The 221,420-nt window shown below is 41.3% G+C and overlaps 2 protein-coding genes across 15 annotated transcripts; both read right to left on the bottom strand.

Annotated features, from left to right (window-relative positions):
* Window positions 1–8,160: 8,160 nt before the first annotated feature.
* Window positions 8,161–142,044, bottom strand: RNF38 (ring finger protein 38). Of its 10 annotated transcripts, none has more exons than XM_065656138.1 (13): window positions 141,823–142,044; window positions 67,674–67,744; window positions 47,164–47,357; window positions 40,814–41,027; window positions 38,316–38,483; window positions 34,610–34,780; window positions 32,695–32,856; window positions 29,523–29,629; window positions 27,918–28,002; window positions 23,296–23,417; window positions 22,263–22,362; window positions 11,411–11,517; window positions 8,161–10,828 (listed from the first exon to the last, which is right to left on the bottom strand). In XM_065656138.1, the coding sequence occupies exons 1-12, from the start codon at window positions 141,962–141,964 to the stop codon at window positions 11,455–11,457; spliced, it is 1,599 nt and encodes a 532-aa protein (XP_065512210.1). In that variant the 5' UTR covers window positions 141,965–142,044; the 3' UTR covers window positions 8,161–10,828; window positions 11,411–11,454. The 10 variants fall into 10 exon arrangements, with proteins under 10 accessions (XP_065512210.1, XP_065512211.1, XP_065512214.1 ...); XM_065656139.1 differs by adding an exon at window positions 106,870–106,967 and having other exon boundaries at window positions 8,161–11,517; window positions 141,823–141,906; XM_065656142.1 differs by lacking the exon at window positions 141,823–142,044 and adding exons at window positions 56,266–56,505; window positions 58,059–58,163 and having other exon boundaries at window positions 8,161–11,517; window positions 67,674–67,721.
* Window positions 142,045–148,041: 5,997 nt separating this feature from the next.
* On the bottom strand, window positions 148,042–212,498 carry SHB (SH2 domain containing adaptor protein B). Of its 5 annotated transcripts, none has more exons than XR_010607919.1 (8): window positions 211,570–212,498; window positions 209,902–209,970; window positions 194,557–194,674; window positions 180,228–180,425; window positions 173,246–173,411; window positions 168,821–168,940; window positions 153,550–154,893; window positions 148,042–148,243 (listed from the first exon to the last, which is right to left on the bottom strand). XR_010607919.1 is itself a non-coding variant. In XM_065657658.1 (8 exons), exons 1-7 carry the CDS (start codon window positions 212,146–212,148, stop codon window positions 154,710–154,712), a joined length of 1,434 nt encoding a protein of 477 aa, XP_065513730.1. In that variant the 5' UTR covers window positions 212,149–212,498; the 3' UTR covers window positions 152,043–153,668; window positions 154,670–154,709. The 5 variants fall into 5 exon arrangements, 3 of the variants coding, with proteins under 3 accessions (XP_065513730.1, XP_065513729.1, XP_065513731.1); XR_010607920.1 differs by lacking the exon at window positions 148,042–148,243 and having other exon boundaries at window positions 152,043–153,668; window positions 154,250–154,893; XM_065657658.1 differs by lacking the exon at window positions 148,042–148,243 and having other exon boundaries at window positions 152,043–153,668; window positions 154,670–154,893.
* Between the last annotated feature and the right edge of the window lie 8,922 nt (window positions 212,499–221,420).

Below are 221,420 nucleotides of genomic sequence, written 5' to 3'. Positions count from 1 at the left end.
AAAATGCTCACTCTTACAAAGATTGCATACTTACTTTCTTTGGCCAAAATTCTTAGCTAACAGTCAACCAAATTCAGAAGGGTTTTTGTAATCTGCTTGTTTCTGTGAATAAAAGCAACCCAGAATACGGACCAAAAGAAAAAAAAAAGGAAATGTGAAAAAAGAAGAAGAGATTTAAAAACGAGGATTTTGATGGTAAGTCTGAGCATCAGTCATCACTGTATGTCTTCATACATGAGGATGTGGAGCGTTGAGAAGCAAGAGCTGTTCCACTGAAAGCAGGTAGAATTTCATGCCTGCCAAAGACCTGCTGAGATAATCACGGATATAGAAAGAATTTATCCAGAAGTGCTTTTTTCTGACTCCATGCTAGAGTTATGGTATTATGAGGATTTTTACAGATATCTGGAGGTCATTTGCTGTCACCTCCACGTGCAGAAAAGCATCAGGGCCTGCTGTAAAATGAGTAAAAAATTAAGATTTCACAACCTCTTTGGGACCTTGTTCCAGTGTTTGGCCATCCTCACAGTGAAAACTTTTCCTAGTGTCAAATAAACATTTTCCTCATTACAATTCGTGCCATGTTGTTTTGCTGTGCCGTCCAAGGAGACTTGTGGCCTCATCTTCTCTATGTGCTCCCCTAAGGGAGTCGTAGACAGTACTGAGTCTTTGCTGGAGGCTGAACAAGTCCAGTGTCTTCCACATCTCTTTGGATATGCTGTGTTTCAGCTCCATTACTGTCTTAGGGAGGGTTTGCTTAATGAAATCAACGTGTGTCTTGTCCAGGGAAGTGTGTATGCCACACTGTTGGGAGATAATCAGCCCAGGACCCTGGTTCCTTTTCTGACAAAATTGTTCCCCACCCTGTTGGTGCCCAGCCTTTGTTGTTGCAGAATTACTTCATGGGCTGGATAAGCCCAGAGGCCTGTCTTTGTGCTGGTGCATTTCTGCAGCACGTCACAGTCCCTCAGAAGAGGGACCCTGCCTGCCACTTACCATTCCTCATCACCTGCTCCACCCTCTCCTGGTTTGTAATAACAGCAAAGTTGCTGAGAGCATATTCCATCCTATTGCCCTGGTTATTGATAAGAACATTAAAGCACAATGGACCAAGCATCAATCTCTGAGGAATGGCACCAGTATGCAGCTACCACCTGGACTTGTACATCTAAGGACAGCACTTAGTGCATAGAAGTCCAGGCAGTTTTCCATCCACTTTCTAGTCTACCTAGCCAAACAACATAATTGTTTTGTCTGTAAAGACATTATTGAGGCTAGTGACTTGCAGTGTTAAAATTTTCAGGTTATTGGTAGCTAGGGCATTATTTCCCATTTTACATGGGACTTTGCAAATGAATTTATTGAGCTAGACACTCTGGGCTTTTTAGTGGTTGTGTTTATTTTAGAGGAGAGAGTTACAATAAAACTTAAATGTTTGTGTAAACACTAGTGGATAGTCAGGTGTTGAAATAGTTCACTAAAATCAGATGTACTTTCACTGCAGTACGTTACTGTCTAACACTGTGGAAAAATGCTGCTGCACTGTGGTTGTCAGAGGCCAGAAGAGCAGGAGAGACCCTGCACTTTGCATCCAGCTCTCCAGCTGGCAACTAAGCCCCACACAGCTGCTCACTCACTCCCCACCTAGTGGGATGGGGGAAGAGATTCAGAAGGGTAAAAGTGAAAAAACTTGTGTGTTGAGGTAAAGGTAGTTTAATAAATAAAGCAAAAGCCACTCATGCAAGCAAAGCAAAACAAGGAATTCATTCACTACTTCCCATTGGCAGGCAGGTGTTCAGCCATCTCCAGGAAAGCATAATGCATAACAGTTACTTGAGACAACAAACACCATCACTCCAAATATTCCCCCCTAGCATCCAATTTAAACCTCCTCTGGTGCAACTTGAGGTCATTTGCTCTTGTCCTGTCACTTGCTACACAGGAGAAAAGACCAACACCCTCCATGCTACAACCTCCTTTCAGGTAGTTGCAGACGGCGATAAGGTCTCCCCTCAGCCTCCTTTTCTCCAGGCTAAACAGCCCCAGTTCTCTCAGCTGCTCCTCATAAAACTCGTGCTCCAGACTCCTCACCAGCTTTGTTGCTGTTCTCTGAACTCTCTCCAGCACCTCAATGTTGTTCCAGTAGTGAGGGCCCCAAAACTGAACACAGTATTCGAAGTGGGGCCTCACCAGCATCGAGTACAGGATGATGATCAATCCCCTAGTCCTGCTGGCCACACTATTCCTGATATAAGCCAGGATGCTCTTGGCCTTTTTGTCCACCTGGCCACACTGCTGGCTCATATTCAGCCGGCTGTCAATCAACACCCCCAGATCCCTCTCTGCCAGGCAGCTTTCCAGCCACTCTTCCCCAAGCCTGTAGTGCTGCCTGGGGTTGTTTTGACCCAAGTGCAGGACCCAGCACTTGGCCTTATTAAACCTCATACAATTGGCCTCAGCCCAACAATCCAACCAGTCCAGATCCCTCTGCGTGGCCTTCCTACCCTCCAGCAGATCAACACTCCCACACAACTTGGTGTTGTCTGCAAACAGGTGCACTTGATCCCCTCATCCAGATCATTGATAAAGAGATTAAACAGAACTGGCCCCAATACTGACCCCTGGGGAACAGCCCTCGTGACCGGCCGCCAACTGGATTTGACTCCATTCCCCACAACTCTTTGGACCTGGCCATCCAGCCAGTTTTTGACCCATCAAAGAGTGTGCTTGTGCAAGCTATGAGCTGCTGCTTTCTCCAGAAGCATGCTGTGGAAAACAGTGTGAAAGCCTTTAGTAAAGTTTAGGTACACAACATCCACAGCCTTTCCCTCATTCCTTAAGTAGGTCACCTTGTCACAGAAGGAGATTGGGTTGGTCAAGCAGGACCTGCCTTTCATAAACCCAAGCTGATTTGGCCTGATCATCTGGTTGTCCTGTATGTGCTGTGTGACGGCACTCAGGATGATCTATTCCATGACCTTCCCGGTACCAATGTCAGACTGACAGGCCTGTAATTCCCCAGATCCTCCTTCTGGCCCTTCTTGTAGATGGGCATCATGTTTGCTAACTTACAGTAATCTGGGACCTCTCTGGTTAGGCCATCAATGCTGATAAATAATTGAAAGAGCCTTGGTAAGCACCTCTGCCAGCTCCCTCAGTATCCTCAGGTGTATATCATCTGGCCCCATAGACTTGTGGGTGTCTAAGTGGTGTAGCAGGTCACCAACCATTTCCCGTTGGATTATTTGGGCTTCATTCTGCTCCCCATCCCTGTCTTCTGGCTCAGGGGGGCTGTGTACCTGGAGCACAACTGGTTTAACTGAAGCAAAGAAGGCATTTAGTACCTCAGGCTTTTCCTCATCCTTTGTGACTGTGTTTCCCCCTGCATCCACTAATGGATGGAGGTTCTCCTTAGCCTTCCTTCTATTGCTAATGTATTTACAGAAACATTTTATTGCCTTTTACAGCAGTAGCCAGGCATAGCTCTAGTTGAACTTTGGCCCTTTTAACTCTAGCCTTGCATAACTTCACAGAATTCTTGTATTCCTCTTGAGTAGCCTGACCCTTCTTCCAAAGGTTATAAACTCTCCTTTTACTCCTGAGTTCCAGCCAAAGCTCTCTGTTCAGCCAGGCCGGTCTTCTTCCCCACCAGCTTGTCTTTCAGCACCCAGGGACAGCCTGCTCCTGCACCTTTAAGATTTCCTTCTTGAAGAACAAAAAGCCTTCCTGGACTCCTTTGCCCTTCAGCACTCCCTCCCAAGGGACTCTGCCAACCAGCCTCCTAAATAGGTCGAAGCCTACCCTTTGGATCTGCTAAGTAGCAGTTCCGCTGATCCCCCTCCTTCTCCAAGAAAGAAAACTTGATCGTTTCATGATTGTTATGCCGAAGGTGATGTTCAACCATCACATAGCTCATGAGTTCTTCTCTGTTTCCAAACACAAAGTCCAGTGGGGCGCCTTCTGTAGTTGGCTCACTGACAAGCTGTGTCAGGTAGTTGTCTTCCACACACCCCAGAAGGTGTGTTTCAGGATGCTTGCATGGTGTAGCTCTAGCTCACAAATACAAACTGTGTGCTCTTGTTCCTCTAAGGTCAGCAAGATAAAAAGCAACAGCTACATTTTTTACACAAAGGAAACAAGCTGGACTTGAAGCAAATGTGAAGAAACACATTAGGTACTACACACAATGTTCAAGATGAAAACACATTCTCTCATGGCTGCTCTCTTATGACACTGAGCCACACCATGTCCCACACAGACTTAAAATTGCTCAGAGGATACTCCTTTCACAGGAAGGAGAGGATTCTCTTGTGCATTGTGTTCTAAGCTCCAGACAGGAGTCATGGAGATGCTCAGTTCAAGCAGGATTGATTTCATGTGGTTTGATTAAGACAGCTAGGAAGAGGCAGCAAATTTCAATGTAAGCACACAGTCTGGATATGCAGCTGGGAGAGGGATTGCCACTTAGGGCTAGGAAGTGTAGAATTTCTGTTTGGCATTGTTATCTATGCATCTCACATGCCCACTCTATCTTATATGACTTTGTTTTGTTTTTCTCTTCCTTTTCTGTTATTATTTGGCTTCAGCCACAGATTCTTTCTGTGACATGTTCTGTTTGCTACAGACAACCCTGTAACTAAGAAGATAATTACTTTTTTTCTGGATTATCTTTTCCCATCTACGTCTATTTATAACATGATTCGGATTTAACTTTCTGTTTTTTCTACTTTGTTTGTCCACTGGGTTGTTAACTCATCAGTTGCATCAACAACACTGCTCTAGAACAGCCCAGCAAAGGTAGCACTGAAATCCACCTGCGTTCACTAGGAACCGAGTTTTTATGAAGAACAGGTGTTCTCTGTATCCTCTGCCCTTTGCTTATCCATGATATTCTGCTGTTTTATTAGTTCTTTGCGTACTTGCTCAACACTGCCAATTGCAGAGCAATTGCCTGAGTAACAGATGATTGGTATTTCAGGGGCCGAAGTACAGCTGCTGGAGTTGCTACCCAAAAGGCACATTATACATCTCTCACTAAGTTGTGGTAGATAACAAGCCACAGAGCAGCTTTTGGGAAGCAGAGTCCAGAAATATTAGCAGGTAGGTAGATGCCATCTGAGGTGTAAGGTGTTGTCAAGTGCCTGACGGGGGTGCTTTAAGCCAAAGCAAGGAGGATACACTCAAAACTGTGTTTCCTGAAAACCTACCAGCTGCTTGCACATATGAGCAGCAGCAACAAAGGTAAAACCAACACATATACAATATAATTCCGTTTTCAGTTTGGAGCCATTCTCGCAAAACAATTCAAATAGCAGTGTTATCACATATAAAAGAATTTACCAAATTGTACAAACCAGTTGGGTAATACTGCTGACCCAATACTGCTTTCTCAGGGCCACACCAGCAGACATTATTATGATTCCAGGATGGATTGACAGCAGTGAGTGCTTCTATTTGAGGCTTATTGCTTATTTTCTGCTAAAGCATCACCACTTACGAAAGATAATTCATAGTATAAAGGCAGAATAATTACGCAAAATAGGAAATCAGTCGTTTGAGAAATCTGCTTCATAGTTACTATCGCTAGCTGAAGCACAGTTATAGTTGCCTATGATATTATCGTATGCATATAATAAAAAAGTATAAATGCAGCTGAATATACCAGTGGGGAAGTTACTGGGATGTGTGTATGCAAACTATTAATGTGTCACATATAAGTGTTAGAAGAAAAAAGGGTGAGGTGAGGGATAAATGGCTGCAAGAAACAGAGGTAATGTTGGAAACATTATTGAAAAAATCCTATACTTGTTCCTGCTCTCTCTGCCAGACCTCCCAGCAGAAGCCTTACTGGGCTTGGTGAACAGAGTAATCACAAATCTTTCATGTAATTCATGCTGCAGTTAGAAGGTTCACCATGTCTATCAAACATGGCACCTTCTTCCACCACAGTATCTGAAATACCTGGTCAAATTGCTACAGCAAAATGAGCTACCATGAGGCTTTGGCTGGTAGTAAACGTGAAAAAAACCTATGCTAACTAGAAGCTTGGAGGAAAGGTTTATATGCTAGTAAGTCAATGCGACATGCAAGCAGGTATAACAGGTTAACACTGCTTATCTGACACACAACATATAATACCATCAGTCTCTGCTGTCCCACTTGGTCATCTGCACAGCTGTTAACTTAGATTCTTCTAGTGTGCCAGGATAGTGCGTTACCTCTCCAAGTTGTCCATCAGCTGTTTGTTTCAAAATGAAAATCTGCTAATTTTGGTTCTAGGTACCAGAAGCCTGGTGGTATGTGAGTTCTTTCAGAAAGGGAAACTGCACTGTGAGACGCAGCCAGTGTAAATGGCACAGTGCAATCCACTGCAAAAGCCAGCACACAAGACTGTGTTAGGCAGAACAAACATTTTTGAACTGATGACTTACATTTTATTTGCATGTTTGAAAAAGCACAGAACTTTGTGAATGCAGTAATTGACAAGGGAATATCCATATGCTGTTAAATAAAGCAATCCAAACTTACCAAGCTTAGTGAAGGCTAGAATTGGACAAAAACTATAGCAATGCCACTGCCCCTGAAAAGCCAAGGCCATATTTAACATACATATAACACTAAATAAGGAATAAAGAATTACATTTCTTTTAAGCATCCTGTCATTCCTAAACCAGTTGATAAGCACTGTGGGCATGAAAAACATTAATCTGATGCAAGAAGATGCCACAGCTGAAGGTCACATGGTTGCGTACACCATGGCGTGAGTTGTAGGAGAAGGAGCGTTAAAGCAAACACACAAGATGGAGAAGCTAGAGTTGTGGCCAGTAGTTGAAAGTAAGACAGGAGAAAAGGACAGCCAGGGATGGGGAGCAAGATGAAGGTCACTTAGTTTGTTCAGCTTGCAGAAGGCTGAAGAGGGACCTCATTGCAGTTTACAACTTCCTCACGAGGGGCAGCAGACGGGTGAGGTGCTGATCTCCTCTCTCTGGTGACCAGCAACAGGACACAAGGAAATGGAATGAAGCTGCATCAGAGGAAGTTCAGACTGGACATCAGGAAAACGTTCTTCACTGAGAGGGTGACTAGAACAAGCTCCCCACCAAAGTGGTCATGGCACCAAGACTGTCAGAGTTCAAGGAGCACCTGGACAATGCTCTAAGTCATATGGTTTAGTTTCAGGTAGTCCTCTGAGGAGCAGGGAGTTGGACTCGATGATACTTATGGGTGCCTTCCAACTTGAGATATTCTATGATCTTTGCCAGGAAGCCCTGCTCTACTCTCAGAGGCTTGTTGGTAACAGGCTCTAAGCCAGTCACAAGAACTTCCATGTTTCCCTGTCACTGAAGCTGGGCCACTCAGTACCTTTAGCTTCGCAAGTATTACTGGCAGCATTGTCCATTTTCAAAAGTGTAATTAATAATTAAAATCTGCTGTATGAAAAAGGGCAAACTAGTTGTTATCCAGGATTATAAATCCACATGTATATGAATCTTTGCATAAGGATTCTCAAAGCACCAATGGATATTCAAATATGTTTGCTTACCAAGGACAGCTGCTATTAACGAAGCTATTAAATGCCCTGTGTAAATGAAAACCTTTTAAATAATTACCTCTGTCAACTCAGTTTACATCACCTCATTAAAAACAAAACCAAAAATAACTCCTTATTTTTCTTTCTACCACCAGCCACTTATGTGACCCTGGCTAATCAAACTCCCTTTAATTCAGTTCCATCCTTAACTCAGGATGCATTTTTACCACTGTTAGGGCACTGCAAAGTGTAACACATCTTCAGCTGACACAGAGCAAAAATTACGTCAAAGGTGCACCTCCACTCCTGCATATTTTCTTTCGACTAACATCTTTAGACTGCTGAACTTTTATGCAAGACTTTCAGTTCTATGAATTATAGCTATTTTACACTTTCAAAAATATGACAACATTTAATATGATTTTGTTATGATCTCTCAAAGTAGATTAAAACAAGCTGTCATGCACTACAATTAAGGGACCAAAACTTCCCCCTATAAAACAAGCATCTATTGCCAATAGCTAGAGTTGTATGAACATGCACAGAAATATGCAGAGTAACAAAAGGAAACAATGCACCTTTTCCTAAGAGAAAGAACAGGACAAAATTGTGTAAGTGTACATCACACATTTATTATGGAACAACTCTCTCAACTCGAAAATTTGGGCACAGGGATTAAAAATAAAAATTCATTGCACTACCTAGTATAGCATTACTAGTAACTCTCATTAAAAAAGTACAAATTTTGTTAAAAATGTATCAAGCCTTCAAATGATTTGGTTACAGATATTTATAATACAAAATCCCCTACATGTTAAATGATACAATGGAGTATGTTTTAAAGAAAACACTTGACAAAATATGATTCCAACAAAACCCATAAGCTTTCATAATCTGAAACACAAGTAGCAAAATGAGGTAACAATGTACCAAAGAAAAAAACACAGCCTTTACAAAGGCCCAAAGATAACTCAGTCAAAAATGTGTTTTCTACAATCAAAATTAAAGATGTTGCTAAATCTCATCCCAAGTATTATACAATGTGTTAACAGCTGTGAAATCACATTCAAGAGCCTGTACAAAATGGCATACAACAAAAGGATTTTTTTTTTTTTTGTAAAGAAAGCCATAAAGTGATACACTGGAATTATCTGTAGGCCTTGCTATCCACTAAAATGTCAAATTAAATTTACAATTTAATTAAAAACCCCGCAGCATTCCTTTTTTTTTTTTTTTTTAAGAAGGAGGAGCCAGGTGATGGCAGAAAGGCAATAAACATAAAAGAGGTCTTGCTGAATTCAGGTGCTGCCAGCATGGCAGGCTGTGAAATTACACACAAATGTGTGTAACACGTGGCAGTTAACAGCTGAACATGAAACCCCCTTCCTTGACAGCTACGACAGAGAGGACTTCGTTTTAGCTTGTCTGAGCTGATTCAGAATGTATGCACTTGTGCTGTTTATACACACTAACCACAGGAAACAGGTCCACATATATCTGCAAGAGTCCCATGCAAACGAAAGAACCTTTACAGAAGAAATGAGCCATAAGAGTGCAAAAATTAATTTCAGGATTTTACCAACTTAGACTCTCCATCTCCTAGAACTCCTACTGCCTCACAGAGTTTCACCAGGGAAAAAGGGACAATACACATCAAGATTTCTCCAATTCCAGAAAGAGGACTACTTTCCCTTGGCTTCAGAAGAATGTGTCTTGTTTGTTTGTGTCTCGCCTAGAAAAAGTACTCTCTTTCCATGCTTGAAACTGAATACTGAGCACAGTAGTGTTAGTTATGTTTAATTCTGTACACACAGATTTTTTTCTTTTGAAGCTCTATAAAAGAGCCTAAGTTTTATAAGACATATGTGACATATGCTTTTCAAACAACATTATTTTATTTGTTAAAAAAATAAATTTTATTACATATGATTTAACCTGCTAGGTTTAACTTCACTGGAAGAGAGGAGAAATTCAAATATTTTCATGTTGATGTAACAGCATTTTCATTTATTTAGTGTTCTTAAGTATGGATAGGTATGGAAAGGCTCACTGTTTTTGAGAACTACTTGCACAACCAAACAGAGGAAAGAGCATCTGAAATAGGGTAAAATTGTGCTTTTATTTTATCTGCACCAAGAGCTGTGTCTGGTCTGTGGAATCTTCAAAGAGGGAAATCAGCATGAAGAACATCTAACACTGTTTGAAATTATAACTGGTACTAAAGCACAGCAGCATACAAAAGCATCAGAAATGATAAAGAATAAACTTAAAGCTGAGACTGGCAGCAAGTTGCAGCAATATTGCTAACTGTGCCACTTGTGCTGCTGCAACCAAAGTAATGACACTGAACTTAAGAGAAGAATTTTGTTGCAAAAAGTGCATCTTTTGAATAACTATGGTATATGCAGACCTAAAAATGTTGCTAAACCATATTGAAGATGTTAACAGTCTGAATGTCATAAATGAAGGTTATTTTTTTCAACATTATTCAGAGCACTTGAATAAACGTTATCGCCTCCTATTTCACAGCAGTGTTCTAGAAGGTGTTCCAATTTTCTGCTATAGTAGAACACACTGGAAACTTAACTGAAAAACCAAGGGAGTTCCTTCTTCATTTACACTCGTCATGAAATAAGGGAGGGCAAGCAGCAGCATCAGGTCAACTGAATTCTGTAGTTTGTAACCAAAAGCCACCTTCTCTTGTGACACAATGAAAAAAATCAGAAGTTCTACCTCTCTGAGAAAATGCTAAAAGTTTTATTTTATTCATGAAGCTGCAGGAATAAAATTGTAATTTTACAAGTTGTTTTAGTTGTATACAAACTCCCTTGTAAATGCCAAAGAATGTACGTGATTAAAGTCAATGTTTATAAGCTAAAAGATTATGTCCTTAGCAAATTTAACGGCCAAAAGTGAAGAGCTGTTGCACAAGACCCTCAGTGTCTTTCTTCTTCCTTTTGTGGAAGAACCACATACCTGGCAAACGCGGCTAGAAAAATTTAGAAGGAGAACAGAAGAACATTGATATTCATATTAGCAATTGAAAATGATAATATTGCAAAATGATTTGGGTGATATTGCAACTTTACATTGATATAACATATGCTAAAACCCCAAAGTTACTCATGTATGAACAATCAATGCACTCTTTAGTGGTACACATTTAAAGCCTCCAATGAAGGGGAAGCATAACAGCTGTTTGAGTAACAGGTAGGAAGGTCTTCACACCTGTTAAGTACATTGGGGAGGAAATACTGAATGCCTGCAATTGATGCACCCATCCCATTCAGTGTGCAACTGCAAACACAAGGAAAGGAACCAGTGTACAGTACTAGTACTGTTTAAATAACACACAAGATTATACATTGCAGCATAATTATTACTACACACATACGTTCTCAGTACATGCTGGTATATAGGTTCTCGAACACACATGCACACTCAGTCACAAGCACACTTGATGCATCCTCTCGCAAGCAATCACACACACCATTCATTCCCACTCACAGTATCTGAAGGCTCTACATAAGGTAGATTGCTATTTTGTTTGGAGCTACCACTTTTTTTTTTTTTCTTTTATATAAAAGCACATGCTAAAAGACCATGTCCACAGTAATCTTGCAGCAACACCCAGAATGATCACACAAAACCCAGGGAATGTTAGTGCACACACAAAATTAAGCTAAAAAAAATATATATATATATATATCTTTGGAGTTCCAATCACACTGTTAGTATAACAATCCCGTAACTGTGAAGACTAGTTATAAGCTTTATAATTGATTAAGTCACACAGTGCAAACTAAGGTCCATTGACCCTTTTGGGTAAAGGGTAGGCTGGAAGCCACATGGTATGTTCAATAGATAGTTCATATATACATGTGATCAGGAACACCCAAACCAGATTTGTGCTCTTAGATTGGTCATTCCGAATCACGATGCACTTCTGAAGCATCAGCTCTACAAATCGGGCAGGTACGATTTGCCTGTAAAACCAGAAACAAAAGAGAGTTTACTGTTCCAGCGAATACACTGTTAAGGTAATGTGTGTATGACACTGACATCTGTGAATATTGAAACGTAATTCAAGAGTACTCAAAACAACAGAAGACAAAGTGTGCTTATGCCTTTTTTTAGTTTGTTTGGTTATGTTACAGTGGTGTGGTAAGTTTGCCAATTGAAAATTATGTTTCCAATAAAATAATTGTGCCTCTTATCTTTAGAGATAAAGCAAACCAGCAAACTAGGCTTTATCTAAGTGATGGTGGTTTTGTTAATGCAAATTCAGTTATAGTACATTGCAATCACATGGATACAACTAAGAAGCTGTACTGTGTGCTGCAAAGAAATCCTCCAAAACCAGACTAGAAACCAGTCATATAGACTTGGTCAAAGCTGAAAGCAGACCAGGGAAAAGGGGAAGAGGTTTCAGTAAAGAGGGGAAAAAGAGAAAAAAAAAATAGACAGACATAAGACGACCTGAGAAAAAAGGTATTAACACAGATAAGGTGGGTCTAAATTTAGTCCTTCAGTAAAGCAATCACTGAAAATATGTCCTGTGACTCTTCTACTTTTATAGCCTTCTTGAAAAGATAAGAAGTAACATTTCTTAAACTACTGGGAAAGTATTTCTGCCTTCTCATTCCCCTTTTCAAATAAAGGCTAATTTCATTTTAGCAAATGATGAGAAAAATCCCACACAAAACCCAACTATGACAAAACATTTCCTTTGCAAAGGAGAGAGTGAAAATAACTCAGGATTCCCTGTTGCAACTTCCGTATTTCATGGTTACCAAAATTGCAGGACCAAGCACTGTTAACTCAAAGTTTTTCTAAGGTAGCCAGTTTTTTCAATGAAAAGACAAGTTAGAGCATCAGGAAATGTGGCTCTGCAGGACAGAATTCAGAAATCATTGTCATGAATTTAAAATCCAAACAATAAATGCCAATGAAATTAACATGTCATTACTGGTTTATAGTTTATATCATAGTTATTATTGCTTTGCTTTTTGTAAAGCATGGATTGGAGAACCAATCTGAAATGTATTTATTACTTTTTCACTAACAGTTTTGAAATTACTTGAGGACAATGCCATTACTTGGTCTCTACTTTGTATTTGCACTATTCTAGGTATAATTCAGCTATTAAGTTGGTACAAAAGTAATCGCGGTTCTTGCATTGTTGAAATGTGCTGTTTGATATTGGAATACATTCTTAAATAAATGTGGTTATGTTATACATGATTTTAATGTGCTTTTCTCACTTTTTTTTTTTTTTGCTAATGATGTATTACTTGCTGTTTATTTTATATTTATTTTAGACTATGGAAATTATGTTAGACAAAAAGCAAATGAGAGCGATTTTCTTATTTGAATTCAAAATGGGTCATAAAGCAGTGGAGACAACTCGCGACATCAACACCACATTTGGCCTAGGAGCTGCTAACGAACGTACAGTGCAGTGGTGGTTCAAGAAGTTTTGCAAAGGAGACGAGAGCCTTGAGGATGAGGAATGCAGTGGCTGGCCAGTGGAAGTTCACAATGACCAACTGAAAGCAATCCTTGAAGCTGCCCCTCCTACAACTACACAAGAAGTTGCCAAAGAACTCAACGTGGACCATTCTACAGTCGATTGGCATTTGAAGCAAACTGGAAAGATGAAAAAGCTCAATAAGTGGGTGCCTCATGAACTGACCGAAAACCAAAGAAATTGTTGTTTTGAAGTGTCGTCGTCTTCTACAGAACCATTTCTTGTTTGGATTGTGATGTGCAATGAAAAGTGGATTTTATACAACAACTGGTGATGACCAGCTCAGTGGCTGGACTGAGAAGAACCTCCAAAGCACTTCCCAAAGCCAAACTTGCACTAAAATAAGGTCATGGTCACTGCTGGGGGTCTGCTGCTGTTCTGATCGACCATAGCTTTCTGAATCCCACCAAACCCATTCCATCTGAGAAGGATGCTCAGCAAATCAATGAGATACACCGAACACTGCAACGCCTGCAGCCGGCATTGGTCAACAGAAAGGGTCCAATTCTTCTCCAAGAGAACGCCCAACCGCACGTCACATAAACGACGCTTCAAAAGTTGAATGAATTGGGCCACGAAGTTTTGCCTCATCTGCTATATCACCTGGTCTCTTGCCAACCAACCACCACTTCTTGAAGCATCTTGACAACTTTTTGCAGGGAAAACACTTTTACAACCAGCAGAATGCAGAAAATGCTTTCCAAGAGTTCACAGAATCCCAAAGCACGCATGTTTACACTACAGGAATAAACAAACTTCTTTCTCGGTGGCAAAAATGTGTTGATTGTAATGGTTCCTATTTCGATTAATAAAGATGTGTTTGAATCCAGTTATAATGATTTAAAATTCATGGTCCAGAACTGCAATTACTTTTGCACCAATCTGATAATATGATTTTTAAAATAAAAAGGCTTGTCCTTCAAAATTCAATGGTTTAATGAAACAAAAGATATTTGCTTAGATAAATAATGAGGTATCCACCATCTGTATCATGAAACACAGCATTCAGTGGGTATAATTTTCTGACAGGAATTGCAGAAATAAATCCACTGTGCCAGGATAAAACGGATACTCATAGATACTGCAACACTGACTTTAAGCAACTCTTCAAGATCCTGTATGAACATCTGGTTTTAAATTTAGTTGCATTCTTGTGCTTTTCACTCAGTCGTCGAGATCAGCTGATGGGGACCAGCTCGGCCAGAGCCGTCAGAGCGATCTCGAGGTAAGGAGAAGTGTGGGGGTGGGTTTCGGTTTCGGGACCCGGCAGCCCCCGGCAGCCCTTGCGAGAGTGGCTGACGTGGCGTGGGCGTTACCACGGGGACGGCGATCACACCCCCGCCCCTCGCCTTGAAAAAGCTTCAAGGAGGGCAGTGACAAGTCATTGCTCACCAGGCGCTGGGAGAGGCAACCAGCTGTGACGCGGGTGAGTATCACCCACACTGTGCTGCAGCGGCAGGTGGGGTAGCTCGTGCAGTAGGGCGCAGAGACTATCATTCCTCGCCTGTTAGACCCTCTCACCTACTGCCAGTGTCCCTGACTGTTGCCGACCATGGTCTCCTCCAGGAGGAGAGCTTGCCTAAAGAAGACTGTGTCGACTCAGACGGAGCTACTGCCTCGAACCGTGGCTGTCCAGGTGTCCGGCTGCAGGGAGTGCCAGAGCCTGCTGCTGCCGGGGGAGGGAGGCAGCATTCAGCCTGCGTGAGGTGCGAGCAGGTGCAAGATCTGCTAGGCATGGTTGCAAAACTTAAGGAGGAGATTGAGACACTGAGGTCCACCAGGGAATGTGAAAGGGAGATCGACTGATGGAGTAACTCCCTGGCGTGCCAGGCAGAAAGGCCCCAAGGGGGAACCCCCCAAAAGGTGATGGACCCCCTGCCCTGTCAGGCAGAGAAGGAAGATCTGAGAGAGCCCCTGCCCTGTCACTGTCGGGCAGAAGTAGGGGGCCAAACAGCTGAGGAGGGTTGGAAGCCAGTTGCAATTAGGTGTCACGGGCAACCCCCCTCCCTACCTGCTTTGCTTCCCCGGGTGCCCCTCCGTAATAGGTTTTGGCCCTGGATATTGAAGAAGATGTAGGTGGGGACGTGGTGCAAGGGCCACCTACGAGGTCACATAGGAAGAGGCGATCAACTCCATGCCTCAAGACTGCCTCCAATAAAAAAGAAAGAAGGGTAATTGTGGTAGGCAATTCCCTTCTGAGAGGGACGGAGGGCCCGATATGCAGAGCTGACCCTCAGCATCGGGAAGTTTGTAGCCTACCTGGAGCTCGGATCAGGGACATCGCCAGGGCGCTCCCCAAACTGGTGCGCCCAACGGACTATTGCCCCCTACTGATCTTCCAGACAGGTGGGGAGGAAGCGGCATCCCGTAGTCTGAGGGGAATGAAGAAAGACTTCAAGGCCTTGGGACGGATGGTGAAAGAGTCTGGGGCTCAAGTTATCTTCTCTTCCCTCTTTCCATTTTTGGGTGATGATGTGGGATGGAATAGAAAAATTAAGTCCGTAAATGATTGGCTTCGGGACTGGTGCTACAGGCAGGGCTTTGGGTTCTTTGATAACGGCTGGTTTTATAAGACACCAGTCTGGTCAGTGATATGTGGGAAAGGTTTATCCCACAGGGGTAAAAGGATGCTGGGACAGGAATTAGCAGGGCTCATTTGGAGGGCTTTAAACTAGATTCGAAGGGGGATGGGGTTGTAGCTGGGCTTGCATCAGTGGGGCAGCATGCTGGAATCCATAAAGACCAGGAGGCCCCTCAGGCCCCTAGGGTGAAATTGGTGTACTCGGCTCGCTCCCTGAAATGCCTGTACACCAATGCACACAGCATGGGGAATAAGCAGGAGGAGTTAGAAACCTGCATTCGGTCAGGAGATTATGATCTGGTGGCATTAACAGAGACATGGTGGGACAGCTCACATGACTGGAATGTGGTCATGGATGGCTATGTCCTTTTCAGGAAAGACAGGCCAGCCAAGCGTGGTGGTGGAGTTGCTCTTTACGTGAGAGAGCAACTACAATGTATAGAGTACTGTCCAGGTGTGGTTGAGGAGCAAGATGAGAGTCTGTGGGTGAGAATTAAGGGGCAGGCTGGCAGGGGTGACACTGTTGTGGGAGTCTATTACAGGCCACCAGATCAGAGTGAGGATGTTGATGAGGCCTTCTACGGGCAGCTGAGCGTGGCCTCACAGTCACAGGCTCTGGTTGTTATGGGGGATTTTAACTACCCTGATGTTTGCTGGAAGGACTACTCAGCCAGCCAGCCTCAGTCTAGGAGGTTCCTCCAGTGCATTGACGATAACTTTCTGATGCAAATGGTGGAGGAGCTGACTAGGAGAGGTGCGCTGCTGGATCTCATCCTCGCTAACAAGGAGGGTCTGGTTGAAGCAGTAAAGGTGGGGGGCTGCCTTGGTTGCAGTGACCATGAGATGGTGGAGTTCAGAATCTCCTGTGGTGGGAGCAGAATACCGAGCAGAATTGCAACCCTGGACTTCAGCAGGGCTGACTTCGGCCTTTTCAAACAATTGCTGGAGGAAATCCCATGGGCAAGGCTGCTAGAAGGTAAAGGGGCCCAAGATAGTTGGTTAACACTCAGGGACTGCTTCTACCAAGCTCAAGATCAGTGCATCCCGACGCGCAGGAAGTCAAGGAAGGGAGCCAGGAGACCTGCGTGGTTAAACAAGGAACTGCTGGGCAAACTCAAGTGGAAGAGGAAGGTTTACAAATCATGGAAGGAGGGGCTGGCCACTTGGGAAGAATATAAGTCTGTTGTCAGAGGATGTAGGGAGGCAACTAGGAAAGCTAAGGCCTCCTTAGAGTTAAACCTGGCCAGAGGGGTCAAGGACAACAGAAAGAGCTTTTTCAAATACATGGCAGATAAAACTAACACCAGAGGCAATGTAGGCCCACTGATGAATGGGGTGGGTGCCCTGGTGACAGAAGATACAGAGAAGGCAGAATTACTGAATGCCTTCTTTGTCTCTGTCTACTCTGCCGGAGGCTGTCCTGAGGAGCCCCGTACCCCTGAGGCCCCAGAGGAAGGCAGAGCAATGCAGGAGTTTGCCTCAGTTGATGAGGACTGGGTTAGGGACCAGTTAAGCAATCTGGACATCCGTAAATCCATAGGTCCAGATGGGATGCACCCGTGCATGGGTGCTGAGGGAGCTGGCTGAAGTCATTGCTGGACCGCTCCCCATCATCTTTGCCAAGTTGTGGGAAACGGGAGAGGTGCCTGAGGACAGGAGGAAAGCAAATGTCACTCCGGTCTTCAAAAAGGGCAAGAAGGAGGACCCGGGCAACTATAGACTGGTCAGCCTCACCTCCATCCCTGGGAAAGTGATGGAACACCTTATCCTTGGTGCCATCTTAAGACATATCAAGGATAAGAGGGTCATCAGGGACAGTTAACAGGGCTTCACCAAGGGGAAGTCGTGTTTGACCAACCTCATAGCCTTTTATGAAGACGTAACAAGGTGGATTGACGATGGCAGAGCAGTGGATGTGGTCTACCTTGACTTCAGCAAAGCATTTGACACCGTCTCCCACAGCATCCTCATGCAAAACTGAGGAAGTGTGGACTGGATGATCGGGTAGTGAGGTGGACTGCAAACTGGCTGAAGGAGAGAAGCCGGAGAGTCGTGGTCAATGGGGCGGAGTCTGGTTGGAGGCCTGTATCTACTGGAGTGCCTCAAGGGTCAGTTCTGGGACCAATACTATTCAATATATTCATCAATGACTTGGATGAGGGAATTGAGTGTACTATCAGCAAGTTTGCTGATGACACCAAGCTGGGAGGAGTGGCTGACACACCGGAAGGCTGTGCTGCCATCCAGTGAGATCTGGACAGGCTAGAGAGTTGGGCGGGGAAAAATTTAATGAAATATAACAAGGGAAAATGTAGAGTCTTGCATCTGGGCAGGAACAACCACAGGTTCCAGTATAGGTTGGGGAATGACCTATTAGAGAGCAGTGTAGGGGAAAGGGACCTGGGGGTCCTGGTGGACAGCAGGATGACCATGAGCCAGCACTGTGCCCTTGTGGCCAAGAAGGCCAATGGCATCCTGGGGTGTATTAGAAGGGGGGTGGTTAGTAGGTCGAGAGAGGTTCTCCTTCCCCTCTACTCTGCCCTGGTGAGACCTCATCTGGAATACTGTGTCCAGTTCTGGGCCCCTCAGTTCAAGAAGGATAGGGAACTGCTGGAGAGAGTCCAGCGCAGGGCCACAGAGATGATTAAGGGAGTGGAGCATCTCCCTTATGAGGAAAGGCTGAGGGAGCTGGGTCTCTTTAGCTTGGAGAAGAGGAGACTAAGGGGTGACCTCATCAATGTTTATAAATATATAAAGGGTGGGTGTCACAAGGATGGAGCCAGGCTCTTCTCGGTGACAACCAACAGTAAGACAAGGGATAATGGGTTCAAGCTGGAATACAAGAGGTTCCACTTAAATGTGAGAAGAAACTTCTCAGTGAGGGTGACGGAACACTGGAACAGGCTGCCCAGGGAGGTTGTGGATTCTCCTTCTCTGGAGACATTCAAAACCCACCTGGACGCCTTCCTGTGTAACCTCACCTAGGTGTTCCTGCTCTGGAAGGGGGATTGGACTAGATGATCTTTCGAGGTCCCTTCCAATCCCTAACATTCTGTGATTCTGTGATTCTGTGATTTTCATGAAATTCTTTCTCCCTTTCTGGCATTTAGTGTGACTCTTTGGTGCAAAAAGAGGAATAAGATAGACATAATATTGTAATATTGACCTTCTAACTAGCCACTCATTCAGGAAAACTTACTTTCTGTACTGTAAGGAGAGAGAGCTGTATGTTCAATGAACTAATCTTTTTTATATTTTATAGAAATTCATAGCTCAAGTAAACTGCATTTAGAAAAATGGATCTCTTAGGATCTATTAGAATCCTTTAAAACTTTGGTATTAGTCAGAACGAAGTTAAACTACAGTTACAGTTTTTCTCATATATAAAATACATAATTTCCTCTCAGAACAGTTTTCCTTGTTATCTGGTTCCAAACCCTCAAGGTGAAGACAGGTCATGTTTTCAAGCTGTCCTTTGGAATGATGACTAATTCTTATTTTACAAAAGAAGAGATTTCTCATGTATTCATATTTGAACAAAGGACTCAGGATATTAAGAAATAACAGAATAATGTGAAATATGAGAGTTAACAATACTATGAAAAGCAAAAGAATAACCTCCCTATTAATTCTGTTGCCTCCACTGTATTACATCTTCTCTCACAAGTCTTTAACCTTGCTTAAACAGGGAAGTATAAATTGAAGTTGGCAGCCTAATGCACTATAAACTAACATTCCCTCTCACTTGCTTACAGTACCTAAAAGGGTGGTACTGTACATAGCATTATAGAGGCAGGGCAGATCAAAACTTTCATGCATAGACAAGCCACAAAACTTTCTTAGATACTTTTTTCTTCTCTATCATCACCAACAGGCAGTGGAATAAAGATTTTTTTAAAATAATCAGACTGGATCTCTAAACTCTTATTTACATCTTTCACTAACAACATGGTGAAACTTAAAAGAATCAACATGACTTCATAGTTCCAGAACTAGTTCTAGAAATATTCCTATATAGCAAACACCTTCCTCAGAAAAACAAGGGGACAAACTGGCAACTTTTTTTTCTTTTTTTTTACTTTGTGGAAAAAATTTACAAGTACTGAAAGCTACAATTTTTACCTTCCCTTGCAGAATTTATCAACATGATGTCGGCTGGATGATGTGAATTAAGTGGATGTGGACATAATTAACACTATCAACATATAAAACAAGTTGTCAAATATATAAGTGAATGGACAGATGCAAAGCTACAGCACAAACTATCTATCAATTATCTTCACTTCCAGATGTTTGCTGTTTTAACTGTTAACAAGTTTAGACAGAAGCTGTAACTAAAACAGGGTGGTATTACAGGTTATTTCTTATAGTTTGCAAAGTAAAATAATCTTTATTTCCAAACACCATCTCCATACCAGTGCAACTAAACCCACATAGTGTAAATACCTTGCCTTAGCAATCCTACACTGTGATGCTTCAACCTTGTCTAGCTTATTTTGCATCCAGCTCTGAATACACGATGTCAATACAAGCAGTTTTAGGTGGGTATAACTGCACCCCTTTAGATTTAGATTTACGTTGCATATCTTTCACTTCATTCTCCCATGTAGCCGACACTCTTATGCTCATAGGGTTTTTCTATGATAAGACAACCTTTAGAAAACACTACACCTGAAGATCCGCTAGAAAATACATAGTTTCTATTATAAGCTGGGACAGGAACACCAGAAAAAAGCTATTTCACCACTACTACAGTACATCTATGATTATGAAAATAAAGACTAAACTAAATCTGCTTTTTTCACTTTTCTGTTCTGCCAGTTCATTACCAGTTGAAAATACCAAATCTAACTGTAGAACTGCTACACTGAGTCCCCAAAAAGCTTAATTCAACATACTTGTCTGACTCTTGACACCAACGGCAGGTAAGAAAGAGCATAAAAACAGGACAAGCATGCATGATACTTCCCTGACATGTTCTTCTAACTTCCAGCAATCTGCAGATCAGGGGCTCTATGAATCAGAGGTATATTTTTTTGCATTAATAGCCTGGAAAGAACTGTCTTTTAAAAAAATCTATATAATCAGTTTAATGTATATAGACCTATGGCTTCCACTGTCTCACAGGCTGTGTCAAATGATCTTAGTTCTTTTTTCATAAAATGGAGTGAATACTACCCTTGGATGCTCTGTCCACACCACAAATGACTTAAGAAGTTTCATGCAATAAAGACTTAATAAATCTAGTGTGAACAGTCCTTGAGAGGAGTAGGGGGACAATGGAGAGTACCACTTGAATGTATATACTCCACTCTTCATTTGCAGTTAATGAACAAAGCAGCATACATCTAGCATAGACATATTGATAATATTGGGGCAGGGGGGAGTGTGTACATAGCTTTTTAATCTGACAATAAAGCAACTAGGTTCTATTGAAACTTATGATCATTGTTGTGGAAACATTTTTTATGCTGGCCTTGGATTTTGTAGAAGCCTTAGACTTCTGTAGGTACTGTAGCTCAAGAGCAATTTCCTATCCCAGTTTTTTAAAATCCTTCTCAGTATTCTTGATATCTTGCTAGCCAAAAGAATGCTACCAATATAAACTTGATTTTTTCATTCTCTGCACTATTTTAGTCTGTGCCAAAGGACTGCATTTTCTTGCTTGTATGAAGCCATAAGGGTGAGGTGTTTTCATTTGTTTTTTTGAAACAACAGACATCATCTGTAATTCTCTAGGGACTGTATCCTGTCTTAACATAGGATCATTGTAGTTTCCAATGTTCTACACAACAGACTATACACAGATTAAACTAAAGATGAACAGAACAAATACCGAAAAAAGGTAAGGCAAGATGGGGATCAACACCTTGTTGGCAGTAGATCTAGCTAGTGCAGCTTGTAGAGATGTCTATGTATCATAACCAACTTATCTGTATTTCCTGTTCTTCACACATTCTGTACTGCTGCTATTTTCTCTGTCCTCTTGCAGGGCTGCCCTGATTCTAGTTCCTTTCTTTTCTTGTCAGATTCTCTCAGAAAGGTCTATCATAATTTTGTAAAACTATAATTTCTGTTTGTATAGATGACATTTCTATATATATATGTATACATGCATACAGATATATGTACACACATAACACTTTTGCCCCAGAATCTAACATTAATAGCAAAGTGGGGGAGGAAGGTATCAGTATTCACTCTTGCTATACAGGATATGGAAAATAGTTAAAGCCACCATCATCACAGAAACTCTAATTCATACTTCCTATATCATTGTGTTACTTTTTTGTTTTCAAGTTTTCTTTAATTTCACATATTACTTGAATTCATGGTCATTGTTTTGTGCAAATGGGAAACACAGTAAAATCTGTCAGTGAAAATAATTCTCTTCATATTCATTTTTCCTTGTGCCAAAGACTATAAAGAAACATCCTTCATAAATAGTTAGAAAAATATCTTAAGTAGGAAGTGCTTTCACTCTGTTGGCGTTTCTGGCCTAAGTATTAGAAATGTGAAACAAGATGAAATGAAGTGGAACAACAAACTACTCCCACCGCTTCCCCCCAAACTACATTAATTCCATACAAGACATTTTGGGGTTTTTTTTGTTTGTTTACCTTCAGCCATTTATCGACACACTTGGCATGGAACTCATGGTTACAGGGTAAGACTCTAAGTAGCTGCCTTGACTCAAAATCACACATACACACCACACACCTAAAAACAGAAAACAAAATTCAAATGTATCTGCTGTGTAAGAACCACAAATACATATTCCATACAAAACTTTACAGATATGACTACAACATGGTAGGTCATTTACTCCTTGGGTAGCTACAATTATCTATATTTGTCGTTGAAGGTGCGGAGTGTGACAACGTAAACTGAGAATTGCTTTTGTGGTTTTGTTTGGTTTTTAGTGTTTGTTTTGTTTCAGGTTATGTTTGATATTTTTTTCTTTCTGTGCTTTAAATCACAAAGCAAGTGGTCCTGCTCACAGGAGTTCACAGACGCAACAATCAGAACCGACGTTTAATCAAAATTCAATATGTTGGAGATAATGATCTATAAGGTTTACTCCCTACTGATACTACTAAGTCACAATGAGGGTCTCTGTAAATGGAATATCAGGGAAAAATCTTTAGTCTGATGTTCAAACATTGGAAAGCATTTGGTACTACTTTAACTAACTTTCCGCTTGGTTACAAGGATCTTTCAAACACAGCAAGTTAATGGATTTTAAAAATAAGAAGATGCACTCTTAAACCACTGACAAAGCTCTATCAGGAGCACTTGAAACATCAACACGTGAAGCTATTTTGACACAGGCTAAATTCCAAGTTGACAATGTCACTTAAACGTCTAGCATGCTGAGCAAAACCTAGAACGCCTTTCTTTCATTTTAGTTTTTTTAATGCTGAGGAACTAAACTGAAACATAGCTAAATGATGTGAGCCTAGATAGGGATTTTACAGTAAGGATAAATAGTATGTGATCCGGAAAACAACCCAAGAAAAAAAAAAGAAAATTAAACTGTTTGCTGACATGACGGCTTTTAAAGCCCTTCTAGTGTAGCTAAAGCTGCAAGTTAAATGAATGAAAATATAGCCACCTAAATTATGGACCTTTGAAAAACACCAACGTACTTACAATGTCTGTTCTGACTGGTGGTTGTTTGGATTGAACCTGTAGGATGGAAGCTGTTCAATGTCCGCCTTTGTTAATCCTCGTGGTTTGGCTTCTCCCAGACGTTCTGCCAAATTCAGCAGTGCCTGCAAAACATGGAAACCAGACATTTTAAAATTCTCTGCTCAGATAGGTTCTGGTTCCGCTAGAGGTGGGGCTGCCATTATACCTCACTACCCCAGCTTGTAGCACAAAACACCCTTCTATCAAGAAATGTTTAGAATCTTAGTTCTCCTGTACAAGACGAGCCTCATAGAGAGCCTTTCAGAATTCAATCATCTTTCTAATTCTGTAAGATGTTTTCTTTGGGACTTCAAAACCTCCAGGACCCAACTTTCAATTAGTCTTGTGGTTGCCTGCACAGCCTGGTATGTATTTTACTTCTGAAGGACCTCTCGTCTCAGAAATAAGATGATGGTTCCTCTGACCTAGCACGGAAGTTATTACAGAAGTGCTCATTGTTGAACTGAAAACATGTAACTACAGAGAGCTCTTAATGGGAGCGCAGGCAAAGAGATGCAAAAGTAAGGGTTGTTGATGACTGTTTGAAGAGAAACTGAATGGAATCCAACAGTCTCAACCAGCAAGGCCACAACAGCTTGGACTTCCCACAAAGGAAAAAAGGCGAGTTGTGGTCATAGGAGACTCCCTTCTAAAGGGAACAGAAGGCCCTATATGCGGGCCAGACCCACTTCTTAGGGAAGTCTGCTGCCTCCCTGGGGCCAGGGTTAAAGATGTAAAAAGGAAACTTCCTGCCCTGGTTAGGCCATCAGACTACATCCCACTAATAATTTTTCAGGTAGGCAGAGATGAAACTGAAAAGGGAAAACAAAAGATGATCAAGAGAGACTTCAGGGCCTTGGGCCAAGGGATCAGGAGCACAAGTAGTGTTCTCGTCTGTCCTCACAGTTGCAGGGTATGATGAGGAAGACCCAGCAGATCAATACCTGGCTGCAGGACTGGTGTCACCAGCAGAATTTTGGGCTTTTTGATCATGGGTCGGCTTACATGACATCTGGTCTGCTAGTGACAAATTGGATGCACCTGTCTTAAAAGGGGAAAAGAATCCTGGGGCAGGAGTTAGGAAGACTTATTGAGAGGGCTTTAGAGTAGATTTGAAGGGGGAGGAAACCAGGTGTGGCAGAGGCAAACCCAAGGGCGGTATGCTGGCATCCGAGGGTACTGCTAACGAGGCCCTTTGGTCTGCCATCCCAAGGGAATCAATGGCTCAGCTGAAGTGCATCTAAATGGATGCAAGCAGCATGTGTAACAAACAGGAGGAGCTGGAAGCCCTTGTGAGGCAGAAGAACCACAATATAGTTGCCATCACAGAAACATGGTGGGATGACTCTCACAACTGGAGTGCTGCATTAGATGGCTATAAACTCTTCAGAAGGGACAGGCAAGGAAGGAGAGGAGGTGGGGTAGACCAGTAGGTTAGAAAGAGTTTTGATTATCTGGAGCTTGATGAGGGTGATGATAGGGTTGAATGTCTATGGGTGAGAATCAAGGGCAACAAGGCGGATATCCTGGTGGGGGTGTGTTACTGACCACCCAACCAGGATGAAGAGGCAGATGAGATATTTTGCAGGCAGCTGGGAGAAGTCTCTCGATTGCTAGCCCTTGCTCTCATGGGGGACTTCAGCCTACCAGATGTCTGCTGGAAGTACAACACAGCAGAGAGCAAGCAGTGTAGGAGGTGCCTGGAGTGCATGGAAGACAACTTCCTGACACAGCTGGTTAGTGAGCCTACTAGGGAAGGAGCCCCCCTGGATCTGTTGTTTGTGAACAGAGAAGGGCTCGTGGGCAACATGTTGGTTGGAGGTCGCCTAGGTAATAGAGACCATGAAATGATTGAGTTTAGATGTAGCTTGGAGAAGTTAGAAGGGTGATCAGCAGAAGTGCTACTTTGGACTTCCGAAGGGGAGACTTTGACCTGTTCAGATGGCTGGCTGGCAGAGTCCCTTGGGAGGCAGTGCTGATGGGCAAAGGAGTGCAGGAAGGTTGGTCTCTCTCCAAGAAGGAAATCTTAGAGGCACAGGAGCAGGCTGCCCTCATGTGCCGAAAGGTGAGCCAGCAGGGAAGAAGGCCAGCCTGGCTGAATAGAGAGCTTTGTCTGGAACTTAGGAATAAAAGGAAAATTTATAACCTTTGGAAGAAGGGGCAGGCTACTCAAGAGGAACACAAGAATTCTGTGAAGTGCATAGCAGGGAGAAAATTACAAGGGCCAAAGCCCAAGCAGAACTGAGCCTGGCCACCGCTGTTAAAGGCAAGAAGAAATGTTTCTATAAATACATCAGCAACAAGAAGAAGGGTAAGGAGAATCTCCATCCCCTGATGGATACAGAGGGAAACATAGTGACAGAAGATGAGGGAAAGGCTGAGAAAATAAATGCCTTCTTTCCCTCAGTCTTTAATAGTAAGACCAGTTGTGCTCCAGGTACCCAATCTCCTGAGCCAAAAGACAAGGATGGAGAGCAGAATGAAGCCCCAATAATCCAAGGGGAAATGGTTGGTGACCTGCTACACCACTTGGTCACCCATAAGTCTATGGGGACAGATGGGATACACCGAAGGGTGCTGAGGGAGCTGGCGGAAGTGATCACTAACCTCCTTTCCATTAATTATCAGCAGTCCTGGCTAACTGGGGAGGTCACACTTGACTGGAAGTTGGCAAATGTGATGCCCATCTAAAAGAAGGGCCAGAAGGAGGATCTGGGGAACTACAGACCCATCAGTCTAACCTCAGTGCCGAGGAAGATCATGGAGCAGATGATTTTGAGAAACATCACACAGCACATACAAGACAACTATATGATCAGGCCCAGTCAACATGGGTTTATGAAAGGCAGGTCCTGTTTGACCAACCTGATCTCCTTCTACGACAAGGTGACCCACCTAGTAGATGAGGGAAAGGCTATGGGTGTTGTATACTTAAGACTTCAGTAAAGCCTTTGACACTGTATCCCACAGCATTCTCCTGGAGAAGCTGGCAGCTCATGGCCTGGATGGGTGTACTCTGTGATGGATAAAGAACTGGCTGGATGGCCAGGTCCAAAGAGTTGTGGTGAACAGAGCCAAATCCAGTTGGTGGCCAGTCACAAGTGGTGTTCCCCTGGGCTCAGTATTGGGCCAGTTCTGTTTAATCTCTTTATCAATGATCTGGATGAGGGGATTGAGTGCACCCTTAGTAAGTTTGCAGATGACACCAAATAGGGTGGGAGCGTTGATCTGCTGGAGGGTAGGAAGGCCATGCAGAGGGATCTGGACTGGCTGGATTGATGGGCTGAAGTCAATTGTATAAGGTTTAACAAGGCCAAGTGTTGGGTCCTGCATTTGGGTCACAACAACCCCATGCAGCACTACAGGCCCGGGGAAGAGTGGCTGGAAAGCTGCCTGGAAGAAAAGGGCCTGGGGGTGTTGATTGACAGCTGGCTGAACATGAGCCAGCAGTGTGCCCAGGTGGCCAAAAAGGCCACCAGCATCCTGGCTTGTATCAGGAATAGTGTGGCCAGCAGGACTACAGAAGTGATTGTGCCACTGTATTTGGCACTGGGGAGGCCCCACCTTGAATACTGCGTTCAGTTTTGGGCCCCATATCATAAGAAGGACATTGAGGTGCTGGAGAGAGTGCAGAGGAGGGCAATGAAGCTGGCAAAGGGTCTGGAGCACAAGTCTAATGAGGAGCGGCTGAGGGAACTGAGGCTGTTTAGCCTGGAGAAAAAAAGGCTGAGGAGAGACCTTATTGCTGTCTACAACTACCTGAAAGGAGGTTGTAGCATGGAGGGTGTTGGTCTCTTCTCTCAAGTAGCAAGTGATAGGACAAGAGGAAATGGCCTCAAGTTGCGCCAGGGAAGTTTAGATTGGGTATTAGGAAAAAATTTTTCACAGAAAGGCATTTTTCAGGCATTGGAACAGGCTGCCCAGGGAAGTGGTGGAGTCGCCATCACCGGAGGTGTTTAAAAGGCATTTAGACGAGGTTCTTAGGGACACGGTTTAGTGCCAGAGTTAGGTTAGGTTATGGTTGGACTTGATGATCCTGAGGGTCTCTCCCAGCTGAAATGATTCTATAATTATCTTGGACATTAAAGAGGGTTCTACATCTATAGATGTGAATTACTGTACCCTTTGGAGGGCCAAGAGGAAAAGGCAGTAAGGCAGTTTTATAAACATTACACTTAGATTAATTAATAGGGTGACACTAATACTATTCTACAGAGTTATGCACATAAAACCAGTAACTTACCCTGTTCCTTTGAAAGTGCTTCACTTCTATTTTGTATTTAAAATCAATTAAAACTCAAAAGAAGAGTAGTATGTAGAACATAAAAGCTGAACAATTTAAATGATTACAGGCCTAGAAGGGTGAATTCTGGGAAAGAGCAATAGACAAAAAATAAAGCTAAGCACTTCTAATATCCAGTAATGCAAAAAAAATTGAAAGGATGGTTTCTGAATTCTGTCTTCACAGTCATTACATTTATTTGAAAGACAAAAGCAAGATCAAAAGCAAAATATAATAAAAGTTTATGTATTGTGTGAACTAATATGTGTTCTTTAAAGACAGTTGTTGTTTGCACACCAACCTCATAGTTTTCTACTTCTCCATCTTCCACATCCAACTCAAAGCTGAAAGCTGGTCCAACTGCAGGTGGCACTGGGAGCATTGATCTACCATGAGAGTAAACAATGATAAGGTTCAGCATCTTGCTGAAGGAAAGCACAGAAACATCTGGCAGAAGTAAAGTAACCTTACAGATTCCTCTCAAATCAACACATTCTCAGAACTGGTAAGAACAATAAGTTTAAAGTCAAGAACAGATATTGGAAGTAAAAGCATCAAAAGAAAAAGCTAATTCTGCCACTTTTTGAGAGTGAGAGTGCTGCGTTTTTAATTCCACACATGCCTCAACTGATACTTCCAACCAGGCTCAGTATTATTACAAAAACTAAGCTCTTGATTATCACAGATTATGGAGAGCCCAAACTGACAATAACTAATATTCAGGTTTAAAATACCTTTTATTGCTTTAAGTGGATAAAATATTAATGAAGAGAAGGAACCCTAAGTTCACTTAGCTCTCCAATACAAAAGCCTTGAAACGTCATAAGCCGAAAACACACAATGAAGATAAATAGCATATGCTGGACCAACTTCCATACTGAAGGCAAGCACAAACTCATTTCTCGTGTACTGTGATGCTGGTTGAAACTGAATCTTCTTCATACAGAGAGGCAAGAGAGAGATGTTTCTCTGTTTTTATATTTCACAAGCATTTTTATGCGTGTCCCCCCCCGATAGTATTATACGTCAAAATGCACAGACACAGAAATTCACAGTATTAAAATATACTAAAATCTCACTGAAGGTGTCAAGAATTACTGTGTCACGTCGTGTCCTCAATGGACAGGCAAGAAGCTATGACATTATTCTCAGGCTGTAAGATGCAAAGCTGAACAACTTCACTAGATCAGATTTCTGGTGCCATTTTCATGCCATGTCTGAAATTGCACAGAGAGAAACTATAGATCTGGTGCCAATGTCTGATTATTTCCTTGTCAATGTCACCAGTCTTTGTTTTCCAAACATTTCATAGTTATCTCTAAAACAGAACACAGAATAGTAATAAATCTCATATATCTAAACTCCACCAAAGAGAATCCACCACAACACACTAAGATAATTCCTAAATGTTAACTGTCCCACATATTTTCCAGAAACAGCTCATCAGAGGCAGAATTCAATAACTGTAACAGCTTAGCAGTTCAGCCAATAAAGAGTAACAGGTCACAAAAAGCTCCCACCCTTGTGTTTCATAATTAAGAACCAAACCAATGAATTTATTCTGTAAGTGAAGACTCTTAGGACTTCATCCTACAGTCCTCTGTAGGTGTATCCAAGAAATAAGTCTTAAAATTTGCTGAAACATTTATGAAGCATTCAGAAACTACAAGCATTCAAAACTACATTGACCAAAATTGTTCACTTGTATTTTTCCTTGCTCAAGGGTGTACGTTATTCAAAATAGGCTGAAATATTAACACAGAAATTGAAAATTTCCTCCTCTCTGGGACACCTGAACTATGCCTGTTGTCTGGCAGAGTCCAACCATAAAATGTGCTGAGACTCTTGTTCAAAGTGATGTGACTTCGTAATAGGTTACGCAGAAGCAAACGTACTTAGAACTTACAGCACATAAGGTAACAGGCTGGGATGGTAAGGATGTGGTGGTATTGGCTGCTGTGATCGGTATCTGCTGCGCCCTGTGAGTCTTCGAGGCATAAAAGGTGGATAAGGCTGCAAGAAAGAAGAAAATAAGCTGGAACTTGGGTCCAGATCTGGGCTCCCCAGCACAAGACAGACATAGACACACTGGAGAAAGTGCAACAAAGAGCCACTAAGATGAGACTGAAGGATCTCACATATGAGGAAAGGCTGAGAGTTGGGGCTGTTCGGCCTGGAAAATAGAAGGCTCAGGAGGGATTTTATCAAAGTATACAAACACCCGAAGAGAAAGGTGCAAAGAAGAAAGAGACAGGTTCTTTTCAGTGGTGCCCAGTGACAAAACCAGAGGCAACAGGCACAAACTGTAAAACAGAAGGCTTTGTCTGAACATCAGGTAACACTTTTTCACTGTGAAGGTAAGCAAGCACTGGCACAGGTTGCTCAGAGGGGTTGTGGACTCTCCCCTCCTTGGAGATACTCAAAAGCTGACTGGACATGGTCCTGGACAACTGGCTTTAGGTGGCCCTGCTTGAGCAGGGGGTAGGACCAGATGACCTCCCTCCTCAACCTCATGCAGTCTGCAAGTCTGTGATTCAACATTTTGTTCTCTTAATCATGAAAAAAAATGAAATCTGAGTATTGAAATCCACTTTCAATAAAACATCATTAAAAAAGCCAGCCTCTGCTCAAATGTAACCTCAGCCTCAATTTGAAACAACTACCATCAATAACACAATCATACCACTCCATGTTGAAAAAGCAGTAACACACAACAGAAATCCTTGCAAGCTCTTGTGTTCTTAGTCTACATGAAGGCTGATTTGGGAAACAGGACCTGAACTGCTGACTTCTCTTGTAAATACAAAAGCCCAGGCTTTTGGCTTGGTGCTATTATGCAGGTTTGCACACAAGCAGTTGAGTAAAGCAGCCTTTAAAAGAAAAAAGTATTTAAAAAAATATTTAAGATTTTTTACAAAAAATTCTTTAAAAAATCCCACAACTTTTAAGTAGTGGTGTATATTTACATTTATGTTAAAAAAGGGTTGAAGCCTTTCAAGTGCATGTGGAGAGTTTCATCAGTACAATTTCTGCAGCTGGACAATGGCTAAAGAGACAGTCAAGCCTAAAGCTTAAATGCATTATTTACATGGATAAATGAGGGCTTTTTTTGTCATAATTTTCTTCATTTGCATGCTAAACTCTTTACTTGTATATTTAAATTTTCATTATAATTGTTCAAAATTCCTTGCATTACCCACTATAATAAAAAAATTTCCAATTAAAGGCTAACTATGTTTTTCCAGAAATAGTCAAAGTACTAAAATTATTTTAGTAATTTTTAAAACTGTAATTTATGTACCACTATTGAATTAATACTTAAAAGCCTTGAGACTTTTTTTCAAAACAAAGAACACTGAAAGTCTTTACTAACATGTTTTTCTTCTTCCATGTTTGAAATTTGAGAAACCGCAAAAGCTCAATACCACCTAAGCTAACAGCCTGTAACTTTACAATGGAAACATTATTAACAGGTAGCCATGGTCATACATAAAAATTACATATGAATGCCTACACAATGAAAAAAAGCCAAGCTCTTTTTCTTCAAGGTAAGATCTCAAACTAAGACATAATAAATATCAGTTTTATTGGTTTGTGAATTCTGCAAACCAAAAATATAATTTGAAACCATTGTGTTCAGTGAATGAAAGAGAATAAAAAATGCTGCCATTCCATCATAATTAATATGAATTAAATTTTATAAAGATTTAGGATTGCTTTATAAACGACTATATGACTACTTGTAATACACCTCTGTTCTACTCCTCAGTGACATACAACCCAGAAATGAAGCAAACAACTGCTGTATAGTCTGAAAAATACGTTATTTTGTTCCTTCTCTACTTTACAGACTGAACTGGAAATCAAGAAAGCTTTACTCCAACCAAAATATTTGTGATTAGACTGTAATTCATCTAACAAACATATTGAATAAAATACAAGCAGTTTATGGAAGTTTAAGTGTCTTTGTTTCCAGAGTGACTCATAGAGACCAAAAATCTTAATTGAAAATCTGTACAGCTTTAGTATAACAATGAGCTGAAAATTTTTTTAAATGGTGAAGACTTATTTGAACCTTTATAAAAACTGCAGCAAGCATTTAACTAGGTTGCGTGATTTCAAAGAGAACAAGGAGAAGTTATCTGTATATTCTGTAGTCACAGGGTCTAAAATTTCATTCTCATTTAAAATTTTAAATAACAGTATGCCTCTAAAACCTGTCAACTTGATGCAAAGGTCAAACACTAAAAAAATTCAGAGCCTATACTGGACTCCAAGTATTACACAGGCAGGAGAGTTTCTGTTTGTTTGTTTGTTGTGGTGGTGTGGGTTTTTTTGGTGGTGGTGGTTTTTTTATTTTTTGTTTGGTTTTTTGTTGTTGTTGGTTTTTTTAAAAAAAACAACTCCCACAAAACAACAAGAAAAAACATCTCGGGACTAATATAACTGCACACTAAAGTGCACCACAAAGATCCCAGAGGTAGCACAGATACCGGACACACCACAGAAGCAGAAAATTCAGCACAGACTTTATCCTGCACCGCATTTCACTTTTTTTGTGCTGCTGCTGTTGAACTGCCTGTAGATCTCCAGAAAGCTGGCTTAAAGCAAGCTTGGCTGTCTATATAGCACGGTAACGCCTAAATTATGGAAGCACTCCATACAACTGCTTGCCTGCAAATTGCAAACACTCTGGAGAAGAAGTGTTTTAAAAGCATTCTAGTGTTCCTGACTTGTAGAAACTCAACATTCGATGAAGAACTAGCTACAAGTGACAGTGGCTTTTCTCAATGGTACTAATCAGTTTCTGCAGCACAAGTCCTGGACTGTGTGGCAACATGGAATGTCTTCTAAGTAACCTCTGCAGATAACATTATCAGAAATCATTCGCTGGTGCCATAAAGTTACCCTTAACTCAATTTTAAAAAGCTTAAAGAAAATATCACAGTATGCAGCTATAGCCAATAGTAGAATACAACTGCAAGAAGTGTCACTTTTCAACAGAATGTACTATAGAATAAAGATCATGAATGTTAATACAGCATGAATAAGAATGTAGTGCAGAAAACAATACTTACTACACCAAATGGCACCTCCTGGTGTAAAGGATCATGGGTTAAGAATTGGAGAGGAGCTGAGGGAGGCAATGTTGGTGGATGGGCTGAGGGAGGGTATGTAAAACCTCCTACAGGAAGATGTTCTCCAAGCAGTTCTACTTCATTTTCTATCCTTTGAAGTGGCTGAGAAAAAAAAAAAGACAGGCTTTGTTGCAATAACAGAGATGCGATTTTTCCCCGCTAAAGAACTGCAATCCCAGCTGTATATTCTGAGCTGCTGTAGTCAATTTTGGAGGGTTTAAAAAAAAAATTAAAGCTATAACTGTACTCAGTTTCACACAGTAACTCTGTGAACAATTCCTGTGTCATTAACACTACCAAAAAGCAAAGACAACACTACACATTTGATATAAATTCACCTTTTCCAGCTAGCCATGCTTATAGACCAGGAATTTATGCGATCTAGCAAATATAGGAGTGGCTGTAATTTCCTGTGTCTTGCATTTTTCAGGACAAATATTTGCTCTCCTTCTTGCCAGGCTGCTCTCACTGTACAACTATGCGAGAGAAAAAAATAAACAACCATAGACAAGAACTGAAATTGTGCCAGAAAATCTGAAAAGTGGAGAGGAAACACGGCAACTCCAGTGGATTAAACTGCTGATGACATACAGTAATGCTTTCCTAGGAGGATCATGCAAGCAGTCCTACCAGGAACATGCAGTCCAGAGGTTTCAGAAGCACAAGATTCCAGTTCAGTATTGTAATCTAGTCAACTGCAGTATATCAGTCAGGCCCAAAAGTGCTCAAGAAAAAAACACGACTTGTCATTGTTTCATTAATAGACCTTTCTTGTTCCTGACACCAAATTATACCTTTTCAAAAAATTCATCTAAGAAAGCCACCCTGTGGAACCAAAGGAATATTTTGTTTCCATGTTACATAGAGAAAACTTTAAACACCAGGTATTCTTAAACCACTAAGATACAAATTTTTGTCAGAGATGAAACTTGATAGGCAAGCCTAGTCAATAACCTAAGCTAAAACCCAAGCTCATATATTTTCTAAAGTCAAGTCTTATGAAGATTACCATAGAAAACTGTATTTTCCCAGCTGTTTTCCCATCATAATAATAAAGTGATTGCAACCCTATGCACACCTGAGACATGGCATGGAGAAGTCTGAGGAGTGTTAGTAAGAATGAAGCTGTTTTCTGCTTCTGCATTAGTGAAGTGTGGCATCTTCTAGTCAGAAGGGCAAACAAATGGATGTGAGTATACGGATTATCCCAGAGTAAGAGCTGTAGGCCAGAACTAAAAACCCATTTTTTCCTCAAATCTGAAACAGGGACACATTTTCCCATGTTTGCATAGTCTCTGTCACTCAGCCCCAAGTCACCTTAAGCAGAAGGCATCAATAACTTTCATAAGTGGGGAAAAAAAAAAGAAGATTGTAGGCTCTGGAATATGTCTGGATAATGTAAGGCCATTATGTTCTAGGGAAACCTCTGGTCATTTAAAAATTAACTAAGTAACATGAAAGGAGCATGTAAAGAAAATAACTTTCTATGCTTTCTTCTCTCTGCTCAGCTTTTCTCTGACACCACTATTGCACTGCACAACCTCCTCTGGATTCTCTTCTCCTTCCTGGGAAAGAAATAGCTGAAGGAATAGTTGGTGAAACAAATACTCTTTGAAGAAGTAAAGGGCTATGGAGAACCAGCACAAACAACAAGTGGTGAAATCTGAAGAGAAACACGGTGAACTTTAAAATTATTTTTCCATCTTCACACTAAGTGGTTACAGACTTGTTGAGGAAATATAAGCGCAAAAAGCTATTAAACGAAATCATTCTGTTTCCTTGGCCAGGTACCAGCACCATTTGCCCATCCAGCCCCACCAGTTCTATGGAGAGGGAGGTAAGAAGCATTACTTACCGACCGTGACTGCTGTGCTTGGAAAGGAACAAATTGTCCTGGAGGAGGCAAGTGAGGAGGGTGGTGTGGAGAGATATGAGGAGGATGCAAAAGGAATGGGTCACTAGAAATGAGGGGTGGAAATGCTGCATATGGTACAGGTAGGTGCTGGACTGAACACGCCTGAAGCATCTGAAATGAAATTAAAACAACATATTTTTGTCTCTGGCACAAACATTCCGTACAGAACATTCTATATTTACCATGGAAATATATCATTAAAACAAAGCAGTTCTCTTGCCTCCTTGGAAAAGCCTCCAAAACACACATAAATAGTAAGTCATTCAAATACAAAAGGAACAGTAATTAGCACAGAACAGGAATATGCTTTGTGAAAGAGTGCAGTTTTACTTCCAACTCCAGGTATGGAGAAGTAAGAAAATCTGCATTCTCTTCTTGCTCTTTGATCCATAATCAGAATGTCAGGCACTTCTGTTAATTTTTTGACAATTATAAGAGCAATTAATAAGATATTTCTTATTAAATCTTATGAAGAATGAAGACCTAGTTCTGATCTCCCACTTTTTTTTTCTTTTTAGTGATGTCACACAACATGTATTTTGACTATAATGGCATAAATGGTAAAGAGATCTAGTTTAAGATTAGATTACAGTAGTGGAGGTGGAACTATCACCTCGGTTTACTGTGATCATGACCAAATGTAAATCTTTACATGCACTGAAACAGTAGCAGATTAATTTGATCTGATTACCATTTTCTCTTAAATGGTGACTATTGTTCACTCTCAGCTACTACAACATTTTTCTAAGAAAGAAATACAAGAAACTAGTGTTTCTATCATTAAAATAATTTTTTTATTGTATTTTACTAAATTGAAACCTGTTCTCTGAAATAGCTGAAGATAAGTTTGCAGGTAGAACATCACAAAGTGTTCTTTAAAACAGGAGATACTTTGGGGAAAATACTAAAACAGGTTTCATGACAAGATGCTATACGGTAAAGATTACCATAGCTTCAATATTTGTTTGGAATGATCTGTGCTATGCCCATGGCACTTTCTGGGTAAGAACAAACAAGGTTGCATTATCTTTCAAATGGAAAGAAATTAAAACTATCTGTTTATTCATTCAGGCTTTTAGAAAACTTCTGCTGTTTGAACAGATGCTTCCAAGAAGTTTTAAAATTAATGAAGGTATTTCACAAATGACATTTGTTTACTTTTTAGTTACAGATGCAGCGAGAGAGACAAATACTGTGAAAGTAACAAAAGGATACTGGGAAGTTTACAAATGAAGCTGGTAAGCAAGCTGACACGCTGGAGGGCAGGGCTGCCTTTCAGATGTACTTTCATAAGCTGTAAAAATTGGCTCACAATAACCATGTTAAGTTCAACAAAGGCAAATACGAAATCTGGCACTGGGAGAGAGTAACTCCATGGAGCAGGACATTTTGAGACTGAGTGATTGGTAAAAAGATTAGCAGAAACACGTCAAATAGGAGCGCACAAGAGCCACCCTGTATTCCTGCAGTCAAAAAGGCTTACTGCACACTGTGCTGCATTACTAAGAATGTAACTAGTGGGTCCAGTGAAGTGATTCTGCCCCTCTATTTGGATCTTGTGAAACACTATCTCAATTTCTGTGTCCGGTTTAGGCTTTCACACTGCCAAAGAAAGACACTGACATACTGAAATCAGTCCACTGAAAGACAAAGACAACACAACGACCAGGAGCTTGGAACACACTGCATAAAAGAAGAGGCTGCAGAACTAGATTTGGTTTGCCTTACAAGAGAAAACTAAGCAAAGACCTTGCTGCTGTCTCAAGTTTCTTCATGAGAGTGGACAGGCAGAACCTGACTCTTCCTCAAGGGGCAAAGGGACAAGGACCAATGGGACCAAGTTGCAGCAAATAAAATTCAATCAGATTTACAGAAGAATTCTTCACCACAACAATATTCAAACACTAGAGCAGAGGCTTAGAGGGATTGTGAATCTCCATCCTTGGCAACTGGTACTGCTCTTAGCAGGTGACCCCCACAGTTCCCTCTTAAATTATTCCTCAATTCTGTGATATTCTAGAAGAAAGCATGAAGTCTGTCTGCTGATGTTAAATAAACTCAACCCTAATTATTTATATGTACTTGTACAGCATCCATTCTCTCAACACACTTGAGTAACTGTTGTACACTCAGTCCAAACAACCTGGTTACAACTTTACTCCTGTATACATTTAAAATACAGCTGTATTGTCGAATTACAGAACACTTTATGAATTGTACATATAATATACCTGTTCAAAGCAGAGGGTAAGATTATTAGTATCTGTTGTTTGGATTTCCCTAAGCCCTAGCACAGTTTTAGCTTTTTTTCTGTTGTTGTTTCATAGGACATGTTGCTTTCTTGCCTTGCTGAATTTACTATGCAAGTATTGTTCCAGTCTCTGAGTATCCAGTCTGAGATTGCTTTGCTCCACTAACACCACCACTGAACAGAAGAAAAAAGTTGTCTCTCATCCAGCCTCCGTGTTACACAGACTCCTGTAACAGATTTTCACCAATTTGAAAGGTAAGGGAAAATATAGCCCACAAATATTCCAGACTGGCCAGCAGTATGCTGCAGACCTTGTTGTCCCTCATGGGGATAAACAGCACTTGGACAAGGCGAATTCAAATTAGCCTCACTCTTCAACAAGCAGCTTAAAGAAATAGGTGGTCACATCAAGGGTTTTGTTCCAGTGTCATAGGCTTGTTCATGCCCTTGGGTCACAGAATGTGCAACAGGAAAAGTTAAGCTACATACTGCTGGCAAATGCATAGCAGGCAGAGACCAATGTTTACATCAAAACTATAAATGGTTACTGAACACTATAGTATTTACGTATGTTATTACAGATTCATACTAGAAAAAGGAGAGGGAAAAAAGCTGTGACTCTTGTAGCAGGTTCTGCAACCTTCATATATACAGCTGAAACTTTTTGGGGTACGCTTCCTCAGCTCTGGTGTCTGTTAGCACTCGATGAAATTTCCACAGAACGGTAGCATCAGAATGCTGTGACCTGGTAAGTGGTATCTCGGAGTTGATACACAAAAATTTCTGAGAAAACAGTTCAAATTCTTTCAAATTTAAAGCTGACACAATAGCCAGTCAAGGAACTTTATTCTACTGCCAGAAAAGCACAGAGAGACATCGTTATTAAGAAATATTTTGATTCGTTTTATGAGAGCATTTTGAGACAGAAGAGCCCTTCTCAGCTTTTAGCCATCTTTCACAATCTCATTCCAAAGTCAGTCTTTTTCTGAAAAGTAATATCAGACCTTTTTGTATATAACCAAACCCTGAACAAGGTCTCTACTAAGTAAGATTTTTTTTCTAGATGAGCTGCCTAATAAATGCCTTAGAAACCTTCCTTTTACGACCTGAAAGCATGCAGAATATCTGCTAAGAATTCAGTTCATTAACTAGCATTTAGTTTGAATTAAAAACCACTAGGACTCTATACAATAAACAGTCATACTCCATAAAGTCGGCAGCTAAGTACCACACGCTTACCAGTTCTAAGGCCTACACTGCTATGCTACTGCAATTTACCACAGGGAAGAAAAATTGCTATTTTCCACACAATTAAAGCCACACAGACACTGAAGCTCCAAGGTGCCATTCCTACGTCTAAGACTGAAGCTGGTATAACTACAGAGACCCACTTACTGGGGGAGGCACACTGCAAACTGGAAGGTGCTGCCCACTGAAAACCACTGAGCACCCTGGGACCTGCTGTGTGCTGCATGCTGGGATGTGCTGGCCTGTGCAAAGTGGTATCCCATGCGGAGCCACTGTTGTCACTGTGTATGAGACAGGCACTGTGCCCTGATGGATCTGCAGCAAAAGGAAAAAAAAAAATTAATGACTTACTGTAAACTCTGAACAGTGTTCTACAGCATGATAAGTAGGACGGTAACATTTTACCTACATAGCAGAAAAAAAATATTCACAATTAAGGTGTAAAAGGAGACACATGCTTGTAATTCCTATTCATTAAAATATCCTTTTCAATGGAATATGACTTACTGGTCACCAGTTTATGGGCAAGGCCAAGAGGGATCTCTCAGCTTGAAATGTTAAAACTTCAAAGGCACCTTAGAGTCACTCAGAAGCATCTCAGACCCTATTAAACCTGCCCTCCCCCCCATACTAAGGTTATTCCTTACAAAACAAGTAAGCAGTAACTCCCACATAAAAGCCAATCTACAAGTAGCTAAATAATCTTCTCAGCTCTGAAGGGACTGATTCAATAATAATTCAGAGAATTGTATCTTTAAAGAATAGGAAAATTCTGTAGATTTTCTTCCTTACAAAGAGATCAGTCCTTTGATTCACTCTCACACTAACGCTCAAGCTAAGTTTCCTAACCAAAATGTAACAGAACAGCTAGCTGAAAAGGAAAAGTGAACATGACTATGAGGAAGGAGATCCTAAGTATACACATTTATATTAGGAAACCATGTAACCCAATTTTCTAGCTACTGATATTGCCTAGAATTAAATCACCAAAATAAAATGCAATGGTATTCTGTACTGCAAACCACTTCTTAAAAAAAAAAAAAAGTGTGTGTATACATATATATATACACACACACACACATATTTGGTTTCTTTAAGAAATCTCTGATGCTCTAATGAAGCTGAAAAGGCTTAAGTGTTAGGGAGCATAGACTAATAAAAACCAATTATTTCAAAGAAGCTCCCTCTTCCTTCATGATCTGCTAAAATGGAAATGCCTGCTAAAGATGGAACAAGTAAGAACAGCCCATTAGGAAGGTGAGAATGAATAAAGACAGCTAACCTACTGAACCGGTAGTGTACAGTCAGACACCGAGGCCAAAGGAGAACACAGATCACTGAACAGAACTTAAAATTTCAACCTGTGTATCACTAACAACAGAAATCAGTCTCAGGGGAGACACTGAATTTGACCCAGTTCTGGCTCAGGTACAAAAGCTGGGCACACAGTACAACGCTGGCTGCAATTCTAAAATGTTTACTGCGCAGAGTAATAATAAAAAATGACCTCTCAAAACTGTTATGTCCCTGAAATAAAAGCCATCACCACGGAAGACCTCAGTGAGTCTGAAAACACTGACATCTGATCACAGATGGTGCCTGTAAGTTCAAGGCAGTGGGATGGAACAGTTGTCACCCAGGCTTGTCATGATGTAATCTTGCAACACAAAGCAAAAGCACAATTTGAATTTTTGAGATGCTGCAGCAGTAAAATTTTTCATCAAAAGGTAAGATTGTGAGATGGCTAGAATGGCATCAGTTTCCATCCTGCACTTGGTCCCAAATGCAAATATTTCCCCCTACTGAGAACTGCTCTTCACACATCATACAACACAGTGGTGGTATGCAGCTGCACTGAACGCAAACTGCTTTTTAAGCAGGGATGTTAGAGTTGCATTCTATGCACATGCAGGTTGAGAAATAGACATCCAGAGAACCAGTTCTATTTCCCAGTTCATGACTCCGTAGCAACTAATGTACTTGTGCAGCCTGGGGATGTAACAAACAACAAAGGTTACCTCAATAGGACAACTTCTTTTACAAGTCCTCAATTACAGAATTCTATACCAACTCCTGTCACAGAGGGGAATTATTTACTTTCTGGACCAACCACAAATCTCATTTTTTCATGTAATTTAAGGAGGAGTTGATTAGGCTTGGATGGCTAATTTGGTCATGCGACAATGCTATACTGAGTTCTGCTGTCATGTAGGCAACCAATTATAGGCATTGCGAATTCTGTTTCTAAATAATGTATTTTAACTATTTAAAGACTCCTAAGCTAAGGAGATGTATTTCATGTAAAACAGAATACATTCTTAATTATCATATCACATCTTCATCACATTAACTTCAGAAGCAAAACAACTGCTTTTCAAAGGCTTGAGCCAGAGGCCTACAGAACTATGCCAATACATGTATTGACAAATTGTAAAATATCCCACTGCCTACTGAAGTGCTCCACGCACCAAGAACATGCAACAGGAAAAATGCTCTGTAAGAGGGCAAATAGAGCTCAATGTTATATGATTTTCATTGTCAGCTAATTTGGGGAGGAAAGGGATCTTGAAGATTTACAGGGAAAAAATAAAACAAACAAAATTCACATCTTCAACATCCCTCTGTTTGTACCCTAAAACTCTTACCTGATCATGAATGTCAACCATCACTGCATTCTGCTGTGGTGGATGAGCAGCTGGGTGCAACATACGGGGAGATACATTCGGAGGGTGAAAGGCTCGGGGCTCTTCTATTGCTTGTTGCTGTCCGTAGGAGAGATGGTGATAGTTTTCATCGTGATTAATGGAATTATGTCTAGACAAACGATCCCTCCTTGTTCTCTGACGTCGAACAGGAGGACTGGAAATGCATTAAAAAAACCAGAGATTATATAAATGACAGAAATCCTTCTTAATAACTAAAACTCCAAGAGAATCAAGTATAAAGAGTTTTTTTACACTGGAAAATTTTACTAGAACAGGTTTATTAAATTGGAATAAAACTTTTTACTGACAAAACTGCTAAAAGCCTTAGAGATGACACTTTTTCAGCATGAAAGTGCTTAATAGAGCATAGCTTAATGCTGCAAGGGAAATGAGAAGACTTCTTATGTACATATTAACTTCACTTGGATTGCCAAGACAAGTGCTCAGAAGTCAAGATAGCAAGCTTCAAAAGATTTCTGTGCATTTATTTTAGGTAAAAATCCTTCATAACATGATTACAGATTTCCCCAGGGTCCTTGCTGCAACCAGGCCACAAAATTGTTGCTCAAGCAGTAGACTCCTCTGAAGAAACAAATGCAATTTTCAGCTCTCACATGTTTACTACATAACTGAGTGCCTCATAGAATTCTCTCCAGATGATTCCAGGAAATTGTGATTGTGGTAATCCTTCTTTTTCAGACTGTAGAACTGTTATGTAGAACGATTCAGACAAGAGCTTCCGCTTCTTTTGAGTACTGATCCACAGGCACAGGATTTGATTATGTGTTCTTACGTAATTGTGTGTATGTTCTGAGCAGAACTGCTACTGTCTGGAGGCAAGACTTTTGTAAATCAGAAACCAGCAGCTCAGGTTCAATGCTCAGAAAATCATGCACACGCAAGTATCAAACTCACTATGAGAAGTTTTGATCAAGTCACTTCTCATGGTGGAGTTCAGGATCCTGCGTGGAGGAAGCAGGACAATAAGTAGGACTAAAGCCATGGACTTCAGCAGGGCAAACTTTGGCCTTTTCAAGGTCCTGCTTGGAAGAATCCAACGGCTTAGGGCTCTAGAAGGTAGGGAGGTCCAAGAGAGCTGGCTAATATTCAGACATCATTTCCTCCAAGCCCAAGACCAATGCAGAGGACATTGTCTACCTTGACTTCAGCAAGCTTTTTGATACTGTCTCTCACAACATCCTCACAGGAAAGTGTGGGTTGGATGAGTGCACAGTGAGATGGATCGACAACTGGCTGCATGGCAGAGCTCAGAGGGCTGTGATCAACGGTGCAGAGTCTGGTTGGAGGCCTGCAGTTAGTGGGGTTCCTCAGGGGTCAGTATTAGGTCCAGTCCCGTTCAACCTGTTCATCGATGACATGGATGAAGAGACGGAGTGCACTCCCAGCAAGTTTGCCAACAATACCAAACTGGGAGGAAGAGCTGATACGGCAGAAGGCTGTGCTGCCATTCAGCGAGATCTGGACAGGCTGGAGGACTGGGCAGAGAAGAACCTGATGAATTTCAACACGGGCAATTGTAGGGCCCTGCACCTGGGAAGGAATAACCCCAGGCACCAGTACAGGTTAGGGGTGGACCTGCTGGAAAGCAGAGTGCAGAGAAGCACCTGGGAGTCCTGGTTGACAACAGGCTGACCATGAGTCAGCAGTGTGCCCTTGTAGCCAAGAAGGCCAAAGGTATCCTGGGGTGCATTAGGAAAAGTGTGACCAGCAGGTCGAGGGAGGTTATCCGCCCGCTCTACTCTGCCCTGGTGAGGCTGCATCCGGAGTACTGTGTCCAGTTATGGGCTCCCCAGTTTAAGAAAGACAAGGAATTACGGGAGGGAGTCCGGCGGTGGGCTACAAAGATGATTAGGGACCTGGAGCATCTGTCTTACGAGGAGAGGCTGAGAGAGCTTGGTCTGTTCAGCCTGGAGGAGGCTGAGAGGGGATCTGATCAATGTTTGCAAATATCTCTAGGGTAGGTGTCAAGAGGATGGGACCAGACTCTATTCAGTGGTGCCCAACAATAGGATGAAGGGCAACAGGCACAGACTGAAGCACAGGAGGTTCCATCTAAACAAGAGGAGAAACTTCTTTACTTTGAGGGTGCCAGAGCACTGGAACAGGCTGCCGAGAGTGGCTGTGGAGTCTCCTTCTCTGGAGACATTCAAAACCCACCTGGACATATTCCTGTGTGATCTGCTCTGGGTGAACCTGCCTTAGCAGGTGGCTTGGACTAGATGATCTCCAGAGGCCCCTTCTAACTCAAAGTATTCTGTGAATGATTAACTTGGAAGGGGAAGGAACTCAAAGCAGAAAACTATTCCCCAGTACTTTCTATACATGCCTTCCAATCTCCACAACATGTAAATTACAGGTTCCAGAGGCAACAGCAAATTAAAACTACATGGTATTTAAATGGTTTACCACTTATGGAACAGGCTGAAGGAACTAAATTGCAGAGAAGAGACAAGAAGGGCCTGTGACCATTAGATCATGTCCTCTCCAACAGTAAGCGGAAGAGAACTTCAGATTATTCACTCTCACTATTGCCATTGCTATTACCAAATAAAAAGCTCGAAACCTGTTAGCAAATCATAGAATCATTTAGGTTGGAAGACACACTCAAGATCATCAGATCCCAGACATTCCTCAAGTTGAGTCCAACTTTTGTGCTGCATGAAACAGACATACTCTGGGGAAGGGGGAGCATACTGCCAGGAATTCAGATGCTACTGTGAGTACATGATACAACTTAAGCCGCTGTATTTCTGCCCTATTTCACAGGGATGTTTTGTCACTATTGCTTTTCTCAGAAATTAAACAAACGCTAATTCACAACAGGTCAGACAGATGGCATCAAGTCAGATTGTAACACAGCATTCTTAAAACAAAAAAATCCCAAGCAAACAAAAAAATGCATAGCCCTTTTCATCTTTACCAATTGCCATGTCAGAACATACAAGCTGTGTTTTCTTCTAAGGACTTAGAATCTAAATTTACAGTCTTACTACTGGATTTGTCTTAATTCCAGTCTCCTTTTCAAGAGCTGTTGTTGCACTCACCATCTCTGTATTGCTAGTATGATACACCTGTTACATTCTCATTAGATAAAGCTGGTATATATGATTTCTAACCAGAGAGATATTAATGCCAAAGTTATTCTATTTTTTTTGAGCACTAAAGTTACTTTAAAGTTACTGTTTCCTGCTATGGAACAGAAATGCCACGAATACTTTAACGTAAAATGTCTCTGAGAGGATTTTTGTTTAGAAAAGCTGAAGGAATAGAGGAAAGTTACAAAAACCAGATCCAATGCTTTGGAAGAAGAAGAACAGAAATACTTTGACTGCCACAGCACTTAGACAAGATAGCTTCTCATAAAACTAGTCTTACCCCTGTCTTCAGTAAAAGGTCTGGCTTTTCTTTTCTGCGAACCCAGAATGATGAGAGCACAGCCAGCAAAAGCTGGCAAAACTTCTGGAGTGGTTTTTTATAAAGGAATGGAGTATCATTCTCTGGAAAAAGCAAAATTGGATTTTTTTCTATGCAGAGTTAACTCCTCTGGTTCTACATGCACAGTATAAGCATGGTAAATGCCTAGTTAAAACAAAGAGTGAAATGAAAGTAGTGAAAAAATTGCAGGAATTCCTGCCCTTGGATAGGAACAGCCATCAAAAGCTATCCATAACTGCAGTCGGTATTTGAAGATCTCAGTATTTTCTATCAAGAGTGTTTTCTTTGCACTAACATGTTCTTAAATACCGTTAGTTCAGTTACAGTCAAGACATGGAGGAAAAGAAGCACAGATGAAAGGTGAGGCGTAGCAATGGTATAGATCTCCCCACTTCACAACTCCTGGTGAAGACAAATTGGAATGGCCTTCTCTGTTTCACATAGGCATGCATTATTCTTTTACATTCACAATTTATCTGTACTATAAGTAGCTGGACAAAAAAAACATCTTTCTGCAAATTCATACCAGAAGGCTACCTCTCTAAATTCAATATTTATTTGCCTACAATGAATCTGGGCACTGTTGTGCTAGGCACAGTATAAAGTTCTTGATACAAAGCCATAAGGTCAAAATAGTAACCCAGACAATGGAAAAAATACAAATAAAAAAACCCAGCACAGCCTGTGCTGACCAACAGGAGAGAACTGCTAGGACAAAAGAGTTAATGCGGATGACATTGCATCCACACTTTGGAGATTTTACATGCAGTTGACCCAGTCTGTTCACTTGAACTGAATGACGATTTGCAACTGGAGTACAACTTTCATCTTCATCTGAAAATTTCATTAACTCTGAGACCATTCTGCGATGCGTAGACAGAAAACAAAGCAGGGAAAACAGGAAATTGGCTTCAAAAGCACACGCATAACCTCATCTAAAGCATTAACAACAGATGCACTCACGAAGATCTTAAGGAATCAGGCTTTGATCCTTGAGAGTGGTCACTAGTTCTGATACAGCTCCACAGCATTCTAAGACTAAAAAAACCCTCCTGCAAAATAAGAGACATGTATACGTTGTTCTCCCTAACAATCCTGTTCCAGGAGAGGAGATCGGGTGCGGTACTACTGTGCAACTGACCTCAAACCAGCTCAAATTAAACAGTACACCCAAGCTTAAAAATGCTCTGACTTGAGTGCAGGGAAACAAAGTACTGGCACATTCAAATGTCTCTGATTAGAGCAAAAGCAGGTGATATTACCCAAGAGCAAGCGAGCTAGCCATAGAAAGAGTAACACCTTGTGCTCACAATGCTGCAGCCAACCTAGCAACTCCTGTCAGGCTGAAGATGGCTCCGCACTGAGAAGGAGGTGTTGCAGTATGGTTTACTTGCAAGCTACAGGCCAATAACTCAGCAATACCTGACAGCATTTCAACATCAGACACTTGTTCCATGCGTCTTCTACGCATCCCATTCTTCATCTCACAGTGTATCCCGTCTGTCTAGATTCAGCTGTCTGGCATTTATCTTATTAAGCACTCTACTTACTCTGCAGAAGATGTTAGTGAACACTGCAAAGAAACCTGTATAGGTTGGCTGGACATCAAACAAAAATGGCCAAATGCAGCATATTCTAGGCATCTCAGTTCAAACTACTTTAAGGTAAAAACTGCTTTGTGGAACAAATGCCATTATAGAGCACCCCTGTACCAAATTGTACAAAAGGCCTACTCTTCTGTCTTCACAATAACCCTGCAAGTTCACAATTCAACCTCTTTCTCAAGTTTGACAAGCTGTTTCAAGAGCTGTGTATTTTGAATGTCACTGGCCAAAAGTGTTTGGATTCAAGGACTTGAAGCAAAGATAAAAAATCAGCATGTTTTAAAGTCCCTTGCTTCAAAACTATCCCTGACTGATCATGGTTTACAAATTTGATTCATGGAATTAGAAGAAAAACAGTTATATATTTCTTAAGTCTAATATTTTATATTCTTGAAAAAGCACCAACACTTCAATTTTAGTACAAACGAAGCCACAATGTTTCTCAGAAGAAAAGAGAGGGACAGTGTGTTTTAACTTGCAGTATATGACTCAGCATTTTTGAGACAGAATGTGAGGCAATTAAAGCTTGTGTTTTGGATAATTAGTTTAACTAGAATAGTAGTGGGTTTATGCTTTGCTAGTATAAATAGAATAGTCCGTAGTTTTATGCTTCCCTTTACTACCATCCATCCAGGCACCAGTTCAACTTGGCCAAATCTCTGCTCTTCAGTGATCATTGGAACTTCTTCTAAATTCTCTGCTTTGAGAGGTTAATAAGCCACAAGCTAAAACCAACACGAAAATCTAACTCCTATTACATGTGAATCACCACCTCAGCATTTGGCAGTATGCTAACCTCCTTACTCTACCCAGACAGTATCCCTCATCTTTATTTCAATTGTTTTCATGTACAAAAATGATTGTGACTGCAGTGAAAATTATCGTACTACATCAGTAACTCTTAATACCTTTAAAAGTACCCTAGTGAGAAAGATATTTCCTCACATTTTTCTAAACACTTAACGCTCCACATCAGAGCTAAAGAGCATAATTTAAAACGTTACTGAGCACTCCCTTCCCAGAGTTGACCGCTCACACAAATTACGGGATGACGCACCGACCTGAATTATTTCCAGTAACTTTTCAGTTACAACTGAAACTTATAGCTCGAAGGAAATGTTAACATGTTTACCATGTGTGATCTAGTCAGTGCTGCCTGAAATACACCTCCCTTGGAGCTGAAATCAGGAAGAATAAGAAATTGTTTCCCAATCTACACAGCTTGCTTACCTCCTCCTGTTTCGTGCAGGTGTGTTGCATCGTTCCCCTGAGAAGTGGTGTTGACTGGGCCGAGCCAAAGGAGGCTGCCTATTTGATGTCATCTCCCATGGTCGCATTGGTGGTGATGGGGCTGGTGATGCTGCTGTATAGTCAAAGACTGAATGGGAAAGGCGTTGTCGCTTGGGACTAGGACTGTCTTCGCTCTATGCCAGTGCAAAAAAGCAAACAAAAAAAAAAAAGAAAAAAACAAACCAAAACCAAACAAAACCAACAAAACAAACAAACAAACAAAAACACAAAACCCACCTCCAGATGAGTGAATTACAATCCATACTTCAGTATCGCTTTGCAGGTAGCATTAGAAGCAACTTAATGATGACTGCACTAAAACATCATGAAATTAAATACTTGCAAGTAGTTGCCTACTTATTATCTTTATAACATAGATTTGTGATGGCTCCCTGACCCCTAAAAGAATTATTATTAACTTACATTCTAGCAGGATTAAAAGACAAAAATTCTAAAATCCATGCAAACCCAAAACTATATCAGAAAAGAGAATAACATGAAGAATATAAGACATAAACTATGTTACAGCCCTCCTGCCCTAGCATCTAAAGGCTACAGATGCATGAAAAAATGTGTAAACACAGTCTTCATAACAATAGAATCTGTACTTGTCAGTAAGCAGACACCATACAGACCTTCTACTCTGCATTGCATCCCTTTCCTATCAGGTCTGTACTTACGCAGCTGATCAGATATTTGCTCTGCAGTGCAGCCTGTTTAATTCTGCTAGCTCAGCACAGAGGTGCTTCATCCTTTTACTTACTAATATAATAAAGGTCATTGAAAAGTACTTTCACATAACCTGTAAAAAACCTAATCAGCAATCTCTGGCTAAGTCTGTGTACTTCAGTAAAATTCTGCAGAGACTACAGTGTGTAAAGTGTTCATTGTTAATGATAAAATATGAAGGCCATTCACCTTCAAGTAATACTCCTCCAGTTAGTTCCAAACCCAAGTAATTATCTGTCCTCTTTGTTGTGTATCCATGTCATTTATTTGCAAAAGTTCCCACGGATGTCTCTGAACCCAGCAGCAAATGCAATAAATGCCCCTCCCCTTCACCCACTCTTCTTTCAAAATAATAACTTTTCATGCTGTTAACAAGCACAACAACCAACAATATAAGAAAATACAAGTTCTGCTCCAGAGCTCATCAACTGAACACAGAAAAGCTAAAAGCAACACATGAACCACCACACTGGTCCACCCTTGAATCCAAACATCACACAGACTTCCCTTGACAGAACACTCCTGGTGCAATCCAAATCACAGCATTATTTCAACTAATCGAAATTACCCCAAATTTGCATTTAATTGCAGATGGCTGGTGCACAGAAAATAGAACTTGTCTGTAATAGCTTTGTATTCCTAAATTGTCCCTCTCAGAGGCTGGTAATCCACAGATTGTTAGAGGTCTTATTTCAGGTTTATTTGTAGACTAGCCTATGGACCTCTTCTGGTTCTTATGCTTACAGGGGCCTATAATTTTCCAAACACTATCAGTTGCTTCTTGGTAGGTTACTGTTGACATACAGCTTGTCCTCCAGTGCGCTTTCCAGTGCAAGCATGGTCTTTTTTGACATTGAAGTTTTGTCCAGGTAAAAAAGGATAAAAAAGGTATTCTTCTTCTCTTTTGACTTGTGGCCATTTTTACTAAATTTCACTCCTCTTCAGTCCCACTCTTTCAAGTACTTTAACATAAATTGCAGTTTTTTCCTACTATACTTCAGCTCAGTCACTAGTAATGATTAAGGAACAGGAAAAGGTCAGAGAGAAAGAGAGAATCAGAACCACAAAGTAAACAGGGGGTGTCCATTTTTAATTCTATGTCTGTTAGATGTATAACTATTAGCATGGAATCCTTAGGGAAACAGGCTGACGATGCATGTATCTGCTTGTTGCTCAGTCTCCTTTGAACTCCTTAACCAACTGCACCTGTATTTTATAGAGAAAAATGGGTCAAAAGACAGGTATGCACCTGAAGGTTCATGAAAACAGATGTCCAGGCAAAGGGTGACTCTTCCAGAAGGCTGCCCGCCCTCAGGAGTTCAACCCCAAAGAACTGGAACAGATACCTGAGAAGTGCCTTGAGAGCCAAGCTTCTGTGAAAATACGTTTTGTTAGAATTCAGAGAACCGTTGCCAAAGGACAAATTGTGAAGAAACTATGTTACATTTGTTATGCCATTCAGAGTTGCTTATTTAATCTGTTTTATTGTTGTGATAGAATGAGACAGAGAGAAGGACGACTTGTGGCCCAAGCTGGAGGTTTCAGGATGGGAGAAGGTTTTACATCATGATGACTGATGGCTACTTAAAGAGAAACACAGGTAATAAAAATTCAGGTAAGTAAGATATGCCAGGGTCTTGGGAGTGCAAAAGGAAAAGTCAAACAGAAGAAGGAAACACCAGGTTTAGTGAAGCTGCCAGAAAACAAAACACTGAAATAGCAAAATAAACACACTGTCCTGCTATATTCTGTAGGTGCCTTTGGCTGGGGATCTCCCACTGCTACTGCCTTAATTTAATTCTGTACCTCTAGTGAGACTTCAGTTGCAGGCCTAGTCTCCACTCAAGTTGGTCTCACTTAGTCCCTGCAGCCCTCACACATGTTGGACAGAAAGTAATATTACACAGCGACATAGTTAAGAAAAGATCTAATAAAACAGGACAGACTGCTGTGATCAGGCACAGCCAGACAAATGTAAAGACTGGCCACAGCTTACATGATTGGCCCCTTTTGTGTCTAGCCACATTTTGTCTCTCCCCAACTCCATTCCCCTGCACATTGCCTCCTCCCCTGGCATAGTCCCACTGAACCCCTCCAGCATCCTGGACCCTCGGGTTTGCATCTTCATCAGTCACAAAGTCCTTGTTTGCACGTGGTTTCTCGATAGCCCATCAGTTAGTGTGACTGATCAGGTCTGTTCATTGTCTTTGTCTCCCTTGTTTGTCTGGCAGGTTTGTCTGTATATTTTGCTTATGGCTTCCCCATTTTCCTTATAATCCCATTTGACAAGGTGTCAGATCAAATAATCACAGTGAAATAAACATTCCCACATTCCACACACCTTCATCAATTTCTTATTATCCCCTTTTGGCATGGAAAAGGTCCTTGACCAGATACACTCACATAAGCAGATGCTCTCTCCTTCCACATACCCTTACACAAATCACACAACTCTTCCACTAATGATACAAACAAAAACTGTAAAGATACTGTCAGATACTACAGTCCAGGAAGACTAAGACAAAGACTACTTCTGAAAATGGTAAAAACTAAGGAGGACAAGGAAAAAACCCAACAGCCCCTCACCTCTTGTACTAAACAAGAATATTTAAGAAAAAATTAAAAAGGCGGGCATAGGGTGCGAGAAGGCTTTGTTACAGTAAACCAGGATAGTTTACCTCCCCCATCTGAGTATGTACAGTCCTAAACATATCTTATCTTGATGTCATGGTAACCAATGGTAACCAATCCCAACCAGGGCTCCACTGCGCTGGGCCCCCATTTGATTATCACTGGTGTCCCAGCGCTCCCCTTGTGGTAAGGCCAGGCTTTCATCAAAGCCAAAGCTTTCTCTTGCTGAGGGTTGTGCCTCACTCCTGAGGGATCTGCCCCTCCGTTTTGTGTTAACAGTGGGAAAAAAAGAAAACAGCAGGAAAAAAGTGTGATCATATTAGCTTTTAAGCTGACAGACAAAAGGCTCCTGGGGTTTATACATAAGGCTTGACATGTCTTCTAAATATACTCTTTAAATTCTAGCCCTAACTAAATCTAGGAAGGAGCTACCAAAAGGAAACAGGTATGTGCAACAAATTAAGAGTCCTGTGCCACAAGTGGCAAAAAAGTTACAGATTTTATGGAAACACAGACTGCTTCCAAGCCTGACAGATGTGTTTTTTCCAAGACAAAATAAACAAAGGTTATCCAGTTGGACACGGGGCTGCATAACAAAGGACTTGTCTATGTATAAAGATTTGCCAGCAGAATCATACTGCAAAGACACACAGCTTTTACTGGCAAAAAGCTATTTAGAGGAATTTGAGCTTTAGAGGAACTTTAGCTGACAGAATAAACACCAGGAGTCAGAATCTTTGGCCAGTATAATTGGGTTTGCCCCAAGAGTTTTGCTGGCTTAGTCACACCGGTTAATACAGTCATCTTTTTCATCTTGCCAACTATGTGCCATTCAGCTAGAGCACAAAATACTGCTTGCTCAGCTTCTGCAGTGTTAAGCAGGATTAACAATTCTGCTTCAACCCACCATCATTCAAATCACCATTTTACCTGTTGTCGTGAATAAAAGAATGTCTGGAATAGACACCATGACTCCTCTGGTAAGAACTGGAAAATTGTATGGCTGTTGATAATGAGCACAATCTGCTACATCAGACTGGTAAAGTGGAAGTATGATGAGAAAAAAATTCTAATATTGCTGTCCACACCATGCATCCTCCAGGCACCAAATACAAACCCTAGAATGTAAACATTCAAGACAACTGCTTTAAACAATGCATCAGATGTTTTCAAAGTCTCATTCAGATTTTACTGTAAAACATCACTACCATTAACATTCTGAGAAAATTTTTTCTAGCCAAGCTTTGATTTCAGAGCTGTGACCAAGAGCCAACTTCGAAACGCAGCTCCTGGGCACATACAAGACAACTTCCTGATGAAAGAGCACTAAGGTAATCTGAGTTTGGTCTAATGAAAATTGGTAAAGAAATACAGTTCTTCCCAAATGTGAAAGCTGGCTCAAACAAATCAGGTGTCTGAAAGGAAGGCCAAAATGAGCCAATTCTTGAAGTAGGCCCAAAAGTCTTAAGAGGTAGCACCTGGAGTACTGTGTCCAGTTCTGGGCTTCCCAGAACAAGAGAGACATGGACATACTCAAGAGAGTACAACAAAGGGCCCCAAAGATGATTATGCAACTAGAGCATCTCTCCTATGAGGAAAGGATGAGAGAGCTGGGATTGTTCAGCCTGGAGAAGAGATGGCTCAGAAGGGATCTCATCAATGTGTGAAAATACCTGAAGAGGAGGCTGAAAAGAAGAGAGAGCCAGACTCTTTTCAATGGTGCCCAGTGACAGGACAAGAGGCAATGGGCACAGACTCAAACACAGGAGGCTCCATTTGAACATGAGGAAATGCTTATTCTGTGAGGGTGACTAGACTGAGCACTGGCACAGGTTGCCCACAGAGGTTGTGGAGTCTCCCTCCTTGGAGATCTTCAAAAGCTGTCTGGACATAGTCCTGGGCACCTGGCTCTAGGTGGCCCTGCTTGAGCAGAGGTCGAACCAAATGACCCCTGTAAGTCTCTCCAAAACTCAAGACATTCTGTGATTCTAAAACAGCACAAAGGAAAGCAGCAATTGATTTTCACTCTGTGTTAAACACTAGGCTTTTAGAAGTGTTATACTGTGGAAGAAGTAAAGCACAACTCAAACAGTACTTTGGGGTAGAGCTCCAAGCTCTGCTCTTGAGACACAAAGTATCCCTGTGAGTACATGTTCTCAATCGAACACCACATCCAAGTATTTAAAAGGAGCAGAAAAAACAAGTAGTTCAGAAGAAAACCCCTGTAGGTGCCCTCTCCGTGGGTTTGCGGAGAAAACATTCTGTATTTCAACTCCTAGACACAGAGACTCCACTCTGAAAGAAAACCTACAATATTTCCTCTAACTTGCTTTTGAAATATCACCATGTGGTAAGAAAAAAACAGTAGCTCCATCTTAAAATGGAAACCCATCTACAATAACGTCAGGTTGCCATAAAACTGCTGTAGCAGGTTAAAATATATCAGATTTCTTAACAATTTTTGAGAATTAAAAAGCCATTCTGATAGTGAAACAGTGAAAATGCACACACTATTTAGTAACAGAACACAACTTGTAAAATAGGAGCAACACTACCAAACATGGTATAAAGAGGATGTAAAGTCCATCTAATTCTTTTGTGTTTCAAAGCTATGATGGTATGTATCTCTCAGGTTGTTTCTGTATCTAACAACTGTACCAAGAACAATCACCAGTAATCATTCTGGGCCATCCATAATTCACTCATGATAATAGCATTAATCATTATTTACTGACCGCAAGCACAATGGCCAATATTGTTCCTCAGCAACCAGAACTGACAATGAAACCTCCATGTGAAGTGTTTCTGCAAAAGATCTGAGGCATGCAATAGTAAATGCATACCAAAGCATAGAATATATACCACCAAATGCATCTCTTCATTTTACTTATTATCAGAACATAATAATAATCTGAATATCTAATTTGTTGTTTATTCAACATCAAGCTGACAGTCATTTCTAGGGTTTTCTCTGTATTACTTCCTTCTCTGAAATGCAATTCGCATTTAACTGGGTGTTTAGGAGACTCAAGAAGCAACACTAAGAGACCGCTAAGCCTAAAGTGCTGAAGTTTCACACAATAAATATTTTAAACAGTGTTAAGATTTTGATTCTTAGGTGTCAATTTCTCATACCAAATGCTGGAATCTGTCCTCACTGCATGTGAATTTAAAATGCACGAGAACATTAAAAAAATGTAAAAATCTTAGGATCCTATCTGGCACACAGCACCACTCTCAACAAGAATAAAAAAGCAAACTGTGTTTAGTAGGACTATACATTTCTTGTGTTCATGTTCTACTGTTCACACAAAAACGACAGTGCAAGCCGTGTATCACAACTGAAGCAACTCCTTTTCTAATACCAAAATAGGTTTAAGAATCAAAGAAACAGACACAGCCATCTCAAAGTTCTGCAAACTGAATTTTATTAGTATTTGCTATTTCTTGCACTAGTTGCTGCATGCAAATAAGAATCCTTTGAATATAAAAAGATTTTGCTATAATTTTTCAGAAAAATAAATCAAAGCAATTTAAATTGTGCTAAACTCACAAAAAAAGGATAGTATGTATTTTCATATCACATTATGGTGTTTTTTACAGATAGAGATCTATACCTCTCAAAATCCAAAACACCAGCCACACTTCAATACGGGAAAAAAAAACCCTCAGCTATATCTTGCTCTCTATTAAAGAACAAACTTATTTGAAATATACTGATTTTACTTTAAAATATCAATCTATGGTCTCAGTTTTGAACTCAACTTTGTCAATGGTGTAGGTGACCAGAAATGGAAAATAATTTGTGCTGTTTCTGCACGTTTCCTGCAGTTAACATGTACTATGGTAGTAAGCAAAACCTGTTACATACATTTAGCATCTCACTAAGTATTTGCAAGCCTGCTTTCTTAAAATCAGAAAGTTTAAAAATTTTGCAACAAATAGTCCTAATAACCAATAAGATTTTTAAATATTTTTCAGTTCACCATTTCCTACCAGTTCATCTCCAAATTACCTATCAAGATCTGAGTTAAAGCGTCCATGTTTTGACATCAGTACCACTTAACAGAATACGGAAAGTGCCATTTTAGGAGACAGTGTTAACAACAACTTCTTAGCATACATAGTCCTGAATTCCTATTTTGGTATATAAATAAAACAGAAGATGAGTCTTTAAGTAAAATCACAAATTTGCAGCTACAAAAAGAGGACTAATTTCCCTATATACAAGACTGAAACACATTAAACTTTGCATGTGTACCACTAAAATATGTTCATTACTGTAAAGAAATTATTTTAAATGTCACAAAATACACTGAAACAGACATAACCACATTTGAAAAAGATCAAGTTTTCAATTCGAAAAATAATTCTGCTCTTTTAGCTGGATGGGACAAAGAGTCTGAAGAGAAGTCTGGCTCAAAGCTGTCTTCATACTTAAGTCTTCTCTACATATAGTTTGAACATGCAGTAGGTATTCAGTAATGATTTTTCATTTAGGCATGTGAAACTAACATACAGGTACATCAACAGAGACCGGGGTAATTAAGACAATTCTAAAGCAAACCACATTCTTTCAACTTAGTATTTTTCCCCACATTAAACTGTAGATATATATACACACAAGCATGCACACACATATGAAACACAATATACATACATAGACAAACTAGCATTTGAGCACGGCGACTTCTTATTCAGGTAAATTAACGTTAAGCTGACCATATTTTTTGACAAAGCGTCAAAGAATATCCAAACATTGAACTGAGGCATACTGCTACCCAAGCATCTGAACTAGTGAACAAAGGAATAAACCAATTTTTTGGCAAAAGAATACATTTTAAGCAGCAATTATCATCAATGATTTAAATCAATCCTCCCCAACCTTCAGTCTCCAGAGATTACATTTACACCAATATTAATGTTACACTGCTGTAACTGATGTCCTTACTGCAATGGGCACAAAGGCAAGTCAGCACTAGAAATTTGTTCCTAGGAAAAGGACTACTGGCATAATACCCCAACACCTATTGTGGTAAAGCATATTCACATTTGGCTGCCTTCACTGGCCTTGTTATCACAACACTGAGCTGTGTTAGCAAAAGATGTATGTCTCTGCTTAGCATACCATACTGCTAAAAATTTCTGTGTATAATGCAGTTATTATGTGTTCTCAGAAATTGAGCATCTAATTTCTTCAGGAATGTACCACAGTTAACTCACTACATGCTTCCAGTCTCTCCACATTGCTAGAAATTTGAAGCTTTAACAAATACTCTTGATTTGGAACGCCAAGGGACCGCACAGCCTGAAACATGCCTGTGACACGAGTGACCCAATCTGTGTGTAAGAGCCCGGCACTTGTCAGCTCTTATTGTTTTGTGTCTCATGGGGTCTTTTGAGTGTGATTCTTTTGGGGGTGTCTGCTTTTCTTGGTGAAGGGTCTATGTCCTGCTGCATTCTATTGCCAATTAATTTTACTTTTTTACACGTACAGCTGCCTGGACACTATTTAAATTGACTTTTTTATTATGAACTGTAACTAGGGCTTATTTTTGGAGTAGGGCTTATATTTTGAGCATCCTCAAAAATCCTGAAAAATCATGCTAGGGCTTATTTCAGGGTAGGTATTATTTTTTGGGAAACAGGGTAATTCTAAGAATAAGGCACTCTAAGTTCTACCTTTTTCAATGTCCTTCTTCTCTGGGGACATCCCACAAAAGGAAGGAGAAAACACATTCCAAAGGGCACATAATACAGCTGCAACAATTGTAGTATGTAACTGTCACACCAGTCTCCAACAGCCAAGTAACAGGGCTCCTCTCACCCTGCAGTTCAGTTCTCTGCTTCTCTCATTTCTGACACTTAATTTATCCTTTCCTTCTTCCAGGCCATCTCCCACATAAAAGAAAATTTTCACAGCTGAAACAAATACAAAGGCTTTACTTTATCATTCATACGGTTTAGGACAAGTAATCTCTCTGTATCACCAACAAATGACTGAACACAATGGTATGTCCACTGAGCATAATGTCATGGTTACCATCTTGTTAACCAATTTCGCAAAAAAAGGGATTTATTTATACGGCAAAACACTACATGTTTATACACTGCAGAACCATCCTTAACAAGCTCAAATCTAGGATTCTGTTTAAGCAATTGTTTACTTGGACTTTAGTAAAGCCTTTGACACTGTTTCCCACAACATTCTCCTGGAGAAAGCAGCAGCTCAGAGCTTGGATGGCCATATGCTTCGCTGTGTAAAAAACTGGCTGGGTAGCCCAGCCCAAAGAGTTGTGGTGAATGGACCTAGATCCACTTGGTGGACACTCATAAGACATGTTCCCCAGGACTCAGTAGTGGGGCCAGTTCTCTTTAGTACCTTTATCAATGATCTGGATGAGGGGAGTCAGTGCACCCTCAGTAAGTCTGCAGACAACACCAAGTTGGGCAGGAGCATTGATCTGCTGGAGGGTAGGAAGGCTCTACAGAAGGATCTTGACAGACTGGATTGATGGGCTGAGGCAAACTGCATGAGATGCAACAAGGCCAAGTACTGGGTCATGCACTTGGGTCACAACAACCCCAGGCAGTACTACAGGCTCAGGGAAGAGTGTCTGGAAAGATGCCCATGAGAAAAGGACCAGGGAGTGTTGGTCAACAGCTGGCTGAATATGAGCCAGCAGTGTGGCCAGGTGGCCAAAAAGGCCACCAGCATCCTGGCTTGTATCAGAAATAGTGTAGCCAGCAGGACTAGGGAAGAGATAGTGCCCCTGTACTTGTCACTGGTGAGGTCACACCTCAAATAGTTGTTCAGTTTTGGGCCCCTCACTACAAGAAAGACATTGAAGTTCTGTAGTGAGTTCATTGAAGAGCAATGAAGGTGGTGAAGCATGTAGACAACAAGTCTCATGAGAGTTGTTTGAGGGATCTGCGGCTGTTTAGCCTGGAGAAAAGCTCAGGGGAGACCATATCACCCTCTACAACTACCTGAAAGGAGGTTGTAGCATGGAGGGTGCTGGTTTCTTTTCCCAAGTAACAAGTGATGAGACAAGAGGAAATGTCCCCAAGTTTCACCAGAGGAGGTTTAGATCAGATATTAGAAAAAAATTCTTCACCGGACGGGTTATCAGGCACTGGAACAGGCTGCCCAGGGAAGTGGTTGAGTCACCATCCCTGAAGAATTCAAAAGATGTGTAGACATGGTGCTTAGGGATGTGGTTTAATGGTGAGTTTGGCAGTGGTAGGTTAGTGGATGGACTCTGTGATCTTAAGGGTCTTTTCCAATGTAAGTGATTCTGTGATTCTTTTTAAAGCTCAACATATTTAGACTACACACTACATATTACAGAATACTTGTTTTAAACACACACGGGCCATTTTATTTTTACTAACAGCTTCTATAAGTCAATAGAGTTGTTTAATAAAGTTTTAGAAAAAATTGTTCTTCTCCATTAGTTGAGATTTGAACACACCTTTTGCCCTCAGTAGCTTGTAGAACTTCATTTTTGTATGCGTCAGACTTGCCACAGGCCCTGTGAACAGATTAACTGCTGCGACAGCGGCTGGTTCTTCTGCCCCTACAAAATACACATATTGGGAGGCTGTCATCTAACAGAGGTCATGAAACACGTATATAATCCTCACAAGGGGATGTAATGAGTAGAGTACTCAATCCTCTTAATCCAAGTGCCAAATTATGTGAAACAGCAAAACCAAGAAAGAAATGATATTTTCTGCTAAATTAACCTAAAAGAGGAACATGAGAAAACACTGCAGGTCCTCAGCTTCAAAAAATAGCTTATACTTGTGTAAATCTTCTAATTTACTTTAGAAAATAGGATTATTATCACACAAAGTCAGAGTAAGTTTTATATTAAAAAAACCCCACACTACATTATATGCATCAGATGATATATGAAGGAAAAACCCACACTCCCCCACTCAAATAAGCATGGTTTCCTGATTTCTCAGATCTCATCCTACCTCTTTACTAAGGAGAAAAATGACATGAGAATTTAAAACATGCAAAAAAATCAGTGAGATGTGTACTTTTTTATACAATCTCAAGCTCTGCCCTATGCTGAACAAAGTTATCATCACAGCCATGAACTGTTAAGTCATACTTCCACTACAGATACAGGTAAACATTCACATATTGAAAGCAGAGCTGAAGAATACAAACACTGTACTAGGTCTCTGTATTTGAATTTGAGGAAGAGTGCTCTGACTGTTCTCTGATACAATAAAGAAACTGAGAATAAAAAGGAAGAAAGCTTCACACATGGTCTCTAACCTATACTCACATACAAAATTACCAAATGCTAACTAGTCTTGTCAGACTCTTTGTGTTCACATCTGAACACTTTTCTCAAATTCATATTCACCCACTTCGAACTTTGCTATTAATCCTCAGAAGTTCCTCCCAGGACCTTATTTAAAATGAATATCTGTTTCTACTCTTTTGTGTCTCCAACCTTTTCATTTCCCCTCTTGTTTTATAATCGGTACCCATGTTTTCCCAAAAGACTTACACACAGAGGACACAAAACCAAAAATGCCCTCTCCCAGTACGTACCAACAAAATAGTTTTAAATGTCTTTGCAGGAGACTGATTTCTAAGAATCAGATTTTGAAAATGCAGCTTATAAAAAACATACAGCACATCACAGCTTTTTAAAAGAAGAATCCCAACACAGATCATCTAGAGATATAACCTGAACAAGGAAGAAAAGTTCTCAATTTTTGTCTAGAGAGAAGGCCATCTCCTAAAGCTTTCATGAAGACTGACAGACAAAGCATCTGCTCAGCAGCACAATAAGTTGTGCCATGAATGTTCTCAACCCTGCTCAGTAGATTATTTCCTCTCACTGCAATGCGAAAGAAAAATTTGGCCAGTTCTGTCAGAAACAAACAGAGCTGACAAAGACAGACCACAAATCTAAGGTAAGAGGCTCTGGAAAAAGGGTAGGGTTGAGGTTCATGCAATTGCTGAGTTTGCCTAGGACAAAGGTGTTCACAGATTTTGGGGACAGGAACAAACCTGCAAGTCTGACAAGGTGAAAGGGCAAGCAAAATAAAGCATGTATAGTGGCTCTCACATGAACTCACTTTTTATAGTATCTGAGGTTGTAGTGAGAAACACAAAAACCACTGTTATTGAAAGTGAATCAGGAAGTAGAAAGTTCTAGGGCAGTAAGTCTAACACACATTCACTAAGAACCAGGAATCGTGGACATTAAAGAGAGAAAATCTCTATTTTTGTGAGAGGGGAAGAGTAAAGGCACCAGGCTTTTTACAGCTGGAATGCCTACAGAAGACACAAGGTGAGAAAGATTTATGCTGCTTAACTACTTTTCTACCCTGTGAGGAATAGTTCCACTGCAATCCAGACAAATCGGCTAGACAGCAATCAGCAAAATACATACAGTACAAAACGGCCTCCTTTTTTTTCTTTTTTTCTTTAAAAACAATCAGAAGGGAAAAGAAAGAGCTGCTGCTGTTAAAGACAAAAAAGCCACCCTTGCTTTCGATGTTCTGGCAAACAGGAACCAGTAGAGGGCACCAAAACGCAAAGGAAGTTTTCCTTGAACCTCCGAGAGCTTAGTAGAAGAGGAATCTACCCACTTGCAAGTGAAGCTTAAGAGTAAAAGCCATGAAAAATCATCCTGTTAAATCAGAGACCTAGACAAGCTTTGACTGCAATAGTATTTAAATACACCTATTAGATTATTTAATTCAATACAGATGCTTACATAGAGAAGGAAACCACAAGCTGCATTTCTGCATAAACAACTTAACCCAAACGTGTGTCTTTCCAGAAGTTTCAAGAATTAGTACTCCACAGTCAAAACAATTCTCTGACTAAAAATAGGAAAACAGAAGTTTCACATCCTACCTGTACCCTTATTCCTACTTTTCAAATCCCTCTGGGGAGAGTGGGGCTGGGGGTGTAGGGTTACATACATGGATTAAGTGAGAAAACCTTTAGAAGTCTAAGACTCACTCTGTACAAATTCTCATTAGATTCATTAGCAATTTAGCCCATGTAGTTTTCATGGACAAACATGTACAACAGCTCTGAAATGCAACAAGACTACAATTTAAGTTTCAAGTTAACAGTAGCCCTGAAGAAGGAACTTGTCTTCCTGACTGCATCATTTTTCATACTCTAATAAAGAGCTTGCATAGAAACCATTTCATTCTTAAAGACTTTCTCAGGAAAGAGTTGAAAAACTAACTTGGCTTCATCAACAACATGATTTTAAATAATATATCTCCTATTATAGTGTCAATAAACTTTACTGAAAAAATGTATTTAGATAAGCTGACGCATAAACTATACAAATCACCATAGCGCCAATGCTACCGACTCCAGCTTCTGAGCCAAAAGCATATATTTCAGAAAAAGAAAAGACAATTATATACTGTGTCTATTACACCACTGCAGGTGCAAAGCAAGGACTAATAAAATTGCAACTTCAATTTAGTATTTATTATATTTTTATTTAAAAAAAAATCAAAGTGAACCAGATGCAAATAATGCTTAACATGCTTTATAAGACAGGGAGATGACAAAATAAGTTTCACACAAGAGAATCTTGAGATAACTAATTCATAAGCCCCTTTTGTTCATATACCGCTTCTCGCAATTCCCATTCTTAACATGTACCATTTCCTGGTAACAACTCCCTGGAAACCTTCACATTGTTATCCTATGTATGCATAGGGTTTTTTCCTAGAGATATGGTGATTAAGGAAGATCAACAACATTATCAAACTTTCACCACCCATTAAATCTGCCATGGTACCTGTTTGCTCTCACTTGATGCTCAACAACTGCACTCTCTTTTTTCTTACTGCAAACATAAGTATCCAAATGTAGTTTTTTCCTCTTTCTTAGAACAGCGAGTCTCTAATACCACAGCTGCAATACCTCCTTGGAGGGAAAATGGGTTTCTATTTTCAATTTCTGCAGTGCTGCCAAGCAGTTAAGGAGTCTGTCGGGCCAGCAAACAGCAAAATGGCCAGGATATGGATAAATTCTATAAATTGGGCAACTGAAACCCAAAGTAGCTACCTCAGTGAATAGCATTTAAGAAGCAGCATGTCAGCAGTAACACCTAATCAAGTAGTGAGCAACACTTGGATAAGGCAGACTATTAGTAATCATGTTCATCTTACCATTCCAGTTGCTTTACTATATGTTTGAAAAACTTACCAGAACATATGCACTTGCTCCAAATGTTACTCCTCAAAACCTGTTTCAAAAGGGAAATGCTATATATTCATAAACACTCTCCTGACTTACTGTTCAATGAACTTCTGTGTAAGTAATAACTAAATTCCTTGCTATAAACAGTTACAACTTAAAATTGATGTCTCTGGAAAACATCTCAATGCATCTTCAGTTTTAAAATACACTTCTTGAAGAAAAAGAAGCATATTTCTGGTCTAAGTATAAAAAAATCCCCCTCATATTATACAGGAATTAACTCATACGTACTAAAAAATACTAACAGAATGCCCTAGAAAATATGCTTGCTAGCATCAATGTTTGCTTGCACAGTTGTTTTTTCTCAACTAACTTGAGAGACACCGAGGAACTTCAGTTTACTATAAAAATGGGAAGATAATCAGGTGTTCAGTGCTTCAGAAATACTCGCTACCTCCTTGCACACAGCACATTGAACCTGCTCGTCTTCTTGAGAACAGTGCACAGTTCCAGTTCTACCTTTTTCCAAGGCAGATAAAGCAATTTTAAGAGGATCGAATGCTTATGTCCTCCTAACTGACTCCGCCGAGCCCTGGTCCAGGTGCAGGACACATCCCCTGGGAGCGCAGCTTCCACGCTGGCCCACGGGGCCGCTTGGGCTTCCCGGCGGCGCCCCCGTGCCCGGGCCGCGCGGACTCGTTTCCTCGCTACGCTTACGCACGGCGGAGCAACAGAACCGGGCCCGGTGCTCTTCCTCTCCTCGGCCGAACGAGTGAGGGGCACCGGGCGGTGATACTGAGGCCCCGCCCCCACAGGGCCCGCCGCCCTCCTCCACCGCTACTTCCCATCCCTCCCGTTCCCCGGTACCTGGGGCCGCGCCCCCGCCGTCACCGTCAAGGCTGCCGCACCGCCTCCTGTCGTGTCGGCCGGGTTCCCTGCTGCTGCCGCCCGGGCCGGGCCTACCGCACCTTCCCGCGCGATCGCTTAGGGAGCGCCGGCCCAGCGTCCTCCGCCCATCAGAGGACGAGTCCCCCGCGCGCCCCGCGCCCATTCTGCGCCCGCGCCCCCGTCCCTTGCTCCCGCGGCCCGGGACCGCGGCCACGCGCCATGCTCCGCTCCCGCGCACCCCGCCGGCTCCGCGGGGGCGTGACGTCACTCTTCGGCCGGCCCCGCCCCACAGGCCGCGACGCGCCGCGTTCTTTGTTTGCAGCCTGGGGGCGGCGGGGGGGCCGGCCTCCCAACGTCACGGGCCGAACGGGAGGCGAGACAGCCAACCCATGCCCTCCCGGCGGCGGGGAGACGCGGAAACCTGGGGCGCCTGCGCGCTGCGACTGAAGTCGCTCTTCCCCTTGTCAGCGGCCGGGGGCGGAGCGCCGTGTACAGGGGCACGAGGGCGCAGCCCCTTTCCCGATTCAGTTTCGGTTTGTCGCTCCGCGCCACCTGCGCGAGCGGCGGCGGGGAACAGGCCGCGGCGCAGCTCGGCGTTCCGCCGCCGCCACAGCAGCGCGGACAGCGCTAGGCGGACTCCCGCTCCGACGGCGCGTCCCCGCCGCCACAGCTTAAACCGAAACACAACCGCCGCCGTGCAGGCCTGTGTGCGCGGGACTGAAGCACCCGGACAGCAGGGAGCGTGGGAACCACCCCTGCGGGACGGCTGTGCCGCGGGAGTACGGGCCGCGACCACCGGCGGGGTGCTCACAGGAGCGAAGTACTCTGTATTCAAAAGCGAAACTCCACAAAAGCCATCGAGCCTCTCAACGACGGCCGCCTGCAATTCGCCCGGCTCGTACTTACGGCCTCTGGATTTTTATCTGCTTTCCTGATGTGCAGGAGCGGGTGAGACTGACTAGAAAAAGTAAACAAAACCCACAGGGGCAACGTCACCTGCTGATGAATCGTTAGAGAAACACGATCAGCCTTTTGCTACCAGTGCCACACGGAGACTCTCTCAATGCAGAACTGCTCAGCAAAAGCAACAAATGAGGTATCATTTATTTACTCAAGCTATTCCCCTTAAATAAGATATCATCACTCTAACTATTTTCACCTCTCAAACCTGCCTACATTCTCTGTACTTCAGTCTAATTAAAGTTTCCCCAAATGTGATCCTGGAAAAGAAAATAAACCCTCTGCTCTAGATATATAAAATTAATGCTCTAAAAGAGATAATTCACCAGGCATGAAAGTGGTTTAAAATCAGTAAGTCATATCCTTGCAGCTGCCAGATGTGAAATGAAAATGGCATTAAGCTACTCAGCAAGAACTGGCAGAATTAACTGAAACTAAGGGCAAGGGGCAGATGCCACATACCAAGAGGAATCAATTAGTGCTGTCCTAAATGGGCAGGAAGATTTTTTTGCAGTTTTGAAATCAGAGGGGGCAAAAGAAATTCCTTATAGTATTCCCATTTTTCTGTGTATTGTCTGCCACCTGTTCCCCACGAGAGGTGCACATAGCCTTATTTTATAGATCACACATAAATAAATGTGGTGGACCTTAAAATACCTGAATTCCTGAATTGTTTGAGTTCAGCTGTAGATGAGTCTGTTAGGCTTATCCTACCTGACTCTGCAGCATCCAAAGAGGAAAACAAAGAAGTGGATAATTTTCTTAGGATTAGAACTCGTAAAATACTTCTCCTCTTGTGAATAACATCTTTTTAAAGATGTGACAGCCCTCTGGATTGCAGACTGAGAACTGGGTGCCCATCAAGACAGACAAACAAAATTAAGTTCAGGAACAAGAAATTACTAAAGAAATGGAAGATGTACTAACTATACCTGGGAAATTTAAAGGTTAGAAATAGTGAATCCAATTATGTAGCTATAGGTCGTTAAGTACCGAACAAAAAAGAATTCCTTACATACTATAAGAAAGCAAATATAATACGAATAATACTATGAAAGTAAAACAAATGAAAATAAGTTATAAAGGAGTAAACATGAAAAAGGGTCCCCTCATTAATACACTGAGGCTTAAAAGCTCCCTCCTCCAAAGCAAAAATTATTTCAAGATGTATCTCAATTATAATCACTTTGCAATACCAAGTAAAATGGGAAATGTACTCTCTATCTATGCTATACTAGATCTTTTTACAAGACAGGAGGCAAAGTACTGATTTTGGTGCTACAAAATTAAATAGGTTCTTAGTACTACAAACAATGCCCTCAACAATGATGCATCCTTCTTAATGCAGTGAGGCCACATATGAAAAATCTTAGACTTTGGTTTCCTGGGGATGTCACTGAACAGGAATTCAAGATCTTCATGTGCCAAGTCAACAAAATTAAGTAATTGGGGTGGAAGCCTGGGAACTGTTTTCATTAAGACTGCAACATTCCTTTATCATGTGTGGTGCAGAACTTTTCTCATGTTGTTTTGCAGAAATGGAAGACTAGCCTTGTGGAGAACCTACTGTAAAAAATATTGCAGATTGCCAGTCAATTACTATCCTTTACATTTCTCCTGTAATGCAAAAACTGGTTACACACAGTCAAGCATAGAGCAGTGAATTATTTAATGGAAAAACACATATTGCCTAATCAAACATACGTCAAACTATTCTGAATGCATGCTTTTCATGAAGTTTCTAGAATGAATACCAAAAGTCCAACAATTAATAAAAATTATTAGATAAATAAAAAATGAAACCCTCCATTTTATCTTTAAATTATATTCCTACCAAAATGAACAGGTGCTGTCTCTTAGTAAAGGCAGAATAAATCGGGACTCTTATTTTCAAATCAATTTACACTGGAAACTAATAACCAGTTCAGAAACTGACACAAAAATATAGGCATGTGTGAAATACAAGCAAAGAGTGGTAGAGAATCAAAATTGTATTGTAACATTGTAGCATTGTAACCGGCTTTTTAGGAAACACTGCTTATGATTTTTTTAAAAAGAGGTATACACGTATACACAACCTTTCAAAAAATGGAAAACCAACAGACATCCAGTCAGCTTACACGCCCCAGTGACAGTAACTGAGCATTAGTGCTCTAGCTTCTCTTTTAAAACAACAGCACAGAGTTCAGTGTCACATCTGAAAAGAGCACAGGTGTCTGTTTTGAAAATTGTTCCCAGTTTTCCAAACAAGTGATAATTTTAATCAAGGGATCAACTAGAATTTCCTATAAAAGGTAAGGCAAACAGCTTCATGTATTCTCACAGAAAAATCAAAGCTCTTATCCAATAAAACTGAGGTTTGAAGGAAAATATATATTTGAAATACACCCAAACCACATTCTTTCTGCTTTTTATACCAGTTCAACCTTAGTCAGCTTTTACAGTTGGGAGTTTTCATTTGGTGCAGAATCAACACCAGTGAGAAAGACGGTTTTCTCCCACCATCGCTAAGCATGCAAAAAAGTAAAGTTGTGGCCCAGTTCTTCTGTTAATATAGCAGCAGGTGGTATGCTAAACAAGTCAAAAGGCTTTGCACTCTTCTGAAATTTAAACCAGGTAAGCTGCCACAGCTCTTCCTACTCCCTCTCCCCAGATCTGTGAAGCACCTAACAAATAGAATTTCCAACAAGACCTAAAACCATTTTAATTACCCTGATACATAATAAAACTAAGGGAAGACAATCTAACACAGAGGTAATCTTCCATATAATGACAGAAAAGAATGTTAAAAGGGAAAAGTTGGTGCACTGGGATGGCCCTGAAAGGAAATTTCCCCCACTTGTTCCTCCCCCAAGAATCTTCTTGGAACAGAGAAAAAAAAAAGGCAGTAAATTATATTGAAAATAGTTAACCCCTTAATCAACTGGAAACTTAAAATATGAATAATTTCGCCATGTTCTAGATAGCATGTTTCACCAGTATCTGTAGGTTAAACCAGGCCCCAAATCTAAGATGGTACCTAAAAATAAAATTTAATTTTTTTTAAAAAGGAGGAAAAAAAGAGAGGGAAAAACACACATGGCACTATAGCTGTACAAGAAACTTGCACTGAAAACAAATCTAGCTCTAGGATAAGCTGGAACAACTATAAAATTACTTACTCCAGAATTTCAAAACACAAGGATTTGTGAGCTTATCAAGGCACTGCCATGCAGGTTGCATTCCACTTCTATCATTTAAAATTTTGACTAATACATGCCATTTTATAGACATGTCAAGCCAGAAAGTTAGTTTACTATGAAGTGTAATACATACGTTACATGTTGAACTAATGTTAATCAATTCACATTATTTACGGACAGTACAGCTTATGCTAAAACCATCAACAAGCAGTTCAATGTCAAAACTTTTCCCTTCTGTATGTCACACTTACGCTACTGATCCAAATATAATTGAATATTTAACATTCAGCACTCTACTGACTCAAAGCCAGCTAATCTGGTAATATGGGAAAACAAGTTTAGGAAAACACTTGCACACTACTAGACAGGTTGGTTGGTGTTTTAAGGCTGCAGCAGCAGACAGAAACTTCCTCTCTGTCAAACCTTAAGCTCCCAACTCCGAAACAGGAAAATACAGCTACTGCAAAAAAGTTTTGAACAATTTGCTAGGCTCTAACCTCTGAAGTCAGAAGCAGCAAGATAACCTGCCTTACCTAAAATTTAGCAAAAACATTTCCGGTCTTTATTAACTGAGGATGTCAATGTGGCAAATCACAATTGTTTAGAACAGCAAAGGAACACAAGCAAAAAGGAAAATACTACAGTAATAAAGACCAATTTCTCCTTAACTGGCTAAAAGATTGTCTTGAGTAAAATATATTTCTTGATATTCCAGAGAGTGTTATAAGAGTAACTCTGAAAACTGACTGCTACACCCACAAAACAATCTTTGTATAGTACAAGCAATACAGAGAAAAACCCAGTGCATATGCATCTTGTGAAAGAAACATTTATGTAAGCCTCACCTTGTCACTGTCATCATTACAAATGTGATCTTGATGGATTGAGTGGCATTGAAAGGGTGTACCAATGCTACCTACAAAAGAAGGTGGAGGGGAGGGAAGAGAAAAATATCATTAAAATGATAACCCAATTTCTTTGAATGCTAAAGACATATTTAGCAAACATTCATTTTTCCCCCCACAAAAGAGAGATTTAGTTACCAAATAGCTATGTCTGACAAGTCACACATTTAATTCTGATAACGGAATCAGCATCAGAGAGACATTTTGCACAGTGTGTGCCAATGTCTTCATTTTTAAAAAAAAAAAAACATTTTAACAGAATGAAATTAAAACTAGTTCATCAAAACAAACATATGCAGTGAAGTACATATGAAGTACATATGCAATATATATATATCTAAGGAGAAGCTACACACTTCATGTTTAGGCAGTGTAGTCCTGTCCCACATCCTCTACTACAGAAAATTTTCAGCGCCATGGGTAGCCATGAAATAGAAAAGTTTTAATTCCATCCGTTCTGTTTATAGTGGAATTTCTGCCTGCTTGAGGTCTTTTTTTCATAGCTTTCTTTATGCCTAGGTAAAAAAAGGACAGCATACCTCTACAAAGGCTTACCCCACTCCTGAGACTCCTGTGCAAGGAAAGAGGCAAACTAAAGTTTAATTGTATCCTTATAGATTCTCGAACAGATTTACAGAACTCTTACTTATGCTGTAGTTTTATTTAATTTACCATTTCCTTGCTCAAAAGGTACAGGAGTAGAGTAACCGCTATCATGGAATTTATGCTTCCCTAAGATTACTTCCTCCCGCATATACTGAACGAAACCATTTTTAAAAAGCATGGAGAAAAAAAGACTTTCATTTATAAGGCTACACCATTTCATGATTTTTCGTTACAGAAGATCTACCTAGAACTTTTCTCCACGAGTTTACTGTGGTCCTTCTGTTATGATTTTGAAATGTCAGTAATCCTGTCCTGTAACATTTACAACAAATTCCACACCAAGTTTGTCATAAAGCTTTGCAGTCCGTGCGTTTTTTTGGACCTGGACAGACTGATCAAAGAAGATAATCGTTCAGGCTGGCAGCCAGCCAGCCATAAGCAGAAATCATGGCCAATTAGTGCAGAACTGCCCTAAATTCCTTTGTATTGTGGAAGGAAGGAGAGTTTGTCACTGCTTATTGTCATCGCTACCTCAAGTAAGAAACAATGTATTTAGCATTAAAATCACGTTTCCTCCCCATGAATTCTAAAACTGAAAGTAAAGAATTGGAGAGAGGGAAAATCAATTTCCTTCTCTTTCACTCCTTTTTGCATGTGCTCACGTGCACACACACAGAGTCTTTAATCAGACTGGACATTCTTGAAGAATATGCTGCCGAACTCCAAGGAATACACTGTCTTGTATTTCAATGGCTATTGCTACTGGTATCATTATGCCATGTGAATCCTATTGAAGTTGGTTGTGGCAGTTTTCCCATCTTATATTTGGTTATAGCACCAAGTACGGAAAAAGCAGTACTGTACTGCACAGGCACTGCCCCAGCAGTCAGCAAAGAACATGTTGAGCCCTATTCAGCACTCAGCATCTGGATGTTGTTCGTTCATGAGCTTGAGCCAATTTACATCCCTTTAGGCTTGAATCACACCACTTTCAGAGTAGCTGGTGCTACCACAGCTACTGGGAAACAATTCATGTCATGGCTGCATGGAGATACTGTCCTGGGGTTTCCAAGTTCTATTGAACAGCTAACAGTGTCCAGTTTTTCTGTCCAAAACTTGGAAGTTGTGCATGCTATCTGAACACAATTCAATCAGACAAACTTCTAAATGTTTCTTCATCCACTTCAACACCTTTTTCCAAAGCAAAAAGTCTCAATCAAATCAAATTTAATCTACAAGAAAATTCCACCATACTCTGACCTTATTAAAAGGAATAGAGCATTTGACTTCTTTTTTCCTGAAAAGTACTATTAAAACTTTCATCTCAAAATGTGATACTCTAATGATTTCCTTCTTTTCCATACCTCAGTTGTTTTTAAACCAGATAATTCTTAAATCAGTTTTTAATGTGGAGGAGCACACAGTGGTACCTTACAAACGGTACCTTAGAGAAGTTCTCCAGTAGCATATTTCACTACATACACTACCTAAATCTCTTAAAAGGGGTGGTCTCAAAAGATCCCATAGACTTACAGCTCTGTATTTGGCTCACATACTGATGAGGTAGTTTATACTGACATACAAAGCTTCTAAGACCTGATGTGGGGGAGTGCTAGTGAAAGTGATAGACATCACAATGCTTATAGAATTGTAATAGTCATATTCAATAGTCATAGATGTGATTAATTAGACTTTAGATCTATAGTTAGCAGCTTTATAGATGAGCATCATAATATGCATTGTAATCTAATGGCAAATTGATTTGATGGCCTACAATTAACTATTTTACAGCTCTATGAATTTCCTAATAATGTGTTCCTTAATTAATAAACTTAATTGCTTTGTATCAATTATGCCTTAAGTATCCAGTCACAGGGGTGAATGCGAATCCTGTCAGTAAGGCAGGCACACTAGACATCAATGCCATGTATCCCCATGTATCCCTTCCTTTGAATGTGCTTGTAATTCTGCAGTATCTTGAGGCTCCAGTTCACAGTAACTCAAAATTGTGAGCTGACAAATGTTATTTCAGATTTCATGATATTTGGGGTTTCCCTTAAATATCTGTCTTCTTCAGTAATGCTGTAAAGTTCTCATAACATTTTGGTTTTAAATTTACAGAAAATATACTTGTGAAGAAAAGCATAAAAGGAATCGAATGCAATATTTTTTGGGGGGCGGGGGGGGGGAACACAAAAAAGAAAAAAAGATTCTACCCTCACACACTCACACATTTATTTAAGTTTCCCTTTTACAGGAAACTCCTGGCTTCTTAGTGGCCAACCTCATTTTGCAAAAAATTTGAGCTGGCTGTAGAGTCGATTCAATGCAAAAAGTATTAAAAAAAGAGAGGTTTTTAGATACTTTAGTAGAGATTTCTATTAGATGGATAATGGGTGATGCAAATTCATAATAATATATGTGTATGTGTAAAACATTTTTATATATGTGTACATATACACACATATTTGTGTATACCTATGCATATAAACAGATATATACGTAAGTGTATATGTATATATACACATACCTTCAGAATACAGTTTAGTATTCTGGTTTTTATATCAATATTCTATTATTTATAGATAATATTATATTGTTTACAAATACCCATTCTTTAGAATTGTTCACTCTTACAGTCAGAATATTCAAAATACTGTGGGGTTAAATGATAGTGGGATATGAAAGAACAGTACCCTTTATCATTCAGACATTAGATGACAACATTTCTGGAAGAAGTTTGGTATAAAAGTTTGGCACATAAAATGAAGACGGGCAACACAGCAGTAGAAAGGTCTTACTTTGCTTTATTTGTCTGTGCATGGAACACACTAGCATGTTTATCTCCAACTGCAGGTCTTTACAGCAGAGCTACATTATGCACAGCCAACAGGAGAAAATTACAATGAACTTCCTTTTTGCCACATGTTCTGAAAAGGTTTGGCAGCATTGTGTGTAGCACAGCAGCACATTCCCCCAGGATCCCTAACATCACTATGCAGTCACGGCGAAGAGAGATTCTCACAGCTTGCCTGTCACTACTATTGATTTCTACCCTTCTTCCCTTAGAAAGACTGACTTTGAGAGTCTGTTATTTGATATTCTGAATGGGAAACCTGACATTTAGCAGTGACACTTCTGCTTACTAAAAAAAGTTTAAAATGCACTATGAGGAAAACTATTAATAAATCCCTTCTTGCTTGGTCTGCAAAGGATTCTTTGCAGTTTTGTTTACAGATGCATGTTTGCTAGCAAACAGACCAGCCATAACGTCCTGAGTTACTGAAACGTAACAGAACTAATACATTTTTTTTCTTAAATGAGAAGTTTGAAAAGATGTCGGACAATGTTTATAACAAAGTAAAATCTTATGTTCAGGAATTCACTTGCACCTACTATTTACTACTGTGTTGTCTGTCTATCTACACACACTCCCAACTATATCCTGCATGTGTGCATATACATACATATATACTTAACATGCATGCACATATAAATAGGTGTGTAAAAGTATGTGTACATGCACACAAACATATATATATAAATGTTTTACATATGCATGTACACATACATTGTATTTTTATTAAGGATTTCTGCAATCCATTGTTTAGTTACAACATCACAGTTACTAGGAAGGTAATTATGGACTTCATTAAGGATCAGACAGCAGGAGCAGATGAATAACTGAGAATGTCTGGTTTTAGATAACGGTCCATAGTTACATAAGAAACTTAAGAAGTACAATAAATGTGATTCCTGAGCAAAACTTTCTTCAAAGCTTTGTTAGTTATTACTTGGAGAACTGCAGAGATAAACCACGTTCTTTGACAGAATGGAATCTCTAGGCAAAATACAGCCCATGTTAACTATGAAAAAGTCTTTGTTGCAGGCAATAGGAAGAGGACAAGACAGTAACACATTACCGCAATACTGAAATTATTTAACTAGGTAAGCATAAATAATTAGGAACATGAATAGGCAGGTTTTGTAAAAGAAGGCTCAGGAACACTGGAAAACAGGTCGGCTTGCAGATTAAAATTATTACATATATAGTTTATATAGAATGCCAGCTCACACTCCCAGGCTTTAATACTAGAAATACAAACTTCGATTGCCTTGTTTTCTCTGTCTCTACAAATCACTGCAGAACTTGCAAGCTGACAGAGATTCTATAAGCAAAATATCCCCAAGATGGAAATAAATTTTTATTTGGAGTTGTTAGGTTTAAAAAACAAACAAACCAATAAAAAGCCAGACACAAACGAACCCATAAAAACCCAAAACAAAATGCTCCACAACATTCTTTACCATTGTTGTTAAAGAAACAATTATCAGAAAGACACTTGAGGGAAAAGAGAGAGTGTACTGTAACAGCCAGAGCTTCTCCACATAATTTACCACAGCGGCTTAGACAACACACATCTCAATTCACTCTTCTTGCATGTCCTTGTAAGACTACAAGTAACCACACCCAACATCTATACTACCATTAAACCTACACATTGTTGATTATGCCTTTTGTTTAAATTTTTGCTGGAGATCATGATGAAGCAAAAGCCCACTTTTTTTGTTGTTTAAACTTTTTTTGTCTGTTTAAATTTTTGCTGGAGACCACGATACAGCAGAACTTTGGCTTCTGAGAATTCACCTGCACTTCTGCTGTGTTCTGCACTTCTGAAAAGCCAGAGTTACCTTAAAGCCACCAAGAAAGTTTAAGAAACAATATACTGAAAAGAGAAAAGAAGGCATAAACGGAATCCTGGAGAATAAAAGTCAACAACAATCAGCCTGAGGGCCTTTTCTGATTATAACACAGCCAACAACAAGACACACAAAAACATGAAAATGACTTAGTTATTTTCATAGTTCTTAGGCAAAAATTAAAATTGATTTAGTTCTTTGCAGGGCATGGGGTGAAGGGGTGGGGAATTAAAAAAACCACTTAACTTTAAACTGATAATTTTGGACTAAACACTACTTCCACTCTGCACATTTATCAGTATATAGCCCAAGACCTAATCAAGACTTTTGTCATCAAATTACATAACGAATGCCAGTTAGGTTCCTTGGTGGAACGTACATAAATGCAGATGTAAAGATTGACTAAGATGTGGTAAGGACATAAGTTCATGAGTTCCAAGGGAGGGAAGGAAGGGAGGGAGGGAGGAAGGAGCTGAGTTTTGAACAATTAATTATTCTTTTTAAAAAAATTTATTTGCAACCAAACACAGAGCTTCATAAAATTAGCTTCTTTCTGACTTAGCGCTTCAGGAAAAAAAAAGTTATTTTGCTACAGGAGTCATTGACTCTGGCTGTACTGGCTTGAACAGTACCAGGGCATGCTCATACTGTTTATTTTTGCAGAAAGGGAAAGCAAACAAGAAATCACTATACGGTTGAATTTTCAAAGTGGACAAGATAAAAAAGACCAGTTTTAAACAAGCGAAGTTCCTTTCCCGTTTGAGTTAGACTTACGCAAAACACAAGTGTTTTCACTAGGAACACTCTATATGCTTACTTGAAATTTGGAATTGATTCAAGCGCAAAGGCAAGTAAAAAAACCCAAAGAGAACACAGTGTTAACAATAAGGCTTGACAGATTTCTCCCATTAGCCCAGAGGCAGAACTAAAGTATGACTTGTTGGATTAGTCCAAGATAAAAAAGATAGGCAGGAAATAATGAAAATAGTTCAGTTCTGCCAAATTACAAATAATACATTTAAACTTGTTTTGGGCATCTATGCATTTGGATAATGAAATAAACATGCAGAGGTGGTGCACAGCCTACATCTAACCTCAACATCATTTAAAACTTGTTCTCTACCAAATTAAACTCATAAATGTGGACCTTGCATTACAGGCTACATTACAGGCTTTACAAATAGGCTTTTCAAGAATAGCGATCACATACACAATCACAATGATAAGCTGGGTTTGTTCTAGCTGTAATGGATACCAGCAGCAGCAATGCAGCTGCAATAATACAGCTTTCAATTAGTAAAAACAACGTAGAACACTTGGGCAGCCCATTAGTTTTCATCTTGCCATCACTTCAATTCTAACAATATCCACATCACCAATAAAAGAAGCTAGCTTGGGTTTTATCTACATGTTTCAAACATACTCAACTGTTCTATTAACAGACCCATGGAAAATCAAATGCAGTTAGCAAGGATATGGCAAGGCTAAAAAAAAAAGACAAACCAAAAAAACCCCAACCAACCAAAAAACCACAAAAAACCCCAAACAAACAAAACCAAACAAAACCAAAACAAACAAACAAAAAACCACCCACGCCACCATCTTTCATGGTCTTCACACCATAGTTGCTTCATTTCTGGTCAACAGCTTACTAATACTCTACAGTACGATAGCAATATATAAGGCACAATCCTTCAACTGTCAAAAGTAAAGATTTTACAGACATCCTGGCTGCTTTGCACCAATTACCTGGCTGATCTCACCAGCCTCATCAAAAGCAGCCTTGGAAAAGGTTTTCTTTCAAAGACAGCACTGATAACGAACTCCCTGAATGGGCATGCTGGTTTCACTGAAAGTAAGTTAATTTTCTTCATGCAGTTAAAAACTGTTACAAATGGCTGTTGTTTGGATTTAGTTTGAGAATAAGAAGATAACACGCCAGAACAGAGCTAATGTTTTTCTTCACATAACTTTCCAGTGTCTTTGAGTTGGAACAAAGAGAATTTAAGAGTTTACTGTTACCATAGTTGTCATCTGGGAACCAAGGTCTTTCCCAGCTCTCTCCCCGCTGTGTGAGGCATCGAGGAAGGGGGGCATAGATGGGGCAGACCTTGACTGACATCCAGACTGATCAGTAAGGCTATTCCATGCCATTAGCATCATGCCTCATATTTAAGGAGAGTAGGATTTTCCAGCTAGAGAGACAGAGATGGAGACCCGTTCTAGTTCTGCTCCATTTCAGTTGAGTTCCGTTCAGGCGTTCTTTTAATCTGGCCATTTGCCATCCTGCCATTTTGCAGTTGGCCTCTAGGACTTTTCTCCCTTTTTGGCTTTTTTCTTCTCTCTCTCTGGGATTGACTGTTCAGGGCCAGGGTACTCTTCTCCTGGAACTGGCTGCTGGGGGTGGATGGAGTTCATGAGGAATTGCATTGAGTATCTTTCATTTTATATTCTGTTTTCCATTTTATATTTATTAGTAGGAATAGTGGTATATTATCCACAAGTTTCTCCCTTCCCTTTTGATTCTCTCCCCTATTTGGGTGTAGGGCGATTGAGAAGTGACTATCATGGTTTAGATTGCTAGCTTGGGTTAAACCATGACAATCTTTTTTGGTGCCCAATATGGGGCTGGAGGAGCTAAAATTTGGCACTGGAGAGGGGCTAAAATTTGGAGATTTTAGCATTTTTACTGCCATGAATTTAGTTCAATTTTCTTGGCAAGGTGCCAACATATGGTTGAGATAACCACAGGTCCATGTGCTTTGGGCGTCATGTGGCAGTGTTAAAACAGATTGCATTTATTATATTGGTTTTAAAATGCTGTGGCAAACGTTGTATCATCTGCTCTCTAAACAGTGTTCTGTAGTACCTTACTTGTGCTGGGCATTTTTTACCAATACTTTTGTGCCATCTGTCACCTCTGGAATTTGGTCGACAGTGAAGGTTTTGCTGTGTGGTTTAGCACTGGTCTACTTCATCACCCTTCAGCTGACAGTGAATTTGTATTCAGTATTGTTGTACCTTGAGATCCCTCTGGTAGAAATTAAAGAGAACTGTACCTATGTTTTTTTCAATTGGACAACCCCATCTAGAGATAAGCTATCTAACATTGCCTTTCCTTTTTATTTAGGACAGACTACAGATTTTTTGAGAATTTTGAATATCTCGGGGAGTTGATCATAGCCTCGTGGTATTTTCAGGCCTGCTGCATGCAACAATGGGCTAGCAGAGGTAACAGATCCAGGGACACTGACACAGGATTACTAGCTAAAGGCTCTGTTCCACAACAGTGCAATCTATAATATTGAGTTACACAGCCAGGAAATCCTTTAGTATGTGTCTGATTTTTTTTTTAACAAAACCAGGCAGGTTTTAAAAATTACCATGGTTTTAAAGCATTTTCTTTCTGATAAACAGATTAGACTAAGATAAACCTGAAGAAAGGTTAATCATCTTTCATACAACTTCAAGGAAGATCAAGAGAATCAGAATCCCAAAGACGACTTCAGCAGCTTTCTAGTTTGCACCACCAGTTTTCAGCTGTGGTTTAATAACAATGCTGGAGGACTGAAAGGAACTAAAAGCTAATTTAGATTGCCCTGACTGAAGAGAGTAGATAGAAACTCGGTTAAACTACCTTCACAGCCTCAAATTTACACCAAATTTCAGACCAACTCAAGACACATTGCACCTTAGAGCTATCAGATCCTAGGACTACTACGAGCAAGGCTTTAATTCTGACTGAAGCATTATCTCTGCTGAAAGCTGACAGTGTGGGCAAAAATGCCCATAAGACTCCTATGTAAGTGACAAAACGTGGCACCTGGGCTACTGCCCATAGCACCTTCCCAAATGCATTTCCTTGCTGCCGTGTTCAGGGGATGCAACTGTGAAGTCTAATGCCCATCATCTTCTCAAGCAACACAGGAAATGGACTGTTGTCTTTCTAAACCCACACATTAAACTGAACAGCAAAAATAATCTTCAGAATGTCATGGTTTCTGCCTATCGCGTGCATTGTAATAAAAAGAGAATCAACATCAGGTTTGAATGGCTTGCTTCATGCCTGCCAATATTAAACCAGTCCAAACTCACACAATACTAGTCCAAGGGAAAAAGAGGTGGGAGTTCAGTCCTTTTAATTCAGTAATTTCAGAGCTACTGAAAGTATCTTGTTGCTTAAATGAATGATACTGATTAGTACACTAATTGCTTCCCCTCCCCAACACCAGCCTGATTAGGAAAACATTCATATATGTCACCTTTACTATTAAACTTACTTTATCTAGAGTGATGCTGTTGAGCCTCACTAACTTGCATGAATCAGTAGGGTTCTGGAGTAAGCATTAGGGTAGAGTTTGCAAAGTAGCAAATGCATAGAAAGAAATTCTGAATTGGAGTTTAGACTCTTAAATCAACTGATCCCTTTTAAAAGCCTGTGAGATGAGTGGAGTATCTATATTCTGGTGAGATACAGCCATGAATAGCCAGCCTATTTGAAAAGATGCAAGGAAGAGAAGCAAGAGGTAAATTACCTGTGATCTATGAGCCTCAACTTGCAAAAAAAAAAATTAAAAAAAGAAAAAAAAAAGAAGTAATGTAGACCACTCCTGCAGATGTCTGTCATCTACTAGTCAACAACACTCCTCTGTTTGCGACACACTATTTAGATTTCAGATGTTCATCCTAATTCAAGAGCCTTTCAAACTGCAGTGAAGAAGTTACTTAACAAGTAAACAGAATATTTTGCTATTACAAAGAAAAAGTTACAGGCAAGTTCAAGAAATGATACAGTTACTTAGGCTGGTCATGCAAGAGATGGCTGCAAATTAACTGTATTATAGCACTTCACTATTTTTTTCCCTATGCATTCAAATCTCACCATGAAGAAGAAACACATTGCATCTTGCCTGGGGATTGCAGCTAAATAACCCCATCTACATACTCTATTCCTGTGCTTGCAAACAACCTTATAGTAATTGCCCTCTTACCTCAGAGGAAACCACTGTGGCCTAGCTGTTGCCTTCCTCCTTCTGCATTAACTTCAGCAGCTCCATCTTTTCTGGTGAAGAGTGAGAAGAACTACACTTCAGATGGACTGGTAACCCACAGGCTCAACCACACTGTTTCATCCCCTTCGTAACAAGTCTCACACAGGGAGATGCCATTGCTTGGGTAGCCATCCAGCCTCACTCTACAAGGTCCAAATTCTGAATGGATTTGCATATTTTTAAGTTAAGCGCAAATCTGTGTGGAAATCTGGGTCACTTTTCACACTAAAGTGTGTGAGGGATCCAACCCATCAGCAACATGATTCCCCATATATCCTAGATTTGCAGCTAAAGTCAGATAACGAGTACGACATCAGAAGATTTTTTCCTCAACTAACAATGCAGTATTACTGGATAAGCAAAGGCTTTCAATAAGCATATAAAGTTTTATTTTCAAATTTTAAAAATAATTTCCATACAAGATTCATATGCATAAAGTATACTAACCAGCATGGCTAGGGCAAATAATGCGATTCAGTCAGGCTTCAAAGCAACCCTTCCAAAATTTAAAGAATTCTTGAAATCAAAGGTGTTATGGAATTCATGTTTACTTTTATAAATTCTATCTGTTTATACTGTAAAATCCCTACAAAAGTGAAAATATTGTACATGAGAAAGACTTTTGGAACATTCTTCAACATTCAGTTTTGTTCCTTGAAAAAAATATCAAAATACATCAGAAGTAAGTCCTTATTGTTAGCTTTTTTCATCTCAAACATTACTCAAATTATATTTTGGATTTCATTCAAGTGCAAAATTAGTATTTTAAAGTTTGTATTTTCATATCTTTACAGTGCACATCCAAAAGCAAGGAACATTTACCATAAGCTTATTGACAGCTGTGTGCTTTGCCCTGGGGATCAGTTTTTCCTGCTTATGCAAGGAGCAGTTCAGCAGGAAGTTACTAGGGAAAAATTTTACAGCAGCAATAAACATTTAGGAAATTAGGTTAATGCAGAAATACCACTACACTCATAAACACACTGCCACTATTTTATTGGTACGCTTAATACTCAAAATGTCACAGCAAAGCATCAACAAAATCTGTTAGCAGGTTGTTAAGTCTGGTTCGTAATAGGAAAATACAAGCAGAGAAAAACCAACTACATAAAGCAGTAAGGTAAAAGCACTGTTTGTCTCAAATAAGCTATTTAATCATAGGGCCAATGTAGAAAGTCACTTTCTATTCTTAGGACAACCTCTATGATATGAGACTAAGAGTTGATGTTCCTGAAGTGATACCATATAGGAAGTTCTAATCTGTAATTCAAGGCTGTTCTAAAAAAACACTGCCACAATTACGCGTGTCTTAACAGGCATATACTATCCCCTCCCAAAAGCATTTTAGATTTCAATCGAGGCCTACTTTAAAATTGAAATTTAAAAGCCATTTATTCAATTTGGACACAATATGACACTCTTTATAACATCATTCCTACTTCCTTTGCCACTCCAGAGTAAACCTGATAAAACTTATAAATAGAAGCTGTTCAAAGATAGGTTTGATTAGAGGATAGAGTTAGACCATTCCCTCTTTGTTGTCTTTGTATCGTCCTGTCTCTGATGAACCGAGTTCATAACAAACCACACTGTTTCACAGCTCCTACACTGGAATTGCCTCTGGCCTGTATCAAAGGGAACACATAATGTATTCACAAACTAAAAGGAACCTCATTTCTGCATTAAAACTCTGTGAGAGCCTGACACTATTGCCAACACACTCTGAAAAGCATCTCCAGTTTATGGTGTCTGGCTCCTGTGGCAGCCTTGTTTGCAGGTTAGTTACACAGCCCTCCCTGCTGTTGCCTGGTGGTTGCTTCATCAGGTGTTCTGATGCACAAGTACAGTCTAGTAGAGGATGCTCTCACTCTGCATATGCACATTTGATGCCATTCCAGAGTGGGGCATAACATTCATTTATACAGGTGGCGTGAGACCCACCACATAAAATACTAGCTAGAAGCCAAAACATAGTAGTGCCTTTTCAGATAAAACCTCTCTTCCAGGAAGTTCAGTATCTATTAGAAAGGAGGAAACTTTCTTCCTGTTCTTGTCATCTTACAAAAGAAAGCTAACAGCAATACCATAAGCCCAAAAGATATGCAAACATTGTTACTTAAAAGCATATACAAATAGGGAAGGGAAAAGGAAAGGAAGAGAGAAAGGGAGGAAGGGAAGAAAGAAAAAAGGGGAAGGAGGGAAAAGAGGGAAGGAAGGGAGGGAGATTTCAATAACTCAAGGCTGACTTTTGCTGAAAGTAAATCCTAGAATAAAAAATAAAACTGGCAAGCCACAAAGCATTTAAAAACAAAAACAACTTTTAATCTTGTAATGGAATTCAATTTTTATCATCAGTTGTGTGGGAGTTGAAGCCAGAGATGTAAATAGCCCACGCAACATTAAAAGCCAGGTATGAGCAGATAAGAGCACATGGATACCCTTAATGATGCTCTATTCCCATCCTCATAAGGACTTTACATCAATGGTTTTGAAGTTTCAGCTGTCTTGAGTTTCTGAGCCTTCTGAATGTAAGTTATTTTTCAAAAGCGACCTGAAAGTTCAAGCCATGTGTTTATCTCTATTTGTAACTAGACTTTTAAACTGATTTTCTTGAAATCCATCTTCTCTCAAGAATCTCATTAAGACTCTGAAAAATCAAAGACTGCATATGCAAACTGTCTTGCAACTCCTTTTTGGATGCAATGAATAAAGTGCTTTCTTTGGCTTAAATTTGTTGTCACCACTACCACATAAACTTGTCAACACTACAATAAACAAGCACAGAAGCACAACTTTAAAACATGAAGCTCTAAAACTTAACTTGTTGCCTCCCTTGTGTTTCTTTATGGCAACACCCACCAAACCAGCAAACCCTGCTTTAATTTGCAGAAAGACTTTTTTTTTTTTTAAATTAAAGCCTTAAAGCTCCCACATAGCCTAGCCTGGAGAAGATAATATGTCAGTGGTAAAAATCCTGACTTATGCAACACAGAGAGGAAACAGCAATCCAGAGTATGCATTTATTATCAAATGTCAGTGAAATCCTGAAACCCAAATTTTAAATATACCTCTATTTTGATTTTTAATTTTTTTAAATTTTCACTGGATGTTCAATCTAGCCAGAATGCAAAACGTAATCATTGAGCACTGCCTACTTAAGGAACTGGCCTTGCAAATACCTGTTTGAAATTGGATCAATTCTGAAATCATGGTTAAAGGTGTATGATAAAGTCATCTCTAGGAAATTATTTCAAAGGAAAGCCCAAGCTCTCTCTTAAGGCAGCTTATCTACTGAAATGGGAAAACCTGAACACAATTAAAATTAGTCTCAGTGAGAAGACAGAATAAAGTAATACTTTGTTACTATGTATGAGCTTTTGACAATGCCAATCTCCCTGCAGCTGATAAAGTACTTACTATTCTAACTTACATTAATAATCAGTAGGAGTGACTTGCCCAGACAAAATGAAAAAGTTAATTTATATTTGATGGGCCATGAAATAACTTACTCTTCCTGTCTTTCTCAGTCTCACTCCAATTAGTAAGCATTTTGTCTAAGTGTTGTATCCAAGAAGGAACCATGTTACTGTTCGGCATATTATTTATGTCTTTTTCTTCTTATACCTGCAGAGTAAGGCCATTTGGAACCTGAGACACCACACTAATGTCTTTAAAAATTAAATAAAATATTTAGTAATATTTTGGTTCCTGAACAAATCAGGTTATGATGATAATATCCAGATTATTTGGAAGGAAGATAAGAAAAGGTTGACAGCACACCTCTTTCATCCCAGTGCTGCATGTACATTGTAATAGATATTTCAATTGTACAATATCACAGTTTTCCTCCCTTTCTGGATATACCATCTCTCAACCATAAGGTTTCCACAAAGAGAGAAACTTTCTGAGGAACCTCAGCTTGCTTTATCACAAGCAGCAGTATCATTGTAATGAATGAGGCAAATATTGTGAGAAAATAAGAAGCAAATTTGATATCTAGACAGCTGAATGTCTCTCTAGAAAACCAGTTTCTGCTTTTTTTGGAGTGCTATTCAGTAGGCAAATTACATCAAGCTTACAGCACAGCAATTCTGTGCTAGTTTGTTGTGCCTCTCATGGAGAATGCTGCAATTCCTTATGACTCTGGTTTTCTTCTCTCGCTTTTGAAACCAAGATGCACCACCACATACTTCGTCCCATCTTGGTATTTATTCCTTTCCCAGCTGCTCCCTCCAACTACATTTGTCCAGGTATCTTCACAGCTCCCAGCCTCTGTCACCATCTAGACCCCACTTGCTCTTGTCCACCCTATGGTCATTTGCAAAACCTTTTTCTCCCACACTGTCTACTCTGAGAACAAGGGACATGAACAGGTATACAAAGTCCCTAATTTTAACTCTGGTTCAAATACGCGACACAGTTATTACACTGGTAACCTGTAGTTAAAACTATAAGCACATCAGCCAGCAAGGAGATATGCAGAAAGCACCATGTTTGTTGCTTTCACTTTCCAGCATTTCTAAATTTTAATATTTTTTAAAATAATTTTGATATTTGAAGGCTCTTCCTTGCTCTAATTGAGATAGATTTCCATGGGGATGGTAGGTCAGAACACCGGCACAAGAGTCCAGGCCCCTGCCAGGTTTCAAATACCAAGACTACAGTACATAACTAGAAGACTTCTCATGAAGAAATACTCCAAGAAACTCACCTAAGCACCCAAAAATGCATTTCTGTCTGTCCTGGACCTTGGAGATAGCACAACATTTCTTCTGAAATCTTCCCAAATGTTGCACTGGAAAAATTCTAACATGTCACAACTTGGGGAAAAAGCTATGAAAAACTGAACACTATCTTCAGTTTTTCAGGCAACTAGTGCACTCTTACTAGCTCAGCTATCAGCAAATGAGACACATACTTCATCTATGCAAAGAACTCCCTTTTCAAGTAACACAACACTTTTATTGCTAGGACCTTGAACTTCTAAATTCAATTTCAAAGTTAAAAAAAAATCTAACAAATTACATTAAATTGTTTTCCCATCATACCTCACTGTACCTGCTTGAAAAGGCAGCCAGGCAACATTTAATGCACATGCCACCAAACACTATGTCCTGCTCCTCCAGACTGTTCATCGCATACCATTTCTTTATTTGAGAGCAGATAATTCACTTTACATTCCCCAGCCATACTAACAGACAGAAGACAGCCTCTGGATACATGCTATAAACAGAACCATATGCCCTGGGATGGATCTAAGAAGCTTCCAGGGTTAAATAGCCTGCTTTTTCAGTGTCAGAAAAAACCCCACACTGCCCTATTGAATAGCAATAAGGCAACTTTTCAGTATGGTTACATCAGTCACTATTTTTGCAAGCTGTTGTCTTTTCTCTTTTAAAAAATACAGAAATTCTTTGGCCTATCTTTCCTGCTTCCATAGGCTACCCAGTCTTGGCAGGTTTATTAAACATTAACAGAGGAATTCTTTTGATACATATCTAACACTCAGATTAGAAACCTGTCAGCCATAGAATAGGTTAATTTTGTAAACTGGAGCAAATGGAAAAACTGAACAAAAATTTGATGTTTACATTTATTTTGTCTTAGTTAGACATTAGTAACTCTAGTAAGTGCACTCTGGAAGCTTGCTACCTAACAACAAATACTCAAGCTTAGATGGATGGCTTGTCTAAATGCAGATCTTGTCCCAGTGCTGGTCAATAACAAATCTGTCTGGTTTGAGCACAGACGAAAGCACTTGATTTCTCCTTTTGGCACAGCCTATCAGCTCACAACAACCAGTAGTTCCGGAATCCCTGATCTGCAGGTTGCATGTGGATGGTGTTGATGAATGAGCAGTGATGGATCCATCTGCCATTAGTTTGTCTAACCATTCTGAGACCACTGCTTTTTGTAACAAATCTGAACTTCATTCAGATCTTCCCTTCTGTCACCTAAGGTTCTTACGGTTCTCAGCAGAAAATCATCTTTGCTTTGGGGAAAGCACATTAAAAAATAGCTCTGACTAACATGCTTTTCTCTATTCTTAAATATGCTATCAATTTAAGCAGCTACAGACATGCAGAACTCAAAACGTGACCTGTGATAAAGGAACACAGTTACACAGAAGTCTGAGTTTTCATTTGTTTCTTAGTTATTCTAAATTAACTGGTTTAGGTGATTCTGAAATCACTGCAGTTAATATCCATCAGCAAGTTAACTGACCTTTCTGCCAAGTATCTATTCAAGCCACACAAGCTGTGTTGCACCCATCTATCTATATTAAAAATTTGGAATCAAATGGCCTAACATTACCAAGATTAAAATCACTATGGTGGATAATACCAAGGTTAAAGGTAAGGTTCCTTTTGCTTCTGTAAAATATGCAGCATACAGACAGGTTCTCTTTAGGTCACAGCATGCAGAAAGATTCTTCCATCTGAAGGTCTCCTGAGACTCAAATAGCCACAGAGCCTCACTTTTTGGACTGGACATTCCGCTTCCCAGTATTTTAAAAGATAAAAGTATGCATGAGTTCTCAAGAGAGCATCTCCATTCCAAACCCTTTCGTAGTAAAGGAAGAAAAATGCAGAATAATGAAATTCCATAGTAATAGACTGCCCAAGAAGAATCAAGTAGGACCAAAATAAAGATTTTATGCAAAACCTTGATTCCGATTGCAAGGAACAGTCTTTGAACAAACTAGCAGGTAAAAAGACATACATTTCAATTAAGACACTGAATTTAAACATAATCAAAGCTATTTTAAAATTTACTTGAAATTGAAGCCTAAGTTGTCTAGAATTAAAAAAAAAAAGTAATATTTCAAAGGGTTAGTCCTGAAGTTTTAGGATCAGTAAAACCTCTGGAGGAAGTTCTTGGCTAACCAAATGCAGTCAGAATTGTTCAGGGTGTTCTTTCAAAAGCTGAAGCCTTTTTTTCTTCTTTCACTTGATAAGAGAGTAACTCCTCTCAGTTTAACAGCTTACTTATTTGAAGTTAGGAAATTCAATTTTATAGCTTGGAAAAAGAAGGCAAAGTGTAAGTGAATGCTAAATCACTAGTTCTACAAATACCACATATCAAGAAAAAGGTCTTAAATTTGCAACTCCCCCAAATATTTTTTTCAGCACACTGACATGTAAACATATGTGTACCTTTTAAGACTGTTTTAACAAGCTTGTCTAAATTTAATGTCATTACATTCCTATTCAACAGGAGCCCAGCATCAATTAAGAAATAAAAACTAATCTTATCAAGGAAAAAAAGAAAGCCCATGCAATTTTTCAACGCACTAAAACACAGAACATAAGATACCAATAAAACTATAGCTACATAAATTACTTAAGTGTGTCTGTAGTTACCTCCTTTCCTCAAAAGATTTAGCAAATGTGGTACAAAAGCTACGTTCAAGGGGAAATACCATAATTACAACAACCTCAGTGTTCTGAGCATCCTCTTTTCGCATGGCATGCATTTGTCTCCCTGTAGCCGAGCTATGCCCTCTACCTCAGTTTGCCTAAGTTTGACCGAATTCATCATAACCTCACTAAAAATCTTTCTGAATTAAAAAAAGTAGAATGCAAGGCACAGTGGCATAAAAATATGCCAAGTAAAGACAACAACGAAGTAAAGGACAATATATTTTGTCTTATGACAGCATTTATTTATAAGGTATGAAGCCTCAAACCCCAACTGGACTCTTTCTCTGGAATGTAGAGCAAACTGCTAATTTATTACTGGGGTAGGGTGGGTGCTGGAAGCACAAACAGATAACAAAAGGCTTTTGAATGGAGGAATTATGAGACCACAATACAACTATTTTTATGTGGTTACAGGCTGATTATTAAAAATGGCCCCATTAAAATATTTAAATGATTAAATGGGTCAGATGTTTAATCTGTAGATGCCCAATATTTGAGAAGTCTTCCAGTTTTCAGCCTCTTTCAGATAAACTCATGCCTATGCACCAGTGCTTATCTACCAGTCCAGCCACCAGACATTTACTGAGCTTTTCTTTGCCACCTGATTCCTCCTCCTACAGACAACAGCACAAGCAACCTGGGATGACAAAAATAATCTGTGATCAAGAATTTGCACAGGGAGTCCTGGACCTTGCTGCTACCTTCCATGATCAGCCTCCAACAGACCTGCTTGGTGACTCCTCATGCTAGAGCACTAACATCCCTCTCTGAGCATCCACGGTCTTCCCAGACATCATTTAACTCTGTGCTCAGCCAACTGACTAAAAGGGACATCACCTGAAAAGCTGGTTTAACATTACCAAACTCAAATGTAACTGAGATTGTCTCATCTGGAGCAATTTTGACCACAGTTGCCATAGTCCAACTCTGGTATGGCAAAAGAGCATTCCCAACCCCCCTTTACCAACCTACTATACAGGGGGTTATCATGATAAGAATAAACTATTGTTTATGTTTTTAAGCATCAAAAGTACGTTTAGATTAAGGAAGATTTTTATCTCTGTCTTAAAGACTACATCCCCTTTGATTTTAAGTCTATAAGACGAAATTACATACATTTCCCAATGCAGAACTGTCCCTTGATATAATTAAAACAGTTTTGTCACTTCATTGTTCTCAGAAAAAATAAGGTGACATAAAATCAAGCATTCCTTCATTCACAAAACATGCGTAAAAAAGAGTTTGCCTGTGAAGGTTTCCCAGTGCTGTTCCACTTGGTGCTACAAAGAAACTAAAGAGCACAGTAAAACTAGGAGTATTATGGTTTATACTGGACTGGTCTATCAGACATTAGGCAGAAGGCAAAGTGCCTTCTGCTACTAAACAAGTGAATTAAAATCCTAAATGGACTACAGTGAGCTCACTTTTTTTTCTTTCTTTAAATGTGTGTGCGTGACTGCACCCGCCTGCTTGATAATCTGTAAACTTGGGGAGCTACCTAAACACAGCGCACAATGTGACACAAATTATAACTGTACTACTTCACCATCGGCTTTAAGAGGACAAGGCAATATGTATAAATATGAACGATTTAAAAAAAATACTTTGTTTCAAAAGCAAACCTAGGTTAAAGATAGTTTTAATATATGAGACAGTTTTTACTGGCCGGATATGCTTTTGTCAATATAAACTGCCTTAGTGCTGTGGACTTGGTTTCCTAATCATACCAATAAACTCATACTAGGTAAACTCTGTCATACAACACCCCTACCACTCCCTACAAAACACAGTCTTGTTGATAGACCTACTACAGCTATTTCCCCACAACCTTGACTCTAAACCCCACTTTAGAAAAGGTTCACCTGCACTTTTCCAGAACTGTAGAAGCTAGCAAGCAAAACTGGAACTAGATGCAGATCTATCTACAACATTATAGTAAATATCAGCTAAATAGGCTTCTCTCAAAAACACCCTCTTACAAAGTAATTTACAGAGACTTCCTTTTAATCAGCTGCCTGAATCACTGGGATCATTGCACCATGTCCACAGCAAGAGCTGAACAGAATGAAAAATTATCAGAAACGCACACAGACTCACGTGGCAGGAGACCCAGCCCAGGAAGGCTGAGCTGTGCTATAAGCCTCCCTGAAATCAGCTGAGAGCACGCAAAAGGAAACTGTCACAGCTGCATTTTTTTTCCAGCTACGACAAGCCGTGTGTGCATGTGCAGTCTGTTTCTATGTTTATGTGTTTATAGGAAAGCATTAAAATGTACTGAAATTAGTATAAAATAAATCCCCGAGATATTATTTTCATCTAAGTTCTACTGTCAGTTAACACTAAACATGCGAGTAAAATTTTAACACTGTGTACATTCCATAATGGAAACAAATTAGATCACATTATTGAATTAATAACCCAGCAATTATTATACAAACAAAACATAGCTGTATGAACCACAAACACCAGCCAAATCCACAAAACCTCTGCTACTTGCGCTATTCCAAATCAAAATGAAATCATCTTTCTAAACTAAAAAAGAAACAAAGAAACCAAACAGTAGTATTTCCTTTGGCTCTGGCCAGGAATGCCAAGTTCTATTGCCTGCAGAATGTTTTCATCACAAAGTAAAAAATGATGAGGTTATAGTGTCAACAGCAATTTTTAACTGCGATACTAGTAATGGGAACAGCTTTTACCAAGTTTAATGAAACTATTAATTCTGTTTTAAGATTTGAGTTCAGTAACCAGGTGTTTTTCCTCGCCTCCTTTCTTGAACAGTCTTTAAAAACCCCAAACACCAAAACTAACAAACAAACCCCAAAAACCAAAGTAAAATGGCAAGATTTTGACACGGGAGGTTGTAACGTACTGATGAACTTTATCTCTCAAGCATTAAGTTGATAGACATTTGACTCAGTGGAAACCACAACTTCCTGATATATTGCAACAAGGATAAGAATGCACCTGGGGGGGGCGGGATGGGGCGCTCCCCACCACTGGGACCCCCACCAGCTGCCCAGTGGATGCCTGAAAGAGCCACACGTGTCAGGCGGTCATGGAGCGAACAGCGTATGTGTGCTGCAGGCTGCTTGGTGCATGCACAGTGTAACAGCGTATCACGGACAGTACAGACATAGCAACAGCTGGAGATGCTCAGGGAGGTGGAGACTATAAAAACCCATGACAGGCACTTCACAAGTGGGACTGCACCCCCCACCCCAATCTCGGAGGAGAAGGAGGAGACAATGGTCCTGCAAGACATTAATGGATCCAGAGTGGTGATCATCTCTCATTCTCTCTCCACTCTCCTTCTCTCTCCTTCTCATTAAATGAGTTAAACGTTATTATAAAGTTTTGGTGCTTTCCTGACATTTGGCCTCTGTTGTGCCATAATTCCCACTTTAGCGATCACTTTTAATTGCGGTCCTCTGGGTTGTGACATTTTAATGGGTGTCATGGACAGGATCACTTAGAGTCGGAAGTGCCTGGAAGATCTAAAACCCTTAAATATTACTTTTGAGCACAGTCAGATTGGGCATCACTTAGAAGGTAAACTCAGCTGCTCCCAGCCCCCAGTAATATACTGAGGACAAGCTGGAACACAATGGGGTTTAGTTTCTGCCAAATGAATCCTTTTAATGCAGCAGTGCTCATTAAGATCCTGTCCCCTGGGAACAAACTTATCTTGCCTGACAGGAGGACCACACCTCTCTCAGAGATATGGAAAAGTCCAGTGTTTCACCTAACAACCCACAAGTCATTCTGAAGGTTTTGGAAAAATTCAACTCACAGCCCTCCCCCCCTGGGCTGCAATGGGCACAGGAGAACTGGCACAGCCCCCAGAGCATGGTAGCTTGTATGCTGGCTCTGAAGTTACACCCTGGTAAAGGAAAATTGGTAATCTGCACAATTTCAGGAGCAGCACTGGTCACTGCGTTTGAACAAAAAGAACAACAAAACCAGGCAGAAACACAGATTATCATTTCTCTGCAGGAGTGAGTTTAAGACCCTACAGACAATTAGAAGAAGAAAGGACTCGATCTAGCCAACTGAGAGAGGCCTTGTTTGATCATTTACATGCAGGCAACATAGCGAAAGTCCAGACTCTAATGGTGGACCAAGGTACAGACCCTGATCCCATCTACCCCAAAAAGGAATTAAGCAGACGAAGACGTGGCTAGAAAATCTGCATGCCGTGCTGCTATACAACCGCTGATCAAAACCAAATATGTTTTTGACAGGGCCGATGATGACAGGCCTGCTGTTGTTACAAAAGAAGTACCGTATTCTCCTGCCTAATTGGCTAAATTACAAAAGGAGTATAGTCATATCCAAAAAGAATCAGAAATGGAATATGTTTGAGGATTTCCCTTTCCTGGGCAGGGGGGCAGGGGGAGAGGGGAATACTCCTTAGAGAATCAGAAGTGGAAAGATATTGGGGACTTGGGAGTGTTTCTAACCACCAGGAACCATAGAGCCCCTTGGTCCTTGACACAACAGGCAGCCTACTGGACAGGGGGACTCAGCCCCCTTGAGAGGGGCAATATGATTGCCATCTTAGGTGGAATGGAGCAATTAATGGAAAGTATCCAGAGAGGTGCTTGTCTGCAGATGATGCATGATAGGGAACTGAAACCAAACCAAGGGTCCCCCATGACAATGCCAGTAGACCCAACAGGATGACTCCCTTGATACATGGGCTCCCAGATACCTTAAACCAGTACCCATCCAATTACAAGACCAAATTCGAAATGCTTCCAACTCCCAAAGGATTGTATTGGCCCTCAAGGGAGCTCTCACTCACAACAGGAGAAGAGAAGGTGAAGTTTGGACCTGGGGAGAAGTGGCCAGGAATTGAATAATTACAGTCACAGGTTTGAGCCTCCAACATCCAGTTGCCCCAAGTCTGAGCCTAAAATGGTTCAGCGAGTGGAGTGGCACCCCCCTCTTAAGCTCCTAGAAGATAACAATAGTGGGGGATGCCCAAAATGTGAGGATCCCAAGGCTCCAAGGGGGAAATGTTATGCCCTCTGGGCGATGGGTATTTTAAAGGGGATCCCTTGGGAGGTGATGGATGGGTTACCCACTCCCAACCTGGAGAGTTTGGTGAAAGGCTGGGCAAAATACTGACGGGGTGGAAAAAAACACAGTTCAAGGTAGACCTTAGGAGGGTGGAAGGAAATGAGGGGATAAAAGCTACGTCCTTGCATAATTCTCAATCCTCCCTGGCAAGGCCAATGCGATCTCCTGATCATAAAACGTCTACATGATGGACTGGGCTATTTAAAACCCATCCACCTTTTTTGTACAGTGACAGGCTCTATTTGCAGGCCCAGATTGTTACCTTTTGTGCTGTTTGAGGATGCCAATGTTGCCTGTATTTATGATATTGTCACCATGTTTTCTGAAACTTCATACCTTCCATGTTTACAAATATTTCTTTGCTGTACATAGACTTTTTACAGTAATGTGCTTTGGACAATGAGTGTGGCTGCTGTCTGTAATATTAATGGTTTGTATCAAAAATGGCATTTCAGATAGCCCTGGACATGCTATTGTTAGAGGAACAAAGGGTCTGTGAGATGTTAAATCTGACAGAGGGAGAATGCTGTATAGTGATACATAATGCGACAACTTCCATTGAGGAAGCCAGAGCGAAAATGAAAGAAATTGTAGACCAAACTGCAGAACTGTTCTAGTCCTTGCAACCCTGTGACTGGTTCAGAGGAATCTCACCCAGTTTGTGGTTGTCATCTCTGTTACAGTCATTGGGGCTTGAGGGCTGGGGAAGGTAACTGATGCAACTTTTGTCCTACAGTTAAGTGAAAAATTGAGGGACAGCAGTAGAAAGTAAAGGACTCAGAGTGACAGGAAAAAAGGCACTTCAGGACCAACATTACAGGTTGAAGAGGGACCTGTCTGAAGTATACATGCACAAACACATGCAGCCTGAGAACAGACAGAAGGAACAAGAGCTCTGCATCCAGTCACAATGACAGAGTTGTGATGGACAGATACTCTTCAGGAAATGCAGACAGGGAAGATGAAGGTGAAGGAGTGCCTTCATGCCAAAGATCAGTTTGGGTATATGGAGCTTTTTCATTGCGGGTGAGAGGTTCATGGGCCCACATCAGAAAAGTGGCCAGTAAGTATGGCATTGCAGCAAAAATGTCTTTCTTACAGACCTTCCAAGTAGATGAACCACCTCAAACAACTTGAGGATTGCTTTTGATTACAGCCCTGGTTCTTATGAATGATTTTGATCTTGACATCTGTTGGAAAGGCAATAGAGCAGGTGGGGACACACACTGGGAAATTTCTAGACAGGATACCTCCTTGATATAGGTACTGGATAGGGTAACCTGGTATGATTATGATGCACAGATAAGCACATCCGCTCTTCACTAGCAGAGAAGTACCGATTAAGGATATAAAATTCACTGCAGCCTCGCTGGTAGTGACCATGACATAGGGGAGTTCAAGATCCTGAGGGGGAGAGAGGAGGGAGAGTACTAGAGTAAAGACCATGGCCTTTAGGAAAGCAGACTTAGGGAGTGGTAGGTGTGATCGCATTGAAAGCTGCAATGAAGGGTAAAGGATCACAAGGAAGCTGACAGGTCTCCAAATACAGCAACAGTCCAGCGCAATACTGAGGAAATCAAGCAGATGTACCAGGACACCACACCAGCCAAGGAAAAAACTCATGGTAGAACTCCACTGCAAAAAGGCAGCATATGGGAGGTAAAAGCAAGGTCAGGCTACAAAGGAGGAATTTAGAAACATTGCCTGAGCATGCAGGAATGGTATCAGGAAAGGCAAAGCTCAGCTTCAGGTAAGACCTGCAAGCATCATAAGGATAACAAGAAGAGCTTCTACTGCTACCTTAACAGTGAGAGACTGAATGAGGAAAACATGGGACAGTTACTGAATAGAGTAGGTGATTTAGTGACAACAGAAACAGGTAAGACAGAGGTACTCAACGTCCTCTTTGCCTTTTCCACGAGCAAGGTCTTCTAGTGTCTGTTCTTACAGACAGGGTTCAAGGAAGGAAAAATGGCCATCAGTTGATGATGACTTAGGAATTGCATAACAGAACTTGATCCATACAAGTCCATGGGATCAGATCTGTTGCATCCAAGGGTACTGCGAGACATGGATAATGCCATGGCAAAGCTGCTCTCTCTAAGATGTGAAGTATCATGGAGATTGGGGAGGTCCCTGATGACTAGGAAAAAGCAAATATTTTACCAATCTTGACAACAACAAAAAGGCCAAAAGGACAATTTGAGAAACTGCAAGACAGTCAGCCTCACTTTGATCCTCAGTGAAATCATGGAGGAAGTGAGTTCTCTTTAAGCATGTTTCTGAACACAGAAATTGAAAGGTCACTGTGAACAGTCAACATTTCTTCCTGCCGTTCTCACTCTTATTACTCTGTTTCCAAGCAGAAAGTTAATATGGGATTTCATGTACCTGTGGCTGAAAGAAATTAAGAAACTAACATATGGAAGGATGAGAAAGGAGGATGAACAGGAGTCAAAAGCACACACCTCTCATGGGAAAGCTCCACTTAAGAGCTGGCTATGGAAGTATCAATCCAGATCCTAAAGCTTACATCCACTTTGAACATTTTTTAAAGCAAACCTGTAAAATGGCGATTAAATAAGTGAGATAAATATCCAGGAAAGAGTATTTTTAGAGATAATAGTTTTATCACAAGCCTAAAAGCAAGAAAAATGGAAAAATTTCCACTGGAAGCTCAGACAAATCTCAAGTATTTAGGAAACAAAATGCTCTTTTAATTGTCAAAAAATACAAGGTGAATCAATAATATGCTATCTGACAGTCCACTGTAATATGCAAAAAAAATTCTACACAGCTTTTGTCTGCCTTCTCACTTCTATTGCAAGACAATGAATTTGCCACTGAAATCTGCCAGCTACAAACATCCAAACTGCAACACAGCTTCTAAGTAGAAAGAAAAGGCTTGTCCTTTTTAAACAGTGGAGCATTTACAGATGTTCCTGAAAGTTACTGTTGAGGCTCCGTCTGGCAGCTGTAAGTAGCTCCAAAGCACTCAGCTGGAACTGAGAGGCCCTCAGCACCAGCATCCTCTCCAGTCTCAAAGCATGACATGACTCCTTGGGTTCTGACACAGACCACCCCTCAGACAGAAGAGGCTTTCATTCTCCAAATGTCAGCTTCTCCCTCACTACAATATTATTCTCCAGAAACATTCACTAAAAGCTTCTGAGCAATCTGCAGTTTCAAAGAGGTCCTCTCTCATTCCATCTCTACATTGCCCTGTTTTATTATCATACTGGCTTAAAATCACTCATTGAAAATCTATGCTCAGATCACTGAGAATCTGTGGTGTAATATCCCTTCTAAAGTCTCTCCTCTCCACCCACGCGAAGGTGTGTTATATCCAAGCACCTCCCTAGAAGCAAAGCAGTTTGCCAGAACTATGAAGCATCCGTTCACTGCAGTTTCAGAAGACTGATTCCAGGGGTGCTATGTGCATTCATTTGAGTTGTTTATGAAAGCTTAACTTAGCCCCTGAATACTGCTGTACTCAAGGCTTCACAAGAGTTCACAACTGCATCCCATGGTGGCTGCCATCTTGGCATACACTGGAGACTGCTCTATGGACCTGTTAGAGCCAAGTTTATGACAAGCACCTCAGAGTCAGGCTTCAACAGATTTATATTCTCAGTGGGTTGGCCACAAAACATGCCAATGTACGTTTCACAACAGACATCAAGACAAGCCAGGTTAGGAGCCACAAAACATAAGGCAGCTTAGATCCATCACAAGTTTTTCTCTTACGGGAATATGAGGATACTGCATGAATCCGGCATACACATTTCAAGCCACAAGAGGATTGAGAGGCCTACAGAACTGATGCTACAATCAAAATCTGCTGCCAAACACATTCTGCCTGGGTGAAAGCTGAGGGTCTGGAGATCAGGTCTTCACAATACCTTTTCACCAGCATGGCTACATAGATGAGTTTGAAGGAGAGATGACCCTTAACTGAAGTAACTGTGCCAAAAACTACAGATAAAATGTATGCAGCAATACTAGCAAAACTATTTTACCAGTATCTGACTTTTTTTTTTCCATAGACATGCTTTGTTGTTACTGCAGTATTCATCCAGGAAGCACTTCGCCATCTCAGCATACTAGTCACTTTTGCCAAACACTCCAATGGAGTTAGACATGGCACCAAGTAACTTGGCAGATGCACAAATCAGCTGGACAAGGGTGGCATAAGCAGCAGGCCAGGAAAAGCAGTGCAGGCTACAGCGTATCAGATTGGACACTAAAGACTGGATCTCATTATCTACACTCAGATGGCTAAGGCTGAGCAAGCATCTATATTATAGTTCACCAGATATTGTGCAGAGGATTCCGTGGCAACCACCTTGCTAATGCCCCAAATAATCAGCAGGTGAGACTATCCCACTCACAGAAAGGAAGTCATCTGAACATGACTGCAATAAGAGGGGGCACAGCACAACACTAGAGCATTTTACATTTATGCCCGAGAAGAATGCAACAACTTCAGGAGCCCATTTGTAGGGGCTTCTCCAATCAGATTCTCAAGTTATGTGACAAGTTACTAAACTAAGTTTTTGTTATGTAGTACAGTGTCAGTACCAAAGCACAGCAGCAAGTCTGAACTAACTTGGCAGAGTGAATGCATGATATACTATACTATACTATAAACTATCTTTCCTTCTTTTTTTGACTTTTATGGAGAGGACAGGCTTGCTGCTCTGTGCAAGGACACCATGAAAGCCAGTCTGAGAAAAGCCAGTATGTGATCTGGCAGAGAAAAAGATCAGAAAAGCAAATCCAAGGTCTGCACCTTTTTGAGGCTTGACTTTGAGAAAGGAAAAATACCTGTGAGCACATGGTTCCTTCCACCACCACCCCCACACACACTGTCCAAAGGTTGAATGTAAATGTGGAAGAAAAAAAAATAAAAAATAGACCAGAAAAAGTGAGGAGGACAAGCAGCAAAAATAAAGTTTGGTGTTCTGTCTCTTTCACACAGTCTGCATGGGACAACGCAGCTTGCAAAGATGCTTTTTCTAGTAACTGTGACATGTGAAGACACCTGTACGCAGGAGATCTAGCAAAAAAATCCTGTTTATGTAGGGCATGAGAAGACTTTGTTACACTAACCCAGGACAGTTTGTGTCCCCTATCCAAGTATGTAGAGTCCCAAGAAATCTTATCCTGTTGTTACGGTAACCTGGGACAGTTTCCTTCTTCCTATCCAATCAACTATGTGGAACCCTAAGCTCATTTTATCTCATTGTCATGGTAAACCAGGGTAGTCCACCCTGACCTCATGCACCCACTTTTGCACAGGTGCCAACAATGGTGGCCAGCTGCGGATCTCAGAATTCAGACAACAGCACCTGCACCACATCACTGAGTTCGCTAATAAGCAAACCAGGACATCACATATGCATGATATGCCAGTCAGCACAAGTTTTACTATCCACCCCTGCAGTGCTTTCCCTTGAGCTTCAGTCCCAACCAGGGCTCCACTGCGCTGGGCCCCCATTTGATTATCACTGGTGTCCCAGCGCTGCCCCTGTGGTAAGGCCAGGCTTTCACCAAAGCCTAAGCTTTCTCTTGCTGAGGGTTGTGCCTTGCTCCCCAGGGATCTGCATCTGCTTTTTGCACGTAACACTCTATTATGAACAAAATTACACAAAGTCGGTGTTTTAATCAGTCTGATTGATTTTGTTAGTTTTTATACCCTATACTCTTCAAACTAGTGAAAATAATCATTTAATCCTTATAAGGAAGACAGGAGGCCTGAGATGGGAGACTTTTCCCTCATGTTATCATACATAGCATCAAAGAAAAAACCTAGAACCAGAGTAGATCCAGACACACGTGTATTAATCAAAGCAACAGAAATTGGATGTCAAAACAATGAACTAAACCTCTGGGTACTCCAGCTGCAGTAGGCTGGGTACTACAAACCATTGTTACCATCCTGGCTTACTCAGAAATGCTGAATGAGAGCCAGCTAACAATCAAATCTTAAAATGACACCACTCCCACACACCCCAAATGCTAAACCAAAGAGAAAAGGAATTAAATAATTATATACTGGTTAAAATACAAAAGTCTTCCCCAGCAATGTACAAAGCTTCTCTTAAGCCATGACTACTACAGTATACAAATCCTGTCTTCAGCAAGTATGTCCAGTAAATCACATCTAAAAAAAAGGAGGAAAATCTTAATGTAACCATTTGAAGCATGCAGGACATCGTGTCCCTCAAGTAACACAATTTCTGATTCTAATGTGTGGTACGCTACCATAAAAATACAACCTGGGAGCTGCAGGACATTTTACTGGGCTTCACAAAGAAAGGAAAGCTAACAATTAACACAACTTTTAGTTAAGCTAAGAGGCTGGCCTAAAAGGAAGGTAAATTGCATTTCCAAAAGAAATTCTTTATTTGGGGAAGGCAGAGAATCACTTATAAAAAAAAGCTAACATGGCAACTGAAACCAGTATCTCCAATATTCAAGAGCAACACTTGGACAATCCGTGGCTGTTCAGTTTTTAGATAAAGTAATGGGTTTAATGAGAAATTTCATGATCTGAATGCCACCAGCAGAGTTGTTTTTCAGGGTTTTCACTTTTCCGAAGTTTGGTTTAGCCAAAGACAATCCAAAGACACCTTCAATGTATATAGCTTAACAGTAATTTTCCCAGCAGAGGACAGCAAGACTGAAAGCTACACACACACACAAGATGCAGCCCAGCTTCTAAGTGAATGAGGAAGCATGAGAACATAGCTACAAAACAAAGACAGAAACAGAATTGAATGCAGTCTACACACAAAGAAAGGGCAGCCAAAGAGCTCATGTCAAGATGTAGAAACCCACTGAAAAGGCTACACCTGCACCTTGAAGCACGTTTTTGTCTCCCATGACCAGTCCAAAAAAGCATCTAGTATGCAACAGGACCCTGAAGGAATATCTGTTTTTATGTAACAATAAGTTTGTTACCAGGTCTTATTCCTAAAATGTTCTCTAGAGCACGCAGATCTGAAAATTCCTTCCCATAATAATACATGAAACAGATAACACAAAGTAAGCAACTGCAGCATCTCTAGTAGATCACACCCCAATTCCTTCTACCTTCTGCAACCAGAACAAGAGTCACATTTCCTTCTCTCATGTTACCTTGGAGCTAATCTAAATCAAACTGGTCCCTCTCTGTTCTCATCCCAATAGCCTTAAATAAGCATATCCATAGCCTCCACTTAGAATTTTAAACTGCATCTTTATTTAGTCTTCTTGGGAGAAAAATATTCTCTTGGAATTGCCACTGAAGCGGCTAAAAGTTCACAACCCTCACAATGCCCCATGCTCTGTGTACAAGCAGCAGCCTCTATATTGGTAGGCACCTTAAACTATCCCATTGGTAAAATCAGTAAAACAGACCTGCAGTAATACACCCATACTTGACATTAAACCCTCTCAGCAATCACACTGTACTTCCTTTTAATTCCTGTTTCAAACCCAGGAAATGCCAGTAAATTAGTTCTATACACTAAGGCCAGGCTTCCTTTTATTTAAGTTAAGCAAAACGCTACCAATTTCACTACCTCTGTAGATAAGGAATAGCAAGGAAGTTTGACTCCCTATCTTTTCAACAGTTAAATGCATTTCAGCTATTAAGACTCACTGATCATACCTTTAGGCAAAACATAAATGTCATTTTAAGACAGGACACAAAATTTTCTACGTAATTAGAGAAGAATGAGTGAAAAAAGCTACTAGGTTTTATGCAGGCAGCTACACCAACTGCTGAACAGAGTTTGTAACTGTACATCTAAGCAGGAAAACATCCTCCTCAGTGACACAGAAAAGATCTGCCAAAGTAGTTGGAAGTAGTGAAAAGTAAGACAGACCCCATGCATCAATCGCTGTCACATACTCAGAATCATAGAATCATTTTGGCTGGAACAGACCCTCAGGACCATCAAGTCCAACCGTAACCTAACCTAACTCTAGCACTAAACCATGTCCCTAAGAACCTTGTCTAAACGCCTTTTAAAAACCTCCAGGGATGGTGATGCCACCACTTCCCTGGGCAGCCGCTTCCAGTGCTTGATAACCCCTTCCATGAAGAAATTTTTCCTAACATCCAATCTAAACTTCCCCTGGCGCAACTTGAGGCCATTTCCTCTTGTCCTATCACTTGCTACTTGGGAGAACAGACCAACACCCTCCATGCTAGACCTCCTTTCAGGTAGTTGTAGAGTTGTAAATTAAACAAATTAGGGAAAAACCTCCAGATTCTCCTAGGTGTTTTCTGAACCTGTTGACTTAAAATGTTACACATAGCTGTTCATATACAGTGCAAGAAAATACAACTTGTAAAGGTCAAAGAAGTAATATCTGCACTCTGCCTATATACAACAAACGATACACATGCTTAAAAACAAACAGGAAAGAGCCAAAAATCAAACTTAACAGTAATGCAATGCCTGAAGATTTGGGTGGGAAAGCTGTCCTTTCTCAGGCTCTTTTCATGAAGAAGTCACATAGGTACGTGGGGCTTTTATGGTTGGTAGGTTTGGGGATTTCTGTTTGTGTTTTGTGTTGTTGAGGGGTGTTTTTGGTTTTGTTTTTTGTTTGGTTTTGGTTGGTTGTGGGGTTTTTGTTGTTGTTTGGTTTGGTTGGTTTTGGTGACAGTTAGCCAAGTGACAACTTTTGGACTCCTAGACTGTTAAGTAGTTCTAGCATTACAATATACCAAAATTGGCATCTTATATATTAATTCAACTTTACAGGCAAGGGCTAAAATCACCTAAAATTGCTGACTATAGTTTATTACTATGAATAGAGATATTTCAAAATATTTGTATTTAGAATTTACAGTATACTCCACTATTTTTGTCTGTCAAAAACTGACAGCGTTTAACTGTTGAGGATCGCATGCTTCTCCAATTGGGAAGAAAAAGGAAGCGAAGAAAAATTTCCCTGATCAATACAGAGTAGTTCAGTAACAGAAAGACTGCCTGGTCTTGCACATTCCTTTGTCCACATCACTCCAGAAGGATCAGCAACAAATATTCTGCAGAAAATGTGTTTTGTTCACATACTAAGGGAGAAAAAGCAACTAATTCCCCTTTTTGCCTTCATAGAACTCAGAGATAGTCAAATGCACACAACATGTTGGAATTACAGGCTGTGGAAAAACATGGGGTTAATCATTGCGAACACAATACAAATGAAGAATTAAAATCTGTCTGAACTGGTCTGAGAAAGTTATGTTCTATTTGGCTCTCTAATATGTAATGGAGCATTTTTCCACAAGAGGTGTGCTATCACAGTGAGGCACTGTCTTCATAACTAAATTTACAGAAGTAGCTATCCTGAAATTTGTTTCAGGACCTGGAGATACTAAAAATCCAACTGGACGCTGTCCTGGGCAACCTGCTCTAGATGACTATGTGTGCTGGTTTGACTGAAAATGAGTTAATTTCCTTCATACAGTTAGAAACCTTTCTTTACCATAGCTAGCACGGTCATTATTTGGACTTAGTTTGAGAACAAGAGATAACAGCCCAGCACAGAGTTAATGTTTTTAATTGCTCTGGTCTGAGAGCCAAGGATGTTCTGAGCACTCTGCCCACAGGTGTGAGGCAGCGAGGAAGGGGGGCGTGGATGGGGCAGAGCTTGACTGACATCCTGACTGATCAATAAGAGCATTCCATGCCATTAGCATCATGCTTCATATTTAAGAAGAGTTGGGATCCTCTGCTCTCTCTCTGGCTTTTTCGGTTTCTTCACTCTGTCTGTCAGAGCCGGGGGAGTTCTGTTCAGGATTTCCATTAGTTTGGCTATAAGACATTGGAGGGGGCACCCGCCATCCCGCTGTTTGCAGAGACCTCTGGGCCTTTCTGCCTTTTTCCTTTCTTTCTCTGTCCAGGATTGGCTGTTCAGGACCAGGTGCTCTTTCCTGGGACTGGCTGCTCAGCGTGGACAGAGTTCATGAGGAATTGCATTAACTATCTTTTATTTTAAATTCTATTTCTATTATATATATACATACATATATTTACTAGTAGTGTATTAGTATTTTGTTATTTTATTAAACTGTGTTTATCTCAATCCACATTTCTCCCTTCTCTTTTCATTCTCTCCCCTATTCGGGGCAAGGGGAGGAGTGAGTAAGCAGCTATTGTGGTTGTATTGCTAGCTCAGGTTAAACCACGACATCATGCTTGAGCAGGGAGGCTGGACTTGATGATCTCAAAAGGTGCCTTCCAACTTCAACCATTTTGTGATCTGTATACACTGACAGAGATTACACTAGGCTAATTAAAGCAGCCACCTACTCCAGAACAAACTACATTATCCCAAATAATTATAATGGGGTATTTTAAAGCTTGCAAAATCCCTTTACAGATAATCCCACACAAAAAGCCATTATCAGGAAAAAAAAAAATTAAAATAGCACAAAAAGCTACTATTAAAAATAAACTATTCCATTTATGACCTGATTCAGTCAGTGAATGCTGTCTCTCATTCTCCTGCTGTACCTCTGAGTAAAGAGCCTGTATCTGTCTTTTAGGTAACTCTTTTACAGAGATAGGCAGACTGCTGCTACTAATACATACCCCTGCTCCATGCCAAATAAGCCCCAGAACCCCAGCCTCTCCTCAGAAGCTAAGCAAGCACCCCAGCTTCTGCAGTGCTCTGCTGAGCTCAGTCCATTTTATCAGCATTTTTCCTCATACTGGGGAGGTCAAAAGCAGATGCAGTATTCCAGATGCAATCTAATGAGTGCCAAGTAGAGGAATCATTTCACCGATCTGCTTGTTATGATCCTGTTAATATGGCCCAGCATGCTGTTAGCCTTCAGCACTTCCAGAGTGCGCTCCTTGTTCATGTTTAGCGTATCATCACCCAGGACCTCCAAGAGCTTTTCAGCAGAGCAACTCTGCAGCCCATCAGCTTCAGTCTTTATTGTTTCAGGGAAACAGAATGTCCTGCTGCATTTGTCTTTGTTGAATTTCACAAAATGCCTGTTGGTCTACTCTTCTAGCCTGTCTAGATTGCTCTGGATGGCAGCCCTTACCTCAAGTGTATAAACTACAAACCCAGATTGGAGTCATTCACAGCCTTGAAGCGCATTACCAATAGCCTGGACAAGGAGATGCAAACACATTAGACAGATCCCAGGACAGACCCCTGTGATGATATTATCTGGAGGCCACTAGTGAGTATTACCCACTAACCACTACTTTCTGAGCTCAAACATCTAGCCAGTTTTTCACTAATCTAGTAGTTTTTCACCCATCCAGACCTTACCATCCCCAACTGGATACAAGGATGCCATGGGAGACCAAAGCAATAGCCTTGCTAAGAATCAAGGCAGATGACAGCCTCTACTCTCCGATCGTCTATAGATGTAGTCATTTCATCATAGAAGACAGTCAGGTTGCTGATGCTCAATTTATCCCTTTCCTCCTTCATGTACCCAGAAATGGCTTGCAAGAGGATTTATTCCACTCAGACCAATGTAATCTACTTCTTTCAAAAATGAAGAATACTACACTATTCTGACTCTTCACAGTTCATTAAAGGTCGAGCTCTCAGGGTCAGAAGATATTCACCCTCCAGACAAGGTGAAGGGGACGCTGTAAATGTTTTATGAGACTTGCATGATCACAGAAGTAAACGTATCACGCATAAATACTTTTTAAAAAATTGCTAAGGAGACTCCCCAACACTGCATTATAACTTCTAAGTCAGTGCCTCCCACAATTTCACAGATTCTGCATTTGTTGGTATTGCAAGGTTTGTATTCTTCCTTGTATCACGCAGAGCTTTAACATGACGTTGCTGTGCTTTAGTTTTCAACCTGCATTTAGGGGAGTGCATGCCTGCTTTCAGCCAGCAGACATAGTGAGTGAAGGAATTCCCTCACAGCTTTAACTAACTGTGGACATCACGGATCAGTCATTCAATCTTCTCCTGCACTGTACACAGGTATACACCTAAAGTAACAGAAGTTGCTTTAGTGGCACTCTGGGAATATTTGAAATTTTCTAATAAAAAAACAGTATCAGAGCTTACCAACAAGTCTACAACCTGCCCAGTAACCCCTTGGGAAGGCTGCTCACTTAACTGCTTTGTAATGACAGAGAATTCCTTGTAGAAGGAAAGATTGCTATAATAAACACATACTTGACCTCTTGTAATTTTCAGTTTGAGCGGTCTCCAAAGAAAAATCAACAGTACTTTGAGCTACAAAATACAAAATACAAGTCAAGCATACTTAACTTTTAGACAATTTTGAAAAAATATTTCTGATACAGCTCAGCTTATTCAAATCTCCATGAATTTTTCTTTTAAATGTATTTTTCCTGCACAGTGACCTGTTAATAAAAAGCAAGACTTCTAATTAATGAGAATAATATGTAACTCTGTGCCACCTCATACTCAACATATAAGCCCATGAGATGGTTACCAGCCTCAGTAGAGTTCATTCAGGTAAGACCTGAGCAACAACTAAAAGTATTTTTCCTGTTTTCTGCTAGGCAGAAAACACTAAGCTTAAAAAAATAGGAAAAAAAAAAAGAGAGAGAAAGAGAATAAAAAGAAGACTTCAACAAAAAATGCAAAGGCTTTAACAGTTGCAAAATACTGCTGCTGACATAGAAAGCAAGCTCCTATATAATATTAGAGGGACACTGGAAGTCAGTTACTGAGGTCAGCCATTTGGGCAGATAGAAAGTAGAAGAGATTTGAGGGTCATCAGTAGACCAGATTAGGAAAAATTCTCATTCAGCATTACTTAAATTCTAATCTGCTGATTGGTCAAAATTGGTTTCAACAATGCTTCACAGTGAGTTCCCTTGGTCTCCCACCATAGCAATCTCGTGCTACTTGGTGGACTTTGAGCCAGGTTCTCCAGCAGTCTGGACCAGCACACTCCCTGGCTGTGTCTCCAGGGTCACCTGCAGGACTGCCCTGAGGCTCCCACCTATTCACAAACTCCACAGTAAGTAAATCCTCCATGAAACCCCAACCTCCTCCTCCCCAATCCACCCGTAGCCCTGATTAGGGAGAAAACGGACACAGTAACTACTGTCTAAGTATACCCCTGTTGTCATCCCTGCCTCTGCATGCCTCAGAACTAAGAGCAAAAGTGAAACAATGGGAAAAAGAAAACAAACAAAAACAAAAACCCAACAGCATACATAAAATTTCAAAGTGTGGTAATACAAACAATTTTTTTTAAAAGGAAATAAAAGGAAAACTCTGATGAGATATCTGTTAGAACTACTACAAGAAAAGTTTCTGATTGAATTTGGAGGACAAATTGTTTTTCTAATGAGAGGAAGATGATTTTTTTTTTTAAGGAGGGTAATGCACTTTTAACTCCTACCCTTAGCTACTTTCCCCCCTTAAGAAAAAATATCCCATGCAATGTAGAAAGTTCACAAAAACATTCCACCAGAAGTATTTTATGTTTTACCTTTGAGGAAACACTAAGAATTTCTGTGCTCACATCCTAAAGCTAGACTGGTGTAAGGAACATTTAACAAAGGAATGTTGTTTTTACAAAACTAAGGAGCTGGTGCCTGACCACAGCTGGGGGGAAGGACTGAGAGACATCAGACTATGAATCCTTAATGTAAAACAAAGTTTCTTCAAACTAATCCCAGAATGCATACTGATACCTGTGTTTAAAAGTTAATCTAGGGGGAAGGGTAGCCAAAGAGCCAGGAACTCGTATTTTAAATAGACTGATAAGGGGAAGGGTATTGTTTGAATTATATGAATAAAATATGTAAACTGAGGCAGGTGTCGGGTAGTCTGTAAACCCTGCAGTACCCAACCAATGGGGAACAGGGGAGGGAAATTGCAGCCAGGATTTGGGGGGATATAAGCAGGGGCTTATATCCATTATTACATTTTCCAGTACAGACACATACTCTGCCATTGGAAGAAGTGGTAAGGAGCAATAAATGCTGTACAAATATTTGATCTGACTTTAAATCCTTTTCAATAATAGGACACACACATCACTCCATCTGCAGCACTGTCTTTTCAAAGTTGCTATAGTACAGCATTAGTTAGTCACTACACACCTACTGCAGTAGGCTACTGGAAATTCCATGGCTTGATAAACCTGTCAGTTGAACTATTGGTTCAGATTTTGGTAGCACGTTGTTAGAGTGAGAGCTCAAAGAAAATAACAGTACAACAGAATTATGAACGACCTCAATTTGCTCGACTTCAAAATCACAGCACAGATTCTACTGTAGGATGGGAGCAGTTTGATATAAACCAAAGAAAAACACGAACATTTGGTTTCTAAAAAGGAATGCTTTAGACTACTTCTAATACAAACTACACCAGCTTTCCCAACATTTGATTACATAAGCCAAACAATGTCAATAAGTTAGAGGTATATCACGAAGAAGTTAAAGTTCAACAACCACAGACACCCAAAACCGCGTTTCCTCATGTCTTCTGAATGATATGAGCAACTATCACCTGTCTTTGCAAAATGAGGTGCAACAAGCCTATTGTTGCAAAAACTTGCAGGCTTATGATAAGGAGAGGGGAAAGTTAAGTACTGACCAATTAGCTAACCAGAAGTAATAGGAGGGAGACCTCTATTTTGCATAAACCACAATTTGAACTTTTGTGACCTTTCATCCAACATGCATGCTTAATAGCCTTATACATATTAACTTCTCCACCCTGCCTAGAGTAAGATATAATGAAGATACAACGCATGTAAACTCATGTTGTGTGTTCTTTGCGGCAGGTTGTTGGTAGGCATGTCAGAAAGTTGTAACCTCTGAGTACCTCAGCCAATGGGGAGAAGAGGAGTGATCTTGTGGCCAGGAGACTATGGTAACAGTTTTTAATCCTTCTGTGTGTTGAGAGATCCCACACAGACTCATCTTGTGGACTCACTGACGACCCTAGTGAACTCTCCCTTTATTTGAATAAAGTGACCTCTTCTATTCCTGTTTCCTTTTCTGAACATTTACCTCTAGTGAAGCAAATTCCCATACATAAACAAATTTCAGAGACAGTTGCTGCAATGGTCAGTTACCAAACAGAGGGCCTCTAGCAAATACTTTTGTTGGCAGCAACGCACAAAACAGCCAGGCCTGAAGTGACCAATGGATTTCCACAGCACATGAAAGCTGTTCACCTTATTCAGTAACACCATCTTCACTAGCCAAGGTGAATTTCTTATGATCTCTATGACTGAACACCTTGCAGTTGTTGCAAGGTCTGATGTGGTTAATATTTCTGAAGAACTCTGCTTTTGTGTAGATACTCTTCTGTCAGTGTCCCAGGCAAGCTCTGCAAGAATGTCCAGTGTTCATTTCCTTATCAAAGCTCTGGTGAACAGGCTGCCCATCTCATCTCCAGATAGCAAACAGCTTCACACACCTCACCTGCCCCCCATCCTCCCACCATTTTTGCTGCTAAAACCTAAAATCTTAGGTATGGCATTTCACAAAAGCTATGTGGAGAAGTTATAGTAATTAAAAACTGGCCTAACAGATCTTTTTGTCTTGTACATTTCTCTGGAGTGGCATGGGCTACTTTTTCTAGTAGCTCTTCTTTCATACTGGAGGGAGAAAGCTCTTGCAAGGTAAAGAGCTACCTCAGCACTGAATTAAAAAAAACAAATGAACAGATTTTCCTCAGTGATCACCAATTTACAATGCTGACACATCTGAATGTGTGCCTTGATTAGACCACCTCACCTATTTTCCACTCGAGGCAGAACATGCATTTTCACTTTATAGATTAATCAGAAATACCTCATTTTTCAAAGAACTTGTTTCTTTTTTTCTTTGTTCCCAAAAGCTACTTTCTTCCACCCATAAAACTAAAGAGTTTTAAAACCTAATAATCTCAACCTTGCAAAACTTCAGACCCAGATGCTACCTAGCTCTTGACAACCCAGACTGGGAAGGCAAACATATCTCCTTGCCTTCAAAAAGACTGTCATAATGAAACAACATCCTTCTGCAATCAAGCCAGCTCTTTTTTGAGCCAGCTAAAAGCTTAGAAGGTTTCTGTTGTCCCCAGAGGAGCAGTTCTTACTCTCACTGTAGGAGATCTTGCGTCACTCCTTTTCTCTCCACAGAACAGGAGTTTTTCCAGAGGGTTAAAAGTTAGGCTACACTTGCCCATTGACAAAGCTTTAGATGGATTATGCTTTTCAGCAACAGAAAAAATTATTAACAGGATGACAAACCCAGCCATTCAAATGAAAACATACCTCTCACCTTCTCTTATAAAGTTTACCTGGTATGTTACAAGAGACAGTCAGGAAACAGTACTTCTGGTCTGTGAAAAGCTGTAAATTTTTACTTAAATTCCAAATTAGAACAGCAGTTGACATTCTGAAAAAAAAAAGTTCAAATTTGAAATTATTACCAAGGTACAAATGCTTTAACATAAATGTGGTTTTGCTTCAGTTTTCCCTCTCCTTCAAAGAGCTTATTATGGCAAGATGCATTTCACATGTACCATTACAATCAAGCATATAGTTGGAGGCAGCAGAAGGCGTTCTTCTGCAAGAAGGCTTTCCAGCTACAAAGCAGATGTTGGGATGCTCTAAATAAACTGATTCTTATCTAAAGCCTTCAAATGAAAGTTAACAGTATTTGATTTTTGCCTTCTGAAGTTAGTTTAAATCAATTCCCAGCCAAGCAATTCTCTTTGAAATGCCTCAAAAATCACATCCACGTATTAGACAAGAAAGCACTTTCGGAAGAAAGAGAACATTTTGAGAGATAGCAACTTTCCATTTCATGCTTCAGAACAAGATGTTGACAGTCCTTCTAATGTGGAAGAAATTATCCGTTATGATTGCTGATAACTGTGGAAACAAGTTTTTGCTGTGAAAAAGACTAAAGAATCACGGAATAGTTGAGGTCAGAAAGGGAAGGGACCTCTGAAGGTCATCTTGTCCAGTGTCTCTGCTCAGGCTGGACTACCTAAAGCAGGTTGCCCAGGATGATGTCCAGATGGCCTGTGAATATCTCCAAGGTGGGAGACTCCACAATCTCCCTGGGCAACCTGTGCCAAAGCTCAGTCACTTTCAGAGTCTCTTCATGTTTGATAAATTTTAAATAAGACCAGCACAGTTACAAAGTGGAAGACCTTGTATAACTCACTGCAAAATAAACTGAGATGTAAAGCCAAAGGTATAATCAATGTAAACAAGGAATTTACATATCCAAATGCTCTTCCTGCAGAGTGATAAAACCTGTGGCACAATTTATTTGTATTAAGGAAATTAATTACAACGCTGCTCACTATCTTTGTTCTTGTCTGTAAAAGGTATCATTCAATACAGCAATCCAATATATAAGGACTAACAACTACTGGAAAAAAAATAAAATTAAGTTTTCTGGATTAAAAATGGTTCTCTTCCAAAAAATAATTATACATATTGGTGTGCTCCTGCATCGAAGATTGTATTCCGTATGAGCTTAAAAGTCGCATTAATTTCAACCAGAAAGCCTGTAGATACCATGCTCTAAGAGGACTAACAAGGTGTCAATACTGCTCAAGAAGGGAGTCAAGTGCTATTTCTTGCACATATTGTTTGCTAGTTCAGACTGACTAAAACTTTGTTGTCAGGTCATCCATGAGTGACAGAGAGCTTAATCTGGCCTCCGTTATTTATTACTAGGCAAAATAAAGAAAGAAGGCATTTTGAGTTCAGGGTGAATTTTGCTTGCAGTCAAAAAAACTCTTTGTACCCCTCAAATGACTATATTTGATAGGAAATGAAGACACACAGAGAACCCAATTGTGCAACCTTTTCCAAATCAGCATGCTTTCTGATTCACTCCCTCCAAGAAAAAAAATGTACAACTAATGAAGTTAATTATCAAGGTATAGGGATAAGCAACTACACACACAACAGGGTATTTGCCTGGTTTTCAGTGCAGCATAACCATGATAGACACCAAGCAACACAAAGTCTACTATGTGAGGCTAGGCTAGCTGAGGGTTACATATCTTACAACATTCATTAGGAGGCTTTAAGAGTTCATGTACAAAGAGGATGCCAGAGCAAGGCTTGAAAGGTTAGGAGAGAGTAAACTGGTAGCAGCAACAAGCCCATGACACACTTCAGTTACACATGAATATACTTCTCTCCTTTACCAGCCTTCACGGAATGAGGTGTGTAGATTATAAAAAAGCTGGATTTGTCAAAGAAGCAGATGCAGAGCAGCAAGATCAGGACTCAGACTTGGCAGACAGCACAGAGACTTGCAGCAAGAATGATCACGACATGAAGAGATCATAAAAAGACTGGTATGTTTCAGCTTAGAGAAGAGGTAACTAAGGGACATGACACTTAAGCCTTAAAAACTTTTGTGTGATGAAAGTAAGTAGTAAACTCTACTCAGTCAAAGTCAATACCAAAGTCAAACTACTTATCTTCCTACAGTGGTTTGGCAACTTCAGCAATCTTGAGAAAATGTATGACACTTTTGTAGCCAGGCTGATCTGCTTCTGCTTACAATATCCACCAGAGTCAACAGTGCATTTGTTACCTGAACATCCATGAAAGCCAGGCTTGTTATCAAGGAAGAAGGAGCAAGAACTTCAACCCATGTCCTAGGCCAGCTGAGCCATCCTCCACAATCCAGTGAATATAGTGTTACTATTACAAATTACTATTACAACAGAGGGGATGGATCACAGGTTCTACAGAGGAATGAGACACTCATTTACCAAAATGCAGAACCTGCTGTTCTTGCTCGCTAACAGGTGAAATAATGACATAGACCAAACTAGGAAGGGACAATATAACCACTGCATTTTAGTAAGGAGTGCAGAAAGTCCTCTGATAAATTTACTTGACAGATGCTGCGAGGTGACTTCTTTTTTCATTATGTTTTATGGCTACCAGATTAAAGCATAAAATATCTTTAAAAAGGCATACAGGGAACTAGACCAGACATTACAAAGATACACTCCTGGCCCAGAGGCAGCCTTCCAATTTACCAGTGAATTATATCTCCTTGTGCAGAAATCCTCAACATCCACAGAGTAGGGACTGCAAACTGCACTTTTCTCAGCCATTGGCTCACCTGCTTTACTCAAAATATTAATTGTACAGAGTGCCAACCCCAGAACAGTTATGTTACCACTGGAAATCCTGAGTCATGCACAAGTTAATGTTTCATTTTTGTTTATCTCTGTTTGCCAGCATGAAGACTGAGAAATGAGATCAGTTGCATCAGGTGTCCTCTGTTCCTACTAGTTTGTTGCAGTAGAAATATTCCCGTGCTAAGCCATTAAAGCAGTTTTAAGCAGAAGGCTGAAGTATTCGGGCTGCCTTGTTTTGCAAGCACAAAGAAACACATAATTATGGATTTTTTTTTTCTTTAAAAAATACCATTCTAAGGATGTTTCTGTGCATGGCAGAGCCGAGTGCTCTGTCTGGATTCCAGTGAACAAAGCACACTGTGAGGTACATTACTTCCATAGTAGTTTTCCTTTGTAGCTGTGAGGAACTACTGGCAACTGGACAATCTACATTCCTCTGCACATTTAATAGCACTCTTAAGGTACATGGGAAATTCTGTGTTTTCTAACCACTTTTCACACCTCCTAATTAAAAGCTGATAAGCTGCTACGCAACTTGGGGACAAATGACAAACCTGTGCTGCATTTATTCCTCCATGGGGAAAGGCAGAGGGAAGGAAGAAAGTGCATGTATATCCAAGCATAAGTGTGTGTACAAGAGACTAAGATATTCAACCTCTATATTTTCTAGCAAAATTGTTACAAATGTTCTGGTTTGTCTGTTCCCAAGGGAATGCAATGTTAGATGCATGACTTTATGAAAAATAACTGAAATGTTCTAGTGCTTAACTTTCTTCAGAGGTCATAATCACACATGCACAGTTCCAGCTCAAGAGGTCTGCCAGAAGGGAGGGACAGAAAATCAATAAAGCAGAAGCTAAAGGAAAAGGAAGGATCCTGTTCAACCTGATACAAACACTCTCACTAAACGTAACAAATCTTTCAGAACAGAACCTCCTTATTTGACAAAAACAAAAGGAAGGGAGGGCATGGTGTTCATCTGGACACAATAAGAAAAATCCAATATGAGCAATTTTATGTCCCAGTTGAAGTCAGCAATACCCTTTAATCAATTGTCTAAAGTATTAGCTCATTGATTTCACCTTTCACAGAGAAAAAAACAGTATCTCAGCTGAGAATAGGCAGAAGTTTTTGAAAATACTGTAAATGTTTTGAAATTTCAGATGAGTCTTCTATAGGCTCTAAAGCAGAATCACATCACAAATGAGAAGTGAATTTCAGGAAATGGCTGAATTACTATAGCTTGCACAACATCAGTTTCAACCTCTCTGCGTTTATGACAGTGTGAAAACAGCTACATTTTCTCCTGGACTCCTAACTCAGTTACACAGAACACTCAGCACTGAGAAGGATCATTCACCATTTTATTTTTGCCACCAGTTTCAAAACAAAAGTTGCTGTTGCACTCGGCACAAGCTGCTTTTTCCCCAACTTTGACAGTACTGTTTTAATTGGTCTCAAATGCAATTAGTAATTGAACATTCAGAAGCAACTGGATCTGCAACGAGCAGAGGGCTACAAAGATGATCGGGGACTGGTGCATCTTTCTTATGAGGAAAGGCTGAGGGAGCTCGGTCTCTTTAGCCTGGAGAACAGAAGACTAAGAGGGGATCTGATCAATGCTTATAAGTATCTTAAGGGTGGGTGTCAAGATGATGGGGCCAGACCCTTTTCAGTGGTGCCCAACAATAGGATGAGGGGCAACAGGCACAGATTGAAGCACAGGAGGTTCCATCTAGACATGGGGAGAAACTTCTTTACTTTGAGGGTGACAGAGCACTGGAACAGGCTGCCCAGAGAGGTTCTGGAGATATTCAAGACCCGCCTGGACACATTCCTGTGCGATCTGCTCTGCGTGAACCTGCTCTAGCAGGTAGGTTGGACTAGGTGATCTCCAGAGGTCACTTCCAACCTCAACCATTCTGTGATTCTGTGATTACCAGCTAGCAGAACAGAAGAATAAATGAGAGTAAAGCCTTCAAAAGTACCTGCTAGCAGGTAATTGTGTTCCTAAACCAAAGTTTGGAAAGACAACCTAATGGCTACAGGAAGGTCTTGTCCTTCTGCCAACACCTGTGCATCTTTCTGACCGTAACTGTCTGCAGGACAAGGTAGTATGAATAAGAGCTCCTTCAACCCAGGTAATTTAAAAAATAATGCTGGTTCACTAGCTTTCACAGTTAAACTTACAAGCTATACAGACGGTGTGCCCTGTGGCCAGCAGGCAAGCCAGCAGCAGAGAGTCTGTATGGGCCTATGTGAGTGTACTTGTAACCTCATCAAACTTTCACTTCGAAGATAAAAATTCTCATACTAACCGTCCCACCCACTAACAGTCTCAACAGGTGAGATGCTACAGATTCTTCGTGAAACAGCTTTAAGAACATATATAACAAGAAAGGAAAGGCATTATTGGATGTTTTTCTTAAGGTGTCCACACAATGTGCCTGTGGAGTCTGACGAAAGTTTTCAAAATAATCAGGAAGTGACCCTCTACTTTCAAATTCGGTAAGTAACTCTCTCATGAGACCTGCCCAAACATCAGCATAGAGATTGGGGGAAAAATATTATATACCATGGAAGAATGAAATACAAGCTGTCTACTGCATTGTATGAAAGACCAGAAATGAAGCTTTTCACTCCAAAATACATTAGATTGCTATCAGAATGTTCATGCCACCCCACAAAGATAATAGTTTAAAAATTCCTCAGATAAATTAAACAAAAACCTCTTTGGACTAAAACTGTACATGCAATAAAATGGGCAAGCCACAGGCAAAAAACCTCCTGCAATATTATAGTAAAGTTTGACATAAATCCTAAAAGAAATAAAAGATTACTTTTGTGAATCATAAAAAAATATTTATCTTAGCGCAGCAACTACAGACTATATGCTGAGGATCCAGTATATAACATTGGAGTCATGACCTTTATATGCCAAGAACTCAGATATTCTGCATCTTGGCATCTCAAAGCACTTCAGAGGTTAGGCACCATCATATGTTAACAGTCTCTGCTTTAAACAACAACTATTTCATGACTTCAAAAGAAGAGTCACAAGAATAGCTCCCCACAGCATTCTGTTCAAGAAACCTTGACTACACAGACAGCTACGGTTGATATAGTTTTTCTTCGATGGTGAATAAATTTAAATTTAAAAATAAATTAAATAATTAAAAGGTAAATAAATTCTTAAGCAACATTTGCAGAGGACAGAAAAACAAGCATATAAGAAAGACCTACTAGTATGCACAATTTAGAAATAAAATCATAATAGTTTAAGGAAAAGTATAATTAACAAAACATTTGATTACTTCTTTAAGTCGTAATTATGAAACCTGAAATAAAATTACACTTCCAGTCCATTAACAGGAGTTTAACTGTACCCCTGAAATTGACTAATGATGCTTAACTGAGAAGGAAGAAACACATTTTGAAATGAAAAAATTCAAATGGACCCTCTTCCCCTTCCCTTTTATCATTCTTCTTTCAACTTCCTTGTTTCTGCTCTTACAATATCTTTCTGAATTCTCCACCAAAAAGCTGTTCCTAAATTCCTTAGAGTTTCTTCAGCAGTGGCACTCACCACAAAGAACAAATGCTTTTATCATGACAGCACCTTCTGCAAAGCTAGATCTCATTATATGGTAACTTCTGGCCCTGTTGTCAAGACCTAAGTAATACATTTCAGTACACAACACTTAGAAAAATTTATTTGAAACTTAATTCCCTGAAGAACTTTGCAGTCTCACTAAAATCACAGTTTTGAGTTTGCACTGAAGGGAAGAAGAATGCAAAACATCTTGCTGTTCCATGAAGGCATACAATCCAAGACAAACATACCTAGTTCAGAGAAAGCAAAGGGCACAATCCACCAAAACCATCACACAGTCCGACTGCTATAGCATTGCCCTACGGGAGTTTTCAGTGAAATAGTCCAAGAGTTGTCATTAAAGTTGGGCACTTCAAAGGCAGCAAAATCTATAAAACTGACAGCAAGGAACAAAGCCAGAAGAAAAGGCTCAAGGCATTTAGTATACTGAGGACTACTCCCACCCTTGCAATACAGAGTGCCAGCTGTACTGGTGGTACCAAGTCACTAAACCTAAACTGTCATCCTCATCATCACTGGCAGGCAGGCTCTGAAATCGTAACAGTGGTACTTAGTCAGCCACAGCCTACCTTCTGACAAACAAGCAACCAAGCACAATTTTTCTGCCTCATCTCTCTCCTGTGCACGGACAGGTTAATCATCCAGCAATTCCCCAAAATCCCTGGGAAGGCAGGGGGAAGTGCCCCGAGTCTAAGCAGCCTACCTCTATACTTACTCCCCCAAGGTTTCTCTGTGCTGTCACATTCCAGCTTGCACTCCTTACAAGATAACCTTGCAGGCAAGTTTTTAATACTGAACACCTTGTGTTATGCTGCAATACTAAAACAAGAATACACACATACATGAGCTGCCATTATGAAAGCGGAGTATTAAAACTGAAACTAAGACAGCAGTTAAATCTTTTCTGGTTTTTAACAAGGCTTTGAATAGCATTAACACAACCGACAGCACCAATAATCTAATTCCATAGTATTCTTTCTAGTCCATGCAAATACTAACAGTGCTGACTTGATTTGTAACATGTATGGCATCCTACATGTTGTTGGACAGGAGGAAAAGTTTCAAAGAGAAAAAGTGAAAAATCACAATTCAGGACAGAGTTTACTTACATGAAAGGCGTAGGCATAAATCACATTAGCCTGCTGCAGAAATTTATGATGAAAACACGTGACAGAGTTAGATACCAGTATGAAAGTCAGTGATTAGATAGGGAAGAATTATAGAATCATAGAATCATTCTGGTGGAAAAAGACCCTCAAGATCTTCGAGTCCAACCAAAACTTAACTCTAGCACTAAACCATGTCCCTAAGAACCTCGTCTACACATCTTGTAAACACCTCCAGGGATGGTGACTCCACCACTTCCCTGGGCAGCCTGTTCCAATGCCTGACAACCCTGTCCGTGAAGCTTTTTTTCCTAATTTCCAATCGAAACCTCCCCTGGTGCAAGTCAAGGCCATTTTCTCTTGTCCTGTCACTTGCTACTTGGGAGAAGAGACCAACACCCTCCAAGCTACAACCAGGCTCTTCTCGGTGACAAACAATGACAGGACAAGGAGTAATGGGTACAAACTGGAACACAGGAGGTTCCACTTCAGTATGAGAAGAAACTTCTTCACAGTGAGGGTGACAGAAGACTGGAACAGGCTGCCCAGGGAGGTTGTGGAGTCTCCTTCTCTGGAGACATTCAAAACCCACCTGGACGCCTTCCTGTGTAACCTCATCTGGGTGTTCCTGCTCTGGCAGGGGGATTGGACTAGATGATCTTTTGAGGTCCCTTCCAATCCCTAACATTCTGTGATTCTGTAATTCAGGTAGTTGTAGACAGCGATAAGGTCTCCCCTCAGCCTCCTGTTCTCCAGGCTAAACAGCCCGAGTTCCCTCAGCCGCTCCTCATCAGACCTGTGCTCCAGGCCCCTCACCGGCTTTGTTGCCCTCCTCTATACTTTCTCTAGTACTTCAAAGTCCTTCTTATGATGAAGGGCCCAAAACTGAACACAGTATTCAAGGTGTGGCCTCCCCAGTGCCGAGTACAGCAGCACAATCACTTCTCTAGTCCTGCTGGCCACACTATTCCTGATACAAGCCAGGATGCTGTTGGCCTTTTTGGCCACCTGGGCACACTGCTGGCTCATGTTCAGCCAGCTGTCAATCAACACCCCCAGATCCCTTTCCACCAGGCAGCTTTCCAGCCACTCTTCCCTGAGCCCGTAGTGCTGCATGGGGTTGTTGTGACCCAAGTGCGGGACTCGGCACTCGGCCTTGTTGAACCTCATACAATTGGCCTCAGCGCATCAATCCAGCCAGTCCAGACCCCTCTGTATGGCCTTTCTACCCTCCAGCAGATCAACGCTCCCACCCTATTTGGTGTCATCTGCAAACTTACTAAGGGTGCACTCAATCCCCTCATCCAGATCATTGATAAAGAGATCAAACGGAACTGGCCCCAATTACTGAGCCCTGGGGAACACCACTCATGACCGGCCACCAACTGGATTTGGCTCTGTTCACCACAACTCTTTAGGCCCGGCCCTCCAGCCAGTTCTTTGTCCATCGCAGAGTACACCCACCCAGGCCATGCACTGCCAGCTTCTCCAGGAGAATGCTGTGGGATATGGTGTCAAACGTGTTACTGAAATCCACAGCCTTTCCCTCATCTGCTAGGTGGGTCACCTTGTCGTAGAAGGAGATCAGGTTGGCCAAGCAGGACCTGCCTTTCATAAACCTGTTCTGACTGGACCCAATCACTTGGTTGTCTTGTATGAGCCATGTGATGGCACTCAGGATGATTGGTTCCATGATCTTCACTCGCACCAACTGTTTCTCTTGGATTATTTGGGCTTCATTCTGGTCCCCATTCCTGTCTTCCAGCTCAGGAGGCTATGTACCTGGAACACAACTGTTCTTACTACTAACAACTGAGGCAAAGAAGGCATTTAGTACTTCAGACTTTCCCTCATCCTCTGTCACTATGTTGCCCCCCGCATCCAGCAGAGGATGGAGATTTTCCTTAGCCCTGCTTTTGTTGCTGATATATTTATAGAAACATTTCTTGTTGCCTTTCACAGCGGTGGCCAGGCTTAGCTGTAGTAGAGCTTTGGCCCTTCTAATTTTCTCCCTCCATAACTTCATGGCATCCTTCTAGTCCTCTTGAGTAGATTGCCCCTTCTTCCAAAGGTTATAAATTCTCCTTTTATTCCTAAGTTCCAGACAAAGCTCTCTATTCAGCCACGCCAGCCTTCTTCCCCGTCAGCTCACCTTTCAGTACATGAGGACAGCCTGCTCCTGCACCTCTAAGATTTCCTTCCTGAAGAGAGACCAACCTTCCTGCATTCTTTTGCCCATCAGCACTGCCTCCCAAGGGGCTCTGCCAACCAGCCTTCTGAACATGTCAAAGTCTCCCTTTCGGAAGTCCAAGGTATGAGTTCTGCTGACCACCCTCCTTACTTCTCCAAGAATAGAAAACTCAATAATTTCATTACCATTATGCCCAAAGCGACCTCCAGCCAACATGCTGCCCACGAGCCCTTCTCTATTCACAAACAACAGGACGTGGTAGCCACCTTGATTAGTTACAGCCTTTCCTCAGGGTGAGTCCTTTTGCCTTTTTTCTTCCCACCAGCTCAAATGCAGATGCAAGATATGTATTCTGCCTCCAACATTTCCACTACTGCAAAAGCCCACAAGGACTCCACCCATCCTTCTTTTGTGATACTGTCTCAATGAGCAGTCAATATATTCACAAGAACGTTGTAAGAATATAGTTTACTTTGCCTCTAAAAAACAAAGTTCTTGGAGAAAGGAGACTGCCCACAGTGTGCCACCACCACATTCAGTCACATTCAGAAGACTTTTCCTCAATAGCATTGCTTGAACCTTATTCAAGAAATTTACACAGCTCTCAGGATGATTACTGCATGGAAAGGATTATTTTGTTTTCTGTTTAAAAGACTTGAGATATACTTTCTGGTGTGGCTAATTTTAAGGAAGCAGAAAGCTGATTTAGCTAGTGGACAGAACCCAAACTTCTCAAGCAGGTGCAAAAACACATGCTAAAATCGGAATACAGCAAACAGCTGGGAGCACTCCTTACAGCAAACTGCTAGATTTGTGCCAGCATTTTAAAATCTTCCAACCTCCATGCAGCTCTAGTGAAATTACAGCTTTGTACACTCTGGCTTGACAGCAAGATTACAGAGAAGAGGCAATCCCAGCAGTGGAATGTGGAGTTGACACATTCCCAGAAAGCAGGGGAAAGAGGTATCAGTAGATTCATGTCACCTTGAAGACACAGTGAGGGGTTACTATAAAAGATTCCTAATTATTCATAACTATTAAAATCAAGGCTTTTGACCAGAAATCTAATTACTTACCATTTTAAAATGGAAACATGGTTTAAGTAATTTCGTAAGTAAAAGCAGGGAGATGGGCAAAAAAAATCTGCAAGGAGATAAAAAGACAGTATCACGAGTGAAGTCAGAGGGAGATACCTCTGCTACAGACTTCTCTCCCCCTTGCCAGGCTACTGCCTCCATGATTCCAGAATATCCTCAGGACATACTCTGTTCAGGAGCAGACAGAGTAGCACGCTATCAGTAAAGCAAAAATCAGGAAACATGTCCCAGCCAGTTCCACATAGACATGCAAAGATGCTGGATGAAGTGTGGGCAGAACTGTTCAACCAAGGAGTGCTTATCCTCATCTGTCTATAACGGCTCTGCAATACTAGACAAGGACTGAAAAGTTTCAAAGCAATCCTCATTTTCTAGTCTGTTAAGAACAGTAACAGACATGACTCGGGGTCAAATGGAAGATTACAACACGATTTAACAGAATTATGACATGATTTAACAGAATTATGACATGATTTAACAGCAGCAAGTGAGGGGCAAGTAAAGTGACAGATGAAATTCAGTGCCAGTAACTACAAAAGAAGACAGACAAAGGGAAGAATAATCCCAGCAACAGTTGTGGACCACAAACTCCCTTTTGTTTCCTCTTCTTAAGTGGAAATGGTCTCTTTGCAAAGCTTCTGATAGAATTAACAGATGACCATTCTGAATCAGAAAAAAAAAAACCCACAGAACAAGACTGAAAATGTTGTACACCTCAGGGTTTGCTAGTACCTTGAAAACTGCGTCCTTTAGAGCCTGTAATCAAAGTCAGAGAACTGTGAGAAAGTAGAGCAGGGTGGGGAGGCAGGGGGAAGACACCATAGACCCGGACTCTTCAGCTGAGAACTCAGATGACTGAGTGAACATCATGAGTGCCGCAGAAAAGGTGGACAAAGAAAAGTTACTCACTGTGCCTCAAAAAAAGTCCAGTCCACTGAATACAATGCACCTGATACAACTTCCAGTTCACAAGATCCCTGACCAGGACCTTCTGAAGCTCGGGTAATATAATGGTAAGTATTACTTAGTTTGTGCCTCACTCAAACTCCATTTTTAAGCATCTACTGAGGGCCACAAGCAGCAACTAGGTACAATCTAGACTGACCTAGGACTAACCTGTATCTGACAGTGTAAGAACAATCTGTGCCAAAACCACTGTCCACCTTCCACAAACAACCCTCCAGACTTTTAAGTCAAGTTATAGATAGGTTCTAGGTTTAGGAAAGCACTTCAGTACTTTTGTGTGGCCTGAGTAAAGCTGCAAGACAGAACAGGACATCATCAGTGGGACTGACACCAGATGCCTATCAGCGTAGGAAACCCATTAACAAGACATTGTGTGGCTTACTGGGCATAAGCAGTTTTCCATAGTCCTGGTAGTCCTATCACAGACTGGTAAGTGCCTGAACAGAGCAAAAGAAACCTCCTGGCACCAGGTCAGACAGAATATATATGACACTTTTTCCCCACTTTGAAAGTAGTCTGCTTGATTACCAGTTTTTCTTTTTGCACTATTCATTTGCAGCACTGTGCAAAATACAGCCTCTCAGAGCACAACAGCAATATAAGCAAAAAGATTCTGCCCCATGAAATAATGAACATTACTTCCTGGTTCAGAAGCCACATACCAAGCCTATGATTTTCCTGGAACATGACCATGGGTCAGATGTTGATTTCTAGCAAGATACAAGGTCTGAGGAAATTCTGAACCTTCTTTAGATTGCTTAACACTTACAACATGACAGACCCTTCTGTACTCAGGTACCCGGAAACTGAAACTAGAAGAAAGAAGAGCTTATAAGGTTAGGGTTCGACAAGTTAAGAGAGAAGCAAGTAGTAAACAAAATGTTACATACATCCTCTGGAAATGTCTTTGTTTCTCTTCCTCCTCAAGACAGCCAGAGATGCTGGATGGTAAGATGAGCTGGAATGTAGGGGAACATTATTAGGAGTTAGGATTTAAGTAGCAAGGAAATAAAAAAGGGTATGTGCAGCCAAGACTAAACAATGGGAAAAACTGAACTGGAGAGAACACCTCCCAGACACAAGGTCTACCTGGGAACGGCCTAGTATTAAAAGATTCCCACTTCCACCACTAGTGGGATATTATAATTAGTTCAAAGCATCCTCTAACAAGAACCCAATACAGAGCAGCAATCAAAATACGTACTCTCAATACAGGCTGTCTCTCAGAAGCCATCAGAAAGACTGGAAGACCCTGTTTAATGCTCCTATTAGTCCTACATATAGACCTCCTTTCAAGAGCTACTTTGAGAGAGAAAAGCACAATCCAGATTATATAATACAATTAATATCAGCAGCCTGCTTCAATAAGCCATTTAATATTAGTTCTCGTAGAGTCAAATGACTAAACTATGCTCTGGATTTCTAGACACAAACAGTCACTTGTCTAACTGCCAATGTTTTCTATGTTATTTTCATAACAGAGGCAGCATCTTATGATGCGAAACTCTCCCAGCTTTTACAGGAAATTGTTTCTCTCCAATACTGGCAACCATACTACAAAGCTTATGAGAATGAACTCTTAAGTTGAAAATAACTGCGATGCTGAAATGTTTTTAATGAACAGTTCAGCTGGGGAAAAAAAAAAAAAGTGTCGTTAGGTGTTTAGTTCTGTAGGACAGATAGGACCAGGCTATTACACTTCCGTGAAATGATAACATGTTTTTGGGTAATAAAGGCAATTCAGGTTTTCTGATTTTTATTTGATAAGAAATAATATTAATCATATGCCTTGAACACAGTTTACATCATAATTTTCCTGTGCATATCATACAAGAGGCAAAAAGCACCAAATATGTAAAAGTACTGTAAGCACAGGAAGACAGCACTGAGGCTACATGAGCAAACCATACAGCAGAGCCTGGTAAAAATTACGTTCAGCAGCTGAAGTTGCTATCTACCAGCCTGCAAGCTTGTGCTTTGCACTGCTACTTGGGGTTAGGTGGGAAAGATCACTACCCTCAAAATGAGAAGCCTCTAGCTTCAGTCTCCTGAATAGTGAGGATTACGCAAAACTGCAGGTAGAGTGGAAACGAAGCTATTCTTTTTGATTAATGAACAAACTTTATCACACAAATGAAGGTAAAGTTCAAAGATACATCTGCGCATTGAGGCCACTGCATCTGTGAAACTTTTCATTCACTTTGCATTACTATAGAGCTGCACACAAAAGAAAATAAAACCTTTCCTTCCTGAAATACCAAGTTATTTTCTCTCCCCCTCCCAAGTTCCCAGGTGTATGTTCCTTCATCATTGATCCTACCTCTATCAGTAGCTCCACTTGGGGATTTTTCAAACAGCCAAAAATATAAATAAATCAATGCCATCACTGTTTACTTTTATGAAGCATTTATTTACTGTGTGGGTCTGTCCAAAATTTAATCCATATATCCTAATAGCCCTCTAAAGACTACCAAAATAGATTACTAGTTACAGCAAATAATCTTTCAGATTACTGGGGAAAAAAAAAAGATCTCTATGTTCAACACAGTAATAGCTGACAGCCCTCCCTGTCAGTGCTCCTAGCAATGTATCCAACAGGTACAATGTACGAAGAGAGGCAGAAACAAATATCACCTAGAAGTTACTAAACAGATTGTAAAAAGTGGTTGCAACCTCTTTGATTTCATTTCATGATCTCATGATAGGGCAGCACTGAGGGAAATGCTTCCAGCTCTGCCACACACTGCAGGTACACACCTGTAAGAACAGTCAGTGAAACTGGACAAGGGATTTACCTCAGTTAACACTTCATGCTAGTGCTGAACTGCAGCAGTTCATTCATCCAGCTTAGGAGCAAGGTGGTCAGAAGCCAGGTGATAACAGGCAGCTTTTTCTGCTATTGCAGATACAGCTTAAGTGTGCATGAAGCTATGACCTTAGAAACACAATTTTTAGGACATTCTTTATACTGTTTCTACATAGCTAATAAGGAGTGAATGCCTGATTCAGAGCTTAATGACGTGAACTAGAGAAAACAAACACACATACACAAACCAAATGCTTTATGAACTCTGAAAAGACCAAAGCTGTCCTATGCAACCAATGCCAGTCACTCAAAAAACTCCACAAACCAAATCAGCTCTTGCAGCCATGTCCTGATATCACCTTCCTCCTCTGTTTTGCCACAAAGATCTCACAGCCTCACACACAATACAGAGCCTGCCTAATGCTGAAACACTTCTAGAAATGGATGCAGATGGTGTTCTTTACTCTGAAGAGACTGCATCATGGTAAAAGCCTCCTGGAGGGACTACCTACCTAAGAGTTCATGAAAAGGACACACATCCACTCACTTCAGTGAAAACTTGATCCCTTTAAACATTTACTAAAATTTTCTTCAATCCATACTGATGTCTTGAATAAGCCACAGCACTTTGGAGAGGCTCAAAATGGGCCACTTTTCACTGTAGTACACAATAGATGGGTCACCTAGAGCAACACCAACTGATCCTTACAAGAGTTCTTAATCATTTCATCTTGGTACACAAACCAAATGCAACTCAGAAATAAGCACTTCCTTATACGCACACAGACAGAAGCCATTTCCCTTTCCCCCTTACTCATAAACCACATGCACTCTTCTAGAGACATGTTTTCACTGATGAGAAAAGTTTATTACTCTCTGTTCCTGCCAACAACCTTGCTGACCTCTGTCCTTACATGAAAATACATAACAAAGCTCCCTCTGTCCTTGTGTTGCATGTGACTGCTTTCTGAGGTTTACTTTGAACATCACAGCCGTGGACATTTGTCCGTAACACAGGTATTAGACAGATGTAACCCACTTAAAAGATTCTTGCAAAACACGCACAGAAATCTAGGTACTGCATTTACAAAAAAATAGACAAAGTGCAGCAATTTTATCAAATGACAGAGCAGCAGGTCACTTATATGTAGATTTTGCTGCAAATCGCACATCAGTCTGAACACCCCATTTATATAGCTGGATTATTTCTGCATTTTTGTTAGTCTTGCAGTAGCCTTCTCTGTGCTGTGCAAAAACCAAACAAAAACCAAAACAAAACCAACAAACAAAAACCCCACACCAAAACCAAAAAACCCCAAACCAACAAACAAATAAAAACACAAAGGGGACGACAACAACAACAAACCACAAACCAAAACAGCACCAGAACAACCACAACAAAAAAACCCCACGAGTTTCTGGAAGCCTTCTGGGTAAAGTTAAATATCTGAACCCACCATAAATTAAGCAAAAGACACAATGTATCAATCTCTCTCTACATCAAAAGGTTTTGGTTTAGCATTTACAATTCCAGACTTTTCCCCCATGGCAAACTTACAGTAGCCGAAGATTTCTGACTAGTGAGTAATCTAGAGAACATCAGCAGGATTCATAGCCTTTAGATCCTTCTGTATATATGCATTTCTTTATTCAAAACAATGGCTGCTCTGTAACTCATTTGCAATTTTAGATCCAAGCTATAGGACAAGGAACCCAGAAAAAATGTGTGTTTGGGATCAACTACATTATCCTTTTCAGCTGTAGAAATTTTCCAGGCAGCAAACTGCTTAAGTTATAAGTAATCACACACAAAAAAATACAAGGTGCTAAGTTCACTTTGCTCCCCTACATTAGCTTTTTCACTCAGCTCTTCATACACTTCACCGTGCCTCAGGACACCATATGGAAAGTAGTTGTGTTTCCTTCTTGAAGGACCTTTCTTGGAGTTGTGACAAAATTACGAGCTAAATTGTTTGTGTAGTCAAAGGAGAGATAAGCACATACAGACAGGCAATGTTTGCCTGCATTGGTTATCTATGTAAATAATTCCAGATCTCTATTTCAGGTCATGTTGTACTGGGTTTACACAGCAAGGTTTTGGTAGCAGGAGGCTATAGGGGTGGCTTCTGTGAGAAGATGCCAGAAGCTCCCCTATGGCCAACAGAGCCAATGCCAGCCAGCACCAAGACAGACCTGCTGCTCACCAAAGCTGAGCCAATCAGCAATGGTGGTTAACACCTCTGTGAAAAACACACTTAAGAAGGGGTAAAAATGGCTGTGCAACAGCAGCCAAGAGAGAAGACTCTACTCCGCAGACACCAAGGCCAGTGAAGAAGAAGGGGGAGGAGGTGCTCCAGGTGCCAGAACAGAGAGTTCACTGCAGCCCATGGTGCAGAACACAGCAAGGCCGGCTGTCCTCTGGCAGTCCATGTGGGTCCACGGTGGAGCACAGATCCACCTCCAGCCCGTGCTGGAGCACAGATCCACCTCCAGCCCATGCGAGACCAGACAGATGCGCCTGAAGGAGGCTGTGACACCATGGAGAGCCCATGCTGGAGCAGGCTCCTGGCAGGACTTGTGGACCCATGGAAAAAGCAGCCCACGCTGGAGCAGGTTTCCTGGCAGGGGACCCCTGCTGGAGCAGTACATTTCTGAAGGAGCACACCCTGTGGAAGGGTCCCATGCTGCAGCAGCAGTTTGTAAAGAACTGCAGCCCAAAGGAAGGACTCATGTTGGAGAAGTTCATGAAGAACTGACTCCCATGGGACCTCACACTAGAGCCAGGGAAGAGCATGAAGAGGAGGGAGCAGCAAAGACAACATGTAATGAAGTGACTGCGAGCCCCATTCCACATCCCTCTCTGCTACACAGGTGGAGAAGCTAGAGAAGTCCAGAGTGAAGTTGAGCCCAGGAAGAAGGGAGGGGTGAGGAGAGGATGTTTTAAGATTTATTTTTCATTATCCTACTCTGACTTTTGATTGTCAATGAATGAAATTAATTTCCCCAAGCTGAATATGTTTTGCCAGTGACTGTACTTACTGTGTGATCTCCCTGTCTTTATCTCACCCCATAAGCCTTTTGTCATATTTTCTCACCCCTGTCCAGTTGAGGACAGGGAGTGTTAAAAGCGGCTCGGTGGGCACCTGGCATCCAGCCAAAGTTAACTCACCACAACATGATAACCTTCTTTCTGCACAGGATTTCATTTTAGTTGCCATAGTTTCTAATTTTTTATGTTGTGCGCAATGTAACTGCACTCTTGAATTTTCTTCAAATCTCCTAATTCAGCAACAGGCTACAGAAGTAATCAGCTCTATTTTTCTTTCTAGTGGATTTCTTAGTGTTTCCCTCACTATAGTTGCCAGTTCTCAACTTCTGGCATTTTTTCTTTGAACTTAGTAAGTTCACATTTCCTGGTGGTCTTGCCTGGCTAGTTATCACCCACTCTCACTCTGTTCCATCAGGAGTTCCCACAATCCCATCACACTCTTACCTTTCTCAAGCAAATAAGACCCAGCTCTCCCAAACACTCCTATTACCATAGCTCCTTGTGCTCCAACTGATACTCACGGTAACATCTGAAAGCAAAAGCAGCAACACAGATGCACGTCAGCCAGTACCTGTGACATAACCACATAGCTCAGCAGGTTTCAGTTGTTTATCCAGCAGCTTAACAGCAAAAACACCCATTTGAGTTCAAACTCTATTAGATACACAAAAACTTTGAAAAAAAAAGGCAAGTTACTGCAATTATACCTAGTCTATGTGGTCATTTTAAGTGACTAACTCCTGATGGTGACTGCTATTACCAGGATCTAGACAACTGAACACAGTACTACTTTTGCTTTTAATGAAGGCATACCTCTATAGAATCCAGGTACAAAGGGCTCTCAGATTTACGCACTATGTATATACATAGATTTAAAAACATATGTATAGTCTAGTTTACTTTCAGGCATATTTCAGTTGAACTGGAAGAGAAGTATCTAAGCAACCAGGTCAGCCAGCCCCAATAGCAAGTTATTAGCTAGTAGAGTTAAATATTGTCAACAAATTTCACAAAAGAACCCTGTAAAGTTTACAATGCCTTCAACATACATAAATCTAGGATGACACAGAGCCAGTTTCCTCCTTAGCAGTACATCTTTTTATACCTTAAATAATGCAGTGAAGCAATCAGAAGTCAAGGAATGTGACCACTGCTAACTGTTGATTGTTTTAAGAGATACAGAGGTGACCGGTTTAGATACTGAGGTATGTTCCCAAAAGCACAGGGTGTTTGTCTCTAGCAGCAAACAAACAACTGAAAACATGCAAGGCAGAAGAGAGTTAGAACCTAAGACACTGGATTTATCACCAGTTGTGCACATTTTGAACTTTCAATGCCTCTTTGAGAGCACCACTATGCTAATAACAGTAGCGAGTGGGAAAATAGAGATTATTCAACAGAAATGTATATGTATATTTAAAGGAGACTTTGAATGAACAATGACCTTGTGACTTGTGAGATATCCATCTTTGCTTTGGCACACTACCATTTTCTCAGGGCTGCTCCTACTTCAACAGCCTCTGGGCCATCTCCAGAAGCGAAGGAAGCCTACCAGTAGCCTCTCTCTAGTAACAGAGAACAGCCACTGGACTTTTGGAAGTCTACAGGAATCATGTCTCTTGGCTCCCACCTTCCAAATACACGTTGCAGTACAGGAGCACTTACGCCTCCTTCCTCATAGGCATAAAGCAGTTAAATTAACAAACACAGACCAACAGGTCACAGATCAGTTCTATTTTCATGCTACTTGATTTGCAAAGTTGAAGCATGTGTGTTCATCATTGATGAAGAGAATTACGCCTACACTTCTGGACACAGTACAGCAAACCTCCTGAAAACCTGTCTGCATCTGCTCTATTTCACAAAGTTTTCTGGAACGTAACATCTGCATTGCCTAGGTGAGTACACTTAGAATTTACGCTCTCACTACCCAAGTTTTTGGAACACAAAATATGCCATATCCAGAGCAAAACTCCAGGAATTCAGACCTAACAAGAGATCAGACTGCCACATTTCTTTTTTAAATATATGCACCATCTACAATCCACTTCACCTTATTTTTGTGAGTCATAAGTTCATAACAACAGCAGTTTGCTTCCTTGATAACACCATAAAAACCAAGTTCTAAGCCCAGTTTTCTAGTGTTCATACAAAATTTTCACAGGGAGTCCAAGCAGTTGGAGCAAGACAACGTTTTGTTTAGCAGAGCTCAGATCACTTCCACATCCCAGAAACATGTATCCTACTGGTGCTTCTTCAACCTCAGCCTGCTAGCTGTATTTTCCATTGAGACCTCTGGACAGCCCTTGAGAACAGGTATCTATATGTCCCAGTTTTCCCTCTCCTAAGGCTACGTGATAGCTCTCCCATTTTGATGCCACTGTTCCTATGACAACATAAACAGCTCTAGTGGCCACAAGAACGCTGAAGAAAATAATCTGCAAGAGGTGCAATGCAGCCCACCAAAGCATTTTTATTACACTTTGAAATTCGTTCTTTCAGCAATAGCCTTGAAAAGGACAAGCTTAATTGGATTGGGAGGTAGCAAAAGCAATGGAAAAGCCTGGAAAACAATAAGATCAATCCCAGAAGTTCCAGTGTGACTTGTCAAAAGAGCTGAGAGGAGCACAAAATTTTCGAACACAAGGAACAACAAAACCAAGACAGCAGAAATTAGGTGAAGCAAGAGAAAGGCATAAACCATGAATGTCTTGTAGAACACAAAGACTACCAGGGCAAGGAGGCTGAAGCACTCCAAAAAGGCACCACCTGGGCCCCCAACATGGATGGAAAATTCTTTTCAATACCAAATAGAACATAACTTCAAATTTCAAGCATCTGTGAGCTGGTGGTCTACATGAGAGGACAGGCAAGTGTATTGGTAAACAGTGATTCTCCAGGTGCACTGTGTCTATAACTCAAGAACAATGGGGTTATCAGGCCAAAAAGTTCTTACCAATTACTTTGTTTCTCAGAACAGGACAAACTCTCCACAATGAGCAATTCAAAGTCAATTTCTTGTCTGCAAAGACCACCTTTGCCACTTTAGCTATTGATTAAGTTAGCATAGCCTAACCTTCTAGCACAGACGAAACGTAAGCAATAACTCCAAAGATGCTGGATAATAAAATCGAAGCATGTCAGTACACAGACATCCAACAACAGTCATCTCAACTGTTCTAAAACATATTTAAGTATTTTCACCTATTGCTGTCTACAGAGATCATAAAATCTTCTGTGGTGATTCTAGGCCCTCTCTCTACAGAGGTGCAACAAACCTTAGCCAGCATTTCTTCTCCAAATTGCATAAACTCAAGATTTTTAGAACATCAAAATTAAAAATAGTTCAGCAGGCAATCATTTTGGCATCTCTTTGCTAGACAATCTGCCTTAATTTGAAAATCTCTAGAGAAATAAAAGGCCCCAAAACCAGACATGGTACCTTGAAAACAAAGTTCTCCTATGGCCTTGTACAATTATAGAATGCTTTCCAATGCTTTGCTTACTGATGCAGACTATTAGACTTCTTTGCTAGTCCTCTTTTCGTTGCTATTAAATTTGAGGGAAAAAACAAAAGGTAAAAGAGCAAAAAAGGGAGAAACACAAAGGTAAGGAAGACCTAAGCTACTAGAAATGTTTGTCTCTTTGGGGCATCAGTGCCAAACAGAAAATGCAGCATCCAAAACATAGCTGGTAGGAAACAAACACTTGACCTAACACGGAAACGTAATGTTAAAGAATAATAAATGAAACAAATGGCACAAGTCTTTGCTTCAAAATGCTTTAAGGCCACTTTCGTCTCAATCTAGCTGGACACTCAGGAACTTCAGAAAATTCTGGTATCCTCTTTCAGCCTCACTGCACATCTTGCCACACAGCCTCTATGCAGCTGGTTAACAACAGATACAGATGACACTTCAGTTAATTCACATTAAACAAGTCCATAACAATATGGGCAATGCATTTACTCTGAAAATTCTCTTTTATAGCACTGATGTTTTAAGAGTGATTCTCAAAATAAATCAGTAGTTACAGGAGCAGCGGAATTAATGAAAAGTAGTTTTCACGGATTTTTGTTCTGTATTTTTATGCTCCCTCCCTGCAATAACGCAGTTGCCCTCCAAATGTTTACAAGTTCCATTCCCTGCAATTCATTTTGTTTCCTTAGTCCTTTATACACTCCATTATTTCTTATGTCCCTCTAAGAGAGACCATACCCTGCAGCTGTCTGGAAGCAGATCACTGGCTAACTGCCCAGGAACTACCTATGTCCATGGGTCAGTAAGCCAAAAAGAACAGCATCAGCTCCCTCTATAGTGTTTTCTTCAGAGAACAGACTAATTTATCTGCTACTTAACCACTGATTTCTTACAGTTCTTTTTAAGAAATGAGAAAGCCTCCATCAGGTCAGGAGCTATTTACACAGAAAGAGGACTAGAAGAACAAGCATCACAGCTTTACAGAGAATGCCAAATTCACACTCACAAGTGAAGGCAATCTGAGGAGGTAATTGTGGCAGTTGCACGTCCCCTGAGATCCGGAGCCTTCAAGAGGGCAGCTGATGGCTCTTCAGCACCTTTTGTGCCCCACTGTTCCTGTCCCCATGTACACACCTAGGATGGTGCTGGCAGTCACATCTTGCCCCACTGGGGGCAGGGTGACTTCACCTCCCCCCGGCTGGGGGGCAAGAGGGGTAGGACCCTCAGTTAATCGACAGGGTCCTCAACAAAGGAGGTGCCCAGAGAAGCTGAGAAGCTTCTTGACCGTGTTGTAATGACCACAGCCAGATCTGACCAGACTACAAAATTAGGTCCTCGCTGAAGACCCCCTTCAAGTGGTCTTCTCAGAGCAGCGGGTCTGTGAACTGGAGCCCTCCCCTTAGCCTAGGACACTGTGTAAGGAGACTTCCCAGGATTGAGTGTGCCTCACCTCCTCCTTTGGGTGAGTGGTTGTTTTTCTCTGCTGGATATATCATTGAGTGAGCCCCTGCCTAACCCAGGCAAGGGTTTGTTTCTTCTGGGTACCCTTGAGAAAGAGGCCTCTGGTTTTGTTTCTTGTGAGCAAATGTGTGCATGCTGTGGATCTTCATTATTCTTATGAAGTCATGCCCAAATAATCTGCTCAAACTGATATCCAAATCTGTGGTTTATGTTGTTGGAGTCCTAAATAACTGTATAAACCCTGCTTCTGGTCAGTTTATTTGCTATACTTTTCCAGCTAGAAAAAAGTCTGGTTTAGAACTTGTTGTTTGCCTAAATTGACTTTTTGGGTGCCTCTGTGACAGTCATATACCACAGTTTTTTGCTCTTTGCCTACTGTCTGCTATGCTCATATTATATGTTACTGACTGAAATACTGTTTGTACCATTTTTCCTTAAATATACTATAGAAGATTTATGCTCTAGTAGACTCATCACATAAATACTTGTTAGTGAAAGACTAACAGAAAAAGATGAAAATATGTCAGTGAATATATTTTAAATTTTTTGTTTATTTGTAAATATCTCACATGCCCTAAAAGCTTATAAAAAATTCTCCCGTTATTGAACAACATATCTCTCAAATCATTTATCTGGCACCTTCTGATAAAGTGTACAAGTATGACAGTAAAGAGAGACTTAACATCCCCTACACCTCTAAGACTGAAAAAAAAAAAACAAAACTAAGTGCACATTTTTGTCTATCAAAAGAAAACTGACAGCTTGTACATAAAGCAGTACACCAGTCAGTTAGGAAGGAGGACTAAGAGGCAGAAACATACCTCTGCATTCAGTACTCCTTTAAATACAAACAGCTATTGACACTTTACCCAAAAGCTTTTCTACAGAAAATATCCATTGCAAAAGGCATTTTTGGATGTGTGGGGAAGAAGCATGTTAAGACTATCATGGTGAAGCCATCAAAAATGAAAAAAAAAAAAAAACAGCTCACAAGACAAGCGGACACTTGTATGCCTAAGCAAACTGAATTCTCACAATCACTTCTGGCCATCTGCAGCTAAGAGTCCCAAATTAGTGTTACTTCTCTACTACAGTCCCTGAAGCCAACCAGGAACACTGAGAAAAGGATGGGCAAACAGGGGCGTGGCAGTCAGAGGCGTGGCAATTAGCACAAGCAGGATGACCAGGAACTACTCTGCCACTGCAAGCAGAGGCTACCACCCACTAGCAAGGAGCTAATAACAGCAGAAGGCATGGTATCCACCTGGCAAAGAGCTGTGCCTTCAGCGTCCCTTGTGGTCCCTCTGGCTGCAAGAACTGATGCAGCTGCCCAAACTGAGCTTGGGAGGGAAGATGCAGGTCACAAGCTGCAGAGTGTGCCTGAGTTTCTGCTCAAGAACTGACAGAAGCAGTGAGCTTACCTGTGGGCGATGTGCCCAAGTGAAGGAGCTGTTCAGCCTGGCGACAGGGCTTTGGGAGGAGGCTGAGGAGCATCAGGGAGTCAGAGGAGACTGACTGGTGGACTCACACTCTACAATCCCTGAGGCAGGAGCAGAAGCCAACCATGGCACTACAGACAAAGGATGCCCTAGCCTCTCGGAACCAGGCTGAAAGGGGAGACCCAGGAGATGGGGGAGAATGGAAACAAGTTACTGCTTGGGGCAGCAGATGAATACACCCTCAGCCTGCCCCAGCTTCCCAGGTACCTGTACACAACAGGTATAAGACCCTGGAACTGGATGGGCAGACAGCTGATGTTGCACATGAAGGCCCTTCTGGGATGGAAGGTTGTCTACCCATGAAAAAACCCATCAAAACCACTCATGTTAAGACAAAAAGAAGGGTAGTTTTCATAGGTGATTCCCTTCTGAAGGGAACAGAGGGCCAAATATGCCAACCGTACCCAACCTACCGGGAAGTCTGCGGCCTCCCTGGGGCCAGGGATGTGACTGGACAACTCCCTAGGCTGGTAAGGTTGTTCTATGGTCGTTTGGCATTTGAAGCAAATTGGAAAGGTGAAAAAGCTCGATAACAAAGAAATCATTGTTTTGAAGTGTCGTCTTCTTCTATGCAGCAACAACGAACCATTTCTCGATCAGATAGCGACATGTGATGAAAAGTGGATTTTATATGACAAGTGGCAACGACCAGCTCGGTGGCTGGACTGAGAAGAACCTCCAAAGCACTTCCCAAAGCCAAACTTGCACTAAAATAAGGTCATGGTCACTGCTTGGTGGTCTGCTGCTGGTCTGATCCACTACAGCTTTCTGAATCCCGGTGAACCCATTCCATCTGAGAAGCATGCTCAGGAAAATCAATGAGATGTACTGAAAACTGCAACACCTGCAGCAAGCACTGGTCAACAGAAACGGCCCAATTCTTCTCCATGACAACACCCGACCGCACGTCACACAACCAATGCATCAAAAGTGGAACAAATTGGGCTACGAAGTTTTGTCTCATCTGCCATATTCACCTGACCTCTCACCAACTGACCACCACTTCAAGCATCTTGACAACTTTTTGCAGGAAAACACTTCCACAAACAGCAGGATGCAGAAAATGCTTTCCAAGAGTTTGTCAAATCCCAAAGCATGGATGTTTATCCTAAAGGAATAAACAAATTTATTTTTCATGGCAAAAATGTGTTAACTATAATGGTTCCTATTTTGATTTATAAAGATGTGTTGGAGCCTAGTTATAATGATTTAAAATTCGCAGTCCAAAACCATGATTACTTTTGCACCAACCTATAACTAACATCCTTCTTCCTGCCCTTGTTTCAAAAAAATGTGCCCTGGAGCACAAATCAGTACTATGACAGAAAAAGTGCAATTTCCGTATTGATAAGGCATATTGAAAACAATCATAAACACCCTTTAAAAGTCAAGTAATGTTCCTCTTGATACTGCCTGCACACCCTTGTGCTACAGTTGTGTACATTATACAGAAGAACAAAAATTCAATACAAGTAAGCTTTTCTACTTTGTTTTGGGTTTTTTTTCAATTTAAGTGATAGAGTACATCTCCTTTTAAGATTATCATTTCCAGTTTGGGATTGTCCCAGAAACTGGTGACAAAGCCCAAATGCTTCAGAGTTTTAAGCTCTGAAATAATACAATGTTTCACTGAAGGGTGGTTATTCTGACAGCCCATGACCAAGAAGACCAGGCCAGCTGTTAAACAATGCAGCAAGCAACATAGATTATCTGTGTGGATGCAGAACTCCAGTCCTTACAAGAGAAATCAGAGAAACATCTTGACACACTGTACCACCAATAGACTGATCACAGATGTTACTTTATCATACATCATGGCTGTTAAGCGCTTGCATGAGAGGGAGGATGCAGAGGATCAACCTAAACACGATGCCAGCGATAACAGGAACAGCAATCCAGGAGCTTAGAGCTGAGACACCAGGCTCTCAACTGAGAATGAGCTAGGGAAGAGTGTTTTAAGAATGAACATTTGGAGCACATGGATGCACTTGAGAAACTCTGAAAAAAAAAAAAAAAGCAGTACATTGTGCTTGCTTAAAAATACTTCTGAAAATACCTATGACTTAGTGTTTCAAAAACCACTTCCTGCATCTTTCCCTAAATAAACGGAAGTATGCATTCTTTGCTCTACATTACACATCAAGTACCTTCCAGAAGGAAACTTTATTTTAAGTCATCAGAGCAAAAGAACAACAGTTGTTTCCCTTTAAGAATGGAGGATATTTTCCTCATTCAGGGAATTTAAACAAGCAAGCATTTACTGTACTTCAGATACACAAAGAAGAAAACAATAGAACAAGCACAGAAGAATGCAACTAGGAGGTGTCAAAAAAGAAAAGGCAACAACAACAACAAAAAACAACCACAAGAAAACAAAACCCAGAAAAGCAAAGGTGGGACAAAGCAGCACCATCACTTAGAATACTCATGCAAAGGGAGCTCCTACTGCAAACCTCACAAGATACTCTCTGACATTCTGGCGCTTCACCTTCTTGTCATCCCACCCACATCTTGCACCACCTTAACACTGACAACTGTTGGTTTTAGACGACACATCTGATACCGGCAAGTAGGCACAAAGACCCTTCAACACTGTTTTGAAAGTGTTAAAAAGCAGGCACTTTTATTGCAGCGCGCCGGACACTCACAGGATTGTTCCTCTAATTGAGCACGTGTATGATTCGCACTTCTTGGTATGTATTACATATTCCTATTGCATATTCATTTGTCTCTACCGCTTAGTTAATGCATTAAACATAAATTATTTCCATAACCCCACCCTTTGCCAGAAGTCCATCTTTGGTATTCCAGAGTCTTCATCAGGGGTCTCTAGTGGTCCCCGGGGGTCTCCACAGCCTGGTGCCTCTCCCCTCTCTGCCCCGCCCCAGTGTCGGCTTCTTGACCTAATTTCTTGAGCATGCATATTGTCATTTTGTGTTGCTACTCAGCAAAAGCCACATAGCTCTTTATTCATTTAGTGGAACATTCCACTTTCCCAGCTTGCAAACCAAGGACATGCCGCTTTGCCTCATGCCCAGTTTCTATAGAGCTGCTGTTTGCATATTAAGTTCCTGTTACATTAGGCCTAGTCTTGTTACATTATGCCTAGGGGTTTCTAAAATATTTTTGTTCCTGTTATCACACCTCCACCTGAACTTCTGATATGAAGTAGATGCTAGATGAGATACCACTTAAAACACCTGAGGTACAAGAAATAAGAAAAAAAGCTGCAATACTGTTGGTAGAAAAAATACCAATTCTCAGGAAAAAAACATGGGTCAAAAAGATCCTGTGCACTCATGGATTTCACTTTGCCAAGATAATTTGCAGGTGAAAAAAGGGCGGTATAAGCAGCAACACTAAATATGAAATATTAAGACAAAAAATACGCTTTATTTTTTAACTGAGCACAGCTTTCCCCAGAATTTATAATGTTCACAATCGTGTTTATTAATACTCTCTAAAGCAATTTCTCATTTTAACCTTTTTGTGACAAGACAAACATACTTTTCAAACTATGTTGAGAAGAGTGTTGACTTTTCAGTCTCTACACCCATCTGAAAGCACGGGTGAAGCTACCTAACTGCTCTGCTGCCTAGCTCTTTTCCTGTAGTAATTTCACCTTGGAAAGAAATAGCTCAGGGCTTAAATAGCATATGTAATGTGCCAGCGATGACAACTTCAGCTGGATATGAAAATGCAAATGTTGTAGCATTGTCATTAAATTCAGAAAAATCATGCAGATGTAAGGGGGAACTGTTATGGCAGGAACAAAGCTAATATACACACATACACATATATATGTATACCTGTAATTTTTCCTGACCTTCATTTTCTTTGAACTGAGACTATACTTCACGTTGAATCGTTACCTGTTATTAGTTACTTTAATTGAGATGAGACCATCAGTTTCAAAACCAGACAAACTCTAATAAAAAACTGTACAAGACATCAGACCCATATTGCTTTTCAGCTACAAATCCATGCCATCTTCACTAATGCCTGGAGTGACACCAGCAGAAAAATCAACACACACATCTCACACTTTCTCTTAACAAAAATTCATCTCTCTGCCTTTTTCTAGGCAAATAACAACTTTTAGGCAAGGCAGTAACCAACAAAAGATGGGCAAGTTTACAAACCAAATCAATTGCCAGCTGTGTTGCAGTTCTGTATTATGTGCTTCTGTGTAGATCCCCAAACCCACAGTCCTGACAGCTGAAGTAGGTGATCCAGTCTGAATCAACAGATGCAGACAATAATCCGTATCTTGATGGATTAGACCAAAAGCATAATTTAGATTATCTTATAAGCAATGTTGCAAAGCAGGGCATGCATTTCAAAAGTAAACATTTGTATCTGGTCTTTTTCCTATTATTAAACTGAAATTTGTACTGTAGAGACAATTTGGAATTGTTCATTCCTGTGCTCCTGCATATTTTACATTTGAAATATATGCCAGTATGAGTAAGGATGAAGCTGTTTGTTCTGCAAGAACTACAATTAAAATATCTATATATTAATTTTATTTTATTAATTTTCCCTAAAATACATTTATCTCAGTCTCATACTACTTTTAAATACTGAAACTGGGTATGCAGGGTGGGGGGCGGAATATCAACATCAGCTGGGATTCACTTGAGCTAGTTTGTGCTGGCACCTAAAAAGCATACCTCCAAAATAACTTCATACAGTATATTTATGGCACAGAACAATTTCAGGCCATAAAATTAGCGTTTCCAGTTCATATAAGCACTACATAATAATTTACCAAAGAAAGTCAAAGTGAAACAAAAAATAAAGTGATAGAGTAGTCAGAGAATGACTTTAAAAGAATGTAAATTATCTGAAAATATTTGTTAAGGAAGTACATTTGCATTTATTTCCCAAATTAATCCCATGAATACGCAACTTATTTCTATTACAACCAGCTTCTTGAAATAAACAGTCAATGTTTGTCTGCTAACATTAATTCCATGATTACTAGAATCTATTCAGAGTGCAACTGCCTTATGTAAAAAGCAAAGTCTATCTTCCTTTATAATGCAAAACTAGCAAAACCAACACACCAACGTTATAATAAATAATTCTGAGATACTAAACGTAATTACAATCTAGTATCCAAGACACGTTATTTCTACCCAAAAAACATGCATAGTAACAAGTTTTCAATATTGTAGTAATTCTAACCAAGAAGTACCACCAAACCACTTCTTTACTTACAAACATTACACTTTAATCAAGTTCAAATAAAGGTGCTACAATGCTAGTTTCCAGTTTGGGGTTTTGTTTGGTTTTAATCTACAAAAATCAATCTCAGCTCTTCAAAATCACCTACATAGTAAATGTGCTTCACTTGTACTTACTAAGAAATTAATCTTCCATCTTACTATATTTTACACAGTTATTAAAGCTGTGAAGACATCACCATGACATAAATCAGAAAACTCATATCTATCTCCAGGCATGCTAGAATGGCACTCACTGTAAAGCCACAGTAACTGCTTTCCCGTTTGAGAACAAAATGATACATATGATGCACAGACAGTGTAATTATTCATAACTGCTAAAGGCGCAGGGAGAAAATTACAAGGGCCAAAGCCCAAGTAGAGCTGACCACCACTGTGAAAGGCAGAAAGAAGTGTTTCTGTAAATATATTAGCAACAAGAGGAGGGCTAAGGAGAATCTCCATCCCCTGATGGATACAGAGGGAAACAGAGGATGAGGGAAAGGCTGAGAAAATAAATGCCTTCTTTGCCTCAGTCTTTAATAGTCAGAACAGTTGTGCTCCAGGTCCCCAACCCCCTGAGCCAGAAGACAGGAATGGGGAGCAGAACGAAGCCCCAGTAATACAAAGGGAACTGGTTGGTGACCTGCTACAGCATTTGGACATCCACAAGTCTACGAGGCCAGATGGGATCCATCCAAGGGTGCTGAGAGAGCTGGTGGAGGTGATCACCAAGACACTTTCCATTATCTATCAGCAATCCTTGCTAACCGGGGAGGTCCCAGTTGACTGGAAGTTGGCAAACGTGATGCCCATCTACAAGAAGAGCCAGAAGGAGGATCTGGGGAACTACAGACCTGTCAGTCTGACCTCGGTGCCAGGAAAGATCATGGAGCAGATGATCTTGAGAAACATCACATGGCACATACAAGACAACTATATGATCAGGCCCAGTCAACATGGGTTTATGAAAGGCAGGTCCTGCTTGACCAACCTGATCTCCTTCTATGACAAGGTGACCCACCTAGTAGATGAGGGAAAGGCAGTGGATGTTGTGTACTTAGACTTCAGTAACACGTTTGACACCATATCCCACAGCATTCTCCTGGAGAAGCTGGCAGTGCATGGCCTGGGTGGGTATACTCTGTGATGGATAAAGAACTGGCTGGAGAGCCAGGCCCAAAGAGTTGTGGTGAACGGAGCCAAATCCAGTTGGTGGCCGGTCACGATTGGTGTTCCCCTGGGCTCAGTATTGGGGCCAGTTCCGTTTGATCTCTTTATCAATGATCTGGATGAGGGGATTGAGTGCACCCTTAGTAAGTTTGCCGATGACACCAAATAGGGTGGGAGCGTTGATCTGCTGGAGGGTAGAAAGGCCATACAGAGGGGTCTGGACTGGCTGGATTGATGCGCTGAGGCCAATTGTATGATGTTCAACAAGGCCGAGTGCCGAGTCCCGCACTTGGGTCACAACAACCCCATGCAGCACTACGGGCTCAGGGAAGAGTGGCTGGAAAGCTGCCTGGTGGAAAGGGATCTGGGGGTGTTGATTGACAGCTGGCTGAACATGAGCCAGCAGTGTGCCCAGGTGGCCAAAAAGGCCAACAGCATCCTGGCTTGTATCAGGAATAGTGTGGCCAGCAGGACTAGAGAAGTGATTGTGCTGCTGTACTCGGCACTGGGGAGGCTGCACCTTGAATACTGTGTTCAGTTTTGGGCCCTTCATCATAAGAAGGACTTTGAGGTACTAGAGAAAGTTTAGAGGGGGGCAACAAAGCTGGTGAGGGGCCTGGAGCACAGGTCTGATGAGGAGCGGCTGAGGGAACTCGGGCTGTTTAGCCTGGAGAAAAGGAGGCTGAGGGGAGACCTTATCGCTCTCCACAACTGCCTGAAAGGAGGTTGTAGCATGGAAGGTGCTGGTCTCTTCTCTCAAGTAGCAAGAGACAGGACAAGGGGAAATGGCCTCGAGTTGCGTCAGGGGAGGTTTAGATTGGATATTAGGAAAAAATGCTTCACGGAAAGGGTTGTCAGGCATTGGAACAGGCTGCCCAGGGAAGTGGTGGAGTCGCTATCCCTGGAGGTGTTAAAAAGGTGTTTAGACGAGGTTCTTAAGGACATGATTTAGTGCTAGAGTTAGGTTAGGTTATGGTTGGACTCTATCCTGAACTCTATCCTGAGGGTCTCTTCCAACTGAAATGATTCTATGATTCTATAAAAGCTTACATGTGCAATATGAACATACAAGGAGTTTTAGTACTTACAGCTCTTTAGCATATACAGCATTAGGCAGAACCACTATGAATTCAAAAAGGTTTCTACCGCACTTGATTGACACATTAGTACATTACAAGCAAGTCCATCCCTTCACATTCTGCAGTTATGCCTATGTTAAAAAACTGGCACTGAGCCTTTCATCAGCAGCTTCAGCTTCTCCAAACTGAAAAAGTTAGCAGATGCCTAGTTAACTGCTGAAATAAGCACTTCCTCCCATGACTCCTCATAACAATATTTTCCAATAGAACTTAGCCTCATGTGCATCTTAAGCATTAATTTTAGTTTCAAAGTTATTCTAACTCAAGGCTTTGCAACATAAGGAGGGCATGCAATATTAAGTTCATCAGAGTTTACCAGACAACATCCAAAAAGTTGATAAGCATAACAAATATGTTTAAGGCAAAAGTTGCTTTCACCAGCTAGAAACAGCACACCAGTATCTTAAATACACTGGAACTTTCAAAAGCCGTCTTTCCTCTCCAAATGCTGCAAAACCTGAGAATGTTAATATAAACCTTCACCTAAAAAAAAAAAAAAAAAAAAGTGAAGCTGAAAAGGTCTGAGAATTTCAACTATAGGCACAGTTTTCCTAGCTGACAACCTTGCCTCTAGGTTAGTTTCTCCTTTTCACTGAGGAGATGCATGTACCCCAGTGGAGGCAAAGTACTTTATGGAAGGTGAAGTGCCTTGTAAGATCAGGATCAATTTCCTGAATGAAACAAAGAATCAGCTCTTCAGTGCAGCATTCTCTAGTCCAATATTCTTTCACTAATGGAGACTCTTCCTTCTGTAGAAACACACTGATAGAAAAATACAAAAGAAACAACATCAGCAAAAGAACCAGGCATCACTAAATGGTTTTCTGCTGGGGGAAAAAAAAAACTAAACAGTCTCTCAACCTTGCTTGCAAACTACAGTAATTTCACTAACCCCTAATGTCTGAAGACCAGATCACCCTACAGTATTTTTACGAAAACTTAATATATTAGGACCACCAATTGGAGACTACAGCTCCAATTCAAGAGGGCAACTAAGAGGATGCTCAGCAAAACAATCCAAGTTCGGCCCTGATGCCAGAGTTTGGTGCATCATTTTTTCCTCTGGTGACAAATATTTGAATGAAACAGGTAGACTTTCACGAAGTAAAAATAACAGTCTTTCCCTTTTGAGAAAAAAAAAAATACATTACTCATCCCCGATCTAGAAATCTCCTAAATTTATCTGTAAATTAGACATGTTATCTCAAAATAAGACAAATCAGAGATCATACCACCAGAAAACGCTTTATGGATTTTTGAGATCACGACTAACAACAAACATTCAGCTGCTACTGTGACTTAAGTATATGGTAAAACTTAATAGTTTAACTTGGCCATCTGCAAGAGCTCTTTTGAGCAAACTGGTTCTGACTATTCCAATTACCATTGAGCACAGGACTTTAAAGAACAAAATCTGTGCTAGTGAATACCAAAACTTCAGGACAATGCCAAAAAGCCCCTTCCTGTTTTGGAGAAGAAAAAGCTCAGCATTTCCTACTCCAGCAGTAAGGTTTCTGTACACTAGGCCCCTGATTAAGTCAGTCTATGATAAGGTTTCCAGTTCTTCTATCCACCAAGATTTTCCAAATCATGTCAAGTAAAAGACCTTTTATCCCCCAATAGTAGCATACTAGTTCAATTTCTCTGTTGGATTATTAAGAGTGTGGGAAGGTTAGGAGGGGTTTTAAGATAAGGTTATCATCTACACCAAGAATGTCCAAGCAATTTTAACACAAAAAGCTGAAATACAGTTTCATCAGGTAAAACCTCCATTTCCAGGTCACCTATATTGGAAGAAAATTTTTCTCCTATATATTTTATTTGGAAGACCCAAATAGCTAAACAGAGAAGACAGATCTTCCCCATGTGCTGTGTAGTCTCAGCACACAGGAAAAGGTATTTTTGAGCTATATAAGATAATTCGAAGGTAAAAATTCAAGTTCTTTTTCAACTTTCTGCATGGTAATTCTCTCAAATACTGTCAACCACAAATTTCAAGAGGAACTTGTCTATAAAACCCACTCTACTTCAGAGCAAGATTTCCATCAGTATAAAAACCCACACTGCAGACTCCTGTAAATCACCCAAGTCCCAAAACATGAGCACCACTAAAAACACATTCTAAGAAAAGACTAATTAGGTATCTCATTTCTTCACCCTCCAGGCCCAAAGAACTATGTCTTGTTTTCTGTTGTTCTCCCGTACCACTTCCTAATTACTAACTTCATATACACACAAACAGTTTCATTCTTGCTGCCATTCACAAAACACGGCTTAAGGGCTCCAGCCCTGAAACCACACAGACACTCACTTAAATTTAAGCATGTGGGAAACTCCAGTGCAGTCTTGGAAGTGGCTCTGGTGTTTGACAAAAAGCACATCAACCCAGATGTTGGGACCTCAGTCCTGAAAACATCGTAGGTCCAGAACAAGTGAACCACATGCCCCAAAACCAGTTCCTTGGAGAGACCCTGCTGCAAGCTACTTCTAACAGGAAACTCAAGAACCTGTTTAAGGGGCAGCTGTCAAGGGCCCAGAAGGCACTAAGTCGAGGTTCCCACAGAGGCAGCTTGTCTTTCAAGGCATTTTGGAGCTACACGCAGAAACTTGAGGTGACTTGCCATTGTAAACCGTGGACTCCCACAAACACATGCAGCCCGCTGGGAGCGGCAGCGCCTGCCTCAGGGACACGGACACATTTCCCCTCCCGGGCCAAGGCCTTTCAGGAGCACGGCACAGCGGAGCCCGAGGGCCGGCTGAAGGCCGGCGGCCGCCGCAGGGAGAGGGCAGGCAGGGCCGGCCAGGCCTCGGCGCTGTCGAGGGCACAGCGAAGCCTCGCACGGGACGCAGCCGCCGCGACCGCGAGGGCGAGCACCGAGGGGCAGCGCAACCCCTCCGGCTGCACCGGCGGCCCGCAGACGAGGGTGCAGGGCGGGGAAGCGCTGGCAGCGGTATGACGACTGGAGGCGACACGGCGGGCCGCCCGCGCTTCGCAACGCCGTATCCCAACCGGTGGGGGAAATCCATCGCCGCGCCGGCCACCGAGGCGCAGGGGGGCCCGGGCACGCCGTGGCTGGCCGGGCAACAGAGAGCCTGCGGGTACCCGTCGCGACTTGCCTCGCTCTGCTGTGACCGGCAAAAATGTCTCCTCCGTCCCGCTGCCCGACCCCCCGCCCCGGGACGGAACCCCCGGGGCGGCCACGACTCCGGGTGCTGCGAAGGACAACGGGGAGGCCCCTCCAGGCCGACTGCCCTCCTGGGCTGGAGTGCGACGCCCGGAACTACTCCCCCTACCCTGGGACCCCTTTCCCGGTCACCTGGTGGCGGGCCTCTGGCTCCCGAGGCGGCGCGGGGTGTGCCGTGGCCGGCGGGGCTACCCCGTCCCTGGCTGCGCGCTCCCGGGTCCGGCAGGCTCGGCCCGTGGAGGGGCGGCGGCAAGCGAGCGGCACCGCCGCTCATGGCGACTCCACGGTAGCCGGAGCGGGAGCGAGCGCGGGTTCGGGGGTGCACCAGGAGGAGGCAGGCAGCCGAGGGGGAGGCGGAGGCGGCGGCTGTGGCCTCGGCGGTGGGGGAGGAGGCAGCGGAGAATGGTGGGGACGGCGGAGGGGCGGAGGAGAAGGAAGGCAGGAAGGGGGCGGTGGAAGAAGCCACCCATCTGCCCGCCTCGCCTGATCGGCCGCGGACTGGGGCAGCTGGTCGCCGCTGTAGCGCCGGCGGGCGAGAGCAAGGAGGCAGGCGGCGCAGTGTGCCTCCCGGGGCGCCGAGCGGGCGGCCACCGGCAGCGCTCTCTGCTCGGGCCGGCCGGCGGCACCCGGCTTCCCGAGAGCAGCCCCGCCGCGGGGACACAGGAGCGATCGGCGTCCGCGCGGGGGGACGTGGGCGGTAGGGGCGACGTGGGCGGTAGGGGCGACGTGGGAACCCTCCAGCTGGGGCGCAGCCCTCAGCCAGGCAGCAGAGGCCGGTGCCGAGCAGTGCCGGCTGCTCCAGGGGAGCAGCCACTGCCCGGCTCGCGGCCGAGGAGGAGGAAGTCTCGCCTGTTCACTCTCTCTCTGCGCCCCGGCCCGAGCGGTCCGCCGGGCGGGAGTGCTCAGCGCGCCACCAGCAGCCTGGCGCCTCCCCAAGGCCGCTCGCTTCCCGGGGGGGCTGAGCCTACTCGCAACAGCGCTACCGCGGAACGCACACAGGCACGGCAGCCAACAGCCCTTTATTGTGGCGCTGTCCCCGCCGCCCATTGGGCCGGGCGCGGAAGGGACAGCGGGGCCCGAGCCGCGATCGGACGGGTCCCCCGGCGCCCAGCGGGCCACCCGAGCAGACCCTGCGCGCAGAGCCCGGAATCATCCTCGCCCTGTCTCGCGTTCCGTCTCTGCTGGGCACGGGCCCCCCGCTTTTGCGGCGTGCAGGGGCCGCGTCGCTCCGCGGCAGGCGGCGGCCCACCCTCTGCTCCGAGCCCTGCTCCGGGCGCCCAGCGGAGCGGCACGGTACTCCGGCGGGAGCGACCGGCCGGGCGGAGACGCCAAAGGCCGCGATCGATTGGACGGCCGGGCGATTGCAGTGGCTGCGCTCGGGCCGGGAGAAGGCGGCCCCGGGCGGGGCGGGGCTGCTGCGGGGTGCGCTGCGGCGCTTGTCCCGCTGGCGCTGGGCCTGGGGGGTATCGAGGCGGAGGAGGCCCCGATACGCACGTGTGGGGACCATGGACCGTCCCACCCAGCCATCAGCTTGGAAGGCGTCATGGGGGGCACGGTTGATACCGGCCGCTCACGGTGCAGGGGCGGAGCGCGCCTGCCGGTGTGTGCAAAAAATCCGAGATGTCGGTGAACTCCTTGTCACGGGAATGACGGTGTAGTGCTGTGTTGCCAGATATGCATGTGCAGTATGGGTCAGCACTCTTGCAGACACATAACTTGATAGTTCTGTTGCATTGCACGTCATTTACTTCTGCAGCTGAGGAGTTCAATTTTCCTGTTGGTTCTAGATTTAGATCAAGCCTTTTCAAGAGAATATCATTACAAGAGCTAGATCTAGATTTTTTTTCCAAGTGTCTTGAGAAGAGGTAATACCCTTAGGTATTACTTATTAGGATAATTACCACATTTGGAAAACCAGACAAGCTTTTGGCAGTGTACAGCCTTCTTCATGTCTGCTTAAGGTCTTCAGGTATTTAAAGACAAGATTTTATCTCTTTGAGGTTTAAAACAACTGGTATGTTAGCTCATTTTTCTCAACAGAAACATACTGATGGATGTCCAGAGTTGACAGTTTACATCAAACAGATCCAGGAAAAAGTTATAACAAGTGATTTTTTTTTGCTTTTTTGTGACTTTTATTTTGCTTTAAAGTTTACAAACTTGAAATGATCAGAAAGCTACCGTACTACGTATTGTAGACTATTTTTCACTTCAGGGGAGTTCAGACCTCACTGGTTTGAGTCAGAACAATCTCTGCAAGAACATCTGACACTGATGCAAACTCTTCTGCAGACCAGGAGTGCTTGTTTCTTCCAACCTCATAACAAATTCTGTCTAAAAATCAACACAAAATTTGAGTGTAAATTTCCGTATCTCCAAATGGTCTGCCTGAATCAGTTGTACAATATCATTCCCAGGGTTTTTACCAGGGTCCGTTGTCAAAACCAGTGATATTAGGTATAATGTTTCAAAAAAAATAGAACAAGTTAAATGTCTACTGTGCCCAAGGCATTTCTAAAAGCTGATAACAGCTGAAGAGTTTAGAGCTTTCTGTAAGCCAGACTTTGCAATGGGATTATTTTTACCCTGAATCCTTCACTGTTTCTGTTTTGTCCCCCTCAGTGCTACTGAAGTGCTTGATTATGAGAGGGACCTACAGAAAAGATCTACTGCAAGTGAGACTCACAAGATGGTAGTTAGTCGAAAAAACTAATTTGACAGGGAGTTGTGTCAATTGCAGAAGTTCATGGAGGACTGTCTTCTGTGGGAGGGACCCCATGCTGGAGCAAGGCAAGACTGTGAGGAGGAAGGAGTGGCAAAGACAACAGGTAGTGGACTGACAACAACCCCCGTTCCCCATCCTATGTCACCACTGTGGAGGAGAAGGTAGAGAAAATTGGGAGTGAAGTCGAGCCCAGGAAGAAGAGAGGGCTGTGGGGAAGTTGCTTTACAATTTTTCTTATTTCTCATTATCCTACTCTGATTTAGATCAGCAATAAAATCAATTAATTTCCCTGAGTCAAGCTTGTTTTTCCCATGACAGTAACAGGTGAGTGACTTCCCTGCCCTTATCTTGACCCACAAGCCCTTCATTTTATTTTTCCCTGTGTCCAGTTGAGGAAGGGAAATGATAGAGTGGCTTGGTGACCCCCTGGCAACTAGCCAGGCTCCACCCACCACATCATATCAGTCAATGGAAGCATACCTTATAACATAAATTCCCAAACAAAAATCAGGATGAAATGAATTATTTGTGTGTGATCTTAATACCACAAATACATTCCCACATACTTGAAGAATAGGGGAACAGAAAGAAAAACCCACTCCAAATTACATCTTTGCTACTGTTGTACCTTGCTTGCTATACTTTTTACTTTTCATGAAACAGGCCTGGAGAAGTCCTAACTAATCCATATAGGTGCTACATTTATATGTAACATACATTTATACTTTATGTGTTTCCTACAGAAAGGGTACAGAGCAAATGAACATGCTCAAAGTTGTAAGTATCAGAGCCCACTCCTCCCTTTCTTTATTACATGGTCCCACTCCTCTCTTGATTTGCTGATGCAAGGGGAAACAAGTTGTGACAACTCTCTTTGCTGAAAGCTCACCAGCAAAACAGTGATGAGTTTTTTTGTTGAATTGCCTTCCTGAGGCAGCTCAGTCCTTGATCACACAAGTACCGGTGCCCTGTTCAGGAAGGGTCAGGTCAGGCAAATGAGATGTGGGGGAGCACAGGGTTACACCAGTCCCACTCTGCCATGGAGCCACCTCTGCATTAAAAACTGCAATAGCAGAATGGACCTTTTGGCAGGAGGAGTCTTGGGGATCCAATAAAATAATGGAAAAATGCACTGGGTATAGCAGTACACACCTGTACACCTGAGGAAGGAAAAAAACCTGACTTTGTATTTTATTTGGATGCTGGGCTTGTCTGAGTTAAACTGAGGAACAAGAGGGTGAAATCTTAATTCCTGCCAAAGAGGTAGATATGATCCAGCCTTCACTCATTGCAAACTTTCATAGGAATACAATACTTCACATCATAAAAATTTTAACACACTGTTCTTCAGAATTTCACAGGTATATATATTAAGATACCTAAAATTTTAACTTGTCACAGAATTTAATGGACTTCCTGTGGGATCCTACACAGAGTAGGAACACAATGACTGGAACAAGGTAAGCCTCACACTCACCTTCGGGAAGGCAAGGAGTATGAGCTTGGGAACTACAGGCCAGTTAATCTCATTTGAGTTTCTTAGAAGTTTGCAGAGCAAGTAATGTTTGGAAACCACTCTATGATGAGCTGACTGGCTGATCAGACAGAGAGCAGCAGACGTTGCACACTTTAGCAAGGCCTTTGACATTGCCTCCCATAGTATCCTTGTAGCCCAATGGGTAAGGGGGAGATGGTTAGTGACCATCTACATCACTTAGACACACACAAGTCTATGGGGCTGGATAGGATCCATCCAAGGGTTCTGAGGGAGCTGACAGAAGTGCTCACCAAGCCACTTTCAACCATTTACGAGCAGTCCTAGCTGACCAGGGAGGTCCCAGTTGACTGGTGATTAGCAAATGTGATGCCCATCTACAAGAAGGGCCACAAGAAGACTCCAAGGAACTACAGGCCTGTCAATCTGACGTTGGTGCCAGCAAAGGTTCTGGAGCAGAGCATCTTGAGTGCCATCATGTGGCACGCACAGGACAACCAAGTGATCATGCTGAATCAGCATGGATTTATGAAAGGCAGGTCCCACTTGACTAACCTGATCTCCTTCTATGACAAGGTGATCCGCTTAGTGGATGAGGGAAAGGCCATAGATGTTATCTACCTAGACTTTAGCAAAGCCTTTGACACCATTTTCTATAGCATTCTTCTGGAGTAATTGGCTGCTTATGGCTTGGACACAGGTCCACTGTTCACTGAGTAAAAAACTGGCTGGATGATGTGGCCCGAAGAGTTGTGATTGAATGGAGTCAAATCAAGTTGGTGGCCAATCACGAGTGGTGTTCCCCAGTGGTCAGTATTGAGGCCAGTTCTGTTTGAGCTCTTTATCAACAATCTGGACAATGGTATTCAGTGCACCATCAGTCAGTTTGCAGACGACACCAAATTGGGCAGGTATGTTGACCTGCTGGAGGGTAGGAAGGCCATACAGAGGGATCTGAACAGGCTGGATGGATGGGTGGAGGCCAATTGTATGAGATGCAACAAGGCCAAGTGCCGGGTCCTGTACTTGTGTCATAAAACCCCCATGCAATGCTACAGGCTCGGGGAAGAGTTGGGGGAAAGATGCCCATTAGAAAAGGACCTGAGGATGTCGTTTGACAGCCACCTGAATATGAGCTGGCATTGCACTCAGGTGGCCAAGAAGGCCAACAGCATCCTGGCTTCTATCAAAAATAGTACGACCAGCAGTATTAGAGAAGCAATCATCCCCCTGTACTCAGCACTGGTGAGACTGCACCTCGAACAGTGTGTTCAGTTTTGGGCCCCTCACTACAAGAAAGACATTCAGGTGCTGGAGATTGTTCAGAGAAGTGCAATGAAGCTGGTGAAGGATCTAGAGAACAAGTCTTATGAGGAGCAGCTGAGGGAACTGGAGTTTTTTGTCTAGAGACGAGGAGGCTCAGGGAAGACCTTATCGCTGTCTACAACTACCTGAAAGAAGGTTGTAATGTGGTGAGTGTCAGTCTCTTTTCCCAAGTAAGAAGATGAGAGGAAACAGCCTGAATTTGCATCAGCAGTGGTTTAGGTTGAATTTTAGGAAAAATGTTGTCTTGTGTAGCAGTGGAACAGGCTGCCCAGGGAAGTGGTTGAATCAACATCTGTCCTGGAGGTATTTAAAAGATGTGTAGATGGGGTACTTAGGGACATGGTTTAGCCGTGGACTTGGTGATGTTAACAGTTGGACTCTATTATCTTAAGGGTATTTTCCAGCCTACAGGATTCTATGAAAATAAGAGTATTCTCCATGTGTGGACACAGCAGACAGAAGGCAAAATCTTACAGGCAATCCTCTCCATTAATGGAGCTAATTAATAAGACGATTTCAGAGGAAAGTTTACTTCACTTGTGATGAAATGAGGTTTATGAAGGAACAGCAAAATTCAAAGACGTTGTTTAAAGAGTCCTTACTTTCACAGAACTGGTGATACTCAGTTTGGAAACACACAGGCAGCAGAATAGGTAGTTTCAACCAGGGCTTCATCTCTGCATCCATCCTGGCCACGTGAACTCACTATCCAGAATCCGTTTTATTATAATGATTTAATGCAATTATATAACATACATTTGTATTTGGAAATAATTAACAGTAATTCATTATTAAAGAACAGGGAGGTCAGGGCTGGTTGTTGTAGTTTAAGACCAAATTGACAGTGCAGAGACTAAATGGAGTCAGATACCAAAACAGTCCAGTCATGGATATGTGTGAGGTTAACGATGAGTAACATAACTTCCCTGTTCCACAGGACAGATTGTGCGGTCCAGGAAAGAAATCGGCTTGGTCACCGTAGCAGTTCCTGACATGACTTCCTTGTCCTGTATTGGGAGAGAAGTCAACTGGGTCAGTGTAGCAGTTTGGATAGGGCCCAGGGCTATTTCCTGTGCCACTTGTGTTTTCACTTGCTGGAAGGCTTGCTTTTGCTTGGTCCCCACATAAACCATTCTAGACTACACCTCCATTTATAGTGGTTTCACTATCTGACTGTATCTGGGAATCTGCATTTGTCAGAATCCTACCATTCTAAGGGAATGCTTGAGCTTCCTTTTTGTTGCTAGCTTTGGGAAACACCTAATCTTTTCTACCATTTCACTAGATATGTCATCTTCCATCCATTTTACCCCACGCAACTGTATTTCTGTGCTGGACTTCAGATTTCTTGATGGCACATCTTGCTTTCAGCAGGATTTTAATGATAGCTTAACCTTTTTTCAAATATTGTATATTTTTTTTCTCCCCAGAGTATGATGTCATCAATGTACTGCTGGGATACAAGGCTACTGCCCATCTCCAAGGTTTCCTGAATCAGTCCATGGCAAATGGTGAGACTATGCTTTCACTCTTAGGGTAATCGATTCCGGTGCACTGCATTCCTTTGCAGGTGAAGGGAAACTGAATTGTATGCCCTTCTATTAAATAATGTGTTGGCTATGTCAGTGCGGGCATACCATTTTACTGCTTCTGCCTCCACCTCTTACTGCAGCTGGAGCATGTCTCTTGAACTAACCCCTGAAAATTACTCCCCTATTCTTGTGTACCTTTTAACTAAATTGTAGCCAAGCCCAACCTAGGTCAACTGCCACACTGGCCAAAAAAACAAAGCTTATTTCCAAACCTGTGTTGTAGCTAGGTCTCTGTAGTGTTCCATATGCCCCCCAATGCTAAATGCAGTACCTTGCTCCAAGCCCACTTTGACAGGCTCTTACTTGCTGCCACTTCAAACCAACTAGTAGTGATGAAGATAGGGAAGGTGCTGGTGGTAGAAGATGCCTAAGCAAACTCCCACCCTCCATCAGATTGACAGCAGAAAGGCTCTGATAAAATCCCTGCCACCTTATCCTCCCCACTGAGCTTGCAGCAACAGAACACCATCAGTGGGCTCCAATGATACCTTCCGGAGTTCCCGTGAGGAAACTAGAGAGTAATACAGGGGGGAGAGCTCAAGCCACCAGCAGCCTCAGGTGATACAAAGCACCAGATTAGCAGTAGCAGCAACATTCCTGTCCTTATAGGCCAGGTATCCAGGCCATGGGGTAACCCTCTTTTGCCCTTTCTTCTTCCAGCTAAACTAGCCCGATTCCCACTGCCAGTCCTCATACATCATGTGTTCCAACCCTCAGACCATCCTAGTGGCCCTACTCCAGACTTGTTTCAGTTTCTTGAAATCTCTCCTTGTACGTGGAGGCACTCAAACCAGACACCATATGCAGATGCAGCCTCACTAGTGCTCTGTAGAGGAAGTAATCACTTCCACCTGCTGGCTACACTTGCACTACACAGCCCTGACTGCTGTAGGCCTTCATGACTGCCAAGGCAGACTGCTGACTTTTGTTCAGCTCCTTGTTACTCTTCTCCAATGCATCCCAGCATGGGACTGCCTTTATGGAACTCCAGGAGGTTCATGCTGGCCCATTCCTTGTGCCAATCAAGCTCACTCTGTATAGCTCCCTCTGAATTTCCTTCTAGTTTATCAACAGCTAACGGTCATCTCCAAAATATGGATTGCCAGATGGAGCCAGTCCAGGATGCCTGTTCAAGACATAGACATAGGAGAGTCATTGGATTTGCTCCTGAAAAAACTCTTGGTCTACAAGCATTGTACACTTTGACTTTTAGCTGACAGGTAAATGGTCCCTTTCTGGTGGCAAAATGGCTTGACTTAAAACAGGGGAGATGTTGATACCAGTCCCTCAAAATTACTTCCCCAAATGGTATAGCTGGCAGTAGGAACTTTGAGATTTTTCTGTGACTTGATACTGCTGTAGGCTATGTTGCAGTAATTGCAGGGATCCCAGAAATAGAAGTCCATGACAGAAATGCCACATCAGCTTTGTGTATAGGTAGGTATTGAGGGCCCTGTGTGCCATGCAGGACAATACCAGGATCACGGAAGGCTCTGATAGTGTGGCATAGAGTGCAACGTTTGTTTTTCCTATGCTACTGCTGCAGGTATCAACACTTAACTGTTACCTGTATCCAATACAATATCACAGTAATACCAATCTCCAAACCAAGCTTAGAAAGAAAATGGATCCCTTCAAAGCTGCTCTTAAGCTGCTGTATTGTGTCTTGGAAATGTCAGCAGCAATAGATGCAATCCAGGGACCCTGAAAGACACTTGAGAAAGCATGGACAATGTTTGGATTGATCTTATCACTGAACTAACTAGAAGGTCCAGAGCACTGAGGTCAACACAGCAACTCTGAGTTGTGGGTACATGTTTCTCAGAGAAACCTCATGTTTTGAGACAGGCAATAACATGGTACAGAAAATGGTTATCCCTTGCATCCTATAAACAATGTTTTTCAGCAAGACTTGCATTTGCTTAATTTCAGACCAACAAAATTGTTCAGCTGCTGCCATTTCCTTCCTTTTTTCTTCCCTTCTTACTGGGGACTCCAGCAAGAATTAATAAAAGGACGCAATTAGCAGTGTTTTATGTGTGATTGTTGCAGATCATTGAAAAGGTGAAAATTATGAAAAACAGTTGACTGTCCACTGTTAATTTCCTTCTCCCCTTGCTCAGACCAGGAATATAGACAGGCATTTTTCATTTATGTTTTGGTTTTCCCCCTCACCAAGGAGCTAGCATAGCCATGTTTTGTTATCTATCTATTTAGACAAGTGTTAAGACCTTGCTTATTCTGCTCAGGCACCACCATAAGCAGAACCTGAGGACAGCATGACTAACTTACAGCAGCAGAGGACCAATAGAGTACCCCAGAGTGTAGCTTAGCAGTGCAGCAGGGTGAATATGGAATCAGAGCCTGGATTTGCAGCCTCCACCAACATTACCACACAGTGTTTGTGTTACCAATTTGAGCCATGACAGCAAGGGAAGGGGCAAATCCTGAACCTCACTGGGATGGTGAGGAGCAGCACATAAATGTCATCCTCCAAGCCACAACCAGTTTTCCTCAGAGCATAGACTCAGGCCATGTTCTTTGAGAAGCTGGAAATGTGTGTTTTGTACCTTTGTACTTAAGAGAGCCCTGCACTTTGCATCCTGGCTCTAAAGACTTGATTTCAGACTCAGAGAATAAGCTACTATCAAGTTCAGAACCCATGGGGACGACTGTACTTCCACAAACCTTAATGATTTTTCCAAATATGGAAGGAGCCGTGAGATGTAATCTTGGCCACTAAAGCTCTCCTACCCATCATACAGATGTTCACAGCTCAAGGACTTTCACCGCACTGTGAAATACTCATCAAAATAGAAGCCTAATCAACACCTCTTACAAAGTCTGCAAAAAGTGATTAACCAGTGCTATGCTGTAAACAGCAATAAATGGATTCCTTGAGCACCTCAAGCAATTGGACAGCAATGTCATTCACACACTCACCTGTATTGTTTTGGCACAGCCTCTGCAAAAGTGCACATTGACAAAAGCATTACTCAGGGCAGAACTGAGCTGATTTTCCAGACTCCAAACGAGATTGTAGCCTAGTGACTACTTTCACTACACAGTTAAGACACACAAACAAGTTGTTCTGAAAGGCTTCTTCAACTATTAGCTGTTCAAGACAGTCTGAGTACAGGTTGACAATTAGAGGAAGAAAAGGGAGAGGTTTATAATTTTTTTAAAAATATACTTTTAATGTGCTATATAGGCATGATCGTTATGAGATCTTCCACCATATACACAACACTACACAATGCAACACACCACATTTTCACTGTACATTAAGTAGTCTGGGAAGAATATTCCTTCACTGGAAAAATGTAATACAATCACTTAAATAAACAAAGACAACATTACAGTGCAAACAAAATCCTGGTTTTATTTATTCTGCAATTACTTTCTAAAAGTCTTTTTAAAAATTAATCATAAAAACCACCCACAGACAACTAGCATTTTCTGAGATGATCTCCTCTTGCTGAAACAAGAACCCTGATACGATCCTTGAAGCTGTAATAAACTCCATACACATTTGTATGATGCATATCAACCTCATTTTTATGAAGCATAGGATTCCAACCCAAAATCTGCAGACGGCAATAAAGCCACACCTTCGGGCTCCAGCTGACTTTCCAGCAGGCGCATGACAAGAAAGATTCAGTAGAAAAGGCATCCCCATGAGCTAAATACAATATGCTTAAGGAAACCTGGCAAGGCCTTGGTAAATGATGCTTTTGGTTTCTACTGGTAATTGCTGTTAGAGACAGCAGGGGCTCAGTTTTCCATTGCAGAAGAAGAAAAACAGGCAATGGAACAGCAACACTGCCAGATTGCCAAAAATGCACTTCGACACGCAAAAGAAGCCATATGACATATTTCCATCCCAAGAGGCATGATGGAGTTGTCAGAGCCCACGCAAGCAACGACCCAGACAGCAGCAGATGCAATCTGATTCCCAATCTCTGTGAGCTCTGCCACCTTCTCTGGTGAGAAAAGAACTGAGAAGTGCCTGTATGCTCTTGCCAATTGGGTGATGTCAAAAGGAGAATGAAGAGTTCTGCAAAAACTTTAGGGAAATAAGAAGTGCATGTAGGTGAGTACATTAAAAAGGGGATGTTTTGTTTCACTTGGAGAGGAATGTTGTCTCTGTACTCTGTTGTGCCACCCAGTAAGAACCTATTCTAATGCAGCTTCAAATTCTGGATGAGATAAGGACAGTTTGACCCACTGCTGTTGCTGCAGAGTGACACGGGGCTCCTCACATATATGTGATCCACTCCTGTTCAAACTGTGTTGGATGTCATATAATGAACAAGGCAGGCTTAAAAGGAATCAGAACATTAATCACCAATGACATTATAGGGGACATCCTTGAGGTTCTTATCAGATTAGACAATACAATGAATCACTACTTTTACAGGCAGTAAGTGGTTATTCTGTTACAATTTTTCAGCTTTGCAGTCATAAAAGGCATTAGCAGGTAAGAAAGTTGAATTAAACAACACACAATTTCAGAGTCCTGTTGCAGTCTGTAAAATAAACTGCATAGAACCAGTTTGCTACTGCAACAGCTGATGGGTTAACGCACAATATTCTAGACATAGATGGGAGATGGCAGAAAGTGCGGTCTATGAGGCTATTGATCCCCATTTCCAATTTCTGCACAATTATTTTTTTCACTTATCCCATTCAATGAGCACACAGAACATGGCAGAAAATACCTCTCAAGCAGATGGGCACTCAGTTGGCAGGACTAAGGTACAGAGCAGCTTCTGCAGAGCTTCTGGCTGACAATGGCTGAAACACAGGCGGAGGCTTCTTCTCATGGTGAAAATGAACACTGTGCAAAAGGCAGATTTCAAGTGACCATGTTTTAAGAATGCCTTGGTACCCCAGAAAAACGAATTCTGTTCTGTTACATACTGCAGTTCTCATTTACACAGCTGCAAGGGCCACCTTGTGGAAAGCCAGTGTGACATACACTTGTTAGTTTGCAACCTCAGTAGGACAACCATTTGATCCAGATGAATGAGCATGAAGATTTTGCCTACTAAAGCTTTATAAAAGCCTTAGACCACTCTCATACGTAAATACTAACCCACATATTAAAATTACTCATTCTCAATTAAACATTATGGTATAACTGCCCCAAACAGAATTAGCTGCCTGCATCTATGAATGAAACTTGAAAATGAAGACAGTAACCCTTAAGAGATTATTATACCAAAAAGGATAAAAACGTATAACAAACTACTTTTAAATTACATTCCCTGTTCATAAATAATCAACCATGATTTGCTCTCACAAAATAATTTTAAGATTGTGTGCCTGATAGAAGTTCAACATTTCACTACCCTAAGAAACTGTATTAAAATATCCCCAAACCCACCAAACTAAGTGACCAGCACCACAACGACTTGCCTGCTAAGCAGCACCTTCTCAGTTCCACCAAGAACACCCTAGGGTTCTTCACAGTCAGGTTACTCTTTCACATCGAGAAGTTTCCCAGGGTAGCAAGAGAATCAAAGTTGCTGGTGTTTTACATCTGAGAAGAACTTATTGATTCTTCTCACAACATAGATGAAGAACTGTCATTGGGAAGTACTTTCACTCACAGAGAAGCTCCGGAAAGTTTATCTGTTATTCTTGCACTAAAATAAGATTTCTTTCTCTTATGTAGAAGCATAGTTCTAGAGGCATGCTGCAGCATTAAAGTACCATACACACAGTACCATACACAACTTTGCAGAGTGCCCATGTTCCCAAGACTAAAGCCTGCCACTGCCTGTCTCACTCAAGCACTGAACATTCTGGCAATGAATTCTGTGCAGCCCAGCTTACCTCTCACCTCCCATCCACAGGAAGGGGTGAGACTAGGTTATTAGAGGGTCCGCACAGCCACAGGGTAGAGCAGTGATAAGTGTTCTGCTCCTTTGATAGGCAGCTTTTTTGTAGTGTAGTAGTGGATGACTTCAGGAACACTGTCAAAGGGAGGGCTGTTCTGACCCAGGATGTATTTCTCTTTGGTTTTCATCAGCTTCATGTGCATAAAACCTTGACTGCTCCTGCAAGGAAAGCAAAGTGTTAGTTCATGCTTGTGCATAGGGAACAGGGAAGCAGCACCATGACAAGCCGTCCTTCATGATGTAGGGCCACGTAGGAGAACAAAATGCATGCATTTGCTAAGTGACGGGCCAAGACAGTGGCCAGACTCTGACAGACAGTGACTGCTAGCTGCAAACCCCTATGGACAGTCCGATACAAAGGCAGCTTAAGCTAGTATTTTGTTTTCATCACCTGTGCTGTCTGGATCCAGGTGCAAGCCTGACAAGACAATTACCATGGAATTGATCCAGAGGAGTGCCAGAGGACAACCCCTTTCCTGTCCCCCTGCAGTGTTTCCCTGTGAACATCTACTTTTCATTACAGCCCATCATTACTTCTGGACCAAAAGTTATCATTGGTTTTGATCCGTCAGAGGCCTGAGGTTCTCCTCATAGACACATAGGCTGGCAATGAACCTCAGATAAGGCAAGGCCTGTCCTGTGGTGACCTCATGACAGATCACACCTGTCCCAACCTCGCAGCAGCTGCCCAGAATATGGCTACGTGCAGAACCTGGTGCCTTCAGCTGGGAAAACTTCCTCAGATGAGCCCATTCCCAAGATTAATGGCATAAAGAATGTCACCTCCACACCACTGGGCAAAGACTGCTATCCTGCAGCCTTTCTGCAGGCAGAAATCAGTCTGTAACTTCCATACCAGAAGCATTCAATTCCTAGATGACCTGCCTGCACAGTACACTGCCTCTTTGAGGTAAAGGTCATGATTACCCAGGGAAGAGCGGCATGATAACTGCCCTGTTTGCTCCTGCAAAAGCAACCCATCCAACATAATGCCACTCTGGTGGGTAGCATCCATATATGACATAATATAGGAGGTGGTAGAGCTGACCTCATATTCTTCCCAGGGGTGACCCTTCAGTGTCTGCTGTCTTTAGCATGTAATACAGGCTATTTTAAGAGTGTAGAGTTTAGCCATGACAAAACAAGAGCAGAGGACACCTCCTACACTTCAGGAAGTTAAGTGAGGCCCAGAGGGTTTTTGCAGCTTGCTTCATGTGCCACTCCCTAACTTTATGACTCCACACCATTGTTTCTTCCAAGTGTGTCCAGGGACAAATACCATAGTGTTAAAACTGGAGTTGGCCTATGTCAACAAGGAAATTCAGTTTAAGATGACACAGAAAGCTACATCAGGAAAACAAATCATGCCATGTTAAAAGCAGCTTCTCTAAAATCTGCCATTTCTCAGTTAGAAGGTGCAGCATTCCCTCTGGAAGTGCTTGTAGCACAATCAAGCTCATATCTTTCAGATGTGTTCAACAATCCTCTGACAAGACACCCTTTCTGGGGAGCAGAAATCACTGCAGAGACTGTAATTATAGCTCTACACACTTAAAATCTTTCTTTAAATACCAGTTTCTTAGGTGAAAAGATCTCTTTCAAATCATAATTGCTCTCTACATAATTTCCTTTTAAGAAGGGAGGCATCTTTAAATACTGTATTATGATGACAGATGTATTGCTCCCCTCCTTCAGTTTGCTATACATCTGCTTTTCTACAAAATGCCTTAAAATTGTGCAGATAAATTAATGGAATGACAGGTGCACACTAATTCCAGGAGTACAGCAAGAACTGGAGAGAAATCTGCCAACTGTACTTTCATGTGGAAAGGGCAAGCACACATGCCCTTTTTGAAACAGGAGAAACCCACGTATAATGTAAACTAGTTGCTACAAGCCATGTATTCATGGCAGACAGCTGTGCTTCCTTAATAAGGCCCTGTGTACACACCTAGGTTTGGGTAGTACATAGTCATTGAGCTTACAGTATATGAAGCCTATGGCTACCAGAATTCCACAAACAAACAAAAAGCATCTCCTTTATATCACGACAGGTCAGCCTTTTGGGAGGCCACACTGTTCATGAAGCTGAGTAAAAAAAGAATGTAGCCCAGAAGATATGGATAGCAGCCTAATGGGATTTGACCGAGGCAAATAGAAAGCTTCTGCCCTTGGGATTGAATAAACCCAGCTAGCAGTGCAAGCTGGGGCATGACTGGTCAGAAAAGCAATTATGGTGGACAGGGCACAGAACATGATTCAACAGTCTGCCCATGAAGTCCTACTGCACCCTGGGCTGTGTAGTAAAGGTATAGCCAGCTGCTTGAAGGAAGTGACTATTTCCTCTACAGAGAACTGGTGAGGCTGCATCTGTATCTGTAACTGGTGTGAGGGCCCCCCATAAAAAAAGGGAAGCCAACACTGGACTAAGTCTAGAGTGAGGCCACTAAGCATGGTCTGGAGGTGGGAACATATAATGTATGAGGACAGGCTAAGCGAACTGTGTTCAGTCTAGACAAGAAAAGGTGAGATAGAGGGTGTCAGCTTGCAGTCATCCATTGCATAAATGGGAAAGTTACAGAGAAGGTGGAAGTTTCTCAGAGTCAACAAGCACAAGCCACAACAAAGATTGTTCCCACTGGACACGGGAAAATGCTTCTTCCTCAGGAGAGTGGTGTAGAGCTGTGACCAGGCTCAGGCAGGTCAGGAAGTCTCCATCATCACACGTTTTCCAAATTTGCCTGTCCAAAGCACTCGGGAACCTGATGGGTGTGTCCTGCTTGGAGCAGGTGGCTGAACTAGACACCTCCAACAGTCCACTCCCAACTAGATCTTTCTAGGAGTCTATCTTTACCATTTGTATATTTTTCAGAAACCACTAAGTAGAGCCTCTAGTTCAACAAAAAATTTAATTTGAAACATTTGTAAAAATCTACTATTAAAGAAAAAAGATTTTAAAAGAATCAAAGAAACCTGTGAAGTGAAATTTCAGGACTCCTAAGTAAAACTTTCTTCAAATTGAAAATGTGGGGTCTGTGCAATTATTTCACAAGAAAGCACAATAAAATCCACTCCCATCCCAAGCTAGGCACAAAATGCTATATTAAGGGGAAGACCTGCAAAGGGGACAAGTTTTGACACCTGAGAGGTTCAAGAAAGTGAGAAGTCAATCCAATGTGATGGCAAACACCACAAGGTGCAGGCTGCATGGCAGATTGCTTACCACCTGCTGTTTGGATTTGTCCTTTGCCAACCAGCCAGCAGGGATGACATCACCTTGCAACTATCTGTAGAGAAATTTTGTAGTTAATGGGGACAGGACTGTAGACAAGCTATTTTTCTGCACAGAGGTCTATCTTAGTCTGACACAAACATCGAGGAGTCAGCTATCCTGAACTGGGCAGAAGAGTAACTACTGACTCTTGAAAGCAGGGAACATAGTACTTTCCTATGCACTTGTGCATTTTAGAATAAGAAAGTCTTTCTTTTTTAATTTATTTTATTGATGCCACCTGCAAACTGTCAGCTCAGACCTGGGAAAGCAAAATTTGGTTGCATGGAGAAAGGATGAAAACACTTCAGCATAATGGGCTTGCCAGACAAATACAGTGGAAACCATCTCCATAAATAAGCTAAAGCCACAGTCAGCTGACAGCCAGCTCCTTCAAGAGTAAGAAACCAATTCTAGTCTAGTCTTGCCTATTTGCTGCTTCAGCTCATTTTGGACCAGTGTTCTGGCGTGGCAGTCACAGCTCCAAACCATTTGCTTACAAAGAAGGGAATATTTCTGCTGCTGTTTTTAGCCTTTGCTGCAAAGCAGCTGAGGTACAGAATGAACTAATAGTTTCGTGATTATGTTGTTTCACCAAAGCACTGTCTATGGTTCGTAGTGATGTTGCACAAGGCGGCTCCGGCAGCCCCACTTCTTATCAAATGAAGAATCTCGTCAATTTTTCTTCCTTTGCCAAAACATGTGAAGAGCAAGCTTCAGTCACAGAGAACTCCCAGCAGGTAATACGTCTCATTAACGTACGCAATCTTTAATGCAATTTATACCAATGCTGAATTTCACTCATTATCATAACTTTTTTTTTTTTTTAAACCAGGAAGACTATAAAATACTGCTAATGAAATTGACTCTAGTAACAGAAACACCCATTCCTAAAAAGTAAGACATTTAACAATACATTACATAATTTTGCAGTTGCCGGTGCATATTGCTGGCAGCTAGTATGCACCTCTGGTAACTGCTCAATGAATTTTTCCTTAAGAATTTAGGCAACACATACTAAATCGATTCCTTTCATGACAGATTACTTAAAAACACCTGCATACAAACCGGATATGACTAGAGGTAGAAGAGTCACCCTCATCTCTCATGCAATCCACATACAGTTTAAATTTCAAGGACCAAAACTCTATCACTGTTTCCTGAGATTTCTATCTTATTTCACAGCAATGGGATCTCACCTCACACTCTTTCTTTTCATGCAGTTTGCATGACAATTTTTAAGGGGTGTAGACTTGCAATGTTAAAATCAATTAAAAAAGCAAACTGACCTGTGAGGCAGAAGAGTTAAGCTCAATGAATGAAGGACCTCTCCCTGCATTCACTGAATAATGATTTTATCATCATAGTCCTCTGTGGCATTTGGCTCACTTAGCCATTGAAAGCTGACTGCCTAAGACTAACAAACCTGGAGAATTTCTTTGCACATAGCTTTTCCGTTAAAAACAACTGTTAACCAGGATCTTTGTGGAACATCCCTGATGATTCAACTGGCAACTGGCTATATGCAGATGAAAACCTGTGAGGTTATTGTCACTCAGTTACCAGTAATCTTGAGTCATCTTTATTCCCAGCTATCTCCTCTACTTATTCAGTGACATCTCTAATGGCCTTCAGTCAAGCACTAGCCCTCATTTTCTTTTCAAGGAGTATGTTAGAAAACTAGGAGGAAATGGATAACCATCTAACCTAGCATTTTCACTGTGAAAAGCAGTTACTAGCTCCTTTGTATCTTCTCTTCAGCAAATGTGGGGGTTTTTTTCCAGCTTTTAGAGTTAGAGCAGGTCAAAACCTAGAGTTTCCCTTTTGCAGACCTTCCCCTTAACAGCCTTTTGTGACTGGTTTGAAATGGAGGTGGATTTTATTGTTGTTTCTTGTGAAATAATTCCACAAAAATCACATCCCAATCTATTTCCTTCTGTGTATTTCTGTGGGGTTTTTTTCTCCTAAAAAACCAAACCAAACAAACAGCATTACTTTCCTTAAGTAAAACCCAGCTTGAATGGAAATCCTTCAGAAATGGATTTCAGAGGTCATTTTGTGTGAAGGCTGAGGAAGGGCAGAAGCGGCAACTGTGAGCAGTGTGAAATTGACCTTAAAGCTTTGCAATGTCAAGCATGCAAATTTTCTCTTCACAAAGGAGATCTGAGAGGCAAGAACATAAAGTCAATTAACTGATTTTACTGATTGCTAGTGCCTGCAGCTAAGTTATCAACACATTTTTAATGATAAGGCTGAGTTCTAATTTCTAGCCCGGCTACTTTCCTGGATGTCCAGAACTCTTTAAATTGAGCATTATTCCAGGCTTACTGGTGGATGAAAGCAAACATTATGTTTTTAAATACTTTCCTCCTTCACTCCTTTCCTACCTCCTTTTAGTTTCCACTAATTACATTGTGAATCTGTTACCTGCCTTCTTTGTTCCAAGTAGACCAACTGAGCTGCCACTAGTTGCAGCTAGAAATATCAAACCAGATATTTCTCATCTTCTAGAACGAAGAACAAATTAAGTTGGAAGAAAGTCAGCTTAGCACCTTGAAGTCATGCATGTGAATTAAATGCTTCCAGTTGTATAGGATTTGAAACCGTGCACATCTACACTAAAGATCTTCTGTGATGCATGTCCTACCCTATTTGTTCTTGAAGTCTGTCTTACAGACACTCCTTTTCTGGTATTCCTGGACTCATAGAGAATCAGGGCCTACTAGTAACTGGCAAAGGCAGAACGCACCTACACGTTTAACAGCACTACTGCTGCTAGACGAGTGCCTAGGATTACATGGACACTGTTCAGAAAGGAACCTGGAAGTCATACTCCTTCCTCTGCCCCTCCTCCAAACCCTTTTGATCTAAGGTCTGACTTTAGTATCCAAAGAGATTACTGAAATTTCATGAAGAACAACCCTCAGAGTTGAACTGTTTATAAATCAGTTTCTGCTCAGTTTTCTGAGCACAGTTGGAGTCTACATGAACAAACAGAACATATATCTGATAGTGAATAGTCCTGGTTTCAGAATACCAATCAACAGCAATAACTATTAGAACATGCCAGGCCCAAGGTTTTCAAAGAGCAGAACCCAAATGGCAATCGCAAATCACAGAAGTGAACAGTGACAAAAGCCAGTGCTTTGAAGAGCTGTAACACACACATTCTCTAAGAGAAGATGCTGGGACCTGACTTAAGTAATGTGATATTGTTACTATGTGAATTCTGAATGTCACTATGGTTTCTCAAATGTTGCAATAACTATTTCCCAAGTTTTTGTTCAACTGAGGGGAAAGCAGTGACAAAACAGTGCCACTACAGACAATATTCACTCCTTCCTCTCCTTATTGCAACCATTGCCATGAGTTCCCTGCACCAAATTGCTTTCAAACTCTCAAGCACAGATGTTTACACAAACACAATACTTGATATATGGCTAATGGTCACACCTCGTTCAAAATGTTTTGCAACACAACCATAAAACCAAGTGACTTTGAATTACAGGTTTTCCACATATTTTCCTTCAGTTTTCAAAACCTAATGAGGACAGGAAAGGAATTATGAAAAGAGCTCATCAGACTCTTCTTTTTTGATCTTATGCCTGAAGTCTGATACAAGAATGTTCAAGAAGTATTAATTAGATATTAAACCTTGTGTTTGTGGTTTTGTTTTGTTTTCCCAGAAAAATCTTAATGTTAATTCACAATCAGAAAAACTGGCCAAGCCTTCTGAACACTGTTTTTTCTGAAGAAAGTGCTGTTTTGTCAGAACAGATTTTCTGCATTCATTTTGATGAAACGTCCCTTGGACATTGAAAAAAAGCAATAACGGGAGGAAGGGAGGAAGGGAGGAAGGGAGGAAGGGAGGAAGGGAGGAAGGGAGGAAGGGAGGAAGGGAGGAAGGGAGGAAGGGAGGAAGGGAGGAAGGGAGGAAGGGAGGAAGGGAGGAAGGGAGGAAGGGAGGAAGGGAGGAAGGGAGGAAGGGAGGAAGGGAGGAAGGGAGGAAGGGAGGAAGGGAGGAAGGTCCACAAACCAACCAGCCGGACAACTCCCCAAAAAACACATTCTAGCAATGGAGGAAACACATGTTGGTTTGGTTTTCTGTTCTGAAATGCCTTTCCATTTCATAATTTTATTTCATATGGTATGGTGTCATTTTGAACAAAACCTATAATGTTTCTGCCAACTTACAGCAACAAATACATAAATTAAAATCTCAACTGAAAAAGAAAAAAATATTTCCCCCCCAGCCAGGTGAGCGATTACTGTGAAATATCCTTTACTGCAGACATTCACACAGTGACCTGTCTACTGCTCTTCCTGTCTCAGCTCTGCTTTTTCAAGCACAGAATACACGACACTGACATTCTCTGACAGTCACTGTCTTCACAGTACAATAAACATTGCCACATAACCTAAACTTAATATTTTGTTACTGAAGAAAACCATAAACCCATAAACTAGAGTAAGAGATTTTCACTAAAATAAATAAATAAATCTTGCTACTTGTAGCTAAAGAAATAAACTTTAAATCACTATCACTTAATCCCAATTGAAAACAAACAAACAAATCAAAAAACCATAAAAAACACCAGGGTGTCATTCTTCCTTTTTCCCTGAATCAGACACATATGACATTTAACTAAAAAAAATATGCTGGTGAAGGTTGAGATAGGGTTCCACAGAAAGCTAGGGGAATGACATAGCCAGGACAGCTGACCTAAAAGTAGCCGAATAGATACTCAGTACCATATAAAGGGTCATGCTTGGTTTAAAACTGCAGACTGGGGAGGTGAGAAAGGGTAGGGAAAGTTCTCTCTCTCTCTCTCCTGGGGATTAGTGGTGGTGTGGGACACTATTTTGCTCTTCAGGACTGCATAGCTCTTTGCTATCGTGTTTCAAACATGAGCTGCTGTCTGGGATGGGGGGAGGTTTTGGCACAAGCTGCAGGCTGGAGTTCAGGATCACTGCTCAGGGGAATCATTGCTTGGAAGGCATTGGTGTTTTCATGTGGTGAGAGGCTGTATTGTGTTTCACTCACTTTGTACATTCTTTCTCCATCACAGAGGCCATTTTGTCGGGCAGGTAAGACTCGCCCTTGGTGAAGCCATGCTGGCTGTACTGAATCACCTCCCTGTCTTCCATGTGCCCTAGTGTAGCTTCCAGGAGGATCTGTTCCATGATCTTAGCAGGCACAGAAGTGATGCTGACAGGTCGGTAGTTCCCAGGGTCCTCCTTTCTACCCTTTTTAAAAATGGGTGTGGTGTTTCCCTCTTTTCTGTCATGAGGGACCTCACGCGACTGTCATGACTTTTCAAATATCATGGACAGTGGTTTTGCCAATTCCCTCAGGACTCTGGGATGCATCTTGTCAGGTCCCACAGACTTACGTATGTTCAGGTTCCTCAAGTGGTCACTAACCTGATCTTCACTTACAGTGGGAAGGACTTTGCTCCCCGAGTCCCTGCCTTCGGGTCCATCCACTCGAGAGGTGTGGGAGGAGAGCTTGCCAGCGAAGACTGGGGCAAAAAAGTTGTTGAGTACCTCAGCCTTCTCCTCACCCCTTGTTACCAGTTTGATAGTCATGTTCACCAGGGGAGGTACACTTTCTTTGACCTTCCTTTTCTGGCTGACATACCTATAGAAGCTCTTACTGTTATTCACATCCCCTGCGAAGTCCAGCTCCAGCCACACGTTGACCTTCCTGACCACGCCTCTGCCACTGCCACCAGGCAGTGTCCCTGTATTCTTGCCAGGGTACTGTCCCTGCTTTCACTGCCTGTGCATTTCATTTTTGCCCTTTAGTTTGACCAGCAAGTCTCAACTCAGCCATGCCAGACTCTTGCCTTCCTTACCTGATTTCTTATAGCTGGGGACCACAAGCTCTTTTGCTCTATGGAAAACATCCTTAAAGATCTGCTGGGTCTGTTCTGCTCCCTTGTCTCTGGAGGCAGTTTCCCAGGGGGTCCTGTTTACCAACCTACTTGAACAGCCAGAGGAGCTTTAGGTTAGACATCAGGGAAAGGTTCTTCACCCAGAGGGTGGTGGAGCACTGGAACGAACTCCCCAGGTGTGTAATCATGGCCTCAAGCCTGACAGCATTCCAGAAGAGACAGGTCCTTTCCAACTCAGGACATTCTATGATATTTATTTAAGCTAGAAGTTTGCTTTCCTAAAATTCAGAGTCCTGACTTTTTGTCTGACCCACATCCCTCAGGACTGCAAACTCCACCAGTGCCTGACCACTGCATCCCAGGCTGTTTCCAATCTTGATGTCTCCTATTAGCTGACTTGCATTGGTGACCATCAGGTCCGGTATCACATCCCCCCTGGTAGTGCTGTCTATTACCCGGCTTAAGAAGTTACCCTCAATGCACTCCAGAAGTCTCTTGCATTGCCTACAGCTCCCTATGCTACTTTTCCAGCAGATGTTGGGGTGGTTGAAGTCCCCCCAGCAGGAGGAGAATCTGCGAGCACAATGTCTCCTGTAGCTGGAGTAAGAAGGTTTCATCAATAGTCTCCTCTTGATAAGGCAGCCTGTAGTAAACACCAACCACAAGGTTCCCTTTGTTGCCTTAATATCTAATTCTTACCCATAAGCTTTCAACCTGCTTGTGGTTATTCTTCAGAGACAGCTCTTCACAATCCAATCATTTGTTGATGTAGAAGGTAACCCTTTTGCCTTTCCTTCCTCATCTGTTCCTTCTGAACAGCCTGTAGCCATCAACAGCTGCACTCCAGTCATGGAATTCATCCCACCAAGTTTCAGTAACAGCAACTAGGTCATAGCTTTCTAGCAGCATGGTGGCTTCCAACTCCTCCCTGTTTGCTGCCCATACTATGCATTAGCATAGAGGCACTGCAGCTGGGCTGCCAGCCATGTCACATTCTTAGAGAAACACACCTTAATTCCTTTGAGGTATTTCACCAGTGTTCCCTTTTGGCTCCTATTACCTCAGGAGCCCCTCACTTATCTCCATAAACCTTTAAGTGTTCTCCAGAGTATGCAGCACATCTCAGAGCACCAGGCTGAGGACCCTCACTACCATCCAGCCCCTCTAACCTTGGCGTGTCATCCCAGAGCTTTTCACAGGCAAACCTTATGCTATTCCCCTCCTGTTTCAAGTCTAGCTTAAAGCTCTGTCAATGAGACCCACTAGCTTATGAGCAAAGACCCCCTTTCCCCTTTCAGAAAGGTGAATCCCATCTGATGGCAGCAGGCCTGGTGCTGTGTAAGACCATCCCATTATCAAAAAACCTGAAATTTTTGCAGTGACACCCGCCACAGAGCCATGTATCAGTAGACCGGGTCTCTCTGTTCCTTTCAATGTTGATTGTCCTTGGATTATACATTGCAGCTTCATCATCACCCACATGGAAGAGCAATAATGAACAATAGTCTGAGGGCCGTACCAGGCTAGTGAGTTTCCTCATGATGTTCTTAACCTGGGCCCAAGGGAGGCAGCAGACTTCCCTACGAGATGGGTCTGCCTGGTATATTGGACACTCTGTTCCCCTCAGAAGGGAGTCACCTACAACTATAATCCACCTTTTCTTTCTCATTGAAGTGGTCATGATACAGGGTGTAGGCCTTTCTGACCTTGCCAACACCTGTGGATGATAGACCATCATCCTCATCATCCATTGACTGACCTTCCACATCCAGAGCCTCATACCTATTGGACAGAGGCACTTGAGAAGGCAAAGTAGGCAAGGAGGGGGTTTGCCTGCTGCAGCAAGTGTGGACTTGCCTCCGTTCACTCCTTTCTCTTGAGCTACTGCCTTCTGCCTGGTGGGGCAGGAGCTGGGGAGTGGGATGCAGGATCCCCTTGACATTGTTTTTGTTTGGTTGGGTTTTTTGTTGTTTGTTGTGTTGTTTTGTTGGGTTTTTGTTTTGTTTTGTTTTTTTCTGATGGCTGTTCCTGTTTCTGTCTCAGGGAGGGCAGAGCATGATTCCACCAGTCTTAATTTCTCAAAGTCCCTGATGCTCTTTAATCTCTCTACTTCCTCTCATAGCTCTGCCACCAGGCTGAGCAGCTGGTCCACTTAGTCATATCTTATGCAGCTGTTTTCACTACTGCATCCGTTACTAGTTAAAGGCTCTGGCATGCCCTGCATTCACATTTCAACAAAAGATGAGGGAGGCAGGAGGTCTTGCAAGTCAAATATTAATGAAGATGTAAGATTACATGGCGATGAAATGAATGGACTTCTGACTGACCTCAAGGTAAGCATGCACAGGTGCAAAATAACCAAATCAGAGACTGATCAGATGCCTCTAGGCAAGGGAATCAGAACACAAAATAGTACAATGCATTTGGCACTTTGAAAGGCTAGCTTCTCACAGCTAAAAGTAGTCATAAACCAGGCTGATTGTGGGGAAATATTTCAACCAAGGATCATGAGTGAAACCTGAGAACTGTCCAGTAACTCAACTCTTTGTGCTTAAGGAAGATCTCCACAATTACCAAAACTCTTCAAAACCTTACTTTGATTGGAAAACTATCTTCATTAAGGAGAGGGTTAGAAAACAACAATGAATTATAAAATTCAATGTCCTAAATAGGAGCAGAAAGGGAAGAGAGCATTATGGCCATGAGTAAAAATCAGATGTGAACAACAGCATCAAACATAATTTTGTCAGTAGTTTACAGATGGTAATGGTCAGTGAGATGGCAAGTAAATAGAAGCAGGTTTCTAGCAAAGGAAGCACGTTTGCATGATAACTTAGGTGTGGTTAAATTACACGATCGTTTATTCAGCTAAATACTTTTAGAGAAAACACTGATTTCATTCGCAGGATGTCAGGGGAGCTCCTGGAAAGAAAGAAAACTTATCACCCACTAAGGGAGAGGACATGAGTTCTAATTGCAATATCATGAGCTTAAGAGGATTATGTGAGCTTTGGAGGGGTCATAAGAGAACGATCATCATCACAGGGAGATGGTATACAGAATTAATAGACTGCATCAAGAGGCCAGAGTCAGCACTAATTTTGACAAAAGTATGGCAGAAGAGCTGATGAGTAGTGAAAGAATCTTATGCTCTAGAAAACACGGATTGGAGGAGGTCAATCGCTTAGCTACCTTACCATAGAGCAAGTTACGAGGAGACTTAAATACCACCAGGAAACATTTTTGAAGACTTAGGAATACAACATTCAAAGGGACTACAACATGCATTCAGATGTCCATAACTGCAAAATATAAATTTAACTGTCACCTTTTCCTCTTGAAGTTGTGCTTTAGCTGTGCTGATGCAAGAATTAAGTAAAATACTTAAAAAATGAAAGTCGTATTCCAAAACTTAGAAGAATTTAAGACAAAATTTAAACCTACATATATGTGAAGCATGTGCTATTAATGCCTCAACTTTTGAAAATATCTAGAGGATCACTATATCAGAGAATACACAAATCAAACTACAAAAGGGACAAGAGGAGCTGAACAGCATTTATAAAGCAGGTATGTTCCATTTCAAGGCAGAACTCTGTATTACAGAGAGATCCCAACAACAATAGCACAGGAATTGAGATTTTTAAAAATAGTTCTACAAAATATTTTTCTTAAGCCCTAGAATACAATCTTAAAACTAGATTAACAAAAGCACTTCTACTCAGCCCAAAGTGGGGATATAAAACCAACCTGAAATTTGCTGAACTAAACAGAGACTAAACCAGGGTTTCAGAATAAACCAGGGTTGAGTAGGCATGGCCCTTTATTTCTAATGAAGATAGGAAGGTAAAAAGGATCAGATGCTCTCTATGGAAGTGTTATTACCATCAACTATCACACCATCCCAGCAGTAAAATGTGTCTCCAGAACAGACCTAAGAAGAAACCATGTAAAAGCCAAACTGGTAGGAGTAATGCTAGGAAGGAAAAAAAAAAAAAAAAAAATCAAGCAGGCCTGTTTCTCAGACATACTTGGAAGGGCAGGTTCCACACCAGACCCTGTCTTCTTAGAAGGGAAGAAAGGAGACAATTCTCTTTGTACCTGTACAGCTTATACCAAGGTCAAGGGCATTTTTGTTCTCCTGCACTGAAAAATGTGGAAACCTTCCCTCTGCTAAAAATGCAAGTGAGTTTATGTCCCTGCCCATGGCAGAGCAATTGGACTAGATAATCTTTGAAGGTCCCTTCCAAGCCAAAGCATTTATGATTCTGTTCTAAGATATGTTGAAACCAACATCTGTAATGTACCCTGATCATGCTAAGGTAGGTGAGGTAAGTTCAAAGCAGCACTAAGACTGCAACAATGCTCATTTCCTAATTCTGTAGATCTTCCTTGATCTTGGGCTTTTCAGTTTCTAAAATTTTAAGAATACTGTTTAGGTATACTACAGTATACGAAGTATACAAAGCCTTCCTTCCATGTATGAAGCAAAACGAATAAAATCCCCCAAGAATACAGTTGCTTATTCCGCCTGAAGCACAAGCAGCAGGAGCATTTCAAATCAGAAAAAACCAAAATACACACACAAAAAACCCCAAACAAAACAAATTCCCAAACAAACAACGAAAAACCCCACTACGAACAAAACGAAATCCCCAAACCAACAAGTTTATTTAGTTAAATAGGCACAAAATGAAGACCAAAAATCTCTTCACATTCCCAAATTGCACTCTAATTCAGTATATATCATGCAGACTGACAGTCTCAAACTCTGCGTGGCCACCTGAGCTGAACCAGTGCAGGAAACTACATCATTTTCTCTTCTTGTATTGTGGCTTCTAAATAGCTTATAAAAAAAAACCCAGAGAAATTATGGCTTATAAATTAAATTGATTATGTTTTACTGAAAAGTACTTACTTCAGCGAAAGAGAATAGTCATTCTTGCTTGTTTGACTATTTCTTACAAGGTAGCTACACTCTTTACATAAACGTAACAGGTTTTCTGCATCTGTCCGACTGATTGCTCCATGATACCATCTAGGAAAAAGCAGAGAGATTAATACAGTACACACTCCAATTCATACTCCTTTCAATACTTTTTTTCTTTAAGGTATGAATTGTGGTTAATATCACATGGACATTTTAAAGATCTAACATATTACGGATAAAAAGCACATTGCTTGCATTAGCTGAAGTTAACTTTACAACTTGTGGAGGCCTGTAGTTCCTGTCAGCTGATGGAAAAAGATTAGATCAGGAGAGGGTGCAACAGGATTGGTGTACATATTTATGTAAGAAATTCCCACTCAGTGCAACACATCATAATCTTTATCTTGCAAGCAGTAGATCCACAATGTACACATTTACTCCATTGCATCCCTGTGATATATCAATATTTCACTAATATACAAAAGCACAAAGAGAAAACAAAATCACATCTGAAGAATATGAACAGTTAATAGTGGAAAAGATCTGCTAAAATAAATCTTCAAGAAAGGAGAAAAGTTACAAAGTATGAAGATCTGTAACAAAGATACTTGCTCTAAATGCAGCTGTGACAACTCAGAGCACTTTAAGTAGATCTCTGGTGGACCTGTAGAGGAGGCGTGATCAATTCAGGGAAGCAAGGAAATGAGGAAAGGAGAGGTGGGTCCTTCACTAAACTGACCACTGCAAACAAAGAACCTTATTAGCACATGCTGCTCTGTATCAGCAATTAAAATATTGCAGTCCAATGGTGAACGCTTTGAGACTTCCCCCAAGTTTCTTGAGCAATGTAATGTGCCTGGTCCTGCACTGCAACAATCACACCCCTGAGGAACATCTCTTCCTGCAGTTGTCAGATGCACTTTGGAGCACAATGTGACACTACCATGCCTAAGAAGGTTAATTCATAAAATCAGAAGTGTTCTGTGTCTGTTACTACCAGGAACTGTCAATGGCCTTGTGCAAAAAAGTTCTTTCATTTGTTCCAACTGTATTTCTCTGCTGAATTTATTCTGAGGGAGATGTTCCAACTAAAAGGTAAGTTAACAAAGACCAAACAGATCCCTTTGACAGAAGTCATGCTCTTAACTACCTTGTGCTGATGTCAGCTCCATTGTCAAATCTGATTAATGTACTACACAAAAGTTGATGCTCAACTGAAAAATTCGTTGTGTTTCTGGTTACAACCGAAGTCTGCATTAGAGAAAGCTAAAAGAGGGTTGTACTATTGTATATTCAAGACAGACTAGAAAGGAAGACCCTGACAACTCCATCACTTCACAAATATAATTCAGACACAGATGCAAATGTGGCAGTGTTCTCCCTATCTCCCGTTAGATAGTTAAGGCTGGAGGATATTTCTCAACTAACAAGACTAGGTTGTCTTCTGAGTGTAAGGGAAGAATATAACACTTAGTGTAAATCAGAAAATGGATCTGGGAGAGTCTAAAAATTATTCCTGTTAGCTATAAATATTTTTTATTTTCTTTTCTCCCAAAAGCCAAATAAAACCAAAATAAAATACGACCTAGCAAAAAAACAGGGAGATCCCTCTGAATATCAGAATCCAGGGTAAGTATTTCATATATGCTTCAGATCTAGCACTCCCCAGTTGGCAAAGAGGTTCATGGAAAAAGAATGCAAGGCTGTCTCCTTGCAGTAAAAGCTGCTTTTAACACAGTTGGAAGAAAAACAACGAAGTATGAAAACAAGTGCTGGTGGAAGAACTTCTGATTCAGAAGTGATACCCGGAAGCTGTTGTGGCTACAGCTGAGAGCAAACAGCAATATCCAGAAGTGTAATTGCTTGTGAATCATATGCACATGTAAATGGGACACTCAGATTGCTCCTGCTCTGGATAGATAGTGAGATAAGCATAGTGCTATAATCAGCTTGTATTAGGTCTGTTTGTCCTGGGTCTATCTACTTTTTAAATGCCAAAATACAGATATTTGTGCAGAAAGGTCAAAGATTCAAATGTCAACGATGCGATAACAAAATAGTGAAATGACAGCTTGTCAAAGATACCAATGCAAGAGCATGGGACATAAAAACCTGAAGATATGTATGACTTCTAAGATATCCTGGAAAACACAGGCACACAATGCAAACCTGAAAGCAAAATTCAAACATAATCACACACTTTGACCTTTATCAGGACCTCCTCCTAGGATAGAGAGCACCCTGATTGTGGTTTATAGAAAGTTTTTCCTGATGTCCCTTACTTTCTCAATGGCCAGGTTTTGGCCACTATGTGGCCACAGCTCCACTGAAGACAGGACAGCTGCACCAATTATGAAGCATAATCAGTTATTACAGCTCATACAATGCACAACACTAGTCTGTTTCTGAATTGGTCAGAGCAAAATCTTGTAAAGATCTTGTAAATCAAGGCTGGGAGAGATTCACTTTCAATGAGACAATGGAAACAGCAGCACACACTTTCTTCTTTTCACCATTACTGAGGAAATGGAACAAATTTGTTCAGTTCCCCTGGGTCCATGAGTTACTAAGTTCACAGTTACAGATTGCTTGATCACAAGCAACTAAAAGTATTTTCTTGATATATTAACACACATCAGTATTTCTGACTGTTTCTGGGAAACTTCCTAATCTACCTATCCACTTGTCAACTTGCATGTTTCCTTTCCTCTAGATCTTGTACTCCCTTCTATGAAAACAGACTCATTTTTTTTAGAGAAAAATGGAATGGCTTGGCATGTGCTGTAGAGACATCCCATGTTGCTAAAACTTATGCAGTCTGAATAATTATTAATAACTAAGGTACAATAAATTTAAACTCTTCCATTTTCTGACACATTATTTTTAACTGTGCATTTCAGGTTTGATCCTGTTTAATTCAAAAGAATCTCGTGTGATTAATGCTTGAAAAATCAAAGGAAAAAACCCTAGCTCTCCAGTTTTCAGTTATTATCATCATCAATTGCAGTTACATATAACTGCAGTTATACTAAAAGAGAGAACTATACAACAACGTATTTATGAGTCAAAAGTTATTTACAGATGCACAACTTCCTGCAGTATTTTAAATGTATGGGGGGTACGGTGGGCTGGAATTACTGAAATCTGAGGACCAAATTCTACATTCAAATTTATACGCTTATAGTCATTTACCTAACAGTATCAATGAGTGATTTCACAATAGTGGTTGCTACTGCCTCTGTTGGAGATACACCTACATTCTGTCAATGAGCAGATGGTTCAAAGGCTGAGGTTGATTAGATGGAATATGACACCATGTGGATGATATTGTTCTGTTTTAAGTTTTCAAACATTGCACATAAAAATAGGATATCAAAAGAAAAGGAATTTCTGAAACTACCTTCTTGCAGATGCAATTGACAGATGGGATTCTCTCCTACTGAGGATCTGAAATGCAAAAGGATTGCTAATCCACCCAATATTGCTACCATTCAGGAACAAAGTATTCTCATAAAGAGCACACTCACATGTACACTAAATTATGCCCTCCCTCTTCCGTGAAAATAAATTCTGCATATAACTTAGAATGACAGTGTCTGGAGTGGGACTGCCTTCAAGGATTCAAGACACAGCTTCCTCACTTTACTGCATTAATCCATGGGCTTCTCAGTGCTCAAAAATATCAGTATAACCTCTGTAAATTGCTCCACAAGAAGACTTTTCTTTCTTTGTGTAACAGGGGATTCTGGCCCCTTCTATGAGACTGCACCTTGAATATGATACAGGACAGTGGGTCATTTCATTATAAAAGTCAGTCTGCCCAAATGGTTCGAGGAGGGTAAAAATGAGGCAGAACAGAGCTACCCTCATGGATACCAGACATTCACTCTAGGAAATTCCCCTAGAACTTGAGTCTGGAGCTGACAAAACTGCGTCTAAATACCACCTTCATTTGACACCGTCAGAGTAGAAATAAGTCTCTTTTCTGAAAGTTTTGTAAGTGGTCTTACCAGTCTCTCCCTGGAATAGTATTACAGATAGATGAAAGGCATGTCTGAGTTACTAGAAACATGCTATTCAGCCAGAAAAATATGGAATTTGTGCAGCTTTAAAGCACAATGTGCATAAATGCAATATAAACCTATTTTCCCTGATGCAATGTAATCAACCTGGTTGGAAGTGGAATAACTGCACATATTTGGCAGATAAAATTCACTGCTCCTGAGAGGAGTTTCCTGTTTAAGTCTATTTTGTTTCTCACAAAAGTTAGTTACAATTAGCAGAGTTAATAAGAATAGGGTTTTTGTGAGCACTAACACAAGGGGATACTGAGGAAAGGGAGCTGGAGGAAAGCAAGCTGTTCCTGTAAGTGGGGAGGCAAAGAGCTAGAGAGCAATTACTGTGCTTACTTACATCTGCTTTTCCAGTTGAATAGTTGGATCTATTCTCTCTCCCAGGATCCCACAAAACTCTGGACTGCCATGTTTGATGGGTTTAAAGCCTCCTCCAGGTGCTCTCAATTGCCTGCGCTGGTGATTTGAGGGAGATCCTTGTCGTTTCTCAATGCCATTAAACTGGGCTGCAAGATACACAAGAATTACCTCTCCAGTGGAGGGTAGCAAGGAGCAAAATAGTTGTAGCACTTAGAGAGGTTTCACACTTCTCAGGGAGAATAAACATGCATCCATTAGCATTAAGATGTAGTGGTTTATCTACAAAGTTATATGCATCATGTAAAGGTGTTTCTAACTATGCCAAATACAGTCCCGAAACTCTTGCTTTTCCAGCATTAAAATCCATACTCTTCTAAACCTTGTTACAATAACTAGTGCTTATCCTAACACTCGATACTTTCTTCCCCAAGAGAAGATATTGTTAAACAAGTACAAGTAACAAAGATAGGCTTTCAGTCATCTGCCATAATTGCAATAACAAATGAAAACATCAAGAATGCAGCACGGCAAAAGCACATACTAATTATGTCAGCATCCTCATTCTACAGTTACACTTAAAATCACAGATTCTACGTATCCATAATTTCAAAGAATTAAAGGACAGAATATTGACATAAAAAGCAAAAGGAGCTACCCCCACCATCTTTCTGACTCTCACTGCCTTCTGTGGTTTGCTTCTCATCAAAAACTAACACTCCCAGCTGCAGATGGATCATTGTTTTAAGATCATCTAGTGGGGGCCAGGCAAAAAAAAACCTTTCACTGTATCAGAAGGCAAACATCACAATGTGAGTTTCAACAGCAATATCAAAGAAAATGTTAAAAGGACAATTAAAGGCACTCCCTACAACAGCATGTTGTAGATCTCATCCATTTAGAAATCAACTTATTATAACACATAGCCAGTTAGGCCTGTAGCTGGTAGTACTTACTCTTTTAAAGCAATGCTATACAATAGGAAGACAGCTGTGATGTTCAAAAAGATAAAGCATGCAGAATAAAGATGTGTTGGACATGGAAAACGTTTTGGAGCATTTCTTGTTGTTTTAATGTGCTTTCCTCATGAGGCTTAAGACACTTCCAAATTCCCCCTCTACTCAGAGGAAGTAGGCACAGACTAGTGCAAAAATTGACCAAATGTATTCAATCATATTCTGAAGTACACATGGCAGAAATATGCTGGTTATTTCTTAAAATGAGAACTCAGATTTAACCTCATTACTCATTAATGAAAGCTGATTAGCATAACAAGGAGAATCATTGCTTCTGTGTACTTCGCAATGACATACATGAACAGCACTATTACTTCAACTGTAAGAAAAACACCTGGATGTAATTTGAGAACTCTGTGAAAACTGGTGAACTTAATGTCAGCTTTTGACCAAGTAACATCTTTCAGACAATGAAAAATTTAGTTAAAAAAAAAAAGTGAAATTCAGTTCTGATTGCAAACAGTAAAAAAAAAAATCTTTACAACACGATGGTTACAAGTAGAATCTGTTCTCCAAAAATAGCACAAAGTGAAATTTCAGATGATTTTGAATGTTTGTCTGAAAAGCTCAGACATGTCTCTGGACTCTTGCCCTATTTCTTTTGTGTGTGTGTGAAATAAATCGTCAGGAAGAAGCAGTCTGAAAGGGCTATCCAGGCAGATTAAACTGACAAGCATTATACCAAGTCAGGAACCAACCCACATAATGTTATCAGGACTGAGTTTTGGCTGCTATAAATCTCCTCTTAAAGCTGTAGTATATACCATGAAGGTTCAGAAGCTCAACTCCATGCAGCTGGGAGTGTAAATGATTTTATTGCTATAGTACTTCTGTCTACATAGCCATTACAGTATTGAACTGACTGGATACCTGACCCTTTCTCATTCTCTGTGTGGCCTCTGCCCTGTAGTGGGTGCCACACCCCTCTGCTGGTGACATGCAAGAAATCCCCTGCTTCAAGTTCCCCAGGGCTCCAGGTACCAGCTTTCTGTGCAACCATCATTGCAGCCAGCAGAGGTGATAAAGTTCGGCATCTACAGATCCTCTCTCAAGAATCATAGAATCATTTCAGCTGGAAGAGACCCTCAGGATCATCGAGTCCAATCATAACCTAACCTAACTCTGGCACTAAACCATGTCCCTAAGAACCTTGTCTAAACGCCTTTTAAAAACCTCCAGGGATGGTGATGACACCACTTCCCTGGGCAACTGCTTCCAGTGCTTGATAACTCCTTCCATGAAGAAATTTTTCCTAACATCCAATCTAAACTTCCCCTGGCGCAACTTGAGGCCATTTCCTCTTGTCCTATCACTTGCTACTCGGGAGAACAGACCAACACCCTCCATGCTACAACCTCCTTTCAGGCAGTTGTGGAGAGCGATAAGGTCTCCCCTCAGCCTCCTTTTCTCCAGGCTAAACAGCCTCAGTTCCCTCAGCCGCTCCTCATCAGACCTGTGCTCCAGGCCCCTCACCAGCTTCATCGCCCTCCTCTGCATTCTCTCCAGTACCTCAAAGTCCTTCTTATGATGAAGGGCCCAAAACTGAACAGTGTTCAAGATGGGGCCTCCCCAGTGCTGAGTACAGTGGCACGATCACTTCTCTAGTCCTGCTGGCCACACTATTCCTGATACAAGCCAGGATGCTGGTGGCCTTTTTGGCCACCTGGGCACACTGCTGGCTCATGTTCAGCCAGCTGTCAATCAACACCCCCAGATCCCCCTCTGCCAGGCAGCTTTCCAGCCACTCTTCCCCAAGCCTGTAGTGCTGCAAGGGGTTGTTGTGACCCAAGTGCAGGACCCAGCACTTGGCCTTGTTGAACATCATACAATTGGCCTCAGCCCAATGATCCAGCCAGTCCAGATCCCTCTGTACAGCCTTTCTACCCTCCAGCAGATCAACACTCCCACACAACTTGGTGTCATCTGCAAACTTACTAAGGGTGCACTCAATCCCCTCATCCAGATCATTGATAAAGAGATCAAACGGAACTGGCCCCAATACTGAGCCCTGGGGAACACCACTCATGACTGGCTGCCAACTGGGTTTGGCTCCATTCACCACAACTCTTTTGGCCCGGCCCTCCAGCCAGTTCTTTGTCCATCGCAGAGTACACCCACCCAGGCCATGAGCTGCCAGCTTCTCCAGGAGAATGCTGTGGGATATGGTGTCAAAGGTGTTACTGAAGTCTAAGTACACAACACTCACAGCTTTTCCCTCATCTACTAGGTGGGTCATCTTGTCATAGAAGGAGATCAGTTTTAGGTATTTTGTATACTTTGAAAGAAAAATTACTTCTGGGTAGCACACAATCCTTGTGTGGGAAGCTCACAGTAGCTCTACTATTATTCTTAGCATTTAGAAAATTATCAAAACTAGTATGTAAGGAAAAATTCAACTCACAGAACACTTGTGCCACACTAAACCACAGCAACAACCTGCAGAGAGGTAAATAGCCCTAAAGAATATCACATTTGAAGACTTCAGTGTCACCTGCTCAAGTATTTGATCCTCCCTGCTCTTTTGTGCAGTCCAAGGGCTTTCCTTACCCTCTTACCTTCAAACAAAATATTTGTTGCTCAAAAGTAGGTCTAACGCCAAACTGTCCAAGAACATGTGAAGAATGGCTGAACACGTCTCCAGCCAAGCAAACACTGGATAGGTTGGCAAAAAGTAACTGGAAGCCTTTCAGCTAACACAATCAACAAGAACTAACTGTTAACCTTCCTTGCAGAAGCTCTTCAGCACCAACCCGTGGTCACTGTAGCCCAGACATTCCCATGGCTTCTGTCTGTGGGGATGAATGAGGAAGCATACCATCCTTCTTCTTTGTGGGCAGAAATGCACACACAGCTAATATGACAGGGACCAGGTCTCTCAAGGTGGGAGAAAAGAAACCCCAAGCAGACATAAGGTAACAGAGTGGGACCAGGTGTCAGGTAGGAGGACAAATGAGAGTATAGGCAGAGATGCAGTTCTGTGGGACAAAAGAAAGTGGAAAAGAAGACCACAAACAAAAGAAAGAAAGATGGACAAGAAGAGGACATGGTGCCAGAGGGAAGAGAGTGGAAAACCCTCTAGAATTTGGAACAGGGAAATTCCCTGGAAAACAATGCAGAGAGCAGCCTAAGACCCATTGCAAATCCACTGCTGGTGGCTCTGCACAGCTCCTCAATGTGTTGTGGGCAGCTTGTTGGTCCTTCCAAGTAGCAGACATCTTACTTCTACAACGGAGTTACTGTGGACCGTGCTTCTGTGTAGTAGGGCTCACCTGTCAGGAGATGGAGGCTGCACACATGCTTTGGGCAATGGCAGCATTGCTGCCATCACAGAGACACATGAACTGGGGTAGACACCAACGCCATAGCATAAACCCAAAACAGATGGCTTTACACACATATGTGAGACTGATATTCAGCATCTGCAAAATAGACACCATAGCACTGGAAATCTGGTGATACATTTCACAGGATGGATACTGCAGACATCAGCTTGGCTTGGAAACAAACCCAAACAACCTAAAGATGTAAGAACAAATGAAGCAGAGAGGCAGAATGGCGCTCACAACAGGTTGCCACTGCTCTACTCCACTGTGCTAGAAGATAAATGTATTTCTGCCACCCACATGTGCCTGTCTATTAGGGGATCAGGTCAGAAGCACCCAAGAAGAGTATTGTCACAACAGGCTCTGTTTACAAAACAGTTGCCCTCTATAGCTGTCGAGAGAAGCCACTTCTCATTCCTGTAAGTGTAGTAATATTATTGCACCCAGAATTTCAAAATCACAGAATCATTCAGGTGAAAGGAGACCATGCGAGGTACCTAGTCCAACCTGCTCAAGGCAGGGTCTGCTATGTGATCAGATCAGATTGTTCAGAACTTTATCCAGTCATTCCTTCACATGAGATGAAAAAAATCTGAAGATGGAGACTGCAAGGGCTCCCTGGACAATTGGTTTCAATGCTTGACTGAGAAATGCTTGCAGAGAAAAAAAAAATCCTCATATCAAATCAGAACCTCTCCTGATTCAACTTATGTCTCATCTTCTCATCACATACTTGCTCATTTGTGAAGAACCTGGCTTCGTCTTCTTGAAGATCTCCTCATAGGCATTGGAAAGTTGCTATGACATTCCCCCAAATCATTCCCTTCTCCAGGCTAAGCAAGCCAGTTCTCTCAGTGTTTTCTCACAATTCACACGCTGCAGTTCCCTGTCATTTTGGTGGCTCTCTGCTGACATCAACATTTATCAACATCCTTCTTGCAGCAGAATTCTGGACACAGCATTACACATGTTGTCCAAGAAATGTGAAGTATAGAGGAACAGTCACTTTGCTTGATCTACTGGCTATGCTCATGTTCACAACAGGCCAGGATGCTGCTAGGCTTAATCACTGCTGGGGAGCACTCCTAGCCACATTTAGTCCACTTTCCTCCAGGACTCCTTAAACGCCTTCCAGTAAAGCTGTAAGCCAACAAGTCAGCTAGTCCTTGGTACCTATTATGACAGGGGCTAAGTCTTTGAGTTTGTCCTAGTTGGATTTTGTAAACTTGTTGTCAGCCCATTTCTTCAGACTGTCCAGGTCCATCTGAACACCAGCTTTGCACACACACTCCCTCCTCACCATTGGATATCATTGCACATTTGATGAGGTGCATTTCCTCTCCTCCTCCTCTGGGTTACTGAAAAAGATGCTGAACAGGAAGGTTCCAAAACAGATTGCCCAAGGAACCACACTTCTAACCATACTCCAGGAAGAATACGAAGCGCTAATGATTGACCTCTGAGGTCAATGACCCTGACAGGTTTTCATGCATCTAGTAGTCCACCTATCCACGCTACAGCATTCCAAACCAAGTAACACAGCTGATGCCACAGCACAACATGCTGAAGGCTAAAGTCAAGACAGATGACACCTACTGCTCTCCTTTCATTAACAGATCTAGTAGTTTCAATTCAGAAAGGAAACAGGTTTGTTAAGCAGGATTTAACCAGGGTAAATGCACACTGACGACTAATCATTGCTCTCAGGCTTCTTCCATGCCCCCTCCCAGAGCCACATCTCTTTTCGACGCCCCTTATCACCACAATTACCAACACGCACAGCTCTCCTTTCCAAGCTTTCTGCCATGTTGACACCTAAAAAGGAAGCAGAACAACCCTGCTCCTAGACGCAGCTTTTCACTAGAACATATCATTGAGGGGAAAATCATAGAGCATGTATGACTCTAGCACCTTACAAGAGCATCCTCGAACATGGTCAGACCAATTGATACAACTAGGCTCTACAAAAAAAAAAAAGCCTTGCCCTTTAGGATCACATCCTTACTGAATGAAGCAACAAAAGGGAAAAAACAGAGCAGTATAACCAACACCAAGCACAGACATTCACAGAGACAGAAAACAGTTTGTGACAGATCTCCCTGACTGATTAGCAGTTCAAAAGGATTAATCCAAACCCAAGTTCTACATATCCATAGAAATGTTGGCTATTATAACAAAAATAGTCCAAATACTAAAAAGCTCATCACTGAGTGGAAGCATGCTACTGCATTCACGTTCCACAGCTATTTTTTGTCCTGACCCTTTAAGAATTGCCCCATAATTTTAAGAACCTTGCAAAGCAACTCCCTCATCATAGAGCCACTCAACAATAAAGACTACCTGCATCACCTCTGTTAAAATGAGGGTAGCACAAGGAGTAGGAGAAACTTACTAACATGAACCAAGTGCTGAGATGGTTCACAACAGGTCAGCTGAAGCACCAAACAAAATGTGCAAAGTTCCACATCTCTGAAGCAGGTAAAAATCTGAGACTACCCACACTTGCTTTTCAGATATTTATCTCCACGCACACTAAAAGAGTAGAAATACTTGGATTCTCCCAAAGGTAAGTACATATGCTATGAGTGTAACAGAGGATTTCCTGGTTGGAATCTAGGAATCCTACCTGCCAGAGCTGGGATAGTGACTTTGTTCCACTCCCACGGCTGATCATATTCATCTGCAGGCCTGTCATCATCCTGTGGCAATTTTCTTTCTTGTAAACGGTGACTCATCATGCTTTCAGAATCAGAATCCACACCACTGCCTTCTGGTTCATAGGGTGTGTCATAGAGCTGCACGTTTTTCTGGTGGGACTGAAACTCTGTTGGCAAGAAAGAAAATCGCATCAGCATCACTACTAGCCATGCTTTATCATTACAGTCAATAATTTTAGAGCATGCAACTTCCATCTGCTCCTTAATAGACACATAATTATAGAGATGGCAAGCTTGTACAAGACTTCTAAATTCTACCTCTGCATTTGGCAAGTGGCCAGAAGCAAAAGTTTGCTCTAGTTAATAAACAGCACAGTCTCATGCCTCCACCAACATTACCCAGCTTGCACAGAGCCAGGTTACAGGAAGCACACAATCCCTGTCAGCCCGTGTAAAGCACACTAAAAAGCAACTGCACATGAATCCCCAAGAACATCAAAATTTGTGTATACAGTTAACTCTTCAAGAGCAGATTGTTCAGAAGTGCAATTCAAGCATACAAAAAACCCTCACAAAAAATAAATCTCACAGTATGATTATTATAATTATATAAGCTGATAATAAAATTATCTGCAGTTACCTCTAGAGAATAGCAGCAGAAAATGACCTAAGACTAGAGAAATATTAGTTAAAAAAACTGGAAAGGAGCCAGTGCAGAGCTACCAAGATGGCAGGATGCTGGGCCCTATGATAAGGAGATATGGGTTTGATTGTTCTGTTGAGGGGAAGGCCAAGAGGAATTTACCAGCAGCTCTCAGCCGCCTGAAGGGCAGTCAGAGCCAAATACTTTGAGCAGTATCAGAAGATGCAATAAAGAGAAACAGACAAGATGAGCTTGAAAGATCCAAGTGGGACATTGGGGGAACCTTCTTCCCCTGGTGTGTAGTGCAGTCCTCTGACAGGTCACCAGGTGTCATGGGAAGTGTCTCCATTCTTTGGAGTTTGCAGAGCCTCGGCTAGACAAGCCAGGGTGACTCCATCTACTGATACAAAACTGGATGGAGTGGGTTACAGACCAGATGACTGTGCTGCCATTCAGAGAGACCTGGAGATGTTAGAGAATTGCGGTTTAACTGGCTGGAAAGCAGCTCAGAGAAGGACTTTGGGGTCCTGTATGACTGCAAGTTGAACATGAGCCAGCAATTCACCCTCAAGGTAAAGAAAACCAACACTAACCTGGGCTGCATTAGGAGGAGTGTTGAAAGCAGGTCGAGGGAGTGATTCTTTCCCTCCATTCAGCACTGGTGAGGTCACATCTGGACTGCTGGGTCCAGTACTCACCTTCTCAGTGCAAGAAAGACACAGACATGCTGGAGCAAGTCCAGCAAAGGGCCATGAAGCTGGAAATGGGACTGAAGCATTTCTCATAGGAGGACAGACTGAGAGCTGGGACTGGACAGGCTGAACGAGATAAGTTTCAGTGGGGACCTTATCAATGCCTATAAACACCTGATGGAAGAGAGTAAAGACAGAGTCAGAGTTTTCTTGGCAGTGCCCAGTGACAGGACAAGAGGCAACAGGCAAAAATTAAAATATATGAAGTTCCATCTGAACAGAAGAAAATACCTTTTTACTGTCATACTGGTCAAACATTGAAACAGGTTGCCTAGAGAGGTTGTGGAGTCTCCACCTTCGGAGATATTAAAGACCTGACTGGACATAGTCAAGAGCAACCCATTCTAGCTGACCCTGCTTGAACAGGGTGTTTTATTAGATGATATCGAGAGGTCCCTTCCAACCTCAGCCATTCTGTGATTATCCTGCCCACTGAAGGGAAAAAATTATTTGCAGCAAATTGCAAAGTTACTTAAAAAACAATACACAATATAACACCTCCGGAAGAAGGGAACCTTTTAACCTGCAAATGAAGCAAAGATTTAGAGCAATTCTCTCCATTACTATAACAAAAGCTGTTCATAAATTCATTTAGCAGCAAGACCTTTCTAACCAAGTAATTGGTCCAAACCATTTCAAAAGTACTGTGAAATTCCTACAATATGACAGTGCCCTTATCACCTGGAGAAAAATTACTAAGTTTACACATTATAGCTACAGTAAACTTGAAGAAATATACACCAAAACCAATAATGTAAATCCAAGCAAGATAGGTCACGATAATTCCTAGTTATGAATGAAAACTAACATTACCACCTTTCAATACAGGCAAAACCTCAAAAAGAGTATCTTAAAAGGGCAGCTTATTTGGAAAAAAAAAAAAAAAGCTTTAAGTTAAAACACAGTCTTTATATTTCGGCTATATTTTGAAATGAATTTTGCTCAAGGAAAAATGCTGCATTAAGAAAAAACTGTGTTTGAAAGAATACACAGCTGATACTTCCATGAATTCTCCTGGATCAAAAAGATAAGTAGTTTATTTCTTCTAAAATCAGGAACTTATGTATCTGTCTGTCCTTCAGTACTATGAAACCAACCACTGCTACACCAGGAAGCCTGCATTTCTGAGGAGCAGAAGCCATGATCCTACCAAACCAAAGACTTTAAAAAATAAAAAACCACAAAAAACCCCACAACAACACAACAACAATGCAACCCACAAACCAAACCATATTATGCATTTTAAGTACCAAATACATCTACACGACTTGGTCCTGGTGTGTAAGTCTATTTCAATACAGGAGCCCGTGACCAACATTTCTCTTTTACCTACAGGACCAAGCATGCAACTGCACAAAAAACATTACCTGTAAATAGAAGGTGGTGTGTTACTGATTAATTGTTCATGATCAGGGCCCACAATTAGAAAAATTACAAATATTTGATTCTATAGCAGAAAGGTTTCTCTAGGAAAAACTAAAACCTAGGGACAATAAAGAAGCAGAAGAAGGAGAATATATGTACGTGCATATATAAGAATATGTGTGTGTGTACACATACACACACACACACAGACTTTTTTATAATGTTTCCTATAAATTTGCTTGGAAGTCCATCTTTTACTTGATATATTGGAAGAGTATTGGTAAAGTAATTTTACTAAAAGATAAATCAGAAACAGTTCCTTTCAATAACAGACAGCAAAGATGAATCTGTACCACAAGCAGTACTAGCACGATACACACTGATAGCTCAGTAGAGACTCGATATTTAAGAATTAGGTAGTTGAAGACAACAGAACATTTATGATGAAGAATTTATCATGGTTCTCAGCCAGATGAGATGTGCTCTTATCTTCATTTAGCCACCTGCTTGCGTTCCCCATAGAGACAAGGCAGGGAGAAGGACCACCGCTCAAGAACTCCTAGAATAGATTTATTCCATGGACATGGTAACTACATGGTGAAAGGCAACACAGAAATGTGAACAGTACATTGTTTCTAAATAAACATCTAGCCTGTGAATGATTGTGTCACTATGACTAAAAACAAACACACACACACACAAAAACCAACCAAAAACCAACGAAAACAAAAAAGCCCAAAACCACACCAAAAACTGAGGGCTCAAAACAGTCTGAAGCTTCCCTGAAGACTAATGCCCATCTTTGTTAGCAATTTTGTCAGAAAAACACCATGAAAACAAAGAGTAGTCAAAACTTTGGAAGTGGTATCTGATGCATCTACAAGACATCTTTCCCTCTGACCAGGATTCCAGCAAGAGCAGGCACTATCAGTACTCTGTTTCATCCTCTGGCAGGACTCAAAAGCACACAGCATCTGTATACTCAACTATCTGGTTTTTTACTGTTCAGTACAAGGACCAGTGTCAGTGATTATTTGCCACAGTGATAATTTGCAATTTTGCAGATGGCAAGTTTCAAGAAACAGTGATCAGCCACAGTGATTATTTGCAATTTTGCCCACTTTGACTCGCTTTTCCCAAGGAAAGTGTTCTCCTAGTTGCAATCTTTCTGTTCTGTCACTCAAATTGAGCCACTGGCACAATGTAGGAACTCTGATCAGTACCCAAGCATCTAATGAAGATGACTCAGCATCTCTTGGATGTAAAAGCCTTCAGATATGACTACAAATGTTAGAGTGGGAGGTTCAGTAAACTCAAACTCCAGCACGCTCCTGCACATGCATACAGCAAGGACCAGTAATGTAGACATGAAAGATGGTCTACATTTGCTCTTCAGCTCTGGAGTCAAAATAGTTTAATTTAGAATTCTACCTCCACGTGACTAGACCAAGAAAGCTGCTCAGTTGTCATCACATCCAGCCACAGATTTTTGTTTTTCACAGTCCAAGGCCTTGCATGCAGTAAAAGACAGCTGACTTTCTAGCACGGAAAAAGTGACAGGGATATGAATAATCAAATTACTGTGAAAATCTTTCAGCTCACCCCTTTGGCCTATAATCCCTTTACTCATTGTGTCCGCTCAGCACATGATTGATGGAAGGAGCAACTTGTACCTAGCTTATATAACACTTTAAATACTCTATGCTGAGCTTCCCAGTTGCTAATATTCAGCACCTTGCACTTATTCGCAGATCTGTCTGTAGTTATTACACTACTCAGCCAGACTCTGACTAGATGCTGATTCCTAGTTGAAAGCCCACTTACCGACTAATCTGTTTGTAATGCAGTGTTGTTTACTTCCCCTTGGACAACACTTTATATAACAGTACAGAACATGAAGCAGTGTTTGAGTATATACAGCTACTGACAAAATGCTGTAAAGTATACAGTCTATCACTCAAGAGCATTTGTGCTTACAAATATATCTAGAAACAGCAAATAAATCTGGTTAGCATTCAGCAAAGCATCAGTGACAACAGGCTCTACTGTTAAGGAAAGCAAACCACAGTCATGTGAGCACCAGAAATCAGTTCTTTTCTTCCCTTCTTGCAATAGAAACATCACAAATCATGATGCATAACAAAAGGTATTTTCCGCTTAGGTCAGGTCAGAAAACATCACGTTAAAAAAATCCATTCCAGTCATGATCTTGATGCATACAACTGAGCCAACACTTTCTGGTCATTTTTCCAGTTACATTCTTATTTTCCAACATGCATCTCTAACACACCAGCAAATGTGCATGCAAACATTTTTCAAAGCACAAAACCAAACCCAAAGAGAAAACTGCGGAAAGATGGATTTTTTTCTGGGTGTTTCGCTCTTCATTTGTTTTTAAAGAAAGATATATGAAGATCCTTTAAAAAGTGATTAGAAGAGGTTGTCTGTTGATAAGCTCTATATTCTACCATGATGCTAAGTTTTCTTAGTGACAGTGCATCTCACAACTAACAGAAAGGGCAATAGTAAGTGCTACTCAGCTTAACATACAAAAGCAATGGCATATCTGAAAGATATCATTTTTTTCCTTTGTCTCCCTCTTCTCTTTCTACTTCAATTGAGACAGCAGCACAGACACCTTCCAGCCCACCTCAGGCTGCATTATAAGCCATAACAGCTGCTGCAGGACTTGCTTAGGAAAAGCTCAAAAGGGCTCAGCTATGCCATCACGGTTTTCTGTCTTGCAGCCCATCCCAGCCAAGTACAACTATTCAACAGAACACATGAGAGCTACAACTGCAACAAGAGCCACCCAACCCACTACTTTTTCACACAGCTTTTCAAACTACCCACTCCGCAGAAAATGAATGCAGAACTCAAAGCCCAGGGTTCCTCCAGGCAAGCCTCATTTCCCCACAGTTTGCCTGGTTTGTTCTTAATTGCTAGTCTGACCTACAACAGCATTAGTTTTGTATGCCTACATTCTGTTTCATAAATCCAAACTGTATGCAAAGTCTCCCACTCCAAGCCACCAACACCTGAACAAGGCAGAATCAAGAGCAAGCTCAGATGGTGATTGAATATTTCCATCTTCTTTTTGCACACATTGATATTGCTCAAGAAATTCAGTCACAATAGCACAGCATAGCCCAGAAGCAAGCAGAAACACACTGCAGGCTTCCTAGATCTTTGCCTGGGTAGGGATGACAGAAAGAAATGCACATATCAGCACACCAACACACATCAAAACCAGATCAGGCTTACCTGACCCCAACCAGAAAGGGCAAGCTGCTCCTGCAGAGAATAGCCTTGGATAATTGTAGCAACTAGAATGGTATGAGTTTGTACAGGTATTTGGGCTCCTCCAAAAGAGCACTTTCAAGCAGAATTCTTCATAGCATGACACAGGGACTCTTCAAACTACTGGCAAGGGTTTTACAGCATTTTGATCTCAATGGTTTCTCTTTCCCAACCATCCAAGTGCCCATTCCTTCTCTTCACTTTTTGTGGAGGAACACAGGCCAGATTCATCAGACACCGAGCGAGTAAATTGCATGAATGAAGTTAAGTTCCTTCCACGTGCACTCTCACCTAGCCTATTATGATGTTGACCTACCTTGCCAACGTTTTGGACATCATCTTCCCATTATTTTGGGGGCAAGTTGTGTCTTAACGAGAAGAAGTGGCAAGAAACTGAAAAAAAACCTAAAATTATATTCAGGCTTGTGATTAAAGTGTCAGCATTTAGTCCACTTCAAGACCACATCAAGTCACAAGAGCAAGATGAGAGTGTTGAAACAGGAGAGGAAAATAAAAAGGGGGAGGGGAGAAGAGGGCATTTAAATAATCTTGTCTTAAACTCATCCGGGACAATATGCTTGTACGTTGAAACCAAGAAACAAAATACTGTGCATGCAACTGGTGCACTGATTGGAAAGACACAGGGTCCCTCTTGGTCTCTCTTTCTAACCCCTATTCCAGACCAAGGTGGAGGGATGGTTACTCTTTCAGGAGAACACCAATTTTGCAATTACCCACCTGTACAGAGTAGAGGAGTTAGCTTTTTATTTTCACGTATCTGTAAGCTGCTATGCAGTATCCAGAGCAGCAAGCACTGCTATAATATTTATCATTAGAGAGAATGCCTTAAATTATTTTAGGGGAGAAGACAGATTTAAACATAGAGGAATGCTATTCATTTTATGCACAGCTGGTTTTCACCTCTACTTATGCACCTAGTTATAGCAACCACAACACACCATAGTCTCTCCCAACATGAGAAATAAGACTCTATGCATTCTGGCCTTATTTCCTTACACTTACTGACGGGTTGCAAAGTGCTCCACAAAGACAGGAAGAGAAGTACCAATCATCATGGCAACTGGATATGGATCTAAAGTGACAGATTTTCACAGCACTTGTGAGATTATTGCAAATATGCCTCAATTGATGCATGACACCTAATGCAAAGGAAGAACTCCTCTTCTGTAATTGTTCCTAGACAACTTATTTCCTTTAAAATATTGCTGAATGAAATCTCTGTACAAATTTCTAATGAAGTAAGAAACAACTTGAAAGAGATGCCGAAGCCCTGGAGGTTTCTAACTAACATCAATCTAGTGTATTTTAAAGTAGTAGCACAGCTACCCAGAACATATGTCCTTGCTTCTACTAGGCTGCAGGGAATTCTGCACTATAATCAGGATAGCAGCAAGTGAAGGCAAAGCTCTATAAACACACATAGTAATAGTAGCACTATGCTCGAAATTATGGGTATGCTCAGAACACATCAGACATCCTCTTCTTTGTCAGCTCTAGGAAAAGCTCTCCAAGATTTCCAGTTCAGTCCTTTAGAAAACTCTCAACATCTAAATAAAGCCATCCTGTTACCAGTCAGAATCCTACTTCTGTGTGCTACTGAACTTCTTCAAATCTCCTCCCGTGGCTCCTCACACTGCAAACAATGAGTTGAGGGCACATACACATCACATTTCAAGAGTGAAGAGTTACCTTCCACTTTTCCCCATTTAAGTTAAAAAAAAATTAAAACTTGTTCTGCTAGAATGACCAACATGTAGTCCTATTCACACCATCTGGCAACAAAACAATGAACATAAGAGTTCTAGTGAGGAATCCACAGTACCATATGAGATTGATTGATGATGGATGAATTATAATTTTGAGCTGATTTCTAGTCACGGCCAGCCTAGTGTGAAATCCTCAAATAGAAACTAGAATTGGAATACACACAAATATAGGAATAAAAGAAGAAACTTGAAGTCTGTTGAAAACTATGTTAGCTGTTGAGCTTAATGACCAAAGACATTTCCTGACCTGTGTTGAATGCAGTTGTTTGCCATGTTCCAATACAAACAGATAGCAAATCTTAAACTGAGCCACAACAGTGCTTAAAGATCACATGTTCACTTGCTAGGCTCAGTGACCTTCAATAGGCAAAAAATGTTCTTTCTAAACATCCCATGCTGTATATGCTAATCTGTGTGGCCTAATATTTATCAAAGTAATTATCATTGCTTTTTTTACATTATTTACAGCAGTAAACTCAGTGCCAACAAGCGACTTGCCAGAGGCCACTAGTAAGGGAATTTGCAAGAACTGACTCACCATCAATGTGCTGTAGTGACTATTCGAATGAAGTTACATGTCTGAAAAAAAAACAAAAAAAAAGGCCTCTCCAGCTACAAGGGAACTGACACCCAAGACTTTTTGAAGTATGTGCACATTCACGGGAATGCTGTTTTTTCCACCAGTCCCAGCGTTTCTGTGATAGCTTGCAGCAAGACAGAACTACCTCTCTCAGCATGTCCACAAATGGCTCCCAGTTGAGGCAGATGCACTGCTTTTGCTAGGCTGCCTGTCATGCATTGGATATTCCATTGTGATTCAGGCACTGGAGTCCCTAGAAAGAAGCAGTGAAGTGCACAAAGGCATTTGCTCTGCTAACGTCACTTGCATCTAGAGGGGAGGCTCAGCTTTCTGCATTCATAGGTGTGAGCTAGTTAAACTTGCTTACTGCTGTTCTACCGCAATGCCAGGATAATGTATATATATAGACAGCATGATAAATACACAGAAAAAGAAGACAGGAAGGAGGATGTTAATATTGTGAGCCTGTGAACAAAGCTTGTGAATTTTCCTTTGGAATGCTCTCTAATATTCTCCTTGATTAACCTCAGAAAAGTTCCTGTTGACAGAACCCTCACATTTATGAATGCTCTGCCCTTCCTCATCAAGCACTTCCTTTAGTTTATGTTCACCTTTGTTGATAATGCAGATGTGTCATCACCCAGGTTGATGAATGCATTGAATAACACAGCCAAGAAAACTTGTATCTCTGTGCCATGATCCAAATGCTCTAGAGCATGCCTTGAAATAAATTCCAGCTCTTCAGGTGAAGCACACAGATCCCTCTTCTGTACCAGTGACCCACCCCTGGAGCAAGATCATCTGTTCAGTCTGCCCCACACAGACCGGGCTTGTATGGGGAAGGACAAGTTCTTTCCAGATTTCAGTACATCTGGGAGACTTGAATTTAGCTTTCCATTTATGGCCAGAAGCCCTTTTGCAACTTCCAGTCTTCAAGGGGTACTGGAAGCACGCTGCTACATTGATCAGGGACTGATCTAACACACTCAGTTCCCAGGACAACTGTGTGACTAGACTCTTGTGACAAATGCATCAATCACAGGGCAAGTAACATCTATGGGAAAGTAACTATTTTCAGAAATGCTACCCATTGAAGTCTACAGAATTCTGAAATACAAGAAGAGGGGTTTCTCCCCATCTACCATATAATTGAAACAGATGTGTGATATGGAGGCTAGAACGCCCAGTGTCCCTAGCACAATGCTAGGTGATGACTAAAAATGCAAAAGAAAAACATGGTGTGCATTCAAACTCCCAGGCAGGGCATAAACGCGAGGCACTTCTAGGCCTCTAAGAAATCAACGTACTGATGTACCATATGCTTACTTCAACTTTCAAATCATTGTCCTAACTCAAGGCCCCAGCCTGCCCCAACTCTCCTTCACTAGCCATTCTAGAACACAAAAACCACAGCTCCTGATCTGAAACAGACAGAGCTGGTTTTGCTGACAAACATTCCTCAAGGTAGGCACTCCCCTCAGATTATGATTTTTACCTCCTCTCTCACAGATCCCCCTCCCCCATTTTTGATAATGTAGTGCCAAATTAGTTTGCGACTTAGTGACCTTAATTTTACTATTGTTCAAGTAAACCAATTTTTCTATTATAGCATGTATCATGCTAGGCACCTTGTACTCAAAAGAATTGCGAGCTGGAGGTAAGGAGCTCCCTTCAAAGCCAAGCAGCAAGTTAAGAAGGGTAACAGATGCAGTCTATTATCTCGTTCTTGTAGCCAGTATTCTTTGTCATACCTTAAAAAGATACAGTTCTTTGTGTAATAACTTGGCTGACAGCGTATCTCCATGTGAGTGATGATCCAAAATTGGATGCTCCTGCAAACATGAGGTTTAGATGCACTCTATGGTCCAGCAGGCAGACGGCTGCCTTGTTTTGGCATTAGATTACAAATGTTTCATGCAGTCTGAGAATTTGATTAATTCCTTCTAAGAGATACCTGGAAAAGCTGTGTCAACATGTGGAGTGGTCAGCAGGAAGTAGAAAAGCACTATCCCTTCCAGCTCACAGGGTATGGCTGGGATAGGGCCTTATGACTTTAATGGGATTTTAAAGGGGAAAAAACCCCCACGTTTTTCCCCAGCATAGCAATATCCATGAACTGAGGGCATCCTCTCAAGTCACCACAGAAAACAAACAGACCCTTCTACAGTATTCGATATTCAGTGCAGGCTGATGGGACTAAATACTCAGATAGAACCCAACTTATCTTCCCCTAGCATTCCCTGAGAAGAATGGATGATGGAACAGCCTGGATGTTATGGGCACCATCACTCTGGTCTGACAGTGTCTCAACCATTCACCTCTGTTCAAATGCAGCACCTCCAGCCACAGCTTCTATGGGGAACCCTCAAGCATGAAGTACCTCCTACACCTCATCCAAGCAATGCCACTTACCACAGGTTTGGTAAGGCAGCACAGGCCTGTTTCTGTGACAGGACATGTTATTGCAGCAGCTACAGACTGATGCTAGGGGAAAAATAAGAATTGAAAGCTTGCATAAGAAAGCAGTGGAAACACCAGTTACAACACACTTGGATAGACAGTCTAGCCCTTGCAAGGGAACAGTGGGGATTCATACTGCCATTTCAAGAAAGAACAGAGTCATTTCAGCTATTAGACAGCTCAGATGTAAATCAGCGCATGGGGTTGTAGCTTTACGATGAAATCCAGTGATAGTAATGCTGTCTTGCATTGCTTCTTCTTTCCTCTTCTCTTTGCCTCCAATCCATCTTCATCTATTTCATGCTGGGATTACAGTGATCCAGGCAGCATCAGCAGTGTTGGTATCCTCTTAGCAGGTTACTTTTTTTCTCTCTTGTGCACCTGTTTCTCAGGATCCTTAGAATTCAGCATCTTCTTATTTATCTCTACTTGTTTTCACACATGCTAGCAGCCAGGCCAGGGTCTCACGCCATGCATAGTACGGGATACAGTATGTCAGATATTAAGATCACAGAGATCTTCCTTCATACATCTGCACTTACACTGGGACATCCAATCCCCAAACAGGTTGGGGATAAAGCAAAGATGCGACACTGTTCCTGTGGCTTTGGGTGTACACCCACCCAAGCTGAGACTCACATTGCATAGCACACCAGGAACTGGATTTCTAGGGATATTCTCTGAGCCTCTGGCATGCACTTCCTGAAGATAGGATAGGCACAAATATCAGCACAGGCCAACAGATGTGTTTGGCTGCCAGGATATGACAGCTTCTTATAAACACACATTCATTCTCAACATGCTCTACCTTAGCCTCAGGTCAAGCCTTTCCTTGAAAACCTTTCCAAACCCCGGCATGAGTGTTTGTTTCTTTCAATCAACATAACCACAAATCTGGGAAGGCAGTATTTTGGGGGGGGATGGACACTATCAGCAGAAGAAACTTCAAGCCTGATTAAACCCAATTCTAACCACGGACAACATGGAATCAGACAGACCAACAGCTTATTGAAACCATCTAATTCAAGGGTTTTGGGTTTTTTTTCTTTTTTTTTTCTTTTTTTTTTTAAATGAAATATCAGCTGGGAACCAGCTGCATCACAACTGCAAGTCCACAGAGCTTCATGAAGGAAGAATATGTTTTGAATCAACATATTTGTTATTTCTAACATTATACATTTCTACTCAGGTGTAAGCTTAGCTTCTCAAATTGAAATAATAGGGTCTTATTTTCATATGGACATTTCCTTTTGCATAATCCTCTACTAACTCAAGAAGCATGCAGCACACACAAACTTCAAGTTCCCGTTTCAAACTAGCCTTTACACCTGGTTTCCAGAGTTGTTCAAGAGTTAGGGCACATCAGTAAACATGGAATACCTAACAAAAATCTATCTTGTTTTCTGTGTCTCCTAAAGTGTATTCTTCTGGGGTTTGCAGATTCCCTCTCTCTGGGATTAACCCACATTAAATATAGTCAGAAGGATTTCACCATATATGGGTAGCCACAGACTGTTCTTTTGACCATCAGACAGCACAGCTAACAAACATAACAAACAAAGCAGTAAATATTTTGAGGCCAACCAAACTGAACTCCAAAGGTCTTCTTTAGAAGTACTAGATACATAATAGAACTCACCTGGGAAATATAAACTGAATCTTTAAAAACTCCCCAAAAAGATGCCTTTGGAGTTCCATTTGCCAAGTAAAATTCAAAGACATCTGTGCAAAACCAAACCAAAACAATGACAACAACAACAAAAACAAACAAAAAAGTAGAACAAAACCTGACTTCACTGAGGGGAAGACTTTTTCTATTTTTACCAGCATTAGGACAAGATGACTGGAAACCAAATACCCAGATCTCAAAACGCTAAGGATTTTCAGTGAGATATCAAGCATCTTATACTAGCTCAATCAAATACATATTCAGAACACTGGCTATATCATTATCCACAATTCAACCCCAGCTTTGGAAGTGCCTTTAGCATCATTGAGAGCTCCTTGTGTTTCCTTTATAATAACAGAAGAGCTAATCTGCTGCACCAAACACCAATTTGGCAAAAAGTTGTCTTGCAATCGCAAGGGTACAGAAATTTACTGGTCCTTACTTTAGCCAAGCCACCCATCATTGTGCACTAAACCATACCATGCTCTATGGCTAATCTGGAAAGGGAGATAAAATAAGCTCATGTCCTAAACACAAGAAGAAATTTATAGGCTTCATAGTTAAAATTAAAAATATTCATCACTGCTGTAAGAGCAAGAACCTATTGGGACTAATGTGTTGTTTCTGAGAAACTACTCAACTTGAATGAATAGATTTACTTCAGTGAGAAATAAAAGCCTCTCTGTATGATACTGAAAAATTCCAAATAACATAGTCTGGACGTCATTTCCTGTGTCTCTCTTCAGAAATGCTATTTTGAGATAAATAGGAACACTTGAATGCAAAGATCCTTTTTTCATGCAACAGCCTCATCTTCCGCCACTGATTAATCTTTCCTGAGGGCCCAAAACAGGAGCTGCCAATAGGAAAGGAAAGCATAGAATCAACTTAACTGGGCACAAGAGTGATTTCTACCTTACAATGAGAAAAAGAGGATATGCTGTACAAATCCAAGAAATGCATAATTGATCTGCACAAGGATGTGCTGACTGAATCAAATCATCATAAACTAAAAACACATGGTCCCATACCCCAGAAAAGTTTACAGACTGCACAGTCAAGAAGTAGGAAATGGATGCAGATAACATGAGGAAAATACAGGGACAATACAGTCACAAAATGCCAGGACAAGGAGTTCAAACAGTCCAAACTCCTACAATAGCCCCATTAACCACCTCATTAATCACCTACATGACAGAAAAGGACGGATGCTACCAAAATAGCAGTTAAAGGCTCACAGGCATCCTGAAGTGTCTCATTTTGACCATTGGTACAAAAAACTCAGAGAAGTGAGGAAGGCAGGAAGGAATGAAGCCACACAAAGATATAGTAGCCCTCCTCCAGAGAGAAGACCAAGAAGTCTGAATCTGATTGAGGAAAAAAAGGCCATAAAAAAAGTCGATCAACTTTTTTTTAAGTGAACTAACACAATGTTATGCTTGGGCGATCGCTACCACGAACACAGATACAGCATTGACATTGCCAAGCTGAGCAATACAAACTTCTACTCCCACTTCTCACATTTTCGTCTTCCCATATAACAGTAAAAATAATCTATATTCAATAGTGAGTTCTAGAGCAGTGTTATCAAGGCACATGCAGGCACATGAAAATCCTCCACAGCATTTACTGTTGACCACCTAAGCACCTTCAGAAAGATGGTTTTGCAGACTAAAGGACATTTCCGTTCCATGTCAACTGTCATGCAATTAAAACTCACATGAGCAACTGCCTTTTCTTACCAGTCATTATTCTCTGGGCTTCGTATGGTTCCATATAGCCAGTGTTTTCCCCTTTCCCCATTCCGTTCAACTCACTTTTGGCATCAAATGGATCCGAGTAGTCATCAGCTATCGATACCTGAAAGACAGGAATGTAACTGTTACTAGAATCTCCAGTCAGGTGTGCAAACCGGAAGGCAGTAACACCCTACCAGAAAAAACAAAATAACCAAAACAAAACAGAAAAACAACCAGAAAAACCCCAAACCAAACAAACAAACACACACCACACAAAAAAAACCAAACCAAAACCCCACAAACAAACCACAGTTTCACACAGCTGCATCCTATGACATCTTCAAAGTACAGTCTGAGTTCAGAGGACAAGTACACAATTGCCACAAATCAGTTGTTAAACAGTGCTGAAACAGAAGTGTGCTCCTGTTCACACCAGAAACTTCACAAAGGAGGCTCTGTGTCAAAATATTTCTGTTTAGCATAAAATATGGAATAATTGGGATGGACAAATTAGAAAGATCCAATCAGTCAGCACATTCAATCCAATGCAATTCTTATCAGAGAAGTTTGACAATATTCAGCAAAAAAGCACACTTTCACCTACCTCACGCCCTCTGTTTTTTAGGTTTATCAGCTACAACTTAAAATATTGCCAAGAATTTTTAAAATAAATACCCAAAAGCTACTCTTTTCACTGCATTAATAAGAAGCTTTGTAAATTTAGTTCTCAGTTGAAAAGGAAAAACACACAAAACAAGTTTCTTGCTTAAACTTAGTTCTTGAACCCATCTGTGCCAATCTTTCTCTCAAAGGAACATTATATTTACCAGCAAAATGTAATTATCTGTCGAAAGAACAAGTTTCTTTCCTGCATTAGGAGACTAGAAAAAACTGAAGGTTAGAAAAAACTCATCCCTTACACTACATTACCATACTCTCTTGACCCCTGCAAAATCATTGCATGCTGTGCAAGTCCCATTGGTTATACAGGCTTTTTAATCAGCTGATTAAAGTAACAGGAATCACTCCTCCTGTTACTGAGGCGATAGAGTTAATCTTGGTTTCTAGAAAGTGAAAAGAGGACTGTGGCAAAGAAAAAATCCTCATATAAGAATTGCTGCAGAGCAGAGATGCAGTGTAAGACAGGCAAAAGCATCTGAAGTAGAAAAAGCAACGGCAGGCCTCAGCATCAGAATCTCCACAGAATAATAAAATAATTTGGGTGGGAAAGGACCTCAGGAGATTACCCTACCTGACCCCTCACTCAAACCAGGGTTAGCCTAAAGGGTCCTGCCCTGAAGACCTACTCTCCAAGCTGGATTTTTCAACCAAGACTCTTTCTGCCCCACCATTTACCAGCACCAGTAAGATTGACAGCAGACTGCTATTCCAACAGCTTCAGTCTTTTAAACAAAGAACTAGGAATATATTGCCAGCTATGAGACTGAAGTTGCATCTGCTTCTGTCTCGTGCTACCAGCATAACCCATCAGACAGAGCAAAAAACAGGACACACAACCATTTCCAGATCAAACACCTACACAAATGCCATGAAGTAAACGAACACTGTATTAAGAAAGGCAGAGATCTCTTAAGATTAGGGAACAAAACATCAAACACACTTTAGAGTCACTGCTCAGGCTGTGCAACACTGCCATGCTGCAATTTTATACTGCTTATTTTGCTTCCCAAACAACGCAGTAAATAAATGAAAAAAACAAAAAACACCCCCCCACACAAAAAAACCCACCAAACACCAAAAAACCCCAAACACAACCAAACAAACAAAACCCCACCAAAATCAGTCAATAAAAAAAACTCCGTCACATTCCCCAGCATAAGCTCCCAATGCCTGGACTACAGATTACTCGCAAGCACATCCCAAAGAAGGGACATTTTAGATGATGTATTTGTTATGACTGAACACACAGATGTGAGTGTCAGAGCATGACTTAGATGTCCTACAGTCACAGGCTAACAGCTGGGATACCAAAGTAACTGGGATTGATGTTTTATTTATAAATTAATATTGTTTTCCTCCACTCAAAGTTTAAAGTGCCTGGAAGTTTCTGTTTGACCAGAAACCACCAAACTGATATGGATAATAGAGGGAGGAAAAATGGTTCTCTCTCTTAGTGTCTGAAATGACTGCCTCATTATTACGAAAAACGGTTAACCCGAAGTAAAAAAGTCCCCTCCCCCATGTCTGGCAACATACGCTCAAGCAGCAAATCAAGTGACAGCAGCTGCACACACTTAAGACAAAGACAACAATGTGTATCACACAGCACTAATTTGTCCTAGTCACAAGGGCAGGTTTATCTCCAAAAGTGCTGCAGTCGAAATGCCATCCATTTGGTCTACCGGTCCAATCCTATCAAGAGCTGCATAGGCTCTGCGCTGCTCTCCTATATAAAAGTTACAAAGTAATACTGGCCAATCCTTAGCAAAACTATACTAAAACATGAAACAGAAAGCAGTCTAACAGTTATTTGACATTTCTTCTTCTCCATTTGCCAAAAATACACTAGGAGGAAAATTATATGTATAAAATGCTGTCACATGAGAGAAAAGTCAAGGCTGATTTGCTTTAAGCATAATGGTAACATATTCAAGAGCTTACTGTACCGAAAGCAAACAGAAGGACTAAAGAAACTAACTTGTTATCCAGAGAGGTCTAACAAAGCAAAAGTTGCTTTCTAACAAGGAAATTTTTTAGAAAATAAATAAATAAGGAGGAAGGTCCAAACCCACATTATTTCATTATTGGTTTTATTACTATTATTATATTTTATTATCTGTAAATCTGTACCAGATCAGACTGAGGCTGAAAATATATCTACTACAGTAATCCCTGGAATGAAAACCTCTCCTAGCTTGGATAGTGGCTATAAACTCCTCCCCTTCAGATGAAAAACAGTGTCAGAAGCGCCATGAAATGACTTGTTCAGCTGGCTGCCAAATTCATCTTTGATGTTAGCAACTGAAAAACACATGACAGCAAAGAGAAGGGAATGGACGCAATCTATCACATACCAATGCATCCAGAAGTCTCAACTAGTCAGGCTACCTGGGCTCTCATGCTGTACTTACCGTATCTGCCTTAGACACCATCAGAGGAGTGGCAACATGCTGAGCTTTTGTAACTGCAGGCTAGAGAGGGCATTCACACACCTTTGGAGTGCGACAGGGTTAACTTGCCTCTCTGCCAAATGCAGCCACCTTTTATGTGGGTCCTACCTGTCAAAATGAATCACAACCACCAGGGAATCCTCAGAAGGCCTCAGGCAAATCAGATTCCAAATTCATGTCTCAATTGGCTGTATTTGTCAGGGCTATTGTTAAAGACCTGTGGCTTATCTCTTAACAGAGTGCAAGATTATCAGAGAGGACTGTGAGCTCCTACAGCTCCTGATTCCTGCTCTATGCAGGTCCATCCCATGTCACCCTATACACATATGATATTTTCTATCACGTGGATCTAGTAATAGTAACATGGGGCATGAGAACTTCAAGCAAAAGAAACTCCAAAATATAAATACAGGTGCACTGATCAAAAATAAGCAAAACTTGTATTTGAGCTTACACAATCGGAGATGATCAACAAGGATTTAGGGAACACTCACAGGAGTTCTCCCTAGCACATTTTCTGTTAAAGCTCAAAGGCAAAAGAGCATGGCTCAGTTACCAGACCAGTGGACAAATTCGAAACCACAGCTCTAGCTAAAAAGTCAGTTAGCAGATACAAGATCAAAAAACAACAATAACAACACCCCTCCCCCCCCCCCTTGAAGAATTAAATAGAAGGCCAGATTCTGGTTTACTCCTCTAATATATAAACTAAGATGCAAGCTTCATTGTTGATGCACAGTCTTTGTTCCTCTACAGTCTTAAAAAATATCATTTAAGACCTACATAAATTAATATACTAAATACAAGTTTAAATGAGTATTTGCATATGCAAAAGCATGATTTGGATATGCAGTTACAGGAGAAAACAAAGACCATACCTAAATGCATAATTTTGCAGACAACTCTAACTAAAACCCACATTTTAAAGGGAACAAAAAAGAATCACAGAAACACACAGAATCACAGAATGTTAGGGATTGGAAGGGACCTCGAAAGATGATCTAGTCCAATCCCCCTGCCAGAGCAGGAACACCTAGATGAGGTTACACAGGAAGCCGTCCAGGCGGATTTTGAATGTCTTCAGAGAAGGAGACTCCACAACCTCCCTGGGCAGCCTGTTCCAGTGTTCCGTCACCCTCACTGAGAAGTTTCTTCTCAAATTTAAATCGAACCTCTTGTGTTCCAGCTTGAGCCCATTATCCCTTGTCTTACTGTTGGTTGTCACCGAGAAGAGCCTGGCCAACGAGAAGCTTACCACACTGAAATAAACTGAGTCTTTAGGGATAACCTCTCTTTGAACTGAAAGGAGATGCAAAAGATCTATCCTTGAAACAGTAACTGTTTGTTATTTGATTGATTTAGTGGCTATTGTAATTAAGAACACACTGTTCTGGAAGAATTCAAGAGGAATTATAAGAAACAACATGAAGCAAAAAGCCCCAAATACCCCTTCTGCCAGTCATACCTTTGGGAGCCTTATTATAGGAGACTCTTTTTGAAGGGGATGACTAATATACACTTGAATTTTAAAAAAAGGCAGATCATTTACCCCTCTCTTGGCTTTTGTGATCAGCAATTAAATCCACCAATATCAAAGACAAGAACACGTGACTGTCAGCAGGAATACAGAAGACAAGAGCACTTCGAAACTGTGAATTTGTGTCAGAGAACACCACGGTTAACACATTTAACAGAATGAAATGAAAATTTCTTATCCTCTCTGAGAATTTATAGTCACAAAAGATCAGTCACTAGCTACAGTAGAAGTCACTTCATACTAAGTGTGGGGTTTCTTTTAGTTATGGGGTTTTTTTTGTTTTGTGGGCTACAACCATGTGAAGTAACATGTAACAACCATGTGAAATTGATAAATACAAATTTCTCTCCATGTCCCCAAGCAATCTCCAAGTCTCACATCCCAAACTTGCCCTAGACAGATGTTTCTTTAAAGATACTATTTTCATTTAATGCTTAGATAACTGCACATCAGAAAGGTCTCTGATGATGAAGCCTAGACAAAACTCAGCCTGCATACGGAAGAACTGTGATGTTTGCTCTGGATTTGTTTTCCAAATGACTAAAGACTTGCACTTAAACTTTCTTCCATGAAGCAACGAATTCGAGAACCTCTTAGGTAATCCTCCCCATACCCTCAGCACCACCTTTTTCAAAATAAAGTTCACAGCCTTGGAGAACCTGCAAATACAGTGATCTATATATGACTGAATTCCCAAAAGATCAGCAGGACCAGGAAGACTAAAAGAAGGATTTTTAATATCTTGCTAATGAGTCAGAAATTTAGGTCTGATTCTAGAAGTCCACTCTAGAGATGGAGCTGTGGATAGAGCCTTTCCTTCATCAGCTCTTCTCCTGGAAGAAATCACAGGCCTCATTCATAGCTTTGATTTCCAGAGGGGGACACATTCCTTGTCTAAAATGTAACTGAAGCACAAATTGAGAAAGGTAGCTCCTAAACTTCTAAGACATACGTGGACTGGTAGTGAGGTGCTCAAAAAGAAAAAAGAACACCCAGTATTTAATAACAGGGTTTCAAGAGCTACTCCTTCATATACAAGGCTTAGTTTTCAGAGAAGAGTAAGTGCTCTTTGCAGTTTCTAAAGGTGTCTAGAGTCTCAAACATCTCTCTTATTCCAAACAGTATCAGTGAGCAAAGCAGCTTGTAAAAAAATATAGAATAGGCATTTCTGCAGTGATCCAAGCAGATAAAATAGCAAACTGGCCAACACAAGATCAGATTGCAAACCAGAAGTTTATTAGTGAACTTGATGGTTAAAAACAGAATTTCACCTTTTTCCTTTCTACACCCTTTCTGCTCGTTAATCAGGCTGAAAGTCGCTTACATAAGTTCCAATACATGTTCTTACTGTGCCTAATTTCTCATTTAGAGTTAAAATGCCTTTTAAATCACAATAAAGTACATAATCTTATTCTGTCTACAGAAGGTTTCACTTCCACATGTACATTACATTAGAACAGTCATAATGCTAATGGTTTGCTTTCAAATTTGCCTTAACTTGGATGTGTTAAAGTGTAAAACAGACCTCTTTCCTTATCTGAGCAGTTTTGAAAGAAAGGCTGCAGGTAATATCTGTGCTATCACACAGTAATAAGAAAGCTGGATTTATGTGGCCCAACTGTCGAAACAAAATTGTGTAATGAATGCTGGCTTAGGTATGCTTAGTGTCTCAGTACTTCCAGACTTAATTAGCCCAACTCCTGCACACACCCATGTGAAAATTCAGAGGACAGTCTGCAGAAACAAGCACAATTCATTCCTTCTTGCTGATTTGCTAGTATATTTGCCAGTATATTCAGCCTTCAGTATTCAGTGTCCTCACAATATCATTCTCTCTCATGACTCACCCAGTAATGCCCAAATGTATACACATGCACTCAACCTGAACAAAGCCCTATTCATTCTTTCACGCTTTTGCAGAAGAAGGTATGCTTGTATGTTCTAGAAACTATTCTCAGACCGATTCCACATTCACTTACTGTATATATTAATCTACGGAATGGGGACAAGCACTGTAGCTCGACAGAGCTGTACCTTAGATCCTGCACTATATTAACATAAGTCTGTTGGCAACACTCAAGCTCCAGGGTAGTTTTTGAAAGAGAATTAAACCACTCTTCTGCTCAAAGCAGGGCTAATATGAAAGCTAGATAAGGTTGTTCAGGGTCTCACCTAGAGAAATTTTTAAAGTATCCAAAGACATAAAGGCCACAACCTCTTCCTCAGCAATACACATTTTTATACATATATATATATAAAATAACATGTAATAATGGTAACTATATATTTTATATATTTATAATATTTTGTATATGTGTGTATGTACATACATATAACATAGATTACAGAGCTTTAAAAATAATCTCAACATACGTAACAAGAAAACCTAAATTTATTTAAATAAACTGGTAGACTACAGGAACAGTTTGAAATTAGACAAAACATGCAAAGACCAGAGAGACAAAAAAGATATAGACCAAAGGATGTGATTAAGTAGGCATTTGGATTCCATTCAAAGATATTATGGTTCTCATCAAGATGGAAAATATGCAAGTACTTCACTGGTGGGACTGCTCTGGACTCAGCTCTATAACTTAGAAAAATCCTTTCACAGGCAATATGTGGTATCCGCTATGTAGTTTTCAATCGTATTTCAAGACACAACCTGTAAGGCAATAAATCTGCTGTTGGCATTTTGACTCTTTCCACCAGAATTCTTTTGCCATCCATGCAAACTCTAATACTGCATTCATTTTTAGGTAGATTTTTTTCTTTCACTATCCCATTTAGCCTTATCCAACATTTTGCCATATGCAGATTTTTACTACCTTTCGAGGTTAAACAGTATATCTTCTTGTCTCCTACATTTATTAGCTTTATCAGTCTGAAGACTAATTAGAATTGCTGTCTGAAAATAAGAACACCATGACAAAAGAAAGTGTTATCATAGGGACATAACTCACTATTACTATTATTTGTTCCTCTAATATTTTTGGTAAGCTAATGCTCGTTCATAGATGAAAATTTAACTTTTACAAGGAACGCTCCAGGGTCTTCATATGTGAGACAGCAATCTACAGATATTGCAAGAGCATAAATTGCATCTATAGCATGCGGCTTTCTTTTCTGTCTCCATGAAGTTGTCAGCTTGAAATAGGTTGAAGTCATCACTACTGAACGAGCAAAGACATGTAAAAGCAATAGATTACTTCCCTTCCTCCCACAGCTGGCCTTTTTGAGTACGGATCCCCACAGCAATCAACAGATAGATTAAGTGGTGAACTTACGCAGAAGGAGTAAGAGATAAACCAACTGCAAAACACACAAGACAAGCTTGTAACGGTCATGCCAATGCTAGGACCTGGAAGGCTACTGTATGCAGTGCTGTCCTTCCAGGGGCATTCCTGCAGCCTACCTGACCTCTCAAAGATAAGGCACCAACCTGCTGAGCAGCAGTAAAGCTACATGGATCCTCTTTCTGTACCAGAAAGCTGAGGGGAGTAAGAACAAGGTGCACCCTTCTGCCAGCTCAGAGAGGCCCAGCTGTGTAGCTCCAGCCTACCATCCTCTAAAGAGAAATGCAGCCAGTATCCAGCTGTTCTGCCCAGACGTCTGTACACAGCTGGCCACTTCTGAAGTCAAGGTGTTTCAGTTTCACCCCCAGCTGCCATTGCAAACTGTTTGTGCTCCCTCCCACCTTACCTTCAGCAACAAGAGCATGTTGACTCCTCCAGCACACTAAATGCTTTAAGTCATAGGAGTCCTTCTGTGCAGGTTTTTCAGCTGCAAGAGAACCACTCTACAATACTCTACTACAGTATAGTATAGACCAGTACAATAACCTGAATATACTAAGCCAGCAATAGCTGCTTCACCACACAGCTCAGGACTCACCGAGTTGCCTTATCCTGGGTGGAAATTCACCCCAGAACTCCCCACTTTCCAGTCTGGTGTTCAGCTTTACTCAAGTCTGTTTCATGGAGTGGACAGACATTATAGCCCAGCACTCAGTCCACACTGGATCACAGAAAAACAACCCTAAGAAAAACCTCACTCCCTGATGAGCCAGGATCCCTACATCACAGCTCAGAACTCTCAATCAAAATTCTCCCTGGACATTTCCTCCCTGTATGCCACAATTCAGCACCTCTTCCCTCACACCAGATCAGCAGTTAAAACAACTTCGGTATTAAACAAACACATATACCACCAAGCAACCTCAAAGGTATGGTGATGGCAAGCCCAACTCAACAGCACCCATGTTCCCTTCAATGCTTGCCATTGCCCTTGAAAGCTTGCTGGAAACTTGTCAGCAAAACCTATGCAGTTCAGTGAACCCAGACTAAAGAAGGTATTCATTTCAATACACGTAGCACCACAATCATGTACAAGCCAAATCAACCATTCATGATTTGCAGAGTGCAGTGTTACATGTAACAGCTGGGAGCTCCACCCTGCAGCCAAAGACCTCTCTGAGTCCCTCACTGCAACTTTACTTGCCTGAGCTTCATAACAACAGTGTAGGGCAACGGGTCGGGGGTGGAAGGCAGACATTCATTCTTCCCAAAACAGAATGCAACAGACATTCTAGGCAGCTCTCAACTCTTCTATTATAATCTTGTAGCACCTGTCAGTTTTTAGTTCCTGCTAGGTTGCAGTTTTCCGATCCTTATCTATGAGTCATTTGTCTGACCCTCGCAGTAGAAAAATCACTCCCAAGATTTACCAAATCACACAGCTCACCCTCTTCATTGCTGCTGCAACCTCAGTGACTCTGCCTTTACCAGAAACAGATGTCTGTCAGCCACAGCAGAGCTTTTCAAATGAATTTCAGATTTTAAACTGCCTGCACTGGCTTTTCATTCTTCAATTTCTCCTGCAGATCTCTGGCAGGGCAATCATGCCAATCACTGTGCCTAACCAGTTCATTTCTTTAATGTGGACAGGTCAGGGTATCAGAGACAAGTGAGGAGCACTGAAGATGGAGGCAAATTAATATATCTCTGATTTGAAAGAGAGATATATTAGTCACAGATCACAAAAGCCACAGCAAGCTGGACCAATGCTTTCCCATTAGCTGGCAGAATATTCTCCCAGTTTAACACTAACAAAGCTCTTACTCCTTTCTACACTCATCACATGCAGAGTTACCCACAAGACATGAAATCTAATAAGCATGAAATTTAGCATGACATTTTACAAGTCCAAACACGTCAGCACAAGTATAAATTGGGAGAGGAGTGGTTGGAAAGTAGCCCTGCAGAAAGAGATTTGGGGGTACTGGTTGACAGCAGTTCAATATGAGTCAGTAGTGTCCCTGGCAGCCAAGAGGGCAAATTGCATCCTGGTGTGCATCAAACACAGCATAACCAGCTGGTCAAAAAGTTATTATCTTGCTGTATTCAGCATTGGTGCAGCCTCACCTTGAGTACTGTGCGCAGTTCTGGGCCCCACAATCTAAGAAGGCTATTAAGGTACTCGAATGCATCCAGAGAAGGGCAACAAAGCTGGTGAAAGGGCTGGTAGGCATGTCCCACGAAGAGCAGCTAAGGGCTTTGGAGAAAAGGAGGCTGAGGGGCAACCTCATTGCTCTCTATAGCTTTGTCAGGAGCAGAAACGGAGAGAGAGGTGCTGATACCTTTTCCCTGGTATCCAGCGATAGAATGCAAGGGAATGGTTCAAAGCTGCACCAGGGGAGGTGTAGACTGGACATTGGGAAGCAGTTTTTCACTGAGAGGGTGGTCAAACACTGCAACAGGCTTCATGGAGAGGTGGTCAATACTCCATGCCTGCCAATGTTTAGAGGCATTTGGACAATGCCCTTAATACCATGCTTTAACTTTTGGTCAGCTGAAGTGGTCAGGCAGTTGGACTAGATGATCCTTGTAGATCCCTTCTAACTGAAAATATTCTACTCTATGACAAGCCAAAAATCTGTTTGCTGGAACAATATTGGTTGAAAATAGGGAAGAAATGTTGCGTTTGAAAAGCAGCACTTTCCTTAAAGAGAGACTACCCTAAAACTTCACTTGGAAAGATTCCCTCACAGTCCCACTTTACTGAGCTATAATCTAACAATCTTTATAAGGTCCCTACACAGAAACTACCAACAGAATATGTACCACAGCTGTATGCTGTTTGTATCTTGTTTAGACTTTACATATTGATCTTTAAAACTACATTTGGGACAGTTGTGACTTTTCTTCAAAGATTTTGGAGTTTATGTTTTTTTAAACCCTGCAAGATTAAAATAGATCTTTAAACATCTCAGAAGAGCAGAGATCTGAGTTCCAGGAAGGCAACCTGTTCACACACATCCCTCCTGTAGTACCCTTCAGCAGCCTTTACTCCACAGTCATAAAAAAATACCACATTACAAATCGTACGTGGCTGAAGTCCTCCAGAGGTCACTATCACTCTCACAGATAATACCTGTGAAATGCTTTGAAATCCTTTGGGAATATAGCCACTGATAATCCAATATCTAGTATTTTTGCCAGGCAACATTGAGACAACATAAGAATTCAAGCATTACTGTTTGACATCAATGTATGGAATTCAGCTACAAAAATAAAGCAGCTCTGCAGGGTTTTTTTAATCCAGACAAAACAGACTGTAACTGTTTTTCAGAGTCAAATATTAACAAGCAATTAACTTTAAGCTGGCCTTCCATCCCTCCAATGGAAAACATCCCAAGTACTTCCAGTTCACTGTAGCCATTATTTGTTTTGTTAGTTTTTCAGCTAGAACTGAAAAATATGGTCAGTAAGTCCAAATGACTGGCCTGACAGATGAAGGGAGAGCAGTGGCTATTGTCTACCTGGACTTTAGTAAGGCCTTTGACACTGTCTCCCACAAGATCCTTGTGTAGAAGCTGTTGATTTATAGGCTGGATAAGCAGTGAGGTGGATTGAAATCTGGCTGAACAACAAGGTCCAGAGGGCAATGATCATTGACACAGTCTAGTTAGATGCTAGTGACTAGCAGTGTACCACAGGGATCAATACGGGATCTAGCTCTGTTTGACATCTTCATTCATGATCTGGATGGTATGGGAAGAGTATACCCTCAGCCATTTTGCAGACAACACCAAACTGAGAGGAGTAGCTGAGATACTAGTGAGTTGTACTGCCATCCAGAGGGACCTCTATAGCCTGGAAAAATAGGCTGACATGAACCTTGAGAAGTTCAACAAGAAATGCAAAGTTCTGCACCTAAGGAGGAGCAACGCTATGCACCAGCACATGGTGAGGGCCACTCAGCTGGAAAGCGGCTTGGCAGAAAAGGACCTGGGTGTTCTGGTAGACACCAAGTTGAACGTGAGTCAGCAACGTGCCCTTGCTGCAAAGAAGGTGAATGGCATCTTGGGCTGCATTAGGCAATGCATCATCAGCAGGTCTAGGGAAGTGATCCTGCCCCTCTCTTTAGCGCTGGCGAGGTCATTCCAGGAGTGCTGGGTCCTGTTCTGGCATCACCAGTACAAAATAGATATGGACATACAGGAGAAAGTCCAGCAAAGAGACACAGAGATGATGAAGGGAATGGAGCACCTCCCATATGAGGAAAAACTGAGTGAGCTGGGGCTGTTCAGCCTAGACAAGAGAAAGCTCAAGGGGGATCTTATCAATGTATGTAAGTACCTGAAGGGAGGGCGCAAAGACAGAGCCAGGTTCTTTTCAGTGGTAGACAGTGACAGAACAAGAGACAGCGGGCACAGACCGAAACATGGGAGCTTTCATCTGAACATCAGGAAACACTTTTTCCACTGTGAGGGTGACTGAACAGCAGCACAGGTTGCCCAGAGAGTCTCCACTCTTGCAGATATTCAATAGCTATCTGGACATGGTCCTGGCAAACTGGATTTATGTGGCCCTGCCTGAACAGTGGGGGGCTGCATAAGATGATCTCCAGAGGTCCCTTCCGACTTCAACAATTCTGCAATTTTTTTATTCTGTCTTTGCAGTAAAGACTAAGCCCCTAGTGCCAATTTCAGTCATTACCAAATGTGTTTTGGTAACTAATTCAAAATGTGACTTTGAATACACATGGAGAAACAAAATTTTAAGCACCAAGCTCAGACTAACACTCCTCCAAGAACACATACCAGCCACTTCTCATGCCATAGGATGCTCAGAATAAATGTTGAAGAGACAGAAAAACACACATGCTAATTCTTATTGTCCAGGAACAGGGACACATTATCAAGATTGAAGTGTCCATGATTACAGATGCCAACAAACAGATTACAGCTGGACAATGCAAGAAAAGAAAAACACAGGCACTTTTTAAAAGAAAAATGTATCCCTTCTGATTTTTTTGGCTATAACTTTTAACCACATATCTAATATCCTGTATCCCTCACCCTCTGAGTCCAAAAGGAATGAGTACTTTGTACCATGCAATGAGACCAGAAATAACGGCTATAAGATTCTGTTAAATACACCTGACTTCTTCTCACTTGCAAGAACAAATAAAACTTAGACCTTCCACATACAACACCTTCTTAAAGTCTACTAAAAGGTTTTCATTATGTAAAGATATTAATAATGTTCCATGGAGCCTAAACACTTTCATGCAAGACCTTAAAAGTTCAAACAGCATTTCCATAGTCTACTGCAGTATCAGAAAGGTACTTGTTTCTTATATAATGGAAGGAAAGCTTTCAAGGCAAACAGCTTTAGCACACATGCTTAGCTAGCAGCCAGATCTCTGCACCACACACTTCTGAGGTGGATGCCATGGAAACAAAGGGTTTTATCTTACACAAGTGCAGAATTCACACACAGACATCGTTTCCAGACCTTTGTAAACCAAGTCAGTAACTATGCTGCTCTGAACAGTTTCCTGCCTGATTGCTGCTGCCACACATTTACATGCCTTTGTACTGGATCAGCTCTGCCTATGAAGAACTGAGCTATTTTCTATGGCAACTGATACATCCTGTGGAAAAGGATCTTGCAACTTGCAGTGTCTTCTGCATTCAATATCCAAAACTGCTGCACAGTTCTGCCTCCATTGCACAGAAGGAGTGCAAAATGCTGGTCATTATGAAATAATTATCTTTTAAAGGACAAGTACATTACAATGACAGCTTTTAAATCCTGCAAACTTCCTGCAATGGAGTGTGATACAGTTGCTCATTGAATAGTGTTCCATGCTCTTCAGCTGCAAAGCCAGGCAGAGAAATGTTCAGATTCAACAAAGTGTAATAGGTGAGAAAATACAGTGTCCTTTCACACACTTTCCCCACAAAGATTACTACTTTCACAGATTTATACACGTCACACAATGCCAAATAGAGGAGAGTCTCTTGCGAAGACTTAAACTCATTCTTTCAGATCCCCAGTTCACCAGGTGGTTTGCCTACTGAGTTGGTGTTAAGCCAAGTCTCGTATTTATTTTCACACAAACGCAGTTTGTTGTTCCATGTTGTTCCAGCATATAGCCACATGTTGTTCCATCTTGCCTACATGCATTTTTTTGCCACAGGAAAGCTAAGAAGTTACCATGTCCCGGGCCAGCACAAAAGAGGGAAGCCAGTAATCTGTCATACTGGAGGAACTGAGCTGCTTCTGCCATGAATTCTAACATAGCCTGCCCTCCCTTGTTTGAAGACAAGCATCACTGCTAAAGCCCAAAAACCTGCCTGACTGTATTACCTAAACAAAAAAACAACCCACCCACTAATTTGAATTCAAAGACATCTGGCAATGACAACTCTCCCTTGGGCATCTGTTGTAGAGGTTAGTCACCTCAGTATTAAAGATGCATGGTTATTTGTTCTCCTCTGCCTCAACTTTAGTTGGTACTGCTACCTCTCCACACCAAAGCTTTCTGAATCCCAGACACATTACATCTCTGTTGTTACTTTTACAACTTACGTCTGGAATCTTTTATGCATACTTTGCCGTCTGTCCTTTATAAGTAACCATAGCAAATAAGCACCTTCCTGAATCTCCTTCCCATTCTAGTAACTCTTTCAAGTTTAACACACAACTGAGCTCTTCGGCTAACTCTTTACTGGTGACCAGTCACAAAATTGCTCATTGAATTTGTTGAAAACTGTATTTCTCGCTTTCAGTTGACACATAACGGAAAACGGCACTCTATTCTTGTATATGAAAAAAAAAAAACCAGAGTTGCTGGAACAGAAGACAAGCATTTAGTGAACACTATTGGACCATTAAACACCTCTGTGATGACAGACCTATATGGCAACTAGATCCCTTTTAATTCCTAAGGCACTTACTAGCTTAAGCTATGCTACTCACAGATTTCTCTCCCTTCGATGTTTTTAACATTTCTATGAACTCTTCCAAATGTCAGACCTCTGGTTTTTGGTTTTTTAAATATACCATCTTTACTGTCCTCTCTACTATATCCTTCTTACAGAAGTTTATTTCCACTTGCTTTATTTGCCACTAAACTAGACACACTCTGTTAACTAAATTCCTCATTTTTTCTCCTATGTGAATAACAGGTGTTGGAGAGAAGCAGTTTTCTGCCTGCCCAGTATGACAATTGCTTACCAGATTCACCTGTCAGGCTTTACATTTCAGGGCTGTGAAATAAGAGTGATTTCACTTCCATTACTGGAGGAAATAACACAATTGAACAAAAGGCAAACTATGTAACTCCCCCAAATGAAATTCAGTTGTGGGTGGGGGCAGGCACACTTACCTTTTGAGGTGTAGGGACAATTTCATTTCTTAGACATGTTAAGATTTCCTGCTTGTCACAAATAGTTCTCTGTCTCAAAAACAGAAAGAATGTGACTATGAGTGTTATTTTTTTATTCTAATGGAGGCTGCACATTGAAAACAAGTTTTAGAATGTGCAACAAGTGCTTGGGACAGCACACAGATTTATGATCACACAAGGTAGCAGGTTACCTAGCAACAGATGTATTTTCTGCTTCAAAAACTGCTTCAGTAGGGACTAAGATTGGAAGATAATAAAAAAATCATACTCCACTTAGGAAAAAAAAATAAATAGTAGTTGCACTCAGAAGCATTTTGCCTCAAGCAGTTATTTTCTCTGTAGTATGAAGTTGCTTAAGGATTGCCTAACAGCAGATACACAGTAGCAAATACATGCACTTGAAAGAAGACTGAATATACTGAGATTGTAACATAGAGAGACTCTAACTTTTACCTATCACTTTGACAAAAGACATCGCTTCCAGTCAGAAACTACACCTAAATGACAAACAATGTAATAAATTCTAGACTTTCAATCTTGCACCATCACAAGCTAATTTATTTGGAATTTCATCTGGACATGATATAATTTTCCAAGTTGTCATGGAAATGTGTCACTACTCAATGCAACCATGTTATGTATTTAAACATGTACACACAGATCATTTAAATTGATAACATTCTGCACATACTTAGAATTCCTGTGATGTGACTATTACACTGAAGCTGTTTACAAAATGGAGAAATATTAATTTCCCATAATTGAAAAAATAAACCATACTCACAGGGGCAACGGGGGGGAACATGTGCTGTGCTTACAAAATAATTAATGCTACCTCCCTCTGTAAAGTTGCTCAGATATAACCTCAGTTCCTGAGCACAGCACTTTCCAGTACTGTGTCCACAGTATTTTGTTAATATTTGTAGAGAACGGCCAGTAAAAGAGAGGAAAACACAACAGAACCAGTAGTTACGGAGTTTGCTTCAGGTACCTGCCAGTTGGAAACAAAGTTATCATGGAAGCTATGATGCTATTGTAACATAGGACTTTGAACTTCCACACTGAACTAAAAGGCAAAGAAGCTATTACTGAACACATGACAAATTGTCTCCTTAAAAACAGGCATTTTGACTCCAGATGGCATCTCTTTGAGGTTTGGGTTTTTGTGGGGTTTTTTGTTTTGTTTTTTTTCTTAATATATGACCGTTCCACACCACATGCAATAGGGCTGAGGCCACAACTTGGGGTCACAAGCATGGAGCTTCTCAAGTGACTCAAGTCTCCTCAAGCAACCCCTCACTCACATTCTGTTCTGTAGGAGCATGCCAGCCCAAGAGCCTTGGTACCAGTCATGAGGCTGGCAGTATACAGTTCTTCAGAGCTAGGCACACCTGCGAACCTGCCCCAGTGAGTTTGAAAGCCCACATAGGGTATCACTCCTTCATGTGCCAGCCTTGCACATGCCCTGCCTGCCCTGAAATATTAAAAAGGGCCAGGACACTCAGTGAAGCATGGTGGAGAGCAGTGGGCACTCCAGATGTGTTCAGACAGGAGCTAGCCTCCTCACCAAAAAACCTTCCGGGGACTAATATAGCCCGAGCCCTAGTACCTAGTCTACGGGGGCGGGAACAGAAGCACGCCACTTACTTTATCTTTCATGGCAGGAGGGGCAGAGGTCGCCAGCTGCTTGGAACCCTTGTCGAGATTCTTGTCTGCGCCATCGCTGCCACCGCCGCTCTCGACCTTGACAAGCCTGTGCTTGGAGGAGATGTACTTCACGTCGGGCGGTGTCGCCGGGCGGCGCTCGCTGTGGCTGCGAAAGAGGAGCGGGGAGCCGGGTGCGCAGGTGGCGGCGGGCGCGGCGCAGCACGACGAAGAGGATAAAGTCTTGCGGGCCGCCTCGCTCAGGTCCTCGGGCTCATAGTCCGGGTGGCACATGGCGCGCAACTTGCGTAGGGACGAGCCGGGCCCGCTGTATGGGTCTTCGAAGTCGCGGTCTCTCTGTGCGCGGTAGGCGCGGAGCAGGTCACTGGTGTCGTCGCGCAGGCGGCGGTGCGGAAAGCTGGGCGAGGTGTGGTGGTGAAGATGGAGGCGCGGCGGCGCGGCAGGGCGGGGCGTGCTGCCGGCACCGTTGCGTTTCTCACGGTAGTCGGGCCGCGGAGGCTGCGGGGGACTCTTGGTCTTGTTATTGCCCAGGCTGAAGTACTTGTTCAGCCATTTGGCCATCGTCTCTCCCGGCCGCGGCCTCTCAGCACCGCGCGTTGCCCCTGGCGCCCGGCGCGCCAGCCCCCCTCACCGCCGCCGCCCGCATGGAGAAGCAGGGCGGCGAGGCGGCTAACCGCCTCCCTCCGCGGGCAAGCCGCTCCTCGGCTGCCAGCGCCTGGAAAGGCCGCGCTTAGGCCTCCGATTTCCCGGCGGCACCGAAACGTTCGCGGCCCGAGCCAGGCACTCGCCGTGGCTCCGCGCCCGCCCCCGCGGCTCTCGCGAGTGCAGCCGCAGCTCCCCCGCGCTCGCAGCGCGCACCAGGAAGGTGAGCGACGCACCCACACGCAGGCCCCGCCGTCACGGCCCGCCCACCGCCGCGGCTGGGGGCGGGGAGAGCCGGGCGGGCCCAGGCCAGGCGCTGGTGGGCATTTCTGTGCGGGGCGCGCCGCCCTGAGCAGGAACACGGTGGCCGAGTGTCTCTCCGCTGGGGGCAGCTCCAGAGCTCTCCGCTGTCCCCTAGTAAGCCCTGGGAGGGACAGGAGACGCAGCAGCAGAAGCAAGCATCCCGGGGAGCGGGGAAGTGTCCATACGGCGTCTTCCTGAGCTCCACGGCCGAAAGGACCCGCCGAGGCTGCTGCTCCGAAAGAGCGAGGGAGCGGCGCTGCGGACGTGAGGAGGTGGGGGTGCTTTTCTTTTGCTCTCTGTCCTCTAGCCTGCCGCCTGGAGGGGCCGAGACACCTGCAGCTGGACTGATGTGGTCTCAGCTCTTCGCAGAACTGACCAACCAGAGCCTGGAAACAGCATTATCTGAGATTACCGGTCAGGTACGGGGCTGTGAGACAAGTCAGCAGGCATCTATTCATTGCATCAACAAGTTAATTCTATGTAGACCCCAGGGGCTGCTCTGTTGTAGGTGGTACAGCACAGAAGGGCTTAATGAACATAAAGAATGAGAAGAAAAAAATTGACAGCCTTTTGTCTTTTAGTTCTGTCCATCATACCATGTTGAAATGACTCCTTTTTCTCATCTGCTCAGTCTCCAGGTGTTGATGGCATGGTTTTTTATCCCTCCTCTCTACTTGGGTTCAGACAAGATGAACATATTAAAGTGAAAAATAATAAAACTGTCCAATACAGGTCTCCCTTCCAAGGGTACTGGCAGCCACAGCCTCAGCATACCGGTAGATTCTTGAGTGTTCTGTGATCTGTGTGCTGAGCATGTGCCTTTTCAATAATTCCCTTCTTCCTGTAAGACATCTAGGACAAATCATGTTCTTGGATTCACCACTCAACTGCTTTTTTTGAGGTTTTTTTTTTGTAAACCAGGTAGTTGGCATTTATATACAGTACTCATGATAAGTTTGCATATATATAATGGGCTACCATTACAGACCACATGTGGGCCAGAGGATTTTATACCAAATGTAGTTCTTACACTATTAAATTCTTATTAAAATAAAAGTGATTTTTTTTAATTGAGAAAACTGCACAAAACAAGTTTATTTTCATCATTATTAAAGTGGTGTACCAAATTCATTGGGTTCTGTGTTGTATGATAGGATGACTTCCTCTGTTCCTCAATAAAAAGACTATCTCAAGAAAAAAAGTAGTAAAAAGGTGTGAGCAGAACTTATCACAAACTAGAGCCATAATGGGCTGGAGCACTGCTTTACAGAAAAACAAACTGACCTCACTTCTGTGATCTCATGAATTTTCACAAGCCACTGGTGCTTTCAGAAGAGGCAAGCCTTTTCTCATGTGTAGTGCCTTAGAGGCCAGGGTAAGGAAAGCTCACAACTCACTAGTATGGTTACGTATTTTAAACACACTGTTCACCTTGCCTACTATTAATATATTTGATAGAAACTGCTCTTCTGGTGGAAGTGCTTACTAAAGCTGACCCAGACCAGGTATTGATTAACATTTCCTTTATTTAGATGAAAATTGTCTGTAAACCTCTGGAGAACCATGGATCATTGCTGGAAACCAATGGGATTGTGTTGGATACCATCACTAGGAGCATCAGATGGCTGGAGAAGAATCTGAACAGCCTCAGAAACCAGCTGCTGAACCCAGGCTGAAAAGAAAATGGTGTGATGTTTGATAGATATGATTTAAATGAGAAAAGATGCAATTAAGTGTTTCTTTTCTCTGCTCATGGTGAAGATTTGGGTATAGTGTTCATTCAGAAAGCAAATTTCAGGACAAATAGTCAAACCTAGTAAAGCTAGCAAGAGCAAATGTACACGTGAACACTTGAAGGAAACTTGAGAAATTCTCCCTGCTTCAAGACTGGCAAGTATGTTGAGAAAGAGGATCTGCACAAAGAGGGCAGTGAACGGGATAAAGTCTCGTCACAATACAATGTTGTAAATATCGACCTGGGTATATACTTTGTTTATAGCTTAGCTGAAGGCAATTAAGTACATATTTTTCTTATTTCCTTTTGTTCTGTTTTTAAGATGAATTATTTTTGTCTTTTATGGTTTTGGTAACAGAAGAAAATGAACGTGATATTGCTAAAAGTTTTTGGGTGCAGGCTGGATTGTCTCAAGTGGAAGGATGAAGAACACAGAAAATAGATTAAAAAGAGGTGCTTCCATGGAGAAGTGACTTGCTACAGAGAAGTAGTCCAATTTAAAAAATATGACCATGGGTCAAAGGCTCTGAATTCTACTTATGGCTCTGTCATTGACATGCTATATGGCTTTAGGTCAAATAATTTCTTCATTTCTCTCTCTGCAGGCCGTCCAATCTCCTTCTGCTGAGAAGATTTCACAATGTATTTGAACTTCCAGTTGACAGCATTCTCTGCACCAGCAGTCTAAAACAGACTTTCCTTTCAGTGGTAACCTGAAAAAAACCACTAGAATTAATAATGTCAGAAACCAAGGAGAAGAGTATACTGGTTTAAACTCTTTTGCTACATGGCAGGTTCATAATTCAGCTTCTCCCCTAGCTGAAGGTAGTGTGTTTCATTAGTTTTTGTTCATTTAGAATTTCCAAATAACTAAAGCACTAGTAGGTGAGATAAACAGTGTAAAATATCACACACTTTTCTCCACACTCTTGTGTCCCCCAGATCAGTGAGCAATATGTAAAAGCACAAAAAGATAACTAACTCATTGAAGAAGACAGAGCAGAGCATGCTAGAGGTTTTATGTTGTTCAATTATTACTAATTAGGACTTGGTTACTCAGATTACAGTTCTTGTTTTACCTGACTCAGAGGTGACAAATGCAACTAGATCACACAACCTAAGGATTGCAGAATCACACCATCTGTCTCACTAGTGACCTAATAACACATCTATTAGGGAGACCTTAAAATAGTGTCAGTCGTAGTACATGCTGTGTATAAGTCGTAAAGACTGTAAGTATTGGTGTGTTAACTAGGCCTAAAATCAAGTTGACCTTAACTATTGCTCTGTAACATCTTGGCAGAACGGATGATTGTTGAGATGTAGGATCAACTCTATTCTCTGTGGATTTTACAGACACATACCAGCCAGAGGACATAGCCCATGCAAGTTCCACAGTTCCCTGTCTCTAGTCATCCTGCTCTCCAGTTTCCGTCTATAGTGATAAGACCAGAAAGAACGACAGAGTAGACAGCCTAATGTGGACAGCACAAGAAATCATTAGTTCTTTTTAGTCAGGACAGGTGAGGATCGCCTTCTTCAAGGCTGAATTAAATATCAAATGTAGGCATATCCTAAGACACCTGCATTTTAGATGACTACTCTAACTGTCAAATAATTGGTTAAATTAACCTCTATTTAGATTCAACTAGGAATTCAACGTCTGATGTGAAAAATCTTTTCCAACTAACATTTTATTGCCACAGTACATTTTGGGGGGGAGAGGGGAATGCAGTTTGGTAAATAATATTTTTCCAAAAATGTATAGTTTACTGTAAAAACTCTCAACTAGTTCCAGTAAGTGCATGAGTTTTCCTGTAAGTTTTTACTGTTTATCACTACCATTTCCAAGCATAAATGTACAAGACATATGTCAAAGTTCCTCCAGTTTCCTAATGGCTGAAGACTATATTTGTTCTGTAGCTTAAATATGTTGTCCAAAACTACCATCACAGAGCTATATCATTCATATCAACAGTGTGGCCCATCAACACAATATATAGTGCACAAACGTCTTGAAAATTGGGGGCTATCTAAATTTCAAAAATTGGTCTATTGAAAACATTGCATAAAGGAGTTAAAATAGAAGTGGCTAAATCTAAGCCCTTGAGACTGATGTTTTGTTATTTGATTCTGAAATCAATTATAGTTTATTTCTTTCTATTTGAGTCCTCTGACAACATCTTGTTTCACTATATGACCCAGTCTTGAAGGAACTACTGGCGTGAAAGGTGTCAAGATAAAAAAGGGAGCACGAGTTATCTTATAGGAGCAGGAGATCTTCAGAGGAATCCTCTCCAGAAAGCTGAACCACAAAATTACTTGTTTTTTGTGTAAGGGCTTGTACTGGCTTTGCACTGCTTCTGATAGGTGGCTGATAATTTCATTTCATAGTTCTTTTGCAGTTTTCCGTTCACACATTGAGAAAATAATACTAATAAATTGCCTAATGGGGTACTACATAAATCAGCTGTGAGCATGGATGACTTCTTAAATTCCACAATGGTATTATGGCTATAAAAATAGGATACTTAGGCATCCTTTCTATAATGTATTCATTATGCACAGTAGTTGAAGTTCTCAAAATTCATGACTGTTGCTGTTGATGTCATTTAATGTTGACTTCAATTTCTTATTCCTGCCAACACTGATGGCTTTTTAAATGCTCAGTGTGGTTTTATTCTGAGCAGATTTCCTACTTTATAAAGCTTCTGTCTTAGTGAATCATTTTACTACTATTTTTCCCAGTATTCAAGAATAGTTCAATACTCTAAGGTTTTAATTAGTGGTAGATGAGAGGAACTGACTGCTTTCTGAACTGAGCTAAGCACAGATTCACTGGATAAGAGAGAGCCAAATCCATATACGTAGAAAACTGAAGAACTGAACCCTAAGGGGAAGATTGCCATAGACGTCTCAGCACTGGAAACAGAGGAGAATCTTCTTTCTCTTCTTTTCCTCTCAGCCTGAGCTGAGGTTGCTTAGCGGCATGTTCATGAGCTCTCTTTTATTGCTGTTATCCAGATCCTTTGCAGATTCTGATGAAACTCTGTAACACGGAATTAAATTATCCATTTTTTTTTGAATTAGTTTTCTGCCAGATTAGGCAGTTGAAGAGTTGAATCAGCCTGCAGAGGAATACAAGCATCAGAGTTGGTTCAAGGTAAGTAGTAAGACCATGAGGCAAATGTAGGCAGAGATGAAGAACTGAGCAGAGAGAAGGACATTGCCATGTCCTTTGGCATGTGACAGGCTGTCAGACCTGCCTAAATCATCGTGCTTAACTGTATTCCAGTTTCAACTAAGGAAAAAACAGCTTTTCAATTATGCCCTGTAGCATTCTGACCACAAAAGCTGGTGAGTTACTTCTGTTCTACCTGGGGGATATATTAAAAATACATTACAATTTCTAGCTAGTACATGCTTTAAAAAAGAAAAAAATAAAAGAAAAAGAAAAAGGGAGTCTTTACAGTCTAGAAGTAAGATACAAGCATACTAGAAATATTCCGAGGAACAGAGAAAAAGACATTGATTTCACTTCAGGACTTGGAAGTTTTTACAGAAGTTTGTTTATTTTTGTGATATAAACAAAACCTGCAAAGCAGTGAGAGCATTTACAGGCAAAGTGTCTATACTACAAAAAAATTCTAATGTTCTAACACAGTCATGACTCTTCCTCCTTAGAATACATCTGAGCTTGGTTTTTTATCTATAATGTAGCCCTGTAATCCATTTCAAGGCTCATGTGCTACTGTAGTTTATTTCTATGTAGCTATTGAGAATGGGAGTGCAACTGGCATCCTGTAAAATCCTTGTTCTAGGCCACAGAGAATTAAAAAATTGCTGGATTCTAAGAAAATACACAGTTAAACAATTGAAGTAAATGATTTTGTGAGCAATGGAGCTAAATGAAATGTGGTTGTCTTTGCATATCTTAACTCAGTACAAATCCTTAATAGAGACTTTTCTTGTATTAGCATCCTTAAATGTTCCCTCTCTTATATATCTCTACATGCACAATTGTAAGTGTTCCTATACAAGGTTATATGTTTACGATTATGAGTGTTCCTATGCAAAGTGTAGAGTTCATGTTGGAAATTTTTTTTCTTTTTGAGGCACTTATGATACCTATCCTTTTAGATCTATTTTCATCTAACTGGTAGAAATTTTACTGCCCTTTATATGTTTTCCCTAAGATAAATGCAAGTAGTCTTAGAGTTTCTGAAAGTGACACAGAGGCAAGGAAGCAGTGTAAACTTAATTACTACACCTATTCAAAAAGAAATGGAGACCTAGGAAGTATTGCTGAAAGGTAGGTTGTGTGACAATGTAAAATAAATAGTAATGACTCCTCTGTGGAAGCAGCTGCTTCTCCTACATACAGATACACCTGTAGAAATAGATAGATACCTAGACAGATAAGGATATTTTCATTATAAACAGAGTTCTATGGATTTCTTGAGATAATACAACTGTAGTTTCTCCTGGCAGGAAATGAGGGTGTCAGATTTATGCAGAATACTGTGTGCAGCAGTTAAGCAATTTTAGCTTTAAATATAAAACCTTAAATTAAGGAGGAAACACATTAATCAGTACTATTACCTATTTCAGCCAAGGAATAAAGAGACTTCTCCATGCCTTACCACTGCTCAAGCTTTAGGCACAAGTGTTTGTTGGGCATTTTTTTCATCTCCTTTTAAGGTCATCAGCCAAATGATTCACCAGCCCCACACCTGATTCCCAGCTACCTCTGATGTGTTTTAGCAAAACTGATGAAGTAACTCCTTTGTCTTCAGATGCCTGGAGCTTCTCGGCTACAAAGCTTATTACAGTGTAACAACTTCTTATGTGAAGATCTGGCTGAAACCTATTGGAGACTTTCAACTCTGCCAAAGGCACCCAGGTGTCTACCTGAAATGTTCATGTGGCCAAATCTGTTTCTCTCACCAGAAAAATAAACCAGAACAAAGAAGGTCTGAGTCATGTTTCCTGCTGTTTGAAAGCTGAAGTATCTCAAGCATTCTTTGGGGAAAGCAGGTCTTCAAAGAGGAGAAAGAGGCAGGGTTGCTGGCAATCATATTCTACCCCATGGAAAAGACTCAGTTAAGATATTGCTGAATGGAGGCTGTCAAACAAAGGTGAAATACAAGTCATTGCAGATGCTTTAAGGATATGCTTAGGGATTTGAGTAACTAAATAAATGTTTTATTCTGCACCCTGGAAAAAACAACTAGAAGAACACAAAAAACCCCAACCAAACAACAAAACAAAACCAACAACAAAAAACCCAAACCAAACACCAAAAAACCCCACACCAAACAACAACAACAAAACCCACAAAAAAAACCCCATTGTGGTAATAATTATTTAAGGCCTGAAAAAAAAAATCCAACAATGTAACATTCTTCACTTGTATCAATCACTCATACCACTAAACTATAAGTAAAAGCTGACTTTCAGAGTTAAAAGGATCTGTAGCTTTCAGACACAGGGGTTTTTCATCATATTATAGAAATTCTAGCTTTTTTAATAACTCCAGCAAAGCTGGAGCTTCAATTCTGTTCTAAATGGTGTTATACAAAATTACACTGAAACCCTTACTCTTCTAATACTGGTCAGATGCAAACAGGTGCTACTGTGAAATGACCTCTATACCTAACTTCATCTGGATGAATAGTTCCCATTGTATTCTCTTAAAACTTGATTTTAATAGGAAAATCCAGATATGGACATTTCTGTATATGCAATGAAGCATGATCTTATTTTAGGTCTTTTGATTTGCAGAGATGTATCATGCTAATTAAGGATTTTGGATTGGCAAAAATGAAGAATGGTGAAAGCAAGTGATGGGGAGCTCAGAAAAAAGTTACTTAGGCCTCTCTACTGTCTCTGCATGACATTGTATAAGATTCCAGCACTGCAGAATCAGCTACATGTTTGTTAATGATGTCTTGATTCTTAAAAATTAAGGCTTATTGTTTAGACTTTAAGGATTTGTATTGTATTGTACATACTTGCTATGTATCCAGAAGTAAAGTGTTACTTCCCTTAAGAAGATAACAGGAAGACAAAAGAGAAACTTGAGGTTTTAGTGGCAAATAAACCTTTCAAGAGGAACTGAAAAAAGTGGTAAGAGAGGACCATCCTGCCCCAGAAAGAATTAACAAGCAGGATGATTGCCAAGAAGTATGAAGTCAGCAAAAATTGGCAAGGGGGACGGTAGAGATGATAGGGGGAGATTGCAACCTCTGCCTCAAAAAACATGCCCTACTCAGAAAAGCTCACTACTCACTGAGCATGTGTAGAAGAATAAATGTTGACTGCACCTTTAAACTGAAGTGTGCGAAGTTTAGATCAATGAACACCTAGTAGGCATAAATATGTACAACGTATTAGGCGTGGCTAAAGGCTGAAGTGTATGAATATGTTATGCAGCTTAACTCTGATGTGCTAGCTTTGTGGTTTTATCACCTAGCACCCGACATTGCACAATGTCATAATAAAACTATACCTTGAGTCTGTGTGGATATTCAGATGTCTGCACACTGGCTAAAGAATGCTGCTTCTGGGACATTAATGTTTCTTTAATGTATTTAAATATAGGCCAGCCACAGTCAGTGCGTAGAAAAGAAAGCTCTCGGGACATCTTATACTGTTAGAAGAAATGCTTTGCTGATTTAATAATTTAATAATATAAGTTTTTCTTTTGAGGATGGGCTGTTAGCATATCTTAAGGAATGTCTAAGAAAAAATTGGTAATTAAATGATTATTAAAACTCATATAGCTCTGTGCCCAACATTTGGGCTAGTATAAAATTCCAAGGACTTGGTGAAACGTAACTATGACCTAGTTTGTGCTACAGGGTTGTCAATGTAACTAAGTGTGTGAAACACTTAAACTAAGGCATGAAAAAGTACACTTCCAGGTTTATGAAACAGTAAAAACAGATACAGGACTGGGAATAGGTCCTGAGTCCTGTGGACCTCTGGCCCTGATCCCCCTCCAGTTAAAATTAATTTATTCTCTTTTTTTTTTTGCAAAATAAATATAGTGGCCTTTAGATTTTGAGTTCTTGAACTCCCATTTTTTTCTTTTCCAACAATTAACAGTTAAAAATTTCCAATGTTAAAGAAAAAAATATTGGTATTCAGT

Source organism: Caloenas nicobarica, chromosome Z (genome assembly GCF_036013445.1).
Source record: "Caloenas nicobarica isolate bCalNic1 chromosome Z, bCalNic1.hap1, whole genome shotgun sequence".
Taxonomy (NCBI): domain Eukaryota; kingdom Metazoa; phylum Chordata; class Aves; order Columbiformes; family Columbidae; genus Caloenas; species Caloenas nicobarica.
Note: the sequence above shows the minus strand (reverse complement) of the source record. Positions and strands in the feature narration are given on the sequence as shown.

Coding starts and splice junctions, on each gene's coding strand:
- RNF38 (XM_065656137.1), bottom strand. CDS start 141,964: ATGAGCGGCGGTGCCGCTCGCTTGCCGCCGCCCCTCCACGGGCCGAGC. Junction 32,857..34,609: donor AAGCACAGCAGTCACGGTCG/GTAAGTAATGCT, acceptor TTTTTTTCTCAG/CCACTTCAAAGGATAGAAAA. Junction 22,363..23,295: donor CACCAGTCAGAACAGACATT/GTAAGTACGTTG, acceptor TTCTGTTTTTAG/GTGTGTGGTGTGTATGTGTG.
- SHB (XM_065657657.1), bottom strand. CDS start 212,148: ATGGCCAAATGGCTGAACAAGTACTTCAGCCTGGGCAATAACAAGACC. Junction 173,412..180,227: donor CACTATCCCAGCTCTGGCAG/GTAGGATTCCTA, acceptor TGTATCTTGCAG/CCCAGTTTAATGGCATTGAG. Junction 168,941..173,245: donor ATTCAACTGGAAAAGCAGAT/GTAAGTAAGCAC, acceptor GCTTTTTCCTAG/ATGGTATCATGGAGCAATCA.